This window comes from Schistocerca gregaria, chromosome 1 (assembly GCF_023897955.1).
Source record: "Schistocerca gregaria isolate iqSchGreg1 chromosome 1, iqSchGreg1.2, whole genome shotgun sequence".
Classification (NCBI taxonomy): domain Eukaryota; kingdom Metazoa; phylum Arthropoda; class Insecta; order Orthoptera; family Acrididae; genus Schistocerca; species Schistocerca gregaria.
The window spans coordinates 714,455,963-714,744,320 of record NC_064920.1 but is presented as its reverse complement, the minus strand read 5'-3'; the positions used below and the strand labels follow the sequence as shown (position 1 = coordinate 714,744,320).

General features: G+C 42.2%; 1 protein-coding gene and 1 non-coding gene across 3 annotated transcripts; one reads left to right on the top strand and one right to left on the bottom strand.

Annotated features, from left to right (window-relative positions):
• Nucleotides 1-11,869: 11,869 nt before the first annotated feature.
• On the bottom strand, nucleotides 11,870-11,944 carry Trnap-cgg (transfer RNA proline (anticodon CGG)). The gene has a single exon. It is a non-coding gene; the product is annotated as a tRNA-Pro (tRNA).
• An 89,439-nt stretch (nucleotides 11,945-101,383) lies between these two features.
• LOC126365964 (lipopolysaccharide-induced tumor necrosis factor-alpha factor homolog) lies at nucleotides 101,384-276,498 on the top strand. Of its 2 annotated transcripts, none has more exons than XM_050008770.1 (4): nucleotides 101,384-101,444; nucleotides 200,060-200,106; nucleotides 261,423-261,555; nucleotides 276,175-276,498. In XM_050008770.1, exons 2-4 carry the CDS (start codon nucleotides 200,061-200,063, stop codon nucleotides 276,275-276,277), a joined length of 282 nt encoding a protein of 93 aa, XP_049864727.1. In that variant the 5' UTR covers nucleotides 101,384-101,444; nucleotide 200,060; the 3' UTR covers nucleotides 276,278-276,498. The 2 variants fall into 2 exon arrangements, with proteins under 2 accessions (XP_049864727.1, XP_049864720.1); XM_050008763.1 differs by lacking the exon at nucleotides 101,384-101,444 and adding an exon at nucleotides 178,597-178,707.
• Nucleotides 276,499-288,358: the final 11,860 nt, after the last annotated feature.

Sequence of the window (288,358 nt, the reverse complement as noted above, 5' to 3'; positions counted from 1 at the left end):
TAGATTCATTTGCTATGCTTTTAATTGAATCTAGCAATGCCTTTTCATGGGATGTTATACATGTTTTAAATCTTAAGTCTTACGAAATAACTTTCCTTTGAGAGCATGGATTTTAATGCTTTCCTATACTCAAGAAAATGAAAGACAGAAAAAAGTTACATGACTGTTAAAAAATCCATACTTCTGGACCCCACCAAATCAGTCATTTGCTAGCTAAATGATATCAGATAGGAGGACAGAGTTATCTCCAAAACATCTGATTTGGCAACACTGATGGACTATGCCGGCCCATAGCGCACACCTTTCAAATAGCGCCAAGGAGGGCCGTTGTGCTTAACGATCCTATCCAAAGGACGAATGACCATTAACAGTGTCACATGCCCTCACTTCATAAGACACTGAAGAGATATTTGGAATATAATATACGGCATTGATACAAAGATTGGTGATCGGGAACTTTATGCCAGTGTTGTACTCCCACTGACGGCTAAATATTGGCACTGAAAATTTACCATCTCCACAGCTCAAACCAGTTTACCTACGACTCTGGTGCAACAGGACAGACATGCCTTAGCTGCCTCGACTATGGGGCAGGGAGTGCTATGATTATATTTTGTGTTATTCAATTTGATAATGTAATTGATTATAGACTTATTTTTTAGAGAATGAAGGAGAATGGGTTTACAAAGGATCCCTTGAACAGCATAGTTGAGAGTTCCTGTGATTGCAGTCTGGAGAACAAGATTAATTTTAGCTGTTGGATTATATGAAAATGCAGTGTGCTTCCTTACTGCATTTTAAAGAGGAATATCATTCGCTTATTAAAAAGCAGATCATTTGACCAAAGCTTTGGTCTGTGACTATTTCTCCTCCAGTGAGAAAACTTTCCTACATTGTTGCAGTTCATAAATACCACCATTAGCACTATTTTTTGCAAGGTATAAACTGGTTGTACATGTCTCCTGATGAAACAGTTGAGTATTCTGATTCTCTGATGCTACACATTGTTTAATTTGAAGGTTAATAAAATTTTCAAAATTCATGAACTTGTTTGATTTAGTGAATACTTCAATTTTTAACCATAACTGATAACACAGCAGTCATAATAATTTTTTAAATGTAGTTAGTGTCGTCAAGATCTCGAAAAAAGCCCTGTTATTTATAGTTTTTCATGGAGCACTTATCTGCTTCCCACAGAACACCAGTTTTCTGAAGAACATATTTTGGAGAAGCCTATTCTACAGCAATATCACAATTAACAAACTCATAGACATTGGACACATAACAGAGATCACACTGCAACCAAGTTCATCTGCAACGTTTTGTAACATATCTGTAAAAGTAGTTTCAGTCTCTGACAAACCATCAACTTTTACAATCCTGTTAATGCCAATCAAATATTTTTTGTTTCAAGTCAACAAGAGTACTTCAGGTTTTTTAAATGTTGTTAATATTACCATAAGACTTACCTCCAACTATGCAGATGACTATGTTTCAGCTGATTCAAAAGTAAAACAAAACATGAAAACTCTAATAGGGTATTGCCAGTTGCATGAGCAACACTGTCCTTTAAAAAAAAAACGGAATTTAAGTTTTTCATAAGGAAAAATTTAATACCAGAGCAGCAAAACTTTTTAACAGGCTAGGCTGTGCTGGCCTCTTTGCTACTGCTAACTGTTCTTTAAAAATGTTTGCTATGTGTTACAATAGTATTATATTTAGAACTACATGTAACTAGATGTGTGAGTGTGAACTCACAACTGTGAACTATTCTATACTGCTACACAAACTACTGACTAACCTTGAGTGATACCTATAAGTGAAAAATTTTACCTGGTTTGTTTACGCTTTTATTATTTTCTTTAAGTTCAATGTCGTTTGGTTGATTTCCTTGGCAAATCAATGCAATATAGATAACAAATAGTTCTTGACTTAATAATTATTTAATACTTTTGTTCTAGCCAATAGTTTCAGGACAAATCATATATTTTAGAATTATATAAGTAATCATGTATCACCTAGTATGCTACATCCTAATCAGATTATTTGCCATGATGGTCCTACTCCTGAAACATATATTTGCATACCTAGTCCATATATCAGTGGCTACAGTATCGAGTAAACTAGAAGGTCGAGAGAAGAAACTTAACACACATGACATACACGCAAGGAGGATGTCATTCCTACCTCAAATAAATGTCACCCACCTAGTGGCAAGAGACTTCAGTTGCACTGTCTCATGCTCTTCCCTCATCTATATATGATCACAGGGTGATTCCATAATGATGTTACAGGCTTTCAGACATGATGGAGAAGTGTAAATGTATCAGTTTGGGTAAAGGGGCCTTCATCCAGAAACGACCAAGTCGAAAGATATACTTTCGTTATATGTTTTGACAAAACCATACCTCAATGGGAAAAAACAGGAGGGCTCATGTTTAAGGCCAGGGTTAAAAGCCCCCTCCTATTTTTTCCATTTTAGGCCTGTTTTAACCATTTATTTCTATGTTGATTTTATTGTTATTTTAGCTGTACACTATATGGTCGTTTTTGCTTTTACCTTATGACTATGTATTAATTTTGCCGAAATATTTTTAACCAATGTATTAAAATGTACGTTCAGACGATCTTTTTTATCAGATTTGTCTCGATTTTGTGATTGGTTTGTTAGTTGAAATGGGGGTGTGGACCAAACAGCAAAGTCATCAGTCCCATCGTATTACAGAAAGATGGAAAAGGAAGTTGGCTAAGACCATTCAAAGGAAACATCCAGGGCATTCACCTGAAGCGATTTAGAGGAATCACAGAAAACATATATCAGGATGGCCAGATGTGGGTTTGAACCATCATCCTCCGAAATGCGAGTCCAACGTGCTAACCATTGTGCCACCTCCCTCGGTATGATTGTGTAACCATTCAGATGAAATTATTTCTAACCAATGTGTCAAAAGTTTATATGCATACCGTATTTCCTCACAAAATTTTTGTTACATTTTGTCATATGTACAAAATTTTAAATGTTTTGCATCTACATATCCTACATTGATTTCATCTTTTTCTTCAGTCCTAAAAATTGTATTTTCTTCTTATTACTTTAATTTACTGTGTATTATTATCTTACATGGCTTGACTGATTTTAATTTCACATATGTATCTATAGCTTGTATTTCATATACTTATGTTTTTTGAGTGGACTGTAAATACAAGGGCTGTTCAATAAAGAATGGTCATAATTTTTTTATGGTCACAATTTTTCGAGCTAAAATTTGATATTATGATATTCTGTTAGCTTGATGTGCAGCAAATACGCCACAGCAGTTTCGTTGTTGGGTCTCCTGGTGCCCGCCTGTGAGAGGCAGGCAAGGTCAGACATGTTTAGTATCGCCAATAAAAGTAACACGCGAGGAACAATATGGGTCTCTGAAATTCTGCTTTCACCTCAAGAAATCTTCAGATGAGGCCTATACGATGTTACAGAAGACCTATGGAGAGTCTGTTCTTTCCTATAGCACAGCTCAAAGGTGATTTAAAATGTTTCAATACGGGAAGCAATCAATTTCAAAGGTAGGTTACTGCTCTTACAGAAGAAAACATCAGTACTGCTGCTGTTATTATGAGAGAACATCGACGAATTACCTTAAGACCACTTTCTAAAACAATGGAAATTTCATTGGGTGCCACCACACGTTGGTTGCAGAAAAATTACACATTACACTTGTTTGCGCGCCGTTGGTTCCAAGTCTGTTGATTCCCGAAAAAAAAGGACATTCGTGTGTAGGTCTGCATATAGTTAAAGTTGATGTTAGAGGAATATCCGGAATTTCTTTCAAATGTAATCACTGCTGATGCATCCTGGCTGCATTATTTCGATCCTGAGAGCAAACAGCGAAGCTCAGCGTGGAAACCTCCTTCATCACCAACCCCCAAAAAAGTATAAGTTGTTGCTTCTACTGGGAAAGTTATAGTCATCTCATTACCTGCGTGCTTGGTGTACTTGCATACACATTAGTAACCAGACAATACTAGACGTATGTCCTTAAAACTTTGGAAGTCCATATCAGGCGCAAAAGACCACATTTCCGTGAGGCAGGCTGGATTCATGGCCGCATATTGCCAATGTTGTTACTGAATATCTTGCACAAATCAACGTGAAGTGCATCCCTACCCTCCCTATATTCCGAATTTAGCCCCATCTGACTTTTTTCTATTCCCTAACATGAAAAAACGCTTTTGTGGGATGCATTATCAATCAGAAGCAGCAGTGAAGGCTGTGGAGGCGATTTTGAAGGACCTCTCAAAAAATGGTTTCCACCATATATTTTAAGACTGCCAGAAACGCTGGTACAAGTGCACCGCATTCATGCGATACTACTTTGAGAAGCACCATCAAAATTATGAGGATGTGTAAAAATATGTTGTCAAAAAAATTATGAACAGCCCTCGTATTTTATATTCTTACATTATCAATCTTGCTTATCTGTTACTTCACATTTTTATTGATGTTTCTGTGCAATCTCATCCAAGTGTAAAACTGTTAATGTTCCAGTTTTCTAATTTGGTTGTCACATAAATATTTAATGGTATTCAAGCCTGACATCGTTGAATTTGAAGTTATTTGACTTGTATTGCTGTGCATCACTTGCTGTATTTGTGTCAGTGTTCCATCACATTTTTATCATGTTACAATTTTCGATTTCATATTATCTTGAGAATTATGGTTTCCTGTGATAACTTATTTTAAAGCATGTTTGACACGTGATACACCTGTGATTATTTTCATGAGTATTTTGATCTATGTAACATTTTTCTGTTATTCTTATTTCTTTTGAGATTATCACATTGTCCACTTCTGTATGTTGCACAGCTGCCATTGATGATGATTCAGAAGCAGAACCGATAGTAAAATAAAGTAACACCATTACAGACAGCACAGTGTTACGCATTTTCCTTTATTTGTACTTGCTGTTAAACAAGATGTTCGAAAGTTACTAGCAAAAATCGCTCTGATATCTCTGACAGTGGCATTCATGTAAACCTGTTGCTAAAATGCAGGGTAGTCAACTTTCAGAGCTGGCAGTAAAAAGCGCCCAGTAAACATGGCCTCTAAAATTCGTACCTTATGAGTAGTCAGCACATGTTCAGTAGAAGAGATGTGTTTCGCAGTATCAAAGAGGAAAATGTGCTCATAGCTTTCAAGGCATGCATTTTAAAACCCTTGTTTACTAGACATTTTTCCTTGCGTGGTCCTACTACCACTTCAGAAAGTTGCCTGCCGTACAACCTTAGCAACAACAGTAGCGGTAAATGTGTTCCACTGTCAGTTTGAGAGTATCGCTTACCGTTTACGACTCCGTCGCTTCCAGATCAGGGTCCCGTAACTCAGTTGACACATTTACTCTCTTCCATTATTACTCAAAGTTTGTTACATCATCACGGAATCAGCCTTCTAATCCATACGGTGAGAGAAGAAACCTGATGAAATGTGGGTTTGGCGAACACACTGACTTGGCGCTGCACGCTTCACGCGTCTAACACAGGCAACGACGTAACACGATTTTGTACACTTCTCTACGGCAACGTCTCAGTGTTGTAGCAGCTCATACAGGAATATTGCTCTCAGTCATGTAGCTTCGATATCACCAGTAAGGCTTTGTGCTTCTTAATTAAAAGGTGTCAAGAGCGCTACCAGCGTTCAGGGCCTTCTTTCGTCATAAGAAGTAAAGGAAAAAAATATGAACTTCACTAACGGAACTCGAGTACTATACCGCCACTTAAAGATAGATCAATTCAGCATTAGTCTGAAGAAAACCAGAACATGTATTAGCTACTGACTAATGACAAATTTACCCAAAAATTACAAATTAGTGATTTCTCAAAACTACTTCCCAGTTCGTCGTTTTCGTCCTTGCAACTGAAAATACCACGTTACTCTGACTTACAAAACCTTCCCTTACCGCTGCAACATTTTATCTCGTGTCACCAGTGTTAAAAGTTATGAAATGTGTGATACATTTATGTGAACTTACCTGCTTGACAGCGAAATAAAGCGTACAAACCTCTTACAGATAAAACTCTCTCTTTTAAGTAGACTGTAGGTATTAAGTAGTGCCTTACCAGTATTAAACGGTAGTATTAGAACGTTTTGTGATTAATGAATACAATATTTCAACAGTTCTCAGTCTGTTTTTTCCAACGTAATGAAAAACAACGTAACGTTTTAGAACGATCTATAATTTTGAGAACGTCTTCTGAAAGTGGTTCATGTAAGTAAGAAAAGAGCACATAATGTAAAATCTCTTCTAAAAAGTTTATGGAAACGTGCTGCAGAACAGTAAGCAGGCGCAGTCGTTGTTGGCCGAAACAGCTACGAGCAACGGCGTGAAAGACGAACCTTCCTGACACATGCTGCTATCTAGTGTTCAGTGGATGAACTGTTTTCTCTCTGTCGCAAGTAGTGTCATCGCGTACATCATGCTTCTTCAGCGAATTGTTTAAAAGTGGAACGTACGAACCTCCTCCCATTGATTTTATTCATGTTAAATGGGTGTCTAGGGTATTTCACCACAGATAGGCCTATACAGGAAAACACAACTCTCAACAGTTCCCGAGAAAACAGAGTTAGAAAATTTAAGGCATGCTTACATACTTTGCATGGTCACTAGCGCCGAAGGAGTCCACAGCTGAGAGAGTAGTTGGTCAGTTTCAGAGGCCTAAGGTCCCTGATCGTATCTCCCTTCTGACATTTTTTCTCATTTCCACATAATTGTAACCACAACTTTATTATAACTTTGCAAATTATCAATAATAAATAATTCTTTCATCATTTACACAGTATTTACCTTAAAAAGAAGAACAAACTATTTTCGTAAGGACTTTCAGTCAAATAAATATAATCATCTTATTATTGTATGTACATTTTTGACGAATATAAAGTGAAATATATGCAGAACTGCATGAATCAGAATAATAATGATCGTAGAAATATGATTTATAGATAGTCATTCGATTTCTATGGTTGTAGGTGTTACACTTCCTAATTTCTTTGTGCAGTCTGTGTATACTGTGTGTGGCTGCGAATTTCCTCCTGTACATTAGTGTGCTACTTTTCTGATTGTGATAGCTCAGATTCTAGTCAGTGATGGGAGGACTACAATGATAGTAGTAGGGTAAAGATAGTCCTGGTACACTTTTAATATCAAACTGCCATGTAAATTAGTTAAACTGTGACAGCTGATTGGGTTATGACCTTACATTATTGTCCCGCTAAGAGGTTTTCATGTAACCGCCACTCATTCCCATCTCAGGTGTCCCTTAACCTATTGTTATACTAACTGATTTATGACTCCCTGAGGGCTGATTTATGACCATCCCCTGTGGTTAATCCTTGCCTTCTGAGAAACCCCCCAATCCCCCCCCCCTCCCCCTCCAGAAAAAGGAACACTTGATCAGTTCTAAGCCACTTGTCATTCTCCTGGGAAATCCCCCAGCCTCCCACCCCCTTCCTTCCCTTCAGAAAAAGGCTAGAAAATCACTCCATCTTGAAGGGCTGTTGCTGTGGAAGGTGCCAATATTACCCTCTCCAGCAACTATGTGTCCCAGTTACATAAATACACTGCTGCAAATTGGAGGTGTTGTCCTCTTGGAAAATTTTCATGAGTGTGCTCTCATTGAAATGCCAGGATCGACTGAGTCAGTTTACAGTGCCACCACCAGAGAATGTCTCATGCCCTTACCCCTCACCCCCTCTCTCCCCATCATGCTGAGAAAAAAACTGGGAAAAATAATTAGTCTGTGATGGAGAGGACCAATCTCAAGACACAAAATTCAGCTCAAGTCATTAACAACACATTGTTCAAATCAGTTTGCATAAGGTATTCTTTATTCAAACTGTTTGTGAGACATAGGGCTCGACCACTTGTGTACAGCTCACATCTGCAGTGTCCACACCCACTTCCCATGACATAAGCACTGAGAATGGAATGAAGTGTGATATATTAACACCATTTTGGGTCGCCCACGATTAGGTCTGTTATCTAGGTGTCACCATGGAGGTCAAAATCAGCCCTATATTCTAATTACTGATCATGATATTTAATACACTGACCACTGACTGGATGTTAGTCTCTTTCGATCTTTAGGCCTCAAACAAAGCATCAGATAGCTGCACTGTTGATTGGAAAGCTCCAGACTCGCTTCCTCTGTCTGTCTCCCTCAAGTGGCTACATCCAGTTTGCGTGCAAACTAACATCTCCAAGTACATAGACGGACATTGACAGAGGTTTCCACCCATCCTCAGAATGCTGTGTTCCTATTGGCTAATGCGGCGGAAATAGGAATTGCTGGTGGAACTGGAGTATCAAAAATAGTGGAAAATCGTCCATTTCCCCTACCCAGTCAAATTAATTGTGTAACAACTTACAGGAATCAAATAGATCACTTTAAACACTCACCAACCCTTACAATGATTTTCCTTCATAATTAAACATATTTTATACATCTGAGAATCACCAAAAAAATTGAAAAATCAAGGAATTAAATTTCCGCCACAAATAGATCGTAGTGCTAAATATACACAAGATCAATATTTGAGAACACAAGCACGCTCCTCCACCACAACGTTTCCACCTTCCATCAAAAATGTCTGGTGAAAGGAACATTCTATTTGCACACACTCACAATTGCGAAGTATATGCCAGCTACAGGCATGAGACAAACTGTGACAGCCAGAATGCCGTGTATTTGCAATCTTACAACCAGGAGAGGACCACAAATGCATCAGTCATGCCAGCACTTGCATGCACACCTCCCACCACACCATATGCTCAGAGGCCAGAATGACTGTCACTGTACTGCCAAGCAGTCAAACAATCAATTTACATGGGGGGAATAATTGTCCAGCACGAACTCTCCTCATATTTAATCTTCTAATGTAACACACCCACCCACTTATGTCATCACTCAACCAGCGTAATGGCTACTTTGCCATTCAACCATCCAGAGGACATCACTACTAGGATTTGTCCCATCTCCCATCGCTGTGGGCAACAGCCAAAAAGTTGAAGGATTCTTTATAACTAACCGGTCATCACAGGCTATACTGCAGCTTCTGGTCAGTTGCTGACCACAGACACTGCCAGACAAACAGGTACGGAATTGTTGTATAGCTTTGACTGTTCTTCCATCCCTGACATAGAAACTCTCCAGTAAAAAAAAAAAAAAAAAAACGCTTTACTCAATACAAAACGGGTAAGTTGTTGTCCAAACACCTGGATTTTCTCACGCAGAATGTGTATTCCTCCCTTTTGTACAAGTTATACAAAGACAAAAGAAATCGAAACACACAAGCATTTTCACATCGCTAAAAAACCACTGATTGTAGTGAAAATCCTGTACAGGATGGCATGGGACATATTTCCTATACTGATCACCAGCTAAGACGTTATCTGTTCTTATAAACTTAATATGTCCTACAGCCTACATCATATGACTAGAATATCAGATTCATTTTTGCCTCATGATGGAGTGCTAAGAGCATCCTCTACCTCTGTCAGAGGATGCCTCCTCATTTCCAAACTCTCTTAAAGTAGTCATATGTCGCAGCACATACAAAGTCTCTTAAGGCAGCAACACAGAGGAGTTGCAAATATCAGGTTTATAGTATATATCACTTCATAAATTCGAAAATATGGAAAAAATTTTGTTTTACGTTGGTCATCTCTTCCTGCGTAGGTGGAATATTGAAGTTTCATTGGAAGACAAGGTCTCAACGAAAAAACGCCTGATTACTACTGCAACTCAAGAATCATATTGATGAAACTATACCCCTCCCCCACCCCCTTGGAGGGAAGTCATCTGAGTACCATATTTTGTGAAGCTTGTATACCGCCAATTTGCGTTGGACTGACAAGACCCAGCCGACCTGCCATACATTATCGTAGAGAGAACCATCGCGTTATGTAATCGACGCTATGCCATGGTACTGGACGTTCTTTTTGAGGAACACTGTTGAGAATATTTAGAGAACCAACATTTGAAGCTTACTGCAGATGGTTTCTACTGCTGTCAACATACATTTTACACAAGCAATTAGCGCTTATTTGGATCCTTTTTCGCTCGCTTTATGTGTGAGTGGAAAAGGAAGGGAAATCATTAGTAGTAGCACATGATATCTTCAGCCACACACCTGGTAGGGAGTCAGTGCATCAATTTACAGACACACAAACCTCACAGAGGAATGTTTCCTCTTCATGATTGGTAAATATCTTCACATTAGTACCTAATTTTCTCACTGCAGTCACTTCACGAGACATAAGTGAGAGGTTTTAATATGTTTGCCTGCCATGTTCTCACGGATCTTCCTCTCTTCGACATATAGCATTTGAATCACCCTGTTTCGACAAGTGAGAGATGTCCCCTGCCAACTCACAAATCCCTGCTAATTCTCAAGAAATTACATCAAGTTCTGACAGAAATGTTCTATTAGCGAGAAGGCTGCCCACTCCTCCTTCCATCACTGACTAGAGTCAGAGCCCTCACAATGAGAAAAGTAGCACACTAATGTCCAGGAGGAAATTCACAGTCACGCAGAATATAAGCAGACTGCGCAAAGAAATTCGGAAGTATAACACCTACAATCACTGAGATCGAATGACTGTCTATAAATATGTCCCTGTGCATGAACTAATCTCCTTTATATATTCTTGTGATTACTACTCTAGAAATACGACAGTGATGGCATCAGAGTCTTCGTTGAAAGCACAGTCTCTCTCTCTCTCTCTCTCTCTCTCTACCTCCTCATTAGTTTTGAAAAATTCAGTGGAGTAAAACTACACACGTAAGTAAGTTACATAAAACTGCAGACAGTCACTTTTTTTAATAATTATGTTTTATTCGATGAACCGGTTTTCGAACCTTTTCAGTTTCATCTTCAGATGGTTTCTGGAAGTTACATCTTTATTTTTAGCACAATGGTGGGTGCTGGCTCTGTGACAAGAAGATGGAACATGCTTTAATGTATCGCAATGACTGTTGTTTTCTCTGTCGATATGGATGTAATTTAGTTTTCTACTTACTGCGACAGCATGGGCGGCTTTCTTCGTTAGTATACATATGTCTGCCTCCATTTTCATAGTTTGTGTATCACTTCACGCACTTTAACACAATATGTATTACATTACATTACGACAGTGAAACTTTGCCAGCATCCAGCATTTGCTGTACAACTGTTGCTTGTAACAAAGATCTGAACAAAAAGATATGGCAAAGGTTTGCTTTTCACAGAGATGTAATGTCTTCTTTTTTTACATATATTAAAGTCGATATAAGGGCAAATATTTTAATCAGACTGGCGATAACGTGAGAGCGCAAAATAAAATAAATAAATGAATTACTACAGGAATAAACTTCAAGTGATCTGATGTCTTATTTCTATTCGTATATTAACGTACCATAGCGTCATTTTATAGCATTATTTTAAACAAGACTGTCATTAACATGAGTGCCCAGGAGTCAATAATGCAGAGATATCGTATTTGCAATGAGGTACAGCATTTTTTATGATCATGACCTTTATATTTAAATTTAAATTTTAAATAATAACAGACCTTCACATGAAATGTTGACTTATTACTGTCATTACATTAATATGATCTGGAATATTAGTAAGAGTAGATTCTGTTTATTTCAGTTAAGGTGATAAGTATAAAAGTTATAGTGTTTGAAGTTCACTAAAGTTGTTTGAATGACTGTGCATTTAATTTTTAAAAATAAAAGAACAAAAGTTCAAGTGAACTGTTGACTTCCAGAATGAGATTTTCACTCTGCAGCGGAGTGTGCGCTGATATGAAACTTCCTGGCAGATTAAAACTGTGTGCCCGACCGAGACTCGAACTCGGGACCTTTGCCTTCCGCGGGCAAGTGCTCTACCAACTGAGCTACCGAAGCACGACTCACGTCCGGTACTCACAGCTTTACTTCTGACAGTATCTGTCTCCTACCTTCCAAACTTTACAGAAGCTCTTCTGCGAAACTTGCAGAACTAGCACTCCTGAAAGAAAGGATACTGCGGAGACATGGTTTAGCCACAGCCTGGGGGATGTTTCCAGAATGAGATTTTCACTCTGCAGCGGAGTGTGCGCTGATATGAAACTTCCTGGCAGATTAAAACTGTGTGCCCGACCGAGACTCGAACTCGGGACCTTTGCCTTTCGCGGCCAAGTGCTCTACCAAGAAGAGCTTCTGTAAAGTTTGGAAGGTAGGAGACGGATACTGTCAGAAGTAAAGCTGTGAGTACTGGACGTGAGTCGTGCTTCAGTAGCTCAGTTGGTAGAGCACTTGCCCATGAAAGGCAAAGGTCCTGAGTTCGAGTCTCGGTGGGGCACACAGTTTTAATCTGCCAGGAAGTTTCAACTGTTGACTTATTTTTGTTCTTACATCCTTGTGATCTGGAATATTAGTAAATGGATATTCTGTTTGTTCCAGCTAGAAGTAATAAGAATAAAAGTACTGATTTATTTTAACAGTAGAGGGCTCTACCATTTAGATATATAGTAGAGGTTTTATTCTGTGGCAGCATATTTACAATGAACCAGTGTAGTTAGGATCTAAGGAGAGGAATGGGGAGGGGGGAGTTCTGAAGGAAAAATTTGTTTATCAGTTCAGTTTGGTCATTGAGTACGTAGTCAGATGTTGTATTTGTGTAGGTAAATATTTCAATTTCTTCAAGAAGGTTAGGTGTTGTGCCTTTGTTGGCAAAATGAAGTTCAAATGGCTCTGAGCGTTATGGGATTTAACTGCTGAGGTCATCAGTTGCAAAATGAAGTACCTGGAGATTTTGTTCCATGTTGTTTGCAGAATGCTTTTGTTGGGCAAAATGTCAGGCAAAGCTGAATTTATTCAGGTTGTTAGGATGGAGTGCATCTACATGTTCTTTAAATCTTGTGGTGAAGCTTCTACCAGTTTGTCCAATGTAGAAACTTGGACATGAGTTGCAAGTAAGCTTGTATACACCTGACTTTTGATACTGTTGTATAGTAGTTTTGGTGCTTTGTAAGATTTTATTTTGTATTTTGTTGTTGGTGAAGAAGCTTACTTGAAGAGGTTGGCAATTTGGTGAGAAATCTTCCTTAGGAAAGGCAGGCTTATAAATATGGTTTCCTTGTTTGTGAAAGGTTGTTCAGTAGTTGGTTGATTTAATTTCGCTGTATGGATTAGTTTACCTATTATTGCAGGGTTGTACCCATTCTGTTTCTTTTAGTCTTTCACTTGTGTCCCTTAGGATTTTAAGCATTCAGTTAACCTTTGTTCTGAAGAGTGCTTTTTTATATTGGTCTTGTGTATGGTAATATTGGTGGTTGTTGTCTTTCTGAAAATTTGAAATTTATGCTTTTTATTTTTATTTTAGATTTTTAAATAAAGATAGTTAATGCCTTCTGATGTTTCATGTTCTACTGTGAACTGAATTTCATTGCATAATTTACTAAATTCTTTGGCTAGATTTTCTATTTCTCCTGTTGTTCCATTGAATAGAATGAGTGTGTCATCAACATAGTGTTTGTAGTAAAGCAGCTTATCTTTTAGCTGGGCTTCAGATCTAAAAAAGTTGTTTTCAAGTTTATTAATATATATTTCTGCTAGCAAGCCTGCAAGACAACTAACCATTTCCAAGCCATCTTCATGACTGTAAAACTTGTTGTTGAACAGGATCTCTATAAGTTCACAGATTTCTGCTCTACCCATTGTTCCATGTTTGAGTAAATTATTTCTTATTATACTTATTGTTTCCTTGACAGGTATGTTTGTATATAGGTTTACTATGTCAAGAGATGCAAATCTAGCTATGGCTGGGATGGGATATTTTTACACTATTGATGAGCTCATGACTGTTTTTGATGGAGGACGTATTTTTGAATACATATACCATGCGTACAACATCAATATGTTTCCTGGTGATCTTATATCTTGGACTATATATCGAGTTAACAATGGGATGTATTGGACATTCTGGTTTATGGATCTTGGGTTGTGATCTCAATTTTGGTGCTGAATGCTGGTGTCAACAGGAAGTTGCAATTTTTAAGCAACTTTCTAACTTTATCTTGGAATTTGGGGGTAGGGTCATATGTTATTTCTTCTATGTTACTCTTTCTGCAGAATTCACAAGTTTTGTTAATATCAGCAGATTCATATATGACAAGAGCTGTGCTGCCCTTGTCTGCTCTGACAATTAGGGCATTCTCAGTTGAAAGTTTCTTGTTTATGTCACATAATGTCCTATGTTCATTATTCCTCTTATTATACCTTTAGTTTTGGTGAATATTTCTCACGATGATGTTGTTTGCCTTATGTGCTATAGCATTTTGTTCATTGTGAATTAGTTTAGCTGCTGTTCATGCAATTTTTGCTAACTATTAGGTCTTTTATGTTTCTTTTATTTAGTGAGGGAGTAATATTGTGCTTAAGGCCTTTGTTTAACAGCTTTAATTCATTATTACTGAAGCATATTTCTGTAGTATTTATCAATTTGTCAAAAAACTTATGTTCTGTTTGAAAAGAGATACTGGGAAACGTCATTGTATTCTTTGAAATAAGAGAATTTATCTTTTTTATCATGTCTGTATGAGATGATAGTACGTTCTTTGTTGACATAAGAAATGGCATAGTCTAGAAAAACTATGATTACATGAGCAAGAAGTTTATGGCTTAATTCTAAGTGCATATTATACAGCTTTGAATTGAGAAGATCTTTCATTTCTGATTTCAGTTTTTAACCAAATAGTTTCACACTGTGCTTTTGATATCATGGCTGACATGCTTTGACTCATTATTTTTATTCTGATATAATTTGGAGTCAAGTTTTCTGAGAGACACTTTTTCTTAAATCTTATTGCAAGGATGGTTATCGTTAATTTAAGTGTACATTGCAGAAATTCACGCAATGTTCTAGTTACCTGGCGTGGTAACAACAGATTAAGCTTATCCATTACGGATATTTTAGAACCGGTGACTGTTAACTGAATTTAAGTAAACTACAAACTATAAAAAAATTGTACTGCATCACTTGCTTCCTATATATTGGAAACAAATAACGTCTGCACGTAGCCATCGAGCACTTGTGGTTAACCCATTAAATATACAAATACTGATCCATTGGAGCAGGAGGCCAATGATCGAAGTCACTTCCACAGACCTGTGTAAAGTTTTCTTGCCCGTATTGTTGGAAGTCCATAATCCACAGAATATCAATCAAAAGAGAGGGTTCCTTTGTTGCTCTTTCATAGATGGTTTGATACACTCCATTTTTCTTGTAACACTTTCAAGCGGTGTATGACTTCAGCTTTGAACACCGCCATACATTTTGTTTCTCTCTTGTTACTTTGAGTTCTCAACTGACATTAATCTCTTTCAGTCCACCTGCTCTCACAGAAAGCTTAACATCACATGATAAAAGGTAAGCTGTTCCCTCCAACACACAGGATGGGTGAAATAAAAGACAGAGGTAGTGTTTCTTATTGACAATAATGTGGAAGACATCGCAACATATGGAATAGCACTGTGGAGCGTTTCCAAAGTTGATGACCTCTACATTTACACTCATGTTTCACAGTGACTGGGTAGCAGATGTCTTGGTGTTCGTTCTTCGAAGAGACCCAAACTGATACCTCACATTGGCTGTGCGTATTGCACCCAGGATATGATCACTCTTTCAGTGTCCTAGATGGTGGTCATCATGACTTCCAAGTCTGTGGACACTGCGTTTTTCATTTTATGGCTTTTTTGTCGTCAGTCTTCTGACTGGTTTGATGCAGCCCGTCACGAATTCTTCTCTTGTGCTAATCTCATCATCTCAGAGTAGCACATGCAACCTACATCCTCAGTTATTTGCTGGATGTATTCTAATCTCTGTCTTCCTCTACAGCTTTTGCCCTCTACAGCTCCTTCTAGTACCATGGACTTCATTCCCTCATGTCTTAAAAGATGTCTTATCATCCTGTCCGTTCTCCTTATCAGTGTTTTCCACATATTCCTTTCCTCTCCGATTCTGCGTAGAAACTCCTCATTCCTTACCTGGCTTAGAATGCATCATCACAAGTGGAACAAGGGGATATTCTGCAGGACGTAAACTCATAGACAATGGATAGCATGCACATCAGTTGTCAGTTGCACTATGGAGGAATGGAATGATTTTCATAAACCCAGATGAGTTTGTCGTATTTACCTCAATTTTACGTATTTGCCATCAAGTTTCGTAATTTCATCAGGTTTCCCGTAATTTAAATGCATTTTATCAGTTAACTCGAGTCCCAAACAAACTCTCACGATGATTTGTCGCTTCAACACAACGTCTCATTGCATCATTCTCACGTTGTTATCAGCCTATGACATTGTAATATGATTCCCAGTTTATACACTCCTGGAAATGGAAAAAAGAACACATTGACACCGGTGTGACAGACCCCTCATACTTGCTCCGGACACTGTGAGAGGGCTGTACAAGCAATGATCACACGCACGGCACAGCGGACACACCAGGAACCGCGGTGTTGGCCGTCGAATGGCGCTAGCTGCACAGCATTTGTGCACCGCCGCCGTCAGTGTCAGCCAGTTTGCCGTGGCATACGGAGCTCCATCGCAGTCTTTAACACTGGTAGCATGTCGCGACAGCGTGGACGTGAACCGTATGTGCAGTTGACGGACTTTGAGAGAGGGCATATAGTGGGCATGCGGGAGGCCGGGTGGACGTATCGAAGAATTGCTCAACACGTGGGGCGTGAGGTCTCCACAGTACATCGATGTTGTCGCCAGTGGTCGGCGGAAGGTGCACGTGCCCGTCGACCTGGGACCGGACCGCAGCGACGCACGGATGCACGCCAAGACCGTAGGGTCCTACGCAGTGCCGTAGGGGACCGCACCGCCACTTCCCAGCAAATTAGGGACACTGTTGCTCCTGGGGTATCGGCGAGGACCATTCGCAACCGTCTCAATGAAACTGGGCTACGGTCCCGCACACCGTTAGGCCGTCTTCCGCTCACGCCCCAACATCGTGCAGCCCGCCTCCAGTGGTGTCGCGACAGGCGTGAATGGAGGGACGAATGGAGACGTGTCGTCTTCAGCGATGAGAGTCGCTTCTGCCTTGGTGCCAATGATGGTCGTATGCGTTTTTGGCACCGTGCAGGTGAGCGCCACAATCAGGTCTGCATACGACCGAGGCACACAGGGCCAACACCCGGCATCATGGTGTGGGGAGCGATCTCCTACACTGGCCGTACACCTCTGGTGATCGTCGAGGGGACACTGAATAGTGCACTGTACATCCAAACCGTCATCGAACCCATCGTTCTACCATTCCTAGACCGGCAAGGGAACTTGCTGTTCCAACAGGACAATGCACGTCCGCATGTATCCCGTGCCACCCAACGTGCTCTAGAAGGTGTAAGTCAACTACCCTGGCCAGCAAGATCTCCGGATCTGTCCCCCATTGAGCATGTTTGGGACTGGATGAAGCGTCGTCTCACGCAGTCTGCACGTCCAGTACGAACGCTGGTCCAACTGAGGCGCCAGGTGGAAGTGGCATGGCAAGCCGTTCCACAGGACTACATCCAGCATCTCTACGATCATCTCTCCATGGGAGAATAGCAGCCTGCATTGCTGCGAAAGGTGGATATACACTGTACTAGTGCCGACATTGTGCATGCTCTGTTGCCTGTGTCTATGTGCCTGTGGTTCTGTCAGTGTGATCATGTGATGTATCTGACCCCAGGAATGTGTCAATAAAGTTTCCCCTTCCTGGGACAATGAATTCACGGTGTTCTTATTTCAATTTCCAGGAGTGTATATTATTGCTAAACCACCCCCCTCCATTACTTTGTGAGAGCTATACGCATAGGGACATAATGACCCTGTGACACAGTCTACATCACATGACAAAAATACTGTTTCTTAGTGCATGGAATAGCCATCAACAGAGGGTGGTTAGAAAAACTATGTTCCTTAGCAAAAACGCTTTATAAATTCGATAAGATTTTATTACGATTACCGATCTGTGCCTGTGTGGATGGGAGTCAGTATTCTAGCATTCGTGGATCCTGAGTAAAACTCTAAATGGTCTCTCTACCCATCTTGTAACTTTAACCAGCCCTCCCTACAACATTCTCTCTGATTTGATTTGGGACCGGAAGTAGGAGGGCACTACGCATGCTACATTTGACGTCTGATGAGGGAACGGAACAAACTGAGTTTCACATAATCAACACACTTCGATATTTTGATCTCGGAAAGAGCATAAGAGCATCCAACTGACGCTAGTGATATAGGCCAGTATTCTTATTCCGATACTGTAACATCCGACGGGGGGAGCCGCGCGAACCATGGCAAGGTGCCTCACACGACGCGGCTACCCTGCACGGCGATGCATCTATGCTGAGGAGATTAGCACTTCTTATTGGTGTGAAGTAGCTACGAGCCTGATACATTTGAGAGTATTGGGGTGATATAACAGATGATTAAGAAGAAGAAGAAACGTATGGCTTATGCATGAAGGAGCTCAAGAAGGAAGGAGTTTGAAACTTTTATGTAAATCACTTCCGCTATCAGTTGTGTAGTACTGTTGTGATGTTTGGATTCCATACCAAGAAGGTATTGGAGAAAGAAAACTGCCCACGGAACATAAAAACACACTCCTAAGGCTACAAAGTTCTGCGCTTAAATACGCTATAATATCAAAGCAGTGTGTTTGAAATGTGTTAGTAGCGTGTAAAGCAGTGCTGTTGACACTCCAATGGAGAAACTATATTTTCAACACCTGACATATGTTCACCCTGCGTTTTGTAGCTCATTCATTATGGCGAGATTTTTTTAGATGCTAGAATTACTACCTTCCGCAACAAAGGAAAAGAATAGATTCTTTGTAGTACATGCACTATTTAGCTCATTGGTTACATCCGATTATGTTTCATAAAATTATGCTGTGCCTACATCAGTCCCATAAAATGATCGCCCATTTATGAGGAAATGTAGAAATGCTTAGAACGGTGTATGACACGTGAATTTACATGCCTTGCTGCACCAGCTCTATGAACAGAAAACAGTGTGTTTCACACACAACAGCTGTCAAGCAAACGTGTAAATAGGGACGGTAGTATCTCACAAATACCTGTCACAGAATTAGAATCACTGCGGTAATGAAACTGAAGACTCGATTTATGTGTAAGGTGTGGCAGGCAAACGCAGTACTACACATACGTTTTCGTTTGTCTAGAGGAGGGTGCCAAAATACGTTGAAACGTCTCTGTGAAGTCGTTTCATAAGACGCTTGTCGAATTCGGTACAGCCTATTCATTTTACTACCTGATTTTAGCTCAATTCATGAACTCTTCCAGAAAGAATGAGCACTCAAATAAGGCCTTTTGATTATTATATGTGGGTTTCGGTTTTGTTTTGTGGAAATCGCTGAATTAGTTGCTTCTCGTTCAAAGGAGAGCACATGATGATCAACTTAGGTTACCAATACCTGAACAGAGAGGTTTATCTATCTTACTCGAGGGCTGTGTCGAAGGAGGCTGTTTTTGTATGTGAGGTTGGTGACGGAGGGCTGCCCCTGTGGTAGCTTCCGCTGCACGAGGAGCTAGGTAATCTCGTGAGAGAAAGCCGCACTCTTCTGTGAACGCTTGGTGAGTACGAATCGTAGCTCTTTAGAGGGATTTCAGGTGATAAGAATCAGGTTGAGTTAGGACTTCTTTATGTTGAACTGTTGAAATACTTAAGAACTTTAGCTTATCTGAAGCGTGTGAAGCGAGTTATTTTTTTAATGATTTTTAATCTTATATTTTGTGGAAATTGCTTTTGTCTTTGTGTGTCGATTTTGTGCCACGTGTTTGGTAATCAATGACTCTTCTGGTTCATCACGGCATCGCAATAAGCTTTTATTTTAACAGTTTGCTTGTTTAACGAGCTACAATTTCTACAAGAATATCTGTTCTTTCTTGCTCTTTCTACAGAACAGCACAACAATTTGAGTCAGATTGCACCACGTGCTCTAGTTCGGCCGTTTGCAAGCAGCAGACGCAGTTAATATGTTAAATAAGTATCGCACTGCGTTGTGTATTGGTTAAACCTCTGTCCAGAATAGAGCATGCGTAGAATCGTAATGCAAATCTCACTGAGATATTTTTATGGTATTAATGCCAAGGAGATGATAGTATAATTGTCTCCCACCCCCGTCTTCTGTGTTTCTTCTTGCTGTAGTTAAATTGTGCTCTGTTTTATTCTCTCGTAGTTCTTATTTGAATATTTCGAGTCAGACACCAGTTATATGTAGATAGGATGTGCAACCAAATATTTAGTTACGATAAATAATTTATGTGAAAGATAAATTCTTTGGTGACGATCTTACCCCCTTACTCTGATTTCCATTCCAGAATTAATCAAGTTGCTTCATGCTATTTATCTGGCTACTTAAAGAAATTTGCATACTTGTAATTAAATTATTAAAGTAATTAAACTAATAATTTTCTAGCTCCGTTTTTTCTAAATGGTTAGGAACGGTTTGAGCTGGTGGCGACCCTGAATTTCTGAATTTTTATCATTATTTGTGTGACAGATGCTGCTAGAAGTGCGAGATAACGCATATGGCTCGATGAGAAACGTCGTAAACATAAAAATACGTTACAACCTTTTCCATCCGTTTGGTGGACATGACTCATCACACATGCGTTGGAAGACCTCTACTGACTATGGAATAGGGAGGTTTTCTTTTAACGATAGCAGGTAGATAGCGCTCTAAGTCGCACACGGAACACACCGTTGTATACGAGTCGAACGGAAATCATACAACACAGCTGATACAGACCGGGGGAAAACCGGAAGAAGAACATGAGCGCTAATTTCTCCTATCTTCGTGATCATCACACGAAATGTATGTTGTAGAAACCTTCTGCAGTCATTCTCAATGGTGTTCCTCAGAAACAACATCGCCATCACTGCAGGGATTCTCATTTGAGATACCTGTCGGGTATAATCCGATGACAGGTAAAAAATTACTTTCCATGCAAAGTGGCCCTCCTGATCATTTTATTTAATTCATCAATCAGTTTTATATCAGTGACGTGCCGCTGGGCGGTTAGAAGCGAGGGCCAAAGCACCATGGATACGATTCGTGAGTTGGAGCAGTAATCAGAAGTTTTTTTTTTTTATTGCGGTGATGTCTTTTAACAAAATTTCAGTCTCCCACCAGCGCAGGAAGAGATGAGCATGGAAATAAAACAAGCTATCTTACCGAATTTATAAAGTGATGTGTAGTATAAACCGGATATTTACAACTTGTCTGTGCTGCTACTTTAAGAGTCTTCTCAGGTGACCAAGCATTTGGTTACTTTAAGAGAGTTTGAAAGTGAGGAGGCATCCTCTGACAGAGGTAGAGCATGTTCTCAGCATTCCGTCGTGAGCCAGAAATGAGTTCAATATTCTAGTCCTGTGATGCAAGACACAGGAGATATTAAGCTTATAATAACAGATATTCTATTAACTAATGAGAGGAAGAGGTAATTATACCTTATAGCGTACTGTTGTACAGGGTTTCCACAACAAATAATAATACTTTGGCGATGTGGAAACGCGTATATGCTCCGATTACTTCTGTCTTCGAAAATAACTCGTACAAAAGAGACGAATCTACGTGTTGGGTGAGAAATTCGAGGAGTACGGACAACAACTTCCAAGTCTTGGATTGGACATAATGGATTTCTTAAATGGGGGAGAGTGTATGTCAAGGGCGAAATTGCAGTTAGAGACATACATCCAAGCCACACTTTCTTCACTCGCAGTGTGTCAGGTCAGTGACCGACCAGAAGCTGCGGCTTCGACCTGTCGGCTCTCGCTCGCAGCCGTGGGAACAGGTTCCAGTGGTGGCCTCCTCTGGCAACTGAATAACGAATTGACCAGTACGCTGGTTTAAGAGTGACAGAAGCGGACATGCAAAGTCCTGGCCGGCTCAGATCACGGTATGCCCGTGGCCAGCATGCTCTTCGCAGTCTCGAGTGTGTGCGATCGGAAGTTATTTTTCACCAGATATGTTTAGTGTAAGGTGGAACAATTTGGGGGACGAGGGTACTTGTTTTGTTAAACGTCGGTGTATACATGACCTTGGATATATTTAGTGCTACAATCAATTTGTGATGGCAATTTAATTACTTGAATCGTAAAATATTTATTTGTGATTCTCAAACGTTAGTTTTCTAGTTAATACAATCTTCCATAGACCATTTGCACAATTTCTACTGAAATGATGTGGAAAGAATCAGTTTACAGGCCACTGATAACTGACACGTTTGTTTCTCTCAGAAGAAACGACTTGAGATTAGATTTATATTTACTTAGCCACATGTAATACCTTTTTGTATTAGTGGACATATGATCACAGATTTTTGTGGCTGTATTATTAACAAGATGGCTCTGCACTTTTTTTCATTCAGTACACTCGTTCCAAGCTAGTTTGGTTCCGAAACATACGATTACCCAGGGAACGAAAATTGTGTAACTTAATTGTTCGGAAAACTCTATTTCTATACCTATATATTTATTTCAAGTTTTCATCAATATTTATGGAAAATTCTACACTATTCATTGGCTCCTACTCATGAATGGATGAATGAATGAATGAATGAATGAATGAATTGCTGGTTTTATTCTGTGTACCACACAGAAGTAAACATTCTATGTTTTTATGAAATCAATAGGGAGTCCATCTGCAGAGAACAGTTTGCAAATGTTGAAAGTTATTGAAAGTCTATTCTGTTGTAGTGTATCTTACACGATTAATAGCAACGATTGCGTCACCTACACGTATGATCCATGTATGTAAAGTGGAATGCCATTTACATATGGTACGACTAGGAGTCGACCGAAATCTGAACTCTGTATAACAGCACTTCATTTCTGCTAAGTCAGTAAAATTTTCTCTCCGTAGTACTATTCATCTACATCTACATCTACATCTACATCCATACTCCGCAAGCCACCTGACGGTGTGTGGCGGAGGGTACCCTGAGTACCTCTATCGGTTCTCCCTTCTATTCCAGTCACGTATTGTACGTGGAAAGGATTGTCGGTATGCTTCTGTGTGGGCTCTAATCTCTCTGATTTTATCCTCATGGTCTCTTCGCGAGATATACGTAGGAGGGAGCAATATACTGCTTGACTCTTCGGTGAAGGTATGTTCTCGAAACTTTAACAAAAGCCCGTACCGAGCTACTGAGCGTCTCTCCTGCAGAGTCTTCCACTGGAGTTTATCTATCATCTCCGTAACGCTTTCGCAATTACTAAATGATCCTGTAACGAAGCGCGCTGCTCTCCGTTGGATCTTCTCTATCTCTTCTATCAACCCTACCTGGTGCGGATCCCACACTGCTGAGCAGTATTCAAGCATTGGGCGAACAAGCGTACTGTAACCTACTTCCTTTGTTGTCGGATTGCATTTCCTTAAGATTCTTCCAATGAATCTCAGTCTGGCATCTGCTTTACCGACGATCAACTTTATATGACCATTCCATTTTAAATCACTCCTAATGAGTACTCCCAGATAATTTATGGAATTAACTGCTTCCAGTTGCTGACCTGCTATTTTGTAGCTAAATGATAAGGGACCTATCTTTCTATGTATTCGCATCACATTACACTTGTCTACATTGAGATTCAATTGCCATTCCGTGCACCATGCGTCAATTCGCTGCAGATTCAGTACTACTCAACTAACTCCTTCACTACATCTTAATTTTAGAGGTTACTGATATTACTTAGTGGCATATACAGGGTGTCTAATTATTTACACTGAGTCGTTTCAGTAACGGAAATAGATTTCCAAAACATCTCTCCGCTACCAACCGTGAGACAGAGTCAGTATGTGAAGAAATATCAATGTGTTTTTAACCGTGTATAGTGAAATCTGTCCTATTTGAACGCAAGCCATAAAACAAAATGGTTTCTTAACCTTACGTTGGAATAGCCTTTTCACCATAACAAGTAGTACCATGTCCCAAAATATTGTGTACAACTCCCAATAAAATTGAAACATGATGAGAAAAAACATCTTCGTTATCTTGTCGGAACAGATTTTTGGACAGGCGCGAGGGCGAAAACACCCGAAACGATTGCGCTGGACAGTAAATCACGTTCACGTTTTCGTCCACTCTTTTCCAAAAATTTACTATTACTTGTCTCCATGTCGAAGAATAATTTTCCCATTTGACATTTTTTGCAAATAGTCGACCTCGACGGAGATATACAGTGGATTTTGACTTCTATATTTCTTCTCCTTATGCTGTTTCTTACATTTTTGGACCGTTCTTTGTTATGCTGTCGTGAAGTTAATGGAAGAAGGTAACAGGAAAACTGTACGTGACCTACATACAGAATGATAAGTACCCAGAGTGGGCCTGAAAATGCACAGGTAAAAATAATGAAAGTGGAAAAGAAAACAGTCCATAATGGGAAAACCGTATCACTTGATGCATAAAACAAACAAAAAGACGCAAATTGTCAAGGAACTCACCAGCACGAACAAATTCAAATATCTCCAGATAAAAACCAAGCAAAAATTTTGTATCAAATGGCAATAGTCACACAGGAAACGCTTTAAACGAGAGGCACAGTAGCGCGTAAAGGCTGTAAATGAAAACTGATTACATCGTAAAACACTGGTGTCGGTGAAGATGGACAGTTTAGTGAAGGACACACATGGTCTGTCAAACCTGAAAACGACCTCAAGCTGACCTAAGTTTCAGCGCATGCGCGCCTTGCGAGCTTTGGGTAAATTATCAGGGGAGTACATTGGCCGTGGCCATGGTTAGTTGTTGTTGTGGTTTAAGAAGCGTCGCAGCAATGGTTGCATCTGTCATGTTACCCAATCCTGGACGCGCTCGTCCCTGATGACTTTTACGGACCACAACGTTTGAATGAGTGAGTATCGTTACATGAAAGTGTTCTTACCAATTACTAGTTTAAAAGAGCAAAAATTTCTCGTAGTAGAAAAAATGCAACGTAATTCGAAAACAGAGAGCGAGTCTTTCGAAAGTTAAATTGTTTTGAAATTTATTTCTCTGTGGGTGCCTTTTTCTATGGGATGCATTTGGTATGTGTTGTAAGTGTGTAAGGTGCAGTTTCGCTTATTCTTGAATTGAGAACAACTGTGTAAGTCGAAATGACAAGTCTAACGTCGCAATATTTGGCACAAAATTACAGCTTTTACACAGTTTTCAACTGGCCAACATAAAAACTGCGCAATGGATAATGCACCTTGCCAACATCAAAAAGTGAAATAATCTTATACACAACAATGTTAAATATTAACTCTCTGAAAGAACATTAATCCTAAGCACAATATTATGAAAGTTTAATTGGAAGTTTCTTTACAAAATTGCTCCTACGCGTACGTTATGATGTTGGTCAGTACTACGAAAATCGTCAGATTCCGGTTCAAAGTTCAGTACTATTTAGGATGACAATCAAGTCTACGGTGGATGGTTAGTTATGTGACAAAACTGAGTGCAAGATTACCCAAGGCCGCTCGAGTTTACAGAGGACACAAGCTGGTGAACAAACAAAGTTTACGGCTCTGCACGTAGTATTTACCTTAAGCTGCGAAGCGCTGCCGACTGCAAGGCCGCTCACTCCCGCTGAAATTCCTGAAAAACTGATCTGGCCTTTCCAGAATGAGATTTTCACTCTGCAGCGGAGTGTGCGCTGATATGAAACTTCCTGTGCCCGACCGAGACACGAACTCGGGACCTTTGCCTTTCGCCGGCAAGTGCTCTACCATCTGAGCTACCGAAGGACGACTCACGCCCGCTACTCACAGCCTTACTTCTGCCAGTATCTCGTCTCCTACCTTCCAAACTTTACAGAAGCTCTCCTGCGAACCTTGCAGAACTAGCACTCCTCAAAGAAAGGATATAGGGGAGCTGTGGCTTAGCCATGTCACCGCTATATCCTTTCTTTCAGGAGGGCTAGTTCTGCAAGGTTCGCAGGAGAGCTTCTGTAAAGTTTGGAAGGTAGGAGACGAGATACTGGCAGAAGTAAGGCTGTGAGTACCGGACGTGACTCGTGCTTCGGTAGCTCAGATGGTAGAGCACTTGCCCGCGAAAGGCAAAGGTCCCGAGTTCGAGTCTCGGTCGGGCACACAGTTTTAATCTGCCAGGAAGTTTCATAATCTGGCCTTTGCTGAGCTTTCCAGCATAAACTTTCCCTATGTTTCCCATTATGCGAGAAAAAACGTACTCAGCCCTAGCCTTAGTATGTGGCGATATACATGCGCATGGTTGTATTAGCGTGCATATTATAGTGCCCTCTCAGTTCTCGCAAGAACAATTGACTAATTTGGCTGAATCGTTTCTCCACAGTCGGAGCTAAACATTGCTACAACTAATTTCTAGCTGTAGTGCAGCTACTGTGAATGTAGTATCCACAACAATTTCTTCTCTGCATCGTACAGAGCATTAAGGGCTCCATTCTGCACTTGACACCAGTTTAGAGAAGAGTCCCCTGAAAATTTCTCTCTTGTCCTACTCATGGCAGAGCTGTCTCTCTTCACTTAGGTTCCTTTTTCATGTCATGGCTTTTTTCGACCAATAGGAGCGTTCCTGTCATTTTGCAGAAACTCTCTCTACCAGTCGCAATGTACCTTCCATCAAACTGCGTTAAAACTTCAGTTTTTTTTTTTCTTACAAGTGCGTTTCCGCCAAATGAACTTTTGTACCTATTCTAGACGCCTAAAGTACATTGACCAATCCATGTGTCGCACTGTCTGGACTAAATGCATCACTGGCTTTTGTTTATATCCTGTTGGAATTCTGAAACACCGCTTTCTAAAGCTTTTTCTCTGTCCCTTGTGCAGATGTGCTACTACACATGGTCCTCCAGCCTGAATCACCTGGCCTGGGGTCGCTGACCTTCCTCCTGCCACCCCTTTAAGTGGTTTCCATTGTAAACCCTGCAGTGTGCCTTCGCTATGTGGTTGTATGGTTGGCTTTTCAAAACTAAAAGCGACTCGCATTGCCTGTTCCACCTTCCACTCAAAGACATGCGTTATATAGGAACGGTGTATTAATTACCGTCGATTATCTATCGTCCCTTTTTGCATTCCGTACTGATAGGCAAGTGTTCTCATAATTGCTGAATTACGTTAGGTATCTTCACCTTCTCATTGCGATGTATAAAGATATCATGTAAGGTGTGAACCTGACCATTTATTCTGCCACCTTACACATGTATCGCACCTAAGGATGTGATGATGTTAATCCATTGTCTTAGAATTTTATCCGCAATGAGCTGCATTACGGAAAATACATATAACTGGGAAGCAACGTTTAGAATGTTGTTGAAATGATTTTGCACATCTTTGCTAGCGACTAACTGTGGGGGTTCTGCCATGTTTCTTTAAATACCAATGGTAATACATAAGAAAGACATGAAATACCTCAATTTGCTATCTTTCGAATTTTACACAGTGATTTTGACATTTTAAACTTAAGTGATAGAAATGTGCTGGTATGGCAATGGCATAAAAAAGTAATAAGGCAGATAACATGAAAGAAACAAATTAGTAAATCACAAAAAAAAAATTTGATTTCAGTTATGAGAATTGTCCAAGTTCTACATCTTATCTACATCTACATGATTACTCTGAATTTCACAATTAAGTGCCTGATAGTGGTTTCATCGAACCAACTTCAAGCAATTTATCCATCACGCCACTCTCACACAGTGCGTGGGAAAACCGAACACTCAAATCATTCCGTGTGAGCACTCACTTTTTTATGTTATTATGGTAATTGTTCCTCCCTATGTAGGTTAGTGCCAAAAAAATACTTTTGCAGCCGGAGTTCATCAGCTACACTTGCTCATTGGTGATATTTGCTACGCGAAGTTGGTTGTGTTTCAGGGTAGCAGATTCTGTGCAGAGGGACAGCACGTTCGTTTAGCTGTTGCAGCTTCCTTCCCAGTTCCTGATGCGCTGTGTTGTGCCGTCTTGATGTTGATAAGAGATCTTCGGTTTGGTGTTGTTGTTCGCCTGTCGCCTGGTATTGTTGGCGATACTCATCACAGTTTGTAAAGCCTGTGTCTAGCGTATTATTTGAAAATTTCTTTTTTTCATTGTAGATACGTTAGAATTTGCGATTTGTCGGCGTGTCGTAGGTGCCGTGCGCTGTGTAGGCGACTATTCATGTGGAGACAGATTTGCATGCAGGGAATGACTTAAAATCTGGTACCACGGTTGCTGTTGAGTCAGAATGGCTCTGTTGGTCAGGCTGAGTCTTTGTTCACTAGTTCCCCAAACGTGTTGTGTAAAATTCTATGTTCTGTTGTCTCTGACTGCTTTGTATAATTTAGTCGAAGTCTTCCCTGGGACTGAATCTCGAACGTAGATTCTTGCCACCAGAGCTGGCAAAAAATAACGTAACTGATAGAAATAACCGGTTACTGAGAAGTAACGGTTACTGCGATAACCGTTCCTCTGATACAGGTTGTTATTTCTGTAACTCTCTAGTGTCAACAGTGCCTCGCGCCATCTGTTGACAGAAGATCGTACTACGCTTTCCCGTCAACTCATCGGAGATCTGGCTACGTACGAAGGAGAGGGACAGACCATTTGGAAGGCGTTCTATAGGCCATGGGAATAACTGTGAGGCTGCGCGCCATCTGTTGATAAGAACTGTGTACTATATCATGCGCCTTCGTTACTTTTAGCACAAACAGTTAAATAAAGTTAATGTCCGAGCGGTGGCTGATAGGAGCTGCAGTACAGGCATTAACAGGTACAATCTTCCCTTGAGCCAACGCCTTTCATGTCAATTTTGCTTGGACGGGTGACATAAAGAGAGCTACCACAAGGAATTCGAGCGACTATGGAAATAACTGTCAGAGATCTATATTTCCTCTGGCAGTTATCTTTATTGCAGGTAACCCGGAAGTTCGTAACGGAATAACTGTGTGTCTGTGACTTCAGTATTAGACCCCGGTGATATTTCCAGATACGATAGTTACTGGAACGAACAAATATTTACGTACTTCTTCGCAAATAGCCGCTGGCCATCGCGAATGACAAATAACATGCCAGAAAGTATAACATAACACAGTTGCACATAATAATTATTATCCTTATCATTTGTCAGGAGATTGTCAAAATATGTGAACATATTACAGTAACTGCTAATATTTACAGATTTGATACACTGCCAGAGTGAAACACAGTTACGCACTTTCAATAAATTTATCATACTCACAATACCCGATCTTGGCTGTTGCAACCAAGTGCTGTCAAAACTGAAATATAGCAGAATTTTTACCTAAGCTGGTCTATCAGTCTCTGTTACGATATTCATCTACAGAGTAGAAGGAGGGGTCAATGGAAGCGTCCGATTCCACCTGACTGCTTTGACGTAAAGGTGATGTGGTGTTTGAATGTCATTACGGCAAGGTGTTCATGAGTTGGTTTGTATGGGGGGGGGGGGGGCGGGAAGGGGGGGCTGACCGATCTAGTTTGCAGTGCCGGAATTTGCTGTTGGTAATTAATTTTTTTTCTAGTTGTGATGTTTTATGTATTTATGGAGTATTGAATGTGGTTTAATTCATGTAGGGATGTTTGATTTGTGGATTTTATTTTTCGCAGTTGTATGTGTTGGTTTTTCGGCATCGGTAGTTGTGGTGGACCTATATAGGTCACCAGAAATGACCGATTCCCATTTTCAGAGTTGTAGGTCGGTGTTGATGTTTTGGTATCGTCATCTGAGATTGACCTACGTAGGTCAAGGGAAATGTCCTATTCCAATTTTCGTACTTTTAGTTATGGGTATTGGTGTTTTGGAATGGTCACCTATGGTTGATCTATATTGTTCAAGGGACCGATTCCTGCAGATTTTGTTGGTGTAGCGGAATGCTATTTTTTTTCTTTTTGTTCTTCATTTTGTGTTTTGGGATCAGGGTGTGTGTATGTGTGTGCGTGTATGTGTACTTTTTTCTTTTTCTACTAGCTTGTCCTCACCCTAAAACCCCCAACTTCCGGCAGCTGTCCCGTTGGTTTGATTGTATTTTTGGTGGGAGATGTTATTATATTATTTATATGTATCTTCGTGTTTGTTGCCATGTGTATGTAGTGACGTCATAGACACACTTAAAATAGTCATTTCCGGCATATTGATGACGTCCTGGATCAAAGCAGACGGGTGGAATCAGACACTTCTGTATCACAAAGTCTTTCAAACACACTGTAAACCGTGCTTTATCTGAAACCAAGATTTTAATGGTTGCTGACTTGCTGACACTTTATTGAAAATGCATGTTCCTGAATATTGGACCCCTTTTGGGTCAAGGTAAGTGATTTTAGGTCTTTATGTAGATTGCTGTTCCTATTTCTAGTACTGATATTATGTATTGAGCTATTGGTTGGAAATACTTGTAACAAATTTCATTAAGGAATAAATATACTAGGAAGCAGTGGTTAGAATACAAAGTCCCTTGAACAAGTTCCTACATGATCTTCTCGAATTTATACCACAAACGATGGTTATTACACGCTTTTACGTGCCAAAAAACTTTTTACTACTTTTGATGAATTACTACAGAATGTGCTCCCTTATGAAATAATAGAGTGAACATATGTAAACTTCTCTATATTTATGTCTCCTGCAGACTTGTTTAGGCGCTTCATCAATTCTGTGGTATGCCCTTCCCAACTGAATTTACTATGGAGTTGTAGTCCCAGAAATGTAACACTGTCAACCTTTCCGATCTGCATGTCTTCATGTGTTATAAACATGCTGTAGCTGGAGAAATGGAGAAGTTTCCAAATCTCACATAAAACTTGGATTGGCGTACTCACACTTTCCCCAATAGGACTATCTTTTACAGGAGAGTTGTCAACGAATCTGTCACATTACGTGCATTTTTTGTGGTATTACAAGGCCGTACACTTATTCTATTAAGTGAGCAGCACAAGAAATTAAGCTTCGAATTTAACCTACAGTATTCAGTTTACATATTACTTCATACTTAAAAACGCACGTTGTTAACATTTTACTTAAACAGTGCTGTGTCGACGTTCCGCGTACTTTCTGTTGCAGCTGCGAAGCTAATATTTCTAATAGCGACCGATAACCTACAAATATATAATACGAAACACTAACAATCGTTCTAACATCAACTAAAATGTACCCGGAGTTAATTAGCTAAGGTTATGACACGATTCATACGACATTCCTGCCATTTCACACTACTCCCAGTTATACTGATAACTAAACTGATGGATTCCAACTATGTCGTTATTTAACTATAGCCCCGTCGGAGTATTCGGTACTCGCTAGCGAAAAATAACTTGACAATTATTAATAACCGTTAAAAATAACGGTTATCAAAGAATAACTAGAACTGTGATAACGGTTACTCCAGAATAACCGTTTAGGCCACCTCTAGTGCAGTATGCGGTGCCCCATTGGAAAGCGTGATCTACCAAAGCGGCTCTGCCTCTGCTGCGTGCAGTGTGCGCCGGACCTGAGAGTCCAGTGTCTAACCACTGCGCCACCTCGCTCGGTCATTAAATATAATTTAATCACGCCGGTTTATGATGGTTACATATGTCACTGCAACTTAATCTGTTTCTTTCTCTTTCTTTTTCTTTTTTTTCCCCTCGGTTTACATGCCACCTGAGATTTGCTGCGCAGTGGTGGCCAGATAGTGTGCCAATATAAGTATCTGATCAAAAGTACCCGGAACCCTTATGCAATGCGGAATAGACTGTAGATGTCAAGAGAAGAGTAAACCCGATAGTATAAAAGGAGGCAGGGAGCATAGTGTTGTCACTAGAGAAGCAGTAACACTAGTATAGGTCACTCAGGAGAGCTCAGCCAACTCGAGCGTGGACTAGTCAGTGGATGCCATCAGAGTAATAGATCCATCAGGGACATGTCAACCCTTCTAAAGCTGCCCATATCGACTGTCGGTGACGTGATTGTGAACTGGAAACGCGAAGGAAAAACCACAGCTCAAACCAAGACCAGGCAGAAGTCATTTACTGATGAACAACGACAATCGAACATTGCTGAGGGTGGCTGTAAAAAAATCGCATGAAATCAGCGGAAGAAATCACTCCTGGGTTCCGACACGCTGTCAGCAGTCCAGCTAGCACAGGGACTGCGCTTATGGAATTAAGAAGGATGGAGTTCAGTGGTTCAGCAGCTCCTCATAAGCCACATATTTCTGCAGTCAGTGCTGAGCCACGCTTGAGCTGGTGTAACGAGCGCCGACACAGGACAGTGGGTGATTGGAAACGAATGAGTTAGAGTGATGACTCACGCTATACCCTGTCCACAGCTCGTGGTCTAGTGGCTACCATTCCTGCCTCTTATTCACGGGGGCCCAGGTTCGATTCCCGACCGGGTTGGGGGTTTTCTCTCCCCGGGGACTGGATGTTTGCGTTGCCCTCATCATTTCATCATCGTCATCATCTTAATCATTCGTAACAGTGGCTAGACTGGACTGTGTAAAAACAAAATTGGACTGTGTAAAAATTGGAACTTTGTACAGACGCTGATGACTGCGCAGTTGAGTGCCTCGCAAACCAAACATATAATCACGCTGTACCTTGTGGCAATCCGATGGAAGAGTTTGGGTTCGGCGAGTGCCTCAACAACGTTACCTTCTGTCATGTGTAGTGCCAACAGTGAAGTGAGGAGGTGGTGTTATGGGATGGAGATGTTCTCTGTGTTTAAGATACGGTTCCCCTACTGCGTTTGAGAAAACCTAAATGCCAGGATATTAACACATTGTATAGCATTGTGTACTACTTACAGCAGAAGTTCAAATGGTTCAAATGGCTCTAAGCACTATGGGACTCAACATCTGAGGTCATCAGCCCCCTTGACTTAGAACTACTTAAACCTAACTAACCTAAGGACATCACACACATCCATGCCCGAGGCAGGATTCGAACCTGCGACCGTAACAGCATCGCGGTTTCGTACTGAAGCGCCTAGGACCGCTCCGCCACAGCGGCCGGCTTACAGCAGAGGAAGAATTCGAAGAAGATGACTGTTTGCATCAGCATGTGTGAGACAATTGTTTATGGACAGAAACATTCTTGGAAAGGACTGCCTGTTCAGATTCCCATCAACTCGACTGAAGACCTTTGTGACGATTTATAACCCGATTTCGCCCCACAACCCAGCGTCCAACATTACTACCTTCTCCTGTTTCGGCTCTTGAGGAAGAATAAGCTGCCATTTCTCGACAAAGGTTTAGACACCTCATTGAAACTGCCCACATCATGTTTCAAGCTGTCATAAAGATAAAGGGCGACCAGGTCCAGTAAATATCCATTATCAGATAACCGGATTCTTTTGATCAAGTGTTCTATACGCAGTTCTACATCTACATGACTACTCTGCAATTCACATTTAAGTGCTTGGCAGAGGGTTCATCGAACCACAATCATACCATCTCTCTACTATTCCACTCCCGAACAGCGAGCGGGAAAAACGAACACCTAAACCTTTCTGTTCGAGCTCTGATTTCTCTTATTTTATTTTGATGATCATTCCTACCTATGCAGGTTTGGCTCAACAAAATATTTTCGCATTCGGAAGAGAAAGTTGGTGACTGAAATTTCGTAAAAAGCTCTCGCCGCGACGAAAAACGTCTATGCTGTAATGACTTCCATCCCAACTCGTGTATCATATCTGCCACACTCTCTCCCCTATAACGCGATAATACAAAACGAGCTGCCCTTCTTTGCACCCTCTCGATGTCCTCCGTCAATCCCACCTGGTAAGGATCCCACACCGCGCAGCAATATTCTAACAGAGGACGAACGAGTGTAGTGTAAGCTGTCTCTTTAGTGGACTTGTTGCATCTTCTAAGTGTCCTGCCAATGAAACGCAACCTTTGGCTCGCCTTCCCGACAATATTATCTATGTGGTCCTTCCAACTGAAGTTGTTCGTAATTTTAACACCCAGGTACTTAGTTGAATTGACAGCCTTGAGAATTGTACTATTTATCGAGTAATCCAATTCCAACGGATTTCTTTTCGAACTCATGTGGATCATCTCACACTTTTCGTTATTTAGCGTCAACTGCCACCTGACACACCATACAGCAATCTTTTCTAAATCGCTTTGCAGCTGATACTGGTCTTCGGATGACCTTACTAGACGGTAAATTACAGCATCATCTGCGAACAACCTAAGAGAACTGCTCAGATTGTCACCCAGGTCATTTATATAGATCAGGAACAGTAGAGGTCCCAGGACGCTTCCCTGGGGAACACCTGTTCCGGAGGAAAAGAGAAACTAGCCGACATAACGGATAAAAAGAAAAGGACAGCTGTGTGTCGATGCTGTGTCGGAACTGGGAATCGTTTGTATGGAATAAGGCCCTCCATCCGCAACTTTGTCTCGCTCCACTGACGCACTGCTGACCTCGGCAGCACGCCCATCGCGCCTTGGGCTGCCTGTTAGGAATTCGCGAGTGCTATCCAGAATAGCAAACAGCCGATGACTGGAGTGACGTCTGACCGCTTTCTTAGAAGGCAAGGTTACCGTCCTTTGTCTTACAACTCGTCCTCTGTATTCAAGAGACTGTCACGCCTGGTGGAGATCCTCTATGCATTCATAGTTTACCGGTATTCTGTTGATATGTTCCCGTAGCGATATGTTTCGAGGCGTTTACACAGTCTACACGTAAGTCGTAGCTTTGACATTAGTATACAGGGTGGTCCATTAATGTTGACCGGGCCAAATATCTCACGAAATAATCGTCAAACGAAAAAACTACAAAGAACGAACCTCGTCTAGCTCGAAGGGGGACACCAGATGGCGCTATGGTTGGCCCGAGATATGCAGCTGCCATAGGTCAAACGGATATCAACTGCGTTTTTTTACATAGGAACCCACATTTTTCATTCCATATTCGTGTAGTACGTAAAGAAATATGAATGTTTTAGTTGGACCACATTTTTCGCTTTGTGATAGATGGCGCTGTAATAGTCACAAACGTATAAGTACGTGTATCACGTAACATTCCGCCAGTGCGAACGGTATTTACTTCGTGATACATTACCCGTGTTAAAATGGACCGTTTACCAATTGCGGAAAAGGTCGATATCGTGTTGATGTATGGCTATTGTGATCAAAATTCCCAACGGGTGTGTGCTATATATGCTGCTCGGTATCCTGGACGACATCATCCAAGTGTCAGGACAGTTTGCCGGATAGTTACGTTATTTAAGGAAACAGGAAGTGTTCAGCCACGTGTGAAACATCAACCACGACCTGCAACAAATGACGATGCCCACGTAGGTGTTTTAGCTGCTGTCGCGTCTAATCTGCAAATCAGTAGCAGACAAATTGCGCGAGAATCGGGAACCTCAAAAACGTGGGTGTTGAGAATGCTAAATCAACATCGATTGCACCCGTACAATATTTCAATGCATCAGAAATTGCATGGCGACGGCTTTGAACGTCGTGTGCAGTTGTGTCACTGGACACAAGAGAAATTACGGGACGATGACAGATTTTTTTCACGCGTTCTATTTAGCGACGAAGCGTCATTCACCAACAGCGGTAACGTAAACCGGCATAACATGCATTACTGGTCAACGGAAAATCCACGATGGCTGCGACAAGTGGAACATCAGCAACGTTGGCGGGTTAATGTATGGTGCACCATTATGGGAGAAAGGATAACTGGCCCCCATTTTATCGATGGCAATCTAAATGGTGGAATGTATGCTGATTTCCTACGTAATGTTCTACTGATGTTACTACAAGATGTTTCACTGCATGACATAATGGCGATGTACTTCCAACACGATGGATGTCCGGCACGTAGCACGTAGCTCGGTTGTTGTTGAAGCGGTATTGAATAGCGCATTTCATGACAGATGGGTTGGTCGTCGAAGCACCAGACCATGGCCAGCACGTTCACCGGATCTGACGTCGCTGGATTTCTTTCTGTGGGGAAATTTGAAGGATATTTTCTATCGTGATCCACCGACAACGCCTGACAACATGCGTCAGCGCAATGTCAATGCATGCGCGGAAGTCGAACTACTCATTGTTGAGAGTAATGTCGTTACACGTATTGCCAAATACATTGATGCTGTAACAGCATTCGTTCTCAGAAATGATAAGCTCACATTGGAACAACCGAAATAAAATGTTCAAACATACCTTCGGTCTGTATTTTAATTTAAAAAAAACCTACCTGTTACCAACTGTTCGTCTAAAACTGTGAGCGCCATCTAGCGGGCCATCCATAGCCCCTTTTAGTTTCCCCCTTCAAGCTATACAAGTTTCGTTCTTTGTAGTTTTTTCGTTTGACGCTTATTTCGTGAAATATTTGGCCCGGTCACGATCAATGGACCACCCTGTATACTACAGTGCCATGTACATAAAGTCCGTAGAAGACAGTGACATGGAAGAAACTGCATGTCGGTAACGGGACTGCGGTGGTAACAAATTCAAGGACAGGCCTCCTCGAAATCTCGGCTGTGCAATTTGACGAAAACGTGAAATGGAAGAAGCACATTACTGAACTTCTCCAACAATTAAATTCAGCTACTTTTGTTCTCCGTACAGTTGCTAGTCTTGGAAATCAACGAATCAACATCCTGAGATATTGTGCATATTTCCACTCTATAATGTCTTATGGAATAATTTTCTGGGCTAAATGATCACCTAGCAGTGATTTGTGGTGTTCACCCACAATCTTCATGCAGGTACCTCTTCAAGGACTTCGGCATTTTCACTGCATCGCCACGATAAATGTCTACGGTAATGAACTGAAAGTGACAAACCAGACCGTAATGTGTTTTTCGTTGCATCTAAAGGAGTTGTTATTTGGCCTATTTTTCTTAGCCAAAGGAGTGCTTGTGACAAGAATTAATGCTGCAACTCACTGTGGAGGAGGAGGAACAGAAAAACATTTTCCTACCAGCCGCGACGTTGCAACATCAGCATTGACAGAGAGTACTTACTGTAGTCACCAGCCAGGACCATGTAGTGGTCATAGGTCGGCAACAGACTACATGTGACATAGTCAACACAGCTTGGTGGCGTAACTCTTACTTGCTTTTTTTTGGTCATAAGTTACAATACAGCTTCACCGGTCTATTGCGGTCTAACTGTGTTGGTGAGGCAGTACATTTATCCACAGGGCAGTGACTGCGTCTCTGCAATTCATTTTGGAGGTGTGGGGGTGGAAGTCCCGTACCACCCTCTGACGGTGACAGTAATACATGAGTCAGGCAGAAAAATTTAGCCTAACGTGGGCAGGTATGATTGAAAAGTATTGAACGTAGTATTGGACGTAAAATGACCTTGCTAATATGACCATCCCGTGTCGTTTAAAAACGAACCTTTCAAGAATGACAAAGCAGGCGCGATCAATGTAAAATTATCATCAATGTAAAACTATAATAGGAGTTCTGGCAGATATTCCCCGAAAGCCTTAGTTTACTCCGTTTAAAGGAAGGGATTCAAGCACGATTCATCTGATAGTCATTTGAATCGAATAAACAGAGTCTCCTTGCTATGATTATCGTGAAACATCAGGTGAAGATCTTAATCATATCTTTTTTTTACCCTGCAGTCGGTGCGATGGATGCCAAAAAAATTTACTGATCCATTTAGTACAGTCCGGACCATAGATACCGAGTGCCGTCAACTGTTTGTTATCCACGAATGATATGAGAGTGTATAAAATATTAACAAAATTTTTGTGTGAATGTTTATACACATGTAAACAAAAATTTAGTATAAGCATGAAAATACATGTTGTAGTATATTTGTTAAAGAAATCATAGGTGGCTGTATGGCCAATATAGCCAAATAGCAATATGAATAGATAAATAAATAACGATCCCACCAATTGGGCTTTGTACATTTTTTCTGCTACCGCATTTCGTTAAGAAATAAATAGGAATGGGATGTAGATGTAGCCCGCCATGGGTATCGCACGGAAACCGACTGTGGCTGCTTTAAAAAAATTAAGACTTTTCTCTCTAAATTCATGTTTATGTTAAGTGCTCATGTAAACACAGCCTTATGTAACCGTCCAATAACTCGTAATCACTACTTCAACTATTACACTACTAACTTGTGGAGCTTACGAATATGATGCTAATATTGCACCGATATTCGATATTTCATTTCCATCAACTTCTTAACACAAAGTAAGTGGCACATAGTTGGATGGAGACTTTAATAAAACTATTTTTCTGACAACCATACGAACTAAAATGTATCGTTAGTTGCTTTAAACTGGCTATGCTCAGATTCCACCAATAGCCAGGACGGTATGGCTCACATTCTTTTGGAAAAGGTATATGAAACTGAATGATGGCCTGCTACCTCTGTCGGACGTAATGTTTCGCCCTCTAGGACGTTCACGTGACGTTTATATTCCTATCAGCGCTACGGCGAAATTTTGAACTGATATGAATCACTGAGAATAGTGAGTTCGCTTTAGTGTACATAAATATCGCAATAAAGACACATCAGCGTAAGTCCACCTTACTGTTTAGGATAAAAGCCAGTGATAATTACATGTTCCATGATTACAAAATTTATTTTGTTTGTGCTATGTTAACAAGACGGTCATTGTAGTTTCTGGATGCCCTTATTGGACACAAAGTGGTAATGTATTAACGAAACAAACACGCACCACATGTGTGCACTTAACATTAGCTACGTTAGGAGTGATTAGAGCAATTCATTGCTAATGTGCGTGCTACTGGCCATACTTCACTTCGCCCCCCTCTTCTGCCCACTGTTTTCTCCCCTCTTCTCCTCCCCCCACCCTTCACTTACCCACTTTCGTGAAGGTGCTGCCTTATTATCGTTACGGAACTACAGTCAGGGTCGTCATTCGTTGCACACACTTGTTTCTCATTCGTTTATCCCCACTTTCAGGCGTGAAAAACTGAACTGAGAAAATGTAAAGATACTCAAAATTAATGAAAATCAGTGAGTAAATATCTAAAATACCGCTAGTTGCACCTTTCCTTATCTAATAATTCTTTTTACAGAAACGATCTACCGATTATATTATTTATAACAATAACTACTGCGGTACTGTCAACTATAAATTAACTCTAAATTATATGTTATATTTACGGAACAGAAAGTTGCGCTATCCATTAAAAGGAAACTTTCTGGAATACCTTATCTTTCTCCTTCACTTGAGCCTCAGTGAGTCGTTCTCCTAGACGACAGATATTGCCTTTGTCGGGAAACTGTGTGAGCCATCTTCAGTTAACGCCAGACGTTCAAATTATCTTAGTAGCACTGATCAAATCTACAAAAAACTGTCTCTTCTCGCTTGTACAGCACACACAAACTACGACTGATCAATAATTCGCTAATTCTTCAGAGCTCCAATGACAGCAATGACAATGTAGACGTGTCTCGCTAGATGGCATATTTGATCTATACAATGCTGGCACTAAGCTCACAAATTTTGTGGTTAGATAATGTACTTCCGTTGATGAAAACATAACCTCTTCAAATCTCCCAATATTGTGTACTATGTGAGTTCCTGTTCGTGTGTTTAAGTCCGACTTTGTTTGCATGGACTTCGATTACATGCACACACGGTTAACACAGGCAAAAACCGAATACTTTTGGTCATACAATGAAGGCTTTCACGACCGGCTGTTGTAGTTTCTGATGAGTCTTCTGAGCTGTATGGCCGCGGTCGAAGAAACTTTTTTGTTTCTGATGTTTCGTCCGGAGCTGCGCTGGACATCTCCGGAGGTGCTGGACATCTCCGGAGGTGCTCCTGGCGAAGCTCCAAGAGTCGGCGTCGCTAGAAGCACCTCCGAAGATGTCCAGCACCTCCGAAGATGTCCAGCGCAGCTCCGGACGAAACCTCAGACACAAAAAGTTTCTTCGATCATGACCGTACAACCCGAAAGACTCATAAGCAACTGAATAGTTTTAATCGTGATTTAGAATGCAAAGACGGCGCAGTAACAGAATTACCAAATCTATGGCACAGTATATAAACTTGCAGATAAAATAATTCTGATGAAGCGTTAATCTCTATGAAAGAAAATGACGATATGTATTAGCAACAGCCTATATTGTTTTTATCGATTCCACGTTTTGCGAAATAGCAACATGTCCACGCTATATCTGACGATCATCTACTTTCTCGCTCTACTGAGTATGTATGAGATACATGTCTCTGTATCTCTATAAGGCGCTATTTTATTTGGGAATCATGTCAATATTTCACCGACTTAAAAGTGGAGCTCCTCCTGACGCTTTCGAGATCACAGAAATACCACTGGAAAACCTGCCAGAACTTTTCCAATTAACTCCAGGTTACTCCAGTTAACTCAGTATCCTTCAGCTGCGAGAAATAGTTCGCACCGTAACTGCTTTTGTAGTTTTCGACATTGTCATTATCGTTGCTCGTCTTGAAGGTGAGCTTTGAGAGCTCTTTATGTTTGAGCTAGACTTTTGCCTAGCAAAATAACAGTAAAATCTGGTTTTGTCCTCCTACTCCTACTTGTATGGTTCTGTGGAGACTACAACGCATTTCATCAACATAAGTATTTTCAGTGGGTACTGGACTACGATAAACATCATAAATCCTGTTCCTTTACTGCATTTAACACTTTTTCTGCGTTGTGTAACTGATTATTAAGCTGAGACTGAAGATCCTCTTGCCACCAAGGCAAATGTTGTGTCAAGGTCTTCCGTATTCGTCCTAACTCATTAACAGCTTGTGCTGAAGTGCTCTGTTCGGAGTACACAGCAGGAACGATTTGTTGTACAGTCTGTTTAATCCTGTTTCCGATCTTTCTGTAATATGACATTCCTTTTATTTTAAAAATTCATCTACTGTACGCTCTTTTTGTGATTAATGGATAAATCTGTTGTTTGGGTTACGACCTGTTGAAGGGTGGATTTCAAAGTTCCTTGTTCTAGTTGCAAAAGAACTAAAGTTGTTGGGGACGATTTAAATCTAGATGACTTACTTGTTAGCGTAACCCCTACCAAAAAGATTAAAGGAATGTATTTGCACAGAGACATTAAGAAATACTTTACCATGTGCAGAAGTAGAAAGTGAACAACGGGCTGAGAAATTACAATTCTTGTATAGGCTCATATTTATTACTTGTGCATTTAGACACAGCTGAATGCTTTCAAATTATAGCTGAACTAAGGCCGGGAGATATATGATGATTTCAGTAAGATGGCATGGTGGTGAGGCAGAGACTCCGGAATCAGATATTGGATTGTAAGGCGTACCCAGAAGCAGATATAGAGTCATATCACAATTTGGTAATGGTGAAGAACAGGGTGAAGTTTAAGAGACTAGTCAGTTCCCCTACAGATTCAGGAATGCCTCTAATGGCAGTTTTCAGATCTGATATCTCATTATTTCTGGCTCGTATCTCATTGGTCACTTGACTACCAACCTCGGTTCTTCTCTGCTCAATCTCATTTTTGACTTGTTCATTAACTGGTGCGACCTGATGAGACGAACTGTCTTGTTTCTGCTTCCTACCTCCGTATCTCTGATTCAGAAAGGTTATATTACGAGTCATGTTTTCTTGCCTTCTTGCTCTTTTTAACTATTCTTTTTAATTCTAGTAACATTAACATAATGGGCTCTAGTTCCTCACTGAAACGTAGTCCCATCTATAGATGGCGACGTAATTTCGCACGTCGCAGCTATAATGTTTTTAAATTTTCAGTGTCAAATTCGCCCTCTCTTATCTGCTTACACTCGGTTTCTGGGTGTGAAGAAGCCATGTTACTGAACTGTGTTCTCGTTAATACCATACTAACTTGTAATACTGCTTGTCAAATCTGTTACTTATCTTAGTGCAGCTAGCAGTTTACAGATGGTATTTCAACGCAGCTAAACTCTATAAAATATTTCTTAATGAAACAAAGCTGCGCGCCTAGTTATGAATATACGCATCCTTGTGGTTTTATTTACAATGTGTGGAACTGTCACATAATAACTACAAAATTTTCAAATTATTAATTCTTTCAACCTGCAAGCCTCAAATAATTCTACTGCTACGGAAGCCGGGACTGATACTTGGTTGAATAAGTGATAAACTATCTTGCCTCTTGTTGTAGACGCTAACAATGATGTCTTCGCAAAGGTTAACAGCTATAATTTCTTCCTCTGTGTCATAAAATGTCTTGCCTCATGTTGTAGACGCTAACTATGAAGTATTCACATAAAATTATCGGTTATAATTTGTCCTCGTTTCATGGCCTTTTCCGTGATTTTATTGGCTTTAAATGAACTGCATTCTCGTCTTAAAATGGATTTTTTGCCCTTTAAAAACTCACAGATCAGATTAACATCCCGTGTACGTGTCGTCGGCATGTATGAAAAAAGAAACCGGCAATCATGAAACACCCATGTTCAAATGTGTGTAAAATCTTATGGGACTTAACTGCTAAGGTCATCAGTCCCTAAGCTTACACACTACTTCACCTAAATTATCCTAAGGACAAACACACACACCCACGCCCGAGGGAGGACTCGAACCTCCGCCGGGACCAGCCGCACAGTCCGTGATTGCAGCGCCCTAAGACTGCTCGGCTAATCCCGCGCGGCGAAACACCCATGATTTGAAATAAAATAACATGTATCAGGCGGCCCACGCGCGCCATCTAATGGCGTTTGTTAATCCCGGGTGCCACAGACGTTAAAAGGTTTGCCTAAGCCGAACAGTACAGAAAGCTCCAGACCTGTAGAGAGGAGACCCTGCTGAGCGTAAGATCCGCGCCGCGCTTGGAAAAATCACTTTGACAGCTATAACTGGCCCTACAGCTCGTCGCTAGGAAATTTGCTTGTTATAGGAGGAATACATGGTTCGATTCCTGGGCTCTAGGAAGCTGTGTCTGTAGAAGAATTATTGTCCCTGACCAAAACAATAAGCACAAGGACCAAAGAATGTCTGCTTGAAGGCATATCAGCATGTGACAACTAATTTATTAACAACACACAATGCACCAATTTCATGATTCACATTAGTATTATTACGTAAATGCTATCACGTCTTTGCTTGCAATAAAGAGCAAAGAATATAATGAATATCACAAATGATGTTCCTTTAAAGCTATGCTAATGACTGACAAATCTTTATAGCTGCGTTATTCGTAACGCAAATGTTCAAATGCATGTCCGCCTTGTTGGATGCGTTGACGTAAGCGCCTCTCAGTATCAGTATGGTCACCTCTTAACATTTCTGCAGATACTGAAACGCAACACATCTGGATTTTCCGGTTCCGTTTAGTAAACCCATAAGGAAATATCCAAGGGCCTTAAATCAGGCGATGATGCTGGCCATCGAATGCAACCACCACGACCTATCCACCGTTCGGGGTAAACATTGTTGAGATATTCCCTAACCCCTCAACAATACTGTGGTGGTGCACCATTGTGATCGTGCTGAAGCCAGTGCCTCACACATATCTGAAATAGGAAATGAAAGAGACGGGGAGATTGGAAGTGCGTAAGCACACTAGGGAATATCACCTATGATACTACAGCGAATAGTAGAGGGGGAAAACTGTAGGGAAGATAGATATTGGAATGTGTCCAACAACCGATTGAGAGCATTGGTTGTGAGTACTACCTTATCATGAAACGATTGTTGTTGTGGATGGCTCGTGCTTGAAACAGTATGGAGTGGTTCCAAGGGAAAAAAAAAGCACCCAGCTCGTTGGATCGACAGGGAGTTGAAAGCAGCTTCCGCACAATATGATTTCAGCATCATAACCACAGAAATTTTTTTAAGGTTGTTGGGAAGTGCTGCCTTCTGTTATAATTAATATCACTTTACAGGACATTTGCCCTGTTGAGGTGTTAGTTTCACTTTTTGCCTGTGTGGGGTCCTCAATGACTGATCGTGGAACTCTCACACGTTGTGATTTTTTAGGTTTAACGGCTTCTGTATACTCTAAGTATCGCACAGTCGGTCTTACTTTTTCAGTATTCCCTAACAGCTTCCCAATGTGAAGTTAAATCAGGTCGCTAGTTGTGATGAAATACAGTTCTTCATGTCTCTTATGCTTGCCCAAAGTGGATCTCTCACTATTAGTCGTAAAAAGCTGTTTTGAATCATTTGTAGAGTTTTAATATTCAACTGGTATGCTGTGCCCCAAGACGAACTGCCATATGTCATTGCAGGTTGCAGTAGTCCCTTACGAAGTTTAAAATTGCTGCTGGTGTTGTTGTGTGTGCTACTTAGTAGTGGATATACACCTAAGACGCGCATTAGTCGACTCATCTCCTCCTTTTATATTTGGATACGGGTATCAGAGATGAGTGTGCCGTCTAGTGACTCCCAGGAATCTGACCTGGTTGGTCCACTGGATCTCTGTGTCGTTGATTAACAACCGGTCTCGCACACAAGGACTTTTTCGGGTGGACAATATGGCGCGAGTTTTGTCTGCATTTGACTTAATCACATTGTTCTTTGCCTACTCTTTCGTGGGTGTCAACTGTCTCCTTAGGTGGATGATTGCCCCATTTATTCGACACCTGCTGGTAAGTAGAACTGTATCATCCGCGAATTTGTTACTCAGGAACTTGTTACGCTTCGCATTTTCTTGATCGTTCGCTCATGATGCGGCTGATTCTTACGTTACGCGTCTCAGACAGAGCTATAATTGCTTCCCTTTTCGAGCCACCGTTAGCGCCGTAGCACACAACACGCTCTAAGTGTGGCAGCAACCAGTCCACACGACGGAGTGACGCAACGACATCAAAACTTGTGAAACGAAACGGCGGCCGCGTATCAACAGATAACAACAGTCGGCATCATTCTGCACGCAGATCGGGTATTAATTGAAAAAAGAAACAACCTAATGGATATATTCCTCGGCACACGTTTAAACACACTGGCCAGAGCTTGATATTAAACCCGCTTGTTTATTGATTAATGTGTATCTCATGGCCCAACGCTAGGACCATATTTCTCTAGATGTAGCCACGCATAAACGAAGAAACTCTGTTCGTAATGTTAGTTGAACACCTATGTACTTTCGTGTCTCAGGGAACACTGACATGATGCGTCGTTCACCACAGCTGTCCTTACGTAAAACGGGTGTCAGACGTATCATTCTGGTGCCACGTACTCTCAGTGATGTAAAGAAGACAGGGATTTGCGACGAGGAACGCATAATATCCAATTTAAATTTAATTCTTCACCAAAATCAAGATAATCTGTCTGAGAATGACGTTGCCAATACTACGTTCCAGTAGATATAAAGAAGAAAAAACTTTATTTGGAGAGTAACATTAAGACACACTTTCACCAAGTATGGAGGTAGAAATTGAACAACGTGCCGAGAAATTACAACTCTTTAGGAGGGGCTGTATTTATTACTCGTTCAGTTAGGCACAGCTGAATGCTTGCAGATTATGGCTGAACTAAGGCCAGGCGATGCAGGATAACTTCAGTTAGATTACATCATGGTCAGGCAGAGATTCCGGAATCAAATATTGGATTGTAAGACTTAACCGGGAGCAGATATAGACTCGTATCACAATTTGGTAATGATGAAGAGTAAGTTGAAGTTTAAGAGACTAGTCAGGAAGAATCAATGCGCAAAGAAGTGGGATACGGAAGTATTAAAGAATGAAGAGATAATGCTTGAAGTTCTTTGAGGCTATAGGTACTAACCTAAAGGAAAGAGCTCAGTACGCAGTTCAGTTGAAGTGGTATGGGCGTCTCTAAAAAGGGCAGTCATATAAGCTGAGGAGAGAAACGTAGATACAAGGAAGGTAACTGCAAAGAAACCTTCGGTAACAAAGTAATATTTAAGTTGATCGACGAAAAATGGCAGCACAAAAATGTTCGGGGAAATTCAGGAATACAGAAATACGACTCACTTAGGTATGAAATAAATAGGGAGTGCAGAGAAACTAAGGAAAAGTGGCTACATGAAAAAATGTGAAGAAATCGAATAAGAAATGATTGACGGGGGATGACTCAGTATGCAGAAATGTCAAAACTATCTTCGGTGAAATTAAAAGCAAGAGCGGTAATATTAAGAATACAATGGAAATACCATTCTTAAATGAAGAGGAGAGAGCGTATAGATGAAAAGAGTATATTGAAGACCTCTGTGCGGGGGAGGGTTTACCTGATGACATGATAGAATAAGAATTTGTGCGACTGGCGATATACCATCAGACTTTCGGAAAAACATCATCCACCCAATTCCCAAGACTGCAAGAGCCGACAAGGGCAGAATTACCGCACAATCAGCTTAACAGTTCATTCAGCCAAATTGCTGACAAGAATAATACGTAGAAGAATGAAAAAGAAAATTAAGAATCTGTTAGATGGCGATCAGGAAGAGTAAAGCGACCAGAAAATCGGTTCTGACGATGCGGCTGATAACGGAAGAAAGAATGAAGAAAAATCAAGATACGTTCATAGGATTCGTCGAGCTGGAGGAAATGTTCGACAAACTAAAATGGTGCAAGATGTTCGAAATCCTGGAAAAATACGTGTAAGCTGTAGGGAAATACGGGTAATATACGATATGTATAGGGGATCCAAGGGGAAGTAATTAGAGTGGAAGACCAAGAACGAAGCGCATGGATTAAAAGGGATGGAAGATGGGGATATAGGCTTTCCATCTGCTGTTCACTCTATATGTCGAAGACGCAGTGACTAAAATAAAACAAAAGTTCAAGAGTGGGGTTAAAATTCAAGGTGAAATGATATCAATGTTAAGATTCGAATGATATTGCTATCCTCAATGGAAGTGAAAAAGGATTACAGGATCTGTTGAATGGAAGGAATAGTGTAATGTTTACAGAATATGGATTGAGAGTAAATTAAGAAAGACGAAGGCAATGAGAAGTAGCAGAAATAAGAACAGCTGGAAACTTAACATTATAATTGGGGATGAAGTTAAGGAATTCTCCTATACCTATACAGCAGAATAATCCATGACGGACGGAGCAAGTAGGACCTAACAAGCAGATTAGAAAAGAACGCATTCCTGGCCAAGAGAAGTCTACCAATATCAAACACCGGTCTTAATTTGAGGAATAAATTTCTGAGAATGTACGTTTGGAGCACAGCATTGTATGACAGTGAGATATAGACTGTGAGAAAACGGAAATAGAAAAGAGTCGAAGCATTTTAGATGCGGTGCTACAAAAGGCTGTTGAAAATTAGGTGTAGTAATAGGGTAAAAAAAATGGTTCAAATGGCTCTGAGCACTATAGGACTTAACATCTGTGGTCATCAGTCCCCTAGAACTTAGAACTACTTAAACCTAACTAACCTAAGTACAGCACACACATCCATGCCCGAGGCAGGATTCGAACCTGCGACCGTAGCAGTCGCGCGGTTCCGGACTGAGCGCCTTAACCGCGAGACCACCGCGGCCGGCTGATAAGGAAAGCAATGAGGAAGTTCTCCGCAGAATCGGCGAGGAAAGAAATATGTGGAAAACACTGACAAGAAGAGGGGACAAGATGATAGGCCCTATTTTAAGACATCACGGAATAACCTGTAGAGCGTACAAACTGTCACTGTAGAGAGAGAGATTGGGATACATCCAGCAAATAATTTAGGTCGTTGGTAGCAGGTGCTACTCTTAGATGAAAACATTGTCACAGGAGAGGAATTCGTGGCGGGCCGCACCAAACCAGTCAGAAGAATGATTACACAGAAAAAAGGTAAAATAAAATAGAACAGGTACTGTCCTACTCTAATGAATTGAATAGCGTCCTAGGTTGTCTCTGTGATGCTTTACCTATGTTCTGCTAAATGAGTCCTAACACTGTTTTGTAAGTAACTAGAATATATTCGTGGCTAGTTGCTGCTGTATAGTAGGTACACACTTGTGGTGAGTAAGCATAGGTATACGTCCACTGCAACTTTTAGGTTACCCTTTTAAAAGAGAATCAAAGGACAGGACCCAGTTAAGTATTAGGTTCAGGTTGGTCGAGACCATTGAATATTTGGAAGGAATGAATGGATTGACCTTCCGTAAGGAAAGGAATGTAACTAATGGACATGTAAATAGACGTGTAAGGTTTTATATGAAATGAGTATATAGTAAAACAGATACTGTCTCAAGTAGATCAGGCAAGGTAATCTATCTATTTCAGCTAAAATATATATACTAGTAGTCTGAGGTCGGAATGAATAAGTAATGCAGTAGCAAACACTTCGGTTGCACGGATATAAATTTACATGTGTTAACTGGTAAAATAAAAATGAATACTCCAGTCTGAAGCCTGGATCAAAAAAATTTTAGTACTGTTCATTTACAGCCAGTTATCGAAAATATTCAATTTATGCACATAGCTCCAAGCGAGCTTCTTAGCACATAATGGTAAAGAATATAGAACCAAGTACTGCAGGATTAATTTAATTAATGGAATGTGATCTTATAATGATATGAGGATCTGTTTCACTAATTTATATAACTATCTAATGTTAACGAATGGAAGTTGTAAAAACATTTGTAAGGAACCCTGACAATAAACCATTTCTGCTGGTAATGTAATCAAGAGTGTAAAGAGATTTTAGTCATTATAATTACTAAGACAGAGTTTTTTCTATCTAGAAGATATAACAATAACATTATAGAGCATGAACTTAACACGCTCATCTGATAATGAAAAGTTATGGGTACATGACGGTCTGCTGATGTTATAGACATGCACTGACTGAGTAATCTTATATGTAGAGTAGGTAATAAGGAATGTGTCAATTGATGTTAGAATGCATCTATCGAAGTCCAAAGAAAACGTGTGGGTTGTTTATCAAGACACTAAATTGTCAGTCTCGTTTCCTCCAAGCAGCAGATTTGCAGTGCTACTTCTCAACTTACCGAATGAGATTTAGCATCTACTTCTCACTACGAAACGGCTAATGAAACTGTAGGTATGAAGCTTCCTACTGCACAAATAATTACGAACGGTTTGAACGAAGATTTTCGACGATCACTGATGCCAATCACTATTCGAACTGATATAATGGTGGATATTTCTGGCATGCGACGAGTCCAGATGGAAACCATTGTAGCTTTGAGTGTGGTTTCTTGCAAGCGAGTACGCTACCTGACAAAGAAAAGTGAAGCAGTCAGAAGGGGAGGAGGAAACTAAATGAAACGTCACAGTTTGAGAGGGTACGTAGTGTTGTATCGGCGATCATAAAATAGGATGGAATTTACAGGGAACTTGAAAGACCATTCATCAGTACGACGTTGTACCTTCTCAGTGCTGGAAGCATGCACTGATTCGATTGGAAAGAGTGTCATAAAGCCGTTGCACTCTCTCCTGGGACAAGCTGGTCCATAACTATTGTCACTGGTCCATGATATCTTGGACACTGCCACTAGAACGTAGTTAGCGTCCTTGCTGGTAACACACACGTTCTATCTAGGACAGATCTGGGGATCTAGCAGACCACAGGATTACCACAACATCTCACAAACAGTTCATACAGATAAGTGCCATGTGTGGATGAGCAATCTCCTGTTGAAAATTGAGAGGAAACAATGAGGACGCAGGATGTACGTGAAGTATCGTTGTGCCGCCAGAGTTCCGTCAATCATTACCACACTTGACCTAAAATCGTACATAATGGCTCTCCACACCACGACGTGAGAACTACTGTCTTTCCAAAACACTGGAAGAATGGGGCCTCTCACTAGGTCGCCAATATACTCGACGACCATGCGGCGACCCTCCCTTATGATGTTGACACGTGATCGACCGGAACATTGAGGAGGAATGTGCTAGACCTCCCTTCCCATGAAATCCAGATACGGCTACTATCACATCCGAATGCCCCACAAATCTGGATATTGCAGGATTCGACCAGCTCTGCAAATGAATATCTATAACTAGGCCACAACTCTTTCAGTTGCTGATGATGCTGACTCACACGAGTGTGCAGCATCTCAGTGTCCTTCACGGCGATCGCTCAACGTATGACTCTATGAACGACCCTTACGGTTTACCCTGGCAGCCTCAGTAACAACACTAAACATGGACAGCACTAATGCAGTCTGGCGGTCGTTCTAACTTCACGGAGAATTGCAACTCCTTATCGGCTGCGTACCCACCTATGGTGTGTACATATACGACGTTACATTGATATCTGACCACGTGGTTTGGGCAGTGTGCATTCACCGTCAGATAAGAATATGAAATGTTGCAGTGGACTATGAAATCATTGGTTGCTTTATACTACGAAAACATTTAGCACTGTCTACGCAAAGTCTTTGTATGAGAGTATTCCTGTCTTTAATAGGTTACACACCACAGAGGGATCGCATTTGACATTAAAGAAATTCCCACACAGTGAGCTCCAAGTGTAATCGATGGTGTCCCGTCCGACCACTGATAATGTTGAGCTCGGTGGTCCCTTTGGCGCCGTTCGAGATGAGTAAGCTATGTGCGGACATCGAGTTTAGCTCCGTTCCTTTTCTCATCTTTACACAACACAAACGTGACACCGCACTTTACTCACCTACACTCAACAGATACACCAAAACATCGCCGATAAGAAATCATTTCCGATACTGTTGCTGAACTTACTCCTTCCGGCTCCCAGGCAACAATGTCATCAAACACTTTCTTTTTATTTTCATATATTGATCCAGGAGAAGAACTTCAAAAAGGAGCCGGCCGGCGTGGCCGAGCGGTTCTAGGCGCTTCAGTTTGGAACCGTGCGACCGCTACTGTAGCAGGTTCGAATCCTGCCTCGGGCATGGATGTGTGTGATGTTCTTAATTAGGTTTAAGTAGTTCTAAGTCCTAGGGGACTGATGACCTCAGATATTAAGTCCCATAGTGCTCAGAGCCATTTGAACCAGTCTTCAAAACGGAGCAATATTTCTTTTATCTTATTGAATATTGTACGCTGCTTACGGCGACGTTACCAATTGGTTTTCTGTTAAGTAGTTGCTCTCTAAACAGCATCCCACACGCGCAAGCCAGTTGCATGTTTACCTGATGTTCCTCACACCTTAGGTAATTGCGGCTATGCACGGCTGTGCTAAAAAAAGGACAGCTCAATAATGTCGTAGGGTCGAGCCGCAAGCGTCATCTTTCATGCCCAACAGCTAACTCGATGCAGCCTGCAGTTAGTCTATGCATTCGCTAGAATTGCGAGTTAATTAATACACAGAAATATAAAATAAAATATAAATGACAAATTTCATAAAAGGAATTCTTTTCTAACATCTGAAATAGATGTAGAGGACAGAGAATTATGATGAATAACGTTTATTTATGAATGCATCTCTGGAACCGCGAGACCGCTACGGTCGCAGGTTCGAATCCTGCCTCGGGCATTGATGTGTGTGACGTCCTTAGGTTGGTTAGGTTTAAGTAGTTCTAAGGTCTAGGGGACTGATGACCTCAGTAGTTAAGTCCCATAGCGATAAAAAAAAAATGCATCTCTCAACTAAAGGGAAATTTCATGACCGCAATACACGAAACATGCACCATCTCAAAATAATTCGGAGCTGAACATGATGGTTTACAAATTAACACACGCGAAATATCGAGTATAAACACATATTCTACCTATTCTAAATTACGTAACGCAATCGGAAAAAGTGTGCTATAGAGGCTGTTCGAAGTCCACGATCAGTCACCCACAAAACCAAATATCTCACGTCATCTCGGGCAGGTCCGTCTTCTTCAAGAACTTACCTAAAAGTGTCTTCTTGAAGATCTAAACGAGAAGTGTCTGGAATTGCTCCCTTTAGCGCACCACTCGAGAAAAAGTCTATCTCCATCTAACATTCTGCATGGTGTCTGTTTGTTCTAAGTCTTGTCTCCCTACCACTTTCGCGCAACGAAGCTCTGAGCGTGTTTTATAGGGAATTGACTAGTTTGAACCTGGGACCTGTTGCTGGTAAGGAGACGCCAGACCACACATGACATGTAGAGTTCAGTGAAAATAGCGATGATATAATCAAATACTTAATTATTTCAGGGTCAGCTCCACTGCACTCCCTGTAAAAGACTCTTAATACTAACTAAATTTAGTGGAAGGGGTTCACGACTTTCCTATTTTTAGTTAGCTGGTAAAATAACGTCGAAAATGCAGTTAAGTTTACCATAGAAATTTTTATTTTACTCACAAAACATTGTTTGTAAATTGCACCATTGTTAAAAGGAAATATTTTAATACAGGATGATAAAAACCAAATGTGTTCAACAAAAATGTGAACGAATATTCTCTGAATGGGTTTCCAAGTTCTGCAATGGATCTAAGGATGACCTCTGCCATATCACATCTATCTGTAACTTGTTGTAAATTACATTTGCTGATGTGGCTTCTCAATAACTATACAACAGAAAAATCATCGTGTTTCAGATTTTTAACTTCTAATAGTAAATGTGAATGGCACGAAGTTTAATTGACGATCGACACTAGTATTACGTAAAAAGGGGATGTAACAGATGAGACTTCTGCAGTTCTATGTGAAGCCTTATGCACTCTTATGCGAGCGGCATCACGTGCGTTCATTACCTTGTTGGTGTTTAGGCAGCATCAGGGGGCGGCAGGCGGCGCAGCTCCAGACACCTCGCCGTCTCGGAAGCAGCTCTGTCCTAACTTCTCCTTACTACAATTTACCGACGTTGGTTTAAGAAAAGCTATCTGGCTGTGTTTTCAAATGACCAGTCAGGGTCTTAATGTTAACCTTAAGCTCCACCTACAAAAATTCTGTCTATCCAATGAGAAACGTTATACTTTTCGTGGTGGGGCAATGTTTTTAATGTTTGCTACGTAACAGAGACGCGAAAAAGTCTCACGCTAAAACTTGCAGCTGGTGTGGCCCTTTTAGTGTTACTGTAAGATCTATACTGTTCTTCTGGAGGGCTCAATATTTTAACATGGGTTGGGGGGTGGTCTTGGCGGTCGGCTGGCGATGTGGGTGTCCATCCCTTATCGTAGGCCCTTCTAGCTTACACGATTCTGCTCTCTGCTTCTGTTCTCGTTTCTCCCCTTGGAACTGCATCTGTTTCACGGTGGTAAGGTATGACATGTATTCAGACGTTCTTGTGTTAGTTTGTGGTATTCCGTTTGCTCACTCGTTGATCGTATTACTTTGGTTAATTTAAAGCCAGGATTTATTCCGAGCTATGTGACATATTGCCGGATTTGAATCCAGTGGTGTTTCCCACTGACCACTTTTCAGTCAGCTGAAAGGCACCTCAATCGAAAGTACATTGGTTCTTAAGTTCTACAGACATTATTTAACTCAATCTAACCACATCCCAGATCAAATTAATACATTGCAACAATATTTAAATAAAGAAGTGCCATGACCATCCGCAACGAATACATATAAAGGTTTATTGAAAAATAAATATACCAGTGTTTGTCAAAGTGAGCTCATATTATATGACAAGAGATTGTCGTTAAATATTGTTTAAACAATTATTTAGCCCTGTTTGACAAAATCTTCTTTTGGTTCTTAAGGTGGTGTCAGATGACACATGTGGTTGCCTACTTCTTAAATTACCATGATTTTGTATTACCAATTGTACAATTGTAATCAAAAGTTAAATAATATGTGGCAAACATAGAAACACATTCATTACAAAAAATACACAAGTATGACAATATATGAGATGGTCACGCTGCATTCATTTGCAGAGAATACGGTATACTGACAGACAACGGCATTAAGAAAATATAGAAAACAGATAATAAATCAAGAAATGAAATATACACTACTGGCCATTAAAATTACTACACCACGAAGATGACGTGCTACAGACGCGAAATTTAAGCGACAGGAAGAAGATGCTGTGATTTGCAAATGATTAGCTTTTCAGAGCATTCACCTACATCGTGCTGACATGAGGAAAGTTTCCAACCGATTTCTCATACACAAACAACAGTTGACCGGCGTTGCCTGGTGAAAGGTTGTTGTGATGCCTCGTGTAAGGAGGAGAAATGCGTACCATCACATTTCTGACTTTGATAAAGGTCGGATTGAACCCCATCGCAATTGCGGTTTATCTTATCGCGACATTGCTGCTCACGAGAACCAATGACTGTTAGAAGAATATGGAATCGGTGGGTTTAGGAGGGTAATACGGAACGCCGTGCTGGATCCCAACGACCTCGCATCACTAGCAGTCGAGATGACAGGCATCTTATCCACATGACAGTAACGGATCGTGCAGCCACGTCTCGATCCCTGAGTCAACATATGGGGATGTTTGCAAGACAACAACCATCTGCACGAATAGTTCGACGACGTTTGCAGCAGCGTGGACTCTCAGCTAGGAGACCATGGCTGCGGTTACCCTTGACGCTGCATCACAGACAGGAGCGCCTGCGACGGTGTACTCAAAGACTAACCTGGGTGCACGAATAGCAAAACGTCATTTTTTTCGGGTGAATCCAGTTTCTGTTTTCAGCACATGATGGTCGCATTCGTGTTTGGCGACATTGCTGTGAACGCACATTGGAAGCGTGTATTCGTCATCGCCATAGTGGCGTATCACCCGGCGTGATGGTATGGGGTGCCATTGGTTACACGTCTCGTTCACCTCTTGTTCGCATTGACGGCACTTTGAACAGTGGACGTTAAATTTGAGATGTGTTACGACCCATGGCTCTACCCTTCAGTCGATCCCTGCGAAACGCTACATTTCAGCAGGATAATGTACGACCGCATGTTGCATGTCCTGTACGGGCCTTTCTGGATACAGAAAATGTTCGACTGCTGCCCTGGCCAGCACATTCTCCGGATCTCTCACCAATTGAAAACGTCACAATAAGCCAGTCACTACTATTGATGAACTGTGGTATCGTGTTGAAGCTGCATTGGCAGCTGTACATGTAAACGCCATCCAAGCTCTGTTGGACTCAATGCCCAGGTGTATCAAGGCCGTTATTACGGCCAGAGCTGATATTTGTGGATAGTGATTTCTCAGGATCTAAGCACCCAAATTGCGTGAAAATGTAATCACATGTCAGTTCTAGTATAATATATTTGTCCAAGGAATACCCGTTTATCATCTGCATTTCTTCTTGGTGTAGCAATTTTAATGGCCAGTAGTGTAGATACGAAACTTTCAGGAATGATAACTGTAGTGCAATGCTATCCTCTAAGATATCGTTTGTTTAAATCGCATGAAGCGTTAAAAGTTGTTAATTCCAACGCTCGTTGTGAAAATGTATATTCACTGCGAAATGTTGACTTTTGCTGTCTGTGCGTCATTTATCTGAGAGAGCAGACTTACTCCGAAGAGCTTTATTGTGTAAGTGATCTAACATCGAATTTCTGAGAGCTCAGCCATCCTTCAGATTGTCTCAAAGTCCTTCGTTTCTGGTGCATTTCGTATCCTGCTAAGCGACCAACCATCGTTCAAATTCCCCTTACCCGGTTCTACCCCCTTCCCTTTACTCGCTCCACCCCCGCACCTGGGGCCGAGCCTTACTGGTCTCTTCTGCTGGACCGTCCACTGGACCTTACCATCTCGTAGACCTAGGGCTGTCAACTAGCATTCATCATGACAAAAAAAATTCGCTTCAACTCGTAGCAATGCTAGCTGGCCTAACAAAAGGGTGGCTGACATAGTGTTCAGTTTATCTGAGACTGTAAAACAGTTAAGATCCTTAGACGCCAGAAAGGCATCTGACCCAGACGGTATTCCCGCAAGATTTTATGTTGACTACGCTACAAATATAGCACCATTCTTATCCGTCATCTATTAGAGATCATTGGAACGGCGGAAAGTTCCACGGGACTGGAAGAAGGCCCAGGTCATAGCAATCTGAAAAGGGTAGAAAATCGGTTGCACATTATTACCGGCCAGTTTCACCGACATCCATTTGTTGTAGAATCATGTAACATATTTTATGTTAAGACATAATCACCTTTCTAGACCCTGAGAAGCTCATCTGCAGAAACCAGCACGGTTTTAGGAAACAGCGGTCGTGCGAGACACTTCTGGCCGTCTTTGTGCAAGATACACGACAGGCTCTAGATACTGGCTCCCAGGTTGATGCCATAGTTCGCGACTTTCGAAAGGCGTTCGACTCAGTTCCGCACTGTCGCTTTCTATAAAAAGTGCACGCTTACGGTCTATCCAATGACATATCCGCTTGGACAGAAAGTTTTCTAACAGACAGGGAGCAGTACGTCGTCCTAAACGGGGTAACTTCATCAGAAACAAGAGTAACTTCAGGTATGCCCCAAGGCAGCGTAATAGGTCCTCTACTTTTTACGATTTACATAAGTGATCTGGTTGATGGTATTGACAGCGGCCTTAGACTGTTTTCCGATGATGCTGTAGTCTACAGGAAAGTAGTATCGTATGTAATTTGTGAACAAATCAGTGAGGATTTTCAGAAAATAAATGCGTGGTGTAATGACTGCGCCCACCGGAGTGGCCGTGCGGTTCTAGGTGCTTCAGTCTGGAACCACGTGACCGCTAGGTCAGAGGTTCGAATCCTGCCTCAGGCATGGATGTGTGTGATGTCCTTAGGTTAGTTAGGTTTAAGTAGTTCTAAGTTCTAGGGGACTGATGACCATAGACGTTAAGTCCCAAAGTGCTCAGAGCCATTTGAAACATTTGTAATGACTGCAGTTATCTCTAAATGTTAGTAAGTGTAACCTCCTGAGTATAACAAGGCGAAAATCCCCATTAATGTATGAGTACAAAATAAATGATCAAGTCTTTGGAAGCGGTAACATCAGTCAAGTATCTGAGAATGACTATTCGAAATGATCTCAAATGGCATGATCAGATTACACAAGTAACGGGTAAGGCGAACTCTAGATTACGGTTTGCAGATAGGCGACGCGCTAAACAGAAGGGGCGGCTCACTAAATTCCGAAATCCAATCTTCGCCGAGGATGTAGAGCAAATATTATTACCACCAACTTTCAAATCGCGTAATGATCATCATTCAAAGATAAGGGAAATAAGAGCTCGTACTGAGGCGTTCAGTCATTTTTCCGTCGCGCGATCCGCGAGTGGAACAGAGGGTGGGGATATGACTTTGGCGTGAATTGTGCCCTCCGCCACACACCTCTTGCTGGCTGGCGGACTATGTATGTAGATGTAGATGTAACTCGTGTACATACGTGTAACATTACATTGCTAAGCTCACCAGACAGAATGTTAGTAAACCCCCTTTAACGCGCGAATTGGTCGCTGTGAAGCACTGTGAAAGCTGCAGAACTGGTACCAGGAGGGAGCGTGAACCTCCGCCACTGTCGTCAGTCGTGACATTGGAATGCTGTGAAGGTGCCAGTCTGATGCATTGAATCAGAAGATGGGTCGTCTTGGAAACGCAACATAATGGCAGAAATCAGCTATCGTGTTTGGACGCTCTCACATAATAATAATAATAAAACACTGTGACCAAAGGGGCCCGATTTGTTGGTGTATCATTGAGGACTGTCCAATGTGTCTACAGGGCCTCAGTAGCATCCACTGTCGGCAATATACCACTAGTAAAAAGTAGATGAACTAATAAGGAATGTGGAAGTTCTCTGCAGAATCGGCGAGGAGAGGAATAAATGGAAAACACTGACAAAAATGACATGATGACAGGACATCTATTAAGATGTTGGAAATAACTTCTGTGGTACCACAGACTACTGTAGGGGGCAATAATTGTAGATGAAAACCAAGATTGGAACACATCCAGCAAATAACTGAGGACGTAGATTACAAGTGCTACTCTGGGATAAAAAGGTTGGTGCAGGAGAGGAATTCGTGGCGGGCTGCACCAAACCGGTCAGAAGTCTGATGACTCAAAGGTATCTGAACCAACAGGAACCACCAGAGGCGAGTGTCACCAGTTGTCAACGACAGTCAGCTTCCACCGCAAGAAGAATTGCTGTTGTTTGTGACTACAGGTCCACTTCACCTAATTTCCAAGCAAACACTGCTGAGGGAGCTGCCTGCAATAGACACCTGAGACGGGTATCTCACACGAGGCCACTGCACACAGTAGCAAATAATGCCCCTTTTCAAATGATGCAGGTGTCCAGTGCGCCAGTGGCCCAATGATGCGTTTAACCTCTATTGTGTGGTGGTTGTACTTCATATCAGTTGCTGTTCTGTGTTGTTTTCGGGATTTTTATCGTACCATGACTGGGGCCATTCTTTCAGGCTACCATGGACGAGAACGATGACGTTTATTTCAACATTTTCTATGGCTAACTGTTCCCGTTTCTTTTATATCACACGATGAGTAAGCTGTTATCACTCCCTTTTTCCTGGGATGACAACAGCCGTGTTCAGTGCGGCTCTCATACATTTCTGGTTTGACTAATATTCAGCCAGCCTATCGCATCTCGACTAGCCCCCTACATCACCCGGTCTTAATTTCATGGAAAATGTCGGAGACTATCTGAAACAGCGAGTGAAAGGCAACAGTCAATTCCCCCGATATTAGGTAACTTCTTGAGGTACAGGCTTCATTAAGTGGCTTCTGCTGGATACTGGTATATGTGAATGAACCTGTTGGACTCTCTTCCCTTGCGAACCGGGTATATTGATCTTTGTACTGTCGTTTTCCACTTCACATCTACGTTTGCCCAATACCTTTCATTTTCAACCATAATCGACGAGAAATTATTTATTCTTAGTACTATCACAATGTTGTCCCAGAACTCATATAGGCGATGCAGTTGCTTGATGAACGTTTCTGTCGCATTCTTAACTTTCTGTTACATACGTTGATCATTTAAAAGCCTTATTCTAAAAGAAACTGTTCCGCTACGTACCCATCAACCAGTGTGTTGAAATTCGGTGGCAATAAAACAAGCATCAGTTCCCCTAACTCAGCTGCCTCAGGCCTATGTTACCTGCGTCGTGTGAAATACCTGCAGCAGTGACAGAGGTGGCTCTTGATGGATGGAGGACGCGGGTGTCAGCCGACTAATCTCTCAGCCTAATTAGTTTCTCATCACGCAGCACATGTGGCGTAACCTCATAACGACGTTTCGTTCCACGCAACGGCTGTATAGTCGGGTGCCTGATCTGTTTCAGACGGCATTTTCTATGTAACAGTCTTGCACGAAATTTATTCGCATTTGCACAGATGGACAACCGTCAACTCTGTATTGGAATGACGTCAACAAAAATTTGTACTGGATTGGGACACGAAACTGGATTTGCCGACTATCGCGATAAACAGCTGATGGTTATCCATCTTCGCAAATGCAAATGCATTTCGTGTGTTTCACAACGGTAGTAGTCGCCACAGTGCCTGTTCCTTCGGACCAGCATGAATATCATATACTTCCGAACATCACAAGCACTGCAATATCGTAACACTCTCTTGGCTATGTACTTTTTAGACGCGGCCTCGGCAGCATACATATATTGTACACATCTCCACCTCTCCTCCCTCTCTGTCAGTCTCCTCCTCCTCCTTCTCCGTTACCATCTCCTTTTTGTCCCTGCTCTCTGTCCACCTCCTCCTTCTCCGTCTCTGTCTGTCCAGCTCCTCCTCGCACTCTCTTTCTCTCTATTTCCTCCTCCCCTTCTCTCATTCTATCCCCTACTCCCCATTTCCTGTCCATCTCCTCCTCTGCTCCTCTCTCTGTCCACTTCCTGCATCCCCTTTTCTGTCTGTCTATCTCCTCCTCTCTCCTTCTCTGTTTTTCAATTTCTCCTTTCCCCCTCTCTGCAAACCTCATCTTCCTAGCTCTCCATCTCCTCCTCCCTCCTCTATGTTTCCCGTCTCTTAATCCCCCCTGTATCAGTCCATGTCCATCTCTTCCTCCCCATCTCTTCCTCCCCATCTCTCAGATAACCCGTGCCCATCAACATATATACCTACTGGAATATATTCAAATACTAATCGTAAAACACGCCAGTCGTACAGGACACTGTGTTGCAGCGCCTGAGTTTGGCCTGTCTTGAAATGTTTCTTTTACTGAAGGGCGACCATGTCAGCCTGTACGCTTTCTGAACTTTCACTGTTCGTTCTATGCTGGGTGCCTTGTTTGATCCTCCTATTTGTATATTTTCCTCAAGATCTTTGAACTTTTCCGCTCTGCTCAACTTTCTGTATTTTGTGTGCATGGCTTGTGTGGCGTTCATCTTTCACTCCATGCACTGACATCTCATATGATATTTGTGGACCTGTTTTGGCAGAGAAGTCTTATAAGTATTGCAGTGTTTCCTGAGCTGCTTGTCTACTGTTGCTGACTATTGCCAGGTGATCTATATATGCCAGGCATTTTATGATTGTCTTGGCTGCACATGTTCTTCCTAACTGAATCCCTTTTACTTTTTTTTCCCTTAATTTCATAATTTTGTCTAAGACCGTGTTCAACAAATGCGATGAGAAACCATCTCCTTGTATGACCCCAGTATGTGTCCCATAAATTTTATTTTAGATGTGGTGTCTGTAAGCGCCCATTACATGAGTGTTGATATTCCTTTACCGTATCAGAAAGAGACCGCCTGTTTATGGAGTCGCAGACTTTCTTAGAGCCTACGAATATCCCTACAGCGTTGTTCGTCTGCCTGACCTACAACACCGTTCACAGGTTCCAAGTCTGTTGAATACAGGATATTCCTTTTCTGAAGCCTACTTGCTGTTCAACTATCTTTGTATCAGCTTATGGATCAAGTTTGTTGAGTAATTCCTTGGAGAGGATTTTGAAGCTGACCGTTAATAATGAGATACCTCCGGAATTATTAGTCTGTTTTGTCACCCTGTTTGTGAATTGCGTGAATCAAACCACTTTTACATTCCTGTGGAATCTTCTCTGTACCCCATATTTTTGTGAGAATTTTATGAATTTTCTTTGTGTTGTTTTCGCCTCTGAGTTTCCAGATCTTGGAGGTAATGCCGTCTCCTCCTCAGGCTCTGTCTTTTTTTGTTGTTTTATAGCCTCCTCTACCTCTGTTATTGTAGGTGGCTTCGAATAGGTGTTTGGTATTCCTGTCGTTAAATGTATTTTTTCTTCAGGTTTCTCGCAACTCAGGAGCTTATCAAAATATTTTTTAAAGAATTTTTGTAGTTTTGTTTAGTATTTGTTTGCAGAGACCCATCTGTTCTTTTGAAGCAGGTATTTGGAGACTGATAAGCCTTTATGTTTCCCTGAATATTCTGTATAGATTTATCGCTTTATTTCTCTTGAATTGTTCCTCGATTTCATTTAGTCTATGTTTGTCATATGTCTTTTCCCTCTGCTGTTATCTTTGAGGCTTATATCTTCCCAAAACCTCTTCATTCCTTGGCTTCCTCTTTCCTTTCCTCTGTTCATATTTTACCTGTTTTCTTCCTTTCTTTTACCTCAGATTTCGTGTTCATAATTTTGTTTCTGAATCTGTCTCTTTCATTTACCATTTCAGTGCTGATCCCACCTTGTTTTAGGTCTTCTTATATTTCTTGAAACCACTTCTTTTTTGCTGAGCTGTTTACTACATCGAGAATCCTCTTTGTAAGTCTGTTGTTGTCCATTCTATGTATGTGTCCATAGAATGTTAGTCGGCGTTTTCTGATCATGTCTGTGAGCCTGTCTGTGTGTTCATATAATTCTGTGGTCGATCTCTTCATCCATATACCATTTCTGTGTACGGATCGAATAATTTTTCTGAAGATTTTACGTTCTGTTTTTTCACTGTGATCCCTGATTCTCTGATTGTGGTCGTTTCTGAGGTATTGAGTGCTTCTGGTAGCATAACTGTAGTGCCTCAATTCAGCCAGTCTTGAAATACTTATTTCATTGTAATACGTCCATGTCAAATTGTATGCTTTCAGAAGTTTCTCTGTTCTTTGTATTTGGGATGGTTTATTTCATCCTCCTATTTCTCTATATTCCCCAAGACGTTTGAATTTTTCCAGTCTGTTAAGTTTTCCGTATTTTGTGTAGATGGCTCGATTGTTGTTGTTCTTTCTTTCCATATACTGCGTCTTCTCATACGTTACCTGTAGACCTGTTTTCGCGGAGACTTCATGTAAGTATTCCAGTGCTTCTTCTTCTCTATCGTTGCTAAGTAATTCCAGGTCATCTGAAAATTCCATGCCTTTTATTATCATCTTGTTTTACATGTTCATCCTAACTGAATTCATTTTACTTTTTCTTCCAAATATTTAATAATTTTGTCCAAGCCAAAGTTGAGTAAAAGCGATGAGAGATCGTTTCCATGTCTGACCGACCCCTGTATTTATCTCGAATGAGTCTGTTATTTCTCCCTTTAATTTTATTTTGGAGGTGGTGTCTGTAAATGCCTGTTGTGTGGATGTCTGTTGCATATTCTTCTAAGGTGTCAAAGAGAATTTGCCTGCCGGTGGAGAAGTAGGCCGTCTTAATGTCCACAAAAGTCACTACAGTGTCGTTCGTCTGTCTGTCCGTCAAAAGCGTTCGCAGTTTTCAGATTTGTTCAATAAAGGACCGTCCTTTGCTGAAGCCTGCTTAGTATTCACCTACCTTTGCATCAGCTTATGGTTCTAGTCTGTTGAGTAAAGCCTTAGAGAGAATTTTGTAGGTGACCGGTATTAGTGAGTTACCTCTGTAGTTGCCGGCCGCGGTAGTCTAGCGGTTCTAGGCGCTCAGTCCGGAACCGCGAGACCGCTACGGTCGTAGGTTCGAATCCTGCCTCGGGCATGGATGTGTGTGATGTCCTTAGGTTAGTTAGGTTTAAGTAGTTCTAAGTTCTAGGGGACTTATGACCACTGATGTTGAGTCCCATAGTGCTCAGAGCCATTACCTCTGTAGTTATTAGGGTGTGTCTTGTCACCCTTTTTGTGGAGTGAATGAATCAATGCACATGTCCATTCAAGTGCAATTTCTCTGTATTACATATTTTCGTAAAAATTTCATGGATTTTCTTTGTGATGATGTGCTCTCTGAGTTTCCAGATCTCGGAGGTAATGCCGGCATCTCCTGAGGCTCTGTTGTTTTTTAGTTACACTCCTGGAAATTGAAATAAGAACACCGTGAATTCATTGTCCCAGGAAGGGGAAACTTTATTGACACATTCCTGGGGTCAGATACATCACATGATCACACTGACAGAACCACAGGCACATAGACACAGGCAACAGAGCATGCACAATGTCGGCACTAGTACAGTGTATATCCACCTTTCGCAGCAATGCAGGCTGCTGTTCTCCCATGGAGACGATCGTAGAGATGCTCGATGTAGTCCTGTGGAACGGCTTGCCATGCCATTTCCACCTGGCGCCTCAGTTGGACCAGCGTTCGTGCTGGACGTGCAGACCGCATGAGACGACGCTTCATCCAGTCCCAGACATGCTCAATGGGGGACAGATCCGGAGATCTTGCTGGCCAGGGTAGTTGACTTACACCTTCTAGAGCACGTTGGGTGGCACGGGATACATGCGGACGTGCATTGTCCTGTTGGAACAGCAAGTTCCCTTGCCGGTCTAGGAATGGTAGAACGATGGGTTCGATGACGGTTTAGATGTACCGTGCACTATTCAGTGTCCCCTCGACGATCACCAGAGGTGTACGGCCAGTGTAGGAGATCGCTCCCCACACCATGATGCCGGGTGTTGGCCCTGTGTGCCTCGGTCGTATGCAGTCCTGATTGTGGCGCTCACCTGCACGGCGCCAAACACGCATACGACCATCATTGGCACCAAGGCAGAAGCGACTCTCATCGCTGAAGACGACACGTCTCCATTCGCCCCTCCATTCACGCCTGTCGCGTCACCACTGGAGGCGGGCTGCACGATGTTGGGGCGTGAGCGGAAGACGGCCTAACGGTGTGTGGGACCGTAGCCCAGCTTCATGGAGACGGTTGCGAATGGTCCTCGCCGATACCCCAGGAGCAACAGTGTCCCTAATTTTCTGGGAAGTGGCGGTGCGGTCCCCTACGGCACTGCGTAGGATCCTACAGTCTTGGCGTGCATCCGTGCGTCGCTGCGGTCCGGTCCCAGGTCGACTGGCACGTGCACCTTCCGCCGACCACTGGCGACAACATCGATATACTGTGGAGACCTCACGCCCCACGTGTTGAGCAATTCGGCGGTACGTCTACCCGGCCTCCCGCATGCCCACTATACGCCCTCGCTCAAAGTCCGTCAACTGCACATACGGTTCACGTCCACACTGTCGCGGCATGCTACCAGTGTTAAAGACTGCGATGGATCTCCGTATGCCACGGCAAACTGGCTGACTCTGACGGCGGCGGTGCACAAATGCTGCGCAGCTAGCGCCATTCGACGGCCAACACCGCGGTTCCTGGTGTGTCCGCTGTGCCGTGCGTGTGATCATTGCTTGTACAGCCCTCTCGCAGTGTCCGGAGCAAGTATGGTGGGTCTGACACACCGGTGGCAATGTGTTCTTTTTTCCATTTCCAGGAGAGTATTTTGTAATACTTCTACCTCTGTTATTGAAGACGGTTTGGTACAGTTTTCGTGAAGAGTAATTTTCTTTAGGATTTTCGCAATTGAGGAGTTTATCAAAGCATTTTAAAGGAATTTTTCAATTTTCTTTAGTGTTTCTTTACAGAGATCCGTCTGTTTTTATTTTTTTTATTTTTAAGCAAATATTTCGAGACTGATATCCTTATATATTTCCCGTAAAAATTCGGTAGAAATTTCTCATTTCATTTAGTCTATGTTTGTCGTATGCCCTTTTTACTATTCTAAAATCTTTCGAAGATTGTTTTTGGACTTCGTGGAAATCTTGCCAGTGTGCGTAATTTTAAACATCCTTCTACAGCACCAAAGGTCAAACATTTCATTTCTCGGCTTTTCCAGTTCTTCCACTTCTAAACATTCATGGTGGTGTCTGTTTGTACTATATCGTGTCTCCCTACCACTTTCGCGCAACGAAAGCGTGTTTTTTAGGGAATTAACTAGTTTGAACCTGGGACCTGTTGCTGGTAAGGAGACGCCAGACCACACATGACATGTAGAATTCAGAAGAGTTCAGTGAGACTAGCGATGATATAACCAAATATTAAATGATCTCAGCGTCAGCTCCACTGCACTCCCTGTAAAAGAATCTTAATACTAACTAAATTTAGTGGAAAGGTTTCAAGGCTTTCCTATTTTTAGTTAGCTGGTAAAATAACATCGAAAAAGCAGTTAAGTTTACCATTGGAAATTTTATTCTACCCACATAACATCATTTATAAATTGCACTATTGATAATAGGAAATGTTTCAATACTGGATGGTAAAAACCAACTGCGTTCAACAAAAATGTGAACGAATATTCCCTGAATGGGATTCCAAGTTCTACAATCGATCGAAGGATGACCTATGCCATATCACATCTATAATCTAGGTTAAATTTAAGTTTCACAAAAGAAAAAACTATCAAAATGTTCTACAGTGACCCTCAATTATCTTTAATTACTTATCTAACTTGTCGTAAATTACAGTGGCTGATGTGACTTCTCAATAACTATATAAAAGAAAAATCATCGCGTTTCAGATCTTTACTTCAAGTGGCAAATGTGAACACCATAAGCTTTAATTAACGATCGCCACTAGTATTACGCAAAAACGGGGTGTAACAGATGAGACTTCTGCAGTTCTGAGTGAAGCCTTATGCGCTCAAAAATGCGGCATCGCGTGCGTTCATTACCTTGTCAGTGTTCAGGCAGCGTCAGGGCGACAGCGGCCGGCGCACCAGCCGTCCAGCTCGCCGTCTCGGAACCAACTCTCTAACTTCTCCTTACTACAATTTACCGAAGTTAGTTTAAAAAAACTATCTGGCTATGTTTTCATCTGACCAATCAGGGTCTCAATGTTAACCTTAAGCTCCGCCTACAAAAATACTGTCAATCCAATTAGAAACGTTATACTTTTCGTGGGGGGGCAATGTTTTTAAAGTTTGCAACGTAACAGAGACGCTAAAAAGTCTCACGCTAAAACCTGCAGCTAGTGTGGTCCTTTTAGCGTTATCGTAAGATATATACTGCTCTTCTGGAGGGCTCTATCTTTTAACATGGGCTGGGGAGTGATCCTAATGTAACAGACACGCGAAAAGTCTCACGCTAAAACTTGCGGGTGGTAGTGGCCCTTTTTGTGTTATCGTAAGATCTATACTGCTTTTCTGGAGGGCTCTAGCTTTTAACATGGGCTGGGGGTGATCCTTGACATACCTGAGACGCGAAAAAGCCTCACGCTAAAACGTGCGGGTTGTATAGTCGTACAGGTAGGCTCGCGGCGTGGGTGCCCAGCCCCTCCCTTATCTAGCTTAACACGGTTCTGCTCTCGGCTTCTGTCCTCGTTTCTCCCCTCGGAACTGCGTCTGCCTCACGGTGGGAAGGTACGACATGCATTTAGGCATTCTTGTGTTAGTCGTGTGGTATTCCATTTGCTCACTTGTTACTCGTATTACTTTGGTTAATTTAATGTCACGATTTATTCCGAGCTATGTGACATACTACTGGATTTGCTTATCATGTCAGGGTTTTCATGTAAGGTGTTGGATTTGCCTGACACCTTACATATCACCACCCTTCGAACTTAATTTTTGCACTGAATTTAGGCAATGATTGAATCGTTGTCTAAGTCAGTCAAAAATTATTCCGGTGTCTAAATTTTGTTGCCTACTGTTCAGCCACGTTATTCTGTTCTATGCTAGTTTGTATTACTAATTTATATTTTTATATTCTTCCACATTATAATTAAAAAGGACAAGAGAAGAATATTTTTATGCTATTGTTAATTTTTAATTATTTTCTTTCTTTATTTGAGTGTGTAGTTTGTTTTTTAAGAAGTTTGTTATCGAAAGTGAGGAGTCTTTCACATCGATTTTCTTAGAAATATTGTTTTTATAAATGTAGTAATTAAGTAAAATCTATTCCTAACACGTTTTCTAAATATCATGTGCAAGTAAAAATGTTTTTGTTTTTAGACACGCATTTCAACATTGTTACCCTAACAAATCAGAATTATTTCCTAGAATTGCTTTGACAAAGAAATATACATACACAAGTATTGAGATATTATCCTAACAAATTTTACAATAGCTAAAAAAATTGCTTTGACAAAGAAATATACATACACACGTATTCAGGCATTATCCTAATAAATGGTACAAATGTTAAAGAAAGGGAAAACATCCAACAAGATAATTTTTTATTCTTTGTTTTTATAAGGAGAAAATAAGTAAAATATAGTTATTCTTTCATTTTTATGATGAGAAAATAAGTGGCATATTGTTTCTTTATATACTGTCCATTTCAGAACTAATGACTTATTTTTATCGACAGTCTATTTTTTTATTTAAGTCCATAGCCAATGACTGTTCTTTTGTAGTTTGTTAGCTATCTGGTGTGCTTAACTTATTTAGTTTTTCACACGTTTCTTTTGCACAATTCCTACATCACATAATTTGATTTCACACATTCACATAATCCTATGAATGTTCAAGCATGAGGTTGGCGAATGTTTTTGCATGAACGTGATGGACTTGAGCGAGATGGATGTGGGCAAGCATTTGATGTACAGCTTCGTTCGTCGTTCCTTGTTGGCTTTGCAAGTGTGTCTTGCTGTTGTGGAGGTCCCATAACGGAATGGAGCTGTGAGTGCAGAATCTCGTGGTTTACTGGCTTTGTATGCGTGAAAGTCATCGTTATGTGTCGCTGAAAGCGGTCGTTTTTCGTTGTAATACTTCGCAGACGACTAGTTTACAATAGGATAGGGATTTGGGAAGGTATGTCGTCTATTCTTCACCCATCTTCTTTCTTGGTCTCAATCTTGCGAATCTTCAACTTCTGTTCTTCCCGCTTTTTCTCTGCTTCTTACTTGGTTCTTGGTTCTTCTCTGGGCAGGATATGGAAATATTTATTGATAACTAGTCGCTTTGAAGTTCTCCTCCTAGTAACAGTTTGATCAATTGTTTGGGCACGTCATTTTTACTTTGTGGAAGTTCTTCTTCAGTTTCGTGCATCAGCGTGCTGTTTAATAGCAGTAGTGTGACTTTTACGCATATTTTTTGCCAGCGGTGGCTTGCCCAAGCGGTCTTCTCGTCCGGCCGTTTTTTGCTCGCTCCGTTCATTCGGGGCTCGGAGACCCTTCCGACGTTCGCCGTCCCAGCGCCGACCCGCCGCGTCTCAGCAGGGGTCTGTCACTGTGCGGCTCGGTGTTCCATACCAGCAAGGTTCCACCTAGCGGGGAAATTTATTGCCCACTTTCGCTACAAGGGCCGTCTATTAGTTTCGCCTTTCCCTTCTCTCGACGCTCCTGCTATGTAGGAATCGAGTCTTGCTGATTACGTCCTTTTCTTTCTTGATACATCTCGCGTTGCAACTTGTGGGTCGTTGCATCTCTTCCTTGCTGGAGTTTTTTACAATGGTTCTTACAAAAAGTTTTACTTATAATCATCTAACATATATCTAGTATCTACTTGTTTGACGCCTACTTAAAAAACTTTACAAATTTCGGCGCCCTTTCCATGTTACAATTCTAAGATATTTGGAGTCTTAACGTCTACTCAAGAATCCTCAAATTCGTTTTTTATTTTTGTGTAGTGTCGTGGTGTATGGCATTTTAGTATTTCATGCTGTTAGACTATCTACGCTTGATCCCTTCACCTTAAGCTATGGTACTATTGGTTTTATTATTGAAACTACTTTCTTTTTCCCACCTTCCTCTCTCTTCATTCTTCTTTCACCTGACGATCTTATCTGCAACATAATCTTGAAATATTGTGCTGATTATTTACCAATAATAAAATTAATCTTCAAGCTTTTACTGAAAGTGTTTAATACTGCCAGTCTTAGGTAAAAATAACTCTTCTTTATCTCGTAAAATACCCTCTAATTCTCTTTTACTGTGTTCCGAAATACCGCGAACTTCTTGCAATTTTTCGTCGATTTCTTTATGGACTTCTAACATGAGTTGAGGCGATTCCCCCTTTTTTGCATACCATTCTAATTCTTCATCCTCTTTATCTTGCATCATTCTTAATTGTTTGTTTCTAACTGGTACTTCTTCTAATTTTAGCTTTTGCTCAAAGAGAAGTGTGATATTCCCGAATGCTACGCTACCTTTCCCCATATCTATTTTCGCTCGTCTCTCATTTAAAAAATCTGCACCTATAATCAAATCTACAGTTAGTTTAGGTATAATCACGAAGTTGGCTTCGATCTTTTGACCTTGGCACGAAAGAGTTAACCTTGCTTGTCTCGTAACTTCCGCAGCATTGTTTCTAATAGGACCTCTTACTTTAATCTTACGTGTTTTCAGAACTGGCAATTCCTCATTGGCATTACACTGCATGAATAAATTTTCTGAGATCGCAGTCAGTTCACTTCCGCTATCAATTACAATATTGACTGGGATATTCTTTACCATGGCCTTCACAATTGGTTGAATTTGAAAGGTTTGGTTCTGTTCTTCTTCTTCTTGCATCAACGAATCCTCCACTGAATCATACATGAGTCTTTTTAGGAATTTCCCTTGTGAATTCGAACTTTCTGTAGGATAAGCTTCGACTGCTACTTCTGTCTCTTTTAATTCCTCTTCTCTATTTCTTCCATCATTTACGCTTTCTTCAACATCTTCTACTTTTTCCTCATCCTCATCTATCTTCTCCTTTTTCGTCGCTCCTTCCACATAATCGCATCTAAATGCTCTAATTATCGCTTCATAACTTCCTTCATTATATACGTTGGGTTGTGTGCCCACTTGTAACTTATTTTCAACTTCTGTCGACTGCGCATTATCCTCATTGAATTCCCTTTCCCTGGTTTCCATCTCAAATAGCTGTGCAATACCTATTACTTCGTCCTTTCCCCCTACATTCGTTGTGAATGCCTCTGGTAATTCATCTTCCTCGTCAGTATTCTCCCAACTAATTTCGTCCCAACACGATATTGTTATTTACTCTTCTTCGTTTTCATCTGGTCCCTGCGGATTTGTTTCTTCCTTCTCTTCTCGTGATAAGATTTTGATTTCTCTGTTCAAGGTGCTGCAATTGTCCTGGGTCGGTGCGTCATTCTCTTTGGCATGAGCGCTTAGCTGTCAACTCGAACTTTTATTGGGGATTTGTTGGTCTTAACTCCACGTCTTCTATCTGCATTCGCTTTTCTTGTTCAGCTTGTTTATAGTGGTTTCTTTGTTGATAATTTGTCGGTCTATTGATTCTCCAGTACCCGTTCCGGTTGTTGTTATTCCCTCTGTAATAGTTGTTGCCGTTCCTGGGTGAATTATAGTTATTGCCATATTCGTTTCTAAATCCATAACCGGTTCTTTGTTGAAATCTATTGTCGTTTCTTGGTGCGAAGTTATCACGTGGTTCGTAATTATTGTTTCTTCGTACTGTGTCTTGTGGATTCCACTGCTTTTTGCTTTCGTTTTCACGTGCGCTTTGCCTTTTTCTTGCGTCATCTTCCGAAAATATGAATTCTAGTTCCCTTAGAACACCTTTAAATGGTTCGACGTCATTGCCTCCGCGACCTACTAATGATTGCTGGTATATCAATGGTAGCTTCATCGCGCATAATTTAATCAACTCTTCGTCACTGTATGGTACATCTAAGAATTGATTTTTGTTTGCCATTACTTCGAAAAATTTCACGGGACTCTTCTCTCCAGAATTTTCAAAATATGGGTTCTGTAATAATCCGTCCTTCACTCTGTTCTGTGCTTCGCTGGACCAATATCGTGAGAGAAACTTCTCTCTGAAATCTCCGTACGATCGGCATGTCGCTGCAACATTCTGCATAGTTTCTACGACTTTTCCTGACATGTGTGCACATATAAAGTCTAATTTGTGCGCTAGCGTCCAGTTTTCTGGTAATCCTACTCGGAATTGATCAATAAAAGTTCGTGGATGTAATGAGTTTCCTTCGCGAAAGTGTTGAAATTTTCTGACTGTGAGGAAATGATCGTTGTCGTACTTCGTCATAGTTCCATATGAAATTCGCGATTCTTCGCCACTTTTGTTTCTGATCATTTCTCGCGTCGTTCTTTCCTGTTGTGGTAGATCCACTGGATATTGTCCACTGTAACTTTCGTGTACCCGCGGTGCAGGCTGTCTGATTTCACGTATGTTACTTTCCGCCTGTGATTGGAATCGCAAATGCGTAATATCTTCGTTAATTGCTTGTGTTTCCGGTGCTGTTACAGATACGGATGTGGTTGCAGACTCAGTGCTTGTTCGATCTTGTTCACTACGCTCTTCAATGGTTTGCAACAACTCTGTTCGCAATTTCTGAAATTGTCGCTTCGTTTGCGCTTCTATATTAACAATGCGGTTATCATATCTTTTCAGCGCTGCTTTTGTTATACGTTTGTGTAACACACTGTTTTCAACAATTTCACGCGCTGTACCTGCTGCTTGTCTAGTAATTTCGTTTATCTGTTTCTTTAGTTTCTTGACTTCTCCCTGGGTGTTGTTACGTAATGTTTTGATCTCGTCCTGAATGTCATTACGCAATGTTTGTACGTCCACTTGTACCTTCTCAATGTCTGTTCTCAATTGATTGTGACCTGTTATTAAGTTTCCTATCACTTCTCGAGATTCTTTTGCCTCGTCTTCAATACGACTTAGGTGTAACTGAATTTTTTTGTTTTGTTCTTTAATCTCACGCATTTGTCTCGTGGTTTCTGCATTCTGAATTTGAATTTGGTTCGCTATGTCTTTATTTTGCCTTGTCATGGTTTCCGTAATTTGTTGTAATAATTCGGCCAGATTGGTGGGTCCTATTGCCTTTTCTTCCGACATCCTACGCTCTGTGTTTTCGCCCAAGTGTTGGTTCGCAACCGATTGCATTGAACTGTGCTGTGACACGTTTCTGCTCGCATTCCTTGTACTCTGTGATGAGGGAGCTCTGATTACTTGTACTATGGGCTCTACGTATTCAAGACGAAGTTAGAATCCTCATCGCCTGTCTCTCTACTTTCCTGCTCCTCTGTCGTATGCTGACTTCGGTTTTCTGTGGCTTGGCGTACATTATCCTCGTTATGGTGAGTTATCTGTCCTACTTCTCGCGATACTGCATCGTCTGTTGTACTGTCCTCTATTCTCTGTCCATTTTCATGCTGGGTCTCTACCTCAATTCGGTCAAGGTCTCGATCTGCCATTGATAATCTTTCCGAATCCCTTATTTTCTGTTTTAAAAGCAATTCACGCGGTCAAAATGCGCTCATACGATCTCACACGTTTCATAAGCTTTTGGTTCACACGACTTGACACTACCAAGACTGACAATCCATTCACTTACTTGTTGGGTCAGAACCAACTTGTCGACGATGTATCCGCCACCTGCGCGCTTGCATTGGGGAGAAAACTTAATTCTAACAATATTCAATATTCATAACTTAATTATGCTATTGTCACTGATAGAATTCTCACTTTTTCTTGAATACTTTCTTACTATCTATCGCTGCAGCTACTGTTTTCGACTATGTAAAACTTTAAGAAAAAAATATTTTTTTACGAAAATTTTTTGCAGGATTTTTTTTTGACCTAATTAGGCATGTGGTCGACCTTCAATTATGGTATTTTACCATCCTGGCAGGGTCGCCATTTTCTAAACATTCATGGTGGTGTCTGTTTGTACTATATCGTGTCTCCCTACCACTTTCGCGCAACGACGCTCTGAGCGTGTTTTTTAGGGAATTAACTAGTTTGAACCTGGGACCTGTTGCTGGTAAGGAGACGCCAGACCACACATGACATGTAGAATTCAGAAGAGTTCAGTGAGACTAGCGATGATATAACCAAATATTAAATGATCTCAGCGTCAGCTCCACTGCACTCCCTGTAAAAGAATCTTAATACTAACTAAATTTAGTGGAAAGGTTTCAAGGCTTTCCTATTTTTAGTTAGCTGGTAAAATAACATCGAAAAAGCAGTTAAGTTTACCATTGGAAATTTTATTCTACATCATTTATAAACTGCACTATTGATAAAAGGAAATGTTTCAATACTGGATGGTAAAAACCAACTGCGTTCAACAAAAATGTGAACGAATATTCCCTGAATGGGTTTCCAAGTTCTACAATCGATCGAAGGATGACCTAGGCCATATCACATCTATAATCTAGGTTAAATTTAAGTTTCACAAAAGAAAAAACTATCAAAATGGTCTACAGTGACCTTCAATTATCTTTAATTACTTATCTAACTTGTCGTAAATTACAGTGGCTGATGTGGCTTCTCAATAACTATATAAAAGAAAAATCATCGCGTTTCAGATCTTTACTTCAAGTGGCAAATGTGAACACCATAAGCTTTAATTAACGATCGCCACTAGTATTACGCAAAAACGGGGTGTAACAGATGAGTCCTCTGCAGTTCTGAGTGAAGCTTTATGCGCTCAAATATGCGGCATCGCGTGCGTTCATTACCTTGTCGGTGTTCAGGCAGCGTCAGGGCGACAGCGGCCGGCGCACCAGCCGTCCAGCTCGCCGTCTCGGAACCAACTCTCTAACTTCTCCTTACTACAATTTACCGAAGTTAGTTTAAAAAAACTATCTGGCTATGTTTTCATCTGACCAATCAGGGTCTCAATGTTAACCTTAAGCTCTGCCTACAAAAATACTGTCAATCCAATTAGAAACGTTATACTTTTCGTGGGGGGGGCAATGTTTTTTAAAGTTTGCAACGTAACAGAGACGCTAAAAAGTCTCACGCTAAAACCTGCAGCTAGTGTGGTCCTTTTAGCGTTATCGTAAGATCTATACTGCTCTTCTGGAGGGCTCTATCTTTTAACATGGGCTGGGGAGTGATCCTAATGTAACAGACACGCGAAAAAGTCTCACGCGAAAACTTGCGGGTGGTAGTGGCCCTTTTTTGTGTTATCGTAAGATCTATACTGCTTTTCTGGAGGGCTCTAGCTTTTAACATGGGCTGGGGGTGATCCTTGACGTACCTGAGACGCGAAAAAGCCTCACGCTAAAACGTGCGGGTTGTATAGTCGTACAGGTAGGCTCGCGGCGTGGGTGCCTAGCCCCTCCCTTATCTAGCTTAACACGGTTCTGCTCTCGGCTTCTGTCCTCGTTTCTCCCCTCGGAACTGCGTCTGCCTCACGGTGGGAAGGTACGACATGCATTTAGGCATTCTTGTGTTAGTCTGTGGTATTCCATTTGCTCACTTGTTACTCGTATTACTTTGGTTAATTTAATGTCACGATTTATTCCGAGCTATGTGACATACTACTGGATTTGCTTATCATGTCAGGGTTTTCATGTAAGGTGTTGGATTTGCCTGACACCTTACACACTGTCTATAATTCACTTTTGTGGAATTCTGTGCTCCAAAGGGGCACTCTCAGAAATTTATTCCTCAAATTAGGCCGATGTTTGATACTAGCAGACTTCTTTTGGCATGAAATTACCCCCGTGACAGTACTAGTCTGTTTTTTAAGTCGTTCTTGCTTCTTCAGTAATATGTTACGTTGCTCCCTAATATCTGAATTTCTTCAGTTCGACACACCCAATTTCTATGTTAACTTTACCGCTAATCTCATTTCTGCTAATCCCCATTTCCTTCATCTTTATTTGGATTGCCCTCAAACCATCGTGTTTAATCTTTAGACTTTTCACTTCATTCAGCAAATACTCTAACTCTTCTTCTCTTTCACTGAGAATAGCAATATTATCAGCGAATCTAATCACTGTTATTCTATCACTCTGAATTTTAATCTGACACCCAAAACTGTCTTTTATTTCAATCACTGCTTCTTCGTTGAACAGATTGAACAGTAGGGAGGATGACTACATCTGTCTTATAGTCTTTCCAATCCCAACACTTCTTCCCAGTGGAAATTCCTGGCAGATTAAAACTGTACGCCGGAGTGGGAAGCAAATCTGGGGCCTTTGCTTTTCGCAGGAAAGTTCTTGGTAACTGAGCTACACGAGCAGGACTCACGACTTGCCGCCAAAGTTTTATTTCCGCCAGTACCTTGTATCTTATCATCCAAACTTCACAGAAGTTCTCCTACGTAACTTGCAAGACTAGTACTCCTGGCACAAAGGATCTAGCGGAGATATTGCTGAGCCACAGCCTGACGGACTATTTCCGAAATAATTTTCTCTCTGCAGCGTAGTGTCCGGCCCAAAATCTTAATCCTCCAGGAAGTTCCACATCACCGCACACTCCGCTGTAGACTGAAAATTCATCCTGTAAACTTCTTCTCGCGTTACATTCTTATTTTTCTCTCTCTTGAGCGCATTGCATATTAAGGGGTCTTCTTCTACAGGTTACACCTACTTTCCCGAACATTCGAACATCCTTGCATAATTTCATATTGTCTAACCTGTTTGGAAGGTCGACAAAGCCTGTGAAGGTGTTGTCGTTTTACTTATATCTCGCTTCCATTATCAAGAGGAATGTCAGAATTGCCTCTCTGGTGCCTTTACCTCTCAGGAAGTCAAACTGACCGTCACGTAACAGACCCCCAACTTTCTTTACATTCTTCTGTGAATTATGCTTGCAAGCAACTTAGATGCATGAGTTGTTAAGCTGATTGTGCAATACTCCTCACATATATCTACCCTTGAAGTCGTCGAGATTGTGTGGATGGTATTTTGCCTTAAGAGTAATGATATGTCTGGAAACCTATTAATTATTCAAACGATGGCTCCCACTTATCCCCAAGGAATGTAAATTATGCCATCTGACTTATTTGATTGCAAGACCAAAGCTTTTCTAAAACCCTTATTCTAACACTGGACCTCCTTGTCTTCCAAATCGACTCTTGTTTCTTCTTCTGTCATGTCATCAGACAGTTCTTCCTCATCGTAGAGGCGAGTGTGCTCTTCCCACTTCTCTGCTCTCTTCTCTGCGTTTAACGTTGGAATTCCTCTTGCACTCCTAATTTTAACTCCTTTTTTATAAGTGCTTCCAGCGACCATATATTTTTCCATTTCTTCGCATTTTTTCTGCAACTATTTCAATTTGGCCTCTCTTTTCATCTTATTCTTAAGTGACTTATATTGATGAGTTCCTACATTCTCCTGACGGTTTCGTACCTCCACGTTTCGTCAATCAATTCCTTTTTATCTAAGTCTTAAGTGACTCATAATGCTGAATTCCTATGTGCTTCTGAATATTTTCGTACCTCCTCGTTTCATCAAGCAATAGATTGAGAGCTGGGTCTATCCGCCATTAGGTACGACTGACAATCTAGTTCCTGATTTCGGAATATCTGTCTGACTACAATGAAATCCAGCTGGAATTTTTGTGTCTTCTACCTCCCCCTCTTGTGATTATCGAATAGTGTACTCGCTGTTATCAGCTGAAATTTATTGCGGGATTCATGAGGGTTTTTTCTTCCACTCTCATTCCCTTTACCGAGACAGTATTCCCACTCTCATTCCCCTTACCATGTTCTCCTGTGAGGCTGTCTCTATTTCTTCTCCGTTCCAATCAACCATGATTATAAGATTTACTCCTGAACTACACGTCCAAGATCCTTATACACTTTCTCTCTTCATCTGCTGTTCGTGACGTCGACTTGCATACCTGAGCTATTACCCTTGGCGTCGGTTTGCCGTCATTTCTGATGAGAATAAGCCGTCATAGAACTTGTCACTGTAGCTTACTTACTATACACTACCTTCCTATTAAATACAAATCCTACCTCTGTTACATTATTCATACGAGTATTACGCCATTTTAGTCTGACCAGAAGTCCTTTTCTTCCTTTTTCACTTCACTGACCCCCACTGTCGGTAGACTGAGCCTTTGTACCGTATTTCTCCTTCCTTATATGCATAGTGGATGTATCAATATTTCACTTGTATTCTACTCTTTTTGGTAGAGATTCCGTCTGCCTACAGGCAGTTAAAAATAGAGCAGAGGACTCTATAACAGACTGTACTATTGGATATTCAGTTAGTTCCATATTGTAGGAGAATATCTTTGATGAAATATCTTCGGTTATCACGCATCTTGTGACGTCGTTTGGCCGCAACGTTTCGACGCGTTTTCTACTCATCGCCTTCAGGTGACGTGTCGAGTTCATGTCCAGTTGCCAGGATCAGTCAAAGACCAACTTGGGCCAGGGGCTCCTGGCGTCTACCAACAAAGCGATCGTGTTATACAATCCTGGACGTACACTGGACGTGAGGTGGGAACACGCAATGCACTCAGAACACTGCCGAACATGGTCATTTTTGTGAACGAAATGCAATGCCCTACCCCAGGAACTCGTTACCAGTCTTGTGGCCAACATGGGAGGACTTTGCATAGCAAGCACTGTCATCTGTGGTGACCACACATATGTAAGTAGTGGCGCTCGCTGTATTGCAGTAGTTCGAGTAACGAAGATTTTTGTGAGATAAGTGATTTGTGAAACGTATAGGTTAATTTAATCAGGGCCATTCTCTTGTAGGGATTACTGAAAGTCAGATTGCGTTGCGCTAAAAAAAAATATTGTGTGTCAGTTTAAGCACAGTCTTGTATAATTGTTCTAAGGGGATGTTTCATATGTCGACCCTTAGCCGAGGATACCTTACTGGAATCTTCTGATTTTTTCTTGTAGTTTGTGTAATTAGTGTAGATTTTGTTTATTGCTAGCGCGTAATTGTAGAGAGAATCTCCTTTGTAGTTGCAGTCTTTCATTGTTGTACAGTAAAACAGTTGTGGCATGCATGTAGATTTGCACCAAGTATTTCGCAGCTGCGCTTGCAATTAACTAGATATTATTTTCAGTGCTATGTTAGTGTGTTCTCTTATTTTTGTTCTTCAAATTGTGTTTTCTGTGTTGTCGTGTGAAATATTGTGACAATAATGGCGTGTGAAAAACGTAATACTAGGCTCCAAAGTAAACTGAGAAATGACAGTGAAGACGAAAGCAGTGTACTAGCGCCACCATGTAATGAATTAACTAATGTTCAAAGTAGTAATCTGGTAATTGTGCATAGGGAAATGGAGCGGGCTGCAAATAATAGTGTAGGCAGTGAAACAATTAGTGAACAGGGAAGCATTATCGATCGATCGGTCGGCAACACCTCGCCTCAGGATTCCGAAATGACAGGACACAATCTTGCAAACACTGTAGATTCAGATTTTGCGTCCTCACCGTTTTCTCAAATAAGTCAAGACACATTTTCTGCTTTTCAAAATGCGAATATTGCCGGTTCAAATGCACTGCCGAATAGCACTGAGGAACATGTTTCAGACACCGGTGCATTGTTATTACAGTTAATGCAACAAATGGGCCAAAGGCTACAAAACTTAGACACAACACTTGAACAAAATCATAAACAATTGGGACAAAATCTTCAAAAGTTAGACACAATGGAACAAAATCTTCAAAAGTTAGACACAATGGAACAAAATCAAAGACAAACACAGCAAAAGTTAGACGCAATGGAACAAAATCTTCAAAAGTTAGACACAATGGAACAAAAGCTTCAAAAGTTAGACTCAGTGGAACATACGCTTGAACAAACGTAATAACTACGATATCTATACGCACAGCGTTTCACTTTTGTTTATCATGAGGTAAGTTCATTGACTTCTGCAGAACTTAGCTTTCGGAGGACGATAACTACGACACTTCAACAGAGATTATCTTACAACACGACGCACAGTTTAGCGCTACAGTACACGTATTTGAGTGATTAATTTTGTACTTAAAACATTTATTTTTAAAGATATTTGAAGTACAATATTACAAAGGTTTTCTGTGATACATTTCATTCCATTGCTGTAATCTGTAACACCTGAGGATACAATTACATTAATCTTCAGGGTGGTACACGCTTACTTTGTGTGTCATGTGTATGGCAAGCACAAGGAGCCCTATCTAATATGGTATTTGTTTATACAACTTTACACATCGGTACCATATTTCTCTAACAAAGAATTACACAGCTACACTCCTGGAAATTGAAATAAGAACACCGTGAATTCATTGTCCCAGGAAGGGGAAACTTTATTGACACATTCCTGGGGTCAGATACATCACATGATCACACTGACAGAACCACAGGCACATAGACACAGGCAACAGAGCATGCACAATGTCGGCACTAGTACAGTGGATATCCACCTTTCGCAGCAATGCAGGCTGCTATTCTCCCATGGAGACGATCGTAGAGATGCTGGATGTAGTCCTGTGGAACGGCTTGCCATGCCATTTCCACCTGGCGCCTCAGCTGGACCAGCGTTCGTGCTGGATGTGCAGACCGCGTGAGACAACACTTCATCCAGTCCCAAACATGCTCAATGGGGGACAGATCCGGAGATCTTGCTAGCCAGGATAGTTGACTTACACCTTCTAGAGCACGTTGGGTGGCACGGGATACATGCGGACGTGCATTGTCCTGTTGGAACAGCAAGTTCCCTTGCCGGTCTAGGAATGGTAGAACGATGGGTTCGATGACGGTTTGGATGTACCGTGCACTATTCAGTGTCCCCTCGACGATCACCAGAGGTGTACGGCCAGTGTAGAAGATCGCTCCCCACACCATGATGCCGGGTGTTGGCCCTGTGTGCCTTGGTCGTATGCAGTCCTAATTGTGGCGCTCACCTGCACGGCGCCAAACACGCATACGACCATCATTGGCACCAAGGCAGAAGCGACTCTCATCGCTGAAGACGACACGTCTCCATTCGTCCCTCCATTCACGCCTGTCGCGACACCACTGGAGGCGGGCTGCACGATGTTGGGGCGTGAGCGGAAGACGGCCTAACAGTGTGCGGGACCGTAGCCCAGCTTCATGGAGACGGTTGCGAATGGTCCTCGCCGATACCTCAGGAGCAACAGTGTCCCTAATTTGCTGGGAAGTGGCGGTGCGGTCCCCTACGGCACTGCGTAGGATCCTACAGTCTTGGCGTGCATCCGTGCGTCGCTGTGGTCCGGTCCCAGATCGACGGGCACGTGCACCTTCCGCCGACCACTGGCGACAACATCGATGTACTGTGGAGACCTCACGCCTCACGTGTTGAGCAATTCGGCGGTACGTCCACCCGGCCTCCCACATGCCCACAATACGCCCTCGCCCAAAGTCCGTCAACTGCACATACGGTTCACGTCCACGTTGTCTCGGCATGCTACCAGTGTTAAAGACTGCGATGGAGCTCTGTATGCCACGGTAAACTGGCTGACACTGACGGCGGCGGTGCACAAATGCTGCGCAGCTAGCGCCATTCGACGGCCAACACCGCGGTTTCTGGTGTGTCCGCTGTGCCGTGCGTGTGATCATTGCTTGTACAGCCCTCTCGCAGTGTCCGGAGCAACTATGGTGGGTCTGACACACCGGTGTCAATGTGTTCTTTTTTCCATTTCCAGGAGTGTATCTTATCATTTAACTGAGAGAGACAAATATTTATTTTACTACATCAGTGACTGATGTTTACGTAATTACACGGTTGGATAACTTCACACTCATGAAATTGTATTTTGTCTGTACTTTGTGAAATGTTCATATTTTTTCAGAACCATTGTGATACTATGGGAGCTTTGAATGATGTATTTGGTATGGGATCATGATTTTTAAAGTACGTTTGAGGTAGATGACACTTTTGACATGAGCAGAGAATTTTTTTTTAGGTTTTAAAATTATTGCAGAAAGCTATGACGTTTTTGAGATTTGACTGAGGTGTTATGATGTTATTATTACGACGACGATGTGAATTATGTTGCTGAGGTATGTTTAAGCTGATGCTACATGAGTTATTTGGTTATGCTACGTATCTGTTATGATGAAATATTGAAGAAGTGTCAACGAATATGTATATGTGTAATAAGGTAAGGAATAATGACTAGTGGTTAGGGCATCTGGTTTGTGAAAAAGGATGTCGGAAACCGAGAATCGTACTTTAAGAGTTATGAAATGTATGTAAATGCGTGAATGTATTACAATGTCAACAAAAATTTTTTGGACACTGTTATATTTATAGGATTTTATTTTCTACACATTTGTAACGCAAATTCTCAACCTGTGAAAATATTTTTATATGAGACTGTCACTGTAGTGGAAACTGCTGTCGTAAATATTTCGGTAAGAAAGTTAAGTGACCACCTGCACGTAATGCGTCGTGGGCACCCAGGTGCGCGACAGACGCCTTGAAAAAAGCCATTAGTGTGTGCCTGTCAGAGGCACAAGTGGAGAGAAAAAAAAGAGGTCATTATTCTCGCTATTGACATTCCTTTGTAGAAAGCATCGTAAATACGACACCCTCAAACTTGAAAACATGATTACACTGTAGAGTTCTTAATTTATGATATTTACTGAAATGAAATGATGAGAAACGTTTCATGCCTATTGTCTTGCTAGCTGCAAGATTGTTTACTGCATTATGAAATGCCTCATGGCTAGCGAATGATGTTTCACGCCTTGCTTTGCCTATTTTGTTTAATATCTAGTTTCTAGCTGCACTGCAGCATTGGTTAAAATAAAATTTTATAGATGTACTAATATAAATATTTTCTGTCTACAGATCCAGTATATAATAATAATGTGATATACTTCCAAAAAAATGAGGGAGCACAAAAAGACATTTCCCTTCACAGGAACTACATACATAATTTTCTTTTCAAGTTCTTGGTAATTTATTTCATAGAATAATTTTTTGTGGTGCACCACTTTAATGATATAGACATTAAGATGTGAATATACATTTGCCTTATCTGCATTGTTGTCTTTAGTGTACTATTTTTTCTGCTTGTGGGTTTGTCATGTTTACGTATAAGTTATTACATTTATTGCTGCTTGCTTTGCTTAGTTGCCATTTTTTGTCATTGCTGTTTGTGTTAATTATTTTGTGCTGCTGCATTGCGTCGTCCCTCAGTTTAGCATCTGAGCTCAGTAGGTTTAAGTTAGCTTAAGAGGGGGTTGGCTATATAAGAGAATGAGTTGTGATGAATTGGAAGAAAGGCATTGAGAAGCTATAAGAAAATGGTTTGGCCAAAAAAGTAGTGTACAGTGGAGAAAAATTATTTTTGAAAGAGGATGTGAACAGAATACGGAAAGTATGCTTGGATAGGATTTTTTTTTTTTTTTTTTTTGCTGGAGCAAATGTTGAAATAAGAGGGACAATATATGGAATGAAGTTTTGGGTTGGTCTGCAGTACCAAATGTCACACTGAAAACTAACCCTGTCTTTCCTTTTGTATTATTCCGCTATGTATTTATGTACCCTTGTGTATTTGTCTTATTCCTGTTTTTATGTGGTAAGCTAATAAGATTTATGTTGTAGAATTTTTCTAGAACTAAGCTACATTCACTGTGATGAGGAATACTGCTATCCTCAAATATAATTTGCATTAATAATATGTTATTTACTTTGTAAAGATGTTTAGACATCATTAATTCTGTTGTTTCTATGCTCGTATGTGAAATTAATGTTTTGAAACTATTCTCATTATTTTATATATTTACTTATGTCATAATTCCTGTAACACTGATGTATATGTTTATTTATATTCTTTTGTAAAGCCCCTATTACTACAAATGTTATCTGTACTGTTATGTTCTTTAATGATGTATTTTGTACCTTTGTAATTTTATTCTTATGTTGTAAATTTATAACTGTGTAGACACCAGTTCTTCAAATTAAGTTTCATTTCACTGCACACATTTCTGTTGGTCATAGTATATGGACAATTTGTGAGAAGTAGGGACTGTTAGTGTTTGGACATGTGTTAATAAGTCAACAAGGGACTGGATAACAGCACTGCTGGTTCTAAGGACATTTAAAAAATAATTGTGAGTGCACAAGTGGTGGTTATGGACTTGCTATATTATCCGCAAGACTCTTCGAGGGTGATTGTGCACCTGCACAGTCGCAACAGATGGCTGTTGGCCATCTCTACATGGACTGCAGTGGGTCTGCACCTCTGGTGGCCCACCAATAACAGAATCTCTACCAGGACTACAGTTGGTCTGCTCTGTGATGACCTACCTACCAATAGTCTTCAACTTCGACTGACTCTGCAGTAGGTTTGCTCTGTTGTGGCCCTTTACCTGTCAGCATGTCAAGAGTCAGCACTGTCTTTCCGTTGGAAGGACAACACTACTTCTTCAAGACTGCATGGAAATCCACTACTTCTGCGTGCATTTTCTTTTACTGCTCAGACATTGAGCAAAAACACTGCTATTTTACTGTGATGAACGATCAGGACTGTCTTTATGGACTGTGAGAAAATTTTAGCTTTTGACCAACATTGTATCAATAAGTGTGTGCATTTCATATCTTTGTTATTGTAATTATGAAAATTTTTTTTCAAATCTGTATTGGCCACTGCCTAAAACAATTGTGAAATTTTCTGTGGGGAGCATGGGTGCTATGTAAGTAGGCTATTTAAGTTTTTTTATTGGTAACGCCACATAGCGCTCTGTATGAAAATCACTGGCTGTGCTGGGTGCAGTCAGTGGCTGGTTGGCATTGTTGTAATACTTGCCATTGTAGCGTTGGGCAGTTGGCTGTTAGCGGCACGTAGCGTTGCGCAGTTGGAGGTGAGCCGCCAGCAGTGGTGGATGTGGGGAGAGAGATGGCGGAGTTTTGAAATTTGTAAGACTGGATGTCATGAAGTGCTATATATATATTACGACTTTTGAACACTAGTAAGGTAAATACATTGTTTGTTCTCTATCAAAGTCTTTCATTTGCTAACTATGCCTATCAGTAGTTAGTGCCTTCCGTAGTTTGAATCTTTTATTTAGCTGGCAGTAGTGGCGCCCGCTGTATTGCAGTAGTTCGAGTAATGAAGATTTTTGTGAGGTAAGTGATTTGTGAAACGTAGAGGTTAATTTAATCAGGGCCATTCTCTTGTAGCGATTACTTAAATTCAGATTGCGTTGCGCTAAAAAAAATATTGTGTGTCAGTTTAAGCACAGTCTTGTACAATTTTTCTAAGGGGTGTTTCAACCATCTTAAGAATTATCTTTGTCCTTTTTTAATCTCCAGGGACCATCAGTGTAATTATTATCGCTGAACAGAAGTGCCATTTCTGTTCATATCATTGCGTATTTCTTTCGATTACCTTCCTTACTAAACTGTACCAATTCTTTCTATGGTCCAAGTTCAATCGAGTTATATTGGTTGGCAGTGACACATCATAAGAAAGTAACTATCGGCCTTATGTTTTGGACACCAGTGTATATCATTCGGTCACAATATCTGTCTATAGCTTGTGCTTCTTTGAATAGTTACACAATCTACAGTATTTTGGCTGAAGAGAGTATTTAATGCTTCCTCCTACAATTCTTTGTCTGGGGTATGGCTTGGTATGAAGAACCTGGATATGAATTCCCACATTCGCGACATTTAAAGCAACTTTTAGTGCTTAGCTGACGGATGTTTGCAATTTAAGAAGGCTGTGATTGACGGGAATGTTTCTTATACGATATTGTTGTTGTTGTGGTCTCCAGTCCTGAGACTGGTTTGATGCAGCTCTTCATGTTACTCTATCCTGTGCAAGCTTCTTCATCTCCCAGTACCTACTGCAGCCTACATCCTTCTGAATCTGCTTAGTATATTCATCTCTTTGTCTTCCACTACGAGTTTACCCTCCACACTGCCCTCCAATACTAAATTGGTTATCCCTCGATGTCTCAGAACATGTCCTACCAAACGATCCCTTCTTCTAGTCAAATTGTGCCACAAACTGCTCTTCTCCCCAATTCTATTCAATACCTCCTCATTAGTTATGTGATCTACCCATCTAATCTTCAACATTCTTCTGTAGCACCACATTTCGAAAGCTTCTATTCTCTTCTTGTCTAAACTACTTATCGTCCACGTTTCACTTCGACACAAATACTTTCAGAAATGACATCCTGACACTTAAATCTATACTCGATGTTAACAAATTTCTCTTCTTCAGAAACGCTTTCCTTGACATTGCCAGTCTACATTTTATATCCTCTCTACTCCGACCATCATCAGTTATTTTGCTTCCCAAATAGCAAAACTCCTTTACTACTTTAAGTGTCTCATTTCCTAATCTAATTCCCTCAGCATCACCAGACTTCATTCGATTACATTCCATTATCCTCATTTTGCTTTTGTTGATGTTCATCTTATACCCTCCTTTCAAGACACTGTCCATTCCGATCAATTGCTCTTCCAAGTCCTTTGCTGTCTCTGACAGAATTACAATGTCATTGGCGAACCTCAAACTTTTTATTTCTTCTCCATGGATTTTAATACATACTCCGAACTTTTCTTTTGTTTCCTTTATTGCTTGCTCAATATACAGATTGAATAACATAGGGGAGAGGCTACAACCCTGTCTCACTCCCTTCCCAACCACTGCTTCCCTTTCATACCCCTCGACTCTGATAACTGCCATCTGCTTTCTGTACAAATTGTAAATAGCCTTTCGTTCCCTGTATTTTACCCCTGCCACCTTTAGAATTTGAAAGAGAGTATTCCAGTCAACATTGTCAACAGCTTTCTCTAAGTCTATAAATTCTAGAAACGTAGGTTTGCCTTTCCTTAATCTTTCTTCTAAGATAAGTCGTAGGGTCAGTATTGCCTCACATGTTCCAACATTTCTACAGAATCCAAACTGATCTTCCCCGAGGTCGGCTCCTGTCAGTTTTTCCATTCGTCTGTAAAGAATTCGAGTTACTATTTTGCAGCTGTGACTTATTAAACTGATAGTTCGGTAATTTTCACATCTGTCAACAATTGTTTTCTTTGGGATTGGAATTATTATATTCTTCTTGAAGTCTGAGGGTATTTCGCCTGTCTCATACATCTTGCTCACCAGATTGTAGAGTTTTGTCAGGACTGGCTCTCCCAAGGCTGTCAGTAGCTCTAATGGAATGTTAGTCTACTCCCGGGGCCTTGTTTTGACTTAGGTCTTTCAGTGCTCTGTCAAACTCTTCACGCAGTATCATATCTCCCATTTCATCTTCATCCACATCCTCTTCCATTTCCATAATATTGTCCTCAAGTACATCGTAACTTATACGATAACAATTCTTAATTCCGTCCAGATGCCGACCAACACCTTTTGTTTGACTACCCAGGAGATAGCATACCTACATTCGAAACTTTTTTTTAGGCACATAAGTGGAACGTTAAACATTCTCCAAATCGTTATCATTAAAGAATCTGTCCCAAGAGGTGTAGGTACCGTTCTTTTTCGTGCCATTGTATTTGCTGATGTTGCTGTTCATAATGTTTCCTTTTTTGTATCGGCAGACATTTACTTTAAGTACAAAAATAGAAATTCGAGGCAGAAGAAATGAATTCATGGAGCTATCAATGTACTGCCATGACTGTATAGAAGTAGGTCACTGAAGAGCTGGCAGGAGACACTCCACTAACACTAACTTAATTACAAAGCTGGTAAAAAGCAAGAATGGCAGGTAGGGTTTAACACCTTGTCGACGACGATGTCAGTATGGACGTGACGCAAAGTTCGACTAGGGGAATACTGGGGAAAGAGGTTTGCTGGCTCCTTTTAGAAGAAACCACCCGGCTTTCGCTCAAAGTGATTTAAGGAAATCTTGGGAAACCTACATCTGATCGGTGTACAGAACAATGAATACAGCAAAAGAGATAGCACGAGAAGAGTATTACGAAGTATGCTGCACCCCTCACGTAAAGTAGGTTGCAATGGGTGTGGCCCCCATACTGCTTCCGTGAACTGTGTCACTATCGATCTCCAGAGATATTTCCCCAAGCTTTAATAGAGGTTCGTATCCTGTCTTTTAAGTGGTCGCCTGACGCGATACCTCACTAAAAGTGCTATGTCCAGCTATTTTATGTACACAACTTTATCGAAATAGTGTATTTCAGTTTAAGTCTATATTTCATAGAAGAGCGTATTTAAAATACGTCTCCATACATGGCAGTTAAAATAAAAAATAGGTTCGCTGTGTGATGTAAGTGGTTTGCTACTGGCCAAATAAACTACGAGTTTTGTTAAGTGTTAAAATGTCTCACACATATACTCCAGTTGAGTAACAAATTTTACAGTATCGTTACATGTGGCAATCATAACAAGGCTTATCCGCAATTTTAGTTATTAGGACATAATCGTCCGATTACGAACTATAATTTTCACATATTACGCATTTCAACAGTTGCTCAGAATCTCTTGCGACTTGTTTCCCAACTCTTTTGTCCATGTAACAATAATGTATAAACATTCTTTCGCAGTTCGGTAGCCGATTCAAGTCAGTGGAACACTGAGTGAGAGTAATGTATGTATGCTGTACTTCGTGTCCGATCTCTGCTTCTCTAGCGCATGAAGGCAAGAAGGTTTTCTGTAATATTCTCGGTTTTCACTCAACTTTTAAAACCGTCTTCATTAGACTGTTAATTTAGTAATCTCATACAAATAAATCTGCTCTTTTCAACTTATCTTCTCTGACAACAGAAAATATTTAATCTGATGGTTCATTTTTCAGTCGTAAATGCTGATGATTCGACTGATACTAACAGAAAATGAGAGAAAATATATGTTCGTAGGATAAGTTTACAAACACATAGAATCTACCTGATACGGGACACATTGTTCCACACTAGCTGGCGGACTGGACAAGCAGTGAGCAATGATATAATTTTAGTTAAAGCCAATGTACTTGAAGGAGGGATCTATACTTCTGAAATGTGTTGTATTAAGTAAATGCAGGGATAGGAGGCATACTTCTAGACGTATTTCTAAATATGTGCCAACTGTCAGGTCTATCTGAAAAGAACTGAATAAAACAGACACAATATTTTCATCACCATGCTGATGATAAAATTTGCAACCTGTTAATACCTTTGCCTTATTAACATATTACGTATTTTTTGTGGTTGGTGCAAACTGTGATGAATATCTTGTACATTATAATGGGGAGTTGATGATAAAATTTGCAACCTGTTAATACTTTTGCCTGATTAACATATTACGTATTTTTTGTGGTTGGTGCAAACTGTGATGAATATCATGTACATTATAATGGGGAGTTGATGATGAAATTTGCAACCTGTTAATACTTTTGCCTGATTAACATATTACGTATTTTTTGTGGTTGGTGCAAACTGTGATGAATATCTTGTACATTATGATGGGGAGTATATTAAGCTCACCCGCCCACCAATTAAAGGAGCACACTGATGACTTTGGAGCGTCCTAGTCGTTCATAAAGACACCGTAAAGGACAAGGCAGGAGACGTGGGCCACGGCTGATCAATGACACTCGCTTTTTTACTTGACACGAATCTCATCCAGTTTCTGCACGAACATTGCGAAGGGAACCGCATGCAATGAATCTTTGCAGCCTGGGACCTCGCAGAAGGCCGTATTCACAGCCGCACATACAGATGCAGGTCTTCAGTGGGCCAAATTGCACACAAACTCGACGGTTGCTGGCTGGAGGCGAGTAATACAGTCCGACGGTTTTGGTTCTTTTGAAATGAGTTAAAGAGACCAGCGTACTTAAGGCACAATGAGGCGTTATAACACCCCAACGACCCCCTTAATGTCAATTAAGATATAATATCATAATATGAAGTAGGGAAGAGTTATCTTGGCAAATACGACATCTTTGCCCATAAGCTAACACCAAGAAGTTTTGATAACAACGATATTATACATCACTGAGAGGTTTGGTTATGAAAAGAGGAGGAAGAAATCTCAGATTTAATTAATGGACAAATATCCAAGTGACAATTGCAATTAATATCTTGAAAGCTAAGTCCAAGGTGATGTTAGTCAGAGATAACTTTTATGTGGAAGAGAGTTATAAGCGCAACGATGAAATTCAATGCGCCTACAATACTCTTTTCACTGAAAAAGTTGCCTGCCGGCTCTCGTCCTGTAAAGACGTGCAAAAACAATTCTTGTCTTAGTTATTGAGAGTACGGAACGCGACGAGATTGTTTTACGTTCAGAAGTGTTTCCTGCGTGACGTGATTCACGAACTTCGGAAACATTTTCTAAGCAGAGACAGGAGCTGATTGATGCGTTTACCGTGAATAACGGGTTAATTGAACTTTATTGACGAAACTAGTGAATATTGGACTTGACTTTCAAATAGTTGGAACTAAAAGAAGAGTGGATAGTATATCAAAGGACTACACTCAATTAGTCTCCAGTAGGACACAATTACACGACTTCACGAAAATAATACAATTACGCTGAAGAGTCAAGTTGTCGTAATTGTCAAGAAACTTAATTTTGATAGAACTGACTTTACCAACCAACTGCGTGTGCGTGTGGTGCGAAAGTTACACTCCTGGAAATTGAAATAAGAACACCGTGAATTCATTGTCCCAGGAGGGAGAAACTTTATTGACACATTCCTGGGGTCAGATACATCACATGATCACACTGACAGAACCACAGACACAAAGACACAGGCAACAGAGCATGCACAATGTCGGCACTAGTACAGTGGATATCCACCTTTCGCAGCAATGCAGGCTGCTATTCTCCCATGGAGACGATCGTAGAGATGCTGGATGTAGTCCTGTGGAACGGCTTGCCATGCCATTTCCACCTGGCGCCTCAGTTGGACCAGCGTTCGTGCTGGACGTGCAGACCGCGTGAGACGACGCTTCATCCAGTCCCAAACATGCTCAATGGGGGACAGATTCGGAGATCTTGCTGGCCAGGATAGTTGACTTACACCTTCTAGAGCACGTTGGGTGGCACGGGATACATGCGGACGTGCATTGTCCTGTTGGAACAGCAAGTTCCCTTGCCGGTCTAGGAATGGTAGAACGATGGGTTCGATGACGGTTTGGATGTACCGTGCACTATTCAGTGTCCCCTCGACGATCACCAGAGGTGTACGGCCAGTGTAGGAGATCGCTTCCCACACCATGATGCCGGGTGTTGGCCCTGTGTGCCTCGGTCGTATGCAGTCCTGATTGTGGCGCTCACCTGCACGGCGCCAAACACTCATACGACCATCCTTGGCACCAGGGCAGAAGCGACTCTCATCGCTGAAGACGACACGTCTCCATTCGTCCCTCCATTCACGCCTGTCGCGACACCACTGGAGGCGGGCTGACGGTGTTGGGGCGTGAGCGGAAGACGGCCTAATGGTGTGCGGGACCGTAGCCCAGCTTCATGGAGACGGTTGCGAATGGTCCTCGCCGATACCCCAGGAGCAACAGTGTCCCTAATTTACTGGGAAGTGGCGGTGCGGTCCCCTACGGCACTGCGTAGGATCCTACGGTCTTGGCGTGCATCCGTGCGTCGCTGCGGTTCGGTCCCAGGTCGACGGGCACGTGCACCTTCCGCCGACCACTGGCGACAACATCGATGTACTGTGGAGACCTCACGCCCCACGTGTTGAGCAATTCGGTGGTACGTCCACCCGGCCTCCCGCATGCCCACTATACGCCCTCGCTCAAAGTCCGTCAACTGCACATACGGTTCACGTCCACGCTGTCGCGGCATGCTACCAGTGTTAAAGACTGCGATGGAGCTCCGTATGCCACGGCAAACTGGCTGACACTGACGGCGGCGGTGCACAAATGCTGCGCAGCTAGCGCCATTCGACGGCCAACACCGCGGTTCCTGGTGTGTCCGCTGTGCCGTGCGTGTGATCATTGCTTGTACAGCCCTCTCGCAGTGTCCGGAGCAAGTATGGTTGGTCTGACACGCCGGTGTCAATGTGTTCTTTTTTCCATTCCCAGGAGTGTATAAAGTATCTCCTGGCCAAGGAACAATAAACTGTTCGTTCTAAGTGAAATATCAAGCGTGGACTACATTATTAAGTGATTTAATCAATGATAGTTAACCAACGACTGTTCAGCAGGGACATTTTAATATGAATATCAAAATACCTACTTCATTAATTGAAAAGAGAACTTTTGAACATTTTTTTTTTTTTTTTGACAATACGGCGCAGGTTCACTCAGACGTGATCAAAGAGTATCTGTGGGTCTCGCTTCATACACATTCAACAACTCTACAGCAACGAGCCAACAACGTACGAGAAGACTGATAATTACAATGTTTCCTCGCGATTGGTGGTGTGTACGATGCGGATGAGATAAGATTTAACAACTACTGCATATCCGGGGAATAAATCATTCAACCTTAAATCAGAAGAAGCATCCATCGTATGAGTTCGCATTTCTGTCTCCCGTTCACCAACGGGGACCTACGTCATAGCCCACCGTGTCTCAAATCCACTGCGAGAGCTGTGGCAGTAGCAGCTCTACGCCGTCGACAATATCAGCACGCGGTTGGAGTGCGAGGACGCCACAGCGTGTAATCCGCTATGTGCAGAGGGTGTAGTTCAAGCCATATGTGGGTCTGTGATATTAAGGGATGTGCACAATAAAGTGGCCCACTCATTCAGATTGCCATGTACTCGAACCGGGATGCTTAATTGAATACTGTTAGAGAACAAGTATAGCCTTTTTTTCCTGCATCTTGATGGTGCGTATGCTGTGGACACTCATGTCCACAAGGTGCCAACAACTAAACTAAGCTTACAGGGAAAAGGCAAATGTTCCTGGTTTGAGGAACGCTCAAGCATGCTATCTTATACCATCTAGGTCGGCCCACTAAATCTCCACAGAAAATATCTAGGACTAATCAGAAGAATGGGTGAAACGTAGCAATTAGAATCCACACAAAATGGTAGCTCTACGTAATCTAATCAGCAGTCCTACGTAGACTGTAAATAACTTTGCACGTTCCCTTTTTGTTGCTTTGCTTACAGGTTTAACTATTTCTGTTGAAACCGTTCCGAGGAATCGTACGAGGGCGTGCTGAAAAGTAATGCCTCTGAATTTTTCATTCTGTTCTCAATATCGGTTGAGCTATTATATGTCATGTTTATTACTCAGTCGATCTTCTCACTTCGCTGACGCAAGTTGCAGCCCTCTGCCGCTAGAGCTTGTAACCATGTCGTATGTAATGCAACTACACTACTGGCCATTAAAAATGCTACACCAAGAAGAAATGCAGTTGATAAACCGGTATTCATAGGACAAATATATTATACTAGAACTGCCATGTGATTACATTTTCACCCAATTTGGGTACATAGAACTTGAGAAGTCAGTTCCCAGAACAACCACCTCAGGCCCTAATAACGGCCTTGATACACCTGGGCATTGAGTCCAACACAGCTTGGATGGCGTTTGCAGGTACAGCTGCCCATGCAGCTTCAACACGATACCACAGTTCATCAAGAGTAGTGACTAGCGTATTGTCACGAGCCAATCGCTCGACCACCATTGACCAGACGCTTTCCATTTGTGAGAGATGTGGAAAATGTGCTGGCCAGGACAGCAGTCGAACATTTTCTGTATCCAGAAAGACCTGTACAGGACCTACAACATGCGGTCGTGCATTATCCTGCTGAAATGTAGCGTTTCGCAGGGATCGAATGAAGGGTAGAGCCACGGGTCGTAACACATCTGAAATGTAACGTCCACTGTTCAAAGTGCCGTCAATGCGAACAAGAGGTGACCGAGACGTGTAACCAATGGCACCACATACCATGACGCCGGGTGATACGACAGTATGGCGATGACGAATACACACTTCCAATGTGCATTCACCGCGATGTCGCCAAACACGGATGCGACCGTCATGATGCTGTAAATAGAACCTGGATTCGTCCAAAAAATGACGTTTTGCCATTCGTGCACCTAGGGTCTTCGTTGAGTACACCATCGCAAGCGCTCCTGTCTGTGATGCAGCGTCAAGGGTAACCGCAGCCATGGTCTCCGAGCTGATAGTCCATGCTGCTGCAAACGTCGTCGAACTGTTCATGCAGATGGTTTTTGTCTTGCAAACGTCTCCATCTGTTGACTCAGGGATCGAGACGTGGCTGCACGATCCGTTACAGCCATGCCGATAAGATGATGCCTGTCATCTCGACTGCTAGTGATACGAGGCCGTTGGGATCCAGCACGGCGTTCCGTATTACCTTCCTGAACCCACCGATTCCATATTCTGCTAACAGTCATTGGATCTCGATCAACGCGAGCAGCAATGTCGCTATACGATAAACCACAATCACTATAAGCCACAATCCGACCTTTATCAAAGTCGGAAACGTGATAGTATGCATTCTCCTCCTTATACGAGACATCACAACAACGTTTCACCAGGCAACGCCGGTCATCTGCTGTTTGTGTATGAGAAATCGGTTGGAAACTTTCATGTCAGCACGTTCTAGGTGTCACCAGCGGCTGCAGTGGTTCAAATGGCTCCGAGCACTATAGGACTTAACATCAATGATCTTCAGCCCCCTAGAAATTAGAACTACTTAAACCTAACTAACCTAAGGACATCACACAACACCCAGTCATCACGAGGCAGAGAACCACCGGCGGCAGCCTTGTGTGAATGCTCTGAAAAGCTAATCGTTTGCATATCACAGCATGTTCTTCCTGTCGGTTAAATTTCGCCTCTGTAGCACGTCATGCTCGTGGTGTAGCAATTTTAATGACCAGCAGTGTATGTCGGTTCCTAAGAAACAGCGTACAGTAATCGAGTTTGAATTCGAAGGGTTCGTTCACACCCTCTCCTTCAGCGTGACAATGTCAGACCACACATGAACGCTGCGATGCCCGCAGCAGTCCGACACCTTGGTTTCACTGTCATCGATCATCCTTCGTACAGTCCCGACTTAGCCCAATTCGATTTCCATTTCCAAAAAGAACACCTTCGAGGACTTCACTTTTTCGGTTTATTGTGAGTATTCTAGGAGAACTTAACGTACAGTACACTTGTGTGACCAACTCGTGAGTACTGATTCAGTGTACGGGACCCCCATAAAATCGGATTAAAGAGAGACATTGAAGCAATTCAGAAAAGCGCTGCCAGATTTGTTACTGGTAGATTAGACTAAGACTTGAGTATTACGGAAATGTTCCGAGAACTCAAATGGGAATACCTGGAAAAGTGAGACGTTCTTTTCGCAAATCACCATGGAGAAAGTTTAGAAACCCGCATTCTCAACAAATTACAAAACGATTTTTCTGCCACCAACGTACATATCGCTAAGAATCACGAACAAAGAGAAATAATGATTCGTACAGAACTATGAAGAGATGGAAGAGGAAAGAAAGTAACAGTGGTTTAAGCTATCCTCCACCGCGCGCCTTATGGTGACTTGCGGGTTATGTGTGGAGATACAGAAATTCTACTAACATCTGACCTCCATCATTTCTGATATCTTATTCCAAGGTTCCCAGTAAAGAATTGTTATGTAGTTTTCTTCCTACTTTCTCATGAAAATCCTGTTTATTTTCCTGTAGCGGCATTCTGCAGTTTCTGTAAATTTTCGCAGAGGTCTTGTAACTTTTCACCACAACGTGATTGCGATATTGGCTTAAATATTTCACACGGAGTATTTTATGTTTATTTTGGAAACAAGTTTTGCTGTTCTGCCGGAGGTACATTCTGTATCCATGTTTGTAATTTTCTGTTCTACAACAAAACCTACAGATGAATTAGTTCCTTGTTCTATTCCTCTGTACTAAAACACAAGTCCCAAACAGGTATGCAACAATGCAAAAATTGTTTGATGACAAAATATTCCGTGATCTCTGACTGATAATTTTGTACGTGAGAAGTTGCTGCTTGGTGAAACCTGAGCCGCTAAGCGCAGTCGCATAAAGTCGAAGAGGGCGTACATATGTATCTCGGTAATCTGCCACTTCACGTTTCGTTACTGAATCGACGGTGGCTACAAGACTCTGTGACGAACATGTTGTCGGCATACCGCCGCGTGGAGTGGCCGCGTGGTTTGAGGCGTCCTGTCACGGATTGCGTGGCCTCTCATCCTCCCTCGGGCACGGCTGTGTGTGTTGTTCTTAACATAAGTTAGTTTAAGTTAGTTTAATTAGTAAGTCTAGGGAACGATGACCTCAGCAGTTTGGGCCCTTAGGAATTCACACGCATTTGAACATTTTGTCCGCAGCTCGTGTTCGTGCGGTAGCGTTCTCGCTTCCCGCGCCCGGGTTCCCGGGTTCGATTCCCGGCGGGGTCAGGGATTTTCTCCGCCTCGAGATGGCTGGATGTTGTGTGATGTCCTTAGGTTAGTTAGGTTAAAGTAGTTCTAAGTTCTAGGGGACTGATGACCATAGCTGTTAAGTTCCATAGTGTTCAGAGCCATTTGTCGGAGTACCACTTCTCAGACATGTTCCATGATTCAAATATCGTATGAGCGTGCAGATCCAGCGAGAAGTGGCCCCCGTTCTTCTGTCAAAAAGGCTCGCTCTTTCCTTGTAGCATATAGCCAGACTCCATCCTCATGAAATACGGTACGTACAGTCCCTGAAGTAGGGGCGGTACCTCGGTCTCTAATCCATTCCTGATGTATAAATTGCTGTTCAAAATTCCCTCACTGTGTAGAAGCTGAAACTGCATATTGCTTTCAGACCCCACCCGGACAAAATACACTGATGTTACTGAAGTCATGGGATACCTCCAAATATCGTGTCGGACCATCTTTTGGTCAGCGCAGTGCAGCAACTCTACATGGCACAGGCTCGACAAGTCGTTGTGAATCCCCAGCAGAAATATTGAGTCATGCTGCCTCTATAGCCGTCCATAACTGTAAAAGTTCTGCTGGTGCAGGATTTTGAGTACGAACTCATTTTATGATTATGTCCCACAAATGTTCAGTGAGGCAGATGTTGGGCGATATGAGTGGACAGATGTTTCAGTGGAAATGTCCAAAAATTTCTTCAAATGAATCGCCAACAATTGTGGCCCGGTGACATGGCGCATCGTCATCCATAAAAATTCCATCGTTGTAAAATCCATGATTGGCTGCAAATGGTCTGCAATCTGCCGAACGTAACCATTTCCAGTCAATGTTCGGTTCAGTTGGATCAGAGGATCCACTCCACTCCATGTAAACTCAGTCCACACCATTATGGAGCCAACACCAGCTTGCACAGTGTTTTGTTGACAACTTGGGTCTACGGTTTCGTGGGGTCTGCACAGCACTCGAACGCTAGCATCAGCTCTTGCCAACTGAAATCGGGAGTCATATGACAAGGTCACAGTTTTCCAGTTGTCTGGGGTCCAACAGATATAGTGACGAACCCAGGAGAGGCGCTGCAGGTGATGATGTGCTGTTACCAAAGGCACATGCGTCGGTCGTCTGCTGCCATAGCCCATTGACGCCAAATTTCGCAGCAATGTCCTCACGGACACGTTCACCGTACGTCCCTCACTGTTTTCTGCTATTATGACACAGTGTTACCTGTTAACACTGACAACTGTACGCAAACGCCGCTCCTCTCGGTCGTTAAGTGAAGGCCATCAGCCTCTGCGTTGTCCGTGGTGAGAGGTAATCCCTGGTATCTGGTATTCTCGGCGCACTCTTGACTCTGTGGATCTCGGAATATTGAATCCCTAACGATATCCGGAATGGAATGTTCTATTAATCTAGCTGCAACTAGTCCGCTTTCAGAGTCTGTTAATTCTCGTCGTCCGGGCTTAATCACGTCGGAAACCTTTTCATATGGATCACTGGAGTACAAACGATAGTTCCGCCAATGTACTGCCCTTGTTTACCTTTTGTGCGCTATTACTACCGCTATCTGTAAATGTGAATATCGCCAGCCCATGCCTTTTGCATTTGGATTACGGTGCAACGGAAGAAATTTGTGTGGTCGTATCTGTGTTGTTCCACACAGTTACCAACTCCAGACTGGTTCACGTCTGACGTACGCCTTCCCAAGCCTACGACGCAGACTGCTCGCTGCCAAGAGTGAGGGCGTCTCGCTCATGATTTCGATACGAAGTGGCCGAGCGGTTCTAGGCGTTACAGCCTGGAGCCGCGCTACCGCTACCGCCGCATGTTCGAATCTTGCCTCGGGCATGGATGTGTGGATGTCCTTACGTTAGTTAGATTTAAGTAGCTCTAAGTTCTAGGGGACTGATGACCTCAGAAGTTAAGTCCCATGGTGCTCAGAGCCATTTGAACCATTTTATGATTTCGATAGCCATATCGTGGTGTTCCATGTCTCACAAGGTTGCTGTGCAAGGTCGCATTCGCATTACTGCCAAGGATTATGGGATCATTTTGGCTGATCTAGTCGACCCGATGATACAATGTCTGTTCTCTAAAGGTGGTGCTGGGGAAGACGACACACATCTCCCATCGTCCAGGACTGGTTTTGTGAGCAGGAGGATGAACTGTCGCATCTCCTCCGGTTACCACAGACTGCAGGTCTAACCACTGAAGCATCCAGGCAGATTAAAACTGTGTGACGGACCGTGAGTCGAACCTGCGACCTTCGCCATTGGCGTGCAAGTGCTCTACCATCTTAGCTGCCTCAGCACGCTTCACAACCTGTCGTTCCGTCAGTATTTGATGAAAAAAAAGAAATATTTTTATTATGTAACAATGAATGAATGGATGAAAAATGGGGGGCAGGGAGAAATGTCTTTAAATATTTATGTTATTTACTCTTTCAGTGCGAACTTTGTTGTAGAACCCCTTATTTACGTGTGGTAATAAAAATTCATTTAGACAGAATTAAGCACTTTTAAAATTACGTGAACCTTAGCAACCCTCTCATGCTGATAAATTTAAACTAACTGCTTAATAACATTTATTTGAAACTTATTTCAATTAAATTTCTTTTACGTATTTCGGCCTTGGCACACATTTTCTAGATGCACTGGATTTTTTAAATATTAACTGAATTCTTTCCCGGCGTTAGCTATGGAACACAAGACTGTCTCTGTTAGAATAAAATGGTTAAATATTGCCAATCCGACCTGAACGTTTAATTATCATTGACAAAACACACTTCACTATACGTTTAAGTTATTTGCTTTAGAAATGGAAAGAACCAAAAGATTAACAACTTCAACGTTAATTATCCGCCTATGAATGCACAAATGTAAAACCAGTAATAAATTCAGTCAGCCTCAGGATCGAGGTAAAACAAAAATATTTCGTAATTCACTGCTAATTTTACCTGATTCCGATTTATGGGTTTGGTTAATTTTATAGCGGAACAATTTTTTCAATGTGTCGCCGCTGCAAATCGTTCGGTCGCAGCACAGCCTAGCAACACCAACGATAATCGCTAAAAGTGCTGAAAATTCTTTAAAGAAATATTATAGATGACATGGGCAAGATAATTTACATTAGTAATACACAATTTTGATAAATTCTAATGTATTTAGACCATAACAATAATTGAAATAACACACCTTTTTAATTTCTCCTCTAATGGCGGCTAAAGATAGATATAGACAAACGAAGTCTACTCATTCATATAAGCTCGAGGAAGACGACAATGAATACACATTATGTAGCGCTTTTTATACTACTGCTGATTTTGAATATCTCTTTGTAATCTTACAACATTATTTTCATCTGTGGCTATATTTTACATTTTTTCATCGCAGATATTAACATATTTCGTAATTACATTATGAGTATAGAAATATTACAATCGTAAATACATCGAGACTATTATTACAGAAAATATTACAATAATAACCAACGTCATTTACACAAAATTAAATAACATTTTTTGTTAAACAATTACAGTACATTCGAATTGCTTCATAGAGGCGTACATAGTACAATTAAAAGTCATTTCATTTTATTAATATTGTGTGTGCTGCCAGGGAACGTTACAAGTACCTCATCTCCTACCTTCCACACCTCACAGACGCTCTGTGAGACTTGCAGTACTAAAAACTTTGTGTTCTGCCTTAGGGCAGGTCTTGTCATGGGGGAAGCCTCGTCAGAGATGTCCATCGCATGAGCGTCTAGCGAAGTGATTCCAGTGGTAGTTTCCCGTTGCCTTCCACTGATGATGATGAAATGACAATGACGACAACACAATACCCAGTCCCTGAGCGCAGAAAATCTCCGACACAGCCGGGAATCGAACCCGGGCCCCTTGGCATGACAGACCGTCGCGCTCACCACTTTTTATTAATTAAACCAGAAAAACCGTTGTAACTTGGACCACCGACCATGGTTTGCACCTGTTTACCATTCTACAACGCTACCATTTTTTCTTTTTTTTAATTTCCTCAAAAAAAAAACACAAAAGATTGAAACAAAATTTGACACGCAATGTGCATTTTGGATTTATAGAGGCTTGCAGCTCCTTTTAATCAAGTCCTTTCGGAATTTTCATGATTAATTATAAATTAAAACAGGCGTTTGAGAAAAAAGGAAACAAAAGTAGCATAGACGGGCCTCGAACCAGGGTCGCCAGGACGTGAGTCTTGCTCGCTTGCCATTTTTTTTTTTTCTCTACTAACTTTTTTTAATAAGAGAAAAGGCGTCTTTCAGTTACGACAAACAGAATTAGGATTTACCTCCGTAGCAACAACAGAACAAGAGTACCTTCGAAACCATGAAATAGAGTTTGAAACTAATAGTATGACGATAGATAATAAAGAAAGGAAAATGTAAGCAAATGCTGCACGCCATTCCACGTGCATGGCCCATCTACGTACTGATTCCGTGTTCCAAGTTGATGAAACATTTCGCAGCGTGTGGAGTCCCATGACGGCAGCCATCCCACTCGGCTATAGCGGCGGAGACTTCCCGTACTAGGGCTCCTCTGTTCCAGCCGTCCCCGCCCGTCATACAGTTTCAATCTGCCACGAAGTTTCACATCGGCACACGATCCACTGCAGAGTGAAAACTTCATTGTGAATGCCACTGGGCGTAATTCTCTCGGCGTAAGCGCCACCTGCCTTTTTGATGTATAACTACATTAATTGTACCAATGCTCCCGTAGTGTTATAACGGGAGTGTTAAACGCCTTCCTTCTTTTTATTGTTACTTTATCTAAGGACGTTATTAATACTGATAATTTAGACGTTGCCTTTGTACGCCAATTGGCACATGGTTCGCTCCATGAGCGCCACCTGCCCTGGTCTCAGAGTAACTACGCTCGCCGATTACACTCAGTCGGTTGTGAGCTCTGCAAGATCCATGTACTAATTTATATTTACGTGACAAACCCTAACTCTAGGGCTATATTTCAATTTTGACAAATGGATCTATGCCGACATTTGTAAAAACGGCGATGGTACATTAGTCCTTACTAATGTAAAATTGTAAGTACCAGTCGTCGTTATCATACTTCTGTAATGCAAGAGTTTTCTAATTTGTGTTAAATCTATTCTTGACTTAAGTTTCATACTTTTCTAATGTAAGCTATGATGTTCATTGTTCTTAGGCCACCTTCTGAAGAAGACAAATTTATATTTGTCGAAACCTAGGTAAAGAATTCTTTATCCATTGCAACTGGTCGGCTGTTTATAATTTTATTCATTGTGAATGTACATGTTATTGAGTTCTTATGGTCTACATTGACCAGAAGGGTGTGTGATCGCTGCATCCTATTAGACCTTGTAATGTGTTGTGTTCGCTGGTGTTCCGGTACCGTTGGCCACCCTGTGTGCTTCGTTGATTGGCCAACTCTCAGTCATCCTATCGCAACCCAGCGGCCCACTAAATCACGCGATCTTAATCCCACAGAAAACACGTGGGTCTGTTTGGAACAGCGTGTGAACAATAGCAATCAACATCCCCTCACTTTCGTAGCTGAGCGACCTCTGATCATCACTGAATAAAATGGTTCAAATGGCTCTAAGCACTATGGAACTTAACATCTGAGGTCATCAGTCCCCTAGACTTAGAGCTACTTAAACCTAACTAACCTAAGAACATCACACACATCCACGCCCAAGGCAGGATTCGAACCTGCGACCGCAGCAGCAGCAGCGCGGTTCCGGACTGATGCGCCTAGAACCGCTCGGCCACAGTGGCCGGCGAATAAAATGGGCTGTGAGCACTATGGGACTTAATTTCTAATGTCAGCAGTCCCCTAGAACTTAGAACTAATTAAACTAACCTACGGACATCACACACATCCATGACCGAGCAGGATTCGAACCTGCGACCGTAGCGAAGGCGCGGTTCCAGACTGTAGCGCCTAGAACCGCTCTACCACCCCGGGCGGCATCACTGAATACCTTCAGCCGGATAGGGCAAACCTGAAGGAACTTATGTACTCTTTTCCTTGTCGATCTGAGGCATGAAGGCCAGATGCGGTGTTACACGCTTTTAGCGCGATTTCTCCTCAGGGTGACTAATTTTTCAGTGTGTGCCTCTAACATCCAGACTCATCACTGTGGCGCAGTACGAAGACGGAGTTTCCACACTTCTACTGCTACCATTCAGCAGCTGATCTTGGCGTTGCACTGACCTTATTGATCACCAAAGAGACTTCGCTGCTCAGTAATCTTAAACCGCATTTTGCCGGTACGCCGTCCTACACATCTTTCGCGTCTGGATTCATCGAGTCCTGGTATTACAATTTTTCCGCACCATAACGTAGCTTTTCAGCCAGTCTGGAGTAGTAGTGGAAGTGAAAATGTCAGAGGCTGAATTTAAGAATATGCTCTGATAGAAGACAATACGAAAAAGAACGATAACAGATAATGACTGGAGGTCGGGCGCCGGCAGACGACGTCGTATACCAGGGTGTGGCGAGAGCGGGCTGAATCAGCTGATCTCATATAAGCGGAAAGCGACGATAAGGAAGGAGACGCGAGTCGATAGCAGTGCCTCCGGCGGTATCTGGAGAGCAGGTAAGCTGCGCAGCCGCTGCTGGCACTTGCCGGCACTCTCATAACTGCCTCACACACATATCCTGTTCGAATGCGTGCACTGCAACATCATTCACATTTGACGCAAAAGTTCTTCTGAAAAACGGGGTATCCGGCCATTTTGGCCTAGCAGTTCTAGACGCTTCAGTCTGGAACCGCGCGACCGCTACGATCGCAGGTTCGAATCCTGCCTCGGGCATGGATGTGTGTAATGTCCTTAGGTTCGTTAGATTTAAGTAGTTCTAAGTTCTAGGGGACTGATGACCTCAGATATTAAGTCCCATAGTGCTCAGAGCCATTTGAACCAAAAACGGGTTACCACAACGTAAGCGCTATCAAAATACAAAGACTGTGTGGATCGTGTGAGTATTGGCTCAGAAAGTCGTGAATTACGCGCTGGCGTGGAGTAAATACTATGACCACTTTTGTACAGACACTGTAAAGCGAGCAAACTACTCATCTACTGCACCAATTAGCGTACCTCTTTATAAAACGTGCAAAAAATACGGAGGCTGTGCCAGTGGGTGACTTTTCAATTGTCATGTATTTCATTTGTGAGTTTGTGGCAAGTCCCTTGTCTACCCGTCAATAAAGCAGAAAAACATACGAAAGGCAACATCACGATCACTAACTGTAACGTGTAATGCTAATTCTTCGTCTTATGCTGTACAAAGATTATTGTAAAGTGCATTTTCTGCATAATCTGTACATAAGCGAAATCCATGTTAATTTTATTTCTCAAATATATCCATATACTTTAAAAAATAATATGTAGTCCGTCTTTGCGATATTTGAGATTTGGTTCGTATATCAAACGAAATGAAACACTATTCCTGTCGCGCTTCCTTCTTCCGTCAGGCGCCTGCAGTAGCCTGTAATACATGTTCATATTATGGATATAACAGTTGTGTTAGAAAATGATTACAGATACGTTCCCATATTGCAGTTTCTTTCGTTATTCTTTGAATCGATAGTAAATAACGCTTTGCAGCGCTAGTTACGCAAGGTTAAATTACTACTCGGTTCCACTTATGAGTTTGTGATCTTATTATTCCATTAGTGATATTTCTGGAGTTGTACTTGGTTGCCTGCATAAATCAGGATCTATTTTAGGCGTCTTCGAACATATTTCAATTTAACACCTCAGTTTCGGTGTGTGTTTGTTGCATGTGTTTACCGAATATAGTGATGCCAACTGTGCGCTATGTGCTTTTCGTTCGTCTTTTGTTTGTGTTTTATGTATGTACGTAGTTTCATATTAGTTCGTTTGTTATGTGTTTGGGTATGTTATTGCGTGTGGTAGGACCTACTCTGGCAAGGAGGTTAATTTTAAGTCGAGGGAATCATAAATAGTATTTATTTATTTTCCTTTTTCCTTAAGTGTCTGTGATGGCAGGTTAAGACGGACCACACTCCAAATGACTTAGAAGCAGCAAACGACAAGAAAATATAAAGAATGCCTACATTACTTCATTTGATTTCTGACTTGTATTGTTTAAACTACATGACACTGTGATTTGATCTGTTTTTAAAAATAATAATATATGCTATTATGTATACCAAAAACGGATCAATAATAAATATACTGAATAGGATCACCTACACACGAGTTGGTTTGAGCGGTGGTGAGAGTGAGTGCTGGGTGAAACATATTTATGCTTATTATTGCACTAATACAAGAATCGTATAATAAATATACTTGTATAAGGATTTGTAGAACGGTGTTAACTTCGCTACAAGCAAGCCGTAGCCATCGTTTTGTATTCTAAAGGATTGTTTCTGTTCCAACATACATGAGTTTGTACGTTAGGCATTATAATAAAAAACAACATAGCTCACTAATGTAATACCCACTGACTATATATGCTCTGGCCAAAGATGGTTGGTGGTCATACACGAAACAGATTAGCTAAAAATATATGATTAATGAAGTAAAAATTAATGAAAAGAGCTTTTATCGGCACGTAAGTGTGAGAAATGAACTTCATTGGTGACAACTGAGGTAATGCATGACTGAACGGGACAGAATGTAATGTCATTGGCAAAAATTTCATGTGAAGTGTGGTATACGTTCTGTTTCATTTATTGTATTTTACTACACTCTGTGCACAAGAATTTTTAATTTTGGCAGGATAATTTCATCCATACACTCTTTTTATCTGCGAACATCTACGTCCAAGCACTGTTAAGATGGATGTTATACGTATTTTGGCATAATATAGTGTCTGAAAAAGGGCATTATTATCTTTTGATAATCATGAATGCAGGCATGGTATTGAAACGACATTGCAGAACAAACACGTGAACTTAATATATGATGAAACTTCCTGGCAGATTAAAACTGTGTGCCCGACCGAGACTCGAACTCGGGACCTTTGCCTTTCGTGGTCAAGTGCTCTACCATCTGACATGGCTTAGCCACAGCCTGGGGGATGTTTCCAGAACTTCCTGGCAGATTATCAGCGCACACTCCGCTGCAGAGTGAAAATCTCATTCTGGAAACATCCCCCAGGCTGTGGCTAAGCCATGTCTCCGCTATATCCTATCTTTCAGGAGTACTAGTTCTGCTATGTTCGAAGAAGAGCTTCTGTAAAGTTTGGAAGGTAGGAGACGAGATACTGGCAGAAGTAAAGCTGTGAGTACCGGACGTGAGTCGTGCTTCGGTAGCTCAGATGGTAGAGCACTTGCCCGCGAAAAGCAAAGGTCCCGAGTTCGAGTCTCGGTCGGGCACACAGTTTTAATCTGCCAGGAAGTTTCATATCAGCGCACCCTCCGCTGCAGAGTGGAAATCTCATTCTGGTTAATATATGATGTCTAGTACGTACTTTTTGATATTTGTTGAAAGCTTTCTTTGGCACAGAAATTGGTTGCCTAACAATCTGCCCCGCAACAACGTATGATAGTGTTGCTAAGAACTCAAATTTTCTCTGCAGAGTGAGCGACAGGTGTCAGATATCACACTACTGATTTGGTTAAAGCAATCAATTTGTTTAATAAGTTTCTTCTTCCTGTAGTTTTCTGTACATTCTCTTGCTGGAAAACATAATCAGCAGTCCCAACGTTGAATTTCCAGTGTTCTACCAACATAAAAATTTCTACGACTGCTTGAAAGAAGCATTCCCTCTTAGGCAAGTCATTTCATCATGATGACCATGAGAGATCTGGCATCCATTGCTGCAGAGACACTACCTGAAGTCGTTTCAGGGAATTGCGGCCTTAGTTATACTCGTCCACGTTGCTCATGTGTATTTTCTAATATCATCTATCCACTTTCCATTATGAGCGCCAACGCCAGAGTTCTCTGTACTGCTCCCCATGTCAATGACCGTCCACCGCTGCCTCGCGCTAACGACCTTTACACGCTTTCTTAGACCATTACCCCCGAGTGCAGTCAGACACAATCTGGTGCCTCCACCCTCCCCCACATTATCGTCAACTTTAGTACCTGCGTAACTGTAGAATGCAAAACTTTTCTTGGAACGCTTCTATTTAAGGATGAATGATATTTAGTTGAGTGTGTGCGTGTGTGTGTGAGTGTGTGTGTGTGAGAGAGAGAGAGAGAATGAATGACGAAGGAATTCGAGGTGCATCGCAAGTGCTACCCACAACTCCTTCTCAAATAAGAAAGTAAGCATGCCGGCCAGAGTGGCCGAGCGGTTCTAGGCGCTACAGTCTGGAACCGCGCGACCGCTGCGGTCGCAGGTTCGAATCCTGCCTCGGCCATGGATGTGTGTGATGTCCTTAGGTTAGGTTTAAGTAGTTCTAAGTTCTAAGGAACTGATGACCTCAGCAGTTAAGTACCATTGTGCTCAGAGCCATTTGAATCAAAAAAAGCAAACTATGCACTTGTTACAAAACGTACTTCCGCTGCGTTACTCCTCTCCACTGCGGCATTTGCCTGACCTGCACACTGCAACCCCATTTAAAATCAACCAAGTTAAAATGTGTGCACTACACATTCGTGATCACTTGATTGCTGCACTCCTATCTTTTGAACTGGTAGAAATTGTAAGACTTCAGGCTGTAATGTTTTGTACCTGATCACAAAAAAATGGTTCAAATGGCTCTAGGCATTGCGGGACTTAACATCTGAGGTCATCAGTCCCCTAGACTTAGAACTACTTAAACCTAACTAACCTAAGGACATCACACACATCCATGCCCGAGGCAGGATTCGAACCTGCGACCGTAGCAGCAGCGTGGTTCCGGACTGAAGAGCCTAGAACCTCTCGGCCACAATGGCCGGCCTATCTGATCACAGCCACTAACTGTAATAATAATAATAATAATAATAATAATAATAATAAGAATACACTGTACAGCACTATAGTAGCTCTTGTTTAGTTACTTCTGTGTTGTGCTGTCAATTAATTCATTTACGCATTTTGAAGCGAGTAATGAAGCAACTTCTAGACCACTGCAGGTACTGTGTACAACTTGGAGAAGACGTTTTCTTGAGATATTTGGCATTTGTTGCTTATATGTCTCACTTTTATCACCAGCGATATACGGGACAAAGCACAATATAGGTGTGTAGTGGATGGACTATGTGAGGAACCTGTAACCTCCATCGCATTATAACTTATATAGTCAATATTAGTATTGTAAGGTGTCAGGCAAATCCAACACCTTACATGAAAACTCTGACATGATAAGCAAATCCAGTAGTATGTCACATAGCTCCGAATAAATTGTGACATTAAATTAACCAAAGTAATACGAGTAACGAGTGAGCAAATGGAATACCACAGACTAACACAAGAATGCCTAAATGCATGTCGTACCTTCCCACCGTGAGGCAGACGCAGTTCCGAGGGGAGAAACGAGGACAGAAGCCGAGAGCAGAACCGTGTTAAGCTAGATAAGGGAGGGGCTGGGCACCCACGCCTCGAGCCTACCTGTACGACTATACAACCCGCACGTTTTAGCGTGAGGCTTTTTCGCGTCTCAGGTATGTCAAGGACCACCCCCAGCCCATGTTAAAAGCTAGAGCCCTCCAGAAAAGCAGTATAGATCTTACGATAACACAAAAAGGGCCACTACCACCCGCAAGTTTTAGCGTGAGACTTTTTCGCGTGTCTGTTACATTAGGATCACTCCCCAGCCCATGTTAAAAGATAGAGCCCTCCAGAAGAGCAGTATAGATCTTACGATAACGCTAAAAGGACCACACTAGCTGCAGGTTTTAGCGTGAGACTTTTTAGCGTCTCTGTTACATTGCAAACTTTAAAAAACATTGCCCCACCACGAAACGTATAACGTTTCTCATTGGATAGACAGAATTTTTGTAGGCGGAGCTAAAGGTTAACATTGAGATCCTGATTGGTCAGATGAAAACACAGCCAGATAGTTTTTTTAAACCAAATTCGGTAAATTGTAGTAACGAGAAGTTAAGAGGGTTGGTTCCGAGACGGCGAGCTGGATGGCTGCTGCGCCGGCCGCTGCCGCCCTGACGCTGCTTAAACACCGACAAGGTAATGAACGCACGCGATGCCGCATATTTGAGCGCATAAAGCTTCACTCAGAACTGCAGAGGACTCATCTGTTACACCCCTTTTTGCGTAATACTAGTGTCGATCGTCAATTAAAGCTCATGGTGTTCACATTTGCCACTTGAAGTAAAGATCTGAAACGCGATGATTTTTGTGTTATATAGTTATTGAGAAGCCACATCAGCCACTGTAATTTATGACAAGTTAGATAAGTAATTAAAGATAATTGAGGGTAACTGTAGACCATTTTGATAGTTTTCTCTTTTGTGAAACTTAATTTAAACCTAGATTATAGATGTGATATGGCAAAGGTCATCCTTCGATCGATTGTAGAACTTGGAAACCCATTTAGGGAATATTCGTTCACATTTTTGTTGAACGCAGTTGGTTTTTACCATCCTGTATTAAAACATTTCCTTTTATCAATAGTGCAATTTATAAACGATGTTTTGTGAGTAGAATAAAATTTCCAATGGTAAACTTAACTGCTTTTTCGACGTTATTTTACCAGCTAACTAAAAATAGGAAAGCCTTGAACCCTTTCCACTAAATTTAGTTAGTATTAAGATTCTTTTACAGGGAGTGCAGTGGAGCTGACGCTGAGATCATTTACTATTTGGTTATATCATCGCTAGTCTCACTGAACTCTTCTGAATTCTACATGTCATGTGTGGTCTGGCGTCTCCTTACCAGCAACAGGTCCCAGGTTCAAACTAGTTAATTCCCTAAAAAAAACACGCTCAGAGCGTCGTTGTGCGAAAGTGGTAGGGAGACACGATATAGAACAATCAGACACCACCATGAATGTTTAGAGTGTCTTACAGAATTGTGATTATAGTGATGATCTTTTTAAAATAATTTAGTTTCGTGATTTAAGCAGAATCGAACCGTTTACTTTTTACCCCTCAGAAAATTTCATTTTACCCCTCAAGGGCTAATTACCCCCAAGTTGGGTACCACTGGTCTACCGTATGTATATTGTGTCCCACGACACTCCCCTGCGGCACACCTGAAGTCACTCTCATTTCGGAAGACTTCTCTCCATTCAGAATGACATGCTGCGTTCTGTTATCTACTAACTCCTCAATCCAATCACACAATTGGTCTGATAGTCCATATGCTCTTACTTTGTTCATTAAACGACTGTGGGGAACTGTGTCGAACGCCTTGCGGAAGTCAAGAAACACGGCATCTACCTGTGAACCCGTGTCTATGGCCCTCTGAGTCTCGTGGACGAATAGCGCAAGCTGGGTTTCATACGACCGTCTTTTTCGAAACCCATGCTGATTGCTGCAGAGTAGATTTCTAGTCTCCAGAAAAGTCATTATACTCGAACATAATACGTGTTCCAAAATTCTACAACTGATCGACGTTAGAGATATAGGACTATAGTTCTGCACATCTGTTCGACGTCCCTTCTTGAAAACGGGGATGACCTGTGCCCTTTTCCAATCCTTTGGAACGCTACGCTCTTCTAGAGACCTACGGTACACCGCTGCAAGAAGGGGGGGCAAGTTCCTTCGCGTACTCTATGTAAAATCGAACTGGTGTCCCATCAGGTCCAGCCGCCTTTCGTCTTTTGAGCGATTTTAATTGTTTCTCTATTCCTCTGTCGTCTATTTCTATATCTACCATTTTGTCATCTGTACGACAATCTAGAGAAGGAACTACAGTGCAAGCTTCCTCTGTGAAACAGCTTTGGAAAAAGACATTTAGTATTTCGGCCTTTAGTCTGTCATCCTCTGTTTCAGTACTATTTTGGTCACAGAGTGTCTGGACATTTTGTTTTGATCCACCTACTGCTTTGACATAAGACCAAAATTTCTTAGGATTTTCTGCCAGGTCAGTACATAGAACTTTACTTTCGAATTCATTGAACGCCTCTCGCATAACGCTCCTCACACTACATTTCGCTTCGCGTAATTTTTGTTTGTCTGCAAGGCTTTGGCTATGTTTATGTTTGCTGTGAAGTTCCCTTTGCTTCCGCAGCAGTTTTCTAACTCGTTTGTTGTACCACGGTGGCTCTTTTCCATCTCTTACGATCTTGATTGGCACATACTCATCTAACGCATATTGTACGATGGTTTTGAACTTTGTCCACTGATCCTCAACACTATCTGTACTTGAGACAAAACTTTTGTGTTGAGACGTCGGGTACTCTGTAATCTGCTTTTTGTCAGTTTTGCTAAACAGAAAAATATTGCTACCTTTTTAATATTTCTATTTACGGCTGAAATCATCGATGCCGTAACCGCTTTATGATCGCAGATTCCCTGTTCTGCTTTAACTGTTTCAAATAGTTCGGGTCTGTTTGTCACCAGAAAGTCTAATATGTTATCGCCACGAGTCGGTTCTCTGTTTAACTGCTCAACGTAGTTTTCAGATAAAGCACTTTAAAAAATTTCACGGGATTCTTTGTCCCTGCCACCCGTTATGAACGTTTGAGCCTCCCAGTCTATATCCGGCAAATTAAAATCTCCACCCAGAACTATAACATGGTGGGGAAATCTACTCGAAATATTTTCCAAATTATCCTTCAGGTGCTCAGCAGCATTAGGACGCGGAGTATTTAATCGTTTAGTATCATAACGGTGGCCACTATCCCATTCAATAAGCATATCCGCTTTTTTTCATCGGTCTTCCGACTGGTTTGTTATATGTAGCGTGCCACTAACTACTCTCCTGTGGCAACTTCCTCATCTGAGAGTAGCAGCTGCACGTCACGTTCTCTGCTGTTTGTTGGTTCTGTTCCAAGTTCTATCTTGCCCTACGGGTTTCACTCTCTACAACTTCAAGTACCAAGGAAGTTTTACCTTGATGTCTTAAAAAAACGTATATCTTATCACTCTGTCTTTTCCGTTTGCCACACGTTCCTCGGCGATCCTGTGGAGAACTTCATTTCTTACCTTATCGATTCATCTAATTGGCAATATCCTACCACGCCACCACAACTAAAATCCTTCGATTCTCTTCTTTACTGCGTAATGCACTGCAAACAGATCTCTTGCAACTAGGCTACAGTTGAACGTTTTCAGCCGCACATGTGCGACGCGACGTACGAGGCATGTCAGAAAGTAAGTGTGCTAGATTTTTACGTCTTTTTAGAAAAAGTGTATCTGGAGAAAGAATTGCAGGATTTTGTTGATATACCTGTAGACTATTATTCGACGTACTCACCATCCTGTTCAATGCCCTCCTCAAAGAACTCTCCCGCCAGCTCCGTCCCCCACTTCAGAACCTCTTCCTGCACCTGATCGTGGATTAAAATCTTAATGCCACTCATGTGTATCTTCAGGGAGGTGGAAAGATGCTAACTTGAAGACGCCAAGTCACGAGAATACGGGACATAGTTCAAAATATCCCAATAAGGTGAGTCCAAGAGCGCCTTAATGGCTAAGAATGTGCGAGGACGGGATTCGTAGACCCAAGCACATTCCTCTTGTCAGTATTCGTTTTGAATACTCCTTTCAAGTTTTATTAGGGTCTCACAATATCGCTGTGCATTGATGGTCTCCACCTGAGCAGAAATTCGACCAAAATGATGCCTTTTCGGCCGCAAAACATTGAGGCCATGATATTTTTTGCCCGAAAATTGTGGTTTTGAATTATTAGCAGATGGGGAACCGGTGTGACGCCACTGCGACGACTGTCTTTTTGTCTCAGGCGTGTAATGAACCACACCCTCTTCATCTCCAATAACAAAAGAGCCCAGCAAATCCTCACCTTCCAATTCGCTCAAGAAACTCGCAGGAGCTACTGACTCAATTTTTCTTATGCTGCTCTGTCAGCTGTTTTGGGATCCATCTTGCGCACAGTTTCTGGTATCCCAGAGTTTCTGTGAGTGTCTTGTATTAGAGAGTTCTGGAGGATTATGGAAAAATCGCAGAAATTTCATCCATTGGCAATTGGCGGTCTTCACGAACAGCTTCCGCGATTTTTTGCACTAACTCATTAGTCAAAGTGGAAGGTCTTCGACTCCTCTGTTGTTCATGAACTGAGATGACACGATTTGTGCCGTTTCATAATAACAATAGTAACAATATAAGTTTCTGTGATAGTATTAAAGTCGCGACGACGTGAACGCAATAACTCAGGCGGCGGCTCCGCCACCTTTCATACGACGCGGCTCTGCCGTGCCCTCTACGGCTCTACGCAGTAATACCAACTTAGTGACCAGAGATAGTCGGTTGATTGAAGAAAGCTTGGAGGTAACGGCAGTTTTTTTTGGCGCGTTCATCCCCTTCACTGAAGACCAGTAAAGACGTTAGGTACACGTATATTCACCAGACGGGGTCCAGAGTGTAAGAAGAACGGTAAGGGAGCACTAATCCATTCTGTTTCTAGCACATCGATGCATAGCGAAAGACTTCATGTCTGCTTTCTGTGAAATTCATTAAGATTTGCCATAAAATGTGTAGGAGAGGTCTCTGTTCCTTGTTCCTCGTCAGTAGCCAGTGCTGAAGTCTAAGTATCTTACATTTCCCTATTACATTAACTGCAAGCCCTTACAGCGTGTGAAATGACTAGATTAACGAAGGATAAGACCTCCGTTCTGGTGAGTGAATTTCGTGACGGTTTGTTCTCTGTGACCTATGAGTCTTCGTGTGGACCACGTGCACAGTGCCGATCTTAAAGCGACCGACTGTTACCTACCGCCGATAAAATCAGATGCCGAACGGAATCGATTCAGTGATCCTTACCGCTACACGGACCTTTCCACACACGCGTTAGGTCGATTTTGCACGCAGGATACCGTGTGATGTGTTTGACCAGAGCCACGTGGTCATCGGCACAATAGACGAGCTCAGTAAGCTAGGCACGCACACACGGAAGAAGTTTAGAAAGTGAAACGTTTTCCTCTACGCAAAAGGTGACGTCGTGTCCGTTAAAGATCTCAGTGCGAGTAGTTAATCTCTGCTCTCTCCCCAGTACTCTATATCTTATTATATTTCTGTCTTATTGTACTCTACTGGCCATTAAAATTGCTACACCACGAAGATGACGTGCTACAAACGCGAAATTTAACCGACGGGAAGAGGATGCTGTGATATGCAAATGATTAGCTTTTTAGAGCATTCACACAAGGTTGGCGCCGGTGGCGACACCTAAAACGTGCTGACATGAGGAAAGTTTCCATCCGATTTCTCATACACGAACAGCAGTCGACCGGCGTTGCCTGGTGAAACGTTGTTGTGATCCCTCGTATAAGGAGGAGAAATGCTTAACATCACGTTTCAGACTTTGATAAAGGTCAGATTGTAACTTATTGCAATTACTGTTTATCGTATCGAGACATTGCTGCTCGCGTTGGTCGAGATCCAATGACTGCTAGCAGAATATGGAACCGGTGGGTTCAGGAGGGTAACTAGCAGTCAAGATGACAGGCATCTTATCCGCATGGCTGTAACGGATCGTGCAGCCACGTCTCGATCCCTGAGTCAACAGATGGCGACGTTTGCAAGACAACCATCTGCACGAACAGATCGACAACGTTTGCAGCAGCATAGACTATCAGTTCGGAGACCATGGTTGCGGTTACCCTTGACGCTGCATCACAGACAGGAGCGCCTGCGATGGTGTACTCAACGACGAACCTGGGTGCACGAATGGCAAAACGTCATTTTTTCGGATGAATCCAGGTTCTGTTTACAGCATCATAATGGTCGCATCCGTGTTTGGCGACATTGCGTTGAGCGCACATTGGAAGCGTATATTCGTCATCGCCATACTGGCGTATCACCCGGCGTGATGGTATGGGGTGCCATTGGTTACACGTCTCGGTCGCCTCTTGTTCCCATTGACGGCACTTTGAACAGTGGACGTTACATTTGAGATGTGTTACGCCCCGTGGCTCTACCCTTCATTCAGTCCCTGCGAAACCCTACATTTCAGCAGGATAATGCACGACCGCATGTTGCAGGTCCTGAACGGGCGTTTTCCAGCACATTCTCCAGATCTCTCATCAATTGATAACGTCTGGTCAATGGTGGCCGAGCAACTGGCTCGTCACAATACGCCAGTCACTACTCTAGATGAACTCTAGCATCGTGATGAAGCTGCATGGGCAGCTGTACCTGTACACGCCAACCAAGATCTGTTTGACTCAATGCTCAGGCGTATCAAGGTCGTTATTACGGCGAGAGGTGGTTGTTCTGGGTACTGATTTCTCAGGATCTATGCACCCAAATTGCGTGAAAATGTAATCACATGTCAGTTCTAGTATAATATATTTGTCCAATGAATACCGGTTTATCATCTTCATTTCTTCTTGGTGCAGCAATTTTAATGGCCAGTAGTGTATTTGATTTCTCATTTCGTGTAGTGGAATAAATGCACACCAGACTAACGAATTACGGGTTGTGGCAAGTTGACGAAACGCAGTCCCAAACTCCCTCAGTGTGCGCTCATAGTGATAATAAGTCTCTATCTTAATAGATTTGTGTGTCAATGAAGGTTTTGTCTAAATCGTAGTGAAAGTTTCGCCTAAATGGTAGTGATGTTAATATTTTTCTTAGCCGTGGTGTATGTGGACGACAATGTTATGTTATTCAGTTAATCCAGTTAATAAATAATTAAATGATGAATAGAAGAATCTTTATCATGCAGACAAACATCCCCTGGAAAGCAGCAGAATAAGTCGGATGCCACCTGCACAAGCCGACTAGACAAAGATAGAATGATCACATTTGCTAAAATGCGCCTAGCACCCAGCGCACGTTAGTCTATCGATTGTTCATATGATTTTGAAACTTATCCCTGTTGGTTTTTGAAAATTTTTGAACACATTCCAAGTTCATTTCTGAACGAATCATAATTTGGCTTTTGAATGCGTACATAGCGTATTGTTTCTGCAAGGGAAATCCTCATCGCATCAAGAAATAAAAGCTTTCCCGCAGACAAAAGGAGATTAGGTTATAGGAGCTGAGCCGAATAAACCCGAACGGGTGAATACCTATCGCTGTTTGTTTGTAGGATTCATTAGGAGTGCGAATGTTCAGGGTTGTAATACTTATTAGTGAAATCCATACATTCAGACTACCAGAGCGGAAATAAAGGAACAGCTGGTAAGAAAGATTACATATTATTTTCTCGGTGTACCAAGAAAACGATATTCTGCCTCGGGCATGGATGTGTGTGATGTCCTTAGGTTAGTTATGTTTAAGTAGTTCTAAGGTCTAGGGGACTGATGACCACAGATGTTAAGTCCCATAGTGGTCAGAGCCATTTGAATAAATGCAGGATAACTAACTCAGTGGTTCTGGCTAGGTTAGTGAAGTAAACTGGAGAAAAAGTTTTGACAATGGCAGGAACAGTTACAGAATTAGTGATGACGAGGTTGCTTAATAGAAGGAGGGAGGAAGGAGAATAAATGGGTTACATCATACAAATTATATGGAAGAATATGACGATTCCAAATTTACACAAAAGTTTCGTACTACTACTACTACTACTACTACTTTTCGATCTCATGCTTGAGAAACTGGAGCATAGAATGAAACGTGAAACTGTTTCCTAACATAAAGCTTTCTGCTTATAGTAGGAGTAATAGCTATTTGATATTGGTACTTCGAGAATTATATTCTGCCTTGTTGTTTATGTAAATGACGTAGATAAAAAAGACCATTTGTGCCAAAGAAATCTCGCTTATTTGGAGTGTGTTACAATTGCTGCAATGTTAGAAGGCATATTTCGTTTTATGCAGCTGACAGTGACAAAATAGACGTAATCAAATAGAGAAACTACATTAGTCTTGGGTACTATTCGTATTAATAGCTGTTTCAGTATTAGAGAAAGACAGTTTGATTTTTCTATGTAGCAAAACGTTTGACCAACTTTGATAAGGTAATAGATTCTTTCGCAGAAAGGAAAGCACTCCGTGGAAAGCTGTAGCAGGATTATAGAGAAAAAAATGCTGGTGCCTAAGGATTGAGGAAATGTGTACTGTCTTGCTTGTCTTGTCTCTGCTGGTTTTATGTTTCCTACATTTAATTTTATGTGACAAAAAGGAAAAAGTTCTTGGCTAACAGACAATAAAGAGTGAAAATTTTGCGAAGAGTTCTTATTCTCCCGGTCACAAATAATCCCGCCCATTATTAATTGTGTCTTTTAGGGGGGGCTAGGATGTCAAACCGCCGCCTGGAAGCAGAAGAGGCAGCACAGGACTGTCTTCCATTACAAAATATACACTTTTGAATTCCACAGAGCGAAATATAGTGAGATGCGATGGAGGAATGTTTTTGCCCCGGTTTGGAAATAGATTCGGGGCTGAATTTGCAATAGCAATAGAGTGAATAGTGGAAGTGAATGCCTTTTTGGCGATCGACACAACTTTATTATCAATCACAAATGAGTTCTAGCTTGAATTGTGCTGGTCAATTCTAATTAGCAAAAAGGAGCCGGCAACACGTCAGCTATATATTTTAACTCCCACACCCGTTGCAAAAATGTACATCATTCTGTTTAGTTACACAGTCCACTCGTGCATAACATTCGAAGCTTTTAAGTATTTATATTAGGGAAGTTGACAAGAGACGATCGTTCACAAGCTTCGAAAAGTCGTTGACATGTGTCATCGCAATTCAAATGACCTTAGCGACTAAAAAGTATTCTACGCAAGCTCGTTATGGGAGAAATTATATACATACTTAATCATCAGTCTTCTGTTCTGATGCGGCCCACCACATACTCCTGTCTTGTGCCAACCTTTTCATTTCGCAGTAGCATTTGCACCCTACATCCTGAATTATGCGATGGATATAGTCAAATCTCTGTCTTCCCCTACAGTTTTTACTCCCTACAGTTTCGGTTATCACCATGGAAGTTATTCCCTTATGTCATGCCCCTTCTTCTTGTCAAAGTTTTCCATACGTTCCTTTCCTCGGAAATTCTGCGTAGAAACTCCTCATTCCTTATCACACCAGTCAGACTGATCAGTAGCACCACATCTCAAACGTTTCGATTATCTTCTGTTCCGGTTTTACCACTGTCCACGGTTCACTACCACAGAATGTTGTGTTCTAATTGTATGTTCTCAGAAAGTTCTTCCTCTACTTAAGGCCTGTGTTTGATACCAGTAGACCTCTCTTGGTCAGGAACTTCCACTTTGCCATCGCTACTCTGTTTTATATATCGTCCTTGGTCCGTCCGTCGTAGGTTATTTTGCTGCCTAGGTAGCGAAATTCCTTAACTTCATCTAATTCGTGATCACCAATTATGGTAAGTTACTCGCTGTTGTCATTTGTGCTACTGCTCATTGCTTTCATCTTTCTTCGATTTACTCGCAATCTGTATTCTGTACTCATCAGACTGTTCACTCCTTTCAAAAGATATTGTAATTTTTGTTCACTTTCACCCTGAGTTTTAATCCCACCTTTGAAATTTTTTTTGCTTCATTGTTTCGTCGATGTAGAGATGGAACAGTAGGAACGAAAGACTGCATCGCTGTCTTACGTCGTTTTTAATCCGAGCAATGTTTTCTAGGTCTTCCAGTCCCCTCTTGCTTCTTGTACCGGTTGGCTATAATTAAACTTTTCATATTTAACACATCGTAACACGGAAACTAATTACCGTACCAGTACCATACTTGGTAGCATTAATGTCCAGAGTATGGGGTGCACGATTTCCAAGCGTCACAGCGCCACCATCCAGTTCCAGTTACGGCCACCTGGTGCCGTGATTGGTCATTATGATTCATATTTTCATTCACGTTGAAACTTCTTTATTTAAATGTGTGAATCTGTACTTGCATTGCTGAATGACTGAGAAGATGAAGACTCTACGTTATTTGATTCTGAAACAGCTGAGTAAACCTGAAAATCGTGAGCCTACTTTCTCTTTTTCTTTATCATGTCAACACTGATCCACAATATTCTAGCGCAACACAGTCTGATTGCTCAAAAAAAATTACAACCTGACTTCAAATAATTAATACAAAAGAATGGCCCTGAATAAGACGCAATCCTGACAATAATCTATATATTTAATTAAGTACTTACCTCACAAAAATCTTCATTACGCGAACTGCTGCAATACAGCGAGCGTCAATACTGCCAGTTAAATAAAAGATTCTAACTACTAAAGCCACTAACTGCCAATAGGTATGTGGTTAGCAAAGGAAAGATTTTGTTACAAACCAAATAATGTATTTTTTACCTTAATAATGTGACATCCAGTTCAAACACGAATATAAATCGTCATTGACATCCAGTACAAAGATACATAATCATGAATTATTTTCAATATCCAGACCTAACACTTCAGACCTCTACCCTCCATCAATGCTAACTTCTCGCATTTAACATCCATCACTGCTGGCTGTTCACCTCCAACTACCCAACAGTACTTCCATCAATGCTGGCGACTAACTTCCAACTGCCCAACAGTACTGGCGATTAACTTCCAACAACGAGTCCGACCAGCCACATAGTCTGTTACAAAGAAAGCGCGATCAGAGATCCAACGCAAAGCGCTACACAGCGCTGCAACACAGAAGCAGCACACTTACAACATGACCAGTCGCAGTGCACTTGTTGACGAGGACAAAAGTATCAGGGCATTACTGGTGGAGTTGTATATTAAAAGAACGGTACTGCTGCAGCTCCACTTCGAGAATATCGCCGGCTGAAAGGGTTACGGAAGGTTTTTTTTCTTCACCTACTGTGCGGAGCATGATGAAGAACTTCGAATCAACTGTAGAACTGGGCGTCGCTCCGGGAAGAGCCCGGTTGCACCACAGGCGGTTGATGAAGTCACTGTTGCAAATGGCAGACAACGCTACGCACAATTCCCGATCGTCAGGCAGTGCGCATGTTCTATCACGAGAGTTGAACATCCCGTGGTCCACTGTACGGAAGGAGCTTCGAACCATTCTCAAATGGTATCCGCACAATGTTCAAATCGTACAGCAGCTTGCGCTACAAGATGCACAACGTTGACTTCGCTCTCCACTTTCTCGCAAGGATTGAAGTTAACAAGGGCTGGCCATACGCCGTCCTATGGTCAGACGAAGCACATGCGCCGGCCGCTGCTGGTCGAGAGGTTCTAGGCGCTTCAGTCTGGAACCGCGCGACCGCTACGGTCGCAGGTTCGAATCCTGCTCGGGCATGGATGTGTGTGGTGTCCTTAGGTTAGTTAGGTTTAAGTAGTTCTAAGTTCTAGGGGACTGATGACCTCAGATGTTAAGTCCCATAGTGCTCAGAGCCATCTGAACCATTTGAAGCACATGCTTCTCTGATGGGTGAGGTGAACACACAGAACTGCCGAGTGTGGGGATCTTCACCTCCAGTCACTGTGCCTGACGTTCCTCCATATGGTGAACGTGTCATCGTATAGTGTGGCTTCATAGCTACATTTGTCATTGACCCAATCTTTTTTGAACAGGTTGGCTCTCCAAGGACCAAATACGTGCAGTGCGACCGGCCAACGTTACTGCGACATGCTTCGCCAGTATGTCATACCCCACAGGATTTCTATGGGACTTAACATCTGAGATCATCAGTCCCCTAGAACTACTTAAACCTAACTAACCTAATGACAACACACACATCTATGCCCGAGGCAGGATTCGAATCTGCGACTCCAGCGTCGCGCGGTTCCAGACTGAAGCGTCTAGAACCGCTCGGCCACAACGGCCGGCCCCTACAGGAGAGAGACGCATTGAACGCAACAGTTTTTATGTAGGATGTGGCCCCACCGCACATCCCTCGTGGAGTTCACCTGCTTCTCCGAAACACATTTGTAAACGATCGAATTATCAGTCGATCGTTTCCAGATGGTTGGTTGGCACGATCACTTGATCTCACTCCCTGTGATTTCTGGTTGTGGGGCTACCTAAAGGAGGGGGTGTACCACGGGAAAATTCACACCTTTGCTGATCTGAAGCGCAGCCTATCAAGAGAGATAGCCAACATACCTATGTACATGCTTCGCTCCTCTGTGCAGAATGCAATCCTGCGCTTTCAGAGTCTTCTGGGCACCGATGGGTGCCATATTGAACCTATTTTTAGCCGTAATTGTACCGGTATGAAATGTATGATGAACCGTGGCAGCACATTAAAAGTGTTCCAATTGAACTGATTCTGCATTACTTCTCTTCTCCATGCCCTTGACATTAATGCTACCAAGTTTGGTACTCGTACGATAATTAGTTTCCGTGTTACAACGTGTTAATAGGGAAAGTTGTAAAGTTATTTGTCCGTCGCCGACATAGAACACGGCAAACATTCTTTCCTTCCCGTCTGGGCAAGCTGTGCAGTGACTAGAGTACATGTAAAGCTTTCTGGGACAGGGTAAATTCTAGCTACAATGAAGTCGATCATACGATTGTAATACTAGCATTTAATATGATATCCGCCACAACTGACAAAATCTACGAAAAATGTGCTTTGTCCACCCACACACTACTGAGAATGGCACTTTAACAATTTGCAATTACGCGCCACTATTACCGGCAGCTACGTTGATAAACACTCGGCACCTCGCAAGGGTAACTACCAGATCAAGAATATTAGGTAATTTGTTGGAAGTGGTTAAGCGTTGGTGAAAATCACGCTTCTGAGCTCTAACCGCAGAACTCTGCACGGAACACGCGTTGCTGCAGTGCTGCGATACAGACCGTATATCTCCCTTCGAAGACGATGGCCAAGACGCCGTCTCTAGGTCTGTACCGCTCGATGGCTGAAGGCGAAGTCCTCTCTCCCCACAATTCTCCCGTCTCACACGCGTACGAAAACGCGCCGGAAGAATATACCCGTTTCGGCCGAAGTCGAACGCTCTATTATCGCCGAAATTCCTCCAATGGCATTTCTGAGATATACCCAGTGATCGAGTAGGTCATATCGCCCCTAGGCAAACGCAATTCCCGTCTTCGCCACGTGTTGCCCAGCACAGGTGGCTCCGGATGCCGGGCTATCCACAAAAGAGCCGTACTGTCCCGCGTTTCCTGTGACCGCTACCTGCCGCCCACGGCGGCCCGTCGAGCTAGGCCAGCTGCAGACTTTATATTCCACAATTCTCAACTTCCGACACTTTTCACCAACGCTTTAAGTTAGTGACTTAATCATGCAGACATGCAGGGAATACTGCTCGAGAGTGCCCCATATTTATCATAATTTAATAGAGTCATGATCTGATGCCCTGACCAGGCCCTTTATTATTAATACTAATGTTGGTAAGCTAACGTGTAAGTGCCCATTTCTTGGTACCTTACAAAGTTTAATTATAACCACCCAGTACATACAGTATATCATCTATCTTTCCCTGTAGTCTACTCCTATTTTTCTCGGAATGTCGAGCAACTTGCATCATTTCACACTCTCGAATGCTTTTTGTAGATCGGAAGATTCTGTGAAAGTATCTAGCTTTTTCTTGAGATTTGCTTCCATTATCAGGCACAAAATCAGAACTGCCATCCGGTGGGTTTACCTTTTCTTAAGAGAAACTGATCGTCGTCTAGCAAACAAGAAACAGTGAACAAGATTAAAATGGAAAGGTATGCGCACAGGCAAACTTACAGGCAAAGAAATTCTAAAGCAAGGACGAATATGGAAGCAGCTTATTCAGTAACTTGAAAGGGAAATCAGCACTATACTGCAAAAGCACTGCATTACGTGAATTAAGTTACGTAGCATTCCACATGTACTGCCTGGTGGCACATCAAAGCAGTTCACTGTCATAACAATCAAGCTGGGGGCTGCAAAATATCATAGTTTTGCTTGCGGTGTCCTGAGTGCGGGTCTCAGAGCACAATACACAATGACTGCCCGTGCACTCCAACCACAGACTCCTGAGGCTCCAGGACAACGCCGGCGGATCCATCGATCGCGCAGTCGGCGCCGCCGTCTCCATGTCGTCCTCCCGCTAACAGGGCTCTGGCGCACTGTAGTGTGGCCGTGGCCGGGCTTGCGGGTAGTCGGCTGCGGCCAGATTTACATGGAGATGGTTCAAAATGGTTCAAATGGCTCTGAGCACTATGGGACTCGACTGCTGTGGTCATCAGTCCCCTATAACTTAGAACTACTTGAACCTAACTAACCTAAGGACAACACACACATCCATGCCCGAGGCAGGATTGGAACCTGCGACCGTAGCAGTCGCACGGTTCCGGACTGCGCGCCTAGAACCGCGAGACCACCGCGGCCGGCGATTTACATGGAGAGCGACTGCGTAAAGAGCACACAGCCGACTGCGACCAGCCGCCCCTTCCAGTCAGAACAGGGTGAGTCAAAAAGGACTTCACAACTTTGGAATGACATAGAAATTTATTGAGTTAACTTACAGAATCGGTAGAAGTGTCATTCTGCAGCAAACAACCTTAAGTTTCACACAAATTGGACAAGTGTCATTTTGGTTCGATGTGACTACCATTGATAATGCGACAGCCATCCCACCAGTAATCGATTTCTTCCCTTACTCGTTGCAGCAAATCGAGCGTAACTTATGTAGCGGCAGTGTAGATTCGATTTTTCAGGTCGGCTAAATTGTTCAGTATGCCAGTCTCGCGAAAAGTACGTCGCGTTTATTTTTGTGCACTGGAGACAAAGCTCTTCCTAACCTGTACGTAATCATCAACACGCGGACGACCTGTTGATTTATCATATCGTGTGAATAACCCGTCTCAACAAAGTTCTTGTGCCAAGAGTAAATTGTAGGCCTGACTGGATGTTCTTCGGCGTATTCGGTGCGAAATTTATTTATTTATTTATTTATTTATTTATTTATTTAACCTGGCAAGATTAGGGCCATCAGGCCCTCTCTTACATCTAACGAGGCATTCTACTTATTTTACATTCATATGTTTTAGTAGACATGTTAAACTACATCTAGTACAAAAAGTGAAATAAACAATTAGAAAGGTACACCTGGAAAAATAAATTATTGAAGAGAAATATTTTAGATAGGAGTGCTGGCAGCAGGGAGTATGAGGGAGACTCATGGTGAAGGGAGGAGAAGAATAGAGAGACATGATGAAACATAATTACGGAAATATAAAGGAAAAGAAGATTGCGTAGCTAATAGAGATAGATGAAGAGCAAGGCATCTCAGGAGCAAGATAGGAGACGCTAGTTTTGCTATTTGACAGATGAGAGGATTGGCCTTGTAAATTAATTTTGTGGACAACTTTATGAGGATGATAGTAGGAAATGCTTTAACTTCTTCTTAAAAGCAGCAGGAGATTGAATTTTCCTCAAGGTAAGGGGCAGTTTGTTCCAGAGGCGGACAGCGGCAATTGAGAAGAAGTTTGCAAAAGTTTTTGTTTTGTGAGTGGGCACAGTTAGGATACCAAATAAGAGTGACCTCGTGTTTCGATTATGATGGCATGACACGTTTTTAATCTCTGAAGCAAGGTACTGGGGTGCTTGCGCGACGAGGAGTCGGTGAAGTAGACATAGAGTGTGGTAATCACGCAATTTGTCCGGCCGCAGCCACCCTAGCTCGGAGTATGAAGCACTAACATGATCATATCGGCGAATGTTGCAGGTGTAACGCACACATGCATTCATGGTTAGCTCTAGCCGTCTTTTGTTTTCACTACTCATGCCTTGTTGAATCACACCACAATAGTGGAGGTTCGGTAGAAGGAGTGCTTGCACGAGCTGGCGTTTCAAGTCCTGTGGAAATATGTTCCGAAACTTTTTGAGAGCATAGAGACAAGCAGACGTCTTTCGGCACACTGCGACTGTATTCTCCGTCCAGTTGAGATGCTCATCCAAAGTTACACCCAAGTTCTTCACTGTTTTCTGACATGGTATTGACCGTCGAGCAGAATAGGAGGTAGCCATTCGCGGAAATCTAAACTTATTAATTTCTGATGGGCTATTAAGATTACTTGCGTCTTTTTTGCATTTAGTTTAAGCCCCAGGTTTTTCGCCGATGTCACTACTGAAGACAGATCATCATTCATCAGAGCGATTGCAATGTTTACATCTTCAGGTCTGACGCTTAGGTAGAGCTGCAGGTAGTCGGCATAGAAATGATATTTACAGGAGGACAGAACCGACGAAATATCGTTGACATATAAAGAAAACAAAAGTGGTCTTAAGACTGATCCTTGTGGCACCCCCGAAGAAACATGTTTCCAGGAAGATTTTTCATTTACGCAGACAACACATTGCTCTCTGTCTTTTAAGTAGCTTTCAAACCATCTCATTGCACTATCAGAGAAATTAAGCTATTGTATTTTTCTGAGCAACATGTCAAAGTTAACAGTGTCAAAAGCTTTGCTGAAGTCCAGTAGCGTCAATATTGTTGCCTTTCGATTGTCGATGGCATATTTCAGGTCATCAGTTACTTTAATTAGAGCAGTGATGCTTATGGAAGCCGGATTGAAATTTGTCATATAGACTGAATTCATGTAAGTGTTCAGCGATTTGGTCATGAACAATATATTCAAGTGCTTTGGAAACAGCGGGCAGTATGCTAATTGGTCGGTAATCACCAGGCAGTTGCGGGTTTTTGATCTTAGGGATGGGTCGAATTATGCTTCTTTTCCATGCAGTGGGGTATATTCGGTTCACGAGGGAAAAATTAAATATGTCAGTTAAGACAGGTACTAAGATATCGGCAACATTCTTAATCATGGTTATACCGATACTGTCGTTGCCTATTGCATCAGAAGAGATTCTCATTATTGCTTTTCTCGCCGTATTTGTTGTTACATGTTTTAGATGGAAGGTATCGTTATTAGTTATCCTGTTTGGAGATTCTTGTGGATGGTAACTATCAGCCGTGCTGGTATTCAGAGGTGCAGAGAAGAATTCATTTAATTCGTTAGCTGACACATGAAAAGTAGTTTCCGATTTTGCCTTTCCGACCGCCAAGCTACGGAGATTCTTCCATAGAGTCGTGGGTATCAGATCGCTGCATACAAGCGAGCGAGCGTGCCTGATTTTGGCATTGCGAATGCATTGTTTCACTCTGTTCAGTTTCTTTCAATATTCTTCGAAACGCTCAGGTTTCGGACCTGCCTTGAAACGCCTGTAGGCAGCATCCCTATTAGTCATCATTTGACGTAATTCAGCTGTCAGCCATGGAGCAGGAGATTTTCTTACACGGACTGTGCGCACAGGTGCGTGTTTGTCATAGAGGGCAGTGAGTTTATCACCAAGTTCATTAATTTTGCCGTCGATTGTAGGTTCTCTGATTATTTGATGCCATGAGATTTCTGAGCAATCGGCTGTTAGAGCGTCAAGGTCAATACGTTTCATGTTCCTACAAGTTATGTAACGCGATTTGATCCTTGGGGGCTGCACAGAGTAGGCCAGGAATATTACATCATGTGCTGAGAGGCCAGGGGCCGATGATTGACCATCTATTACTCTGTCAGCGATTACGTCTATAAGAGTATGACTGTGCGCCGTATGGTGTGTAGGTTGTAATGGAAGAATGCTCATGCTATTGCAACTAAACAATCTTCTTAAGTTTATTGCAGAAAGAGTGTCTCTTAGCAGGTCTATGTTCAAGTCACCCATTACGATGACATGTTCGTATTGACACTGAAGTGAATGTAATTCCGACTGGAAGGAACTCATTGAGCTTATTTTTGGCGGCTTGTACACGACGCCAGTCAAGAATTTCCAACTTTGTATATTTATTTAAATGAACATAAATTCAGCCTCTTTTTCTTCAGCAGGATTTGACGTACATAAGACTTTCGCTTGAGATCTGTTCGTATATACGCGCCGACCCCGCCACCTCGCTTTTTTGAACTGTCTGCCCTAAGAAATGTGTATCGTGGGAGATAAATAGATGCAGAGGATATGTGTGGTTTCAACCACGTTTCGGATAAGAGGATTACGTGGTAGTTTAGTTGGTTGAAAAGGAGGCTAAGTTCTTCGTAATGCGCAGGTAAAGACTGAATGTTGCAGTGAGCTGCTAAAAGCTCGGACGCGTTCCGCTGAGCAGCCTGGAGTAGGGTGGCAGACTGGTTTGTCCCTTTGTCAGGCACTACCTGCCGCGAGGGGCACTGGCCGGTGTTTCTGCCAAGTGACATAATACAGGGGTGTCCGAGATTTTGCGCGCCCTGTTTGTGACTCCGCGAGTGCCGAAAGAAAGGCGACTGCAAGAGATTTCCTGGGTTGCGGGAGTATAGAAAATGGATTAGTGGTATTCGGTGCAAGGAGAATATGATCAAAATAGTGTCACTGAGTATCCAATGTCGTAAGAGGAGAAATGTAATTAGCGTATTTAAAACAGCTTAGGGTGGAAATAAGGGAAAGGAGAGTGATTTAAGAGGCCGATGCTGCCAGCAGAGAGAAGTAAGCTTAATATTTAATAGATTATCCTAGGAAGCTAGAACTAAATTTAAATTTGCTAAAGTGATACTGATAGTGATTTTTGTTATGAACAACTTAAACCGAAGAGATGGGTGACTAATGAACTAAAGGAGAGACTGATAATTGCAATAGAACTGTTACAGAATGGAAGAGAATAAACTGAGAAAATGAAAAAAGTATTAGCAGTAACTAAAATTAAGCAATGGTTAGAGCTACAGACACAAAAAATAGTAAAAAGTTAATACAGTTACAAAAACAATTAGTTGAAGGTACAAATATGGGTATAATTAAAAAGTTAATACAATTACAAGACTATATCTGAGTATAGGACTGTTACAATTTGCAAATGATGTTAAGTTTGCACTTTTGGCTCGAGTAGCTTCACTTAATACTATTCAGTTCTGTCATGTTTGTGACTGTCTTCTTTCCAGCTGCTGTCTTAATGATTACTCTGCCATCCTGAGTCCACACATTCTGAAGACCGAAATGGGATATGGCACTGTTTAAAATCTTTAGCCGTTCGTGTGTCAGATCTTCCCTTATTGTAAGCCCTGTCCTTGCTAACTTCTTCTTCTGGGTAAAGATCTCAGCCCTTTTTCGGTACGACACAAATTTAATTATTATTGGACGAGGTTTGGTAGCACCTGGTAGTTTTCGTCCCACCCGATGGCTCCTGTCAATGTCTGCCTTGGTCACTTCAACGCCTAATTTTTCACGCGCTACCTGTATAAGCAGGTTGTCCGTGTCTTCTTCCTTATTTTCTGCAACTCCAAACAGTCGTAGACTATTTCGCCTTTGGTACTGTTCTAGCTCGTCTGTTGCGGCAGATAGTTTCACTTCTAACTCTCGTGCCTTTTTCTCGTATTCAGACACAGACTTCTTTAGTGCTGTAATTTCGGCAGTATTGGCCAATACTGCTGCCGTTACAGTATCTGATATAGTGCCTGCTATCAGATCGAGATTGTTTTTATCACGAAGCGCAGCGTTTACCTCAGAGCGGACCAGCTCCGCTATACCGGGAGCCGGGGCCACACCTTCCGCCAGGAGCAGGCCCGCCGTACCTGCTGCTTCCCCGCTGCTGGACGCGCTGCTGTTGACTCTTCTGTTTACCATTTTCTCGAAGATATTGGCGGAGCACAGAAAGAAAAATAGCACTACTGCAGAGAACACTGTTGTTTACACGATTTCCACTTGTACTAGACAACACCACCTGCGAGAACACCTTCGAATTCAACTAAAATTTCGCGAGCCGAACTTAACACGTATTACGCTGCAGCCGCCATGACATATTTACTCCGCACAATTGTTGCAGAATTCGTTTCATGAAACCAAAACACACGACGAGCACACTCCGTATCCATGAAAGTAGATATTTTAACTGTGCACTACGCTGGCGTTCCTGGTGGCAGAATGGGGCACTGTGATGAATGTAATTTGATTTTGTTTGCTACAGAACGACACATCTACCGATTCTGTAAGTTAATAAATTTATATATCGTTCCAAATTTGTCAAGTCCTTTTCGACTTGCGCTGTATTTTGTCATGCGACCAGTCGCCGGTCAGTCAGCCGCTAGGCGGGTCAGAGAATTTCTCCGCTCGGGGACTGGGTGCTGTGTTGTCCTTACTCTCCTACCGTAGTAACTGACACTGTTGCATCGTCTGTGCATTACCGAGATGGCTGAATGGGCACGATCCGCAAGCCAATACAATGAAATAAAAAAGGTTGCACGCAGCTGCATAGGACAGCGTGCACGCTAGAGTGGCACAGGTCGGCCAACCGTCGATGCGTTTCCAGCCGCGTGGATTTTTTTTTTTTTTTTGCTTGTTTTTTGCTGTAATTCTGAAAAGGAAAATTCTGCCATTGCGGACTTCGGAACGGACACGTTTATTAATAAAATTAGATAGGGGCCTGCTCCGCGGAACTTGTCATCCGAAGAACATGCAAATAAAAACATGAAAAAGAAAATGTGGGAGGAAATGACTATAATGTTCGGTGGCCAGCGAACATACAAAATCACAGGAATAAAACTCACTTTTATGTTCATTTACATTTTATTCACAGAACAAATATACGTGTAATTCACGGAATGTAATCCAACAGCCGTAGCCAACCTCCGTGACGTATGTAGTGACAGGTAAGAAAAGTGACACAAAAAAAAGAGCTTAGCTTTTCTCACAAAAAAGTGAGTAAAACGTCACCAATCGATCTCGCAGTTTGTCCATTTCAGGGCACTTTTGTCAGTTTTGTTGTAAGCTACTTCACGGCAAAAACAGTGTCACTTGCTACTCATAGGTATGCATGGCTCATTCAACAACAGCGACACAGTCTGAGTTTTGACACTTTTCAAGTATAAGGTTAAGTTGAATGCAATTTTTAGTATCATTTATTATTACAATGTCTGAATCTTACATTACAATGTTCTTCAGACGTACTTGCATCCATGTATGAGGTGGGCCAGGCTAATCGCGAATAAATGGCCGTGTTAGAAAACTGCATCTGAAGGATCAGGCACTGCACTGACGATTACAACTGTTACAAAAACTACGAAATTTTGTGAGCTACAGCAGACAAGGAAAAAAACTGAAATTTCTGCTGTAAACAGAGTTCATTTTGAATGAAATTTCTTTAGGAAAAGTGTTCCTACATTATATAATCCAAATCATGATCCTATGTAAACTGTGTTCCTTACATTGTACCTAATTGATGTTCCTTAAAATTGTATTACTTTTCATAAAATACAGTTTTGCGTTTGCTGTTTTTCTAATATAACAATTTCAACTAGTTTTTCTTTTTCATTTTAACCGAAGTACTAGTTTTGCCTGAATGAAGTTCGCATGTCAGAGTAAGTAAAGAAGTACATTATTTGGGGTGCAAAAGTGGCAAAAGTATTGTATAAAGAGTCATAAAATAACATTAAATGTGAATATTTTTAGGTTAGGCTTTACCGTGACTGTTACTGACATTAAATGAAACAAAAAGTTCACTGTTACCAGTCACCGTTTTATACATGTGATGTGTTACGACAGCAAAAGGAACCTGTGACCACTGAAGGCAGTGTCACAAGTTCCTCCAATAATCGTAACACAACACACACACAAATGTAATTCTTACTAATGTAAATCCACCCGATGATGGAGGTTTAAACCTTCGAAACGCGTCGTGGAAATAAATAAAACGGTGACTGGTAACAGTGAACTTTTTGTTTCATTTAATTAACATAAAATAACAGTTTTTAGAAAATCAGAAAAGTGACACAACTCAAAGAATTAATTAATAGTTACCTGATAACACCTCACATTCGACGAGAACAGAGTGGCGCGAGTGGCCGCGCGGTTAGAGTCGCCATATCACGGATTGCGTGGCCCGTCCCGCCGGAGGTTCGAGTCCTCCCATGGGCATGGACCTATGAGTTGTTCTTAGCATAAGTTAAAGTAGTGCGTAAGTCTAGGGACCGATGACGTCAGCAGTTTGGTCCCTTGGGAATTCATACACATTTGAACATTGGAACGAGAACAGAACTAAATGTCCACACCACTGTTGTACAGATTATAATAGAATTTTCTGGTAAAAGTACTCACTTGAAATATAAATGACGCTTCCACTATTTCAGTATGAATTATATAGAATACTTTAAGTCGATTTGTCTCAATTATTAAATTTTCGAGTTGTGCCACTGTTCTTGCTGAGGTGTGATACGTTTTTGCAGTGCTAACTGGGTCTTATGTTAATTGAAGATGGAGAGGGGAAGAGAGGGAAGGAAGGGGAGGGGATCACTGTTGTCAGCTGCATCGGGACATTACGCGGAATCTGCGGCGACGAGTGAAAATGTGTACCGGGTTAGGACTCGAGGCCGGCATCTCTTGCTTACTACGCAGGTGCGTCAACCGCTGCGCCATCAGAGACGCAGCCTTATTTCAGCTGTGCGGGCTATCTCAGCACATCTAATGGCGGATGCCCAGATACGTCTGACCTCCGGTGGGAATCTCAGAAAGCGAAGAAATGTATAGGGACTGCGGACAGGTGGCGCTCGATGAGAATGTGAACCACCCATGAGGCGTGCCGAGATAGTTCGCGCACTTATAATAATGCCGTGTTTCGGTTGGCACAGTGTTTAACGCATATGCCTAGCATTCAGAAGATCCCACAATCCGGTCCGTTACACATTTTCACTCGTCGTCGCTGATTCCGCGTAATGTCCCGTAGCAGTCACACCAGTGATCCGGTAAGTAGGCTGTTTAGGTATTTTTATTGGTAACGCCACGTAGCGCTCTGTATGAAAATCACTGGCTGTGCTGTGTCCAGTCTGTGGTTGGTTTGCATTGTTGTTTGCTATTGTAGTGTTGGTTGGGCAGCTGGATGTGAACAGCGCGTAGCGTTGCGCAGTTGGAGGTGAGCCGCCAGCAGTGGTGGACGTGGGGAGAGAGATGGCGGAGTTCTGAGAGCGGATGATCTGGACGAGTGTCCATCAGAGACAGTAAATTTGTAAGACTGGATGTCATGAATAATATATACAATAGTGCGTGAAGAGTTTGACAGAGCACTGAAAGACCTGAGTCGAAACAAGGCCCCAGGAGTAGACAACATTCCATTGGAACTACTGACTGCCTTGGGAGAGCCAGTCCTGACAAAATTCTACCATCTGGTGAGCAAGATCTATGAGACAGGCGAAATAGCCTCGGACTTCAAGAAGAATATAATAATTCCAATCCCAAAGAAAACAGGTGTTGACAGATGTGAAAATTACCGAACAATCTGTTTAATAAGCCACAGCTGCAAAATACTAACACGAATCCTTTACAGACGAATGGAAAAACTAGTAGAAGCCGACCTCGGGGAAGATCAGATTGGATTCCGTAGAAATACTGGAACACGTGAGGCAATACTGACCCTACGACTTATCTTAGAACTACATTAAGGTAAGGCAAACCTACGTTTCTAGCACTTGTAAACTTAGAGAAAGCGTTTGACAATGTTGACTGGAATACTCTCTATCAAATTCTGAAGGTGGCAGGGGTAGAATACAGGGAGCGAAAGGCTATTTACAATTTGTACAGAAACCAGATGACAGTTATATGTCGAGAAACACGAAAGGGAAGCAGCGGTTGGGAAGGGATTGAGACAGGGTTGTAGCCTCTCCCCTATGTTATTCAATCTGTATATTGAGTAAGCAGTAAAGGAAACAAAAGAAAAATTGAGAGTAGGTATTAAAATCAATGGAGAAGAAATAAAAATTTCGAGGTTCACCGATGACATTGTAATTCTGTCAGAGACCGCTAAGGACTTGGAAGAGCAGTTGAATGGAATGGACAGTGTCTTGAAAGGAGGATATAAGATGAACATCAACAAAAGCAAAACGAGGATAATGGAATGTAGTCGAATTAAGTCTGGTGATGCTGAGGGAATTAGATTAGGAAATGAGACACTGAAAGTAGTAAAGGAGTTTTGCTATTTGGGGAGCATAATAACTGATGGTGGTCGAAGTAGAGAGGATATAAAATGTAGACTGGCAATGGAAAGAAAAGCGTTTCTTTAGAAGAGAAATTTGTTAACATCGAGTGAAGATTTAAGTGTCAGGAAGTCGTTTCTGAAAGTATTTGTAAGGAGTGTAGCCATGTATGGAAGTGAAACATGGACGATAAATAATTTAGACAAGAAGAGAATAGAAGGTTTCGACATGTGGTGCTACAGAAGAATGTTGAAGATTAGATGGGTAGATCACATAACTAATGAGGAGGTATTGAATAGAATTGGGGAGGAGTTTGTGGCACAGTTTGACAAGAAGAAGGGACCGGTAGGTAGGACATGTTCTGAGGCATCAGGGGATCACAAATTTAGCATTGGAGGGCAGTGTGGAGGGTAAACATCATAGAGGGAGACCAAGACATGAATACACTAAGCAGATTCAGAAGGATGTAGGTTGCAGTAAGTACTGGGAGATGAAGAAGCTTGCACAAGATAGGGTAGCATGGAGAGCTGCATCAAACCACTCTCAGGACTGAAGATCACAACAGCAAATATATATACTTTTGAACACTATTAAGGTAAATACATTGTTTGTTCTTTATCAAAATTATCTTTTGCTAACTATGCCTATCAAAAGTTAGTCCCGTCAGTAGTTAGAATCTTTTATTTAGCTGGCAGTAGTGGCGCTCGCTGTATTTCAGTAGTTCGAGTAACGAAGACTTTTGTGAGGTAAGTGAAATGTGAAAGGTATAAGTTAATGTTAGTCAGGGCCATTCTTTTGTAGATATTGTTGAAAGTCAGATTGCGTTGCGCTAAAAATATTGTGTGTCAGTTTAGTGTTGATCAGATTAGGTAAAGAGCGAAATGTGTGGGTACGTTCAGTTCTGCTCAGCTGTTCGAAAATCAAATAATGTAAGAGGTTTATCAGCACAATCATTCATAAATTTTTCTAAGGGGATGTTTCAATCCCCTCCTCTTCCTTTCCTGTCTTCCCCTCTCCACCTTTAATTCATATGTGATGTATAGCAGCTGCGGCAACTGCGTGGTGTCCCTTCTTTCGGACATGTGCAACTTGCACTCTGCGGAATGTCTAGCTCGAGAGAGCCAACAGTTGAATATCTTTTTCTTTCTTTCTTCCTTTGTGAGTGAGACTGCAATATAGTAAGTACTCACTATTTTTACTCCTTTCGTTTCACCTCACAGCTCCATACGTGTACAGCCAATGGCTAACTCCGTCACCTCCAACATGCAACAGCTGCGGCCTGTCTATTGCCGTACATTAAATACATTAAATGAGTTCGCAACTGCAAATAAGGGCAACCATCAGCTGCAGAATGGTAAGACGAGATTGAAAATTAGTGCCGGATCGGGACTCGAACTCGGACTTACCATTTGCCTATCCGTGAACGACCCATGGCCAGTCCTAAATTGTCATATGTCGTCGACCTTCTACGACCTGTACTCGTGCATTCATTATGTACATTCCCGTACAGGTCAGAGATTGTACTTGAAAGTTGCTTGCCCGGTACTGGCAAATACACTAAAGTGCCAAAGAAACTGTCATAGGTATGCGTATTCAAATACAAATATATGTGAACAGGCACTATACGGCGCTGAGGTCGGCAAAGCCTGTAGAAGACAACAAGTGTTTCTAGCGCCGTTAGCTGTGGCCGAGTGGCTCTAGGCGCTTCAGTCCTGAACCGCGCGACTGCTACGGTCGCAAGTTCGAATCTTGCCTCGGGCATGGATGTGTGTGATGTCCTTAGGTTAGTTAGATTTAAGTAGTTCTAAGTTCTAGGAGACTGATGACCTCTGATATTAAGTCCCATAGTCCTCAGAGCCATTTGAAACATTTGGCCCGTTATTAGAACGGTTACTCCTGCTACAATGGCACGTTATCAAGACTGAAGTAAGTTTGAAAGGGGTATTATAGTTGGCGCACAAGTGATTGGACACAGCATATCAAAGTCAGCAATGAGGTGGGGATTTTCCGTTACGTGAATATCAGGAAACTAGCAAATTATCAAATCTCTGATATCGGTGCGGCCGGAAAAAGATCCTGCAAGAACGGGACCAACGACGACTGAAGAGAATCGTTCAACGTGACGGAGGTGCGACCCTTCCGCAAACTGCTACAGATTTGGATGCTGGACCATCAACAAGTGCCAGCGTGCGAACCATTCAACGAAACATCAAATATGTAATTGCTTAGGCTTCCGCGCCAAAGCAGGCCGACATGAAAGTTTTCTGGGTATTGCACCGCTTCGTATTGTATAAAACTACTGCTGGAGAAAACCAACGTTTCGGCAATGGTTGCAGCGGCCGTCTTCCGGGTCTGGCAAATGAAGGCCGCTGCAACCGTGGCCGAAACGTTGGTTTTCTCCAGCAGTAGGTTCATACAACATGACGCGGTACCACACCCACAAAACGTTTGTGTCCACTGACTCGGAGCCGAAGGCCCATTCGTATACCCTAGATGACAGCCAATACAAAAAGCTTCACGCATCGACTGGGCCCGTCAACATCGGCATTTGACTGTTGATGACTGGAAACATGTTGCTGGTCGGACGAGTCTCGTTGCAAATTGTATCGAGTTGGAGTGATATGGACGTCTGACAGGTCTAGGTACGACTCTGAGAGGTGACATATACGTAAGCACCATGTCTGATCACATGCCTCCATACACGTCCATTGTCCTTTCCGACGGACTTGAGCAATTCCAGCGGGACAATGCGATAGACCACACGTCCAGAATTGCTACAGAGTGGCCCCAGGAACACTCTTTTGAGTTTAAGCACTTCCATTGGCCACCAAACTCCCCAGACACGAACATTATTGAGCATATCTGGGATGGTTTGCAACGTGTTGGTCAGAAGAGATCTCCACACTCTCGTACTCTTAGTGATATATAGACAGACGTGTAGGATTCATGGTGCACTGACTACCAACACTCTGAAGTAACGTATTCATTTGATTTGAGTTGAAGGTTTTTTCGAAGCTGCGCACCACAACTGAAAAAGATATTTACCAGAAAGATACAAACATGAGGCAGTCCTTAATACCAAAACGTAGGTATATACACTAGAGAGCCAAAGAAACTCGCGTACCTGCCTAATATCATGTAAGGCCCATGCGAGCGGTCAGAAGTGCCGCAACACGACGTGGCATGGACTCTACTAATGTCTGAAGTAGTGCTGGAGGGAACTGACACCATGAATTCAGCAGGGTCGTCCATAAATCCGTAAGAGTACGAGGGAGTGGAGATCTCTTCTGAACAGCACGGTGCAAAGCATGTGGTGATTCTGGATGTGTTGGGTTTCGCACTGTCCTGCTGCAATTCACCAAGTCCGTAGGAATGCGCAATGGACATGAATGGATGCAGGTGATCAGACAGGGTGCTAACGTACATGTCATCTGTCAGAGTCGTATCTAGACTTGTCAGGGATCCCATACCACTGCAACTGCACACGCCTCAAACCATTACAGAGTCTCTACCAGCTTGAACAGTCCCCTGCTAACATGCAGGGTTTACGAATTCATGAGCTTGTGTCCGTGCCCGTACACATCCATCCACTCGATACAATTTGAAACGAGACTCGTCCGACCAGGCAACATGTTTCCGCTCATCAACAGTCCAATGTCGGTGCTGGCCGGCCCAGGAGAGGCGTACAGCTTTGTACCGTGCAGCCATCAAGGGTACACGAGTGGGCGTTCGGCTCCGAAACCCCATATCAATGATGTTTCGTTGAATGGCTCGCACGCTGACACTTGTTGATGGGCCAGCATTGAAATCTGCAGCAATTTGCGGAAGGGTTGCAATTCTGTCACGCTGAACAATTCTCTTCCGTCGATGTTGCTCCGGTTTCCGCAGGATCTTGTTCCGCCCACGGTGACGTCGAAGATTTGATGTTTTACCGGATTCCTGATATTCACGGTACACTCGTGAAATGGTCGTACGGGAAAATCCCCACCACATCGCTATCTGGGAGATGCTGTGTCCCATCGCTCTTGCGCCGACTATAACACCACGTTCAAACCCACTTAAATCTTGATAACCTGCCATTGGAGCAGCAGTAACCGATCTAAACACTGCTCCTGATACTTCTTGTCTTATATAGGCGACACCGACCGTACCGCCGGGTTCTGCCTGTTTATATATCTCTGCTTTTGAATACGCATGCCTATACCAGTTTCTTCGGTGCTTCAATGTATATTTTACACGAAGTTTGTTAATAGCTAAACAACCAGCACCTAACTTCTATTTACATAAACTGGCAGTTATTTTAAGACTTCTGGCCACTGGAGAAACATTCCAGTCGTTGGCCTTCGCAACAAGAATTTCAGCAAATTTTTATTTATAATAAATAACTTTGACTAATGCAAGTAATACTTCTGTTAAGTTAATAAGAAAGATCCATAATTTGTTAGAAAACGGAAGGTGAAAAAAATTTGAAGGAGGTAGATGCGAACCTGCTACTGTTCTCTCCATAGATCGCGATGCTATCAACTGCTCTATGGCTTCAACCTGCCACTCAAGTCTCCACATATGATACACACAAATGTCATTATTTAATATTTGTCCGCGGCTCGTGGTCTAGCTGTAGCGTTCTCGCTTTCAGCGCAATTTGTCCCCTGTTCGATTCCCGGCGGAGTCAGGGATTTTCTCTGCCTCGAGATGAGTGGGTGTTGTGTGTCTTTCAACATCATTTCATCCTCATTCATTTCCAAGTCGCCGTAGTGGCGTTAAAGAATTTATGGAGCGGCGGCCAAACCGCCCCGCGAGGGGTCTCCCGGCCACCAATGCCATACGCTCATTATTATTCATTTAACATTTAACTACGACAAATTGTATCAATTGATCATCATTGTTCTGTAGCATTCTACACCTGCGTCTAAATACGTACTGTGCAAGCCATCGTGTGGTGCGTGACAGGGGGTACCACGTGACCTTAGTAACCATTTCCTCTCCTGATTCACTCGCAAATGGAGCGAGGGAAAAATTGCTGTCTATATGCCTCTACATGAGACCTAGTTTTTCGTATCTTATCTTTGTGGTCCATACACGAAATGGTTGTTGAAGGCGGTAGAATCATTCTACAGTCGGATCGAAAAGCCGATTATCTAAATTTTTCCAGCAGTGCTCCTCGAAATGAACGTCGCCTTCCTTCCATTGATTCCCATTTGAGTTTCCGAAGCATCTCCGTAACAGCTGCGCGTTGTTCGAACCTGCCGGTAACAAACCTAGCAGCCCGCCACTGAACAACTTCGATGTCTTCGTTTGATCCGACCTGGTGCAGATCCCAAACGTTCGAGAGGTATTCAAGGACAGGTCGCACTAGCATCGTAAATGCGTTCTGTTTTACAGATGAACCATGTTCTCCTGAAATTATCTCATTACGCCGAACTCGATTGTTTGCCTTCCCTATCACAAACAATGCTCATTCTATTCCATGTCGCAGTGCAACGTTACACCCAGACATTTAAATGATGTGACCGTGTCAAGTAGGACACTACTAATGCTGTGTCTGAACTTTACGGGTTTGTTTTTCCTATTCATCTGAATTGACTTACATTTTTCTACATTTAGAAACGGTGTACTTTCACAGCACACGAATTGTAACAATAAAAACTTGAAATAACAACAAGCTTTTTACTACCGATATATATTTTCCATTCACTTTCAATCATTTTATTATAATAAATCGTAGCCTAACCGACGTCTTTTCGAGAGATTCTCAATTTGATGATGCTTTTAAACAACTTATATTCATGATAAAGAAAACGCGACAAATACATAGTTTAACTCAACACAATATCGCAGCTCCTGCTGCTTGTGACGTTAAAACGATGTCGTATCTCAACGGTCAGGTTTATCGCGAGAGTCAAAAATCTGACATGCCACATTCTTCATATCTCACTCTACAGTGTACTGGAAAGTGGATTTACACGCTGTAACGTCGACACCTCCTCGTCCATGTGAGTTTTCACGTCCCGTTAGAGCACGGCTTAAGCCACAAGTCACCGAGCGTCTTCCCTATTGCATTTCTCCAGGGTCCCGCTTCTTTCCCTGCTTTCTGCAGACAGAACACGGACGTCTGGTCGCCGATGGCTGTGGTAGCGGCGTCCTCTGAAGATCGCCTGAACGGGCTTATATCGACAGTATGTCAGTCGTCATAATTATTATGCTAAGCTCCAAGCTGCAGTCACTTCTGAGGGAACATGGCCCATCAACAGTAACCTGGCACAAAGTACACTATAGGCCATTAAAATTGCTACACCACGAAGATGACGTGCTGCAGACGCGAAACTTAACCGACAGGAAGGAGATGCAGTTATATGCAACTGATTAGCTTTTCAGAGCATTCACCGACAACGTGCTGACAAGAGGAAAGTTTCAAACCGATTTCTCATACACAAAGCAGTAGAACGGCGTTGCCTGGTGAAACGTCGTTTTGATGCCTCGTGTAAAGATGACAAATGCGTACCATCACGTTTCCGACTTTGATAAAGGTCAGATTGTAGCCTATCGTGGTTGAAGTAAATCGTATCGCGACATTGCAGCCCGCGTTGGTCGACATCCAATAACTGTTAGCAGAATATGGAATCGGTGGGATCAGGAGGGTAATACGGAACGCCGTGCTGGAAACTAACGGCCTCGTATCACTAACAGTCGAGATGACAGGCATCTTATCCGCATGGCTGTAACGGATCGTGCAGCCACGTCTCGATTCCTGAGTCAACAGATGGGGACGTTTGCAAGACAACAACTATCTGCACGAACAGTTCGACGACGTTTGCAGCAGCATGGACTATCAGCTCGGAGACCACGGCTGCTGTTACCCTTGACGCTGCATCACAGACAGGAGCGCCTGCGATGGTGTACTCAACGACCAACCTGGGTGCACGAATGGCAAAATGTCATGTTTTCGGATGAATCCAGGTTCTGTTTACAGCATCATGATGGTCGTATCCGTGTTTGGCGACATCGCGGTGAACGCACATTGGAAGCGTGTATTCGTCATCGCCATAGTGGCGTATCACCCGGGGTGATGGTACGGGGTGCCATTGGTTACATGTCTCGATCATCTCTCGTTTGCATTGACGACACTTTGAACAATGGACGTTACATTTCAGATCCCTGCGAAACCCTACATTTCAGCAGGATAATGCATGACCGCATGTTGCAGGACCTGTGCGAGCCTTTCTGGATACAGAAAATGTTCGACTGCTGCCCTGGCCAGCACATTCTCCAGATCTCTCACCAACTGAAAATGTCTGGTCAATGGTGGCCGAGCAACTGGTTCATCACAATACGCTTCACTACTCTTGATGAACTGTGGTATCGTGTTGGAGCTGCATGGGCAGCTGTGCCTGTACACGCCATCCAAGCTCTGTTTGACTCATTGCCCAGGCGTATCAAGGCCGTTATTACGACCAGAGGTGGTTGTAATCACATGTCAGTTCTAGTATAATACACTCCTGGAAATTGAAATAAGAACACCGTGAATTCATTGTCCCAGGAAGGGGAAACTTTATTGACACATTCCTGGGGTCAGATACATCACATGATCACACTGACAGAACCACGGGCACATAGACACAGGCAACAGAGCATGCACAATGTCGGCACTAGTACAGTGTATATCCACCTTTCGCAGCAATGCAGGCTGCTATTCTCCCATGGAGACGATCGTAGAGATGCTGATGTAGTCCTGTGGAACGGCTTGCAATGCCATTTCCACCTGGCGCCTCAGTTGGACCAGCGTTCGTGCTAGACGTGCAGACCGCGTGAGACAACGCTTCATCCAGTCGCAAACATACTCAATGGGGGACAGATCCGGAGATCTTGCTGGCCAGGGTAGTTGCGAATGGTCCACGCCGATACCCCAGGAGCAACAATGTCCCTAATTTGCTGGGAAGTGGCGGTGCAGTGCCCTACGGCACTGCGTAGGATCCTACGGTCTTAGCGTGCATCTGTGCGTCGCTGCGGTCCGGTCCCAGGTCGACGGGCACGTGCACCTTCCGCCGACCACTGGCGACAACATCGATGTACTGTGGAGACCACACGCCCCACGTGTTGAGCAATTCGGCGGTACGTCCACCCGGCCTCCCGCATGCCCACTATACGCCCTCGCTCAAAGTCTGTCAACTGCACATACGGTTCACGTCCACGCTGTCGCGGCATGCTACCAGTGTTAAAGACTACGATGGAGCTCCGTATGCCACGGCAAACTGGCTGACACTGACGACGGCGGTGCACAAATGCTGCGCAGCTAGCGCCATTCGACGGCCAACACCGCGGTTCCTGGTGTGTCCGCTGTGCCGTGCGTGTGATCATTGCTTGTACAGCCCTCTCGCAGTGTCCGGAGCTAGTATGGTGGGTCTGACACACCGATGTCAATGTGTTCTTTTTTTCCATTTCCAGGAGTGTATATTTTTCCAATGAATACCCGTTTATCATGTGCATTTCGTCTTGGTGTAATAATTTTAATGGCCAGTAGTGTATATTCCTCCTACACAGGAGCGTTTGCTGCACGTAGATATGGCGTCCAAGGTTATATGTGAAACAAACATTCGCAAACTACAGACACAATTTTGTAGAATGCTGACCAAGAAGACATTTTTGCCGTCAGGTGACAATGCAGAACGTAACAATAAGACACTTCTGAGAAAAGATGGTCCATCAAAAATACGTAGATAGGAGGCGGCGATGTTGTTAGAGAAACCAGAGACAGTAATGGTGTGTCTCGATATAAACAATATGTACACGAACTTTTCAGTTGAAGAGACTCTGTAGATCGTAAGAATGGATCTTCTTAAGCGTATGAAACACACAGTATGGGAAATTAGTAAACTGTCAGATATGTTACATATAATGGTAGCCTTTAACTGTTTTAATTGTAAGGCTTATCATCAAAAGGACGGCCTTTCCGGCTTTTTGGCCGCAATTTCATTAATTCTCAAGATAGAAAATTCCTTACAAATAAAAGGTAGTGTTTGATAATACAATCTTTTATCGCACATATGTAGACGATATTTTTATTGCACTTAGAGGAACAGCATCAGACACCGACCTGACGCTCTCCTTCAGTGTGTTACATTCAAAAATACGCTTCACTGTACATTCGGAATCAAACAGAAATCTGAACTACTTAGATTTGAATATTACTAGGCAATCCACAGATTTTTGTTTAGATATTTTCGGAAAACCATCCACCACTGACGTAATTATTAATGTGGACTCTTGCCACTCACGCGCGCATAAGAGTGCTTTCTTTCTGCCAAGCGACAACAGATTAGCTAAAGTTAAGCCGAGCAAGCGTTAAAAAAGGAAGTGTTATAATCACACAAATAGGTCTAAAAAACGGTTACACTGAACGGGCGATACGGGGCATTTGTGAATCGGTTCTCACTAAAGGAAAAACTATATGCCCTATCCTCTCGAGAATCCTCCAAAATTTGCACAGGGCGTATCTGCGAACGAACTCCAATACATTTAAAAAAGCCAATATGGAAATCTACTTCCAGGTGACCATAAAACTTTTTTGGTATATCTGTTGACAATAAGCAAATTAAATTTACGAAATCGAGAGTATATAAAATCATTGGTGGACCCTGTGATATTGTTTACAGTGGGCAGACAGAATGTGACTGTTTAATCAGCTTCAGGGAAAACTTTAATAAAAACGCTACTGCTACGGCTTTTTAGCTAATTGATAAAAGGTATCGTTTAGAAAAGATTGAAAAATCTCTAGCAATCTTACACACAGGGTCAAAAGGCTAAAGCTTAGACATTTTGGATGAAATTGAGATTTACAAGCATTTTAATGCCGCCCAACGTGGTATCTTCACAATAAACAAATCCGCTCTCACAGGAAATGGTTTTTCGGTATTTTCCATGATTTATTATAAGCCGTGGATGTATGGTGCCAATGCCTGATTCTGATAACGCTATTGTTTCCGTTTATTTTTTTTTTATGTAGTGCAACTCTCCAGTTGAGTCTGATAGACGGACTATCGTAATTTTAATGAGAATATTGTATTGCCCATTCCCCTGTGATTCTACCTGTATTTAAATCTGTGGTACATGGTTTCACTGATATTTTGTACTTTAATTTTATGCCTATTGTCGTACTATATAGTTCTTGTGATTGTAGCTTTTGCCAACGTGTGGCGCCCCGTGATATTCCTGAATTTAAACAGATATTTTGCCTAATCTTTTATCATCGTAAATTAGTCATTACCATTATACAACGAAAACATTTCTTTTATAATAAGTCGGTTAGCAGCCATCACACGCACTGTAAAATAACTGTATATTAATTGACGCGCCTTGGCGCCACTACACGTTTTGTAATGCCCCCTGTCCGCAAAAATGTCACCTTGGTCCGCAATCTGCAGAATCATTTCTGTAGTCTGCGAATGCTTGCTTTATATATCACTTGAGACGCTGTGTCTACGTGTAACAATCGCTCCTTGGCAAGTATAGTATAGTTTCTAGTCAGATGATTTCAATGTAGAGTGCTATAGCTTTCCATTTCTATGTTTTGTAAAATATTTTTGTGTCAGATTTTTTTTTTTTAGATGTAAGCTGATGGATAAATTCCGAAGCGCGTGATGTTCAAATGTGTGTGAACTGCTAAGGGACCAAACTGCTGAGGTCATCGGTCCCTAGACTTACACACTACTGAAACTAACTTATGCTGAGAACAACACACACACCCATGCCCGAGGGAGGACTCGAACCTCCGGCGGGAGGGGCCGAAGGGCGTGATATGAGCAATAAAGCCATTCCTTCTCTGATGTTCACCTTTTACCACTGCGCCTCCCTCTGCCTCTTGCATTTATATTACCTAAACACTAGTTGTGTGTGTGTGTGTGTGTGTGTACGTAAGGACTTTAGAAAGTAAGTTGCTCCGGCCGGTGTGGCAGAGCGGCTCTAGGCGCGTCTGTCTGAAACAGCGCAACCGCCACGGTCGCAGGTTCGAATCCCGGCTCTGACATGTTTGTGTGTGATGTCCTTAGGTTAGTTAGGTTCAAGTAGTTCTAAGTCTAGGGGGCTGATGACCTCAGATGTTAAGTCCCATAGTGCTTAGAGCCATTTCAACCATTTTCATGTAAGTTCCACATGTTGGTATACGTTTCGAGAGTCATATTTATTGATCTTGTTCATCTTGTTTCGATGACTGCTACCACCTCTCAAAATACTCAAGAATTTTTTTAACACCATGTATAAATAGGAAATTGTCAACTATGATAAGGATAAATGCGGAGGAACAGTAGAGATTAACGGCTAGTCTACGACGAGGTTATTTGAGAAGGAAGGTCAGCTTTTATTGGACAGGGATTGAGTAGTGGTCTTTGTAAAGGTATCGTCTATGCAAGTGAAACTACTTAAGATTTAAATTTGGATGGCCTAACTGCAATCTGAATCCTGATTCTCCCGAATGGCGTAATATTCGATGGAAATACGGAGCGCTGTTACATTCTGGTCCATCCAAACTGTTGTGTACATCAAGCCGTGCTTACAAAAGTAAGTATATGACCTAATTGTTGTGTGATGCGGTTTGATAATGCACAAGAAGCGAAATCTTTAAATAAAAAGGAGTGAATTTATACTTAACAGAAACTATTGCTCTAGGTCCTTTTGATTACTAAACTCAAAAACAAGATGGAACTGTACCCTTTTCCTCGAATCTCACAGGATTTCTTCACATCTGTAGAAGTCAAGACTTCTTTAAGGGGCTACGCTGTAAGTGATGAACTGCAGTGTCCCAGTAGCAAAATGTTGTGGTTAGGAGCAAACATGCTGTGGAGATGTTTAACAGGCTGTTCTTGTTCTGTCGGGTTTTTTCTTGCTTCTGAGAGGGTCTCGAGTTACATAACTAACATTATTATTCATTTAAAAAAACCTGCATCAAAAAGGAAACAGAACCAGCCTAAAAGCTTGGCAACCTTCGAGGGAACTGCTGACTCTGAGTCACCAGGACGATGGGCAGCAAGGCCGTCCCTGAGCTTCCGCCGGTGGTTGTGTAACCGCCAACAGCCGCGCATTCGGCACGCAGCCGGGCGTTTAAGTTTCCTACCGTTCTTGTTCAAGAGTAGTAAGTCAAGACGGAAGCTAACGCTGAGCGTTGGGCAAATAAGGTAATTTTGAAATGGCTTACGGTTTGGTGTTATAGGACCATTACCGGTTGCAATGTATGTAAATTGTCTGGTGGAAAACGTCGGGAGTTCAGTAAGGGTTTTTTGCAGCCTATAGGAAGGAAGCAGCTCCAGAAGATTGTAGCGAAATGTAAGAAGACATGCGGAGAACCGATGGTTGGTGTAGGGACACGTAGTTGACACTGAACATAAAAAATGTAACGTATTGCGTGTAAATAGGGGGAGAGATACATTACTGTTCGATTACGCTGCTGGTGAAAAATCACTAGAAACACTAACTACCGTAATCTATGTTTAAGGAATTCATGTTCGCTTTTATACATTTTTCTCTCCACTAAAGTCATAATTCGTCAACGTAGAACATATTCCACAACTCTACAACCGATTGACGTCAGCGATATAAGCATACAATTATTTGCTTCAGATCGACAACCGTTCTTGGAAACGAGAATGACCTGAGCATCTTTTCGTTCGATTCGTATCCCTCATCGTTCCAGCAATTTACGATAAACCACTGCCAGAGAGGGGTCAAATTTTTAGGGTTCTGCACCTCAGTCGGTAAAAACCGAAACCTTATTATATCACTTCTTCGTCCGTATGTCTGTCCGACTGTTCAAATCCCTTTCTCAGGAATCGGTAGACGTTCAAATGTGTGTGAGTTCTTAAGGAACCAAACTGCAGAGGTCATCCGTCCCTAGATTTACATACTACTTAAACTAATTTAAACTAACCCATGCTAAGAAGGAGTATATAGAGGGTCTATGCAAGGGCGATGTTCTTGAGGACAATACTATAGAAATGGAGGAGAATGTAGATGAAGATGAAATAGGAGATATGATACTGCTTGAAGAGTTTGACAGAGCACTGAAAGACCTAAGTCGAAACGAGGCCCCGGGAGTAGACAACATTCTATTAGACCTACTGACAGCCTTGGGAGAGCCAGGCCTAACAAAAATCTACCATCTAGTGAGCAAGATGTATGAGACAGGCGAAATATCCTCGACCTTCAAGAAGAATATAATAATCCCAATCTCAAAGAAAGAAAGGTGTTGACAGATGTGAAAATTACCAAACTATCAGTTTAATAAACGACGGCTGCAAAATACTAACACGAATTCTTTACACACGAATGGAAAAACTGATAGAAGCCGACCTCGGGGAAGATCAGATTGGATTCCGTAGAAGTGTTGGAACGCGTGAGGCAATACTGACCTTACGACTTATCTTAGAAAATAGATTAAGGAAAGGCAAACCTACGTTTCTAGCATTTGTAGACTTAGATAAAGCTTTTGACAATTTTGACTGGAATACTCTCTTTCAAATTCTGAAGGTGGCAGGGGTAAAATAACAGGGAACGAAAGGCTATTTACAATTTGTACAGAAACCAGATGGCAGTTATAAGAGGGAAGCAATGGTTGGGAAGGGAGTGAGACAGGGTTGTAGCCTATCCCCAATGTTATTCAATCTGTATATTGAGCAAGCGGTAGAGGAAACAAAAGAAAAATTCGGAGTTGGAATTAAAATCCATGGAGAAGAAATAAAAACTTTGAGGTTCGCTGATGACATTGTAATTCTGTCAGAGACAGCAAAGGACCTGGAAGAGCAGCCGAACGGAATGGACAGTGTCTTGAAAGGAAGGTATAAGGTGAACATCAACAAAAGCAAAACAAGGATAATGGAATGTAGATGAATTAAATCGGGTGATGCAGCGAGAATTAGATTAGGAAATGAGACGCTTAAAGTAGTAAAGGAGTTTTGCTCTTTGGGGAGCAAAATAACTGATGAAGGTCGAAGTAGAGAGGATATAAAATGTAGACTGGCAATGGCAAGGAAAGCGTTTCTGAAGAACAAAAATTTGTTAACATCGAGTATAGATTTAAGTGTCAGGAAGTCGTTTCTGAAAGTATTTTTATGGAGTGTAGCCATGTATGGAAGTGAAACGTGGACGATAAATAGTTTAGACAAGAAGAGAATAGTAGCTTTCGAAATGTGGTGCTACAGAAGAATGCTGAAGACCAGATGGATAGATCACGTAACTAATGAGGAAGTATTAAATAGAACTGGAGAGAAGAGGAGTTTGTGGCACAACTTGACTAGAAGACGGGATCGGTTGGTAGGACATGTTCTGAGGCATCAAGGGATCACCAATTTAGTATTGGAGGGCAGCGTGGAGGGTAAAAATCGTAGAGGGAGACCAAGAGATGAGTACGCTAAGCAGATTCAAAAGGATGTAGGCTGCAGTAGGTACTGGCAGATGAAGAAGCTTGGACAGGATAGAGTAGCATGGAGAGCTGCATCAAACCAGTCTCAGGACTGAAGACCATAACAACAATGCTAAGAACAACACACACACCCATGCCTGAGGGAGGACTCGAACCTCCGGCGGGAGGGTCCGCGCAGTCAGTGACATGGCGTCTATAACCGCGCGCTCACTCCACGCGGCTACGGGTACACGTATCAAGTTGAAATTTACGTCATATGTTAAAGACTACGGTACCTTGTCAATGTAAAAAAGTGAAACTTCTAAGTCAATGCAATCAAAACACACGTCATTTTTAATACTCGCAAACCCACTCATCAAAAAAATACAGCGTACTTCCCGTTGACCTAGATTCATTAAATTTGCCAAGAAGCTAGGTATCACACAACAACCAAAGGGAAAATTGTAATTGTATCACAAGAAAACTTTCTTTGTCATTTCTTATCAGTCTGTCAGTCACATCCTTCTGACAAGGTTCCTTTTTCTCAGGAACGAGTAGACGTATCAAGTTCAAATTTATCTGACATACTAACGTCTGAAGTCATTTGGTGGTATAAAAATGTTAAGCACTTAAGTCAGTGCAATCAATGCATTTATGTCACGTATTTTGATACTCGCAAACTCACGCATTAAAATATGTAGGGTACTCCCCCTTTGAAGTACAATCATGAAATTTGGCAGGAAGAAAGGTTTCACAATGCAAATAGAGAAAAAAAATAGGAAGAATTTTGATTTGTGATTATATCACACGAAAAAACTATTTCCTTTGACATTTGTCATCCGACTTCAGACCTGAAATTAAAACATTCTCAAAAGTCCTGGAATCGCTGGGACCCATGTCCAGCAGTAGTAGAAGTAGTAGTAGTAGCAGCTTTATTCATCCGTAATCTCTTTTTACAAGGACATAGGACATGTCAAAGTATTTACATGTTTAGATCAATTTAAAATGAGCTAATTCGTGTACACATATATTTACAGACTACTAGTTAGAGATAATCATTATATTTACTTCTGGTATACAATACTTTTTTTAAAAAATAACTTATTAAATAATGCAATGCCACATTGTTCACTCATATCTCACTATGAATCACTGCACACACTATACACCCATTGTTTCATAACACTTCACTCACTACACACACAAACACACACACACACACACACACACACACACACACACACACACACACACACACTGGTGATCTCTGGGCCATTTAGCCAGTGTCAGTGACGATAACGCAAATATCGTAGAGATTCTCGATTCCCGAAATCGATGAACTGTCTATACACATATTTACGTGAGTTCTACTCGCACCTGGCCGGTTTTTCTTCGCATCGACCGCTTTCCACGAAGTGGGGCCGGGGCTGTTCCTCAGATAAGTAACGTACCACGGTACGTTATCTTTTCATGTTTGACCGTGCACTTTGGGTGGCATGTGTTAAATTACTATATGCTTCTGAAGAAGGCTAGATTACTCTAGCTGAAACCTGGGTACAGACCAGTAACATACCGCAGCTGAGGCGGATTTTTGACATGTTAATTTATCACAGATGCTGACAGGACTGCAACATGTTAAAAATTCTCCCAGATACAAATCATCCGGTCTAGACGCCTTCCCACTTATGAGCGCTTTTAGTTGTATTTCTGTTCGCGATCGCTTTTCTCAGTACTTACTAGTTTGGCGTTTGTGCGATGATTGAAATAAAGAAACGTATTACGATCTTCCGCGATGAATAAATTTCGGAACACTGACTGCAATATTTCTTTTCCGTCCCGTTCTCGTCACTGGGCTATTGAATACATGATTGCGACCCCCTTGATAATATAGCTAAATATCAAAAGCTCATAGGACTTTTATTCAAATCGTTTGAAAAATTTTACTTCGGAAATCACTGGGCGCTTCTTGCATTGCTTTCCTCGCGCTCGTTTTGACTCCGTGTTGCTTTGTTTATCAACTAGACTTGGATTTAGCTTAATTTTATAACGAATCTCTCCGCTTTCGTAGTAACTTTCTAACACGGCTATTGCACCACGGTGGTCTTTGCCATTCACACTTCTTTCCAAGCGCAAGTATTGGTCTAAGGTATACCTACAATGCTTCTGAATTTCATCATTTTTGCACCACATCTTCGACCTAACAACTCTTCAGTCTACAATTTATTTCTTATCACTCTGAATAAGCATAAATATTTTCGTGCCTTTCCTAATATTCTTATAACACCTGTTGTCACTCATGCTACAGCAGCCATAAGATCACTCACACATGACATTCAAGTCAACCTCACACGAATCCCTTCTCGTTTTAACCGCATCACTCTCCCAGTCTAACTGGCAAATATAAGCCTGCACTTTTTACCATGGCATGTCCGGGAATCTCAGTCGTGATGTTCTCCAAGATCGCTCTGAGGCGCTCTGGCACTATTGCTCCTGAAGTAGGTGGTCTCTGAAAGGTTCCGATTCTTGTAAGGTTTGATCGGCTGTCGCACCCCCTCCGTCTAACAGGCGCTGCTCATGCATGGTTGTTTACATATTTGGGCGGGTTTAGTGACATCTCTGAACAGTCAAAGGTACTGTTTTTGTGATACAATATCCACGGTCAACGTCTATCTTTAGGAGTTCTGGGAACTGGGGTGATGCAAAACTTTTTTTGAAGTGTGAATAACACAAATTCCTGTGGTGCAAAATGTTGCAGAATGCGTCACTTCTAAATTATTTTTAATTTTTTTTTAAATAAAAATTGCTGTTTATCAAACACATATATGTAGAAAATTGTGGTGAGAGTTCAAATACTGACATTAAAAAACGACTACACATATCTGTTTAACTAATTACTAAGAAGACCCTACTATATTTCTTTCTGAAACGACAAATAAAACAAACTTTAGGATAATATTCTCCAAGGGATAGTTTGTGTTCTGAAATTATCCAGCAACGCTCTGATCAAATAATTTGATACAAAAACTGAGGAATATTCTAGATTATGACCAATAATACAGTGACAACATGTGCAAAATTTTGTTCAATTATCTCTCAAAGAGCGGAAGTTATATTGGGTTGTACGTACACTTGTATTTTCTCATACGTCGCCACACGTCCCCCCATGATGTTCAACCTTTCTCAGTATATTTTACTATTACAATTAGACACAGAACTGTTTTGAGTCTGTAGTTCAGAATTTCCACTCGGGTCCAAAATAAAGTATGGCGATCGCTTCAGTAATCGATGCTGCAAAACAGTTAACAGTGCTTCAGCCTCCTGGGCGAAGCTAGCTTCTTCAGTTCTAGCGTCTAAAGGAACCGAGGATGGATTCAGAACCCAGGCGGAAAGCGTCTTTCGCGCCGACATGAGCTGCTATTTGCAGCCGGTTGCATCCAGTGCGTCCCCAGCTACCGGTAGACCTCGCTGATCATGCAAAACAAGAGGGTAATGTACTTTCAGTAATTGCCTTACGTTCTGTAAATTTAGCACTTCACGTGTTTTTTGCCTAATGGCGCTTTAACGTGTTATGTAGATTTTGTATTTGCTCTAAGCTGACACAAAGTCATTAACAAACCACTTCGAGCTCCCTGTTACGAGGTGTCAACTCCTCTCACACGTGGCCTAACGTAAACCAACAAATATTTATGGAGAGCTGTCATCTTGCGAAGTTCTTGCTACACACAAACTGTCTGGTACTGGAGCACTTCACTGTTATCGCTTCTTATCTGCTTAGTAGTTACTTCCTACACAGAATTTCCAAGTTCTGTAGCTGCTTTTCGCAAACTCTTTTGCAAAGCTCAATCTTTAACGTATTCTCTGGTTTTACAAAAGAACCAGAGAACATTATTATTTTAAGATCGTTTACAAAGCAGAGGCTCGGCAAATTGAAACACTGTCAAATTCTATGTCTATACGAACATGACTATCTTCCAAGATATGAAGCTGTAGCTTATAATTCTCACTTTATGTCTCGTTACAAATAAATACTTTCAACATTAATATTGCACATCACAAAAGCTGGTGCAAACACACTCAGGTAAGAAGGTGCTCATGTAGTTATTCAAGTACAATGTAAATATTTAAAAACTATATTTGCAATAACCATTTCACAAATTAAATAAAATCAACACTCTGTCGCTATTACAACCAAACCCAGGGAAGTATCTTGCCTGTTGCTGTAGTGGTGTGGAACAAGTGACTCCAGTTTTTGTGCGACGATAACTGTTGGGCAACCTCGTATTATACAGGTAATGCTCTCAAGTTCTTATTGCCTTTGGCCTTTTCAACATCGACCGTACACATATCCTCCCGTCCATCCGAGACCACCATCAGGGGTATTGAACAAGGGTAATAATCCATTCCATTATTCACACGCAGGCAATTAACCGTGCGCCAAAGTTGAATCGGTGCGTCTTGTCGATGGTTTTGTTAATTCCGGACTGATTGTGCACGCCCAAGCATCAGGCTTAGAGCGGTATTCTAACAGGGGGTTCCCCAAGAGCAACGTTCAACATTTACAGAGCAGTTACCTTTCCAATTGTGTGATCAGAAATCTTAAAAGTCTGACATTCGTTTTTACATTTGTTTTAAACCTTCACACTTTTGTATTTACACATAGAAAAATAACAGACAATAGTACAATAAACATACAACAATTGAAATACATTCACATTACACGTATTACACAACTATGAACATAAACGTGGATGTAGGCCTCCTTTGTACTTTACCATGGATTGTGACCTCCAGCTTTACTTATTCATGCCTTCCCTGCATGTTTTCTAGTGACCTGTTTCAATATTTTTTAATCGCCTGCAGCCCAACAGAGAACTAACACCAATTCGAAGGAGGAGGAGGGGGAGAAGGAGATTACTGTTTAATGTCCTGCTGACAAGCTCGGATTGTGGAAGAATGGGAGAGGGTGCCCTTTCAAAGGTACCACCACGCATTTGCCTGAAGCGATTTAGGGATATCACTGAAAACGTTCATCAGGATGGCCGGACACCAGACGTGGGCTTGAGCCATCGTCCTCTCGAATGTGAGTCCACTGCCACTCATTCTGCTGGCTGCAACTCCAGTCTGCCTCCATTCCCTTACATCTTCAACCCAAGCTTGTTCTCTGGCGCATTTCTCTGTTTTCTTGTCTTTTCTTGTAATCCTCGATGTGCATATCTCTTTTGCTTGCTGAAAAGTCCTCAAATTTTGAATTTTTTTTCTCGATAAAGGTTCATCTCTTGTCGCCATTGGTTAAAATTGGTGTTACAGACTGACTACACATCCTTTTCAGGAAGGATGTAGCATAGTTTAATTTATCAAAATCGCTTCAGATTTTTTATTTGCACATACACTCCTGGAAATGGAAAAAAGAACACATTGACACCGGTGTGTCAGACCCACCATACTTGCTCCGGACACTGCGAGAGGGCTGTACAAGCAATGATCACACGCACGGCACAGCGGACACACCAGGAACCGCCGTCGAATGGCGCTAGCTGCGCAGCATTTGTGCACCGCCGCCGTCAGTGTCAGCCAGTTTGTCGTGGCATACGGAGCTCCATCGCAGTCTTTAACACTGGTAGCATGCCGCGACAGCGTGGACGTGAACCGTATGTGCAGTTGACGGACTTTGAGCGAGGGCGTAGAGTGGACATGCGGGAGGCCGGGTAGACGTACAGCCGAATTGCACAACACGTGGGGCGTGAGGTCTCCACAGTACATCGATGTTGTCGCCAGTGGTCGGCGGAAGGTGCACGTGCCCGTCGACCTGGGACCGGACCGCAGCGACGCACGGATGCACGCCAAGACCGTAGGATCCTACGGAGTGCCGTAGGGGACCGCACCGCCACTTCCCAGCAAATTAGGGACACTGTTGCTCCTGGGGTATCGGCGAGGACCATTCGCAACCGTCTCCATGAAGCTGGGCTACGGTCCTGCACACCGTTAGGCCGTCTTCCGCTCACGCCCCAACATCGTGTAGCCCGCCTCCAGTGGTGTCGCGACATGCGTGAATGGAGGGACGAATAGAGACGTGTCGTCTTCAGCGATGAGAGTCGCTTCTGCCTTGGTGCCAGTGACGGTCGTATGCGTGTTTGGCGCCGTGCAGGTGAGCGCCACAATCAGGACTGCATACGACCGAGGCACACAGGGCCAACACCCGGCATCATGGTGTGGGGAGCGATCTCCTACACTGGCCGTACACCTCTGGTGATCGTCGAGGGGACACTGAATAGTGCACGGTACATCCAAACCGTCATCGAACCCATCGTTCTACCATTCCTAGACCGGCAAGGGAACTTGCTGTTCCAACAGGACAATGCACGTCCGCATGTGTCCCGTGCCACCCAACGTGCTCTAGAAGGTGTAAGTCAACTACCGTGGCCAGCAAGATCCCCGGATCTGTCTCCCATTGAGCATGTTTGGGACTGTATGAAGTGTCGGCTCACGCGGTCTGCACGTCCAGCACGAACGCTGGTCCAACTGAGGCGCCAGGTGGAAATGGCATGGCAAGCCGTTCCACAGGACTATATCCAGCATCTCTACGATCGTCTCCATGGGAGAATAGCAGCCTGCATTGCTGCGAAAGGTGGATATACACTGTACTAGTGCCGACATTGTGCATGCTCTGTTGCCTGTGTCTATGTGCCTGTGGTTCTGTCAGTGTGATCATGTGATGTATCTGACCCCAGGAATGTGTCAATAAAGTTTCCCCTTCCTGGGACAATGAATTCACGGTGTTCTTATTTCAATTTCCAGGAGTGTTTGTCACGGTGTTCTTATTTCAATTTCCAGGAGTGTATCTTCGTTATCTTGCCAAATTACCCATCCTCAGCGGTAGTCAGAAATATTTGGAAACGTTTTCACATTTTACTGTACATAGCATCATATTTAACTGAAAGTCTGAGAGTCTTTGAATCTACTTAAAACGGTTTGAAAATACTCCTGTTTTCCGCCGAAGACAGCTCGGATCATTTGTGAACGTTCACAGAACAGTTGCAACCAAGACAATTCCCACTTACACGTAGAAAAGAAATAATCCCAGTTCTCCACACGGAAAACAGAGCTTCCCATTGCCTTCCACATCTACAAATCATTCAGGATTCCGCTGTCGGCTCTAGGCCGGACGGTTGATGCCCTTCACTGGACACTGTAGATAATACCCACGCTTCCTTCTGTGTGCCAGAAGACGTTCCGCGATTCATCTATGCGGAGAAACATCCACGACTGTTCGACCTCTATGGTGCCGCTACGTACATCGTGGAATGTCTTGTCAAGAGTTTGTATGTGGCACGTTCCTTTTTCTCTGTCATACGAACCGTGATTACTCCACACGGAAATGTCATTTCGCACAGTCGTCTCGTGAAGGTTAGAGTGAGAGTAAGGGCGGCAATGGAATCTACCGTTAAATAATAATAATAATAATAATGTTTAATGGTCTATTGAAGTCAAAATATGTGGTGTTAAGTTGCCACATTTGTGCTGTAGAGCATGCAACACATTTCTGTTCCAGAATGAAGTGAAAAAATTTTGCTATGGAATTTCAAAGACAAACATAATGCAAAGGGAGTGCGTATACGATATGCATCCATTAACTGCGCTCTTGGGATACCAAAATCCGTTAAACCTAACTCTAACGTTTCTTCTAGAGTTTCTCCGTGCATAGTAGCAGGTTAACAGTAGCTGCAAATTTATGAACCAGTCAACGGTCAAACGAAAATGATTACTTTACCAAAACTATCGTCAACAGTATACACGATTCAGAATGTCTCCGATAATCGCCAGCTTACTAAATCCGTCGTCTCAGTTTCGTGCGCAGACCCACGATCTCAGTGGGATTCAAAAGTAACATAATGGCGCCTTTGGCACAGAAAACAAAACATCGTTCTCTGCCACATGTAAAACTTTTGGAAAGCTGAATTACTTTGGATCTACTGTACTTTAACCACTTTTCCTATCGTTCATTACTATGGAAATCCGTCTGACGCATTTAATAATAATATATAACTAATGCTCTGCTATTTGATGAGGAATAGCGTCACAGCGGGCTCAGTTCATAGTCGCAGTTGGCTACACCGTAAAACCTAAGGGGCTGGGAAACTGCAAGACTTAATGCGCACCGAGTGAAGTGACACTGTGGTTAGCACACTGGACTCGCATTCGGGAGGACTACGGTTCAGTCCCGCGTCCGGCCATCCTGATTTAGGTTTTCCGTGATTTCCATAAATCGCTGCAGACAAATGCCAGGATGGTTCCTTTGACAGGACACGGCCGACTTCCTTCCCCATCCTTCCCGAGACCAATGACTTAGCTGTTACGTCTCTTCCCCCAAATCAACCCAACTTAATGCGCTGGTTTCCATTCTTGCTTGAAGGACGGCCGTTTATAAGTAGATGAAACAAAAGAAGTAAGACAGACTCTCACAAAGCCATATTCTAAATTTCCCACGGTCCACTGTTACAAAGCAGAGTCTCTCGTAATCTTGTAAATACTGTTAGCGGTTTTACTTCTTCCTGTAAATGGAATCTTTACAATGAATGCTTCAACCTGTTAAACTTGTCTAATCCTTTCAGGTCAAAGATTTCCAAACTTTCTCGAAATCAATGAACGCGGCTGCTAGGATGGTTTCTTACGGAAGGCAATTGTTTAATTGCTTCCATATATTTATCCAGTACGTCAAATACAGCGAACAGGCCGACCAAGGTACAGATCCTCTGCATACAATCCAATGATTTGGAGACAATTCGTGAAGACGTGCTGTAGTATTTCGTGCACTGCGGGCTGGACAGGCGTCATGCTCATACCGCAGGTTCCTCCTAGTCTGCAGAGGAACTTTTTCTAGCATTCGTGGAAGATGGTGTGCTAGGAGGCTGCAGTACATGTGCCCGTTCAGAATACCTCTACGATAAACAAGCCCATGGGCTAATGGTTCACTATCCCGCATCACACCTCACACCTCATGGAAGCTGACGTTTCACCTGACGAAACCAGCGGGGTTGCCAATTTACTTGACCATTATTGGTAAATGTGGCATCATCGCTAGACATGATGCATGATACATCTGGAGTATCCTGTCTTAATGCCCGTGTACAGAAGTTAACACGATTCTCATAAACGCTCTTAATGAAGAGAGATGTGACGGGGATGGAATCTATGTCTATGGAGAATACGTAGGGCACTTGCCCTAATGTGTGGATCAACTGTAACAGCAGAGTCAACATTAATTTCCCCCTCTTCTGTTGTCGTTTATTTCCTTGTGTCGTTGTCGAGTTATTACACTACCAATTTCACATAACTAGTTCAAGAAGTTCATAACTAACTGCCAAGATGGTTGACCTCTTTTGGGATATCTTTCCGCAAACACTGTACAAAAACGAACTGCATACATAATACACTCTCCATACACCATGAACATGTCGGCTTTTTCTGCATTGGTAAATCCCATCGTCCACTCACGATATACTGCTTGGAGTGTCGCAGACTAATGACTAGCAAAGTTGCAGGGCAGTCAAGGAACACACAAGCACACCGTAAGTAAACATGAGAATACTTGCGATACAGTTTTAGGCAATTCACACGTATCCTTGCCGGATTTTTGTGGTAGGATGTCCTAAACGGTAAACAGATTTGTTTTTATTCTGTCAGCAGAATTAAGTTGTTTGTTCTAGAAAAACGGCGTCATTCAGGGATAGAGGGTTTACTTGGAAGCTCCTTGTACCTGTGGACCTTGAATCGTGCCTGGGTGCTTGTGCTGAACACGTCTGGCAAGTTAAATAATCTCCCGCATCGGAGCTCTGGCTCGTAAACCATGTTATTCGGTTTAAACAACCTGTCTGCGTTTCGCAAGCCGGCTCGATGCTTTAAATTATCAGTAGCTGCTCTTTTTTACTTCGAACACAGCGTGTGTACCGCTAAGACGTAAAAACATTTCACATTAGTTAATCTGAAATTTCTGTCCCTGGGATGGAATGACAGTATAGCAGTCAGTTGGCTAAAGCTTCAAAGAACTTCAAATTTAAACACCTCAAGTCAGTCTGCAAACTGCAATTGTATTTTTCTAAATCAAAGGTTATATTTATGTCGTTGCGTCTGACAAGGCATCGTATGGGAATGATAGCAAGAACAAGCTTTCATCACTGCAAACAAGCGACCATTTCTCTATATCATTTTTACATTATGTAGTGACCATTCTTATAGAATACGACAGATATTCTGTTTTTATGTCGTTCCCCCGATTTTAGTTGGAAAAGCGTTTTGTTAGATGTGCTTCGTATTATGCGTAGGTAAGGACAGAAACCTGTAAACCGAAACGCAGCCAGCAAACAAGTGTCAGAGCACACGGGACGTTATCTTCCAGTTGAGTCAACATAAGACGAACTTATCAGGTCATAAAACAAACAGACGGCTCAACTTCATCATCCATGCGAAGGAAGTTCGTAGCGTGATCCATCCCTAGTATCTACAGAGAGATGTCTATCGGTAATATTTAGTTAGACCTTTGACATTAAAAGCATTCTTAAAGCTCAAAATGAAGAATGATCACAATTGAAGAACGAGAAATAAACTGCTTGAATAATTACTCCGAAAGCACAAATGTCCCCCTGGTAGCTATTGCTGTTGATTCCAACGATAACAGCCGCGTAAAAACCTAACGTCTATGATTTTCTATTTCTATTAACACAACGTTTAATTGTTGATATTACACTGAGATGACAGAAGTAATGGGATAGCTTCATATACAGACGGAGGTACACAAGGTACAGGGTGTTACAAAAAGGTACGGCCAAACTTTCAGGAAACATTCCTCACACACAAAGAAAGAAAATATGTTATGTGGACATGTGTCCGGAAACGCTTACTTTCCATGTTAGAGTTCTTCAAATCACATTAATCATGGGATGGAAACACACAGCAACAGAACGTACCAGTGTGACTTCACACACTTTGTTACAGGAAATGTTCAAAACGTCCTCCGTTAGCGAGGATATATGCATCCACCCTCCGTCGTATGGAATCCCTGATGCGCTGATGCAGCCGTGGAGAATGGCGTATTGTATCACAGCCGTCCACAATACGAGCACGAAGAGTCTCTACATTTGGTACCGGGGTTGCGTAGACAAGAGCTTTCAAATGCGCCCATAAATGATAGTCAAGAGGGTTGAGGTCAGGAGAGAGTTGAGGCCATGGAATTGGTCCGCCTTTACGAATCCATCGGTCACCGAATCCGTTGTTGAGAAGCGTACGAACACTTCGACTGAAATGTGCAGGAGCTCCATCGTGCATAAACCACATGTTGTGACGTACCTGTAAAGACACTTGTTCTAGCAGCACAGGTAGAGTGTCCCGTATGAAATCATGATAAAGTGCTCCATTGAGCGTACATACTGACGAAACTAAAATGAGCTCTAATATGGAAATTAACCGTTTCCGGACACATGTCCAAATAACATATTTTCTTTATTTGTGTGTGAGGAATGTTTCCTGAAAGTTGGGCCGTACCTTTTTGTAACACCCTGTAAAAAAAAGGGCTGTGCATTCGCAGAGCTCTCGTTTCTACTAGGGTGAGTCACGTGAAAAGGTTTCCGACGTGATTATGGCCGCGCAAATTAACAACCTAGCGGACTTCTAGTTGGAGCTAGACGCATGGGACATTCCATTTCGGGAATCTTTCGGGAATTTAATATTACGAGATCCACAGTGTCAAAAGTGTGCCGAGGATACCAAATTTCAGGCATTACCTCTCATCACGGACGACGCAGTGGCCGATGGCCTTCACTTAACGACCGGGAGTCTGCGGCGCGTGGTCTTGCGGTAGCGTTTTCGCTTCCCGCGCACGGGGTCCCGGGTTCGATTATCGACGTGGTCAGGGATTTTCTCTGCCTCGAGATGACTGGGTGTTGTGTGTCTTTCATCATCATTTCATCCTCATTCACTCGCAAGTCACCGTAGTGGCGTTAAAGAACTTGTGGAGCGGCGGCCGAACCGCCCCGCGAGGGGTCTCCCGGCCACCAATGCCATACGCTCATTATTATTAACGACCGGGAGCAGCGTTTGGCTAGAGTCGTCATTGCTAAGAGACAAACGACACTACGTGAAACAACCGCAGAAATTAATGTGGTACGTACGTAAGGTAACGTACCCGTTAGGACGGTGCGGCGAAATCTGGCGTTAATGGGCTATGGCAGCAGACGAACGACGCGAGTGCCTTTGCTAACAGCACGACATCGCCCGCAGGGCACCTCCTGGGCTCGTGACGATATCAGTTGGACTCTAGACGACTGGAGAACTGTGGCCTAGTCAGCTGAGTCCCGATTTCAACTGGCAGGAGCTGATCGGAGGGTTCGAGTGTGGTGCAGATCCCAAGAACCCATGGACCCAAGTTGTCAACAAGGCATCGTACAGGCTCATGGTGGCTCCATAATGACATGGGCTATGTTTACATGGGACGGACTCAGTTATCTAGTCCAACTAAACCCGTCATTGACTGAAAGTGATTACGTTCGGGTACTGGGAGTCACTTAAGGGGTTCGTCTTCTCAATCAGAGATGGAATTTTTATAGATGAAAATGCGCCATGCCATCAGGCCCCAATTGCTCTTGACTGGTTTGAAGAATATTCTGGACAACATGAGCTATGATTTGGCCATCCAGATCGCCCGACATGATTCCCATCGAACATTTACGGGACATAATCCAGAGGTCAGTTCGTTCATAAAATCCTGCACCGGCGCGGCGGCACTTTCGCAATTATGCTATGAGGGATTATGGCCCAATTTTTCTACGGGGGACTTCCAACGACTTGTTGAGTCCATGCCGCGTCGAACTGCTGCACTACGCTGACCAAAAAGAGGTCCGAGGCGATCTTGGGAGATATCGCATGATTTCTGTTATCTCAGTGTAAGGCTTTCCTCACGCTTCCACTTCACAATACCAGTATACCTGAGAATATGTAAATGATGTAGGCAACGGACCTTTACGATTATGGCCTGATCATACTCACTTTTCTCTCCTGACTCCTTTCGGAAAAGGAGAAAGGAAACTTTTCAGTGATGATGATGTTTAATTCATGTATTTATCCAAGACGTAAGATAAATAGTGGTATCGACTTTGGGAAAGTGGTTTTCGGAACGAGGACAATAGGAAGCCTTTGCGTAAGTAAAAGGGCCATTGATATTTAGTGAATAACCCAGATTGGACATTTATCACGAGCCTACACTTTCTATCTGTCTGGAAATGCATTCCCACGCGGCTGCTACGATCGTAGCTTCGCATTCTGCCTCGGGTATGGATGTGTGTGATGTCCTTAGCTTAGTTAGGTTTAAGTAGTTCTAAGTCTAGGGGACTGATGACCTCAGATGTTAAGTCGCAAAATGCTTAGAGCCATTTGAACCATCTGAAATGCATTCTGCGCATCCTAGCACTAGCTATACAACAGTGCTGCTTCGGCTCATTATTATTAAAGGCACAAAACTAATGTTATAAAGCTCGAGTACTTCGTTCTCTTAGACAGCACACGTTCTTCACTGAAGAAGCATATACAAAAGCCGGCCGGGGTGGCCGAGCGGTTCTAGGCGCTACAGTCTGGAACCGCGCGACCGCTACGGTCACAGGTTCGAATCCTGCCTCGGGTATGGATGTGTGTGATGTCCTTAGCTTAGTTAGGTTTAAGTAGTTCTAAGTCTAGGGGACTGATGACCTCAGATGTTAAGTCGCAAAATGCTTAGAGCCATTTGAACCATCTGAAATGCATTCTGCGCATCCTAGCACTAGCTATACAACAGTGCTGCTTCGGCTCATTATTATTAAAGGCACAAAACTAATGTTATAAAGCTCGAGTACTTCGTTCTCTTAGACAGCACACGTTCTTCACTGAAGAAGCATATACAAAAGCCGGCCGGGGTGGCCGAGCGGTTCTAGGCGCTACAGTCTGGAACCGCGCGACCGCTACGGTCACAGGTTCGAATCCTGCCTCGGGCATGGATGTGTGTGATGCCTTTAGGTGAGTTAGGTTTAAGTAGTTCTAAGTTCTAGGGGACTGATGACCTTAGAAATTAAGTCCCATAGTTCTCAGAGCCATATACAAAACATCTGTCATGTTCCTGGCAATCCAATGTGCAGTAAGGTCTGTGAAGCGAAGTATCTATACCAAAGGCCAATCATGGCCTACCATATGCACCAGCCACGCTACACATCATGCGTAGACATTACGCGGGTGGCATGAGAATGAGCAGTTGTATAGAGGTCGCTGCCGTGTTAGAAAGACAGCGCTACGTTGCCAGGTGAATAGGATACCTTTTTGTATGAGCTGTCGTCTGACTTTGTGATAATAGTCAGCGAGACAGTCGAATGCAGGATGGGCGAGACATGCTACGTATGCGCGTTTGATCGAGGGCATAACGCGCTTTCCCGATGCATCCTGCACGTCATCTCAAAATCCAGGGTGAGACCGGTCCTTTCATGTGACATCCTGTCAAGGACGTACGGTCAACAATTCAGGGCAGATGGCCATCGCCAGCGTCAAGTGCCGAGAGCAAAATCATGTTTACGATTGTAGTTGTAGTCGACCACAGAGTAATTTACTGACGGTTAGGCCGGGTGACCACGATACAGCAAATCACTCCCTAATTCAGTGCTGGACAACAACAACTTGTAAGAAATGACACAATCCAGATCCAAATTCTGCAAGGTACAGAAGCCACCGTCCCACTTGCGTAACTGTGCTACCTCTGTTCATTGCGTGCGACAGGCCATAACCAAGGACGAGCGCAAGAGTTCATCTACATTTATACTCCGCAAGCCACCCATCGGTATGTGGCGGAGGGGACTATGAGTGCCACTTCGTTACCTCCCTTTCCTGTCAAAAATGGTTCAAATGGCTCTGAGCACTATTGGACTTAACATCTGTGGTCATCTGTCCCCTAGACCTTAGAACTACTTAAACCTAACTAACCTAAGGACATAACACACATCCATGCACGAGGCAGGAATCGAACCTGCGACCGTAGCAGTCGCGCGTTTCCGGACGCGCGTTTCCTGACTGAGCGCCTAGAACCGCTAGACCACCGCGGCCGGCTCCCTTTCCTGTTCAAGTCGCGCATGGTTCGCGGGAAGAATGACTGCCGGAAAGCCTCCGTGCGCGCTCGAATCTCTCTAATTTTACAATCGTGATCTCCTCGGGAGGTATAAGTAGGGCGGAGCAATATATTCGATACCTCATCCAGAAACGCACCTTCTCGAAATCTGGACAGCATGCTACACCGCGATGCAGAGCGCCTCTCTTGCAGAGTCTGCCACTTGAGTTTGCTAAACATCTCCGTAACGCTATCACGCTTACCAAATAACCCTGTAACGAAACGCGGCGCTCTTCTTTGGGTCTTCTCTATCTCCACTGTCAACCCGACCTGGTACGGATCCCACACTGATGAGCAATACTCAAGTATCGGTCGAACAAGTGTTTTGTAAGTCACCTCCTTTGTTCATGGACTACATTTTATAAGGACTGTCCCAACGAATCTCAACCTGGCACTCGCCTTACCAACATTTAATTTTATATGATCATTCCACTTCAAATCGTTTCGTATGCATACTCCCAGATATTTTTCAGAAGTAACTGCTACCAGCGTTTGTTCCGCTATCATATAAAAATACAATAAAGGATCCTTCTGTGTATATATTCGCAATACATTACATTTGTCTATGTTAACGGTCAGTTGGCACTCGCTGCACCAAGTGTTTATCCACTGCAGATCTTCCTGCATTTCGCTGTAATTTTCTAATGCTGCAACTTCTCTTTATACTACGGCATCATCCCCGAAAAGCCGCATGGAACTTCCGACATTGAACTCTGTAATGGTGGATTCAGCGTATGAAAAAGTCAAAACAATCTTCAGTGAAATTAAAGGGAAAAGTGCCAACATCAAGAGTGCAAGAGAAATCACACTATTAAATGCAGAGGAATGAGCGGATAAGTGAAAGAGCCTGTAGGGGAAGAGCTGAGTGTGCTCCCTGCCACCGTTGGATCAGCAGCTGCCAGCAGCAAGTCGTATACTCCTAGCTCACTTATTTGTTACATAGTTTAATTCTTAATTTCTGCCGGCCGGTGTGGCCGTGCGGGTCTAGGCGCTACAGTCTGGAACTGCGTGACCGCGCCGGTCGCAGGTTCGAATCCTGCCTCGGGCATGGATGTGTGTGATGTCCTTAGGTTAGTTAGGTTTAAGTAGTTCTAAGTTCTAGGGGACTGATGACCACAGATTTTAAGTCCCATAGCGCTCAGAGCCATTCTTAATTTCTTTGCGTGTTTTTGGGTGCTTGCATTGTTTACTTCATAAATTTCGGGCGTATTATAGTATTAGAGAATTGTAGCATCGCGTTTTAGTACCTGAATAGTATAATTCGCGTAGTCGTTTGTCTTCTGTTTTTGTTTTGAACGGCCAGTGTCGGTTGGTCACAGCCAGTGTGCTCCCTGCCGCCGTTCGATAGCAGCCGCCAGCAGCAAGTCGTATACTCGTAACTCACTTATTTGTTACATAGTTTCGTGTAGGAGGTGTAATTTCGAGTTTTAGTTACTGTAATCGTAAATTCAGGCAGATTGTAGCTCAGTCGTTAGGCAATTGTACAGGTCAGTTCATACATTCTTTGCGCGTTTCCCTTGCGTTATCTAGGCACGGACTCGTCTTTCAGTAACTGTTGTTCAACATCGATTAGAATGGACAGGGACTGTGATTGCTGTGTTCGGATGAGGGATGAGTTGGCATCCCTTCGCCCACAGTTGCAGGCGGCGCTGACTTCGGTCGCGCAGCTTGAGGCTGTTGCCAATGGGCACCACTGTGGGGAGCCGGACTTGGGTATCACGGGGATGTCAACCTCGTCCCGTCTGTCCCCAGATCGGTCTGCCGCTCTGATTGCCCCGGTTGCTGTCCACAGTGGGGCTGAGCCCTCGCCTGGTTTGATTGGGAGGTCGTTCCAAGGCGTGGCAGGCAGCGAAAGGCGTCCCCGGAGGCTGATCAGAAAGCCTCCCCGGTACTGTCTCTGGCTGAGCCAGATGCAGCTGCCTGCCCTGTTTCAGAGGATGATTCTCAGCCGTACAAGGTCCGGGCAATCGCAGAGTGCGGGCTTATTGGTAGTTGGGAGCTCCAATCTTAGGTGCGTAATGGGGCCCCTTAGGGATATGGCGGCTACGGAGGGGAAGAAATCCAGTGTGCACTCCATGTGCACTCCGTGTGCATTCCGGGGGAGTCATTCCTGATGTGGAAAGGGTCCTTCCGGATGCCATGAAGAGCACAGTGTGCAGCCAGCTGCAGGTGGTGGCACATGTCGGCACTAATGACGTGTGTCGCTTTGGATCTGAGGAAATTCTCTCTGGATTCCAGCGGCTATCTGATTTGGTGAAGGCTGCCGGTCTTGCTTACGAGATGAAGGCAGAGCTCACCATCTGCAGCATCGTTGACAGAACCGACTGCGGACCTTTGGTGCAGAGCCGGGTGGAGGGTCTGAGTCAGAGGCTCAGACGGTTTTGTGACCGTGTTGGCTGCAGATTCCTGGTGGTGGGGTTTCGGGTTCCGCTGAATAGGTCAGGAGTTCACTACACTCAGCTGGCGGTTACACGGGTAGCGGAGGCTGTGTGACGTGGACTGGGCGGTTTTTTAGGTTAGAAGGCCTCGGGAAAGTACAGGGTGGGCTGTATGGTCTGGCAGGTGGCAGTTGACGGTAAATAACGAAAAGTGTGAGGTGATCCACATGAGTTCCAAAAGAAATCCGTTGGAATTCGATTAATCGATAAATAGTACAATTCTCAAGGCTGTCAGTTTCTAAACATTCATGGTGGTGTCTGTTTGTTCTATATCGTGTCTCCCTACCACTTTCGCGCAACGACGCTCTGAGCGTGTTTTTTGGGGAATTGACTGGTTTGTACCTGGGACCTGTTGCTGGTAAGGAGACGCCAGACCACACATGGCATGTAGAATTCAGAAGAGTTCAATGAGACTAGCGATGATATAACCAAATACTTTATGATCTCAGCGTCAGCTCCACTGCACTCCCTGTAAAAGAATCTTAATACTAACTAAATCTAGTGGAAGGGGTTCAAGGCTTTCCTATTTTTAGTTAGATGGTAAAATAACGTCGAAAAAGCAGTTACGTTTACCATTGGAAATTTTATTCTACTCACAAAACATCGATTATAAATTGCACTATTGATAAAAGGAAGTGTTTTAATACAGGATGGTAAAAACCAACTGCGTTCAATAAAAATGTGAACGAATATTCCCTGAATGGGTTTCCAAGTTCTACAATGGACCGAAGGATGACCTATGCCATATCACATCTATAATCTAGGTTTAAATTAAGTTTCACAAAAGAGCAAACTATCAAAATGGTCTACAGTGACCCTCAATTATCTTTAATTACTTATCTAACTTGTCGTAAATTACAGTTGCTGATGTGGCTTCTCAATAACTATGTAACGGAAAAATCATCGCGTTTCAGATTTTTACTTCAAGTGGCAAATGTGAACACCATGAGCTTTAATTGACGATCGACACTAGTATTACGCAAAAAGGGGGTGTAACAGATGAGACTTCTGCAGTTCTGAGTGAAGCTTTATGCGCTGTTATGCGGCATCGCGTGCGTTCATTACCTTGTTGGTGTTCGTCAGGTAGCGGCGGCCGGCGCAGTAGCCATCCAGCTCTCCGTCTCGGAACTAACTCTCCTCCTAACTTCCCCTTACTACAGTTTACCGAAGTTGGTTTAAAAAAAACTATCTGGCTATGTTTTCATCTGACCAATCAGGGTCTCAATGTTAACCTTAAGCTCCGCCTACAAAAATTCTGTCTATCCAATGAGAAACGTTATACTTTTCGTGGTGGGGCAATGTTTTTAAAGTTTGCAACGTAGCAGAGACGCGAAAAAGTCTCACGCTGAAACCTGCAGCTGGTGTGGTCCTTTTAGCGTTATCTTAAGATCTATACTGTTCTTCTGGAGGGCTCCATCTTTTAACATGGGCTGGGGGGTGGTCCTAATGCACAGACACGCGAAAAAGTGTCACGCTAAAACTTGCGGGTGGTAGTGGCCCTTTTTGGGTTACCGTAAGATCTATACTGTTTTTCTGGAGGGCTCTAACTTTTAACAAGGCTGGGGGGTGGTCCTTGACGTAACAGAGACGCGAAACCGTCTCACTCTAAAACATGCGGGTTGTGTGGCCCTAGTGGTTATCTGGCGACGTGGGTGTCCAGTCCGTCCCTTATCGTAGGGCCTTCTAGCTTAACACGGTTCTGCTCTCGGCTTCTGTTCTCATTTCTCCCCTCGGAACTGCGCCTGCCTCATGGTGGGAAGGTATGACATGCATTTAGGCATTCTTGTGTTAGTCTGTGGTATTCCATTTGCTCACTCGTTACTCGTATTACTTTGGTTAATTTAGTGTCACGATTTATTCGGAGTTATGTGACATACTACTGGATTTACTTATTATGTGAGGGTTTTCATGGAAGGTGTTGGATTTGCCTGACACCTTACAAATTCAACTAAGTACCTGGGTATAAATACTACGAACAACTTCAGTTTTAAAGACCACATAGATAATATTGTGGGGAAGGCGAGCCAAAGGTTGCGTTTCATTGGCAGGACACTTAGAAGATGCAACAAGTCCACTAAAGAGACGGCTTACACTACACTCGTTCGCCCTCTGTTAGAATATTGTTGCGCGGTGTGGGATCCTTACCAGGTGGGATTGACTGAGGACATCAAAAGGGTGCAAAAAAGGGCAGCTCGTTTTGTATTATCGCGTAATGGGGGAGAGAGTATGGCAGATATGATACGCGAGTTGGTATGGAAGTCATTAAAGCAAAGACGTTTTTCGTCGCGGCGAGATCCATTTACGAAATTTCAGTCACCAACTTTCTCTTCCGAATGCGAAAATATTTTGTTGAGCCCAACCTACATAGGTAGGGATGATCATCAAAATAAAATAAGAGAAATCAGAGCTCGAACAGAAAGGTTTAGGTGTTCGTTTTTCCCGCGCGCTGTTCGGGAGTGGAATGGTAGGGAGATAGTATGATTGTGGTTCGATGAACCCTCTGACAAGCACTTAAATATGAATTGCACAGTAATCATGTAGATGTAGATGTAGAGCTGCTTTATGACGTATAGAAGAAGAAAATAGAGTTAATTAGGAAGACATATGGATCCAGTATTAAAATTTAACAAAGCTTTGGAAGAACTGCTATCAAATAAGTTGGAAGATAAACATTACTTTGAAATTTGTAAAATCATTGGGGACAAGGGCAACCAAAGGATTATTCAAGTTGGTTTGTAGAAAATATGAGTCTGGATTCATACCTTCAACTTTCGAAAAAATGCTGTCCTCACAACCCCGAAGGCAGCAAGGGCACGTAAATGCGAGAACTATCTCACCGTCATCTTAACTGCTCATGCATCCAAGTTGCTGACAATAACAGTATACAGAAGAATATAAAATAAAATTGATGGTCTGTTAGATGACGATTGTTTCCGTTTCGGAAAGCTAATAACACCAGAGAGGCAGTTCTGATGTCGTGGTTGATAATTAAAGCACGGCTTAAGGAAAATCAAGACACTTTCACAATATTTGTCGATCTAGGAAAAGCGTTCAGATATCTAAAATGGTGCAAAGTGTTTGAAATTCTCAGAAAAGTAGATATAAGGTATAGAGAAATACGAAACAAGAACCAACGGTGAAAAATAAGAATAGAAGACCAAGAACGAAGAGCTTGGATAGAAAGGGTGTAAGACAGTGTTTGTAGCTCTTCACGCAAACAGATCAACCCATTCATCGAAGAAGCAATGACGAAATTAAAGAAAGGTTCAGGAGTGAGATTAAACGTTGTGGTGAAAGGATACCGACAATAAAATTCTCTGATGACATTTCTAGCTGCAGAAGTGAAGAAGCGTTATAGGTTATGTTAAATGGAATGAACAGCCTGAGGATAGACTGAGAGCAACCCGAAGAAAGGTGAAAGTAACGAGGAGTAGCAGAAATGTAATTAGCGATAAATGTAACATCAAAATTGGGAAGCAAGACGAAGGCGAAGTGAAGGAATTTTGCTGCCTTGGAAGCACAATAACACATGACAGACGAAGCAAGGAGCAAATAAAAAGCAGACTGGCACAAGCAAAGAAAGCATTCCTGGTCAAAAGAAGCCTAATAGTATTAAACATCGGTCTTAATTTGAGGAGGAAATTTCTGAGAATGTATGTTTAGAGTATAGCATTATTCTGAAGTGAATTCTGGGAAAACTGAAAAGAAGAGAATTGAAGCATTGAACATTAGGTGGGTTAATAAGAAACGAGGAGGTTCTTGGTGAATCGGCTAGGAGGGGAACATACGGAAAACACTCACTACAAGGAGGACACGATGACAAGACACGTCTTAAGATATCAAGAGATAACCTCAATCGTACTTGGGTAACAACTGTAGGGCAAGACTGAGATTGGGATGCATCCAAAAAAATAATCGAGGACTTCAGGCACAACTGCAACTCTGAGATGAAGAGGATGGCGTAGGTGAGTTGTTCGTGGCGAGCCTCATCAAGCCAGCTAGAAAAATGATGACCAAAAAAGGAAAAAAATGGCCAACATTGGATATACGATGGGGCGAAACGTCTTTACTGCAAACGCTCCATATAACGATTGTGCATTCGAATACATGAGAGGAGCGGCGAGGGCGGGGGGGAGGGGGGCAGATATATAAGGATACAAACATAATAAAAAAAATTATTGCGATCAAGAAGAGAAGAAAGTATATACAAACATATGACCTAATACCTTTATAGCTCGAGATAGAAGTTCGTTGAACAGCTACGAAATAGCGTTGACAAAATTGACTAAAATGGTGTCACAAACTGTTCGCACAATCAAAATATTTAACTTATTATTGCAAGTCTCTAATGTACATGTTCACAGTTCCATCCTTGAAGCTATACAATGTGACCCAGGTAATGATAACATAACGTGATCGCCCAGACATGGTTTGTGTAGTGTGCTAATATGAACGGTGGATAATGTTTTACGTTTTGCTGACAGAGATGGGAGAGCAGTCTCGTAGATGCTACATACACCGTTGACAAAGCTCTCTCACTGCCCGAGATCAGAAGAAAATTGTGCTACTCATTATGCCAGTCCAGACAGACTACGCTCCGCGACTACTTCCCACCTGGGTGTTGGCCGTTACGTAAAACTAGACACGATCCTACTGCTAGTACCCGAGTTCGAGGCTGACATGGGGTGTAGTCTGAATGTTACTACGAGAGTAGCAGCTGCCTCTATACCAGGTACAGCGAGTACAGAGTGCACTGTGACTGCCCTGAAAGCTGGCCCCTAAGATTCTCAAGCCTATCCCGATTTCCATGATAATTTATTACTTACTGACGAGGCGGATTCTGCCGAGAGGATCATTTCAGAGTAGCACTTGCCCCCTTCATCCTCAACTATTTGTTCAGTATATTCCAATCTCTGTTTTCCCCTACCGTCTTTACTCTCTGCAGCTCCATTTACTATCATGGAAGTTTCTGCAGAGAACCTCCTCATTTCTTACCAGTCCATCGGTTTTTCAGCATTCGTCTGTATTACTACATCTTAAATGCTTCGATTCTCTTCTTTTCCTTCCAACCGTCCATGTTTCTCTACCGTACAATGATTTACTCCAAACACAAACTTTTAGAAGATTTTACAGCAAGTTACGACCTATGTTAGGTTCTAGTAGTCTTCTTTTGGGCAGGAATACCCTGGTTGCTGCTGCTAATCAGCTTTTGATGCCTTTCTTTGTTTGTCCGTAACGTGTTATTTTACTTCCAAGTTGCACAATTCCTTCACTTCGTCTACTTCGTGAGCACCAATTTTCTTGTTAAGTTTATCACTAATCTCATTTCTGCTACCCCTTTTTAGTTTCGCTTTTTTATCAGTTTACTCTCAGTCGATATTTCGAACTTGTTAGACTGTTCATGCCTGTCAAGAGGTCATGTAATTCTTCACTTTCACTGCGGATAGCAACGTTATCAGCGAATCTTAACTGATGTCCTTTCACACAGAATTTGTATCTCTCTTGTGAACCTTCCTTTTATTTCCATCATTGCTGCTTCGATGTATGAGCAAATGATTGCATCCCTGTCGTACACTCTTTTTAATCCGAGAACTTCGTTCTTGGGTTTCCATTCTTATGGCTTCCTCTTGGTTCTTGTACATATTGTATATCGCCCGTCTTTATTTATGGCTTACTCTTATATTTCTCAGAATTTAGGATATCCTGTACGATTTCCCGTTAACTTCTCTTAAGTCGTGCATCTATTATCAGTCGCACTGTAAGAACGCTTCTCTGGTCTCTTAACTTTTCCAAGAGTCAAACTGATCGTCATCTACAAGATTCTTAATTTTCTTTCATAATTTTATGCTCATTTATCGTGTAAAATTTGAAAATTCCCCGGCGAATCAATTGTTCAAAAAGATTTCGGCTTGCAGCCGGTCGTCGTAAACTTCTTCGCACGATATTTCGGCTGGACAACTGCCAGCCATCTTCAGGTGAGCCGAACGAGGACTGACGAAGACGTTCTCCGTTCCGTCTTATATAGTGCGCTGATAGTACTGCCGCGCATGCGTTGCAGTCGCGGAGACAGAAGAACCACACCGCCCAGCAACAGCGCCCTCGCTGGTGGAACTGCGAAACTCAGGTGCCGTCGGTATTGTCGCTGGCCGCAGGTATCGATGTCTTCTGGGGTCTTCGTCTCGAGAAAATTTCTGTGATGACGGGATTCCATGCATTATTCAATTGGTAACCACTGTCCCGGTTCATTAAATTTCCAGCACTGCGTATTTCAACGGATTCTTTAATAATGGAGTCCCAAAAGTTGTTGCTGTGGCCAAAATCGAAGTTTTGTCGTACTCTATTGAATGTCCGTTAGAAATACAATGTTCCGCAACTGCAGATTTACTGGGTTGCAGTAGACGGGTGCAACGTTGATGTTCTGTACAACGCTCTTCCACAGTACGTGTTGTCTGTCCTATATAGGCCATACCGCACTGACACGGTATTTTGTAAATTCCTGCCTTCCGCAGCAACAGATCATCCTTCACCGAACCTAGCAAATCTGAAATCTTAGAAGGTGGACGAAAAACAGCTTTCACATGAAAAGTATTTAGAATCCTTGCTATTTTAAAAGAGATATTACCAACGAAGGGAAGAAAAGCTAGGGACTTGGCTGGCGCACTCTCTTCTTTATCCACTTGCCGGTTCCTGGCTCTAGTTGCGAAGGCCCTGTTAATTTGCCGGGTCGAGTAACCATTGTCTCTGAACACCGTCCTTAAATGTGCAAGTTCCTTAGGCAAATTTTCTGCATCCGACACCGTGTGTGCCCTGTGCACAAGAGTTTTAACTACACTCATGCTTTGGGATGGGTGATGGCAACTGGAAGAATGCAGGTGCAAATCAGTGTGGCTCCCCAGAGGGGACAGAGGGCTGCCCATGGAGAAACCGTCAGACTGTTATTTCCTCAACTTATTTTATGTTTAACCAGGAATTTTTTGAACAGTCTGACGGTGTCGCCATGGGCAGCCCTCTGTCCCCTCTGGTGGCTAACCTTTTCATGGAGGATTTTGAAGAGAGAGCAATTGAATCAGCGGTTTGTAAACCAACTATTTTCTGGAGGTACGTCGATGATACTTTCATAGTCTGGCTCAACGGAGAAGAAAAGTTAATGGAGTTTTTTCATCATCTTAACTCCATCCATCAGAATATTCGATTTACCATGGAACTAGAGAAATATGGTGTCCTTCCATTCCTGGATGTTCTGGTTAAACGGAAGAGTGACGGTTCGTTGGGACACTCTGTTTACCGAAAGCCGAGTCACACTGATTTGTACCTGCATTCTTCCAGTTGCCATCACCCATCCCAAACCATGAGTGTAGTTAAAACTCTTGTGCACAGGGCACACACGGTGTCGGATGCAGAAAATTTGCCTAAGGAACTTGCACATTTAAGGACGGTGTTCAGAGACAATGGTTACTCGATCCGGCAAATTAACAGGGCCTTCGCAACTAGAGCCAGGAACCGGCAAGTGGATAAAGAAGAGAGTGCGCCAGCCAAGTCCCTAGCTTTTCTTCCCTTCGTTGGTAATATCTCTTTTAAAATAGCAAGGATTCTAAATATTTTCATGTGAAAGTTGGTTTTTGTCCGCCTTCTAAGATTTCAGATTTGCTGGGTTCAGTGAAGGATGATCTGTTGCTGCGGAAGGCAGGAATTTACAAAATACCGTGTCAGTGCGGTATGGCCTATATAGGACAGACAACACGTACTGTGGAAGAGCGTTGTACAGAACATCGACGTTGCACCCGTCTACTGCAACCCAGTAAATCTGCAGTTGCGGAACATTGTATTTCTAACGGACATTCAATGGAGTACGATAAAACTTCGATTTTGGCCACAGCAACAACTTTTTGGGACTCCATTATTAAAGAATCCGTTGAAATACGCAGTGCTGGAAATTTAATGAACCGGGACAGTGGTTACCAATTGAATAATGCATGGAATCCCGTCATCACAGAAATTTTCTCGAGACGAAGACCCCAGAAGACATCGATACCTGCGGCCAGCGACAATACCGACGGCACCTGAGTTTCGCAGTTCCACCAGCGAGGGCGCTGTTGCTGGGCGGTGTGGTTCTTCTGTCTCCGCGACTGCAACGCATGCGCGGCAGTACTATCAGCGCACTATATAAGACGGAACGGAGAACGTCTTCGTCAGTCCTCGTTCGGCTCACCTGAAGATGGCTGGCAGTTGTCCAGCCGAAATATCGTGCGAAGAAGTTTACGACGACCGGCTGCAAGCCCGAAATCTATTTGAACACATTGTTCTTGTCAGCACTTGAACGGACGAGCTGTAAAGCTGACTACGATAGCTATCACGCCTATCTTCCCTTCCTATCTTTGGGATTCTGTGGATGATATTTTTTGCGAAAATCTAATTGAATTTCTCCAGTCTCGTAGATGGTTACATACTAACTTCACTAGTCGTTTGATTGCCACTTCCTCCAACGATTTTAGAAATTACGCAGGAATATTATCTATCTCTTACTCCTTATTTCATCAGAAGTCTTCTGAATCTTTGTTAAATTCTTTAATACACTATGTCTTCTACACTGAAGAGCCCAAGTAAACTGATGCACCTGCCTAATATCGTGTAATCCCCAGCGAGCACGCAGAAGAGCCGCAGCATATGTGGCATGCACTCGACTGATGTCTGAAGTGGTGCTGGAGAGAACTGACACCATTAAACCTCCAGTCATGTCCATAAATCCGTAAGAGTACGAGGGTGTAGAGATCCATTCTGAACAGCACGTTGAAAGGCATCCCAGATACTCCCAATAATGTCCAAGTCTGTAGAGTCTGGTGGCCAGCCGAAGTGTTCAAACTCAGAAGAGTGCTCTTGGAGCCACTCTGTAGCAGTTCAGGACGTGTAGGGTGTCACATTGTCCTACTGGAATTGCCCAAGTCCATCGGAATGCACAATGGTCATTAATAGATGACAGGATGCTTACGTACGCGTCACCTGTCAGAGTCGTATCTAGACGTATCAGAGGTCCAATATCACTCCAACTGCACACGCCCCACGCCATTTTAAAGACTCTACCAGCTTGAACAATCCCCCGCTGACATGACATTAGATTTTCTCCATACCCGTACGCGACCATCCGCTCGATTCAATCTGAAACGAGACCGGCCAGGCAATATGTTTCCAGTTATCAACAGTCCTATGTCGGTGTTGACGGGCCCAGGCAGGCGTAAGGCTTTGTGTCGTGTAGTCATCAAGGGTACACGAGTGGGCCTTCGGCTCCGAAAGCCCGTATCGATGATGTTCCCGTTGAATGGTTCGCACGCTGGCACTTGTTGATTGCCCAGCATTGAAATCTACATCAATTTGCGGAAGGGTTACACTTCTGTCACGTTGAATGATTCTCTTCAGTCATTGGTCCCGTTCTTGCAGGACCATTCTCCGCCCGCAGCAATGTCGGAGAACTGATGTTTTACCGGATTATTGATATTCACGACACACTCGTGAGAAAGTCGTATGGGAAAATCATCACTTCATCGCTACCTAGGAGATTCTGTGCTCCATCGCTCGTGCGCTAACTATAACACCACGTTCAAACTCACTTAAATCTTGATAACCTGCCATTGGAGCAGCAGTAACCGATCTAACAACTGCACCAGAGACTTGTTGTCTTCTACGGGCGTTGCCGACCGCACCGCCGTATTCTGCCTGTTTACACGTATGCGTATTTGAATACTCATTCCTATACAAGTTTCTTCGGCGCTTCAGTGTATATCGACTCGCATTTCGTCTTTCTCTCACGTCATCAGACAATCACACAAGTCCTCCTGCTCGCAGATGACTCTTTCCGCCTATCTGCTATCTCTCTCTTTCTCTCTCTCTCCCTCTCTCTCTCTCTCTCTCTCTCTCTCTCTCTCTCTCTTCTCGGCGTTTAACAGTGGATTTTGCTCTTACTTATTTTCACTGAAGATTGTTCTGACTTTCCTAGAGGAACTTCAGTCGTTCGGTCGACCATTTCTTTTCGATTTTGTCAAACATCACGCTGCCAATTCACCTTAGCTTTCTTGTCCTTCCTATTTATTTCAATCCTAAGTGGCTTATACCGATGTATTCCGTTTCCTGTCTTTCCGTGAATATTTCTGTACCTCGTTCTTTTGTCTATCAGTTTATTTCATCTGTTACCCACAGTTTCTTCTTAGTTGCCTCCCTTGTCTCTGTATTCTGTATTTGTCTGTCCATCATCCGTGATTGTCCCTTTTTTTTTCTTTTTTTTTTTACAGAGGACCATTTCTTTTCAACTCAACTGCCTACTATGTTATTTGTCGACAGAGTATTTACAACCTTCAACAGTTTCTCATAATTCATAATGGTTCAAATGGCTCTGAGCACTATGGGACTCAACATCTGAGATCATCAGTCCCCTAGAACTTAGAACTACTTAAACCTAACCAACCTAAGGACATCACACACATCCATGCCCGATTTCTCATAATTGCTCAGTACTTCAGTACCCCAGTACTTTTGATTCTTTCAGACTATTCTCTTTTGCTTTAGTCTAGTTTTCATCATTAGTAAATTGTCATCCAAGTCTGTATTTGTTCCGGGTTACCCCTTACAATCCAGTATCTGATTTCGAAATATCTGCTTGACCACTATGTACTTTATTTGGAGTCTTCATCTGTCTCCAGGCCTTTTCCAAGCATATCTTCTCATGTCGTGATGTTTGAACAGTGTAATCGCTATTAGTAGCTGACATTCACTGCGTAACTCAGTTAGTCTCTGCTCTCATTCATACTACGAAACTACATTCCCCCATAACTCTGTTTCCCATTCCGTCCCCTACTACTGCATTCCAGTCGCCGATGGCTATTAGAGTATCACCTTCCTTTGCATACCAAAATACTGGTTCAGTGTCACCAAATACTTTGTCTGTTTCTTCATTTTCTGCTTGTGATGTCTTATTTTTTTGTGTTGTTTTTGTCATCAGTTTACTGACTGGTTTGATGCAGCCCGCCACGAATTCCTTTCCTGTGCTAACCTCTTCATCTCAGAGTAGCACTTGCAACCTACGTCCTCAATTATTTGTTTGACGTATTCCAATCTCTGTCTTCCTCTACAGTTTTTGCCCTCTACAGCTCCGTCTAGTATCATGGAAGTCATTCCCTCATGTCTTAGCAGATGTCCTATCATTCTGTCCCTTCTCCTTATCAGTATTTTCCACATATTCCTTTCCTCTCCGATTCTGCGTAGAACCTCCTCATTCCTTACCTTATCAGTCCACCTAATTTTCAACATTCGTCTATAGCACCACCTCTCAAATGCTTCGATTCTCTTCTGTTCCGGTTTTCCCACAGTCCATGTTTCACTACCATACAATGCTGTCCTCCAGACGTACATCCTCAGAAATTTCTTCCACAAATTAAGGCCGGTATTTGATATTAGTAGACTTCTCTTGGCCAGAAATGCCTTTTTTGCCATAGCGAGTCTGCTTTTGATGTCCTCCTTGCTTCGTCCGTCATTGGTTATTTTACTGCCTAGGTATCAGAATTCCTTAACTTCATTGACTTCGTGACCATCAATCCTGATGTTAAGTTTCCCGCTGTTCTCATTTCTACTACTTCTCATTACCTTCATCTTTCTCCGATTTACTCTCAAACCATACTGTATACTCAGTAGACTGTTCATTCCGTTCAGCAGATCATTTAATTCTTCTTCACTTTCACTCAGGATAGCAATGTCATCAGCGAATCGTATCATTGATACCCTTTCACCTTGTATTTTAATTCCACTGCTGAACCTTTCTTTTATTTCCATAATTGCTTCCTCGATGTACATATTGAAGAGTAGGGGCGAAAGGCTACAGCCTTGTCTTACACCCTTCTTAATACGAGCACTTCGTTCTTGATCGTCCACTCTTATTATTCCCTCTTGGTTGTTATACATATTGTATATGACCCCTAATTTTTTCATAATCTTGAACAGCTTGCACCATTTTATATTGTCGAACGCTTTTTCCAGGTCGACAAATCCTATGAACGTGTCTTGATTTTTCTTTAGCCTTGCTTTCATTATTAGCCGTAACGTCAGAATTGCCTCTCTCGTGCCTTTACTTTTCCTAAAGCCAAACTGATCGTCACCTATCGCATTCTCAATTTTCTTTTCCATTCTTTTGTGTATTATTCTTGTAAGCAGCTTCGATGCATGAGCTGTTAAGCTGATTGTGCGATAATTCTCGCACTTGTCAGCTCTTCACTTGTGTGAATGATGCTTTTCCGAAAGTCAGATGGTATATCGCCAGACTCATATATTCTACTCACCAAAGTAAATAGTCGTTTTGTTGCCACTTCCCCTAATGGTTTTAGAAATTCTGATGGAATGTTATCCATCCCTTCTGCCTTATTTGACCGTAAGTCCTCCAAAGCTCTTTTAAATTCCGATTCTAATACTGGATCCCCTATCTCTTCTAAATCGATTCCTGTTTCTTCTTCTATCACATCAGACAAATCTTCACCCTCAGAGACTTTCAATGTATTCTTTCCATCTATTTGCTCTCTCCCTTGCATTTAACAGTGGAATTCCCGTTGCACTCATAATGTTACCCCCGTTGCTTTTAATGTCACCAAAGATTTTTTGACTTTCCTGTATGCTGAGTCTGTCCTTCCGACAATCATATCTTTTTCGATGTCTTCACATTTTTCCTGCAGCCATTTCCTCTTAGCTTCCCGGCACTTCCTATTTATTTCATTCCTCAGCGACTTGTATTTCTGTATTCCTGTTTTTCCCGGAACATCTTTGTACTTCCTCCTTTCATCAATCAACTGAAGTATTTCTTCTGTTACCCATGGTTTCTTCGCAGCTACCTTCTTTGTACCTATGTTTTCCTTCCCAACTTCTGTGATGGCCCTTTTTAGAGACGTCCATTCCTCTTCAACTGTGTTGCCTACTGCGCTATTTCGTATTTATGTATCTATAGCGTTAGAGAACTTCAAACGTATCTCGTCATTCCTGAGAACTTCCGTATACCACTTCTTAGCGTAATGATTCTTCCTGACTAATGTCTTGAACTTCAGCCTACTCTTTATCACTACTATATTGTGATCTGAGTCTATATCTGCTCCTGGGTACGCCTTACAATCCAGTATCTGATTTCGGAATCTCTGTCTGACCATGATGTAATGTAATTGAAATCTTCCCGTATCTTCCCGTATCTCCAAGTATACCTCCTCCTCTTGTGATTCTTGAACAGGGTATTCGCCATTACTAGCTGAAACTTGTTACAGAACTCAATTAGTCTTTCTCCTCTTTCATTCTTCGTCCCAAGCCCATATTCTCCTGTAACCTTTTCTTCTACTCCTTCCCCTACAACTGCATTCCAGTCGCCCATGACTATTAGATTTTCGTCCCCCTTTACATACTGGATTACCCTTTCAATATCCTCATACACTTTCTCTATCTGTTCATCTTCAGCTTGCGACGTCGGCATGTATACCTGAACTATCGTTGTCGTTGTTGGTCTGCTGTCGATTCTGATTAGAACAACCCGGTCACTGAACTGTTCACAGTAACTCACCCTCTGCCCTACCTTCCTATTCATAACGAATCCTACACCTTTTATACCACTTTCTGCTGCTGTTGATATTACCCGATACTCATCTGACCAGAAATGCTTGTCTTCCTTCCACTTCACTTCACTGACCCCTACTATATCCAGATTGAGCCTTTGCATTTCCCTTTTCAGATTTTCCAGTTTCCCTACCACGTTCAAGCTTCTGACATTCCACGCCCCGACTAGTAGAACATTATCCTTTCGTTGATTGTTCAATCTTTTTCTCATGGTAACCTCCCCCTTGGCAGTAGCCTCCTGAAGATCCGAATGGGGGACTATTCCTTAATCTTTTGCCAATGGAGAGATCATCATGACACTTCTTCAACTACAGGCCACATGTCCTGTGGATACACGTTACGTGTTTTTAATGCAGTGGTTTCCATTGGCTTCTGCATCCTCATGTCGTTGATCATTGCTGATTCTTCCGCCTTTAGGGGCAAGAGAGTGCCCTGAACCTCTATCCGCTCCTCCGCTCTCTTTGACAAGGCCGTTGGCAGAATGAGGCTGACTTCTTATGCCAATGATGATTATTTATCAAAATTTAGGCTGTGGCGGGGATCGAACCTGGGACCGAAAACGTTTTGATTATGAATCAAATACGCTACCCCTAGACTGAATGTATACATGAACTGTTTATGGCAACCAACATTCTGTCCTATCTTCCATTCATAACGAATCCTATTGCTGTTTTGCCATTTTCTGCTGTTGTTGATATCATCCTACTTTCATCTGTATCTTCTTTGTTTTTCACTTCACTGACTCTCACTACATCTACACAGACATTTTGCATTTTCTTTTACAGATTTTCTAACTTCCCTACCAATTTCAAAGTTATGACATTTCATGCCCCGACTCTTAGAATGTTACCCTTTTGTTGGTTGTTCAATCGTTTTCGCATGGTTACGTCCCCCTCGGAAATTCCGTCCTGGAGATCAGAAAGGAGGACCAGTTCGGAATTTCTTGCCACTGGAGAGATAATAATGACACTTTTTCAACTACAGGTCACATATTCTGTTGATAGATGCTATATATATCTTTGATTCAGTGATTTTCATTGCCTTCTGCACCCTCATCGTACCATTGATAACTGCTGATACTTTCCCCTTTTTAGGGCAGTTTCGGGCCACAGTAGGGGCAAAAGTGGGTCCAGAATATTCGACCTCTCTGGCAAGGTAGGTGTTATAGGGAGGATAAATGCCTCTACCAGAAGTTTCCGAAAGCCGTTGCTGATCACTTTTATTTTTAGTTTAAGCGGTGGCTACACTGGAACGCAGGATGGAGGAAATTTTGATTACTAATCTGCAACGCTACTCTTATAGCACTGTTTTTGTTGTGCCACACTTACTGCTGTGAATTTCACACATCTCATGTAAGAAAGCGTAAAATGATCCGTCAGTGGATGCAAGCCTGGTAGGGTAAATCGACAGATAATAATTTACAGTGTAAAATCCAAAGGGGATGCTTACTTCAGTATACAGCAGCTTGATGCACTTTAAACAATAAAAAACTCTTATGTACTACAATAAGACAGGAAAGACGGTTAGTGTTTAGATCCTTTCGCCGACGACTTTACCGGTGTCAGAGCAGGAAGACAAACTGAAATTGAACATAGAGGGGGAAGGAAGTCATTTGTACTCTTTCCAAACATGCATCAGCTTTCACCAGTAATGGACAAGTGCTGTGTACGTGTGTGTGTGTGTGTGTGTGTGTGTGTGTGTGTGTGTGTGTGTGTGTGTGGTGTTTATTTTGCATGTTGAGAAGCTGATAAGCTAGTCTATTGCAGAGATTTTTCGGCCACAGCACTTCTTAAAATGTTGTCGCTACCGTCAATGAAACTTGTGCTAAGGCAGCCCGAAGTTTGGATTGACAGCACTGATGTACCCAGGCGCCAAGAAAAAAGAAAGGACGCAAAGCTGCTGTCGCCTAAAGCGATCTACGAGTTTCACGAAATACGAAAACTCGATAAATGGACGGAAACATCAGTTCGCTCATTACGAAAGTAAGTCCAGTGATTTTTGTTTAACAGGCTAACGCATAGCGCGGTAATACAATACTCGTGGTTCGCGTAACAGCACCAGTGCAATTAACGTTTTCGACGTTTACTGAAAATATTCAGTAAGATTTCCTTAAATCACACGAAGGACGCGAACAGCCTGTTGACAGCGCCGAGGCCTTGGTCGCGCCGCTGCATTTTCCTGCTGCGCCCATTCGCGGATTTTGCGCGACCGCAGGCTGCCTTTGCCGTTGCACAGGTTCCCGGTTGTTAGGCGAGACAGCGGGGCCTGCACGAGCGCCCCTGGCGGCCGGCGCGCGAGTTATCCGTGCAGCTGTCACGCCGGTTCGCACATGGCAGCAGCCTCCAGCCCATCCTGCAGGTTGGACAAGTAGCGGCCCGGCTTTCCTCGCGAAGGGCGTTACCGTCGCGTTTCACCGCATTCCAGGTACAGTACGCTCACTAGTTCTAAGCTTTTTCCCAGGCCTGAAAACCGATAATTTTATCCTACTTAGTGCATTCTTGAAGGCGCGGTTGCCATCGAGAGAATAGACACCGTCTTGTCTAGACAAAAGGGAGGCGGTGGGAATAACGAGCGGTGGAACTGAATGAAGTGTTGCTAGAGAAACAAGCCAATCCAACAGACCAGCTGATTAACCCTGTTACGCCGGCGTGTTCTTGTTGTGATCTGTAGTCTGAAGACTGGTGCTTGCAACTCTCCACGCTAGATGTACCTGTACAAGTCACTTCATTTCTGCATCAATATTGCATCTGAATGATCTTATTGTAGCATCCCTTCATTACTATACTGATGATCCCTTGATGCCTCCCATCAACCGATGCTATCTTTTAGTTACGCCACCATTACCTTTTTTTTCTCAAATTCGATTCAGTGACTATGAGTTATCCCATCTACGTACCTCATTTTAAGCATTTTCTATAGCACATTTCAAAAGTTTCTATTCTCTTCTTGTTTGAACTACTACCCTTCCACGTTTCATTGCTGTGCGAGGCTATACTCCAGACGAATACTTTGAGAACCTCAAATTTATGTTCGATGTTAGCTAATTTATCTGTCAAGGGCATATTTCTTGCCATTGCTTGAGTGCAATTTGTCTCTATTTTCTATGGTGAGGAAATACTAAATTAGGATGGGAACGTCGAAAGTCTTAGGTGTCCGTATTGACAGTTAAAACTAGAAAAAAGCATAGGTTGTAACTCCGAAAACAACTTACTTCAGCCACATTCGCACGTAGAATCATTGCAAATCTTGGGGAGACAGAAAGTAAGTTGACATATTCTGCATATTTTCTTTCAATAATGTCATATGGAATCATGATCTGGGGTAACTCGTCTTTAAGAAAGTAAGTAAGTCTTCTTTGCGCAAAAACGTGCTGTAAGAATATGTGGTTCTCACCCACGACCATCTTATAGACATCTGTTCAAGCAGTTGGGTATTCTAACTACTGCTGCACAATATATTTTTTCCTTTATGAAGTTCGTAACGAGCGGTTCTAGGCGCTTCAGTCCGTAACCACGCGGCTGCTACGGTCGCAGGTTCGAATCCTGCCTCGGGCACGGCTCAAAAAATGATTCAAATGTCTCTGAGCACTATGGGACTTAACTGCTGAGGTCATCAGTCCCCTAGAACTACGTAAACCTAACTAACCTAAAGACATCACACACATCCATGACCGAGGCAGGATTCGAACCTGCGACCATAGTGGTCGCGCGGTTCCAGACTGTAGCGCCTAGAACCGCTCGGCCACTCAGGCCGGCCGTCGGGCATGGATGTGTGTGATGCCCTTAAGTTAGATAGGTTTAAGTAGTTGTAAGCCTAGGGGACTGATGACCTCATACGTTAAGTCCCATAGTGGTTAGAGCCATTTGGAGTTTGTAAATAATCCACTGCTGTTCAAAAGGAGCAATGATGTATATAATTACAATATCAGAAGGGAAAATGACATCCTCTTCTCCACATTAAGGTTGTGTTTAGCACAAAAAGGGGTGCACAACGCGGCAAATGCATTTTTGATCACTTACCCAGTGATAAAAAATGTCTGACAGCAAAGTAAAATTTGTAAACAGAGAGAGTTTCTTCTTGATAACTCCTCTCATTCCTCAGAAGAATTTACATTGCTGTAATGTGTTACAGGTGGTGGGCAGGAATACATCTGTATATCTTTCTCTTTGAAAAACTTGAAACGTTCAGAATTTAACCATATGTAAAAACTAATTTGCGATGTGAATGTAAAATATCGTTTCACGTTATTACGATCTGTCGTGAAAAATTATACATGGAACATGTAATAAACCAAATAAATCGAATACTACCTTTAGTTCCTAATTTAGTAATCTAATACCCTCAGCATCATATTGTTTAATTTGATTACATTCCATTTGCTTTACTGTTCCTGATAACCTCTTTTCAAAACATTTTCTATACCGCTCAACACTGCTTCCAGTTCCTTTGGCCATCTCTTGCTGTACTCGTATATAGCTAAAATATTTCAAGCCGCTGTAAATCGAATTGTAAGTATACAAATCGTCCCAGGATGATACAGAAGAAAAAGGCAACGTAGGTAACAAGACTACCATGTAGTCGATGCCAAATCATTTAAGCTCCAGAGTACGACGAACAGACGTTATCACAGATTGCCACTGTAAGCACGATAACGTGGAATCTCTGAACATGTCATGAACTGCTTTCAACTGATACACCATAACGCCTCCCCGAAATTGTATTTGTGGACGCTCGGATACCAAAATCGACAATCTGCATTTTCCTTGCTCCCTTTGACTACAAGAACTGTTAGATGGTGAGTCTGGACTGTGGCTCTGTTCCTTCCTTTAGCGAGTCACTATGCAAATTTAGCATCAGATGATGCAGATGGTATCGGATTCCAGAAAAATGAATCATTGGCCTCACAAGTGTATAGTTCTATCATAAATCTTGGAATGATTCAAAAATATTATTTTGTGATCCGATACGCCGATAAATTAGGGAGTATAAAGTACCATTGATGATCCTTTTCACGGTTCGATAAGCGCAATGCTGTCTGGAAAAGCTGTTTTCCGTCGGGTGCATGTGGACTATCCTCGACCAGGCGATCTCTTTTTCCTCTGACCTTCCTGCGTCTCGCATACCAGGCCAAGCGTGACCGGCAATAGTTGATTGATTCTGCGATGGTAGCGGTCAGTGTGGGTTCCGTCACCTTGTATGCAAGCACTGCTTAACGTGAAACAGAACTGTGACGGTGTAATGAGTCTGACGACAGGTACAAGGTAACTTCGACAGCGGCATAACATTGTGATAGCATTACATTAACGAACAGCTGTTCACGGCTGTCAGCTGCTCTCCTCTGCAAACCACTGTGTGGAGAATACTATTTGTGCTACACTTACTTCTCGTTCCAGTCACGCAAGGAGCGTGTGTGGAACGACTGCTTGTTCAACTGTAGGAGAGCTGTTATTTGTATACTTCAATCGCAAGATGTCTTAGGAATATTCCACAGGGAAATTCCACAATGTAAAACATTTTTTTTTTAATATTGGCGAATATCTTGGAATCCAGCACTAGTGCTGAGACAACTGAATCAAAATATGCAAACCGTTTGTCTCTACCACTCGCCAATTTTTAGATGCACTCCTTCAAACATGCGTATTTCAGTGGAACATGACGTAGGTACTATACCAGCTTGGGGCCCGTTGCTTCGCTCATGTAGACTCTATGATCTGCACAGATTTTTATGTTGTTCACAAACCGCAATACCTTCTCAACCATTCATGTTAACTGAGGCCATAGAGACATCGTCTTTTCCCAATGTACTCATGACCAAGATCCGATTCTGGTAGCTGGAGTCGGAAGATTTCCTTAATCCTGCCTTTCGAGTTCTTGTGATGATATTCCCATAAAAACTCCCATCCCTTATTTCTGATCAAAGAGTGAAATAGCAGATTTCATATATTTAGCTTTAGAAATGTTTTAATGTAGCAATATATTTTCTTAAAAATTTTCGCCCCCTATTTTACAACCTTAGGAGCTGAATATTCAAAAACACCGAAACACTTTTTTGTTACTAACCGAGAATTCAAATATCAGTTTTCATAGATGTGGCTTTAAAAGTACTTTAGTAGTTCTTTGATAATGATTTACATTAAAAAAATACTTTCATCCGCTGCCATACCCTCTTAATGGTTGAACTTCCAAAAATGCTCAAACACGTATTTTTTATCTCTGATTGAGAAACCAAATACCAATTTCCGTTGTTCTACCTTCAAAATTGCCTTAATAGCAATATACTACCAAATAACTTTTCATCCCCTATTTCTTCGCCCCCGCCCCCAGCCCCTTAGTAGTGAAATTTCGAACAATCTCTTCTTAAGCAATGTGTACGGTGTAAGATCGAATTTAAAGTTTGTCAGTGGTGTGGGTTGGGCGGCGATGAGTCACTAAATCAAGTCAGGTCCTATTTCACCCCCTTAAGGGTTGAATTTCTTAAAACAGCGAGATACGTATTTTTAGGTCTAATTTAAAAACTAAATACAAATTTTTAGAGATTTAGCTTCAAAAATGCTTTCATGCTGAAATATTTTCATTAAAACTTTCATCTCCTATTTCATCCCCTTAGTGGTTGAATTTCCAAAAACACTGCAACATGCACTTTTTATTTCAGTCCGAAAAATGAAATACCAATCTTCATAGAAGCAGCTGTAAGAATGCTTTAGAAGTTCAATAAAGATTTATTTAAAAAAAATAGCTTTCACTTGCTATATCACTCCCACAGGATTAAATATTAAGAAATGCTGAAACATGTATTTGTTTATTTCTGGCCGAGAAACCGGATACCAATTGCCATAGTTATCGCGTCAAAATTGTCTTAATAGTGACATATTTTCAAAAATCGTTTCACCCCCTTAGGTTTGGAATTTCCAAAAGCCCCTTCTTAAAAGGTAGCAGCAGTATAAGACGAAAATCTTTTGCAGATTTTAAGTTTCTGTCCTTAGCAGTATGGGCTGGGCGATGATGAGTCGACCAGTTAGGACATTTCATTTTACATAGAGAGATAGGAATACCTAATCGGAGATACAACACATACAAAGTCCAAACACACCGGAAACGATTATTTAATCCAAGGTGTTTGGTTTGAATTGCTTGGCTGTACACTTGAGTTGAGCATTTAGTACGGCACGCTCTCTCCTGGCGTATCAGTTGGTCTATGGACTGCTCTGTTACGATCACCTGCCTGGTAGCCTATTGGTCCAGTTTCGGAATGCATTCCAACTGGGATTCTGCGTGGCATGGTTTCGACAAGTCCTTGGTAGGTTTCCGAAGGTATGTGGGAACAGGTGTCTACGTTGGTCACACAGATCCCGTAAACAACGGCCTGTTATTTGTGGGTATGGAGCTGCTGCCCAATAGCATCCCAGATAAATTTGATCAGGTTCAGATTAGCCGAATGTGGTGGCTAATACATCGTCAGTTCACCATAACGCTCGATTCTGATCTTTCGACGCATTCGGCGAAGGCGTCAAACATTAAGGGATGCAGGTGATCTGCAATAATGCTGTCGCGATGCCTTCGGTTACGACCATAAATCTCCTGAAAACCTAGGTGAATATCTCTTATAGCGAAATACTGTCAACTTGCAGCCATATCAAGGTGCATGTTTCGAGAAGCCATTCGCCTAGCTAATAGCATATCCAGACACGGTCATTGACCTGGTATAGCATGTAACGTCCCCTTAGAAACATTAATTAATTACTGTGCTGATAAACATCTTATGTTATTTGATTTTCAAACAGCTGAGCAAAACTGAACGTACTCAGACATTCACTAAAGTGACATACAATATTTTTAGCGCAACGCAATCTGACTTTCAGTAATCCCTACAAATGAATGGCCCTGACTAACAATAACCAATACCTTTCATGAATTCTTACCTCACAAAAATCTTCGCTACAAGAACTACTGGCCGGCAGGTGTGGCCGTGCGGTTCTAGGCGCTTCAGTCTGGAACCGCGTGACCGCTACGGTCGCAGGTTCGAATCCTGCCTCAGGCATGGATGTGTGTGATGTCCTTAGGTTAGTTAGGTTTAAGTAGTTCTAAGTTCTAGGGGACTGATGACCACAGATGTTAAGTCCCACAGTACTCAGAGCCGTTTGAACCATTTTTTGAACTACTGCAATACAGCGAGCGCCAATACTGCCAGCTAAATAAAAGATTTTGGCTACTGAAGGCACTAACTACTGATAGGCATAGTTAGCAAATGAAAGATTTTGATAGAGAACAAACAATGTATTTACCTTAATAGTGTTCAAAAGTCATAATATACAGGGTGTCCCAGCTATCTTGTCCACCCAAAATATCTCTGGAACAGTAACAGCTATTGGAAAACGACTTTCACCGGTATCAATGTAGGGCTGAGGCCCATGAATGTACATATTTGGAAACATTCCAAAAGAACGCATATGTGTTTTTTAACACAAACTTATGTTTTTTTAAATGGACCTCCTATATTTTTTCTTCAGCAATCCATAGCATGACAAAGCACATACACAATGGCGTTGATTGCATCGCAATATTCCCATTACATCCCGAGATATTAAGACGCGAAGTTGACGCTTGAAACACCCGACATGCGCTGCTAGCGCACGTCCTGAGGCTCAGGCGTGAACCCCATGCTGCCCGTAATCGCAGCAGATCGTATTATTCGTTTCGGACCTCTTGATTAGTATGGAGGTGTGATTACGCATGTCAATCACATCGCGATTACGGGCAGCATGGACTTCACGCCTGAGCCCCAGGACGTGCGCTAGCAGCGCATGTCCGTTGTTTCAAGCGTCAACTTCACGTCTTAATATCTCGGGATGTAATGAGAATATTGCGATGCAATCAACGCCAGCATGCTATGGACTGCTGAAGAAAAAATATAGGTGGTCTATTTAAAAAAAACATAAGTTTGTGTTAAAAAAATCACACATGCTTTCGTTTTAGAATGTTTCCAAATATGTACATTCATAGGCCCCAGCCCTACATTGATACCGGTGAAAGTCGTTTTCCAATAGCTGTTATTGTTCCAGAGATATTTTGGGTGGACAAGATAGCTGGGGCACCCTGTATATACATCAGTTCTTCACATCCAGTCTTACAAATTTACTGTCTCTGTCCAGATCATCCGCTCTCCAAACTCCGCCATCTCACTGCTCACATCCACCACTGCTGGCGGCTCACCTCCAACTGTGTAGTGCTACGTGCTGTTAACAGCCAACTGCCCAACACTACAATAGCGTATATTACAACAATGCCAACCAGCCACAGACTGCACACAGCACATGCAGTGATTTTCATACAGAGCGCAACGTAGTGTTACCAGTATAAAAACCTAAACAGCCTACTTACATAGCCCCCATGCTCCCCACAAAAAATTTTACAAATCGTTTTGGGCAGTGGCCAATACAGATTTGAATAAAATGTTCATAGTTACAATAACAAAGATATCAAACGCACACACTTATTGATATAATGTTGGTCAAAAGCTAAAATTGACTCACAGTCCATAAAAGTCCTGATCATTCATCACAGTATTAATTAAAATTTCATGCACAAAGTCTGGGCAGTAAAAGAAAATCCACACAGAAGTAGTGGATTTCCATGCAGTCTTGAAGAAGTAGTGTTGTCCTTCCAACAAAAAGATAATTCTGACTCTTGACATGCAGACAGGTAATGGTCTACAACAGAGCAAACTTACAGCTAAGTCAGTCGAAGTTTTGAAGAATACTGGTAGGTAGGTCATCACAGAGCAGACCCACTGTAGTCCTGGTAGAGATTACAGTATTGATGAGCCACCAGAGGTGCAGACCCACTGCAGTCCTTGTAGAGATAATGGTATTGATGGGCCATCAAAGGTGCAGACCCACTGCAGTCCTTGTAGCGATGGCCAGCAGCCATCTGTTGCGACTGTGCATGTGCACAATCACCATCGAAGAGTCTTGCAGATTACATAGCAAGTTCATAAACCACCACTTGTACACTCACAAAGTTTTGGAATTGTCCTTAGAACCAGCAATGCTGTTAACCAGTCCCTTGCTGAATTATCAACACACTTGCAGATACTAACAATCCCAACTTCTCATCTATTGTGCATATACTATGACCAATGGAAACGTGTGCAGTGAAATGTAACTTAATTTGAAGAACTGGTGTCTATACGATTATAAATTTACAGCAGAAGAATACAATTACAAAGGTACAAAATACATAATTAAAGAACATAATACAGGTAACATTTGTAGTGATACAGGCTTTACAAAAGAATAGAAATAAACATGTACATCAGTGTTACAGTAATTATGACATAAATAGATAAAATAATGAGAACAGTTTTCGAAACATTAATTTCACACATGAGCATTAAAACAAAACAGAATATGTAATGTCTAATCATCTTTACAAAGTAAATAACATATTATAAATGCAAATTATATTTGAGAATAACAGTATTCCTCATCATAGTGAATGTAGCTGAGTATTAGAAAAATTTTACAACGTAAGTCTTATCAGATAAACACATAAAGACAGGAAAAACACAAATACATATGGTACACAGACACATAGTGTAATAACACAAAAGGATAGGACAGGGTTTGTTTTCAGTGTGATGTTGGGTACTGCAGTCCAACCCAAAACGTCATTTCATAGATGTTTCCTCTCATTTCACTTTTTTTTAAATACTTTGTCAATGCATTTCCTCCAATTCATCACAACTCATTCTCTTATATAGCCTAACCCCCCTCTTAAGCTAACTTAAATCTACTGAGCTCAGATGCTAAACTAAGGGATGAGGCAATGAACAATTAACACAAACAGCAATGACCAAAAAATGCAAATTGGCAAAGCAAACAGCAGTAAATCTAAATTAGCAATGCAAATGCAACATTACAACTAATATAAGGAAGTGTGCAGCAAATAAGAAAAATAAATCAGTAGTAAAACTGGCTTAACAGAGTAATAAAAAGTGAAATTCAGTAGCACTCTGCCTGGCAAACAACAGCAGCAAATGCTACAACTCATACCTAAACATGACAAAGCTCAAGCAGAAAAAATATTACAGTAAAATGGCCATGTTTAATACCTATGTCACACCTTAACACTAGAGTGATGCATCACATTAACTTACTCCAGCAGACAAGTTACCAAATCGTTAAAAAATTATTTATGCAGTTCCTGTGAAGGGAAATGCCTATTTATGCTCTCTTTTCTAAGAAAGTACATCATTAACGTATTCTTTACTGGGTCTGTAGACAGAAAATAGTGATATTAGTACATCTATTATATTTTATTTTATCAAATGCTGCAGTGCAGCTAGAAACTAGATATTAAACAAATTGAGCAATCTCTCAACTGGAAAGACAATTAATGTAAAATGTTTCTCATCATTTCATTATGCATTTTAGTAAATATAAATTAAGAGCGTGTCCTATTTGCGATGCTTTCTACAAAAAAATGTCAATAGTGAGGATAATGGTCTTTTTTTCCACCTAAAGGCTTTTTCTCCAGGTAGATGGCACAGCTGGGCACCCACAATGCATTACGTGAAGGTCACTTAACATTATTACCGAAATATTTATGACAGCAGTGACAATCTCATATAAAAAAATTTCACAGGTTGAGAATTTGCATTACAAATGTGTAGAAACAGAATCCTACAAAAATATAGCAGTGTCCAAAAAATATTCGTCATTGTGATACATTCACGTATTTACACACATTTCATAACTCTTAAAATACGATTCTTGGTTTGCAACATCCTTTTTCTCAAATCAGCATCCCTAATCACTACTCATTATTCCTTACCTTATTACACATGTACATATTTATATTCATCAACACCTCTTCAATATCCCATCATAATAAATACATAGCATAATCAGATTCCTCATATAGCATCATCTCATTGATCATAAACATACCTCAGAAGCATAATACTCATCGTCGTCGTAATAATATCATAACACCTCAGTCAAATCTAAAAAACATCGTAGCTCTCTGCAATAATCTCAAAACGTAAAAAAATTCTCCACGCATTTCAATAGTGTCATCTAACTCAAACGTACTTTAAAAATCATGATCTCATACCAAATACATCATTCAAAGCTCTCATAGTATCACAATGGTAACGAAAAACTGAGAAGAGTTCACAAAGTACAGACAAAATACAATTTCATAAGTGTGAAGTCATCCAACTGTGTAATTGCGTAAACATGTCACTGACATAGTAAAAAAAATGTTTGTCTCTCTCAGCTAAATGATCAGATAACTATGTAATTCTGTGTTAGAGAAATATGGTGCCGATGTGTAAAGTTGTATAAGCAAATACCATATTAGCTAGGGCTCCTTGTGTTTGCCACACACATGGTACACAAAGTAAGCGTGTACCCCCCTGAGGATTAATGTAATTATACCCTCAGGTGTTACAGATTACAGAAATGGAATGAAATGTATCACGGAAAACTTTCTTTGTAATTCAAAAATCTTTAAAAATAAATGTTTTAAGTACAAAATTAATCACTCAAATACGTGTACTGCCGCGCTAAATTGTGCGTCTAGCTGTAACATAATCTCTGTCATTACTTGAGGGTAAAAAATGTGCTAAGTGTCGTAATTATCGTCGTCTGTAAACAAAGTTCTGTGGAAGTCAATGTACTTACCTTATAATAAACAAAAGCGAAATGCTATGCGTATAGATATCTTAGTTATTACGCTTATAGCCGTGATGAAGTAAGTACTGTACAGTAACGTGTTGTTGTGCTACGAAAAGGGCTGCCTCGTTGTAGCTATACCGCAAAGTTACTACTAAAACATGTTTTACTTTCCAGAATAATACAGAAAAACTGTGCAGATACAAAACAGACACACCGCAAAAGCAACAATGTAAATTGTGTCACACATTAGTAGCGTCGTGATATAATCGTGTAGCTGTCAAATAAACTAATCACTGTGTCATCTGGCATCTCTCAGAAAGCACTTTAAATCCATAATGTATTTTCAAGTAAACCAAAACGTTTCAGTAAAATCTCATTAGCAGTAATGGTTTATGTTCTAAGTATGTAAGCCGTATATTCGTTAGGTAATCTTGCAACTAACAAGCAAGAATGTAGACACACAATAACACTGTGTCGTCTGTTAACTATAACAATGCATTCGTAATTACTATCTAAATATGTTCCCTAGGTTCTAGACTGGATAGTTAACATCAAAACATTGTTGCATGTTAACAGTTTTCTAAGGGTGACAAAGCGTACTAGTAACGTGAAATGAAAAATTTTATAGCGAAGACTAAGTTAAAAAGCAGATTATCTTTCAATAAACGGTTTTACATGTGAAATGTGGTGCAATCCTTTACTCTTCCTAGTAAGCAGAGGTTCAACTTGAAAGCAATTGTCATGTGGTATATGTCGGTAAGGAATGCTAAAATTTTTCTCAAGGTTAGCGTCTATGTTTATTTTTGTCTGAGCCAGCCGGCGCACGTGGTTGCCTGCGGTGCAAGTCATTGACTGCCTCTTTGTTGGCGCGCGTCGTTATTGGGATTTGAAGGTCTAACTTCTACAAATTCACCTTTTCGAGATGCCCCTGCCCTGTTTGAATCCCGCCATTTCTGATGCAATTCAGGTCTGACGTTACGATTATATTGTCTGTCGTCATGTCGGTAGATTCCATAATTTCTTTCTTGTCAGTCACGTGGTGGAGAATTTCTCCAGGAATCGTAACTACACGGTGGACCATTGCGTCTAAAATTATTCTGTCTCCCTTGATAATAATTATTTTGGTTCCCATATTGTCTGTTTCTCTGATTGTCTCCGTGATAGTCACTACTGCGGAGAGGTGATCTTTCCCTGTAATTATTACTACTCTGCCAACGGTTGTCTTACTGGTGGTGTCTGTTTTGGTCACGATTTGTGTTGTGAAAATAGCCTTGTCATGTCCAGTTATTCTTTCATCGCGGAATTGTGACGGATGTGACCTGTAATTGTTGTGCTCCTGTTTTCACGTTCCGCGATTGTCAGTGTCAATTTCCAATTCTTGTAACAGTCCCTGAAAAGCTTCAATGTCGTCTTTGCAACGTCCTGCCAAAATATGTCGTAAATGTTCAGGCAATTTGATTAAGCAAATACGGATGAGTTCTGAGGGGCAGTATGGGTTTGAAAGATACTGATTCTTCAGCAACATATCTTCGAAATATTTGACAAGACTAGAAAATTCCGATTGTTCGAAATGTTTCATCATTATGATGCTATGCTTTACTCGGTCTTGTGTAGCTTGAGACCAATATGCTGAGAGGAAGGCATGATAAAATTCTCCTTCACTGTCACAATCGTGAATGACCGATCGCATTCTTAAAGCTGGTTCATTCTCTGAGTAGCCACACATAAATTCTAACCTGTGCTCCAATGACCAGTTGGGAGGAAAACAATGAGAGAATTGATGAAGCCATGCTTGTGGATGAATGTCGTTGCCAGAATTCTTAAATATTTTGAATTTACGTGTAGTAATGAACACCTCATAGTCAAAACATCATGTCGGCGAGTCGCATATCGGTCATTGTTACTTCGTTTCGGCGGCTCAATCTCAAAATTCAGTGCACCTCGCCAATTTATTTCATAATTTCCGAAATGCCCTGTGTTATTATTTTGTGACTTTTCCGTATTTCTAAGTCCCTCTTTCCGTGTTGGAGCGCGAGTCTCCACTGAAGTATGTAATTCTTGTATTACCTGTATCAACCGATCTTGTACTTCCCGGATTTCTCTTTTGTACTTTGTATTGATTTGATTTTGATTTTGATTTTGTTTGAATTTTCTAATTTGTTCATACTCTTCTGTGTCAGTGAAGGCTACGGGTCTTGTCATTCATATCATCACCTACCTTTGTGGATAAGTTGGTGAACTGATCCTGAAGTTCGGCTACTTTCTCCGCTAGTGAACTTATTTCCTCAGTGTGTTTTTCGGAACCAAGTTTCAGCATGTCCATTTGTGTTGAAATCGAATCTACTGTGTCCTTTAAGTTTTCCTGAGTTCTTGCAAGTTGCGTAACCGAATCGGTGGATGCAACTGAGTCCATTTTAGCTTGGAAGGTGTCGTGATTTTCATGAACAATAGTTTGAGGTTCTTTTGTGGCTGCTTCGTGACTCTGTAATGCATTTTCATGACGTGAAAAAATAGGTTGGAAATGCTCAAAAATTTGTGTTTTAAAGTCATTACAGACTTTTTGACATTTCGATTCGATTTTAATTAACTCAGCAGTTAAACCTTCACGTGTTGGTTCAAGCGTGGTGTCTAACTTTTTGAAGCTGTTGCTGTGACTGTTTTTGATTTTGTTCCATTGCGTCTAACTGTTGCTGTGTTTGTCTCTGGTGTTATTTCATTGTGTCTAACTGTTTAGTGAGCTCGGGCATTACTGAAGAACGCACGGTGTGGAGTAATGTAAAGTTTCCCACACTGGCTGAAGCAGATGCTGGTGCACCTAGCATTGCCAGTAGACGGCGGGTGAGGTGCTGAGGCTAGCTGCGAGGAAGACAGTTACACCAGTGCACGATAGGTACGGAAAGCAGAGCCATTCTGGCCCCCAGCAAGTCATTTCAGTTAATACATATTTGCTAATAACAGCCACTTACTACAGACATTAGGAGAAGCCTATTGGCCATACGCACTTCCTTACCACAATATTAGACGCAAGAAAGCAGTTAAAACTGATGGGGTGTTCCATTTCTTCAGGTGGCGGTGTTTTCGTAAATAAACAGATCGTAAGGGCATCCAAGAACATTATTTCAAGTAATACAGCTCCTCGCTTTCATCGCATAGAATTTAAGGCATGTATAATTGCACTTTCCAGGGAATCCTATGACGTTGATATTGATTCGATGAGAAACATAAAGACAGCTCTGCGGCAAAACAGGTAGGAGGAAACCCCACGTGACGACCCACTAAAATAATCCATGGACGGTTTGTATTATTTACCGTAAATCCCGGACGGTAAAAAACGGCCAGCCATACTGCACGCGTCAAGGCCGTCCTCTACGTACTTAAGTAAAATGACACATTTCTGAAGGTTTAGTAAAAAATGGAGGGGGGGGGGGGGGGCTGATATGTTCCTTACACAGTCCCGGTGCAGGTCCTTCCACTTTTTAGTGCACTGAAGCTTTTCACAGTATTTTTGTAAGACAGTTTAAAACCATCATTTCGATAATTTTGAAATATATTTAAATATTTTGTACCGCTGCCGATAGTGTCGTGACGCATAATGAATTCCATCCATCGTACGAGCCGTTCCCGTTCCACGGCGTGTCCTCAAGCGAGATGTTACAACCGGCAGCAGAGGAGCGGCGCACGGCGCACGAACTCTTTCCGGGAACGTGACCCTCGGCAAGACGAACAGCTTTGGTAGCAGGAACTCTGCTGCCAGCACCAGCGACGTTGCACAAGACGCAGTTTTCCTTTCGGAGAACTGTCGGCTTCTCTGCAGTTGTACCGACGAAGTTGGTGAATCAATTCCGAGATCGCGCGCCACAAGTTTTTAGAGATGCAGTTAAGCGGAATACAACTTACTTCGTACTGCGACGAACAAGGCTTCGGAGCATCTTTCTTCACCACTGTGCATAAACGCTAATTGTGTATAATCACGAGAACAGTTGCCCTCGAAAATTGATCAGGGAGTATGGCAACGTTGCGAACTACCGGATGTGCTGTCTAATTTAAAACAGAGACTAAGACCATCTTCTGCAGACATGCAAGACAAAAAATAACACTTAACTTTCAAAACAAGAAGTTTCTTCATCTGTAAGAGAAGATGATATGTGTGAACGGGATCATTTAAGGATTCACTGGAATACCATCGCGAATGCAGGAAATATTAAATTCTGTTGGAGTGGACCAAATCAACGAATGATTGAAGAGATAATAAAACAATAATGGGTAACGTATTCTCAGAGATGCATAATCCAGTTTCACCGAAATGAATGAAGTGGCAAACATTAACAATTCTGGAATGAGATTTTCACTCTGCAGCGAGGTGTGCACTGATATGAAACTTCCTGGCAGATTAAAACTGTGTGCCGGACCGAGACTCTAACTCGGGACCTTTGCCTTTCGCAGGCAAGGGCTCTACCATCTGAGCTACCCAAGCACGACTCACGCCCCGTCCTCACAGCTTTACTTCTGCCAGTACCTCGTCTCCTACTTTCCAAACTTTACAGAAGCTCTCCAGCGAACCTTGCAGAACCAGCACTTCTGGAAGAAAGAAAAAGGCAAAGGTCCCGAGTTCGAGTCTCCATCCAGCACACAGTTTTAATCTCCCAGGAAGTTTCATTAACAATTCTAAATTAACGGTGCAGTTTTGAGGACATCCTACAGTACTGCTTTATATTAATCTGTTTTCGCCTCTCAATGTCACCATAGACTTGGGCTATCGTCGCAAAGAGGATACATTATTGGTGAAAAACATTGGAAAACATATTACTCATCGACGATGAGGTTCACAGAGTAAATGTGATATTACACAGAATAGTAGTAAGGAAACTGAAAATGTTAAATCAGCGAAAGATAGCCTGTGCATGTGATAAAACTACATAATAGCCTATATAATAACTGAAATGAAATTGACAGTCTTAAGAGGATAAAATTAATACAAGAGTTCTGAAGAATAGCTTGAAGAGGAAATATACACGGAGAGTGACACAGACACAGACACAGAATAAAAATTATAATTGTGAATTATAACAGGGAATACATAAACTAAATTCTATATCAGTGATACATATAAGTCCTCTTAGTGTAGGGAACATGTACATTCTATAAAACAGAATGTATGGAGCACACACAGTCACTGTGAAATAAATAGAGGGATTAACAGAGGAACAGAATGGGAGAATTGTGACGGTTAAGTGAAGTTCAGAAAAGGGAAGTATTGAGAAGTTATTTAATATTAAATCTGGGTGTTTACTGATTTCCAGGCATTCCAGAAAATTGTCGTTGAGTTTTTCTTTTTTTTTCCAATTGGAAGACGTTGGACTGTGACTTACAGGTGTGGCTTTCATTCAGTACATGTTCAGCGGATGTGGAGCCAAAATTTTACAAACTACAGCTGTTTTCATGTTCAGTCAAACTAGCTGCCACGTCTCCTCTGCCTTGCTGACCAATATAAAACTTATTACAGTCAGAACAAGTAATTTTCTATAGCCCACTATTGGCTGGTAATAGAGCCTTAATCTTTGATGTTGAAAATACACTGGGCACAAACTTTGTGTTCCTTGCAGTGCAAGAAATCCTTTTGTTTCACAAGCAGCAACATGCCAGTGTCTTGGCTACCTTCTGTAATCGTACAATTGAGCTTATGCCGGAAATCAATCGCCAAGCAAACTCTGATCTAGTCAGTAAGTTAGTTAATAAAAATTTGTGCAGCTGACGACTGATTATTTCGATTCTTAAAACATGCTTCACAGCTGCTGATTGACAGCCATGAATAAAATTTTGCAGTACATCATATACATATCTGAACCAGTACTTAGTACTTGCACCTTAAGGTTCTGCATTCAATACACTTCGAAGACTTTTGCATCATTGTTTCAGAAGTGGACTAAGAGGTCCCTCATAACTAAGCCGTCTAACTGTTTACAAAAAGTACCTTGCCACTGGAAATAGTTTTGTGTTAAGCACGTCTCAGTGTCTAGTCTTAAGTCATTCATTTCTGCTGGAGTGAGATAAGATCTGTACATAAACTCTGTTAGACACGCATTACTCTACTGATATGTTTGAAAACAAACTACAATCACAATATGCAAGGGTACTAACTTAGCTCTCTGTGTGATGGGTAGCTCTTTTATTTACAGGGTCCACTGAGTTTGAAATACCAAGCTTTGGTTTGAATTTTGTCGTTCTTTTAATTAAAAGGTCCAGTTTGCTTGTCAGTTGGTAGGATGGAGCTGCGAATGAGGATACAACGGGATGGATCCAGCTACACCTTGCTTACGAAGTTTTGAGAACCAATACAATCTAGGATACAATGGGTTCATGTTAGTTGATACCTCTTCCTCAAGATCAGAAAATTTACTTTCACAAGAATTACACATTTAACGTCACAATATTGTGAAAAGGGAAGTTCATACTCACCATATAGCGGAGAGGCTGAGCCGCAGATACGCACAACAAAAAGACTGTCACAAATAATAGCTTTCGGCCAGTAAGGACTTGGTCAGAATTAGACGGCAAACGCACACACATACACCCACTCACGTAAACGCAACAGACACACACTTTTGCAAAACAATCACGCTTGTTCAAAGCCACAATAGTGTCGCTCACTGCTTTTGTAGCAATCACATAATTTCTTTTTAAAAATCTTGAGGGTGTTGATGTCGATAGTCTGTGTGTGGTGTTACTCTGATAGTTTGCTTTTCTTTCCGGCATTACTGTGCGAGATGGCGCAATGATTAGCATATTGAAGTTGCATTCAGAAGGACGAAGGTTCAGATACCTGTCGGACTACCCAGATTTAGGTTCTCCGTGATGATTTCTCTAAGTCACTTAAGGCAAATGCCTGGCAGAGGGTTGAATGAACCACATTCAAGCTGTCTCTCTATAGTTCCACTCTCGAACGGCACGCGGGAAAAACGAGCACTTAAATTTTTCTTTGCGAGCCCTGATTTCTCTAATTTTATCGTGATGATCATTTCTCCCTATGTAGGTGGGTGCCAACAGAATGTTTTCGCAATCGGAGGAGAAAACTGGTGATTGAAATTTTATGAGAAGATCCCGTCGCAACGAAAAACGCCTTTGTTTTAATGATTGACACTCCAATTCACGTATCATGTCTCTGACACTATCTCCCCTATTTCGCGATAATACAAAATCAGCTGCCCTTCTTTGTACTTCGTCGATGTCATCCGTCAGTCCCACCTGATGCGGATCCCACACTGCACAGCAATACTCCAGAATAGGGCAGACAAGCGTGGTGTAAGCAGTCTCTTTAGTAGACCTGTTGCACCTTCTAAGTGTTCTGCCAATGAATCGCAGTCTTTGGTTTGCTCTACCCACAATATTATCTATGTGATCGTTCCAATTTTGGTTATATGTAACTGTAATCCCTAAGTATTTAGTTGAATTTGCAGCCTTCAGATTTGTGTGACTTATCGCATAATCGAAATTTAGCTGATTTTTTTTTAGTACTCATGTGAATAACTTCACACTTTTCCTTATTCAGGGTCAATTGCCACTTTTCGCACCATACAGATATCTTATCTAAATCATTTTGCAAGTCATTTTGATCATCTGATGACTTAACAAGACGGTAAATGACAGCATCGTCTGCAGTCAATCTAAGACGGCTACTCAGATCGTCTCATATGTCGTTAATATAGATCAGGAACAATAGAGGGCCTATAACACTTCCTTGGGGAACGCCGGATATTACTTCTGTTTTACTCGATGACTTTCCGTCTATTACTACGAACTGTGACCTTTCTGACAGGAAATCACGAATCCAGTGGCACCTGAGGCGATACTCCGTAGGCACGCAGTTTGGTTAGAAGACGCTTATGAGGAACGGTGTCGAAAGCCTTCTGGAAATCTAAAAATATGGAATCAATTTGGCATCCCCTGTCGATAGCACTTATTACTTCATGAGTATAAAGAGCTAGTTGTTTCACAAGGACGATATTTTCTGAAACCGTGCTGGCTGTGTGTCAATGAATCGTTTTCTTCGAGGTACTCCTTAATCTGAGTTTGTGCTCAGTCTCTAATGAGGTCATTAACAACTCAATGTTTTTCAGTAGTGTCCTTAGCTATAGCTTATTCAATATCTATCTACTTTACACGATGGAAGATGGAAAGGATCATACCGAAGACATATCACGAGTATACTTCGTTCATTTGTCGAAAAGACTAGGTTTTACAGGTTACTGACATGTTATTAAAACTATTGTCTGCAGTCTGGGGTTAGGGGTACACTCACATTACTTATCCTATCTAATTTTCTGTTCTGTCGCAATAATACATTTTGTAAGAGCAGTCACACGTTGACGCACTTAACTATCGAGAACATCAAACTCATGCACTCAGCAAAGATGTATAGAAACGTGAACCATTTTTACACGAATACTCCCGTTGTCACGAACACTCTGTCACTTCATTTTTTCCCTTTATCCACGTACATACAGAGATCGCAGTGGCTTTGTTTGCTGCGGTGAATGTTGCTCTTAGCTTCGTGGTGACATAGTATCGCGAAATTTCAGGTTGTACGCTGTTTAAGCCAAGTGTGTTGTTTTGACACTGCGTTTTGTTTCAGTAGTCTGCTGTAAAAGTAATAATTCATAGTTACTTATTATGAACTTAGTTATGGCACTGTAGTGGTCCCGTAGCTGTTGGCTGCCGTTATTTAAACGTTTTCTTGATGGTGCTACCTGATGGTAGTTAACTGTTGAACCTTCTGTGAACACAGGAATCACATTTTTCAGTTAACAGTAGTGCAAAGGAACACATCTGTGAACTTTACTAGGCCACTTTACAAACTGACCTCAGCTGAGGCGCTAGTCGGTGGTGAAGATTTAACAATACCACCAGTAATTTCTTCTCACTAAAAAAGGTCGAAAGTAGAGCAGCAGCATGCTGTTGGTGGTCATTTGTAAGTCCAGAATTTTTTCATTCTCCTGTTTCTGGTGAATGAGTTGTTGGACGAGGACTGCAAAATGAGAACAATAAAAGAAACCACTAGCAAACTGACGACGGTAAAGAGTGAAAACGAAATTCAGTAGATAAGATAGTAAGAAAGGGTGGATGCAACATAGTTTTGCGAAAACAGGCGATTACGTGAAAAGCTAGTGAGAACAGGATGTGTGATTAGTATAAGAAAATGCTTTGCTGCCAATCTCGTCTCATACATGCACTGCTCACGCAGAAGCAAAAGGCAACAGCGTCCATACGCCAGCGACTTACTTGTATAGCACAAGAGCGAATAACCACAGGATAGAGAAAGAAGTCGCAGGGTGCAACGTCAGGAAAGCGTAAGAAGCGGGAGGGGTGGGGGAGTAAAATTTGGTAGCCCAAAGAAGCAATATGTGTGATTCTGTCCTATCCGGTGGACAGTTTCTCGCAGCGTTCAGTTCCGGCAGCCTCCCGTGATCGCGTCACAAGATTTTGGCACCGTTGTGCGCTTCTATGACGCCTTGTCTCTTACGAGCATAATGTGTTGACACCAGACCATGGTAGTTGTCGCCTTGCCTGCTGATGGCTGGGTCTTCACCTTTGCCAGACCGCGTGTTACCAGTTCGATTTCTTCCTTTGTCTCGGGATCATAATATTCCTAACACTTGTCCGTGAAGATGGAGCGGCTAAAAGACATTCATCTTGGCTGTCTTCATCTTGGCAGATTTCCTCTGGTGTCTCAGCTCGGCGGGCTCTTACAACAGTTGTGTGCAATAGCGGAACCAGAGGACAACGACCTTGACAGAGAACAGAATCTAGAGCAACTGTTGAAAAATAATCCACGACTAATTTTTCACTTTTCCCACTTTCGCCTCGGTTAAGATTCGCCGATCTTTGAGCGCTAGCATATCGACTTGTAATTCCCGGTTTTTCACAGAGGGGTGGTTTGACACTTCATTCTTCGTCATTCAGATTTTTAAGTACACACTGGTACTGCCTGCTTCACCTGTGTCATATGATGGTGCTTTGGTGCCCTATACTTCGAACATATCAGCATGGATTGTTGCAGCGGTTTGAATTACCGCAGAGTAAGAACTGCACTTTATCAGTGGAATAGAGTAATTTGTTTTGGCCCCTCTTGTGGCTTGCTACAGTACTGTGGCGCCGGGACATATACCGTGTGCAAAAACTGCAAACATGTACGTCAAAAAAAAAAAAATCAAATAAATTGAAGGTGGATCTGGAGATAGGAAAGGGAAGGAAAGGAGCTGATGATATCAGCTGCATCCGGACTTTGTGCGGAATCAGCGGCGACGAATGGAAATGTGTGTCGGGCCAGGTCTCGATCCTGGGATCTCCTGATTACTAGGCACTTATGTCAACCACTGCGCCATCCGGATACAATGTTTATCGCAAATGCGCATATGATCTCTGCACGCTCCCCGCCTGACTCATATTCCCATCTAGCGCCACCCATCCACAGTTCCCGCCCATGTCGTCTAACCTCGCTAATCTTAGATTCCTGCTGGGAGTCGAACGATACTCTGCATCCGCACTGAAGGTCGTGGGTTCATTGCCCGCCGAAGTGAATCAGTTATATAAATGCTTGGTGTCTGTTCTTTCGGACATCTTTGGGAGAACTGATACTAGGCATTCACATAAAACAATAAAATAATCATCTGCATCTACTTTCATTGTCGACGTGATAATTAAAACTTTGATTGCCATTTATATATCATTTTATGGATGCCTTGAAACACCATGATGTGAAATTGGATGTAAGTGACATGTATGATAGAACTGAGCCGCATTTAACAAAAATGAAACTGTGAAATACACATTCAGATGCTCGAAGAACACAAAATTAACTGGGTGATCATTATATTACACGTGTAAGTCTAGCTCGGTTTCTTTTCCTTATACCGTCGTGTCTCGCATTTTTTAAAATATTAGAGCGATAACAGTCATTCCCATTTCTAGCAGGTCACTATGATACCGGTTCGGTGACTTAGCGAAGTAATGAAAAACAGGAATGACCGTAACTATTTCGCATTTAAATCAAGGTAGGTGAAGAGGCCATCAACTAATTTTGCCTTCTTGCACTGTTGCAGGATGGCGCAGCCGCAGCAGTACGCCGCAGTGCCGCAGGCAGCAGCAGGTAAGAGCCACCACTGAAGCCCGGTATATCCCTATCTCTCTGTGTACAGAGCGAGACTAGTCCGGCCCCGTATCCCTCTGCATACAGAGCGCGCGCTAGGAGCTCGCCACGCCCAGCCGACGCTTCACGTGACACCCAGCGCTACGTCACGGTGACCTAATTTAAGGCGCGTAGCCCGTGACGTCAGCCGCGTCCTCGATGCAGTCGGGGAACCAGTCAGCCAGCGTCACGACCTGACTGCGAGACTGCAAAGCTTTGCGCTTCCTCGCGGACTAGCAGTGTGGGCTAATACTCGTGCATTGTGCATATGATGGAAGCTAAAAAGCGGGCAAACGCTTCTACTGTCTTAAAGCACCAGAAGTTTAGATTTGCGCAAAGGAGTAATTTTTTCCCGTCTTGCTAGTCTCCCACGTTTCCTGTACTGACCACGACAGGTTACCGATATCCATACAGTACCTTTAGATTGCTGTTGTCTTCTGTAAGAGAACTGGCTCGATACTACTGCAACCTACATGCATTTGAAAAACCCTGCAGACTGCAGTCAAGTCTCGATCTCCCTGTACAACTTCTACACCCCCCCCCCCCCCCCCCCCACACACACACACACACACACTTCCCTCCTTTACCAAATCTACTTCTTGAAGCTCACGTTCTGTTATATCAATCTACCTTTCTTGTTGTTGTCAAGCTGTACATAAGGCTCTTTAGTCCACGGTTCAACACAAACCTGTTCTTTGCTTATCCGCTCCATCCATCTACTCTCCAACATCCTTCTGTGGCATGACACCTGCAAAGGTCCGCAGCTCGTGGTCCAGTGGCTAGCGTTGCTGCCTCTGCATCACGGGGTCATGGATGCGATTCCCGGCCGCGTTGTGGATTTTCTATGCCCGGGGACTTGGTGTTTTTGTTGTCCTCATCATTTCATCACCACCATCATCATTTATGACAGTGGCTAGATTGGACTGTGAAAAAAATTGGTCTGTGCACAAATTGGGACTTTGTACGGGCGCTGAGCCGGCCGGGGTGGCCAAGTGGTTCTAGGCACTACAGTCTGGAACTGCGTGACCGCCTCGGGCATGGATGTGTATGATGTCCTTAGGTTAGTTAGGTTTAAGTAGTTCTAAGTTGTTGGGGACTGATGACCTCAGAAGTTAAGTCCCATAGTGCTCAGGGCCATTTGCACCATTTTTGAACAGGCGCTGACAACCACACGAGCGCCCCACAACCAAAACATCAACACTTGCAAAGATTTACTCTTCTCTGGTCCAAACTGTTTATCCTCAACATTTTACATCCGTATAACTCTACACTCCAGGCAAATGCTTTCAGAAAAAAAATCTCCTAACGACTAAATTTATATCCCGTGTTACCAAATTCAGACTGACAAGAGTAAGAAAGGCTTCAGCCAAGCCTTTCTTGCCATTTCCGGTCTGCATTTTATATTCTCTTCACTTTTGTCATCCTCCGTTAGTTTGCTAACCAAACAATAAAATGCGTCTACTTCTAGTCTCTCATTTTCTAATCTGATTTTATCAGCATCAAATGGTTTACGCTGGCAGTAGAACGATCGCAGCACCAAGGAGGAGTTCTGACATAAACGAAAGATGTCTATTCAAATTTCTCTCCAGTCGCGTAAGAGGATGCAAATCAGGCTTGCGTTAAGTACACGCTGCAATGGTCCCGAGCGGTAGTTACCTTTGAGATTGGACAGAAGGTCATTGTTAGTTGCTAATTCCATTACCGACACCTCCCTGAGTTTGAATGCGGTCGTGTAATCGGGCTGCAACATTGCAGAAAGACTAGGTAGGAATGCAGCTACGTATGACATTGTTGCCAACACTGGTCACAAGAATGTACGGTTGCAAGACGACTGGGCTCCGGACGGCCTTGTGGCACTACGGAGAGGGAAGACCGTTGTATTCGGCATACGACTGTGCCCCACAGTACTGTATCTGCAGCAACAATCTGAGCAGCAGTTGAAACAACGGACTGTTACAAATCGGCTACATCAAGGACAGATCCGAGCCAGACACCCTGCAGCGTGCATTCCGCTGAATCCAAACCACCGCCATTTGCGACTTGTGAAACGCTATCAAGCGAGAGCTCATTGAAGAGCGGAATGGAGGGCTGGTGTGTTTTCTGATGAAATCTAGTTCTGCCTCAGTGCCAGTGGTGGTCGTGTGTTGGCTAAGAGGAGGCCAATTGAGGACCTGCAACCAACCTGTCTGCGAGCTAGAAATAACGGACCTACACCTAGAATTACGGTCTAGGGTGCGATTTGGTTTGACAGCTACAGCATTCCCGTCGTTACCCCACGCTCCCTGACTGCAAGTTTGTATGTCAGTCTAGTGATTCGACCTGGTGTGCTGCCATTCATGAACAGCATTCCAGGGACTCTTTTCCAAGACGATAACGCTCGTCCACATGCTGCCGACGTATCCCAACACGCTCTCCAAAGTGTCACGTTGCCTTGACTTGCTCCGTCACCAGATCTGTGTCCAATCGAGCACACATGGGACATCATCGCACGACAACTCCAGCATCATACACAAACAGCATCAACCGTTCCTGTATTGACTAAGTGCAACAGGCATGGAACTCCATCCAACGAACTGCCTTCCAGCACCTGTACAAAACAATGCATTAACGTTTGCATGCTTGCATTGAACAGTCTGGCGGTTATACGGGTTATTTATGTGCCAGAATTTCACAATTGCAATGGCTTATCTCGCGCTTACATTAACTTTGATCTTACAATGTTAATCACTTAAATACAGGGTGACCAAAAAGTCAGTATAAATTTGAAAACTGAATAAATCACGGAATACTGTAGCTAGAGAGGTACAAATTGACACACATGCTTGGAATGACATGGGGTTTTATTAGCGCCAAAAAAAAAAAAAAAAAAAATCGGACCGGAATAGCAATAATAGCATAACAAAGTAATACAAAGTGAAGATGATGTTCTTTACAGGAAATGCTTAATATGTCCACCATCATTCCTCAACAATAGCTGTAGTCGCGGAATAATGTTATGAACAGCACTGTAAAGCACGTCCGGAGCTATGGTGAGGCATTGGCGTCGGATGTTGTCTCTCAGCATCCCTAGAGATGTCGGTCGATGACGATACACTTGCGTCCTCAGGTAACCCCAAAGCCACTAATCGCTCAGACTGAAGTCTGGGGACCTGAGAGGCCAAGCGTAACGAAAGTGGCGGCTGAGTACACGAACGTCACCAAACGACGCGCGCAAGAGACCTTTCACGCGTATAGCAATATGTGGTTTTTTTTGTAATAAAACCTCGTGTCATTCCAAGCATGTGTGGAAATTTTTACCTCTCTATCTACATTATTCTGTGGTTTATTAAGTTTTCAAATTTATACTGACTTTTTTATCACTCGGTATGTTACTTAGACAAATGTATTCCCGAAATTTGATTACTCTAAATTATTTTTTGGTGTTGTGATTTTTTGCCATCATTGTAATTCGACTACGCCACATTATCCGTGTTTCGCTTTTGTTGACCACCTTCTTACAAGGTTTTCCGTGTTCTTACAGAATCGCTCCAGGCAAATACCGAGATGGTTCCTTTGAAAGGGCACGGCCAACTTCCTTCCCTACCCTTCACTAATCCAATGGCACCGATGACCTTGTGTTTGGTCCCCTCCTCCGTATCAGGCAACCAACCAACTTTCTTGTGACTTCTTTCGTTCGACTAATCTTCCGTGTCTTTTGCCTGACCTAATAGGATTATATCACCGTCATGAATTAAAGTACTTATTTTGTCTCACTGAAAACATGTCCGAAAGAACAGATACCATCTTCGTATATATACAGTTAAGGCTCACCGGTCATTTGACCATCTTCTGTGTGGATGCACACACATTGACGGACTCTTACGGGAATCAGTAAAGCCGCGAGCAAAGAGTGTAATGGGCAGGGCCACTACGAAAGTTGGGAATGTGGGTCTCACGGAAGGCGTGCCAGAGATAAGTCCTTGCAGTCCCACTATCCTCTGTGTCCTTGGTGGCTCAGATGAATCTGTGTAGCTGGTCCCGGCGGAGGTTCGAGTCCTCCCTCGGGCATGGATGTGTGTGTGTGTGTGCGTGTGTGTCTGTCCTTAGCATAATTTAGGTTAAGTAGTGTGTAAGCTTAGGGACTGATGACCTTAGCAGTTAAGTCCCATACGATTTCACACACATTTGAACATTTTTTTTAAGTTCACCCAAAGTCAATCAGCACATTCCTCAGGGGGCCCTCAACATTTAAATTTCTCAGTTGTTCCGTCCACTTTATTCTTGACCCCATCCATACTTTTATTACCTTTACTATACGTCTACAGTCAAAAAAATTTTTGTCATCAAACTACGGGTTTCGGTCTATAATGACCATCTTCAGATCTGAAGCAAAATACGGGAAAAACACAAATACACTAGCAGACTGTCTACAGTTTAAAACATAAATAGAACATAATTAAAAGTATTACTGACATACATGTTCATTTGTGCGCTTTAAATACACTCCTGGAAATGGAAAAAAGAACACATTGACACCGGTGTGTCAGACCCACCATACTTGCTCCGGACACTGCGAGACGGCTGTACAAGCAATGATCACACGCACGGCACAGCGAACACACCAGGAACCGCGGTGTTGGCCGTCGAATGGCGCTAGCTGCGCAGCATTTGTGCACCGCCGACGTCAGTGTCAGCCAGTTTACCGTGGCATACGGAGCTCCATCGCAGTCTTTAACACTGGTAGCATGCCGCGACAGCGTCGACGTGAACCGTATGTGCAGTTGACGGACTTTGAGCGAGGGCGTATAGTGGGCATGCGGGAGGCCGGGTGGACGTACCGCCGAATTGCTCAACACGTGGGGCGTGAGGTCTCCACAGTACATCGATGTTGTCGCCAGTGGTCGGCGGAAGGTGCACGTGCCCGTCGACCTGGGACCTGACCGCAGCGACGCACGGATGCACGCCAAGACCGTAGGATCCTACGCAGTGCCGTATGGGATCGCACCGCCACTTCCCAGCAAATTAGAGACACTGTTGCTCCTGGGGTATCGGCGAGGACCATTCGCAACCGTCTCCATGAAGCTTTGCTACGGTCCCGCACACCGTTAGGCCGTCTTCCGCTCACGCCCCAACATCGTGCAGCCCGCCTCCAGTGGTGTCGCGACAGGCGTGAATGGAGGGACGAATGGAGACGTGTCGTCTTCAGCGATGAGAGTCGCTTCTGCCTTGGTGCCAATGATGGTCGTATGCGTGTTTGGCGCCGTGCAGGTGAGCGCCACAATCAGGACTGCATACGACCGAGGCACACAGGGCCAACACTCGGCATCATGGTGTGGGGAGCGATCTCCTACACTGGCCGTACACCTCTGGTGATCGTCGAGGGGACACTGAATAGTGCACGGTACATCCAAACCGTCATCGAACCCATCGTTCTACCATTCCTAGACCGGCAAGGGAACTTGCTGTTCCAACAGGACAATGCACGTCCGCATGTATCCCGTGCCACCCAACGTGCTCTAGAAGGTGTAAGTCAACTACCCTGGCCAGCTATATCTCCGGATCTGTCCTCCATTGAGCATGTTTGGGACTGGATGAAGCGTCGTCTCACGCGGTCTGCACGTCCAGCACGAACGCTGGTCCAACTGAGGCGCCAGGTGGAAATGGCATGGCAAGCCGTTCCACAGGACTACATCCAGCATCTCTACGATCGTCTCCATGGGAGAATAGCAGCCTGCATTGCTGCGAAAGGTGGATATACACTGTACTAGTGCCGACATTGTGCATGCTCTGTTGCTTGTGTCTATGTGCCTGTGGTTCTGTCAGTGTGATCATGTGATGTATCTGACCCCAGGAATGTGTCAATAAAGTTTCCCCTTCCTGGGACAATGAATTCACGGTGTTCTTATTTCAATTTCCAGAAGTGCATATACTTGTCAACTTTCCTAATAGTAAAGTCAAGATAGTTAATGGAGCTCTAATTTTCAACTTCAGTAGTAAGTTATTTTTGGGTGCATGCTACCTATTGCTTGGGCAAATGCGTTGACCTCATTGGTGTCGCCTTTTACCAGTAATAAAATGTAAATATACCGTTCATAATAAATCGTTTTATCTTCTAGCTGTGGAAACGTGGCAAAAAATTTACATTCTAAATCATCTGCTAAAGTACCAGCTAGGCTATTACCCATCCCAAGCCCATCTTTTTGATAATATATTTTGTCACTGGAGGTAAAAAAAAATTGTAAGCCAAACAATATTCTAGAAATTCAATAAGTTCTGTACACTCTGCAGTTCTTTCACTGGAACATTGCAATAGAAGTTTTTTAAATCAAGGATGCTAATGTCGCATTATTTGGCATATGTATGTCCTAGATTGCGTTTGCTAGCCCAGAAATGTTTTTGACTCCAAAATAATTATCGAACATGTAAATTGATTTAAGTTAATTGTTCAGAAACTTATTTAGTGTACAGCATGGTGATGACATAGATTTCACAATCGGACGAACCGGATTTCCGTCTCTGGAAATCTTGATCTAAGCTGGGGAAGCTTGACATTCGTCATTTAATGCGATTTCTGTTAATATTCGTTATGACGAAAATGGGAGCTGTCAATGTTTCTTCGCAAACCAGTCTGAAACTTCAGTTGGCTCTTTGCCAATTTTTATAATATAGTTTTCTGCAAAAAAAAAAAAAAACTCTTCCATTTTCCTAATCTAGTAAGTTTTATTTCATCGCTTTTTATTACTGTAAAGCCTCTTACACCTTATAAGCCCATTACAGACTTTACTGATCGTATCCCCCCGTATTTTACTGTACAGTTAATCATTGAAGAATGTGTGTGTGTGTGTGTGTGTGTGTGTGTGTGTGTGTGCGCCTACAACAGCGACATCAGGTGAACTTACAACACAAACATTCTGTGGCTAATGTACGGCAGTTTCTTTTGAACATTGGTGCTGCTGACAAGATGACTCTTGCATATGCTGTTATATACATAGATGACTCTTGCATATGCTGTTATATACATATATTTGACGATAGTGGCGCTTATTTTGTGTTTAAGATTTGATGATGCCATTTATGACGCCAGTGTATTAGGACATGTTTTTATAAAACAGGTTTCTCTTCGTATTGAAGGCGCACAAATGCGTACGTATGCCAGTAACACCTTTCATTACGGTCTATTTTATTGTTTTAAGCTGTAGAAAATCTGCTAGTGTATTTGTGTTTTCTCTCATTTTGCTTCAGATCTGAAGGTGGTTATTATAGACCGAAACCGGTAGTCTGATGACGAGAAATTTGTGGCCATAGACGTGTAGTAAAGGAAATTTAATGTACATTCGGGTCACTGTTAAATTCGCGATCATGTCGCGGCTTGTCATACTTTTATTTTCAAATTCTGATTCAATTCGAGTGAAGTACTGTCCTATAAAAACGGTAGCCTTCTAAGTGATTGCTGCCTGAAGGCCGTTCACACTGTAATGTCACATCGTCACGCACGGCACGACTGTGTCAACTGGAGGTCGGTTCACACCAAGCGTGACATCACGCTTCGTTTCTCGGCAGTTCGTGCAGTACTGAAGTCAGTATCAGGTTATGAAGGACCTTCTGCACCACATAAATTGGAATCAAGTAACTGCGATAGCTTCATTTATTAATTGAGAAACAAACAAAACTTATAATCAGTATTTTTACAAAGCACAGGTAATGAATTTTAAGCAGTGTAAAGAGCTAGATGAAGAGGTAAGTGATGTACAAATCGTGTCGCAGGATAATTGTGGAATAAAATCTGGATGGGGAGATTGTGCAGGCTTAACTAGGTGCGATACCAATTTTATTATCTGTATGAACGATACAACAATCATGAGTGCAGGCATAAGAAAGCTGGAACTGGAAACTAGCGCTCAGTTTACAAAATGACTTTAAGGGGACATTGTACGTGAAATTCGTTAAGTTTGACATTTTCTATTTTCTACTCCATAATGTACTTTGGAATTTCCTGAACATTTTGGTATATAATACATTAAAATCAGACAATTGTGAGACCTCCAAATAATATTTTCAATGTTGATATGTGACTGCCCAATTTCGCGGCTATGCATATAGTGCCACAATTGAGCAGTCATATCAGATATGAGATACAGCAAAAGGCGTTTGAAAATATATTAGCCACTAGTGACCAGGAAACTGTTTCATGTACATGCTTGCGATGAGGGCCTCTGCAGTACCGTATCCTGTTCCTTTTGTGGTTGACTGTGAGAGGAGGGAGATTATGCAACATTGGCTACTGTGAAAAAACGGCAAGAGAGCCGCAGAGTTTAACGTTCCCCTCCGAAGGACACATCACCACTAGAGCAGTTCCAGAAAAAATATGGATGGAATGCTTGGAACATCTCATATACTGAGTCGTAACCATGTGACTACAGATATGTTTCAATAAATATTCACGGCATGATGGCACGTCAGGGAAAACAGCAAATAAACTATGGGAGACGCAAGTTAAGCATGCAACGTTGTTTAGACATGAACATGGCTGAATCGCCGTAGCTGAACAAATGACGTAAATTACATTAAAGCTGGGAACAGAAAAACTTTCTAAGATTTGCTTTGAGAAAAGCAAGAAAAGAAAAAGCATTGTCTGCGTCTGACAACATTCATACTTGTGTGGAAAACTACGGATTTTGTTAACTAGTTGCGCAGGGTTTAAGTGGCCACAGAAACAATTACCTCCGAATGAAAATGTGAGAAACTATTTTGAAGACGCTTACGCACAGTAAATAACCAGTCTTCCCAGGAACAATTAAATGACGGATTTCATCAAGACCGGCTAGTAGGCGCCAGTTCCAAGAGAAGTATAAGGTTAAAAAAAAAACCTCAGGTGACGTGTATTTTATAGCCTAAACGTAGATACGACTGTTTACCAGTTACAAAATTAGATGTCGACGCGTCATGTGATAGCTCTGATAAACGTTATCTGTTAACGCAAACTCTGAAGGTAATCCACACAAAACTAATCCTGTGTGTCGCTTCGTGAGTGACAAGTGTTCGCAGAATTCTGCAGTCGACAGCCAGCAAGAATAATTAGATAAGGGGGATATATTTCAAAGGAAGGGACGAAGCGAGATAATACGTTCAGGAGCGCAGCCATACGAATTTTAATTTTCCGTGAATTTCCTACATCAAGGCAAATGCTGTGATGGCACCTTTCATAGAGCCCGACTGATTTCCTTCCCCATCCCTCTATAATCCGAACTTGTGCTGTGTCTCTTATGACCATGTCATCGACAGGGCGTTAAAGGGACAATCTTTCTTCAAATGAAAGCGATTCGTTGAGAAACTGATGTGTTTGCCTTCCAAGAGTTTGGGTTCTGTTATCGGGCCAACATCTGATACTGTAGGATCAAAAGAGCGCAGCTAGGAACGCGGTTGCCTCGAATTCGCAGCAGTGGGACGCCCGTCAATAAGGTGAGGGGTTTTGTATAAAATTTGATCCTCCTCCCTTGGTGAGACTCGGTGAGACGTGAGACTCCCTCAACTCACTTGAAGTTGACGTCAAAGTCGGATAAAAATACGCAAAAATTATTTTTATTTTGTTTTAAATATTGAGACATTTTAATGAAGCCGTTTTATTTATAAGGTGTATTAAACAGTGTCTTAACACGTCACTAAAAACACTTAATTTGAAACATGCCAACCATGAGTAATATTCGGACTGACGGACTTCCTTCCACAAATCATTAACTTCTTGTCCTCACGTGTGTTTCGATTTGTCAGCTTGCCACTTAACAAACGCATTGTAAAGGTTTTGATGCAAATTCATGTTGAGCACACTAACATCGTCTTTATATGATTCGCAAAATATCACGGCTGACATGGAGTGTTTTTGACTGCCGCGATCCGGAACTCCCCGAATGAAATCTAACATTTGTGCCGCACGTATTTCAAATCGGGGTATCCTGGACATCTGTAAAGCATTATTCAGTTCAGGTGAGTACTTGAATATAGTCTATGCTCGGAATTGATTGTATAAAAGAAAACGTGTACGGCTCCAAGGTCGTTTCTCGCAACCTCGTATCCAAGTCTCTCGATCCTTGTACATATCTCCTTTCAAATTTCTTCGCAGCATACCCTGCACCACTTCATTTTTTCCCATTCTGCAGGGTGAATTTCTCTTTTTCTCTTGTAAGGAATTTGTCAACAAAGTACTTTTTCGGGTCAACGTTCATAACCTATTCTTACGACATGGCCGTACCATTTTAAACGGCGTTTTTCAACCTTTTCAATTATGTACGTGGGAGTTTTTATTCGCTTCCTGATTCCTTTATTTTGGATCTTCTCTAGCGTTGGAACTCCGCAACTTCCTCTCAAAAAATCCATTTTCACGGCTTCAATTTTTCTTCCATCTTGTTTTGCCATTCCTGAGGATTCTGATCCATATAAACACACATGATTCGTATTATTGATTCGCTTAATCTCTTTTATTCTTAATTTTATCTGATGAAAGGCCGGAGTTAAGTTTATCGGCGGCTTGTTGGGCTTGTGTTGTCATCTGCCTTATTTCTTCTTTTCTGGAACCCCGATCTGAGATTATAATTCCCAGATATTTATGTTTTCGACATGCCTCAATAGCATATCCAACCATGATACTGTAATTTATGTTTACTTCCTGTGGAGACATATTTTGTTTTAGAAATTTTTTTTATGAGTCCGAACTTATTATTTGCAACTTACTCTCGTCGAAAATAGAGTGGCAGTGTTGTAACTGAATTGCATCTATTGAAATGAAGAACAGAAGACTCCTTTTGTTGTTGTGTTAGCGCCATCTGGACTCAGCGCACAGTGAGTAATGAATGTGGTAGCGAGCTGCACCGGAAGAGCACTGTCGGCAACCGCACGATCCGGTCATTTAACAATTGGCGTCAACGTAAGCTTTTGGTAGCGACGCTGAGTTCAGATTCACTCAATGTCCTTTCTTCAGTCTTGTGGAATCGAATGAATCCTTTTGAAATTCGACGTAGATTTCCTGGAAACTTCACTCAATTGCTTCGCCTTTATAAGATTTCACCGCTCCAACTATTGGATGTTTAGTTTTATCAACTTACCAAGAAGAGTATGCGACCCGGAACAGGTGTTACCAACGGTTTAGTGGATGCATTGTTAATCGTATGTCGTGAGTGGCATCGTAGGGGCTGATGAAGAGCGTGGTAACTGCAGACACAGACAGCGAAGAGAAAACTCATCGGGGTCTCCGCTCCTCTACGCTTGCGGCACTTCTCCTCCTAGTCGACTAAGACCTTGAGGCGAGAAGAGCATGCCAAAAATACTGTACATCGCTCTTGGGACGCTGCCTTCTCAGACCTACAGCAATGAATGGGTGGCTGCAGGGAAACCGGGTGAGTAAGCACACGACAACGTGTTTATGCGGATTCTGATAGTTGACTCAAGCAGTTCGAGCTTCATTTATGACTACCTTGATTCATCTGTTCCTACCATAAGTAACTCTCGTACATTGCCTTACACTTTGCAGCATACACGTGCACAGAATATTCGGTGTACTTTCGTTTAGGCACATTATTATTTTCATCAGATGCTTTTCACGTGTGGAATGTATTGACAATAAAATTACATGAAGTGCAACATCACTGGCCACTTTTTACAGAAAATGTGTGTACACGCGGACTACACTGCACAGCATCCCGGTGCTGCCAAGGATTTGCCGTTGTGAGGTCACTGAATTATATACACTCTCACTCTCAAGGACAACTAAGTAGCTACTTGAAGGGAATAGCATCTATCGTTTCGAAAATCAGACGTTAACGTCTATGACAGCGATCTACAAACGATATGCACTGAAGCGCCAAAGAAACTGGTATAGGCATGGGTATTCAAATACCGACATATGTAAACAGGCAAAATACAGCGCTGCGGTCGGCAACGCCTATAAAAGAAAAGTGTCTGGCGCAGTTGTTAGATCGGTTACGTCTGCTATAATATCAGTTGTCAAAATTTGAGTTTCACTGCTGAGCGAAGAACAAGTGTCAGTGTCATTTTTGGAACACAACCTACGACCAGCTCAGAGACAGAAGTGATGACACTTTCTGCAGGACCTGACCATCATTATGCAGGACAATGCTCAAGCACGTACAGTGCAAGCTGATACTGATTTGTTTGACTGATGGGCTGCTAAGTGCTTTACCACCTACAGCACTCCCCTGACTTAAGCCCTAGTAAGTTCAACTCGATTTCCAAACTGAAGGAAACACTTCGCTTCAGAACTGCTACAAATTCGTTGGGCAATGGACCGTGCCGCTCGAACTCTTACAGTGTGTAGATACATCCTTCCCGCTTGTTTTCAAACTTAGTTCAATCTTCTCAGATCTTATAATTAAATGTGTCCTTTGAGACTCCCGTCTCGTTATTATCTCACGATAATGATCAAATATGATCGAAGCAGACTAAATCAATTAAAATTTGTGTCGCGGCCGGGACTCGAACCCGGGTCTTATTGCTTACTAGTAAGCAAGAAGACCCGGGTTCGAGTCCCGGCCGCGGCACAAATTTTAATTGATTTAGTCTGCTTCGATCATATTAGTTCAATCTGTTCCCGTGAGTGGCGCCCTCGCAGCATGTCTTCAAGATGGCTACTACGCTTGACATTTGTCAGAAGCAACGTGCTACCATGGAATTCCTGTGCTGTGAAAACGAGACAGTGGGAACCATCGACAAGAGGTTGTAAAAGGTGCTTGGAGATGCTGCTGTCGATCGCAGTACAGTTAGTCGGTGGACAAGCAGGTTACTTGATAAAAGCGGGCACGGCAATATTGAGGATTGTCCTCGCAGCAGCAGGCCTCCTACTGCACACACTCCAGACAATGTGCAGAGAGTTAACGAACTGGTGACTGTTAACAGACGCATCACAGTGAACGGATTGTCATGCTGCGTTGGGATAGGGGAAGGAAGTGTTTGCAGAAAACTCAAAGTGTTGGCGTTAAAAAAGATTTGTGCCAGGTGGATTCCCAAGATGTTGACAGTGGCTCACAAAGAAACAAGAAAAACGGTATGCGGCGAACTTTTGGAACAGTACGAGAATGGTGGAGATTAATTTCTTGGAAGAATTGTGACAGGTGATGAAACATGGCTCCATCATTTTTCACCAGAGACGAAGAGGCAATCAGTGGAGTGACATCATGAAAATTCACCCAAGGAAAAAAAAATCAAAACCACACCTTCTGCTGGAAAATTTATGGCTACGGTGTTTTTCGATTCCGAAGGACTCTTGCTTGTGGGCATCATGCCAAGTGGAACCACCATATATTCTTATGCATATGTGACGACAATGAAGAAACTTCAAGCTCGACTGAGTCGTGTTCGACCACATCGGCAAAAGTAGGATGTTTTGCTGTTGCACGACCACATGTCAGTCAAAAAACCATGGAAGCGATCACAAAACTCGGATGGACAACGCTGAAACACCCGCCTTACAGTCCTGACCTGGCTCCATGTGACTATCATCTCTTTGGGAAACTGAAAGACTCTATTCGTAGAACAAGGTTTGAAGACGACGACTCCCTTGTGCATGCTGCCAAACAGTGGCTCGGATAGGTTGGTCCAGAATTTTACCATGCGGGTATACAGGCGCTGGTTCCAAGATGGCGTAAGGCAGTTGAGAAGGATGGAAATTCTGTGGAGAAATGAAAATATTGTTCCTAAAGCATGCATCTACACACTGTAAAACTTTCAAACATGTAGAATAAAAGATGGATTTTTTTTTAAAAAGTGCGATTTTCTTTTGGGTGACCCTCGTACATTGCGCAACTGGAAAGAAGGGATCCACGTCAAACAGCAAGTGCAATTGCAACCACATTTAATAGGACTGCAAGGCACTCAATCTCAATCTCCACTGCAGAACGGCGACTGCACGGATGCGGGCTCTTTGCCCGATGATCAGTACGTCGTGTTGTGTTGACACCTGCTGTGATGCCAAGAGCATAGGGACGGGACTAACGAGCAGTGGAGTGGCGTACTCTTCTCAGACGAGACCATCTTACTGCCTCGTGATGACTGGGTGTTGTGTGATGTCCTTAGGTTAGTTAGGTTTAAGTAGTTCTAAGATCTAGGGGACTGATGAACATAGATGTTAAGTCCCATAGTGCTTAGAGCCATTTGAGCCTACCGTCTTACGGCAAGAAGTAGGTTCACGTAATGTGCCCAGGAATATCGTCAAACATAATTGTTTTGGTGGTGCAGATGTTAAGATGTGGGGAGACATAACGTTGCATTGGCGTGCTGGCATCAGATCTTTGAACATGGTATCCTCACCAGTCAACGTTCTTGTGACACTCTACTCCTGCAGCATGTGCATCTTTTCGAGGTGCGTTCGGAACTGACTTCATTTTTAACGATGAGCGATCGCGTCAACGGCGCAAGAGAAGGAGCTCTCAGAACGAAAGGATATTCGGCGAATGGACTAGCATGACCGTTCACACAATTTAAATCAGTTTGAGCACGTTTGGGATGCGATGGAGAGACGTATTGTAAGACGCCCACGAGCACCAATTACCATCTAGCAGTTGTCAAGCGCTAGTGGAGGAATGGAATCCTCTACCCCAAGAACTCCTTAACCTTGTGGCCAGTATGGGAGAACATTGCAGAGCTTCGATTGCCGTCCATGGAGATCATACACCCTGTTAACAACTATGTCCCACTTGTTTAATGTCCATGGGACCATCATAAATTGCGGCGACCTCAGTGTAATTATATTCTTTGTATAAAAGTGTCATTTATGTTCGTCTCATTGAGTATTTCTTTCAGTTACTTTCTGTACTATACTGTAGCAGTTCTCCCGTATGGGGTCCAAGTTTCATTGAGCTTTGTTAAAAGGTAGCCACACATCATACGAAAGTTACTTTCCTCAAGCTTTGCACACCAGTATATGTTTCTGCAGTGATTTTCCTCACTTGAAAGAGAAACTGCACACATACAGGGTTTTCTGCAACCTGCAATGCTTTCAAATATGTTAATGCTCGCTATGTGCAGACTGTTAGTTCTACAGAAAAATGAACAGGAACGTTTACTAGGGAATTTAATATAGTTACATTTTGTACTGGGATACGTTTCCGCTGGAGGTCGTAGTTTCCGAGTTGTTGAAGAAAAACGTACAAAACTTTTCTTCGGTAACTAGAAAATTGTAGCCTCCAGCAGAAACGTACCACAGTACAAAATTTAACTACATTACATTTCCTGCAATAAGATCCTGTTCATTTTCTCTGTAGAACTAACAATTTGCATGTTGCAATAGTTAGATATTATGAAAATCTCGCGCGTTGTTTCTGAAGGCGTTTTGGGTGTCATAAAACCCATAGGGTGGGGTAATTGAATCTCCCTGCATATGTTACTTTTCATAATCAGCAGGCAACCGCAAATTCAAAAGAAGACATACAATGGAACAAAAATAAACATAGGTTTTCCGTTCGGCACAATGTGCTGACGCATCTAGCTTCGGTGCACCGTAGAAATTTGCATGCAAAACTGAAATTTCAGGGAAGTTTGGAAAGCACAACGAAGATTCTAAACGTGCGTGTAACTTGCGCCATAAAAGAAGTGAAAACAAGAAAGTAATCAGATGTAAATTATTTTGGCGGCAGCAAGTCACAAACGTGTAATAGAATTTTCAGATGCCGACCTGCATGACTGCTAGTGTACGTACAACATTTGCTGCAAGCTGAAACACAGGACAGCATGTTAACTCTGCGGCAAAGGCAGGGAAGAGACGACAGCAGCTGTGCAGCGTTCCTCTCCACTCGCTGACCGCCCCCTCCCCCCTCCTCACCCGGCCACAGACATGCCTGTCGCCCCCCCCCCCCCCCCCCCCCTCTGTCTCCTTCCCCCGCCGCACAGCACCGCACCGCAGTGAGATGTGAGCAAACTATTTGTAGCTGCGCGCAGTCTGCTGGGCATCGAAAGAGCCACACACACTTTGAAAATACTCGGGCGCAGACGAGAACACTGAAAAATTACACTATACGACGCGTTAAATTATAAGGCAATATCTGTGGACCTGGCCCTGCTAAGTGAGTGGCCAGAGCGACGGAATGTCATACGTAATGGCCCGGGTTCGATTCCCAGCAGTATCGGAGATTTTCTCCTCTCAGGAACTGGGTGTTGTTGTCCGTATCATCATTATTTCATTCCCATCGATACGCAAGTCGCTGAAGTGGCGTCAACTCGAAAGACTTGCACCAGGCCGCACAGGTCTTTGTCTGTGACCAGGCGAAGGGTCTACCCGACGGGAGGCCCTAGCCACACGGCATTTTTATTTCCATCTGATGACCTGAAACTGGCCGGACTAACACCGCAGTATGGACATTTATTGCTCTGCATACATTGTAGGTCATTAACCCTTTCAATTCTGGCACAGCAAATAAAGTACATCACCTAACACATCATTTTTTGCGCTCTGGTGTTCTCAATACGGTAACATTTCCACCTGACAAGTGAAGTGTAAGAACAGCTGACATTTGGTGCCTGTCTTGAAAACTACAGTAGAAATCAAAATGGGTGGACAGAAACGTAGCTTCTCCAGAAAGCTTATAGTTTTTATTGTATACTCAAGTATATTTAGTTTTTAATGGCAATATTTTTACTCATAAAATGTCCCTGCTGTTGCTATATTACTTTCGTTATTCCCCGCTCGTCGAGTGCCATTTTTCTTTTCACGTACAAGTGGTATTCAAAAAGAAATGCAGCACTTTTTCACGTCCAATTTCGATGGAAAAAATGCGAAATTTGTCGTGTGACATCGCGGAATTTTCCCGCTTAGCCCCTATGGTTTCAAGAAGTTCCAATAGGGGATTACGCTACACGTAGCCTTCAAAACGACATCTTTAAAGAAAGTGCGGTCCAAGCAGAGAGCTGTCGCTGAGTTACTTTTGACGGAAATTCAGAGCATCGTAGGTATTCATAGTCGCTTGCACAATGTATATACACTCCTGGAAATTGAAATACGAACACCGTGAATTCATTGTCCCAGGAAGGGGAAACTTTATTGACACATTCCTGGGGTCAGATACATCACATGATCACACTGACAAAACCACAGGCACATAGACACAGGCAACAGAGCATGCACAATGTCGGCACTAGTACAGTGTATATCCACCTTTCGCAGCAATGCAGGCTGCTATTCTCCCATGGAGACGATCGTAGAGATGCTGGATGTAGTCCTGTGGAATGGCTTGCCATGCCATTTCCACCTGGCGCCTCAGTTGGACCAGCGTTCGTGCTGGACGTGCAGACCGCGTGAGACGACGCTTCATCCAGTCCCAAACATGCTCAATGGGGGACAGATCCGGAGATCTTGCTGGCCAGGGTAGTTGACTTACACCTTCTAGAGCACGTTGGGTGGCACGGGATACATGCGGATGTGCATTGTCCTGTTGGAACAGCAAGTTCCCTTGCCGGTCTAGGAATGGTAGAACGATGGGTTCGATGACGGTTTGGATGTACCGTGCACTATTCAGTGTCCCCTCGACGATCACCAGAGGTGTACGGCCAGTGTAGGAGATCGCTCCCCACACCATGATGCCGGGTGTTGGCCCTGTGTGCCTCGGTCGTATGCAGTCCTGATTGTGGCGCTCACCTGCACGGCGCCAAACACGCATACGACCATCATTGGCACCAAGGCAGATGCGACTCTCATCGCTGAAGACGACACGTCTCCATTCGTCCCTCCATTCACGCCTGTCACGACACCACTGGAGGCGGGCTGCACGATGTTGAGGCGTGTGTGGAAGACGGCCTAACGGTGTGCGGGACCGTGGCCCAGCTTCATGGAGACGGTTGCGAATGGTCCTCGCCGATACCCCAGGAGCAACAGTGTCCCTAATTTGCTGGGAAGTGGCGGTGCGGTCCCCTACGGCACTGCGTAGGATCCTACGGTCTTGGCGTGCATCCGTGCGTCGCTGCGGTCAGGTCCCAGGTCGACGGGCACGTGCACCTTCCGCCGACCACTGGCGACAACATCGATGTACTGTGGAGACCTCACGCCCCACGTGTTGAGCAATTCGGCGGTACGTCCACCCGGCCTCCCGCATGCCCACTATACGCTCTCGCTCAAAGTCCGTCAACTGCACATCCGGTTCACGTCGACGCTGTCGCGGCATGCTACCAGTGTTAAAGACTGCGATGGAGCTCCGTATGCCACGGCAAACTGGCTGACACTGACGGTGGCGGTGCACAAATGCTGCGCAGCTGGCGCCATTTGACGGCCAACACCGCGGTTCCTGGTGTGTTCGCTGTGCCGTGCGTGTGATCATTGCTTGTACAGCCGTCTCGCAGTGTCTGGAGCAAGTATGGTGGGTCTGACACACCGGTGTCAATGTGTTCTTTTTTTCCATTTCCAGGAGTGTAGAGACCTGGCAGTGATGAAAAGTACAGTGAGTAGTATCATTCCAACAAGGTAGCGCAAATCTGTTCGATCACGCGCGTGCAGGCCGGCCGCATACAGTTGTGGCTACTGCAGTGTTGGAACGTGCGGACACTCTCACTCGATGTGACCGACGGACTGCAAAAACCTCGCTGTGCAAATAGACTTCTCTGTTGGTAGTGCTCACACATTCGTCGACCAGTCGGGGATCTCAAAGGTATGAGCCCGATGAGTTCCTCGCTAACATAAGACTATAAAGAGCTTGCGCGTTAAGAACCTGATCGTGAGACGTTTTGTCCAATGTCGTCATAGGCGATAAAACATGGATTCATCACTTTGAATCGGAAACAAAACGCCAGTCCGTGGACTTGCGCCACACCATCTCTCCTCCGAAGAAAAGGTGCAAAGCCGCACCTTCAGCCGGTAGAGTCATGGCGACGGTTTTCTGGGATTCTGAAGGGGTTATTCTGCTTGACGTCCTCCCTCATGGTGCAGCGATCAACTCTGAAGTGTATTATGCTAGCCCCAAGAAACTGAAGAAACGACTTATGCATGTTCGTAGCTACATAAATGACTACTTCTCCATGACAACGCAAGACCATACACAAGTCTGCGTACCCGAGAGCAGCTCATAAAACTTCATTGAAGTGTTCTCCCTCAACCACCCTACAGCCCGGATCTCGCACCTTCCGACTTCCATTGGTTAGCCCAATGAAAGATGCACTCCGCGGGCAGCAGAACGCGGATGCTGGGGAGGTTATTGACGCAGCAAGACGGTAGTAACACATCGGCATACGGGCGCTCTGTGTAAGGTGACCTAATGCTGTCGCATTGAACGGAGGTTAGGTTGAAAAACAGCGGTTTGTAGCCGAAAGAGAGGGGAGTAATATGATGTATTGGAATCCGGATTGAAACTAACCTGCTTTCAGAAACAAATGTGTTGCATTACTTACTGAACACTCCCCTTTCGTAGTCCAGTTACGATGCAGTAGCAAACAGTTTTTAAACTGTGCGACTTTTAGTATTGTTCATTTCTCTAACAGCTTAGTTACCTACAAAGAGAGAATGCTAATACATGGTTGTGCAGTGCCTCACGTCATATGTCCTTCAGCAGCATTCTAGTTTTTGTTTATCCGCCATCAACGCGGGGAGTTAGAAGATTAACACTGAGCGTTGAGCAGAGACGTATACCAAGATTAGGAAAGAGGTGATAGTTGCTTAACGAATTAAATGGAAGTAAGTGTGGTATATTAGTTACTGAAACTACCGTTTTCTGACGTTGTCCTTGAAACTTGGTATTAACAAAAACGACAGGAGCGGCGTTTATGAAAATAATTTGTAGCAATGACGAACTAACGGAACAATTCGAATGAAAGACAAATGAAACACGAAACTCCAAAGATAATGAAGTGTTGCGGCGCATCGAAGCGGATGAATGATCGCTCGAGGTCTATTTGTTACTTTTTTTCCAATGACCCCGATGTCTACGGACCGTTAAACCCCTATCTTCCTCCCTTTCCCTCTGACTACAGCACGAGGTCTCTAGATGACACTACACGAAAATTCCATGTTTTGCATGAATCTTTTGAAATACAAGGAAGCTATAGTACAGCGATGACTGAGATGAATTCGTGAAATACTTATTTCTACCTTTTTTCTGTACCAAAGTAACACAAACCTATGCATCAGTTCGAACAAAAGTTCAAACCAAGTTCATAACGCTTTTTGTGAATGTGATGGATAGCAGATGTGATGGATAGCAGTAGGAGTTATCATTAAAAAATTTTTTTCGAATTTAAACTGAATTCAAACCAGCAAACTGATTTAATACAACAGTTAGTCAGATCTCATCCAACCTTACCAACTAATATAACAGCGCTCCTCCTTCAAAATAATATATTAATTATAAAACTAATTCTAGAAGTTTTGGATGAATGTAACTTTATAAGGTTACAAAACATTGGGAGATGGCTGTATGACCTTGAGGGCAAAAGTCACAAATTTTAAAACAAAAAATGTTTCTAAGAATGTGAATTATTGTATAAAAAATTCCCCAGTATATTTGGATAACGATTCACAAGCGACATGCCATATATCTTTAGCAGAACAAAACACTCTTCATCCTAAACCGTCTTAGCGATACAGTTACACAGAGATTCATGGACGAGAAACACACCCACATGGCGAACGTCACTCTAACGATATCTGAACTTAGGTAACCATATTGCAGAAAGTCTGCCTTTGACAGTAGTCCATGTATCCTTGATATGACATGTCTGAATACGATACATTATCGAGTATTGCCTTTAAATTTTCAGTGCTCCATTATTGTCACATACGTCTCAAAAGAAAAATAACGTGCCTTCTTTGGAAGTATTTGAAGCTTCTTTGGTTTTGGTGAAGAACAATAACTCGTTTTGCTTTTTTGTGTCATTCATTTTGTTTTACTTCACACAATGTGTTTTACAATAATACCATCATCTTGTCCTCAACGCTACCTCTGTTCAACATGGTCTCTAATTTTAGGAGTTAACCTGCATTGCACCCATGCTGTCACTTTGGACCTCTGAAGAATATCTCGACATACAGATATGCTCGTTTTCACACAGTCATTCAGCGATTGTTTATCACTGTGGCAATAGCTCCTGTAATGTTTTCAGCCAAGGTAGAGTCAATTCATACTCTTACTGATGTTCTACGTAAAGTCAAATAAAACTTCATTGCAATAGGTCTCACTGAATCACTCTACGAAAGCGAAATAACAGGACACTGCTCTTCACTGCAGTAAGGCACTTCTAGGACATTCATCTTCACAATGGATTTGCGACATGATTTGCACATCCACATATAGATTTCATCAATCACAATGTAATGAATAGTAGAGGGCATTTCGTACAGTCATTTGCCAATACGTGTCTTGTTCCTATCGCGAATGGAACATACGTAAAAATGACCGCACTTAACTGCACACTTGCTGGCTTTCGGATCTTGTTTTTATATTTCTTACGCCACACACAGTGGAACATTCATTGGACGCTCTCCCCCTACTTCTGTCTCTCGAAATTTAATCAACGCCGCTCCTTTGAAATAACGTCGGCTTTCATCGAGAGATCTCCAGCTAATATCACTTAGTTTCCTCTTAACATTCTCGTACTGGGTGTGTGTCCGGTTACAAATCTAGCAACGTGTCTCTGCGTTTCCTTTGATCTTCTTTAAAACAAGCTAGTGATAATGTTGGCAAGTCGAAAAGCATCCAAGAGTATGTCGCGGAAGGATCTTGTGTGTGTGTGTGTGTGTGTGTGTGTGTGTGTGTGTGTGTGTGTGTGTGTCTTCGTGTTCGATCCTCACTTGACGCCTCGATAGTTAACATGTCTGACTGATATTAAAGGCATACTTCCCACACTGTACACTGTAGTTTTCCTATCAATCGGCACTGTATTGCGTTTATCTATATCTAAGACAAGCTATCGACCATTGCATAAGATTGGAGGTTAGATTAGACATACTTTTTGTTCCATAGAGCCATAATAGATTCTCAAGGATGTAGAAATCGTAACAAATCAAGAATACGTAACACAAGTTTACAAAAAGAGATGAATGTAGATTAAGAAAAAAAAAGTATACTTCCTTCAAGAGATAGTACAACAATCTTTCCACGTGACATGTAAATGCACAATACACTGGGCGGTATGTGATAATTATTGGTCTACTGCAACTACAATCATCAAAAGGAAAATCAGTTTACAACACCTAATTAAACTGATCACGCGATTGCATTCAAGACGTGCAGAATTTCGATTTCACATAACACGTTCTTTCATATTATAGATAATAATATAAACCAGTAAGTACTACTAAGATATTCGTCGATGGAATGGAAGCAATTGGCCACCATATCGCTGTTGGGAAGTTATTGAAAATGTGTTTCCCATTCTTAATAGAAATCTTTCTAGCACAGAGTAAATGATTTTAAATCATTATGGAGATTGTTCTTATTTCACGCAATGATTCCACGAAATGACCTTGTTTCCAAAGAGAGATATCTTGTGGTAAGTTTCATTGAGTAGTAAATATATTACGAAGCAGCAGGGATAATTATTACAGTTCCTTGAGCAACTATAGGCAGAACGTTCTTGAGTTCACACCCAAATAATTCGTATTACACGCTATTGGACTCTGAAAACAGCAGCTTGGCTTGCTGAGTTCGTCAAAAAAATTATCTCTTTCAACATTATGGAATAAAGAGGGAGCGAAGTATTTTTATATCACATGTCTGACAACAAACACAATCCACATAAAGACCTGTTTAGGCGTTTTAACATTTCGCTGCATACTGCATCTCCTAATTTAATTTGTCAAGTTTTTACTCCCTAGAAAGTATGTGCGAAACTCTTCCATCTGCTTGGGATATTTTAGACACACACTGGGAGGAAATCTCGTAAAAGTTTTGAACCGCATATAGTGTGTCTTTTCAAAGTCCAGTTACACATAATTGGCTAGGAACCGTTTATTAATGTCTATGAACTTCCATTAACCTTTTTTTTTCTTAAACTATACTTGTTCTGCTGTATGTCTCGTCTTAGAAGTCACTTTGAATTTGCTGCTTTCCTATACCGCAGTGTGCCGTCGGCAAGCTGTTGGAGTGTCCTACTAAAACGTCTGACAGCTCGTAGACACATACTGAAAGAGCGTCCTATAGAATTTCTCGGCACTCTGCTTCAACGGTTCACGATGCGGTAGTTGGTTCCACTTACAACATTTCCGTATGCTGCGGGTATCCCTGTCTGTCGACCATTGTGTTAATATGTTGAATGTAGCAATAAAAGAAGGGGGTTTATTTACTTCCGCCGAATGCGAGTAGAGGCTAAAACTTCCATCGACAGTCTAATCTGCAGGTAAAAGTTCGCGTATCACGCCTTCAGCAGCCAGATGAAAAAAAAAAAGAAAGATAACGAAAACTGCTGCCAAGAGAAACTGGTTTTGCTCTGTTCGTAAAAAAGACCTCCGCTCCGAATGTAAGCCAACGCGTCGCTGCCTTGGCGTCGTCGTCGTAGGTTCGCCGTTTGGCGGGGGCGGAGGGGAAGAGAGGGGGAGGGTTAAAGCCCCTTCGCCTGGCGGCGCATAAACACTTCTCACTCAGTAGAACGCCAGTCGCAGGCGCGTCACACTTGGTTAGCTGTTTAGCTGCTCGGCCTAAGCGTTCACTGCCAAGGGCATCGGTGTGGAGACAACACAGCGGCCGCCGTTGCAACAGTAAGTATGCGGAGAAACGTTATGTTGCGCAGTGGAGTGTGGTTCCAGCGAGTGGTACGTTTCATACGTGGAAATACACCTGGCGCGCTAACTCACATTTGGTTATCTACGTGTTACGAGAACAAAACAAAACTGAAGTGGTTTTCAAATGAGATTCATTAAGGCCAAAAAGTGAGTAAAAACGAATGATTAAACCCTGTTAGTGCGTGTCGCACATGGTGTGGCGAATGAACGTGTTGACACAGAAAACTGTTATTGATCTAAAAAAAGGTAGCAAAATCTGTGGAAAATAACTTAATGAAGTGCGTTTTAATGTTATTAACAGCTAACCGGAAAGTGCAGCTAAATTTCCCACTCGTGATGATAAGGAGACCGAGGCATTATTTTAAAGTGCTACATTTATTCCGCGTTTCTCCTCACCGGCGGAGTTCATTTGTTGTCTCATAAGATTTTCGTGAGAAGTCACACTTTTGTAGTAAGTTCCCCTGCTGAAAATACTATCCTACGTGTCTTTTGTCACCGTCTAATACATGCCATTTATCAGTCTTTTTGTCCCCTTGCATTTTCCCCTTCTACTGCATTTTTCACTGACAAACAGAACAGTCTAAGTTGCCGGTTCGTGTGTTCCACGAACCGATGAGCGTGTTCTGCTCTCACTTTTTTTTGCGTTATCATTTTGTACTAAATCAGTTTACGTAATTCTATATATACTACCACAGCGTTTCATTTAAATTATATTCTGTTCCACAATTTCAGATTTCTCTGCCATGCAGTGCTACTCACAGTAAAACTTCAGTAACTGTTTTCCAAATTCTACCACAATCTTTCACACCAGCTGATGTATTCAGTCAAAGAACGTTTCCTTCACCTGTAATATTGCTTTGGCCATTGGTAATCTTGCTTTCTAGACGACAAAATTACTTCATTCCTCTGCTACGTCTTTTATTTGACAGTTATTCTAGTTTTTGCAGTGTTTTACTACTTCTGCCATTGTTTCACTCACATTTTAACATACGTCTGATGCATATGAAGGCTGAAGTAAAATTTGTCATCTGTGTATAGACTGCAAAGAACATTTCGTATACAATAACATTCTGGAACTAGTCGGGTCTAACACACACACACACGGCATCACATGGCTGTGAGTAAAACGTCCCAGTGTCAGGACGTGTGCACTCCTCAGCTGAGTGTCGCGTGTGCATGAGTCACCACCGTGTCCTGTGGAAACGTTTCCATACTCGGTCACCGGCGACGGAAACACGGGACTGCTTTCCACTGATGTTGGGTGATGTGCCAACGCCACTACTCTGCTGTTGGAGGAATAATCCTTCACATGTATGTTTACTATATTTTGGAATGCAAAAAAGAGGGCACTTTCCACATTTTAAATGTAATACATGAGAAACAAAAAGATAATCTATTACACACATCACACAAACTAACGTTACTTCAGAGCCCATATCCCGTGTATACTTTTCATAGGACTGAATCTTTTTTAAAAGTACCTCACGTTGACACAAATATTTAAAATAACTTTTGCATTTCAAATGTCGAAAATTAAACTTCACCTGTGCAATCACTTCTACATATGCGATTGTCAGTGTATTTCTCTCCTTTGTTCACTGTCTCTGTTGTAAGGAGAAAAATCTCTCACAAGCGTTATGGGCTGACACTGCAAACAACTACTGCACGATTGTAATTAATTCACTAAACTGTTCCTCAGTACTATACGACTCAATGTACCTGCACCATTTTTTCTGGGTTGGTTGACATTTTGTATGATGTGTGTCCGATTATTTTTAATTTTAAAGTTTCCAAAAAGCTTATCAGTTTCAATATTTTTATCCAACAAAAATTTTATAGGTTCTTCCATACACGTCCATGATACATCTGCAAAAATAAACCACTCAAATCAAGAAAATTCACGTAGTGGTTGTCTCCACACATTCAGGTATTCTAAACAGCCATATATAAACACTGATTCTAAGCAACATAAATCGATATCTTCGATTGTACTAGCATAGCAGATCGATTGTAAGCAAATAACAAATGTAATTAAATAACTTAAGTAAAAAGTATATAAAATGTTGTTGATACGAGATGAAAACAAAAATCAAAAGATCTGAATTCATAAACGAAAAAATGCGAACAGTAGTCGCAATCATAAAAATATATGTGGACACTACATTAAACGTCGAAAATACGAACACGTCCGCATAAATGCGGACGTATGGTACCCCTATTCACATAAATGTCATTCTGAAAAAAAAAGTAGAATGTTTTGTGAAATGATTGTCTAGAAGTAAGAAATAAAATGCCCAGAGAAACATTTGACCCAGTTTTGAAAGGTGCTCCAAATAATTAGCAGCGAATGAGGTGCCAATAGGAAATGCGCACTTTCTTTCCTGAAATATGAGGGTTTCTCTAATGAAAACTTTTTAAAACGGAAAAATTGGTGGAACATTTTAGATCTTAGATGGATGATAGAAATATGTCAACGCCACAGAAGAGCAGACGGCACGGTCTACATAATCCACCACACAAGTACCCTCTAGCACTCATTAAAATTCCGTGATTCCAAGCTAAAATTGAAGGTTCTTAGTTGGCACCTCATTTGCTGTACACGATTTCGAGCATTATTCAAAAGTCACATAAAATGTGCCTCTAATCTATTTTCTTACTTTTAGACAATTAATTTCACAAAACATTTGGCATGTTTTTTATATCTTCTTTCAACTTTTGTTCCGAAAGCATGATCTCTTTGACATTACATTGCCTTCCTAGTGTCCTCTGTTCTCGAAATGGTCCAAATTTAGTACTTCACTCGAAGAAAGTCTCTTCTGTAGTTACATATCACACCAATGCAACTTTTCATGCGCAAAATTGCTATGCCTTGAGGGCGTGAAATGTTCGATACTGCACTGACATAGTTAGCAGCAGCTACTCAGGAATTTTTTTCCGTTTTCTCTCAAATGATCAATTATTTTTTATTACCCTGATTAGTTTCAAGCAGTTCAATATGTTTTTTTGCAAAATTAGATCTCATGTTGGTCAGTTTGATACCACATTTGCCCATTTCTCACTCTTCGTTTGACTGTAAATATTCGGACAAAACCCACTGTTTAATTTGTAGTCTCTGTTTCACTCCGCTCAAACATTTTACCAACAATTTATTTGCTTCTGATTCGATTATTGTGGTCCACTAAGGATTCCTTTCCTGTACCAATCTTTTCATCTCAGGGCACCAGTTACACCAAATGCCCTATTTACTGTGTTATTCTCTTGCCCTGTGATCTCCTTTGTGAGAGCACCGCTTGCAAAATGCAAAGGCGTAAGTTTGAACACCATCCGACATGCAGTTTTATTTAGTTACGATGCTTTACTCCATTGATTGTCGTCTATTCTCTTACTTCACCACAGAAAATTGTCACGTTGTTGCATGACATGCCGTGCCAGCACATACTGGCTATTAATGGCAAGAGAAAGAGAAGCCACTGTCACACAAAATGTAGAATGGAATCTTCATCCTTTCCACGCTCTCTTTCCATATTCTAATGCATGAAAATACAGTTAACATTAGAGTATGATGGAGTATGCCTTACACACATAAACAATAGCCTGTCTGATTTTATTACATCAGCTGTAGACTTGTTTCAATGAATTTACACCGTTGAATGTCCATTGTACAAATTTCCTTACCTTACAGACAAAAAAACGCACAGCTGCCATATACTAAATGAAGGGAAAGAAATTAAACAATAGTCATCTTACAAGGAAACAACTGACCTCGTATTTTGTGCAGAAAAAAGTACACTAGCAAGATACCAAGCCCAGCAACCGATACCGCGCGAGTATTTGGGCCATAACTCTGACAATACGCGGATAGGATCTTTTGAATGAACGGGTTTCTTTTTTAAACTTCGCGAGCTGTCGATTGTTAGTCACTCGCTCCGCCCCACTGCAGCCGCACAATGCCGTCGTGCGAAAGTGGTTTGCACGCTGGCTTCGCGTTCGCGAGGATGATGGTTCAAACCCGCGTCCGGCCATCCTGGTTTAGGTTTTCTGCGATTTCCCTTATTCACTTCAGGCAAATGCCGGGTTGGTTCCATTGAAGGGGCACTACCTATTGCCTTCCACATCCTTCCCCAGTCCGATCTTGTGCTCCGTTTTTAATGACCTCGTTGTCGACGGGACGTTAAAACTCTAGTCTCCTGCTCCGGGTGCGGGGTACGGAACAGCGGAGTCAGTAATTGGTTCGCCTACATGATGTCGGTGAACCAACAAGCGACTGTGCTTTGTTCGTTATGTCATATTGCGCATTTTCCGACCTTTAGCTGGTGCCACAGACATGTGTTTGAAAACTTTTACGATGCGAGTCACAAATTCAGTGTAAATTTATGAAATAAGTGTGTCATTAAAGTAATACCATAGCACTATTTAATTACTAACATCGTTGTTGTGCGTTATTTTCTTTTGTGTGGAGAACATAACACAGTTTTAAGGGAATGGAATTCCGATATTCTTCAGCGCGACTGGAATCATCGGACTGTAAATCGCAAATCATTAACTCCGTTTCATAATAATTCTTCAGCTGGCCAGGTTTATGCATTTTGATTTTCAGGCATAGTGTTGAACATACCTGAAGTTCACACATTAGATACTCTTTTTCGCGTAAGACAGAGAAACAGCGTGTTCTCGAACAGGGTTTCAGAACACGTTTTGCAGTTGTGTCCCTCTCCCCTTCACCCCCCCCCTCACCCCCCCCTCACCCCCCCCCCCCCAATCTCTCGGTCTCCATCTGCAATTTTTACCTGACACGCTTCCCTTCAATACTCAACTAGTGATCCCTTGATGTCTCAATGTGTTCTACCAACCGATCCTTCTTATGGTCAGGTTGTACTACAAATTTCTCTTCTCCCCATTTCTATTCAGTACCTACTCATTAGTTACGTGATCTGCCCATCTAATCTTCACCATTCTTCTGTAGCACTACGTTTAAAAGCTTCTATTCTCTTCTGATCTAAACTGTTCATTGCCTATATTTCACTTCCGTACATGGCTACACTCCATACAAATACTTTCAGAAAGGCCTACCTGACACTTAAAGTTAACGAATTCCTCTTCTTCGGAAACACTTTCCTTGTCGTTGCCCATCTATATTTTATATCCTCCTTACTTCGACCATCATCAGTTATTTTGCTTCCCAGACAGCGAAACTCATTTACTACTTCAAGTGCCTCCTTTCCTAATCTAATTCCTTCAGCATCGCCTGATATAGTTCGACTATATTCCATTATTCTCGCTCTACTTTTGTCGATGGCCATTTTATGTCCTCCTCTGAAGATACTACCCTTTCCGATCAACTGCTCATCTAAGTCCTTTGCTGTCTCTACCAAAATTGCAATATCACTGGCAAACGTTAACTCTTTTATTTCTTCTCTCTGGACTTTAATTCGTACTCCAAATTTTTCTGCTTTCTCAATATACAGGTTGAATAACATCGGAGATAGGCTACAACCCTGTCTCACTCCCAACCACTGCTTCCCATTCGTGCCCCTCGACTCTAATAACTGCCATCTGGTTTCTGTATCAATTGTAAATAGCCTTTCACTCCCTGTATTTTAACCCTGCCAACTTTAGAATTGGAAAGAGAGTATTCCAGTCAACATTGTCAAAAGCTTTCTATAAGTCTACAAATGCTAGAAAAGTAGGTTTGCCTTTCTTCAACGTATCTCCTGAGAAGTCGTAGGGTCAGTATTGCCTCTCGTGTCCCTACACGTCTCCGGAATCCAAACTGATCTTTCCCGAGGTTTTTGCATTCTTCTGTAAATGATTCGTGTCAGTATTTTGCAGCCGTGACTTATTAAGCTGATAGTTCGGTAATTTTCACACCTGTCAACGCTTGCTTTCTCTTGAACTGGGATTATTGTATTCTTCTTGAAATCTGTACATCTTGCTCACCGGATGGTAGAGTTCTGCCATGGCTGGCTCTCCCAAGGCTATCAGTAGTTCTAATGGAATGTTGTCTGCTCCTACGGCCTTGTTTCGACTTAGCTCTTTCAATGCTCTGTCAAATTTTTCACACAGTATCATATCTCCCTTCTCATCCCCCTCTACGTCCTCTGCCATTTCCATAATATTGCCCTCAAGTGCAGTGCCCTTGTATAGGCCCTCTAATACTCGTTCCAACTTCGTTTTCCCTTCTTTACTTAGGACTGGTTTTACGTCTGAGCTCTTGATATTCATAGAGATGGTTTTCTTTTCCTCAGAGCTCTCTTTAATTTTCTTGTAGGCAGTATCTATATTAACGCTAAAGATACATGTTTCAACATCATTACATTTGTCTTGTAATCATTCCTGCTTAGCCATTTCGCACTTCCTGTCAATTTCATTTTTAGACGTTTGTATTCCTTTTCGTCTGCTTAGTTTATTGCATTTTTATATTTTCTCATGTCTCTTGCGTTACCCAAGGATTTCTACCCACCCTCATCTTTTTACCTACTTGAACCTCTGCCGCGTTCACTATTTCATCTGCCTTTTTGCAGTTTCTGCAGTTTTAATCTGCAGTTCATAACCAATAAATTGTGGTCAGAGATTACATCTGCCCCTGGAATTGTCATAAAATTTAAAATCTGCTTCCTAAATTCCTGCCTTACCAGTATATAATCAATCAGAAACCTTCCAGTGTCTGCAGGTCTCTTCCACGTATACAACTTTCCCTCATAATTCTTAAACCAAGTGTTAGCTATGATTAAATTATGCTGTGTGCAAAATTCTACCAGACGGCTTCTGCTTTCATTCCTTTCACCCCAGTCCATATTCACCTACTACTTTTCCTTCTTTTCCTTTTTGCTACTGTCGGACTCCATGACTATTAAATTTCCCGCTCCCTTAAGTAAATGAATAGTTTCTTTTATCTCAGCGTACATTTCTTCAATCTCCTCCTCATCTGCGGAGCTAAGTTGGCTTATAAAATTGTACTATTGTGGTGGGTGTGGGCTTCGCGACAATTTTAACTGCAATGATGCTTTCACTATGCTCTTCATAGTATCTTATCCGTGTTCCTATTTTTTTACTCATTATTGTGTTCCTACTTTTTTTACTCATTATTAGACCTACTTCTGCATTACCCTTATTTGATTTTTTATTTCTTTCCCTGTATTCACCTGACCAGAAGTCCTGTTCCTCCTGCCACCGAACTTCAATAATTCCCACCTATCCCTTTCCCGTTTTAAATTTTATAACCTACCTGCCCGCTTAAGTGATCCGACACTTTCCGATCCGTAGAACGCCAGTTTTGTTTCTCCTGAGTAGTCTGCGCCCGGAGATCCGAATGAAGGACTAATTTACCTCCGGAATATTTTACCCAAAAGGATGCCATCATCATTTGGCCATACAGTTGAGACGCATGGGCTCGGGAGAACTTACGGCTGTAGTTTCCCCTTTGCTTTCAGCCGTTCGCAGCACCAGTACAGCAAGGCCGTTTTGGTTAGTGTTAAAAGTGTTACAAGGCCAGATCAGTCAATCATCCAGACTGTTGCCCTTACAACTACTGAAAAGGCTGCTGCCCCTCTTCAGGAACCACACGTTTGTCTGGCCTCTCAATAGGCACCCCTCCGTCGTGTTTGCACTTACGGTACGGCTATCTGTATCGCTGAGACATGCAAGTTTCCCCAGCATCGGCAAGGTCCATGGTTCATGGGAGGGATTTTTTTATGTACATCACATGAAAGTAACAATATAACTTTCGCTTAAGGGAACACATTTACAACCCGTTTTTTGTTATCGTTACCAATTTAGGTTATTAAATAGTTTTACAGAAAGCATGTCTGCTACCGTATCCGGGCAAGGGGCGGCTACAGCCTAATCTACGGTATACTGACGACAAGCTGGTGATTCCCCGTTGCGTGTGCAGCACAATTTCGGCGACACAGGGCACGGTCATTGCAGCAAACATCGCCGTCCGCCCATCGCAGCGATAAGATAGCCAGCGGCCGCATGTGTTGAGTATGGTGTGGAGGCGCCCTTCACCACGGTCAGGAATGGAGGCGCGGCCCATGACGGCGTGCTGGTCCCACGGTACCGATCAAGGTCGACCGGTGCTCCACAGCGCAGTCACGTGCAGGAATCTCCTGCTCCTCCTAGCCGCCCAGCGCCTGCGCCTTCAGCGCACGACGCTCCAGTCGAAGGCCCTTCACAACAAACGGTGGATTTGATCTTTGGTGCAATGGCTAGACCTCCTTTTGCTTCTCCGAAACCACGAGTACGGAGACTACTATATAAAGAGAGGTTTTTATTATTTTCAGCCATAATGGCAATGTTTGTGCACCGTGACTGTGTGGGATAATTATTTATTTCAAGTTTCTGCTACCAGTCACTTTTTATTTTATGCTTAATATAACATAATGCAACGCGTTTCGAACATGTTCTGTTGATATTCAGGCGTTTATACATACATATAGAGAATTTCTCTATATTGCATTATATTAGATTAAGCGTCAAATAAAAAGTGACTGGTAGCAGAAACTTGAAATTAATAATGAAAGAGGTTGTTTAACGTTGTTACCAAAGAGCTTGGAAAGCATTTGGCTGGTTTAAGCTGATATAATGTATACGTTTGTATAAATATACCAGCTTAGCGCCTGCTGCTTCGCTCGCGTAGACTCTATGGTGCGCACAGATTTTTGTTTTCTTTAATCGAATTTTTATGTTGTTCACAAATTGCTACATCATCTAAACGTTTCGCGGTAGTTAAGGCGATAGAGAATATACATCTGACAAAAAAAAAAAAAAAAAAATACGAATGTGGTAGCTGGAGTTCGAGGTCTTTGTTAATACTGCCTTTTGAGTTCTTGTGGCGAAATTTCCACAGAAAACTTTCACGCCCTTAGTTTTTGGCTTTCCAAAAACACTGAAAAACGTGTTTTTTTTATTTGTGACCGCAAAGTCAAATGCCAGTTTTCATAGATGTTTTGAAAATACTTCGTTTGTTCTTTAATACCTTTCACCCATTATTTCATCCCAATAGGGATTAAAGTTAAAAGCTTGCTCAAACATTTGTTTATTTACTTCTGGTTGAAATAAAAAAACAAATCAGTTTTAGTAGGTCTAGTTTTAAAAATCGCCTTAATAGCGAAACGTTTTCTAAAACCTTCCATCCCTTCCATCCCATTCATCCATTTAAGAGTAGAACTTCGTAAAATTTCTTTTTAAATAACGCCTACAATATAACAGTAATACCTTCTCCACATTTCATGTCTCTATACATGAGCGATGACTCAATACCAGCGTGCATGAGATATTAACCATATACACTCGAAGAACATACACCATAGAGACTTTTTTTTAAAAACTATAGTGTACAGCTATTGTGTTAAATCCAACTGCGAGAAAGAAAATGATGCTGTGTTATACTGTGAAACTGTGTTTCCTTTTCTTCCTCGCAGTCAGTTTCAGCTAGGACAACAGGCCATGAACCATCAAACTGTTTCTCCCATATTATGTCTTTCTCCCCAAACAAAATTTTAAACAAAAATTGTACGCCCGCAGCTCGTGGTCGTGCGGTAGCTTTCTCGCTTCCCACGCCCGGGTTCCCGGGTTCGATTCCCGGCGGGATCAGGGGTTTTCTCTGCCTCGTGATGGCTGGGTGTAGTGTGATGTCCTTAGGTTAGTTAGGTTTAAGTAGTTTTAAGTTCTAGGGGACTGATGACCATAGATGTTAAGTCCCATAGTGCTCAGAGCCATTTGAAAAATTGTACACATAGCAGTCTGCTGTTTTGTTCTCTTCGTCACCGTCGCTTTTACAGAAAACAGGAAAGCTGTATTTACTGCTTTCTGGTTGATGATTAGAATACTACCTCAGATAACGTAAGAATACTACGACCGAATCTGAACTGTCTGAAACTCTGTAATCCCAACCACCAACAGATTAAAATTATGCGAGATATCGCCATTGAACTACTAGGCTAACAGAGTTAGCAGATGCAGAGATATCTCTCGACCCTGTACACCAATGATCCCTACCGATTTTACACACTCGTTTTAAGCAACTTCAGTTACCAATCAAAGTTTCGTTTGCATTAACAAAAGGCAAGTCAGAAAGACGGGTAACAGGAAAGGGGGACACAGCAGGCCCGGGGGGGCGGGGGGGTGAATTTACCTTGTGAGGGGAGGAAGTGATGGTCAGGGAGAGACCGGAGGTGGGGGGGAGGGGGGGGGGGGGGAAGGAGTAGTCTAGGGCAATTCCGCTATATACTTAACAGTTACGAATCATTGCTGGGTTCGCTAGTATATTATAAAAACAACTATTTTAAAGACTTTTTGTTTAACGCCGCTCAGGGACTGGGTGTTGTGTTGTCCTAATCATCATTATTTCATTCCCATCGACACGAAAGTCGCCGAGGTGGCGTCAAATAGAAAGACTTGCACCCGGCGAACGGTCTACCCGACGGGAGGCCGTAGTCACACGACATTTACATTTTTACCGATTTCTAACTTTTGTTCATCATAAGATGGCTGAAATACAGGACGAGTTATTAATCAAATGTTGAGTGAGTGGGAATACGTCTCGAGGGAAAATCTCTCTCTCTCTCTCTCGTGTACGCCGGTATTCTTGTAGAATCAAGAGAATTTCTTGTGCATGAGTGAACTGTGGTTATAAGAGACGTTGACTACTTCAGAATGGTATGAGACAGGTTTGTAGAATACCGTTGATGTTATTTACTCCATACAGTGAGTAAGCAATAGAGGGAAGGCTTTTGCAAAGTGAGTTACATTTCAGAGAGAAGGTATAAAAACTGTTTCCCGTTGGCATTGTAATTATGTCAGACGGTAGAGGACGTTGGTCAACTGAACGGAACGCACACTGTCTTGAAAAGAGGCTATAAGATGAACACCAATGCGAGTAAAACAAGAGTAACGGCATTTATTCGAATTACGTCAGGCAGTGTTGAGGGAATTAGATCGGAAAAGGACACTCTGTAAGCAGTAGATGAATTTTACTATTTGTGCAGCAAAATAACTGACGATGGCCAGAGTAGAGGGGGATATTAAATTCAGAGCGCTACAGCAAGAAAAATGTTTCTCGTTTTTGTTAACGTCGAATATAAACTTAAGCATCAGGAAGTCTTTTCTGAAGATATTTGTTTGGATTGTAGTCTTACACGGAAATGAAACGTGGGCTATAAAGAGCGAAGATTAGATAGGTAGAGGGCGTAACTAATGAAAATATACTGAATCCGATAGGGGAGAAAAAGTATTTATGGACCAACTTACCACTAACTAAAAGAAAGTATCTGTTAACATAGCACATTGTGATGCGTCCAAGAATCGTGAATTTGATAACTGAGGGACATGGGAAGAAGGGAGGAAAATTGTAGGATACCAAAGCTTCACTACAGTAAGAACCTTCAACTGGATATGGGTCGCGGTTGTTACAAGGCGATAAAGAACCCGCAAAGAAGGAAGTTAAAGTGGGAAGCTGTATCAAATCAGTCTTCACAACAATAACATGACCTAATTTGACAAAATTTATTTCTACCATTAGTACCAGTCCATAACAAGAAGTTAGTAAAACAAACGAATTCCAAATATGAGACTGCAACCTTCTTGCGCTTCATGAAATGTGTCCTATGAAGATCGCGTGAATGATCTGTATTAATAACATATTTCGGTGCAGCCATCATCAGATCCCGCATTAACACAACACATACAAATGTAGGAAATATTACAGCTTTAAGAAAAAATAACGTTTCTTGGCAATACTTGGATGAACAACAGTAAATTCACCCAACAGAACAAAGAGCTTGGATTACAAGTTGTAAGTGGTGTTATCCATACAGAACATAAAGTAACGACTGTTTAAAGAGAGAAGTGAAGAGGAAGAGGAAACGTTTTAATAAGCTTCCCATTAGTGCTGCCTGACGACGGTTTTCTGCTCCTCTTCGGGTTAGCTGTTACTTCAACTTCTTTACGGCAGCTACTTCTCTCAGAGACCGTCCTCAAATTTCGGTACTCTATTATATATGTCAATTTATAACAAATAAATATGATACGTCGTTCACATTAGAATACACTACTGGCCATTACAATTACTACACCATGAAGATGACGTGCTACAGACGCCAAATTTAACCGACAGGAAGAAGATGCTGTGATATGCAAATGATTAGCTTTTCAGAGCATTCACACAAAGCTGGCGCTGGTGGCGACACCTACAACGTGCTGACATGAGGAAAGTTTCCAACCGATTTCTTATACACAAGCAGCAGTTGACTGGCGTTGCCTGGTGAAACGTTGTTGTGATGCCTCGTGTAAGGAGGAGAAATGTTTACCATCACGTTTCCGACTTTGATAAAGGTCGGATTGTACCCTATCGCGATTGCCGTTTATCGTATCGCGACAGTGCTGCTCGCGTTGGTCGAGATCCAATGACCGTTAGAATATGGAATCAGTGGGTTCAGGAGAGTAATACGGAGAGCCGTGCTGGATCCTAACGGCTTCGTATCACTAGCAGTCGAGATGACAGGCATTTTATCCTCATGGCTGTAACGGATAGTGCAGCCACGTCTCGATCCCTGAGTCAACGGATGGGGACGTTTGCAGGACAAAAACCATCTGCACGAACAGTTCGACGGCGTTTGCAGCAGCATGTGCTATCAGCTCGGAGACCATGGCAGCGGTTACCCTTGACGCTGCATCACAGACAGGAGCGCTTGCGATGGTGTACTCAACGACCAACCGGGGTGCACGAATGGCAAAATGTCATTTTTTCGGATGAATCCAGGATCTGTTTACAGCATCATGATGGTCGCATCCGTGTTCGGCGACATCGCGGTGAACGCACATTGGAAGCGTGTATTCGTCATCGCCATACTGGCGTATCACGCGGCGTCATGGTAAGGAGTGCCATTGGTTACACGTCTCAGTCACCTCTTGTTCGCATTGACGGCACTTTGAACAGTGGACGCTACATTTCAAATGTGTTACTACCCGTGGCTCTAACCTTCATTCGATCCCTGCGAAACCCTACATTTGAATAATGCACGACCGCATGATGCAGGTCATGTACAGGCCTTTCTGGATACAGAAAATTTTCGACTGCTGCTCTGGCCAGCACATTCTCCAGATCTCTCACCAATTGAAAACATCTGGTCAATGGTGGCCGAGCAACTGGCTCGTCACAGTACGCCAGTCACTACTCTTGATGTAGTGTGGTATCGTGTTGAATCAGCATAGGCAGCTGTACCTGAACTCGCCATCCAAGCTCTGTTTGACTCAATGTCAAACTGATTTCTCAGGATCTATGCACTCAAATTGCGTGAAAATGTAATCACATGTCAGTTCTAGTACAATATATTTGTCCAATGAATACCCGTTTATCATCTGGATTTCTACTTGGTGTAGCAATTTTATTGGTCAATAGCATATTTTTATATAGTTTTTGCAATTCTAAACTGGCAATACCGAAAATTTATATTTATATATATATTGTTGTTGTTGTGGTCTTCAGTCCTGAACCTGGTTTGATGTAGCTCTCCATGCTACTCTATCCTGTGCAAGCTTCTTCATCTCCCAGTACCTACTGCAACCTACATCCTTCTGAATTTGCTTAGTGTAGTCATCTCTTGGTCTCCCTCTACGATTTTTACCCTCCACGCTGCCCTCCACTAAATTGGTGATCGCTTGATGCCTCAGAACATGTCCTACCAACCGATCCCTTCTTCTGGTCAAGTTGTGCCACAAACTTCTCTTCTCCCCAATCCGATTCAATACTTCCTCATTAGTTATGTGATCTACCCATCTAATCTCCAGCATTCTTCTGTAGCACCACATTTCGAAAGCTTCTATTCTCTTCTTGTCCAAACTATTTATCGTCCATGATTCACTTCCATACATGGCTACACTCCATGCAAATGCTTTCAGGAATGACTTCCTGACACTTAAAACTATACTCGATGATAACAAATTTCTCTTCTTCAGAAACGCCTTCCTTGCCATTGCCACTCTACATTTTATATCCTCTCTACTTCGACCATTATCAGTTATTTTGCTCCCCAAATAGCAAAACTCCTTTACTACTTTAAGTGTCTCACTTCCTAATCTAATTCCCTCAGCATCACCCGATTTAATTCGACTATATTCCATTATCCTCGTTTTGCTTTTGTTGATGGTCATCTTATATCCTCCTTTCAAGACACTATCCATTCCGTTCAACTGCTCTTCCAAGTCCTTTGCTGTCTCTGACAGAATTACGATGTCATCGGCGAACCTCAAAGTTTTTATTTCTTCTCCATGGACTTTTGTCTCCTTTTGTTTCCTTCACTGCTTGCTCAATATACAGATTGAATAACATCGGGGATAGACTACAGCCCTGTCTCACTCCCTTCCCAACCACTGCTTCCCTTTCATGTCCCTCGACTCTTATAACTGCCATCTGGTTCCTGTACAAATTGTATATATATATATTTGCACCAACTTTGGTTGAAATCGGTCCAGTGGTTTAGGGGTTATATATTTTCCTAAACCACTACACCGATTTCAACCAAAACTGGTACAAACATCATTTACTGTCTGGAAAGGATCACTATGGGGTTAAGAACCTGTCAAAGGGGTGGGCGTGGGACTTTAAAAGCAGAACAGCCGACGACACGAGAATACTCATGTTTTAGTCATCCAGTATTTGAGAATGAGAGCACTAGATAAATTTCAACAAACTTTACACGTAATTTCAAACCTTTACGAAACTTTTCCTCGCTGGCGACCCCCACAAAATGATGAAAGAGAAAAGTTTGTCGCTTACTATATTTTCGCTGTTTATGCAGTAAAACTACCACATGAAGCATGACGTTTTAATTTATTACTTCTGCACTATGAACTGTATTCGCGACAAATTTTGCAGACTGTATTCACATATATCACTGACTGTTTCAGAGACTTATATCATACGGCGCCATAAATACCGAAAGCGTGAAAAACTACCGCGTCATGTACGACGTATTAATTTATTAATTCATCACTAACTCTATGCGCAACAAATTTCGCATACAGAAGGCACATGTACCATTAGATGTAGCTACAAAATTATATCATCGTACAGCATGTAGTTGGGGAGATACGTCGTGATAAATATTAAGCTGCGTGAAAATGAAACTGCAGGGCGCAATTCGCTGGATATGCAGGTGAAATATGTTTACAAATATGCGTGAAATATTGTAACCCGTGGGTAGATAGCTTATCTTAAATTCCAGGAACGATCTGAATCAAATTAGGTTCTTATATTGGTTACACTGTGGAAAGAAATACTGTAGGGGTAAGAATCACCTGTTTCCTTTTGGACTGTGTGTGTGAACTTCGAGAGAAGGGAGGACGAGCAGATGGACAGACAACGAGGGAGGGAGGAACAGAAGGCACAGATAGGAGGAGGAGGAAGAGGAAATGGACAGAGGACGGAGGGAATTGGACAAAGGAGGAGGTAGACAGAGAGGGGGGCGAGTAGGATATGGACTAATACAAGACTGGAATAAATACATACCCGGGCAAAAACCGGATACTTAACTAGTTATTAATAAAGATCACTCATGCGATTTACCCAGGAAGCATTTAGTGAACCGTAATAACTACTGGAAGACAGTGTAGCAGTTAAGAAAAATACAACGTATGGTGCAACCTATAAAACAGTCTGATTACATTGATGATGATAAACGTGTGTTGGTTCAAATCATTTATTTACCGTCTCATGATGTAACTGAAAAGCTGTTACATGTTCAGTACCTTAATACTTTTTTGCTCTTGAAACAGAAATTCCTCTCGAATTACAGTTTTCATTCCAGGTTCTCCATACAGTTCAGCTCTAATCGTGTCTCTGGAATAATTTCTAAACTTCATTGTATCTGTGTCTTCAGTCTGAAGATTGGATTGATCCACTTCTAAATGGTGATCTATCCTGCTCAAGTCTTTTCAGCTGAGTTCATTACCGCAGTCTACATCCACTTGAACCTGTTTGCTGCGGTCACGCCTTTGTCTCACTTTACAGTTTTCACCTCCACCCTTCCGTCCTTTACCAATGATTTCTTCATGCCTCAGAATCTGTTCCCTAAAACTCTTCCTTCTTTTAATGAAATTGTGCCGCAAATTTCTTTTCTCTTCGATTCGATTTAGTACCTCTTCACTAATTCCTTGATCTATTCCATCTAATCTTCTGCATTCTTCTGTGACACCTCGTTTTAAAAGCGCTAGTCTCCTTTTGTCTGTACTGTTTTACTTTCATGTAAGGCTACACCCCTGGCAAGTGCTTTCAGAATAGACTTCCAACAACTTAAATTTATACTAGGTGTTACAATATAGCCTTCTTTCGGAAAACCTTTTATTGTTATTTGCGGTCTTTAGTTTATAATCAGTTTATTCCGCCATCATCATTTTTTTGTTGCCCAGTAACCAATCTCATCTACTATTTACAGCGCCTCATTTCCTGATCCAGTTACCAGTATATCGCGGACATAAACATTCAATTCCCCTTCATGTACTTCTTTCGATGTTCATTTTAAAATCTCTTTTCGGGACCCTATTCATTACGACACAAACGAATTACAATGTCTGCAAGTGAGCATAGATTTGCCGGCCGATATCGCCGAGTGGTTCTAGGAGCTTCAGTCTGGAAGCGCGACCGCTACGGTCGTAGGTTCGAATCCTGCCTCGGACATGGATGTGTCTGATGTCCTTAGGTTAGTTAGTTTTAAGTTCTAAGTCTAGGGGACTGATGACCTCAGATGTTAAGTCCCATAGTGCTCAGAGCCATTTTACCCATTTTTTTGGGCATTGATTTAAATCAACAGGGAAAGCTCAAAATTTGCTCGATCGGTATTCTAACCCGGGTCTCCCGCTTACCAGGCGGATGCTCTGACTACTAAGCCATCGGGACACAGAGATCATTGCAGCTGCTTGGATTACGCCAGCACGCCCCCCACCCCTATCACGCCCAAATTCTTAACATACCCACAGACCATTAATGTAGGGCCTCTGCCCATTATTCTCATTACTCGTGGCATACATAATATTCATTCTGTTCGACGGATCTTCCTTGTACTTTGCCGTCTTTGACCGGAGTACAGTGTCCTAGGAAGGCATTGAAGTTTTTATTTATTAATCTGGCACTTTCTTTTTCCAAATGTCAACATGATTTTCTTTATTACTTGCTCAATGCGCATATTGAATAAAATGTAGCACAGGTTATAATTCTTTGTCCCTCCTTTCTCGATTACTGTCAAACCGAAGAAGCAGAAGATAATGAATGCAGGGGACACTCTGGTGGAGTGTTCTACACATACACCTATTTCCTGTGAATGACACATATAGCGTGTAGTGGATTTTGCTCCGTACTGTGACATACATCAAGGTTTCTTCGTGTTCCATTCCCGGCTGGAAGGAAAAGATCAATTCCCTCCATTCTGTGCGAACTGCCATTAAATTTAAATTTTATACTGGCTATAAGCTCGATGCTTCGAGATCTGAGGACTATTTGCAGTTTCCTTCCTGGAAACTGGTTCCTGAAGTAATCTGTCTTCGCCAGAGATTAGTTGTCTTTCTCGATTGTCTGCCAAGTAGGTTATTCAGTATTTCTGTAACTGTTTCGGCAGTCCTTTCATGCTCCCGTTCATTGTGTAGTTCGGTGTCACCTGTTCCGCCATGCTATCGATCCCACACGCTCGAGCGGTGTCCTTCATCGTTTCAGGCATACGACTCTGGAACAGACTACCTTGTACCTTGCGTCTCTAAAACCACTGTGCATCCGAGAAGAGACTGAAACTTTATTTGTTACCATTGGCGTAGCTTTCTTCTCAGAATATCCCATCTGTTTTCCTTCTGTCCAAAACTTAACCAGTATCTCTATCCTATTGTCAACACTATCCATGTTTTTCTCATCCTATTTGTTTTCTTCTTTCTATCTCATCTGGTATACTTTACTTTCCCTAATATTTCGCACTCTTGCTCTGACAAGTCAACTTCTTTTCTACCTTTGATCCCTTCAGTACTGCTGTCATACTACCTGTTAGACGTCACTGACGTTCGACAAGAAGAAGATGAAGAAACTGCTTATAAAAGTTAAGTATGATATAACATATCAGTCGCAGTTTTGTTGGAGACAGTGTCGCGGCATTATTTTCGTGAGGGTTAGAGAGACGACAAAATGAAGGAAAGACAAAAAATCAACAATGGCGGAAAGACATTTCAACATGTCTTCGCCGTCTGTTGACTACTGTTTTATGGATGAATAACTTCGGCGTATGTGTGTTTCTTAAGTGACACATGTTTACGAGACCACTGTCCAGACAGCTCGAGTTCTTTTAGCAGTTAAGTATCCTCACTTGCCTCGTGTGTACAAATTAGAGAGACTGTTCAATATATTTCATCGTTAGCGGTTGCGAACTTCAGGCACAGGTTCAGTCTAAACGGTTGTATGCCCTTATCTTAAAACTAATGCTAAATAAGGCATATAAGTAAAGGAATAGAGTACAGCAGTGTTTGTAATTGCCAGCTTTGTGCCCGCATCCTCCACCTCTGCACTTTCAGGCAACGGAAATGAGATAGTAATAATAGATTCGAAAAAACCGTTACTTAAATTTGTTTTACTAAGTCATGGTTTCACCAGCGAGGCTACAAATTTCCTATTATATTATTGCCTACCATACACCACGTCTGAGTCGAAATACTTGATAAAATTGCGGCGTGATATCTGACCTGTGCTAGCACGATTCTGCCGTTCTGAATCCCACTTCACCGTAACGTCCTTCATAATCACTGGAGGAGAAGCATTAACAAAAATATTCGTGTGCGCCTCTGTTCCACAGATACTGCTCGATTTCTTAATCGACCTGAACTCTCATTTCCTAAAACCGCTGTTCGCCATTTCAGCTAATATATTGCCGAGTTGTGACTTCGATACCTAGCTGATGCAATAAATCCATTATCCTGTGTGCTATAGCATATGGTTAAAATTGTATCTTAATTACAGCACGCGCAGGGATCTTCCTGTACAGTCATCAGACCGATTCCGAAAAGTTTGGGAGCTTAACAAAAGCTCCAGTAATTAATTTTCAGATATTTTTCAAGTACTGGTAAAAACATGGACAAGTATCTGTTTCCACTTGGCATTAATTGTACCTAAGTATATAAATAAATCAGAGCAGACAAGTTTCTATGGTGTTTCTAAAAATATCCTCCGTCTCTCTCTCTCTCTCTCTCTCTCTCTCTCTCTCTCTCTCTCTCTCTCTCTCTCTCTTTGTGTGTGTGTGTGTGTGTGTGTGTGTGTGTGTGTGTGTGTGTGTGTGTGTAGGAGGGAGAGAGAGAGAGAGAGAACGCATGATGAGGGACTTAGCAGTAAGCATATTCTGCTTTTAAATTGAACATGCTTAACTTGCGGGTCGTTTCTTCTCTTGTACAAAAACCTCATAACATATCGCTAATAATTCGTCTTCCACGAGGCCGTTGTTAAGACTTTTGTTTAGCAGATAATGAATATATCCTCTGTTGACTGTGGGGTTCAACCACGTTTTTTCTGATTTATGAAAGAACATTCTAGTTACACAGATAGGGGATAGGGAAGGAGTGAGAATATTTCTTGATCGAGGAAGGATGTAGACCAATGCTAACGGGATCCACGTCACAGGGAAGAGGTACTCTACCCTGACTTTCAGGAGCCATTAGCAGTGGAAAACTTTCCAACGAAAGCCATAAATTTGAGTGTTGACAACATAAATAAGTGAGACCAACGCCTCCTTCACAGAATGTTGCGTTCGCTCTTCTCTACATTGTAGCAAGCGCCAAATCTTACTGTCCATAAAACTTGTCAAGTGACTGTTTCCACAATTTTAGTGAATTATTTAGTGTTTCCAACAGAAAAGCTACTACTGCGCGAAGTTCGCAGCAGGTCGAGCGATTTGTAGCTACAGTAGGTAAAAAATATTTACACACACACCACAACAGAAGTTTCATGTATGTGAACCTTGAATATCGGCTTACTACTTACAACTGAGCCGAAGTGAATAGCCGTCGGTGTTGCCTTCAGCAGATCCTAAGACAATGCTAACCAAACCTTGAGTAGCCCACGTTTACTGCTCGTCGAATTTAGCCGTTTTGCGAATGCTCCAGAAAGGCTTGACAACTAAGCTGTTAAAAGGTTTTGCACCACCTACGTATTTAGACCTTGAGTGCGATTAGACACACACAGTGCAGGAAATGAAAGCATAATCCTCTTGAAATTATAACAACGTTATTTCATTCACTATTATCGACTCCCCCTGTGGGTTAGGGGGTAAGAATAGGCCCACGGTATTCCTGCCTGTCGTAAGAGGCGACTAAAAGGAGTCTCAAACGTTTTGGCCTTGTGAGATGGTCCCCTGACGGGTTTGACCTCCATCCTTCTAAATTTTCCGAAGAGCGAGCCGATTGGGGAAGGGCGCCTTACAAGGAGCGATGTGTCCATCATGCATTACCATCTCTAGCCAGGTTTGTCGTCATCGCTTAGCAGTCCCGCTCACCTACCATCTCTTGGGCGTGGATTTGTTCTTGGCTGCAGTTTATTGCAGTCTGCTATGCTGTGTCGCTTTATGCGCCAATGACGATATTGGACTACATCACCTGAAATCCAGCACGGTAGCCAGTCCGTTGTGGTGGGGCCGCCATGTACCCTGTTGGTTGTAGCCCCCTGACTACACAGGGATCGCTCTGCTGATGCCAGCGCCGTTAACTCCCCACGTATGCCAAGGAGTAGATGCCTATCTCCTTGGGGCATTGGGACTCCCGGCAATGGCCATCCTGCCAGGTGGTCGTTGCTGAGGCTGGGTGGCGCCCGTGGGGAGGGCCCTTGGTCGGAGTAGGTGGCATCAGGGCGGATGACCCGCAATGAAGCGTGGTACATCATCTCTTGCTGGCGGCCAGCCGCCAGCAGTCTCTAAGCGTTCCAGGGCTCAATACAACGCAACTACATATGACCCCAAATCGTTCCCCTCCCTGGCTACACCATGGGAGGAACGAAAGACTAAGGATGCCAGCGAAACATACTCGCCCCGCTACCTGGTGTGTACGAAAGCTGATGGTGAATCCTTTACATCCATGAAGCCTCAGTTCTTCGTCGAGCACTTAGAGGACAAGTTCGGGGAGGTGGAGGGCTTGTCCAAAATGCGCTCGGGCTCGGTTTTGATCAAATCGGCGTCTTCCGCCCAGTCCCGCCGGTTACTCGATTGTAACAAGCTGGGGGATGTTCCGGTTACAATCACGCCCCATAAGAGTCTTAATATGGTCCAGGGCATAATATTCCATCGGGACCTTCTATTGCAGTCCGATGTCGAGCTTCGCGCCAATTTAGAGCGGCGAGGTGTTCACTTCGTCCGGCGCGTACATCGTGGTCCAAGGGATAAGCAGGTTGCCACCGGTGCCTTCATCTTGGCCTTCGAGGGTGATACTTTACCTGAGAAGGTCAAGGTGATGGTCTATCGTTGTGAAGTCAGGCCATATATCCCTCCCCCGATGCGGTGCTTTAAGTGCTGGAAGTTCGGGCATATGTCTTCCCGCTGTACTTCCAGCCTCACATGTCGAGATTGTGGACGCCCATCACATCCCAATACTCCATATGCTCCGCCTCCCATCTGTGTAAACTGCGGAGAGCACCACTCGCCTTGCTCGCCGGACTGCAGGGTCTTCCAGAAAGAGCGCAAAATCATGGAGTATAAGACCCTGGACCGCCTGACATACACTGAGGCCAGGCAGAAGTTCGAACGCCTCCATCCTGTTCGAATGACTGCCTCTTACGCCGCGGCTACTACTGTTATGGCCCCATTAGCTCTCCCTCAGACTACCACCTCTCAGAGCCGGAATGCTACACCTGCCCCCTTGATGGTGGGGGGCACTTCACTCCCTGCTGCTCCTGCACTACCTGCCTCAGGAGCAGCAACCCCCCAACCATCGGGGACATCAGTCCCCACTTCTAAGTTGGGGAAGCCTCAAACTTCCCCGGCTCGAATAGCACGGAAAGGGTCCCTTGGGTCCCTTCCTTCCCAGGTTTCCGCCTCTGGGAAGGGTGACGTCAGCCAATGGAAGAAAAGCAGACCAGCGGCTGGTCGCAGGGCTTCCCGCTCCTCCTCCGTCCCGGAGACTGACTCGCTGGAGCCCTCCCAGCCAATGAAACCCAAGGACCAGAGAGACAAGACGAAGAAGAAGACCTCTAAGGCCAAGGAACACGCGGTGGCATCCACCCCACTGCTCCCTACAGGCCCTGCGTCCGAGGATAAGGTGGAGATCTGGGCGTCCGCTGAGGACCTGGATCTCGCCGGACCCTCAGACACCATGGAAGCAGATTGTACTGGTCCTCCATCAGTGGCAGCAGGTGACCCAGTGGCGTGATCTGCCTCCTCGGTCCCTTCACGCCTTTTTCGGACATGGACAAAGCGATACTCCAGTGGAACTGCAGCGCTTTTTTCCACCACCTTGCTGAGCTTCGCCAACTCATCAGCAGTCACCCTTTCCTCTGCATTGCCCTACAGTAAACTTGGTTTCCGGCAATGCGGACCGCTGCCCTACGTGGGTATCGGGGTTATTACAAGAACCGGGCAGCTTATGAGAGGGTATCTGGTGGAGTCTGCGTCTACATCCTTAACTCTGTCTACAGCGAATGTGTACCTCTTCACACACCTTTAGAGGCTGTCGCTGTAAGGATGTGGACGCCTCAGCCTATTACTGTCTGCAGTTTGTATCTTCCGCCAGATGGTGATGTCTCGCGTCATGTGTTGGCTGCATTGATAGCACAACTGCCTCCTCCTTTTGTGCTACTGGGCGACTTTAACGCCCATAACCCCCTGTGGGGTAGCGCCGCGATTACTGGCCGGGGTAGAGATGTCGAGACTCTTCTCTCGCAGCTTGACCTCTGCCTCTTAAACACAGGAGAGCCGACACATTTCAGCGTAGTCCATGGCACATTTTCGGCCATCGACCTTTCTATCTGCAGCCCCGGACTTTCACCATCCATCCACTGGAGTGTCCATGACGACTTATGTGGTAGTGACCATTTCCCCATCTTTCTGTCACTACCACAGCGTCACTCTTCTGAACGCCCCTCCAGATGGGCTCTGAATAAGGCTGATTGGGGCTTGTTCTCCTTTCTCGCCACTATCGCACCTCCTTCCCATGACACCACTGATGCGGTGGTTCAGTCGGTCACCACCGGCATCGTTTCTGCGGCGGCATCTGCGATTCCCTGTTCATCCGGGTCCCCTCGGCGGAGGACTGTGCCTTGGTGGGCGCCCGAGATCGCAGAGGCGATTAGAGATCGCCGGCGGGCTCTTCAACGCCATAAGCGGCACCCGTCCTTGGAGAACCTCATCGTTTTTAAACAGCTCCGTGCCCGTGCCCGACGCCTTATTCGCCGACGGAAGCAGAAGTGCTGGGAACGGTATGTTTCCACCATTGGCATCCGTACCTCTGCATCGCAGATTTGGGCTAAGATTAGGCGACTCCATGGCTATCGGCCGCCTGTCTCTGTCCCTGGGCTTTCGCTGAATGGAGTGGTGTGTCCTGACTCCGACACGATTGCGGACCGGTTAGCAGCGCATTTTGCTCAGTGTTCCGCATCTACGAATTACCCACTGGCCTTCCGCTCCCGGAAAGAGCGGTTGGAAAGTTGGAGGCTTTCCTTTCACACGCGACACGCGGAGTCGTACAATGCTCCTTTCGGCGACTGGGAATTCCAGAGTGCACTATCTGCTTGCCCTGATACGGCTCCTGGGCCAGACCGCATCCACAGCCAGATGCTGAAACACCTCTCTGTGAATTGCCAGCGACGCCTCCTCGATGTGTTCAACCGCATCTGGGTTGAGGGTGTGTTCCCGTCTCAATGGCGAGAAAGCATCGTCCTCCCCGTGTTGAAACCTGGCAAGAACCCGCTGGAGGTGGACAGCTACCGCCCCATAAGCCTCACCAACGTTCTTTGCAAGTTGCTAGAACGTATGGTGAGCCGGAGGTTGAGTTGGCTCCTCGAGTCTCGAGGCCTTCTGGCTCCGTCTCAGGGTGGGTTCCGTAAAGGCCGCTCTGCCGTCGATAATCTGGTCTCCCTAGAGTCTGCCGTCCGTACAGCCTTTGCACGCCGCCAACATCTGGTTGCCGTCTTCTTCGACATGCGGAAGGCGTACGATACGACTTGGCGATATCACATCCTGGCCACACTTCATGGGTGGGGTCTTAGGGGCCCGCTCCCGATTTTTATTCAGAATTTTCTGTCGTCTCGTTCCTTCCGCGCGCAAGTTGCTGCGTCCCATAGTTCCTCCCGGGTCCAGGAGAACGGGGTCCCACAGGGGTCTGTCCTCAGTGTCTCCCTGTTTTTAATTGCGATCAATGGGCTCGCTGAGGCGGTGGGATCGTCCGTCGCAGCTTCGTTGTATGCAGACGACTTCTGCCTCTACTACAGCTCCGCTGGCATTGCAGTTGCTGAGCGCCAGCTGCAGGGCGCTATCCGCAAGGCGCAGTCGTGGGCTGTAGCGCACGGCTTCCAGTTTTCGGCCACTAAGACCTGCGTTATGCATTTCTGCCGGCGTCGCACGGTTCACCCTGAGCCACGCCTTTACCTTGACGGTGAACCTCTTGCTGTGGTAGAGACGCATCGGTTCTTGGGACTGGTATTTGATGCCCGGTTGACTTGGCTGCCTCATATTAGGCAGCTTAAACAAACATGCTGGTGGCATTTAAACGCTCTCCGTTGCCTTAGCCACACCGGATGGGGTGCCGATCGGTCCACCCTTCTCCGGCTGTATCAAGCGCTGATCCAGTCCCGCCTTGATTATGGGTGTGTGGCTTATGGTTCGGCATCGCTATCGGCATTGCAATTGCTGGATCCCATCCATCACTGCGGGATCCGACTCGCCACAGGAGCATTTCGGACAAGCCCTGTTGACAGCTTACTTGTGGAGGCTGGTATTCCTCCATTGCGGATCCGGCGCGACCGACTTCTGACCGCTTATGCTGCCCACGTTTGTAGTTTGCCAGGGCATCCCAACTACCGTCTCCTGTTCCCGCACTCGATCGTCCATCTTCCAGACAGGCGGCCCCGGTCAGGGTGTTCGATCGCGGTTCGCATCCGGGCTCTACTGTGTGGGATTGAGTTTTTTCCTCTCCCGCCTGTTTTCCGGGCCAATCTCCGTCTGCCCCCTTGGTGTGTGCGCCGACCATGCATTCGGCTGGATTTGGCACAGGGTCCGAAAGACTCGGTCCCTCCTCCGGCCCTCCGCCTCCGCTTTGTTTCTCTCCTTGCCGAGTTTCCCGGATCTGCCGTGGCCTATACCGACGGTTCGATGGTCTCTGGTCGCACTGGTTACGCTCTTACTCTAGAGGATCATTGTGAGCAACGGTCGCTGGCACCCGGGAACAGTGTATACACTGCCGAGTTGGTTGCCATCTATCGCGCCCTAGAGTATATCCGCTCCCGCTCAGGTGAGTCCTTTGTCATCTGTAGTGACTCCCTGAGTGGTTTACGAGCTCTTGACCAGTGCTTTCCTCGTTCCTGTCTGGTGATGGCCATCCACGAGTCGCTCCATGCTCTTGCCCGTTGCGGCCGCTCCGTGGTCTTTGTTTGGACCCCAGGTCATGTCGGCATCCCGGGCAATGAGCGGGTTGACACGCTGGCTAAACAGGCAGTGAGTTCACCGCCTCTGGAACTCGGCCTTATGGAGTGTGATCTCCTGTCGCTTTTGCGCCAGAAAGTGCTTGGTGCCTGGGGTGAAGAGTGGCGCACCCTGCCCACGCCCAACAAACTTTGGGCGGTGAAGGAGACGACCGGTGTGTGGCGCTCCTCCATGCGGGCCTCTCGGAAGGACTCTGTCGTCCTCTGCCGGCTGCGCGTTGGCCACACGTGGCTGACGCACGGCCATTTGTTGCGCCGGGAGGACCCACCGCTATGTCGCTGCGGGGCAGCTCTGACGGTGGTCCACATTTTGGTGGACTGCCCGCTTTTAACAGGACTCAGGCAGACGTTTGCGCTGCCTGATACCCTCCCTGCCCTTTTATGTGATGACGTTGCTATGGCGGACCTCGTGTTGAGTTTTATTCGGGCAGGGGGGTTTTATCGTATGATTTGAGTGTTTGTCCTTTTATTTCCAGTATTGACTTGGGCCTTTGGCCTGTGGTTTTAAACTGTGGGTTTTAATGTCATTTGGTGGTTGGCTTTTCCTTATTTTCATGGTCGGCCAACCACCTTCACACTCGGTGTGATTTTAGTTCCGTTTGTCTGGTCTTTGTCTGTCTTTCTTGTATTGTGTCGTCCCTTGTCTCAGTTCTCCGTTTTTAACGACTGACAGTTTTTATTTCGTGTGATTTTATCGTGGAACAAGGGACCGATGACCTTAGCAGTCTGGTCCCTTCAATCCCACACCCAACCAACCCAACCTATTATCGACGTTTTTCGAAAAAATATAAATGTGTCATTGACGATCTAATAATAACAGTGCACCAGTTATGCTTTTTCATAGACACCACGACGCGTTTCGCGTTTTCAGATGCAACTATTTACATTACTGTTGTGTGTGACATCTGTGTGTGTGCTGCTCTTCTTGCCCTGCATTGTCCATGGTTTCAAGGTGTTAGGCCTCCATCGCTCAGAAATTCACACACACTCAAACATGTTTTGATGTTTTACATGTTTTTATTTCACTTAGACAGAGTGAGTGGCGGTTTCTGTACAATTGGGGAAAAAGCCACAGAAGACCAACGCAGGTCAAGACAAGAGGAACAAACAACATGCAGACATCACTTGTAAATAGCCGCTCGTGTTCAATTTTGGAACACAACCTACGACCAGCTTAGAGACAGAAGCGCTGACACTTTCTGCAGGACCTGACCATTTTGCAGGACAATGCTCAAACATGTACAGTGCAAGCTGTTACTGATGTGTTTGACTGGTGGGGATGCTAAGTGCTTTACCACCTTCAGTACTCCCATGACTTAAGCCTCCGTGAGTTCAACTCAATTTCTAAACTGAAGGAAACACTTCACGGCATTCGCTTCAGAACTGTCACAAATTCGTCGGGCAATAGGCCGCGCTGCTTGAACTGTCAACACAACTAGCTCTGCTAAGAGTATCCTACGACATTCACATCTCTGGCAACAGGTTATGCACAATGCTGGTGACTACTTTGAAGGTCAGTAAAACTCTGAAACACATATGTATTTTGTACGAGCTGTAAATAAATAGTTGCCGCTATTAAAGTTCCAACTCTCGTATTGGAGAACTGTCTCTGACATGGGGTACTGAGTAGATAAGACGGGTTGCTGATGTAACTGCTTAGATCTGAAGATGATCCTGAGTGATCGAAATATGTAATCTAATTAAAACGTGCAGCTGATACTCAACAATAGATAATTCTTACCTTAAATATCAATAAAGTTGCTGACTCTCACGACACGAATATGTCGACTATACGGTAGTGGAAATGTTTGTCACCAGCAGGTAGGAGAGGTTTATTCGAAAGGAACCTTTTCTATGAACACTGACAACCTTTTCCTTCATTTACTAGTTTAAAAAAAAAGCACTACATGTACATTCCTCTGTAACAGAAATAAATTTCTAAATCTTACTCCAGTGCTACATATCAAGAGAAAAAACAGTCCATTTCCGTATAAAATCATTCAAGATATCTTTAAACGCTTTTAGTAAACAAAAAATTGTTATAAGTACAGTGTGGATCACAATTCATAGCGAAAACTGACGAGTGTGCAAATACGCAATAACAGAAACATTCCACTGCTCATGGGTGCACAAAACGAACCGTTTGCGTTACAATTGTGAGTGTGTAATCTGAGCCGTCACTGATTTCAATATGAAATATTGTTCTATTTAGTACAAATGTATTTGAAACGCACATTTTTCGATAAAGCCCCATCTCACTGGGCTTAAATTTTGCTCATGTCGTACCTCACATTGTACAACGTTGTGGAATGTGGTACACGCCTCATGAGATACAGGCATATTTTGTTGCCGCTGTGAAACTACATGTACCGCGCCAATATGGTCTGAGATGGATAGGTCCAAACACAACGTGTACCTTGACGTCCGATATCAGCGGACCACAATCTTCTAGAGTTTCTTGTCTAGTGTCGGTCACAAAAGTGAGGTGTACAACACTCCCGTCGATACGGATGAGGAAGTGGAACTGCAGATTTTACAGTCTTGTTAAGATATGAAAGATGATCTGGGGTATTAAAAAGAATTTTTAACACACTGTATAGACGAGTACAGTATTGTCTCCTAATATGAAGATTACACGAGAAACACCTCCTTTAATAGGAGGGTGTGTACAATAATTTGTAACATGTAACGTGGTGAAGTAGTATTTTATTTCTTTTTAAGGCAGGCCTCGGGTGATTTGTGAGATCATATATGGGGACTAATTCGAAAATACATTTGGACTAACCAGCACAATGTTTCATACCGAAGTCAGCGGCGGCTTGAAACTTTTAGCACAGGTCAGGAGCGGAGCAGGTAGAGGAACTATGGATCAAGTTTAAAAGAACAGTTGATCCTGCACTGGACAGATATGTGCCCAGTAGAACAGTTCACAATGGTAGGCACCCTTCACGGTATACGGTCAGTCTAAAGAAACAGAGACTGGTGCATAATAGGTTTTACACCTAGGAGTATAGAAAGATGCTAAATGGAACCAATTGGCTGTCAAGGCGGCAATGTATGAAGCCTTCAGTGACTGCCGTAACGGAATATTGTCAAATGTTGTTTCACAAAATCCGAAGAAATTGTGGTTGTATGTAAAGACTGTTAAGAGCAAAGTTAGCGTCAAAATCACTCGTGGGTGAGGCAGGAACTACAATTGAGTATGGCAAACCAAATCAGAAATGCTTACCCCCGTTTTCAAACATTTCTGTACAAAGGAAACCCCAGGAGTGTTGCCCCAATGTAATCCTTGTATCGTTGAAAAGATGAGTAAAGTAAGTCTAGCACCGTTGGCGTTGAGAAACAGCTGAAATCATTAAAACTGAGCAAAGCACGAGCACCCATTGGATCTCGTCAGACTCTACAATGAATTTGCGACTGAGTTAGCCCCTATAATCTATCATAGATCCCTCGAAGAAACAACTGTGCCCTCTAGTTGGAAGAAACAACAGATCTCACCCATTTACAAGAAAGGTAGTAGAAGTGATTCACAAAACTACCGTACAATATCCTTGGCATCGATTTGTTTTAGAATCTTAGAATATATTCTGAGTTAATGTGATGCCTCGAACAGAATGGCCTCTTCCATGCCAACCAGCAAGGATTCCGTAAACATCGATCATGCGAAACCCAACTCGCCCTTTTCTCACGTGACAAACTGAAAGCTTTGGATCAAGGCAGTCAGCTGGATGCAGTGCTTCTTGGTTTCCGTACAGTATTTGACTCAGTATCGCGCCTATGCCTACTGTCAAAAGCACGGTCGTATGGGACATAAAGTGAAATTTGTGACAGAGTGCGCATTTCTTGGGAGGGAGGATGCAGCAAGTTATCTTGGATGGAGTCATCGTCAGATGTAGAAGTAACTATGGCCTTGCGGACAATAGTAATAGTAACCTCAGACTTTTTGCAGATAAAGCAGTCATCTATAACGAAGTACTGTCTGAAAGAAGCTGAATAAGTATTCAGTCAAATCTTGAAGATTTCAAAGGCGTGCAAAAACTGGCAACTCGCTTTAAAGTTCAGAAATGTAAGACTGTTCATTGCACAAAACAAAACAAAAAAAGTATTCTATGATTACGACATTAGTGAGTCACAGTAGGAATCGGTTAACTCGAACAAATACCTGGCTGTAACACTATGTGACGATATGAATTGGAATGTGCATATAGGCTCAGTCGTGGGTAAAGCAGATGCAAGACTGATTTATTGGTAGAATACTGGGGAAATACAGTCAGTCTACAAAGGAGATTGTTTACGAATCACTCGCCCAACCGGTTAGAGAATTGTGCTCAAATGTGTGGGACTCGTACTGAATAGAACTAAACAGGATATCAAACGTAGGGTATACAGAGAAAGGCAGCACGAATGGTCACAAATTTGTTTGATCCGCAGGAGTGTCTCACGGAGATGCTGAAGCAACTGAGCTGGAAGACTCTTGAAGATAAACGTAAACTATCCCGAGAAAGTCTACTTGGAAAGTTTCGAGAACCGGCTTTAAATGATTCTAGGGCTATAATGCGAGCCCCTACAAATCGTGAGGACAAGATTACGTTAATTACAACACGCACGGAGTCATTCAACCAATCATTCTTCTTGAGCTCCATTATTGGATGCAACTGCAAAAAGAAAACCCTGATAACTGGTACAGTGGCATGTGCCTCTGCCATGCACTTTGCAGTGGTTTGCATAGTATAGGTGCGTGTGTGTGTGTGTGTGTGTGTGTGTGTGTGTGTGTGTGTGTGTGTGTGTGTTTGGAGATTAAGGGCTCTTAACGCCGCGGTTATCAACGCCCTTACACACACTGAAAGAAACCAATGTGCGTAAAATGACTAAAACAGTCACCCAGTGAGGAAGAAACCTGTAAGGTTACACTCTTTCACTCACTTCCCCCTCACTAGCGATGACCCACACAATCACTCTAGATGTAGATGAAACACACATCCACAGTTACCTCGCAAACGGCACATTTGCTGCCCTAAGTTACTAGAACGCTGTCGCTTCTAAAAGTATTATCGTATACTTTCACCCCTGTCAGTTTTCGCTACTAATTTTTTTCACCCTGAGTACAAAATTTGCACGTTGTTGCCTGTGATGCCCCCCTCAGCTTGCCGCCCAAAAAGGCCACTTGGGCCTTAAACCTTTCCCCCTAGGCTTAAACAAAGTAGAATTTTATTTGGAAGTCCGTTAGAAAGAAATGGCTTTCAGAACTCATTTCTGCAGTGTCCTTCGGGTATAGAAAATGGCTGCAAGGAAAATCGATTGAAGTGTGGTACTTCGAGAAGCTGCGGCGTACAAAGAAACATTCGTTGTCTGGAAAGTGTCGAGAGTGTATTAGTAGCACAGTCCAAAATATCTGCCTTTGTACGAAGATACTCAACAAGTTAGCTCTAAGTGTAATCGCGAGTACGAATCTCATGAATTTCATTCACAATACGCTCGTAAAAACAGAACGGGAAACGTTTTAGTACTGTCTTAAGAGATCACAGGGACAGTCATGAGAGAAAGAGCAGGGGTTACTGGGATTTTCATACGCTTGTTAATTTTATATCCCTATCACTTCCTGTATTATATTCTGGTGAAACCAGCACGTGTCGAGTTTGAATGAAGAAACTAATTAAGAAACGAAGCACAGTGGATCTTAGGTTCATACAGATTTTTCTAATTGCTTCAGTGTCTTCTAGTCCGCGAAATGGAATTCTATGTATGACAAGACATCGTACTTTTTGTTTGCGTCTAATAAGAAAATAGCAAATCTTCATGTCATTTTTTCAGAGGGAATGTTTTCGAAGTCGACACTCCACATTTCAAAATTTAGCAGCTCTGTCCGAAACAAAGTTAACTTCGACCATAGACATGTTTTGTTTACCGTTAACACATTTGTGACATCGAGGCCTCTGCTGTACCACCTTTGGTGTATTAATTAGATATCTCGAATACAAATAATTGTTATTTTTTTTAGAATATTAACGTCGTTTGTTCTACAGTTTCGCGCGTCATTAATATCTATGAATTCTCACAGAAAATACAGTTAAACTGTGAAGATACAGTGTCTTTTCCTACATAGACCAAGAGGAATGAGACGAGATTCCTGACTTGGACGTACGGTACTAAAAAAAACTTTGTTTCATTGCCTTAAGGCGGCTATAGTACTTGCTATAATCTGAATTTGCGGAACAGAGGATAGTGGAGCGATTGAAACTTCGGTGAGGTGTTTAAATTCTGCAAATAATGGCTTTTTCATAATGACATACTGCAAACTCGTAATATTTTCTTTTTACAGCTGACGTCATATGTTTCTTTTGCATTCAAGCTCGACAAGGATTAGTTTCAGCAAAATGATGATTTACAGCAGACTGATAACATTGTCCTTTTAGAACTGGGCTCACAAAGTGTCTTCCTCACTCGAAGTTTCACCAAAATGATAATGCATGAGGGGTCAAGTGCGTGTTAAATATCTACAATACAGTAAATTGTAAAATATTCGCATGGATATAAAATACGAAAGCGTACGAAAACGGAAACATATTTACAAGTAACACGTTCTGTTGTCAAGAAGTAATATCATTTCGTTCTGGACTTGTAATATCGCTGATGGTCTCAGATGTTTCACCATAGTATCTGGATAAGCGATGGAGAGTGTTCCGCGTAGGTGTAAAAGCTGAAGTTTATTTTAAGATATTTGTGTACGAGTCTAGTGTTCTATTATGCGAGTAGAAAATTAATAAAAATTGCCCATCGCGTCATTTGGTCTTCTTTTGATGAACTATGTTGCGTCGGTTGATACTCTGTGCTGATCCGTAATGCCCTATCATGAAGCAAGGCCATTATGGAAGTGACCAATAATGTGAAAGGCACAGTCGTAAAGAGTTAAAGTTGATTGTTGATTTTTTTAATTTTAGGAAATTTCACTCTACAGTACCCTCAGTACGAGGTAGGAAGGCTTATATCTTTGTATTAATGGCAAAGACGTACAGTACGCTCTCATTTTCCTGATGTCTCGGCGTAATAGCGAGCAACTTTGGGCTTCTAGTTTTTTGCCCCATCGTTAAGTAGCAAACAAGACTGTGTGCAGTAGCGATCGTAGTTGATTGCTGTGTTATTTTGCTATGGTGTGTCCAGTTTCCTTGTGATAAAATAAATTTTCTTAAATGGCCCATAGTAGACATTTACTTATACATGCATACATGTTTTGCGTACCACTCTGAACTCTCTCTCCAAGGGCAGGTGTGGCGGAATGGACAGGTGTTAAGTGTCTCCTAGGCCGTACAGAAAGGTGTCATTGATACAGATCGAGATATAGAAGTTAAAGACTACGATTTTACAATAGCCAGTGATCACTGTTCTATCGATCAAGAACATCGTTCAGATGAACTTCAGCACAGTTTTGATGTGGATCAGTCTGTCTCCCCAGCAAAATACTTAGTTTTAGTTAAAATCAAATGTGTTTTGAGTGGTGATAAGAAAAATGTAGATTCCAATAGTGAATGTCAATTTTACTGACTTTTTGTACGTATTGAGTGGAATCTTTATGTGAATTTAGTTTTATATGGAAATTTAGTTACAACGAAGATAATATTTTTCTGAATGAAAAATTTTATTTTCTAACAGTCCATTCATGTGTACTATTAAAAAAAACACAAAATTGTAGGCAATTTTGTGTGATAAATGGTAAAATGCTGCAGGCCTTATTTAGTGCAATAAAATAAACAAACGTCATTTAACAACACGTATAATGTCGGTTTAAACGTAGCGGGCCCAGAGACCCACCTCACAGTATACGTTACAGAAAAGTCACCTCGTGAGTTACGGATAAATGCCTCCCAGGGTGCTGGAATTAGCCAAATCTTGTCTTCGCGATCTCTACGTGAGCGATACGGAGGATGATTTAGAGTATCTTCAGGTGATAAAATTGAAAGACGCAGTGGTGATTCATTTACAGTAGCGGCGGAAATGTTGCAGCCGTGTCAGGTTAATCCACACGGCTAAAGCAGTCTTCGACAGCAGCAGACATGTTGGAACTGTGTCAGACCAATCCATTAGACTTCTTCAGCCGGCTGCATTGACCTGACAGCTGCGACAGTTATGCTCCTCCCGAAAATGAATTGCTACCCGTTAATCCACCGTATCAGCGGGCTGCGCCGTGAAGTTTTTTCTCTTCTAGCGGCGTGCTACAGTGCAATGGCGCGGAGATTTCACTGTGTGCCAAGCCTGCAGACATATTAAATAAAAAAATTAATGACTGAACTATATTTTTCCCAGGTCTCCATCAAAACTATGTGAGTAGCCGTCATACATACTGATAGTGGCATAATCTCGGCGGCTTGCCATTCAAACGACCACAACAGCAGCATGACACCTCCTCACATTCAGTGTTTCTTGTTAGACGTACAATAGGGTTGCATCTCTGTATTTGTCTCGCACAGTTCTGAACTTCTGATATTTAGTAGAAGAAAGAAAGGCCATAGTTACATAAATAATGTTAATGCTTGGGTTTAAGTGATTAACAAAGTTGCAAAAAATGCGTTAGCCTCTGTTTCATGAAGCACTTTGTCACTATTCGTCTGGGTGAAAAGAGATATAAATACCTTTAATGGATAGAAAGTTACGCAGGGTGGAGAATTTAGCTGTTGCATCGTGCCAGCGTATGTGCGGAAGTAAGCACATTCTTTGATGGAACTTTGCCACTCTTTTGCAGCCAAAGTACTATAAACTTGGAAACTGTTGAATAAGAACTAGACAACTAACTACAGTTCCACCATGTAATGCCCACTTATGTGCTACATGCTGAAAAGACAAAGATTTCGAACAATGTAATCGTTATGTAACGAAAGTCATAGTGTAGCAGTTACGGCACAGAGCCATTAAATGAATGGAGAACAGAAAAGAGCGTGGAGAAAATATCACAGAGGTAAACCAACTACTTCCTGTTCCGACAGATTATGCAGAGAAAAACCGTCATATTCGTGAGAACAATCACAAATTTGCCCAGAGTAGATGATAGGGAAACTCTAACACAGTAACTTGTGCTTGCAGTGTAAGACATTGTAGGTACAAATGAAGTGAAAGAGTCGAAAATATTAAATGGAACAAGGCAGCTAATAAAGAGTAGGTGAGAATTTCAAGTGAACCACAATAGGAACAAGGCAGAATAAGCTGAATCAGATAAAAGTCAATATCATACAAGAAAATACACAGAAAGTTTATTAAAATGAAAAAGTTGAAAATAAGAGAAAAGTGTAACAACAATAACTTACATTGATTATACACCAGGTTTCATTGGTTGTGATTGCTGTTGGCACATAACCAGCTATGGAGAAGAATGTTTCAAGCATTCCAAGCTGGTTCTAAATGTTGGTATTGTTAAAGAGATTTATAAGAAATGCAGAGAGAGTTAGTAATAACAATAATAGTATTCTGCAAGTGCCTGTAATGCCGGATAAGATGTACAAAAATACAGAGTATGTAAGAATGGTGCTGACACATGATGCCATTTTAACAGAAATGGTCAAAGCTGGAGGTTGAGCAAAACTGAAAGAACGCACAAAATTGTTTCCCAGTCAACCCTGGTACAGGGGAAGACAACTCATCAAAACTGGGATACCTTGGAAATTATTTTACTTAATATAAATGACAAGATACAAAAAAAACTGAGTCTACCAGCCTCCTCTGACTAATGTACAACACATTCACTAAAATTATCGCCAAGTGCATTGGAAAAATGATGGTTCATAATCAGGCATGTTGAAATTGTCCACTAGAACCTTTGAAAATTCTGAATAAACTTATAGAACATAGCTGTGACCATGAATTACCACTTTGCCAAAGATTCATAGATTGTTACTCAGTTTTAACATAATCATCTCTCAAAGCCTTTGATAATAAGAGATAGATTCAGCCTATGTTAGAATACTGAAAAATTTGTTGTCAATGCTACAGCTCACGTTAGACCTTCATTGTGATTGTGGGATATTCTGAACTAAAAGAAGAATCGGGCTAGGAGATTCTATATTGTCCAAACTATTTCAGCTGCCTTGGAGGAAGTTTTCAGATCCTAAACTGCAAAACACTGCACTGATATAACACATCTTAAACATCTCTATTTCACCTCTATTTCAGATAAACTTCAACAATGAAAGCAATAGAAAAGTTTGGAAATCAGTCTAAAATAATATATAAATAACACATTGAAAGGAAAATAGTATGAAGTAGCATTGAAGTTGTGGAATTAGTTGAGTCTTGGCATACAGAACAGCTGACGACAACAGTTGGATGGACAGCCAAACATATAAACAGAAAAGGAAAAATGGCTTGTCATTTTTTTGGTAAAGTAAATAGAAACTGGAAATATAAGTTCTTGATGTGACTCAAATGGAATTTTGGTGATCAGCGTATAAAACGTTTTTTTTTTCTTTTTTTTTTTTTCTAAAGGCTTGGATTTTCACTGCAAAGCTGATTGAAAAACTGAGGGTTGGTCAGTGTGCAATGGAGAGATGTATACAAGGAATTACTGACAAAACACACAGACAGTGGCAAGACCAGAATAGAACAAGTAATCATAACTGAACTGAAAATAAAATGAAAAGGGGGGGAGGGGGAGGGCATGTAGGCAGGTGAACTGATCGCATAGGAACCAGAGAAGTTCGCAAGAGAGGGGGGGGAAAAAAAAAGGAATTGATGATATCATTTGAATACATACCGGAGTATGAGGGATGTTTATAGCTGAGGATCATAATATATGGAGACTCTTATCCAGCAACAGATGTCAAATGGTGCATGATGGTGCATTAAAATGCAAAGTGTTTTTGGTTTGATATTTTTATCTGTCATATCGAATGAGTCGAAACAACACATATTAGATTAAAAAAAAGCTCTGTAGGGAAATGAAGTCAGTCTACAATGGAGATTGCTTGCAAATCACTCATGTAACCAACCTTAGATGATTGATAAAATTTGTAGGGTCCATATCAAATAAGATTGATGGAGGACATTGAATGTATATAGAAAAGGGCACCAAGGATGCACAGGTTTGTTGAACCCATGTGAGACTGTTGCAGAGATGCTGAACAAACTGAAACAGCAGACAGTTTAAGAATAAGTGATTACTCTGCAAATGTACTACAATCCCTGGTGTCTCATTCATGGCTAGCCAGCGTGGCCGTGCGGTTCTAGGTGCTTCAGTCTGGAACCACATGACCGCTACGGTTGCAGGTTCGAATCCTACCTCGAGCATGGATGTGTGTGATGTCCTAAGGTTAGTTAGGTTTAAGTAGTTCTAATTTCTAGGGGACTGATGACCAAAGATGTTAAGTCCCATAGTGCTCAGCGCCATTTGAACCATTTTTTTGTATCATTCCTGTAGGGCTGGAAAGGCCAAATGTAGATTCATTGCGGTGCACACAGACTCATTTGAATAGTCATGTTACCCATTCCCAATACATGAATCGAAAGGGTAGAATCCCAAACAATTGGTGCAATGGGTAGTACCATTTTCCATGCACTTCAATGGTTTGCAGAATATGTATGTAGTGTTGATGCAGACATATAAAAAGAGTTCTAGAACTTACAAATACAGATTTTTTAAAAATAAAAATAGCATTCTAATTGGCATGGTATGATTGGAGAATTGAAACCAGATAGGTAGTGAAAATGGGAAAGTTAAGATTATGAAAACTGTGTAGTAATGATTTCTCACAAGATTTAAACATGTTACCAGCCAGTCCTCTTTATGTTTTCCATCACAAAAATAACGTGATTAGTTTTTGGTGAATACTGCTTTTATTTTTTCTTCTTGTTCTTCTTGTGTGTGTGTGTGGGGGGGGGGGGGGGTGGGTTAGAGAGAGAGAGAGAGAGAGAGAGAGAGAGAGAGAGAGAGAGAGATACTTCGTATCAGTTCTCTATGTAGTTGACACATGCTTCATACTGTTTCAGTGATTAGCACGCCACTGGGACCTGAGCCAACAACATTGCAGTGTCCATCATGTCACAAGACTGTAACAACTGAGATTAGATACAGAAGCAACACAAAAACACACATAGTAGCAGTTCTTCTCTTTGTCTTCCTGTAAGTACTTAACAGCTTACCAGTTTTACTTATTTCAAAATGTAGGATTAGTGTGTCCTGCTTAATACTGTGCACATAAAAAATTTTATTTATCAGTTATTCTATTAATTAGATTTAAGTCCATATACATTGTGTCCTTTCAGTTACAAGTAATCTGACAACAGTTTACAGAAATAAAACTGCTGTGGGGCTTAACAGTGACTAGTGCAATAAGTACACATGAGAGGCACTGGATGTTATGCTACATACAATTTTCCAAGAATACAGGATGTTACAAAAAGGTACGGCTAAACTTTCAGGAAACATTCCTCACACACAAATAAAGAAAAGATGTTATGTGGACATGTGTCCGGAAACACTTAATTTCCATGTTAGAGCTCATTTTAGTTTCGTCAGTATGTACTATACTTCCTCGATTCACCGCCAGTTGGCCCAATTGAAGGAAGGTAATGTTGACTTTGGTGCTTGTGTTGACATGCGGCTCATTGCTCTACAGTACTAGCATCAAGCACATCAGTATGTAGCATCTACAGGTTAGTGTTCATCACGATCGTGGTTTTTCAGTCAGCGCAATGTTTACAAATGTGGAGTTGGCAGATGCCCATTTGATGTATGGATTAGCACAGGGCAATAGCCGTGGCGCGGTATTTTTGTATCGAGACAGATTTCCAGAACGAAGGTGTCCCAACAGGAAGACGTTCTAAGCAATTGATTGGCATCTCAGAGAGCACAGAACATTCCAGCCTATGACTCGGGACTGGGGAAGACCTAGAACAACGAGGACACCTGCAATAGACAAGGCAATTCTTTGTGCAGTTGACGATAACCATAATGTCAGCGTCAGAGAAGTTGCTGCTGTACAAGGTAACATTGACCACGTCACTGTATGGAGAGTGCTACGGGAGAATAAGTTGTTTCCATACCATGTACAGGGTGTGCAGGCACTATCAGCAGCTGATTGGCCTCCACGGGTACACTTCTGCGAATGGTTCAGCCAACAATGTGTCAATCCTCATTTCAGTGCAAATGTTCTCTTTATGGATGAGGCTTCATTCCAACGTAATCAAATTGTAAATTTTCACAATCAACTTGTGTGGGCTGATGAGAATCCGCACGCAATTGTGCAATCAAGTCATCAACACAGATTTTCTGTGAATGTTTGAGCAGGCGTTGTTGGTGATGTATTGATTGGGCCCCATGTTCTTCCAACTATGCTCAATGGAGCACGTTATCATGATTTCATACGGGATACTCTACCTGTGCTGCTACAACATGTGTTTTTACAATTACGACACAACATGTGGTTCATGCACAATGGAGCTCCTGCACATTTCAGTCCAAGTGTTCATACGCTTCTCAACAACAGATTCGGTGACCAAGGGATTGGTAGAGGCAGACCAATTCCATGGCCTCCACACTCTCCTGACCTCAACCCTCTTGACTTTCATTTATGGGCGCATTTGAAAGCTCTTGTCTACGCAACCCCGGTAACAAATGTAGAGACTCTTTGTGCTCATATTGTGGACGGCTGTGATACAATACGCCATTCTCCAGGGCCGCATAAGCGCATCAGGGATTCCATGCGACGGAGGGAGGATACTAACGGAGGACATTTTGAACATTTCCTGTAACAAAGTGTTTGAAGTCACGTTGGTACGTTCTGTTGCTGTGTGTTTCCATTCCATGATTAATGTGATTTGAAGAGACGTAATAAAATGAGCTCTAACATGGAAAGTAAGCGTTTCCAGACACACGTCCACATAACATATTTTCTTTCTTTGTGTGTGAGGAATGTTTCCTGAAAGTTTGGCTGTGCCTTTCTGTAACACCCTGTATAATAATAGAATTTGGGTATTCATTGTCATATAAAATTCAGTAAATTAAGGTTTCAAAGACAGAAAATGTTCTTACTCAACAACACACATCACATGACTCGTATCTGTTGTTCCTATTTGCCTATGACTTCCCCCACTTTCTTAGACTATGATTTGCACCAGCATATCTGATTCTCAAACATCACTTCCTTACATCTCTTTCTGGCCTGTTACATTCTGTGTTAACCTTGCTTCATTGCAGATAATAGACAAAATTATCAAACAATGCAAAATCAAGGATGGAATGTAGCTATATCAGAAAAGGAAAGTTGCTAATCACCATATAGCAGAGCCCTGAGTTGCGACAATAAAAAGATTCACACAATTAAAGCTTTCGGCCATAAGGCCTTTGTCAGCAGTAGATACACATACATGTATACATACATGCCCCCCCCCCTCCACCCCCCCACACACACACACAGTGTGGTCTCAGCTCTCTGAGCTCTGAGACAGCAGATGTGTGTGTGCAAGTTGCGTTTGTGTGTGTGTGTGTGTGTGTGTGTGTGTGTGTGTGTGTGTGTGTGTGTGTGTGTGTACACAATCTTTTTATTGTGCCTATCGTGACTCAGCATCTCCGCTATATGGTGAGCAGCAACTTTCCTTGTCTGGTATTGTTATAGACAAAATTATCTTTGCTATCACAAAGATATGATTATTGCAGTTCATATGCAAAAAGTATCAGATATAAATTGAGTAATGTAAGTCATCTTGTTTAGTGTGTGATCATTAATGTCTACTTCAGGCTGTTGTTACTTGTTTAGGCTGTTGTTACTTGTTTAGGCTGTTGTTACTTGTTTAGGCTGTTGTTACTTATTTAGGCTGTTGTTACTTGTTTGGAACTGCATAATACATGTTTTCATGAGATTAAGACTTATTTGCTGTTGGCCTGTACAGCTATCATCAGAGCTGTGCCTGGTAAAAATGAATTAGGCCTTTGGTTAGTATGGTTGTGTCAACAGCAAACATTAGTTTTTGAACCAACCTTTAAAGTCATTGGCAAATCACTTACATAGTTTAAGAACAGGAGCAGACCTATATGTGATTCTTATTTTCCTCCATTCGAAGTTAGTTTCATTCCTTTCACATGGTCTGGCACTTACCCTACCTTCTTTCTGTTATGAATTGAAGTCTTCATCCATGCAAAAGGGATTCCTTTACAGCCGCAACATGTTAATTTCCCAAGTCTACACAGGCAAATGTTTTGATGAGGTTGCAGAATATGCCAACTGGATAATTTATTATTTAGCTCTTCCAGAACTTCACTTTTGGGTCTTACATGACTTTCTTGTGGAAAATTCTTTATGTAAGTAGAACCTGGGAGACGGTTAACAGTTTCTACTCACAAAAGTGACTCAGTAATTATCATAAATAACTTCCTCAAAGCTATTTTTAAAAAAGACTGGAAGGGTAAAATGCCTCCTTAATTATACCCGGGCCGCTGAAACATTGCACTTGACGTTTGCGTATGAAGTTGGCAGCATAACAGAGTAACAAGTGAAGAACGATAGGCGCTAGGCGTTCAGCGTGGGGCGCCAGCCAATCACAGCGCAGTGAGCACTGCTGTTACTCACGTGCTGTGACGTCAAAGTTCCCGCGTTGCCGGCTTTGTTTAGTGCATGTGTATACAACGTGAGTTGTGTGTTGTTTACCGCGTGTTTTCGTTGTACTGTGTGCTATATCGTTGTGACTTTTGTTACGTTGTGAGTTTACGTACTTGGAAAATGCCACCGAAAAGACTTCGTTCACCTAGCGACAATCCTTTGCGTCGAGGGGTGCCACTAAACAGCCAGGCACTGGAGTTGCTACGCAGAACTCGTGAGTTTTACGAGCAGGAGAAAAACTACGTAAGCATTCATGGACAGCCATCAATTCCTGCCGACAAAGTGGTGGAACGTACGTCGAAAACTCTTGGTATTAGTGCAAGAACGGTAGTAAGTAAGGGAGTATTACTACAAAACTTGGAAGATACTGAAGTGAGCCGTAATGATTCCGAGCTGTCTGGATCAAATAATACATTTTTATCAACCCCGGGAAAGAAGAAAATGCGGCGAAGTCCTGTCACAGATTTAGATTCTTTCCAGACTGATGCAGTTCGTAGGCATGTTTATGCTTACTACAGCAGAAAAGAGTATCCGACTGTAGCTAAGTTATTAATCTCTTTAAAAGAAAGTGAACTCTTCAGGGGTGGTAAAACATCACTAAAAATTGTGCTAAAAAATATGGGTTTCCGTTACAAAACGCTAGATGGACGCAAAGTACTGTTAGAGAGGGCACATATTGTTACCGCTCGTAGCATTTTCTTGCACAAAATTGTGGGCAGAGACATTCATTCCATAATTTGGCTAGACGAAACGTGGGTTAATGCCGGGGAAGCTGTCAGTAAATGTTGGACGGATAACACACCCAGCAGTAGCGGCCATCAGCCGACGGGAAGAGGAGCTAGATTAATTGTGGTCCATGCAGGCTCCTCCAGTGGTTTTGTCCCTGATGCACTTTTAGTTTTTAGATCCAAAAAGACTGGTGATTACCATGAAGATATGGATCACGCACGATTTGTTGAGTGGTTCAGGAACCTTTTAAAACAATTTCCTGTCCCTACAACAATTGTAATGGACAATGCTCCATATCATTCGGTGATACAGAACAAAGCCCCAACTACAAATGATCGGAAAGAAGTTATGGTGCAGTGGTTACAGGATCGAAATATTGCAGCGGATATGGGTATGACAAAGGTTCTGTTATATTCTCTTGTTAAAGAAAATAAGCCTACGACAACTACATACGTAGTAGACGAAATTGCCAAGGAGCAGGGTCATACTGTAATAAGGCTGCCACCATATCACTGCCATTTCAACCCTATTGAGTTAGTATGGAGTGACGTAAAAATGTATGTAAGGAACAACAACAAGTCCTTTACAATAACAGAGGTGGAAAAGCTGTTGCGTGAAGCTCTTGTGACTGTGGATGCAGCCTCATGGAGAAAAAAAGTAGAGCACGTCGAGAAGCTTATACGAGCAGCACAGACAATAGAAGGCATTATCAGTGGCCATGAACAATTAATGATTTGTCTTGCCGATGACGACGATGAAGACGGTTTTAGCGATGAATCGGACAACAGTGACGATGGCGAGCTGGATGGAATTGCGCCATTATCGCTGTAAATTGGTGAGTGAAAAAATTCTAATATTGGTTATTTATTGCAATCTCGGTTATTATTTATTTTGTAAGCTACGTACATTATTGATTTTAAAGTACCAGTCGTCAGATGCTTGTTTTTTGTATTTCTTTGCTCCGTTATCGAAAGGGTGCGCATTGTTATGCTTTTACATGCATTATTATACGGTTGTTTACTTCCTGTCATTGTAGTACAACTAAAAACGAGTTTTTATATACATTGTAATTGCTCAATCGCTTGCATTTACGAGATGGGACGGAAAACTGTATCGTCTGCTGTGTGTATAGAGGCTGCTGTTGCAACATCGCTATTACAGTATAGCCAACCTAACTAGACAAAAAGCGAACTGTCAAGTGCAATGTTTCGCCGGCGGGGGTATAGGGGACTGTTTTCTGTAGTTACATTCAGAGGAATGTTACTACATCTCATTTAAGTCTGTTAGAAAATATGCCCTGAGTAAATGATAGATTACTACAGATTACAATGGCAACTTAAGGATAGTCGTGTCATTTAGTGGCTGTAGTAGGATACAAGATGAGCTTTTCTATTTGGTGTGATGAATGGCAGCTTGCTCTAAATGTAGAAAAATGTAACTTAATGCAGAGGAGTAGCAAAAACAGTCTCATAATGTTTTAATGCAGCATTGATAGTGTGCTGCTTGACACTATTTAGGTGTAACATTGGAAAGTGATGTGAAATGGAATGAGCCCATAAGGACGGTAGTAGGGAAGGTTAATGGTTGAATTCAGTTTATTGAGGGAATTTTAGAAAACTTAAGCTCATCTATAAAGGAGGCCTCTAAGAACACTGTTGCAAACCATTCTTGAGTACTGCTTCAGTGTTTGGGGTCCCTACCAGCTCAGATTAAAGGAAGACGTCAAAGCAATTCAGCGACACTTTGCTAGATTTGTTATCAGTTGGTTCAGTCAGTACATGAGTATTGTGGCGATGGTTTGTGAACTCAAATAAGAATCCCTTGAGAGGAAGATGTTCTTTTCACAAAACTTGACTGAGAAAATTTAGAGAACCAGCATTTGAAGCTGACTGCAGAGTGGCTCTACTGCTGCCAATACACATTTCATGGAAGGTTCATGAAAATAAGAGAAATTAGGGCTCATAAGGAGACACATAGATTGTTGTTTTTCCCTTGTTCTATTTGGGAGTGGAACAGGAAAGAAAATGACTAGTAGTGCTACAAGGTACTCTCCCTCATGCACCATATGATGGTTTGTGGAGTATGTATATAGATGCAGAAGTAGCACACAGCTTTAATAATCTTCCGAATACACCATCAGTTTACATTTTTTAGCGGCCTAAATAATTTTGTAATCTGCTTAGAGCTGTTATGTTATTGAAACCCACATTTGTTGATGAATCATATAGTGCATTTGTATTTGGATGTTTATTGATGGGTGCAGTGTTCATTGACACTGTGAACAGAAGTAAATATTAATTTTTGTACATGCAGGGATAGAGCAACTGTTCATGGGGGACTGTTCAGGTAACACATGTGGCAACACCTTCAGCTGTAACTATTCTTTGGACACTTGTTCCAGGGTTGTCTTCCACATGTTCTTGTTTTGAACAGCAGGCCTCCATTGGGAGCTGTATATCCAGTGATGGACACAGAAACAGATTACAGTAATTTACTGCTGCCACAACAAACAATGCACCATAGGAAGGCTACAGGTACACCAGATGCAAATAACATACATGACTGATATACTACATACTGTAGTGCACTGTGGAATGCTGTTGTGTTCTTCTGTTGGGTGCATGCATGATACTGATGCAAACACCTTGTGCTACATAAACGCATAGTATGTATGCTGCTTCCTCATTTATCTCATGGCAAAGCACACGGTTTGCAAGATATGCTCCTCAGATACATGCAGACCATAACTCCGAAGATATAAAATTTACAAGCAATGTTTATAGGAACTTTCATCCTTCCCTTGATGCGTACTACAGCCTATGTAAATGTTAGAACCCTTTTCTGGATACCCTGCAAATGAAAACTATTTTAAAATAAAAACTGGCAAAAAAGTGTTGAAGAGACTGAGACAATCAAATACTGTACAACAAATGAAAGAAAATTTTCATTCTACAGAAAGGCAGTTTCATACATATGCTCAATAAAAGCAGTCTCTCTCTCTCTCTCTCTCTCTCTCTCTCTCTCTCTCTCTCTCTCTCTCTCTCTCTCTCTCTCTCACACACACACACACACACACACACACACACACACACAAATATCCCCTCCATTCATACTCCAACACACTCTCACCCACTACAGCTCCCATGATCCTTCAGTCAGCCCTAAAACATACCATTAAGACTGTTCGTAGTGTGCTACAGTACAAGTTATGTTCAGTGAAATGTTCAAATGTGACCTATCAATTGGAAGAAACCTGTACTGTGTGCATCTAGTACATACCCAGTACATGGATATATGTAAATGACATAAACATTAATGTAAGAGTATAAAACACAACCATAAATTTGTAAATAGTTACATAATTTATAAAAAAGATGGCAAGTGTGAGAATTATCGCAACAGTGGCTTAATAGCTCATGCGTCCAAATTGTTGATAAAAATAATGCACAGAACAATAGAAAAGAAAATTGTGGATCTGTTAGATGAGGATGAGTTTTGCTGAGGTAAAGGAATCAGAGAGGCAGTTGTGACATTGTGGTTCATAATGGAAGCAGGGCTGAAGAAAAATCAAGACATGTCCATAGGATATGTTGACCTGGAATTAACATTTGTCAATGTAAAATGGTGCAAGATGTTCGAAATTCTAAGAAAATAGGGCTACGTTATAGAGAAAAACTGATAATGAACATTATGTACAACAACTAAGAAGGAACAGTAGATGGGAAGACAAGGAACAAAGTATTTGAAGTAATGACAGAAATAAAAGAAATGTTCAAGAGTGGGGTTAAATTTCAAGGTGAAATGATATCAATGAAAAAATTTGCTGTTGACATTGCTGTCATGGTGAAAGTGAAGAAGAATTACAGGATCTGCTGACTGGAAAGTTAAGGAATTCTGCTACCCAGGCAGCAAAGTAACCTATGACGGGTGGAACAAGAGGGACGTAAATAGCAGACTAGCAATGGCAAAAAGGGCATGGTATCAACTATACATCTTACTTTGAGAAAGAAATTTCTGAGAGTGTTTGTTTGGAGCACAGAATTGTATGATAATGAAATATTGACTGTGGAAAAACTGTAACAGAACAGAATCAAAGCAGCTGAGGTGTGGTGCTATGGAATAATGTTGAAAATGAGGCAGATTGATAAGATAAGGAATAAGTAGATTCTCCACAGAATCAGCGAGAAAAGGAATACACAGAAACCACTGACAAGGAGGACATCTGTTAAGACATCAGGGAATAACTTCTATGCTACTAGAGGGAACTGTAGAGGATAAAAATTATAGAGGAAGAGAGAGGTTGGAACACATCCAGCAAATAACTGAGTGTGTAGGATGCAAGTGTTACTCTCAATATGAAAAGGTTGGGACAGGAGAGGAAATTTTGTTGGGCCAAATCAGGCCAGTCAGAAGACTGATGACTCAAAAAAAATCACTTAATCTGTTGTCAAAATACCTGTAATTTATTTTCTCTGCATTATAGGCCACTGAAGATAGCTAATATGAATAGGTGAATCATGTTTGGCACACTGAGTTGCAAAATATGGATTTTTTATTGTATCTGTATGATAAAACGTAATGTTCTGTTTGTGTTTAGTATGCTTTCCATCCTGGATATATTCATTCACATGCAGTGTTCCTTTATGTGGCACCTTTATTTCAGTAAATCTGTATCTGATTCAAAGAATTTGGAGTGTACTATGTTCAGTCATTCTGAGAGGTTATTTATTATTGTACAGTTTCTCATGTAATTCTCTTCCATTTTTTATCAATCCACTTTCTTCTATTTTCATTTCCATGAAGCCTCCTTCTTCTCTTCTTTTATTTAGAATCCATCACTGCAGAGTTTCATAATACATATTTGTCAGCTGACCTTGTTACCATTACTTTTTAACTGACTTTTTTGTATTCAGCTTCAGAACATTCCTTTACTAACAACTGCATTGTCTCAATTTGGTTTGACAAAGGTACCTCTATTGATAGGATTTCAATGCTTATTGCTTCCTGTATAAATTGGAAAGTAAAATTTTCACTACTGTGTTCCAAAGCAAACAGCTTACCAGCAACAGTTGCTTAGCCAGCTTTAGAAAAACTTGTATGAGAAGAAAAGGATACATGAATTGTGTGGATTTGTTTCTTGGTTCTGCTCTTCATATAGTTAATTTCTCTTTTTTTCTGAAATGGATATCTATGAAATGGCAAACATATATAAATACAGGGTGTATCAAAAAGAATCATCCAAATTTTTAAAAAAAGTCATAATTATTATGTTATTTAAGATATGTGCATGAACAATGTACTGTTGGAAAGAGTAAACTATTGAGTTTTATACGGTTCCCGTTAGGTAGCAGCAGTGTGTGACCACTTAAGTTCTAGTAAGAATGATGTCGGGACTACAGAAAGTGTTTGTGTTCTATGTTTTGCACAGTGCAGTTCAGTAATAACCGTTCAGCGTGACTTTTGTACTAGATATAGTCTGGATCCTCATATAGCACAGAGCATAAGATGATGGCATAAACAATTCTGAGAAACAGGTTGTTTGTGTAAAGGAAAATTGCTGGGCCATCCCCGAGTGTCTGACACAGACATCGAACACTTCCACCATGGTTTCACAAGGATTCTGCAGAAATCCTTTTGCCATACAGGTTGACAGCTCAACATGCCCTCAATGTCCATCTGGTATGGACTGAGTCGAAATTTTCACCTGGAACATTGCAAAGTTCAGCTACTGCAAGCTCTTCTTGAAGGTGACAATCAACAATGTGTGGAGTTCCGTAATTTCAGTCTTGGCAAGATGGAGGATGACATTTTTCTTGCATGTTTAGTGTTTAGTGACGAGGCAACATTCAATTTAAATGAAAAGGTGAACCATCATAATGTGAGGATATGGGGTACTGGTCAACCACATGAAGATGTACAATGTGAGGAGGACTATCCAAAACTTAATGCATTTTGTGCATTTTCATGGGAAAAGGTGTATGGTCCATTTTTCTTTGCCAAGAACTCTGTCACAGGAAGCACATATCTCGATATGCTTGAGAATTTCTTTTCTCATAGTTGGAGACTGATTCAAATGACTTCATTTACCAACAGGATGAGGCACTTCCACACTGCCATCTGGAAGTGCAGGAATTTTGAAATAAAAGGATTACTGAACGATGGCTCAGTCACGCTGGACCAAGTCATTCGGTCTTAAATTACTGGCCTCCAAGGTCACTGGACCAGACTGAATCTAATTATTTCTTGTGGGGGTTTATAAAAGACTTTGTTTATGTGCCTCTGTTACCAACAACAATGAATGAACTGAGACATCGTATAACAACAACTGTGGAAGCTGCAACTCAAGGCATGCTCACTGCAGTGTGGGAACAATTTGAATACTGCATTGACATATGCATGCATCTCAAGGAGGCATATTGAACACCTATGAGAAGATTTTTTAAAAAAAAAAAAAAAAAAAAAAAAAAAAAAAAAAAAAAAAAAATCGTTTCCTTTTCATCACAAAACAAAATTCATTGTATATGTTCATTAGTTTCAGAAATATAGATGTGCCAAATTGGATGATTTTTTTTTACACCTTGTATGTTGTCAGATTGTCACATATTACAATGAGAGAAGAAGTTAAAAAACACATTATATTTTAATCAACCAAAGCTATGTGCTGGCTACAAAAGTCATGAACAAAATTATAGAACAGACTAGTCCACAAATTATGAGAAAACGTTTTGTTCAAGAACAACAAAATCTACACCAATGGTCCTTAAGAAAAAAGGCACTGATGTGGTACATGTTAGTACACTGTTAAATATATATGTAGGCCTATATATCAGTGCTACAGTATCCCATAGGTCTCATAAGGACAGTAGGTAATTAAGAGCTGAAAGAGGGATCATGCAAGGAGTTTCCGTATCACCCAGTTTATCCTCAACAACCTTACAGGAAGTTTTCAGGGTGCAGATAAACTTGGAAATGAATGGAAGAACAGCCAAGGACGTCCAAAAGTAAGCTTGAAAAAATATCTGATTACGTTTCAGACAGCATATACTTACATCAAAAAGACAACCAATAAAAAATCTATTAAATGCGACAGAGCTGGTGGCCATTATTTACCTCCAGCAAGCAAAATATTTAGTACTTCTGATACACGTATAGAAGTAAAAGTAACTATCCTGACCTGTAGAACTTTAAGTTTCTTTCCCAAAGAGAAGGGAGGGATAGGTTGAGGGAATTTCAAAATTAGAGCAGGCCACTCAAACCTGAGCATGAAGTCCACATTTGGAGAAGAAGAGAATGGATTTTTGTTCAGGAAAGGGCTTTATTTAGCAGTTAATTCCAAACAGCAGATGAATACGACAAAGATGAGAATGTGTGACAATGACTCAAAACTCTTGCTATTGCGCATTTTAAACACACTGATGGCAAAGAAACTGAAGATTATAATTTTAGGATGATGCAAGTTATAACATCAAACCTGATTGTGAACCAAACCTGATTGTGGACTATCTCCAATACAAAAAGGAGTTCAGCTTTCTTTGTTCTAAATTTGAATATTACAGATGGTCAGCTGAAATTTTGGGATGATGTAAGGGTGAATTGATAATAACAATGATGTTTTTCAACTTTTCTTGAAGCCAAATGAGTCATTTGTATTATCCTGAAATATGAATTGGAGCAGAAGAATGTGAGCTACTCCATAGTGGATTAGACCTATGTGCTTCAAGAAATCTCTTAAGTCTAGAAGGAAATATCAGTAATCAAAAAAGTGTTTGAAAAAGAAATTGAAGCTTTTGTTACAAATGCAAAGATTAAGCTCTCTGGCTGTGTGAGTGTTCTGCCTACAGTGCAGGTGATTCCATTTTTGAAAAAGAAATACTGTTGTTCAAAGGAGAAAAACATTTCTTGTCAGTTAAGTTGTACTTTAAAAAAAATCATGCCAAAATAACACCTGAAATAAATCTAGAAGGGCATTATCTGCATTGCGTGTTTGTTTCCAAGAATGGATATGGATCTTCAACCACAGAGAGATAGAGAATAATGTGCTGTACAAAAATTCTTGAGAGAGTGATCAAATTATGGATAAATGGGAAAGGATTATGTTGTATTTTTCATGTGTCTTGTTTTCTTCTGTTTTGTGGAGGAGATCCCTTCTCTCCTTAATCACTGACCCAATAAAATCTGCCAAGAAAGTACACGTACTGCACTTCAGATTTCACTTGATGTGGAAAATAGATTTTTCAGTAATTAAGTCAAGACATTTTCTATCAGTGTAAGCAACTTTATAGCCCATTCATACAGAATAGACAGAGCACTACAGTTTCAATTGCACCATCTTTCAAGATTGTCTCTCTTCAGAATAAGAATATGATTTAATAAGTATGGCATTCATAAAAATATACAGATATGGTAATAATAATTTCATGTGGCTCAACAGTCTGATGAAAGTCTTCCAGTTGGATGTCAATTCAGCAACTTGCATGTTCCCAACCTACTCCAGCAATCTTACCAGGGAAATAGAACCTCAGTTTAATGTGAATCCAAACCATGTGTCATTCCTTGCAGATCTTCACATCATTAAGAGGTGAAGGCTAAGTTGAAGGCAGACTGAAAACTTTCCATAGTTCATTTGGGATTCAATCCTGCAAACTTCTATTTTCAGGCATGCACTTTACCACTAGACCACTAGGCCTGATGTAGTTATGGTGGAGTTAGTCATAACTCTAGCCAAGTTTTGTGTAAAAGTGCTGAAGTCTGTTTACAATTCTTGAACCTATGAAATGTTACTCAAAATTGTAAGCTCATGATGCACTTGAAACATATGTTTCAATACAGAGTCACAATGAATAAATTTTAATGTGTTGCATATCTTTTTGGAGGTCTTGTATTTATTGTATGTTGTTCTCATCAATTTCAATTCAAAGCTTGTGCTCTGAGTTCCATATTACAAAGCAATGAAAATATCACAGTGTTAAATAGTGTGAGAATTCAAGGTCATTCACCAGATAGTTTCACACAGAAAATGTCTGAAAAATATAACATACTTTCACTGTAACTTAAAGCTCATGTCAGCAGGTCAAACTCTGCATAGAGAATTTTTGAAAAACTTGATTATTAAGAGAAAGTTGAACCATTTTTTAGACGGCAGATATAACAATCCCTCTGCTACCTCCCCATAATTTGGATCTAAGTAGCACTGTTATCAGGAAGTAGCACTGACTTTTCAGGGATACCAAGTCATATGTTAGGAGATCAGAAATGAACATTATTTCAATTCTGTATTTATTTCTCTTCCTTACTCCATTGAGCAGTACTTGTTTTGAATGTGTAGTTGTTCTTTGGCCAGTGATGTGGTAACCAATTACTGGGTAGCAGTGCTGTATTTTCTGCATTGATTATTAGCTCTGAATTGAGAAGCTCCTCTGCTGCTGTCCGTTAAATCTGTCCGGTACCACTTTGCATCATATTGTTCTGTTCTCTTAAAGGTTTTAATACTTACCTATTAATTTAACAGTTCTTTTTTATATTCGTTGCAACATTCCATTCACTGTTTACCTTTTTCAGTTTAAAAATTCTAATTTTGACGAAAAAATGCCTGGCTTAAAAAGTTGGAGGTAGAATTTTTCAGAAGACACCATTATTAACTTCAGATGAGCTTGATAGTCTTACTTCTTGCTGCATTTTTTAACAATACGTCTTTAGTTTGTTTTCATAATTATAAGTGTCTGTGTCTTATATTGCTGTTATAGTGGCACAGTACTGCAGATGTTCATACAGAACATACTGCCTGACAGTGAATTCATGTAATGACACTTTGTATTCTGACACTTTCCCATATTACAACCATGTAATATCAGTGAAAAATCCATGATTTATAAGTGGTTGATAGAAATTTCCTGGATAAACTGTTGCATCAGTCCATTTATACTGAAGACAGTTTACGTGGTCCATTTTTAATATTTTGGAAGACGGTTGGTGACTTATTGGTAGCCTGTTCTAACTCTGTTGTTAACCTGTATAATACCAACATTTAAATCATTTTATTGAAAGAAAAACACAAGAATACAGCAAATTCTTTCCTTCCCCTGAGAGCTGGGGTGGGTGGACGGGGTGCAGTTGCCCCTTACCCACGAGTATGGGTGCCTTTGGATGTACTTCCTCTCTTCTAGGCTTCACAGATCTGGAGGTAAAAACCAGCAAACTTATTTGTGGTAGCTAGAGACTAATATAATCGGCATTTAATGCCTACATTTGTTAAGTCACATGATTTTGTAAACCTGCTGTGTTCTGAGGTGCCACAATCTGTATTCCTTTTGAAGTAATGACTGAACTCCAATGAGTCATAGAGGTTAAATCAGTATCATATGATTTCGATTTTATTTGTGATATTCTGAACACTTTTTTTCTTTCTGTTCTTGCAGTTGCTGGCCCTGTATATGTGTCCCTTACTGCACAGGATGCTGCAGAGTAAAGGAGCACTACTGTCCGGGATGCAATGCATTCCTGGGAGCATATGATAACTAATTTATATCTTGCACTTATTTTAACTTCTATATTATGATATATGTAATTCACACAATGCAACCAGTCATCACTAACTTAGTTGCTATGATTTTAACTTCCATTTGTTTCCTGTACTTTTCATACTTTTTTATATGAACAAAAGTTGAAAATTGAGCTCAGCCTTTATCTGTAATTATTCATTTTTCTGACTTTTTGGGAGTAATAAAAATATTTATTCTTCACTCAGATCTTTTATTTGTTACTGATATAAATCAAGTAGAAGCAATTATTTAACGATGTTAAGACTCTTAACGTATAAAATGTGAACAAAATATTAATGACAGTTCTCCATATTTATCCTCTGAACACGCCATTTTGCAAGTCTAATATTCACACATACCACTGCAAATGTATTCATGGAAACATTAAGAGGCCATTTAATTCACAAATTTAATGCTCAATGCACTTTCTCACATAAACATAAGTGGAAACAGAAAAAGAAATGTGATTTTTAAAGTGAGAGTAATAATAGTGAAACACAATTTTTTTGCTCTATGGCAGAGTATGCACTGCTTTTATAGAATATGAGAAGCTGAGCCATAATTGAATATGACCAAAAAAGCTTATGTTATTGTAATTTAGATTCAGTGCCTTGGAAAAGAGAACAAGGTAACTAAGGAAAGAAATGAGATCAGCTGCCATTATAAGAGTGTGCTTAATTTAGGAAATTGGTTACAATTAAACATATTTTCTGTAAAAGCTGGTGTCTTCAAAATACTGGATTTTATGATCAAGAAAGCAAAAATCACATACTGAGCACCAAAAATAAAAAAGGTTGAATATGGAACTACACAAAAATCACTGTCCAGTTCGCATTCTAAATTCATTCACATTATGAAATAAATCATAGAAATAAAGTAATGCCAGGTACAAATCAAAAAATGGAAAATCCAGCATGTAATGTAACAATATTATGAAAAGTAAATTTGCTACTCACAATATAGAGAAGATACCGACTGACTGGGTGGGGGTAAGGAAGAGGTGGGGTGGGGAGGGGGAGGGATAGCAGGGTAGAGGTCGGTCACAGTGAAAAGTGCTGCTGGGGAGCATGAAAGGAAGAGGTGGAAAGAGGATAGGACAGCTAGGTGCAGTTGGGAGGTTAGACGGTGGTCAGGGCAGAGGTGGGGAGGGGGGGGGGGGGGAGGGAGGAGGTGGTTTAGGGAAAGGAGAGAAGTAAACAGACTGGGTGCGTTGGTGGAAGGAGGGCTGTGTAGTGCTGGAATTGGAACAGGCAAGGGGTTGAATAAGTGATAAAAATGACTAACAAAGGTTGAGGCAAGGAGGGTTATGGGAACATAGGATATATTGCAGGGAGAGTTCCAACCTGCGCCACTCAGAAAAGCTAGTGTCTGGTGGGAAGGATTCATGCTGTGAATCAGTCATTATGATGGATGTTGTGTTGGGCAGTGTGCTCAGCAACAGGGTGGTCCAGTTGTTTCTTGGTCACAGTGACCATTCATCCAGACAGACAGCTTGCAGGTTGTCATGCTCTCATAGAATGCAGCACAGTGGTTGCAGCTTAGCTTGTAGATTATATGACTGGTTTCATAAGTAGCCCTACCTTTGATGGGGTAGGTGATGTTTGTGACAGGACTGGAATAGGTGGTGGTGGTGGTGGGGGGGGGGGGGGTGGTGGGAGGATGTATGGGACAGGTCTTGCATCTTGCCTCTAGGTCTATTAGAGGGATATGAGCCATGTGATAAGGGATTGTGGAACAGGGGTTGTGTAGGGATGGATGAGAATGTTGTGTAGGTTCGGTGGACAGTGGAATACAGCTTTGGGAGATGTGGGAAGGATAGTGGGCAGGGCGTTTCTCATTCCAGGGCCCGATGAGAGGTGGTTGAAACTCTGGTGGAGAATGTAATTCAGTTGCTCCAGTCCTGGCTGACACTGAGTTATGAGGGGAATGCTGTTCTCTGGCCAGACAGTGAGACTTTGGGAGGTTGTGGAAGACTGGAAAGATAAGGCACAGGAGATTTGTTTTTGTACAAGGCTGTTTGTGAAGGCCTCTGTGAGACCCTCAGTGTATTTTGAGAGGAACTGCTCAACACTGCAGATGCGACAACGGTGGGTGGCTAGGCTGTATGGATGGGACCTCTTGTTATGGAACAGGTGACAGCTGTTGAAGTGGGGATATTGCATTTGGTTAATAGGTTTGATATGGACAGAGGTACTGATGTAGTCATCTTTGAGGTGGAGGTCAAAATCTAGGAAGGTGGACAGACATTTCTTATTTCAGGGCATGATGAAAGGAAGTAAAAATCCTGGTGTACAATGTAATTCAGTTGTTCCAGACCTAGGTGATAATGATTTAAAAGGGGAATCCTCCTCTTTGGCTGGCTGGAAACTTTGGGAGGTGGTGGGGGACTGGAAAGATAAGGCATGGGTGATTTGTTTTTGTACAGGGTTTGGAGGATAACTACAATCTGTGAAGGGAGGTCAACACCTAGGAAGGTGGCTTGTTGGGTTGATAGGACCAGGTGAAGCAAATGGGGGAGAAGCTGTTGAGGTTCTGGAGGAATGTGGACGGGGTGTCCTCACCTTTGATCCAGACTGCAAAAATGCAATCACTGAATCTGAACCAGGTGAGGGATTTCGGATCCTGGGTGTTCAGGAAGGATTCCTCTAGATGGCTATTGATTAGGTTGGCATAGGATGATACCACGCGAGTGCTTGTTGCCATACCCCGGATTTGTTTGAAGGTAATACTTTCAAAGGAGAAGTAATTGTGAGTGAGGATGTAGTTGGTCATGATAAGTAGGAAGGTCCCATCCATACAGCCTAGCCACGCACCATTGTCACATCTGCAGTGTCGAGCAGTCCCTCTCAAAATACACTGAGGCCTCCACAAACAATAATTATCCTCCCAGCCTTGTACAAAAACAAATCTGCTGTGCCTTATCTTTCCAGTCTTCCACAACCTCCCATAGTCTCACTGTCTGGCCAGAGAACAGCATTCCCCTCATAACTCAGTATCAGCCAGAAGTGGAGCAACTGAATTACATTCTCCACCAGAGTTTCGCCACCTCTCATCGTGCCCTGAAATGAGAAATGTTCTGCCCTCTAACCGTCCCACATCTCCCAAAGCTGTATTCCACTGTCCACTGAACCTAAACAATGTTCTCATCCATCCCTAGACATCCCCTGTCCCTAATCCCTTATCTCTTGGCTCATATCCCTGTAATAGACCCAGATGCAAGATGCAAGACCTGTCCCATACATCCTACCACCACCACCACCACCACCACCACCACCACCTATTCTAGTCCCATCAGGAAGTTAAAAAGGAGATGGTGATCACTAAAAGTTTCTGATACTTATACCTTTACTAGTATACTGCTGTGGTCTACAGTCCAAAGACTGGTTTGATGCAGATCTCCCTGCTACTCTATCCTGTGCAAGCTTCTTTATCTCTGAATAACAGGTGCAACCCACATCCATTTGCACCAGCTTACTGTACTCTTGTTGTCCCTTTTGCAGTTTATCCCCCCACTTCCCTCCAATACTAAACTGATGATTCCTTGATGTCTCAGAATTTGTTCCATTAACCAGTCCCTTCTTTTGGTCATGTTAGGCCACAAATTTCTGTTCTTCCCAATTATATAGGGTACTTCCTCGTTAGTTATGTGACCTACTGCTGTATCATGACACAGCAAGTTATTACGAGATGACATTCATTGCAGTAAGGCACACAGCCATCTAGTTTGGTGACTGCAGGATGGCATGTTGTTGGTGTTGATTTTATTTTTTATTTATTCCCCCCTCCCCCCTCACAGCACAGCTGAAGCTGCCTGCTGTGAGAATTGCATAGTCAATACAAAGATTCATACCCTCTACGAAACTAAATAATCCATATTAGTTATTATCCAATTTTGTTCAAATTTGGTACACAGCTTTTTGTTATTAATGGAATGATGCTGTCAAAATTTCAGATTTTTATTTGTTATAGTCCTGGAGATAAAGTGAATTATCTAAAACTCCTAAAACCTATGACTGTTTTTTAAAACCAAATTAGGAACAACAACAGATTGAATTTCATTATCATTTGAAGCAATTCCAATGTTATCAGTGCATAAAAAACAATTAGAATTTTCTTTTTAAAACTTCAGTCACTGTGCATTATGTAATACAAAAATCGGTCAAAATTATTATTTGATTATATTTTGCCATATGAGTGCATAAGAATGATTGAGTGTGTATATGCGACATATGCTATAATTTAATATTTCATTTTACATAAAAACTTGTACAAATGAACCGTGGGAGAGTTATGTTGCAACCACGATTCAGGTGATGTATGGCAATGTGTGCTTGCTTTCATATAAAAGTATCCAGAATAGGAGTTTGAGGCACAATAAGTTTATTTATCAGTGGTCAAGAATGATCTGGAACGAATGTTCTGATTGGTTGTTTAGATCAACAGCCAATCAGAATTAAGCTGTTCCCGCGTGAAAAGAGGAGTGGGCTTATAGGAGAGTACCTTGAAAGGAGTCTCTTGCTAGTGTTCCTACAGATAACACTATGTCAGATTGCTCCTTAAAAATATTATTCCTCTCATGTGTGGGATAGTATTGTATGGTAGTGAAACATGGACTATGGGGAAACTGGATTGGTAGAGAACTGAAGCATCTGAGATGTGGTGCTACAGACAAATGTTGAAAATGAGGTGGACTGATAAGCTAAGGAATGAGGAGGTTCTGTGAAGAACTGGAAAGGAAAGGAATATGTGGGAAACACTGACAAGGAGAAAGGACAGGAGGATAGGACATCTGTTAAGACATCACAGAATGATTAGCAGGGTATTAGAGGCAGCTGTAGAGGGCAAAAACTATAGAGGAAGACAGAGACAGGAATACATCCAGCAAATAATTGAGAACATAGTTTGCAAGTGCTTCTCTGTGATGAAGAAGTTGCCACAGGACAGGAATTTGTGGTAGGCTGCATCAAACTAGTCAGAAGACTGAAGAAATAAAAATTACCAAGAGACAAAGAGAAATGAAATACATGGATCAGTGTACACTTCACTACAGATCCACTCTGTTGGATTCCAGTTTCTGCATAACAACTAGCAAAGTTCATGGTAAACATGTCTTTATTTCCATCATACATAGACAGCTATTGTTACATGACAAATTTTAAGTGAAGTCATGCAGACATTAAGGCAACAGTATGAAGTAATTGGCATCTGTTTAATACAACAAAGGTAGCACCAGCTTTTCTTCAAAGTAACAGTTATCCTTCTAACTTTTCTTTGTTAAATTTAGGCTGAGTAAGGACAAATAATTAATAGAACTTTAAAGCATCACTTAACTGTTAACACAACCTAACAGTTGCTTCTCTTTGTCAATGAATAACTTAATAACTTTTTGGTTACACATCCTTGAAGTTTCTCCTACCAGTATAAAAAGTGGTTTATGAAGGCACACCTGTCAGAGCAGATAATGAGTTGTTCATAGATAACCCATTTAGTACAGTAATTTTCCATGAAATACAGAGGCCCCATGTTTAATTCCCAGTCCAACACACAGCTTTAATTTTCAAGAACATTTCAAATATTTTTTTTAATTTTTTTTGTAGAAAGTACCCTTCAGCAAGCAACATAAAATTATCCATGGGAGTAACATGACAATGTCAAATACACTCAGACCCCCCCCCCCCCCCCCCCCCCATGTATTTCTGATCATGATGAAGATAGCCAGTCTTACTGGAAACCAACTAAAACAGTAAAATGAAATTGTAATTGGTCTTACACAGGTGATAAAATGGAAGACTTGCTGTGATTACTTCCTTTCAAACATTAGTCTAACATTCGGATGGTTGCTAGAATTTTCTCTCCAAAGACCAGAGTACAGTAATGAGAATTTTAAGGCCTATCTAACTACATCGCCTGAGCTACTCCTGAAAATTTGTTAATATAAATTAAAACTGGGCACAAACAAAGTGATAAACAGCTTTAGAATTGCAAAGGACTGGATCCAAATTGTGATGAAATCCCTTTGCATGAACTTATTACTCTGCATTAAAGTGCATAGTAAATAAATACCACTGATCTAAGGAGCACAGGAAGAATGATTGTTTAAATACCTCTGCACATGCTCTAATTCATCTAATCTTGTCCTCACAAACCCTGTGGGAGTGATACCTAAGGGGTTGTAAAACATTTGTATAGTCATAATTTAAAGCTGTGTCTTGAAGCTTTGCACTTTAAGATTTCTCAGGATAGTGTGCATCTATCTCCAAGAGTCTCTCAATACAGCTTCTTCAGCATCTCTGTGACACTCTTCCAGAGAGCAAACAAATCTGTGACCATTTGGGCTGACCTTCTCTGTATGTGTTTAACATTTTCAGTCATCCTGTTTGGTATGGGTCACACTATATATTTTAGGATGGGTTGCAAGAGCAATTTATGGCACAATCCTTTGTAGACTGATTGCATTTCTGTAATATTCTCCCAATAATTTGAAGTCTGCCACTTGGTTTCGCTATGACAGAGTCTATGTACTACTTCCATTTCATATCCTTACAAAATGTTATGTCCAGATAGTTTTGTGAGTTATCTGATCTCACTTGATGTTTGTTGGTAATAAACTCTTAGGGTACTACTTTGTTGTTTTGTGAAGTGCACAGTTTTACATTTCTTAACTTTTAAAGCAAGTTGCCAATCTTGGCATCACTTTGAAATCTTATCAAGCTCTGGCTAAATATTAACGCAGTTTCTTAAGGCAGATTTTTTCATTATAGATAACTGCAACTGTATGAGGTTAATGTTAATATTGTCTGCAAGGTCATTAATACACAACATGAACAGAAAACGTCATAACACACTTCCCTGGGGCATACCCAAAGGTACTCCTACATATTTTGATGACTTTCTGTCCAAGATAATGTGCTGCATCCCCCATACCAAAAATTCTTCAATCCAGTCACGATTTGTATGCAGTTCTTCACAATTCTAAAGCTGTTTATCAGTTTGTTGTGCCCAGTTTCATTCTGTTTGAAGTATCTCATTATATTTGAGTTCACAATATGTTGTGAGATTCTGCAGCAAACTGATGTCAAGGATATTGAACGACACCATTATGGATCACTTTTGCTACCTTTCTTGTAGGCAGGTGTGATCCATGCTTTCTTCCAGCTACTAGGCACAGTTGTATAGATTATAGTTAAAAGAGGGTCTAAATCAGCTGCAAATTCAATATAGAATCTGATTGGGATTTTATCAGGACATGGAGCTTTGTTCAGTTTTAGTAATTTCAGCTGTTTCTCAACCCTACTGATGCTAAGATCCGTATTATTCATTTTTGTACTGGTGTGAGAATTACACTTATGCAATATCCCTGGATTTTCATTTTTAAAGGAATGTTTAAGAATTGAATTCAGTGTTCCAGCTTTTGATTTCCTACCCTCAATTTCATTCTGTGTGTCATCCATGACTGTCTATACACTACTATTGGTACCACTAGCAGCCTTTACATATGACCAGAATTTCTTTGGTTTTTTTAAAAAGATCCTTCAATAATATTTGGCTGAGGTAGTCATTGTAGAATTCATGCACTGACTTCTTGGCAGCCAAAGACATTTCATTTAGCATCTCCCTGATCTCCAGCTCCATTCTTTATTTTACACCTATTATTTAGTAGTCTCTCTTTGTTTAGAGGTTTCTTTACAGTGACTGTGTACCATGTGACTGTGTACATTTCTATTGTACCAGGTACTTATCTATCATACCTGAGCTGCAGTTCTTGTATATTATCCTTTCAATAGCTAAATTTTTGAGTTCCTTACTGAGATATTACACTACTGCTCCTTTATTTAATTTGTTGAAAACATAAATCCTTCAACTTGTTTTGGTTGCCCATCTCAGAGACAGAAGACAAAACAAGCAAAAAATGTGTGAGAGCAGAGATAGAGGCATAACAATCACTTCCGGAGAAAGCCTCTGTGACAGTGTAAAAGTGTTACTTGTCACTTGCAACTGCTTATGGATGTTTGAAGGTGTATGAGCAACTAATTGTAAGACTTGCCTCTCAGTAATTTTATGTGTGTTTGACTGTCTTTATTCCCAATGTTACTAGCTTTCAAGGAGATGTAACACAGAAGATGTTGCACATATTTCTGCTTTTTCCCAGGAGTTCACTGACTTCATGTTGTCTGTGAAGTTTTAATTATCATAGACTAGATGGTCAATTTTGACTATGGAGGTGTGTTGTAGATAGTTCATGCAGCCATCTGTGTTTGAGATTGTAGTTTCCCATACAGGGGTGAAGGGTATGCTTGAGTGTTTAGAGTTAGTGTACTGTTGTGATGTAACTTTCTTTAATTCCTCTAGAAAAGACTCTAGGAGGAACTCAAGATGCACATCTATGATGTACAAGAGTAACCCTTATTGTATGCACATCTATGATGTACAAGAGTAACCCTTATTGTACATTCCCACCATACATATAGGTATCACTTCCATCAAAATCAAATAGTTCCCTCAACATCTTGTCTGAATGTTCTATGAGTCCAGTCAAAAGAGATGTCATTGTGCATTCTGTGGTTGTTTGTAATTAACAATGTCATAGAAGGTCCCTTGACTGTGAAACTGAGCAAGATTGCACAATGGTAAGACACTGAACTTGAAATTAGGAGGCCATCCAGATATAGGTTTCTGTTATTTCCCCAAACAATGGCATTGTTCCTTTGAAAAAGATATGTCTGACTTTCTTCCTGTCCTACACCAAACCAGTCCTTATGCTCGATCTCAAACGACCTCATAATGATGGTTTGCTAATCTCAAATCTTTTTGCATATCTTATGACCTTAAGGTCAATACTGTCGTTCAGTTTTCCATTGCTCAGAAAATGAAACATACAGAAATTTACCATCAATTGAAGGGGTACCATAATGAATGAAAGAAATGTGAGGAGGAGGTATGAAATGTTCAACTATGGACAAACAAATGTGCACAGCAAAATTTGTCCTAGACATCTGTCACTCATCACAGATAATGTTGAAGGACCAAATGGAGAGCAAAATTGTACAAGGCACTTTCCATGAAGCTCAATGAGTTCCTCAAAAGGAAAAAAAAATAAAAATGGATGTGATGCAAAAGTGAAGAATTCAGTGAACAACTGACTTAGTGTACTGTCAGCAGTTGACTACAATGTGAAAGTTCTGAAGTATATATAAAATAGAAAGAAACTTCCACGTGGGAAAAATATATTAAAAACAAAGATTCCAAGACTTACCAAGCGGGAAAGCGCCGGCAGACAGGCACAATGAACAAAACACACAAACACACACACAGAATTACTAGCTTTCGCAACCGATGGTTGCTTCTTCGGAAAAGAGGGAAGGAGAGGGAAAGACGAAAGGATGTGGGTTTTAAGGGAGAGGGTAAGGAGTCATTCCAATCCCGGGAGCAGAAAGACTTCCCTTAGGGGCCTGGCGGATATCGTGAAGAGAGGATATACTGAAAGGCGAGTTCCCATCTCCGGATTTCGGATAGGTTGGTGTTGGTGGGAAGTATCCAGATAACTCGGACGGTGTAACACTGTGCCAAGATGTGCTGGCCGTGCACCTAGGCATGTTTAGCCACAGGGTGATCCTCATTACCAACAAACACTGTCTGCCTGTGTCCATTCATGTGAATGGACAGTTTGTTGCTGGTCATTCCCACATAGACAGCGTCACAGTGTAGGCAGGTCAGTTGGTAAATCACGTGGTGGCTCTCCCTTTGATTGTGTACACCTTCCGGGTTACAGGACTGGAGTAGGTGGTGGTGGGAGGGTGCATAGGACAGGTTTTACACTGGGAGCGGTTGCAAGGGTAGGAGCCAGAGGGTAGGGAAGGTGGTTTGGGGATTTCATAGGGATGAACCAAGAGGTTACGAAGATTAGGTGGACGGCGGAAAGACACTCTTGGTGGAGTGGGGAGGATTTCATGAAGGCTGGATCTCATTTCGGGGCAGGATTTTAGGAAGTCGTATCCCTGCTGGAGAGCCACATTCAGAGTCTGATCCAGTCCCGGGAAGTATCCTGTCACAAGTGGGGCACTTTTGGGGTTTTTCTGTGAGAGGTTCCGGGTTTGAGGGGATGAGGAAGTGGCTCTGGTTATCTGCTTCTGTACCAGGTCGGGAGGGTAGTTGCGGGATGAGAAAGCTGTTTTCAGGTTGTTGGTGTAATGGTCGAGGGATTCAGGACTGGAGCAGATTCGTTTGCCACGAAGGCCTAGGCTGTAGGGAAGGGACTGTTTGATATGGAATGGGTGGCAGCTGTCATAATGGAGGTACTGTTGCTTGTTGGTGGGTTTGATGTGGACGGATGTGTGAAGCTGGCCATTGGACAGATGGAGGTCAACGTCAAGGAAAGTGGCATGGGATTTGGAGTAGGACCAGGTGAATCTGATGGAACCAAAGGAGTTGAGGTTGGAGAGGAAATTCTGGAGTTGTTTTTCACTGTGAGTCCAGATCATGAAGATGTCATCAATAAATCTGTACCAAACTTTGGGTTGGCAGGCTTTGGTAACCAAGAAGGCTTCCTCTAAGCGACCCATAAATAGGTTGGCATACGAGGGGGCCATCCTGGTACCCATGGCTGTTCCCTTTAATTGTTGGTACGTCTGGCCTTCAAAAGTGAAGAAGTTGTGGGTCAGGATGAAGCTGGCTAAGGTGACGAGGAAAGAGGTTTTAGGTAGGGTGGCAGGTGATCGGCGTGAAAGGAAGTGCTCCATTGCAGCGAGGCCCTGGATGTGCGGGATATTTATGTATAGGGAAGTGGCATCAATGGTTACAAGGATGGTTTCCGGGGGTAACAGATTGGGTACGGATTCCAGGCGTTCGAGAAAGTGGTTGGTGTCTTTGACGTAGGCAGAGATAGGTTCTGTGGGGGCTTGGTAACCAGCTCCAATGTGGCAACCAGGATGTTTGGGTTTGTGAATTTTAGGAAGTAGGTAGAAGGTAGGAGTGCGAGGTGTCGGTGGGATCAGGAGTTTGATGGAGTCAGGTGAAAGGTTTTGTAGGGGGCCTAAGGTTCTGAGGATTCCTTGAAGCTCCGCCTGGACATCAGGAATGGGATTACCTTGGCAAACTTTGTATGTAGAGTCGTCTGAAAGCTGACGCAGTCCCTCAGCCACATACTCCCGACGATCAAGTACCAGGGTCGTGGAACCCTTGTCAGCCGGAAGAATGATGATGAATCGGTCAGCTTTCAGATCACGGATAGCCTGGGCTTCAGCTGTGGTGATGTTGGGAGTAGGATTAAGGTTTTTCAAGAAAGATTGAGAGGCAAGGCTGGAAGTGAGAAATTCCTGGAAGGTTTGGAGAGGGTGATTTTGAGAAAGAGGAGGTGGGTCCCGCTGTGATGGAGGACGGAACTGTGCCAGGCAGGGTTCAATTTGGATAGTGTCTTGGGGAGTTGGATCATTAGGAGTGGGATCAGGATTATTTTTCTTCGTGGCAAAGTGATATTTCCAGCAGAGACTATGAGTGTAGGACAGTAAATCTTTGACAAGGGCAGTTTGGTTGAACCTGGGAGTGGGGCTGAAGGTGAGGCCTTTGGATAGGACAGAGGTTTCGAATTGGGAGAGGGGTTTGGAGGAAAGGTTAACTACTGAATTGGGGTGTTGTGGTTCCAGATTGTGTTGACTAGAATTTTGAGGTGTTGGGGGGAGTGGAGCTGGAACTGGGAGATTGAGTAGATAGGAGAGACTGGGTCTGTGTGCAATGAGAGGAGGTTGAGGTTTGTTGGAAAGGTTGTGGAGGATGAGTGAGTTGCCTTTCCGGAGGTGGGAAACCAGAAGATTGGATAGTTTTTTGAGGTGGAGGGTGGCATGCTGTTCTAATTTGCAGTTGGCCTGTAGGAGGATGCTATGTACAACAGGTGTGGATGTGGGAGAGGAAAGATTGAGGACTTTGATTTGGGATAGGAGTTGACAGGTGTGTTCATTGGCCGAGTCGATGTATAGGTGAAGGATTAGGCGGGTGAGGGCTATGGATTGTGCCGCAAGCCACAGTCCACATTGAGATCAAAGAGGAATCAGTGCCAAACTGAAGTTAT

Coding starts and splice junctions, on each gene's coding strand:
- LOC126365964 (XM_050008770.1), top strand. CDS start 200,061: ATGGCGCAGCCGCAGCAGTACGCCGCAGTGCCGCAGGCAGCAGCAG. Junction 200,107..261,422: donor AGTGCCGCAGGCAGCAGCAG/GTAAGAGCCACC, acceptor ATACTGTTTCAG/TGATTAGCACGCCACTGGGA. Junction 261,556..276,174: donor GTTCTTCTCTTTGTCTTCCT/GTAAGTACTTAA, acceptor CTGTTCTTGCAG/TTGCTGGCCCTGTATATGTG.